This window comes from Telopea speciosissima, chromosome 3 (assembly GCF_018873765.1).
Source record: "Telopea speciosissima isolate NSW1024214 ecotype Mountain lineage chromosome 3, Tspe_v1, whole genome shotgun sequence".
NCBI lineage: Eukaryota > Viridiplantae > Streptophyta > Magnoliopsida > Proteales > Proteaceae > Telopea > Telopea speciosissima.
In genome coordinates this window covers 20,172,427-20,396,806 of record NC_057918.1, presented here as the reverse complement: position 1 = coordinate 20,396,806, position 224,380 = coordinate 20,172,427, and the positions used below count along the sequence as shown (strand labels likewise).

The window sequence follows — 224,380 nt, the reverse complement described above, 5'->3', positions numbered from 1 at the left end:
TGTCATTCCAAACCCAAGATCCATTTATTAAATTAGAAGATGGATCAAGCAAAGACTTATTACGAAAATACAAACTCCTTATAAGAATTGAACAATCTCCAAGCAAGTTTAATTAACAATCAATACTTATGAATCATATAAGTATGAATCGTAATCCACTGCATCACTACATTGCTTTGGAATACACAAAGAAGACCAAGATAGAGAGGTACACACAAGTTTCTTTTCACCTGATTTCTTCCCCAACCAAAAGGAGGAACTAATAGAGTCTAATTCTTGACTTTTTTGTTTGTTTTTTTTTTTTTTTTTCTAAAAAGGAAACATGACATTAAATACGTTGCAATAGAATGAAATGCTGACTTAATCAAAATAGATCTACCAGCTTGATTACGAAAAGGGATCTTCTAGGAAGCTAATTGATTTTTAACTTTATTAAACACAAAAGATAGAGTTTTAATGGGTGTTCCCAAATAAAAGGAAGAATTACTTGTCTCACTCATGGTTCTAGTGCATGGTATTGGAACGGGTATCAGTAACCCGGAAAAATACGGTATCAAATTGGTATTGTTCGTATTGCATTGTTATCGGCCAAAATGATGAGTCAACATACCTTTTTGGTATCGGACCAGGTATCGATCCGGTATCAGCCAAATAAATAAATAAATTACAAAAAATCCCATAAATAAAAAATAATAATATTTGTCCAATAAAACAATAAAATCAATTACTTTTGTATGATAAACGCAAACATTCACTTGATATATTTTTTAATATTTAATAGTGACATCACGTTGAATTTCATATTTTGTGCAATTTGTCCATGATTCTGTTTTAAAAATGGTTTTTTTAAAACCATTTTACCTCTTGTACATATCGTATCACTGATACGATATCGACACAATATTGGGATCGATCACTTGCAAATACGATACCAATACCTCAAACCATGTTTTTGATTTTGAAAGACAATTTTTTTCTTTAATTTTTGAGTAAAGAAAATCACAATTCACAAACTCATAGAAACACACTCCAGGGAAAAGAAAAGTAAGAAAATGCTTCAAAGTTTTCTCTGAAAAATATAAAAAAATGCCTATTTATATAAATGTCAGTGCCCCATTGGCCAAGCAAGGGTCACTTTATTAGGACTTTGGAAAGCTTGAATGTGTGATTGAAATTGATGTGAGAAGTCTGACGATGATTTCAAAACTCAGAAATTTAACATTACAATTTAACGCACTTTAGGGGATAGGATGCATGGACAATATCGACGATACCACCCGATACCATAATTGATCGGTGAAAACGTTTCACGTTCCAGGATCAGCCTAGTATTGAGATTGGACAACTGCAAAACCGATATGTATCCCCCGATACGGGCGATACGATACCGATACTTAGAACCATGTATAAAGGAGAATGGTTCTCAACAATTTATGATTTATTTCAATGTGTTTCGATTTATTCTTTCAGAATGATGATAAAATGAAACAATTTTTGTTCTACATTTAATAATTTGCATATTAAATGCCCTGTTTTCATTAACATGGTCCATCACTTCCATCCACCACGGTTTGATCATTGAACTTCGAAAAACTCACCGAGCCCATCTGAGAAAATTCTGAGATGGTCTGTGGCCTGTGGGGAGCATTAAATGATTTTAATTGATTGGGTTGGGCTTGAGCTTATCGAGTCACGGGCTGAGACCATCTCAGAATTTTCTCAGATGGGCTCGGTGAGTTTTTCAAAGTTCAATGATCAAACCGTGGTGGATGCAGTGATGGACCATGTTAATGAACACATTTGGATTGATTTGCATTTGAATTTGTTTAGGGTATTCGTATCAGTTTAGAGATATCCAGAAAAAAAAAAATTATCCAATCTATATAGATTTTTTTAATTAATAATAAAAAATTAAATATTTAAGGATCGTAAGGGTTTTTAAGATTCAACAAGTTCTAAAGAATGAGAAAATGAGAATCATAAGACAATGACAACTAAGAGAAATGGATTGAGAGTGAAATCGTATTTGCCGGTAGAGAAAAGTTTGGGTTACACAAGTCTGATAAATGAACAAATAGTCAAAAATCTAAATTCGATTTACATCCAATCCATATTCGATCCATTTACATCTCTACACGCACCCCTCTAGATGCGGCTGCTCATATAAACAAGGGGAACCACCTAAGGGTGTCAATCTGGTATGGTACCGGTATTCAGTACTATTTCGGTATGGTACAGAAGTCAAATACCCCATACTGTTATGGAACCGTACCGGATAAATGGTGAATTTCCTATACAGATACCATATTGACTCAGTACGATTTCGGTATGATTTTTATGCGGTATGGTATTCGGTATTATACCTATATATGGTATTCAATATGTTTAACTTTTAATTTGGTACGATATCGGTATTCGATAAAATGGTATGGTATCGGTGTGTACCAATGATTTTAACCTTCATACCGATACCGTACCATATTGAGTACAGTTCCATTTTTTCATACCGATACTATACCAAATTATATTCAATATGATACAATATAATAATACGGTGTAGTATCAGTTGCAATATATGATTTCGGTCCCGGATTGACACCCTTAGAACCACCTAGGATTCCCATCCTTAATCGATGAGTCCCACAGAGGTCCCTCTTGTTTGGGTGCACATATTGGGTAACAGATTCCTTCCTTAACTCAGCAGTCAACAGTCAACCCCACCCATTCTGAGGAAAACCCATAAAGGATGACTGGGAGTTTTGCCCACTAATTAGTAGGTGTCATATCAGTACTGGAGTCCACTGGTGAAAAGCATATAACACCCCCCCCCCCCCCCCATTTTAGTTTAGTTTCAAAGCAGCAAGATGTGCCAATAAATACAAATTTCTTTATTAAAGGTCGTGTGACCATTCAATTGTCTCTGTAACCATTTCTAACTTATTGACCCAGTTACTTTTGGAATCCTCTTCATGGATTTGATTCCCTCCCCTATTCCCTTTTGGGCTTTGCTTAGCTAATACGCACAATAATATACTATTATAGCGGATCATAAAGCCCTCCCTCTAATGCTCCCAATACACAATTTTCACAATTTTGTGCATTTGAGAGAAGAAGAGGCCCTAGAGAAGAGAAGAAGAGAAGAAGAAGAAATCTGAGAGAGAGAGCCTTTTGAAGGTAATAGATGGACATGAAGAAGGATGATGATGATGGTCGACAGAGAACAGGTATCAATTCATCTCAGGTTGTGTTTGGTATGTATTCTTGAAAAATATTTTTAGTTGATTTTGCAAACATTTCAAATTGAAATTTTGCGAAATCGACATGAAATTACTCTTTTTATTGTCCAAGAATGCAAAATTTCAGGGTTAAAACATGTAATACAATTTTAATTAAAAACGAGTTTTCATGATTCCAAAGGCATGATTTTATGCATGTGAGTCAGCATGACTGAAGTAGAGAAACACACAGCTCTGTTCCTTATTAGCCAACCGGCCGGATCTACCAAAACATTCACTGTTAACCATTTCATACACAATGCTAGCTTGTTGACCTTTCCTCTACAAAGATTCGGACTTAGTAGGTTTATACAAATCTATGACCCGGATAAAATTGATAGCAGGGGTGCAATTGGGCCCGGCTGGGCCTTATTTCGCCCAGTCCGGCACACAGGTCAGGCCTAATCTGGCCTGAGGTTTGGTTGAGATATCTCAGCCTAGGATAAGGGTGTCAGAGCTTAAACCGAACCGTTCCAAATCAGACCGAGTTCATAATGGACCGGCATCAAATATAGGCTTTGATACTAATCGGTTGGTTTGGGCTATATCGATAGACCCCCGATTAGCCCGACCGAAAGGACCGAACGCAAATCCGAAAAATGAAAAATGAACCCTGCCCAGCCCATTTGAAAAGGTTAATGGAGGAATTGAGCCCTACTCAAACCGTGTTGGACCCGGTAACACAAACCAACACCAAACCGAAATCGGAAAAAATCTTTATCGGTTCAGCTTCGGTTTCCTTGAAACCCACATCGAACCGATCCGCCCAATTGACACCCTTAGCCTAGGGGTTCAAGGTAGACCTCTCTCTCTCTCTCTCTTTGCCCTGGTTCAACCCAGTCCGAGCCTAGGTCCTGGAATCACAACACTAGCCCAACTTACTTGCTGAAAAGCCCAATCCAAGCCATGAAATTTTAGGGCAGGCTTCCAGTAGGCTAGGGCTAGCCAAGCTAAACTTGAACCCATATCTACTAGACAGTTTCCAATGGACTGGTCAATGGGGTCAAGGATCATCACGGGAATCTTTCCAAAAAGGGATGAAAGAGGATTGGGCACCTTGGCGGCGTGTCAGCCTTTTTCCCATAAATAAACTAACAAAGTGGGGGAGCAGCTTTTCAGCTTTCCTGGCCTTTTTAATTTTTTTCCCTCTGGAGTGGGAATTCCTTTGCCCACTGAAAGGTGACCATTTGCTTTTGCCTTTTAGAAATGTTGGTTCATCCAGCTAGACGGCACCCGGGCATATGAGATGCGTTTGGTTGTTGAGATTTTACAATTTAAAGCTGTTTGGTGTAGTAGAGTTCGAGGCTGTTGATGGGTTGGGCTTATCGAAGAAGAATCGGTTTGATTTTGATTTTAAAATAAAAATTATCTTTTCTTGGTTTGGTTTTATTTTTGTTTCAAGGGTGACACCATTTAGTTAGAACTAAACTGAAGCAAATTTACTATTTTCAAACTGAACCGAAAAAACCCATATTCGGCTCTCCTTCAACCGTGACGGGAGCTGGAGGATCCAGCCCAACAAAAGCAGGGGTGTTTGGGTCATTTCATAGGGGTCCGGGGTTGATCCAAACACCCCTGCTTTTGCTGGGCTGAATCCTCCAACTCCCACCACAACTAGAGGAGAGCCAAGTCCAAAAAACACCCATGTACATTTATAATCACAGTCACGGCCTTTACAATCCTGTCACAACATGATGAACATTTTGCAACCCCTTCCACTCGCAGAACACATTTCAGAATACTAAAAACTCTTCCCAATCTGTTTAATAAACCGAGTATAAAATCAAACCAACTTGGTTTGATTTTGATTTAAAAACGTGATCCAATTCTTGGTTCAGTTTGGTTTTGTCGTTCTGTATCTTGAATCGAACCAATTGACACTCTTAATTCTATTATAGTAAAATGCATTTTTTTTTATATAATTTTATAAAAAGTATATCTCATCTTGTAATTACAGTTTATGCTTGTTTCAGGTCGAAATTTAACCATCAGACAAGAATTAAAATGTCAAAATGATTAAACATCAATAGTACTAATGTGTAGTAGGAAAAAATTTACAGGGACTGTTTGGACTGCAACAACACATGCCATAACAGCGGTGGTAGGATCGGGTGTGCTAGCATTGCCATGGAGTGTTGCTCAGATGGGATGGATTTTTGGGCCACTGGCTCTTGTCATTTTTGCAGTCATTACCTATTACACTGCTCTTCTTCTTTCCGATTGCTACCGATCTCCGGACCCAGTGACCGGTCGGAGGAACTACACATACGTGGGTGTTGTAAAAGCATGTTTAGGTACGTATTTCAATTTCAATCTCTCCCTCTCTTTTTATATATATATATACAGGGGCACGCAAAATGAACACCGCACCTAATTTGTACTACTTACCATTCACCAATGGTGATAATTCCCAAGGTTTTTAAAACTGGGCCAGGCCTGAACAACCCACTTCTCTATTCCTCATACAGGTCTGGTTTTTGGTTTTTCAAGCCAAACCAACCCAACACAAACCTCACTCATTAATTATCATCAATAGCCTAAGGCTGTGTTTGGTGTGCATTCTTGGAATGTATTCTAGGTCAATTTCGCATTCTTGGAAGATAAAAACATTTTATCGTCCGAGATTGCGAAATCGACATAGAATGTATACCGAACGCTGCCTAAGTATTCCAATCTTTCTCCACTCTTCCTTTGGGTCCTGATAAGCATATATAACAAATTTAAGTAAACTGTCTTGTCACGAATGCGAGATAATCAAAATGTGTTGATCCATATGAAAGAGGACCTCATATCGATCTCATTGTAAAATTTCAGCTCAAATGAGCATGAGTCAAAAGCTCGTCAAAAGTTCTATGATAATTTTTTTTTAAAAAAAAAAAAGGGCAAGAGAATGCTAACTGATCGTTTAGCACGATAGCCAATGAAAGTACACACAGAGGCATTGGTTTGATTGCAATTTCATATTTCATTAGGGACTCAACGATCTTTTAGCACACAAAGGCATTGATTTGTGCCTAGGCGTAGGAAACATGCTAACCACGTGCCGGTTAACGATCTTTTTCCAAAAAAAAAAATGTTATAACTACTATTGCATATTATTACACATGTAAGGATAGTATGTTCATAATCTCTCTCTCTCTCTCTCTCTCTCTCTCTCTAATGCAAACATATTTGTTGTTGTTCTTTCAGAGAAGAAAGATGTGGTTATATGTGGTATATGCCAATACATGATGCTTTGGGGAACTATAGTTGGATACGTTATTGTAGCTGCAACAAGCATGATGTGAGTCATTTTATCCACTTAAATTATGCTTAATGAGCCTAATCATCTTTTTTTTTCTTTTTCTTTTTCTTTTTTCTGTTTTAAGTGTCTTTATTGTTGGCAAAACATGGAACTGGAATAATACAATAGAGAAATAAACGTATTTTAAAAAAATTTGGTTTGAAAAGAAAAAAATATTTGCCATTTTGCCCTCCCCCAACTTCCAAAATCATGGGATGCTTTGGAATTAGTACTATTTTGGAATGGGTGTGGGGGTGATCTCCCACCATCCATGGGTGTGGTCGATTCTGACAATTAAATGTAATTAGAGAGGATCTGAATTCCCTTATGTGTCTTTCTCTCTCTTCCCCCTTTGAGGGATAAGGAAGTAGAAGAAAGAGAGAGATAGACACATAGGGTGCGCTAGCTTATGGTATATTCGCTAGCATACCCAACCTTTTATTCTATTATAGTAAAAGAATTCTCCTGGCCTTTGTCAGCCTTATTATGTTTATCAAATCCATTCACAAAATTTTATTTTGATTAACTTCTTGTTTTTTGTTTTTTTTTTTATTTAAACTAATCTCATTTTCAAATATTCTCTACCCTTGTCAATAAAACAGGGCTTTCAAAAGATCAAATTGTTTCCATTACAAGGGTCATGATGCAAGCTGTGGAACATCAGGGAATACATATATGTTAATTTTTGGTGGAATCGAAATTATATTGTCTCAATTCCCAAACTTGGAGAAAGTAACATTGCTTTCTATGATGGCAGCTGCAATGTCCTTCACTTACTCATTCATTGCTTTGTACTTGTGCATCCAAAGTTTTGCTTCTCATCACAAGTTTAGAGGGACCTTAACTGGTGTTAAAGCAGGGGTGAATGGTATCTCTCAATCCACAAAAGTTTGGCATTCCTTCCAAGCTCTTGGAAATATTGCCTTTGCCTATACTTATGCCATGCTTTTGGTTGAAATCCAGGTATGCCGATTAGGTTAAAATATTGCAATGTCTTGGGTTGGGTTGGTCAATATGATAATAATAGATAAGGAACCAATCCCAATCCAAAATTTCAGTTGGGTCATTGGTTTTTTGAGTTGGTATCGAGCTTCCCACATAGGGTGTCACCCTACATGGATCACACCGTCCATGGGTTGTGGGTCCTGCACATTAGAGGTGGATCCTACATCTCATGGATGGTAAGATCCATGTGGGTTGGCATCCCATGCGGGGAGCTGATACCAACTTGACCAGAGTTTAGATTCTCTACCCACATGGATCTCACTCACCGTCCATGAGATATGGGTCTTGCATGTCAGAGGTGGGTCCCACATCCCATGAACGATGACATTCATGTGAGGTGGCACCCCATGTGAGTAGTGAATCAACTCCCAACCGCAATCCAATGGCTTGTAATATTTTGATTGGGTTTTTCATAAGTTGTCAGTTTGTGTTAAATCATTCACTATTTGCTTGGTGATTTTCTTTTAAGGGAAGGTCTAAATAACACCTCTATTGGTATATTTAGAACTGAAGACCTCCGTATAATTGTCTTATTTTCAAAAGTTTTTAAGATAAGGGTATAAAGGGATTTTCAAAAATAATTTGAAAGCAACATACATATCATTATGTCTCAAACATATTTTTTTCGAATATACATATAAAATGACATTATTATCCTCATTAAAAAATTTTGCATTATATCAAAAGGGCAAAAAAAAATTTCAAACCTTGATGGGTGTCAAATAGAAAATTCCTTCTTTAAAATGGAGCTCAAGGGAAAATAACGTAGGTTAACTACATACAGATATATGCAATAACCCTTTTTGATAATTTTTTTTTGTTTCTTTTGGGATTGTAAATTGTAATGAAGGACACCCTAAAATCTCCACCGGCAGAGAACAAAACGATGAAGAAAGCAAGTCTGTATGGTCTGGGAGTGACAACGTTATTCTATGTATCACTTGGTTGCATGGGATATGTGGCCTTCGGAAACAATGCTCCTGGAAATATTCTCACCGGATTCTATGAACCCTTCTGGCTAGTCGACATTGCAAACCTTGCTGTTCTTATTCATTTAATTGGAGCTTTTCAGGTATGCATTGCCCATTCTTACTAATTTAATAATTCACACTTTAATACTTGAACAATGTGTACATTTCGGTGTATTTTATAACTTAGGCAGCGTTTGGTATGTATTCTAAATCAATTTCACATTCTCAGATGATAACAATAGTTGTTTGTATCGCCCGAGAATGTGAAATCGACCTAGAATACATATAAAGAATGCATATCAAACACAGTCTTAGTCAGATTTGGGTCCTCTGTAGTGCAACAGGGTTTGTAGCGTACCATCCGACGGCCCGCAGTGCTCAGGCATGCAGCCCAACACACAGGTAGGGTGTCGGGCTGCGTGCCCAAGCACTGTGAGCCATTGGATGTGTGCTACACCCCCTATCGCGCTACAGAAGAGCCCAACGCGCCTTAGTTTTACTATCATATTTATGTAGATTTAACTACAGTTTTCACTTACATCTAAGAAATTCTTAACAGACTCACAGACACAAAACACTGCCTTATCTCAGTTGATCAAAGTAATCTCTCTCTCCTTTTTTCTTACCCAAAAGAAAGTTAATCATTTTTTCTTTTTGTAGAAAACACTTTTGTAACAGTGAGTAAAGGTTTCTACTGGTTCAAAAGATGTTTCTTAAATTTTCTGGACATTCCTATGCTTCAATGATATTAGTTCTTTAACTATTGGGGGAGAGTTTTCTATTCGTAACCCTACTCCAGCGCGTGGGTCAATGAAAACGCGTGTGGAAGCATCAACAAGAGCGATATTTCTACCTTTCATGGGGGCGGGACAGTCATGTCATGGGTGATTGTGTCTAGGTGGAGGAGCCACACTCCGACACAGGAGTGCGCGCTACTTGGTTTCATGGCTCCTATACCAGACACAGGAGCTTCTCATGAAATAAAAAAATCTCAACCATGTTGATGCCCTGGCGCTGGTGCAAGGGCTACATGATCAAGCAGCGATCTCTTGCCCTTTCCTCAATTAGGGAAAAAGATCACTACTTGGTTGTGCAGCTCCTGTCCCCAGACACAGGAGCGCATGAAAGTACCAGTGTACCACCTTACATCCTATGAAATAAAAAATTGCATCTATGTTGATGCTCCTACGTGTGCTCTCATTGGCCCCCGCACTGGTGCAGGCAGGCACTACACGACCAACCAGCGATCTCTTATCCTTTATTTATTTATAATGTGTGATTTGACTCATGGGTTATCGACTAAACTCATCAGTCCAGGACTAGTGGATTTCTAGTTTTAAAACATCTATTTTCCGCCCCCCCCCCCTCTTTTAGCCAAATTTAGACCGCTGGTTAGACCGACCTGGTTCATTAAACCTGATTCAAATTTGGTTCAACATTTAGGCAGGTAAATTTTCTATTCCAATATTATTAATTCATCACAAGAATCATATATTTCGCTTCTGTATCAGGTGTATGCACAACCTATTTTTACATCCTATGAGAAATGGCTAGCTTCAAAATGGCCTTCAACAATTTTCTTTAACAAAGTTTACACAGTAAGGTTGCCCTTCACTGAAGCCTCCTTTCGATTCACAATCTGCAAGCTTGTCCTCAGAACTTTATTCTGCATCATTACAACAGCAGTTGCTATGGCAATACCATTCTTTAATGCAATTCTGGGTTTGTTAGGCTCAATTGCCTTTTGGCCATTAACAGTTTATTTCCCTGTGACCATGTACATATCACAAGCAAAGATCAAGAGAGGAAGCAACAAATGGCTTGCTTTGCAAAGCTTGAGCTTGATTGCTTTCCTTGTTTCACTTGTATCTGCAATAGGTTCTGTTGCTGATATAGTTGAACGACTCAAGCATGCTAAGTTCTTTAGTGTCACATTCTAGGTTCCCTCTTTCAGTCCTGGAATTAACTTTGGGAAGTTGATGAAGGGTAATAAGATTATTTGTATTGTAATATTGTAGGTCAGATTTAATACTGAGTTCATTGATTTTAAGTTTGTTGAATGCTCATATTGTTATATTTGGATCCAAAATTTTTAATTCAAGAACTTTTTGATAAGAAGCAATGTGGTGGTTTCTAAAACACCATGAGTGTGCAAATTGCAACGTCTTGTACGTGATTATTGTTATTGGTGAAGCCTGATCTTAGTTTAATCCTAGAAGTATTTTTTTTTAGTTCTTCTTCAATAACAGCGATCCCGCTCACAGGTGAGCGGGTTGTGGGGGTTTTGGGAGTCATTTATACTGAGTTGTAATTTTATACTTTTGGGATTAGGGTTTCTCTATATTGTATCCAAGTTCTTTCAAAACAAGAGAGAATGATGCAGCTATGATGTCACGCACTAGCTTTAATGCTCCCACAACAGTACAAGCATTTAATGCCCGCTCCACTTTCTCCTGCTCTTCCAATGGTTTTTCTAGAGAATCCATTTTGATGGGGTCTTTTCCAACAAGTCTATTCCAATAGCTCTTTCCCTTCCCCTATGCATATGTATCTTTTGGTTTAGAAGGTAGAGTTTATAATTTATATTTTCGAAACTTGTGAGTATGTCATGGTGAGCTCCATTGTGAGTTTGAGACCCTCTAGTACTGTGAGTGAATACCCAAGAGACCAGAGTTAAGTAGTACTCTCTAACTCTTGTTATCATGCACTTGGTTCTCCCTATGAAGACATGGCTAATCCAAACTGACCTTTCCATTCAACAGTTGGAACTTCTCAAGATCTTGAACGGTGCTGAATTGTAACCCATTCGAAGGATTCTAGTGGTTCCATTACTTAATTAGGAAAGAGAAAATAGCTATAGTTTCTCCATTGAGAAACATTCCTTCCTAGTAGTTGAAAGAGAGAGAGTACCTCATTGCTTAATCTATTTTTGTATCATACACTTTCTTTTCTTATTCTCAATGTTGATACAATTGAGTTTTTGAGCCCCAAAGATGACCTGATTAAACAAAGAACCGACGGTTTCCGGTTGGTTTCTGATTCTCATTTTGTGAACAATAGCAGATTAATTCCATCTGGTTTGGTTCATGATCTGATTGCAATAGTAGGAGCATGAGAGAAAAAACAAAAGAAAAGAAAGTCTTCCATGTACTCGCAAGATTTTCGCCAGACTACCCTAATCACAACATTTTATACCACTCTGCATCAAGAAATCAGAATCAGCTGGACATCATCAAGGAAGGATCCCTAAAATTATATTTTGAGTGTCCTAAATCCTAATCCTAAATGCAAAGCAGATTGAAGGGTGTCTTAGGACTTTCAGTAAGGACTTCAACTTACTTTAGAGAAATAATCTTCACTAAGAAAGTCTATCACTGAAGTACATGTTGCTGCACTGCTAATCTGATGTAAAACCCAATAATAAGACCTTAACAGGGCTATCAATCTGTCCAATCCAGACCAATTTTTTGAACTTCAGTCATATTTAACCGGGTTAGATAATTAGCAGTGCATCAAAGATGCAATCATCAATTCTGCCGAGAGGCCATAATTACTGTGAGCAAACATATTAATGATGAGGAACACATATTTATTATGCTACTGATATTTGCACTGACCCTGCCCGGCTAATGAGTCAGATCAACAGTTGCCAGTTGCCACCCCTACACATGAGTTGTATTTCTTATTACAAGTGGCACCCATCCGCATTCAAGTAGGGTGACCACCTAATTGTATGATACGGTCCTTTAGTCTAGACAGGAAGACATTCTGACAATTCTATGAAACCAGTGAAACACATTAGGTTGGATTTGCAGGTTCATCAGTGGTTTGTGTTTTCTTGATATCAAATTTTGAGATTCCTTAACAGACTAATGATTCACTCAGAAACTTATACCCAACCAATCCAGCTAAGCATTAGCCTCCACCCCACCCCCACCCCCCCAAGAAAAAAAAAAAAAATCCAGCCAAGGCAGAAAGATGGATTCAAATAATTGTTCCATTGATATGAATCACCAATTACAAGCGCATAATACATTACAACATGCAACTAAAAGATGTGGAAAAGGGAATGCCTTTCTAACCTTCCTGCACTGCAGAGACGGCTTCACTCTACCTACAAAAAGCACCCCATCATTTTATGCTCATTTGCTTGCATTTCTTAGCTTTCTATCTCCTTGTTTGTTTCATTTTCTTTTCCGTCCTTCAGAGGGCCAGGAGAGAGTCTAACTTGCAATCCATATATTATGGAGTATCATCATCTGGCAACATGACAGTCAAGAGGGAATACTTGACACGGAGAGAGATCTTTCCTTTCTCAACCATTAGTCTAGCACCAGAGACAATCCAGTAACCAGGATTGTCCTGTGGTCCTCTTGCCATTTCAGTAGTGTCAACAAACTTAAGTAGCTTAGGTGTCTGGACAGGAACTGGCGGGCCACCAGGATATATAGCAGAGTTTATGTTCACATCAGCAGGACGTGGGGGTGGTTTCTGAGCTGTTGTGAAGTGGGAACTTATCAAAGCAGAGATGATTCCAGATTTATGAGCAAGCCCAGGAGACCCATCCCACTCAGGTTTCTTGACCACTGTTGCACCTGAAACTGTTGAGAAGCGTAGCCGTAAGAATAGAATTTTCTTCATGCCATAAGCCTTAACCTGGAACTGGGCACCGGTGACAATGGAGAGATCCTCATCAGAGTCAACAGGGGCAGTGCAGACATGAGAGAAGTTCTTCCACTGAACCTTTTCATAATACTTGGGGTCATAGAAATTATTGGTGAAGTTTCCATTTGGGTCATCAGAGAGTTGGAAGATCTTTGGAAGAGAGGAAAGGTGCTGCAAGTGGATTGCTAGGCGGTTGCTTCTCTTCCCCTCCAGATATAGTCGGAGGCCAGTCACAGGCCTCTTACCCACATCTACCTGTCATGGATTATACAGAATGATTAAACTCCTACATTACGAAAATTTTATCCTTGAAGGCGAAACTGGGTTTAGGTCTAGTCATAGGATTAAAGTTCAAGTAAACAAGTGACCTCATGTCCTGATAAGTGTATGCAACATTGAGAGAATGAAAGCAAAAGCAAGAATAAGAGTGCCGTCAAGAAAAGTTGCTCAAGTCTAATCATGCATGTATATCAGTATATATATATACACATGCAAACACAATAAGAAAACAAATAAAAAGTTGACCACAACTCCACAAGAGAAATTTTATTTTTTTTCTGTTGAAATTTATATAGGACAGCTATAAAACTAGTAATAATATATGGAGGTAAAGGTTGAGCCGTTAAGCAGTGAAGAAACAACATATGAATAAAATATTGTAGCTAAGATGATGATGTTGAGATGGATGAATGGTAGAACTTAAAAAAAAATACAGATGAACGAATCAAAGGCAATTTAGGAGTAGCCCCTGGTACATGATAAAAGGGATTTCTCATTGAAACCCCTTAAGGTGTCAAATAATTTGTAACCTTATTTTTGCCCTCTTAATATAGCACTGATTTTCTTTCAATGAGGATAAAATCCGGTTATTTCATGTGTACTCAAAAAGCGTGTGAAACAATGACAGCTCTTGAGAATGACATGACGGCAAGTCACTTTCAAATTATTTTGAAACTCCTCTTTACCCCGATTTGAAGAACTTCGGGGAATATGACAAGGGCAACCGAATAAGATGACATGTTCTAAATACACCTAATGAGGTGTCATTCAAACAGTCCCATTACGAAAAGTCATTTAAGGTGGCATGAACATGCTCAACAAAGATCTCTAAATGCACCATTAAGGAGGAGTGATATAATTCAGACTAGAGAAGCTACAAGAGCAAGGGGCAGGCCGAAAATGAATTTGGGAGGAGTGGTAAAAAGAGACATGCATGGATTAGGGTTGACAAGAAGTATACTGTTCAATACAGTTGAATGGTCAAACAGGATCTGCTTAGCAACCCCATTTAGTTGGGATGAGGCATGGAGTTGAGTTGTATTATTTTCCAGGTAAATCTAGGCACATATGGGAGGAAGTTCCCCATGCCGCCAGTGTGGGGGCAATCTCTCATGTCACACCAATCACAGCATGGGAAACGGTTTCGTCGACAAGGCCCCACATGGTAAGGATGTGAAAGGGTGTGGGAAAGCCTCCCCATATTGTAGGTGTAGGGATCTTTTCCCCTTCACATGTAGACCTTTCCTTTTTAATAACTTATTTTAAAATATTTACTTACAAAAAAATCCTTATTTATCAACTTTTCACTAATTTAAAAGAAGAATTAAATATATCCAATAAAATGAACACTTTTTATAATTATATAGTATACAAACAAATGAACGAGATAATAATACAGAATAATGACCAAAAAACACAAGAGGATAAAACTAGAATGTTATATAAAAGAACCGTATTTGTACAGGTTTTAGACTTAAATTACAACTATTAAATATATGCAATAAAATGAACACTTAAAGGCCGTACCCAGTGCACGAGGCTCCCACCACTACGGGGTCTGGGGAGGGTCATAATGTAAGCAGCTTGTTTCCTGCGACTCGAACCCGTGACCACTTGGTCACTATGGAGCAATAAAATAAATACTATTTTAATAATTATACAGTATATAAACAAATAAAACAGCTAATGTAATACAATATAATGATGGAAAAAAAAAACCAGAAGGATACAAGTAGAATATTATGGTTGGTCAAGGTTTCTGAATGAGAGAGAGAACAGATAAGTAGGAAGGTTGAGATGAATGATGAAATACATGCACGTGTGCATGCGCACACACACAGATGAGAATATGTCCCTTCTCCCCTTTTTTTTGGGTGGGGTGCATGAGAGATGGAGGAGAGGGGAATGGAGCCACTGTTTGGGAAACAACATCCTTCACCCTCTGGTCTAAACCACATGGGGGAAAGGAGTGGGCTGGACTGTTGGAAGAGGAAAAACAGAGCCTTTATTTTGGAAGTCACTATTGCATCCCCTTCACTGACTTAGTTACATCGTCAATGGGAGAGCATCCCAGTATTTGACGACAGTTTACAGAGCATAAGACGGAGGACGTGATTTCTGTAGAGTAATAACTTTCCCTGAATTCGTGTAAGCCGCGAATTCAAAATTAACAATATATTTTGGGATTTTACAATTTTCCTGTCATCAATCCACAACATGAGTGTGACTTCAATGCCTTTGGGACATTGAAGTCCTGAACCCAAGCCAGGTTTAAAGATCAACACACTTAGATGACCAAGATACCAACATCTGAAAAAAGGACCAAAAAATCAATAATTTATCTAAATGAATTTTCTAGAGAGAATATCCGACAAAAGTATAACCTGAGGTATAACAACTTATTAATAACTTTCTTTTCAATGACAATGTCACAGGACTCAATCCAATTGGCACACTACCTATTAGACTAGAGATGACTAAACTTTGAATAAATACAATACTATAAGCGAATCCTCGGCTTATAAAACATTAATTCTCATTAATGGATCATTAAGACATTGGAACTTAAGTTTTAACACCTCCATGGGGTGGCCACACACGGCAACATCATCCATGCACACCAGAACCCATGGTTTAGCTCAGCTGAAATGTTTGGGACCACCTCCTCGGGAATCATAATTAATAAATACAACAGAACTAATCAAACAGGGAAAAATAAACTTTACCGGTGTTGTGTTGACATAAAGCTTGGGGCCCATAAAACTGAACTGTAGGGATGCACTGCTTTGCTGCTTGCACTGCGGACCAAGAGGAAGATCGCTGAACACCGGTGCCCATTGCCTTGGAAGTTGAAATTCCAAGAACTGATGCAGCTCCTCAATCGGAGGTTTATCTGCAACCGGAAGCCAAAATATTTGGATGCCTCAATTGAAAAGAAATAAGAATGATGATACAAATTATAAGATCAAGGCACCTTTTTTTTCCCGACCTGTTGATAATAATCATTATATTTACCTATATATGTGCACTTCATAATGCTTACAAAAACAAGAGGCCCATCAATGACAAAAAAAAAATTTCAGCTCTTAGTATAAAGAAGAAAGAAAAAATTACTTGGCAGGAGAACCAACCAATTAATTCAAATCAAGTAGCTAAAGAATCCAATTAGAAGATTGAAGAAAAGTTGAGTAGACTAGCTGAGTGTAGGGGCCAAACAATAGGTTTCTATCATCACTAATCAACAGACTAAAATCAATGAATTCCAACTAATTTAGTGCCCAATACATTTACATGTGATGTGACCCTTTTGTCCTTACAGCATTCTCCCCAACTTTCTGTGACATTACATACTGTGTGTTAGGTTCTAATTTGGTGCTCAGCCTTGGGAGTCCTATTTATATGATATGCATATCCACTAAACCAAAGATTGAGCCTGTAATGTAGAATCTCTAAAATACAGCAATGGTAAAACTTAGTTTACGAATTTAAATAATGTGGATTTAAAAAAAAACACGGAAAGAATGAATGGGAAGTTAATATACTTGATTGTCACTAGGCCAGATATATCAATTGCTGTTGGGGTTCTCAGTCAGTTCATGCAATCCCCTTGTAAGTCTCATTCAGATGCAGCTGTTCGGATTCTTCGATATTTAGAGGGTGCTCCTGGAAAAGGGCTCATTTATCGTCCCAATAGACATAAGGAGTTAGTTGCGTACTCTGATGCAGATTGAGCAGGTTCAACTAGTGATCGTCGGTCTACCACAGGGTATTGTACTTTTGTTGGTGGAAACCCGGTTAAGTGGCGAAGCAAGAAACAGACCACGGTTGCCAGGTCTAGTGCTGAAGCAGAGTATAGAGCTATGACGCATACTACTGCAGAGTTGATGTGGATTTGGTCGTTACTTCTAGAGATGGGTTTTTCGATCCCGACGTCTATAAAGATGTATTGTGACAATCAGGCAGCTATCTATATTGCTAGTAATCCGGTCTTTCTTGAGAGGACCAAACATATTGAAGTGGGCTGTCACTTCGTTTGCAGTGCCGTTTTGAAGAAGTTGATCGAGACACCGTTTGTTTCTTCATCTGATCAGAGCTAGCTGATGTGTTTACCAAGTCACTATTTGCTCCTAGTTTTCGTTCTTGTTGTAACAAGCTGAGCATGGGAGATATATATGCACCAGCTTGAGGGGGAGTGTTGAACTATTAGTGTTAGGGGCAGTTTGGTCTTCCACTTTCTTTTCTATCGGTTCTTAGTCCTTTTGTAATGTTGGTTGGTTGTAGGGGCATTATTGTCCTATTTTTATTATGATTTTATTATTAATATAAGAGGGGCAGACCTACAGTAGAACATTCTGTTCTAGCCGCAGGTTCTCTCCCACCTTTGGAACTTGCGTGCTCCTTCTCCTTTCTTCTTCTCTTCTTTCCCTTCTTCCTTCTCTGGTTATTCTAGTCCGGTTATAGGATTCTGATGTTCTAACATCACCTATCTCACTGTTTCACACAGCCATGGTATAAAACCAATTCATTATCATCTTCAAAATCATGGGTATAGGCACAATGGCCCTTACAATATATAAGTGCTTATAGCACTATAACAGAAAATAAAAGTGATGCAGACAAGTCACTTAGAGGGCTTATTTTAGTGGAAATAGGCCTTGGGATGGGTTATCTTGCAGCTAAGAATTTATATAAATTCTTAAAAATACAACCTCTTCTTGTTTGAATAATTTGACGTTGAACCCAGCGAAGCGATGAAACAAGCAACGGCCTCACTCTTCATTCTCCTCTTTCAAGGCAGCAGTGCAATCGTTCGGCGAGGGAGGATACGAAGTACTAATTTCCGTCCGCGCGAAGGAAGTTGTCTGTCGATCCCAGTGACTCAATTAGAAGGTCCAAATGGATATCAATGGTAGAATCCATCAAACCACATGTGTGAAGTGTGGGCCTTTGACTCTATGTGTTTATTTTGTAATTGGCCAATATAATAAGCCTAAAATATGGGTAAAAAGTAGGAAAACGGGATTTACTTCATTAGTTTGGTAGAGTCCTATTTTGAGTTTTTTTTTTTTATTATTTCATTTCCCTAGTCAATTTAGGATACCTTATTAGTTAAGGATTAGGTTAGGCCTTTCTTTTTTACTGTCTAAGTCTATTTTTGAGTCTTCTATATAAGTTTGTAAGGGAGGCCAGCATTGGACATGAATTTGAATAATAAAAAAGTTTGCTCATGCAATGTTGAAATCCTGAGATAAGATAGGAGAGGCCTAGGGTGAGGTGCCCATTCCATTACCCCATCCCCTTCCAATGGTTCTTGATTCCAAACCCTAGTTTGAGTCAAATCGAGTTCAAGAGTGCTACAAGCTTCTGGAATTTCTTTCAACTGATTGTCACGTCGATTTCTTGAAGATTACTACATCAAGGTCATTGCTGCCAGGGTACATCTCCATCAATCGAATCAGCAGGAGCAATCCAAACATCGATCTACGAGAATCTAGGGTTTTCTTAAAACCCTAATTGCTGCTCGATCTCAATTCTCTTGTTCTGATCGGTTTCTTCTATTGGGGAGTTCAACTTAATTCTTCAAGGATTATTCAACTTCAATTGCAGCTTCAACAGGTCACTGATTTGAAGGATTCTATTATTTACTTCTCTTGTTTACTTGTGGTTACCCATTTGAGATCATCTCATTCTCCTCCAACAAATTTGAGATTGTTCTCTTTCTTCTTCTCTGGGGTTTTTATTTTTTATCCTGCCTGGGATTAGACCTATTCTGGTTTTAGTCTTACATTAAAAAGTAGATAAAAGAGACCCACACATATAGTGGGAGCCTTGTACAATAAGAAACTTAAAATAAAAGGAAAGATAGCTTACTGTCTAACTATCTAAGTAGTATCCACTTAAAACTGAAAATAAACATTACATAAAAAATAAAAATTAATCCCTATTTTCGGGTAAGCTTCAAATCCCTCCTATGTGGGCATATAGAATGGGCCCATTACAATAGAAAACTCAAAATTACTTAGCCCATGACCCATATAACACATTGGGGACTTTAATTTGGGCCCAACTTATTGAACCGTGGGCTCAATTGACCCATAAAACTAAACCATACCCAAATCCAAAATAATTCTTCTTTCTTTGATCTACATCACACAACTTGATCTACCAGGTGAATTGAATGTGTCTGCTTAATTGCTTATCACTGTTAAAGGGAAGGTAACAATTAACCAAGTGGCTGATTCTTTGGGATTGTGATAATGTAATTAACTGTTCCAACAACAGCTTTCCTATATTAGAAGACTTAGTAGGCTCAGTTTCCAAGAACCGACTTTCTTGATCTGACCAGTTACGTCCTGTCTTATTGTTCAGATCAGACCTATGATTCATCGAGCTTGTATTCTGTTCTTTTAAGCTCACAGAAATAATTGGATTATGTACCAGGGTGATGTAGTGGGAACAAACAAGTCAAAATTATTATAAGTCCAGGAATCCCACCCAAAGTTTAAGTCTGAGGATCAGAATGGGCGGAAGGCAGGTACCCTTGGCAGTTGGCACTGGATCAGCCGGTACTGCCAATACCAGTATACCAATGATATTTCCTCAAAGATCAGACAGTATCAGGCCAGATAACAGCGGTGTCCAATCTGGTCTGCGATACCAAAGTTTAAATCCTTGAACCCAGCTGGAATAGGATTCAAGTAGAGCAATCCTAATTCAAGTAGGAGTGCATAAACTCACTCCCTCTTAGTGAAAGCCAGGCATGTAACTGTTTAAGTGTAGCGAAATGCAACAATTGTACAATGAGAATAGATATAACACTTACAACGTAGATAGAGATTGATGGCATGGCTCAAGAATCCACTACCAGGAACCCCATTCAAGAGAGATGTGATTGGAACGAAGGACATCGAGATGACATCAGGCTCAGACTGAACTGTATGTAACCACTCTTTGTGAGGCAAATTCTTATTATCACTTCCCCCTCTCCTCTTATAAAAGTAAGAAATATCCTGCAAATAGATAAAGTAAATAAACGTGGCAAAAAAAGCAGATCCAGACATGATCAATTCAACCAAAAGTGAACTGGAAAAAATATAAGCAAAGTGCTAAAAGTACCTCCTTAAGTGCAAAAGAACTCGATGTGCTAGCATCTGTAAACCTCAATCGTTGCTCCCTGATCTCGAACTGAACCAAAAAATGATAAATGATTAGATGAGGAATCTAAAATACCATACTCATCAAGGAAATGGGTAAAGGAATACACTATATTATGCTTTCTTCCTTTCTTTCTTTTTTTATTTTTCTCCTCTCTCATGACAAGAGCATCAAAGGTAGCAGTGCTTAAATAATAAAATAAGACTACTATAGGTCAACCTAGATTTTTTTTTTCTTTGAGCTCTTGGTTCCTGCATGGCCCACCTAGCAAGGGCTTCCCGCCCGGCCCAAATATCTGCCAGATGGCAGTTAGGATGTGGCCCCAACTTTGTGGAGAGGTAGACCCCATGACGTCCCCTGCTCACATATAAAATTTTGGAGCACACACAGTTTTGAAAAATCCAGGAGTACGGAGAGTGCAAAGTAATGACCAGAGTACCAGTAGGCATGCATGTACATATACAGTGATGCATCCTAATATACCAGGCGTGTTTGATTGAGTTAGACTTTGAAATTGGACACATGGCACCATGACCTCTATCCAACAGTCGTAATAGCCAAATTATCTGTCCATATGGCACAATGAGAGGGACCCAGGAAGCCCTTCCTACTTGGTCTGAGACAAAGGTTCAATCACTGAAATACCCAACCACAGAAGACAAACAGAAGTGGAAACACTGCTGTTGGCAGAACAATGAGAGGCTCTAAAAATAAAAGTAAAAAAAAAAAACTAAGTTCCCAAAATAGCAACTATACTACTCTGATGAAAACACCCTTTCAGTCGAGGGTAGGGAACCTTGGGAGAATTAACTTCTCAAAGTTTCACCCTCTGCTAATGGCTAGATCATGAATAGAAACAACAACCAGAATAGCAATTGTAGAAGGATGTCTTAATATTTTAGAATCCCAGAAACAGTACGCAAAGAGCAGTGCAGAATCAATAGATGATATCAAGATCTTCAAACCTGTGAAAAACCAGAATCGATGGACAGGTCTGAAACAGGAAACTAAGATCAGAACTGAGGGAAAAAAAACTTCCAATGGAAATTCACCCAACAGATTTGTGACTAAATAAACAAACAGATTCAGAAAAAGAACTGATCTTACCAACCATAGGATATAGGAATCAGGAAGCTAACCTTTGTTGATTGAGAAGAGAGAAAGATAGTTAGGCCTCTCACCTGACTGTGGAGAAGGAATCTCATCAAGGTTTCCCTACTGCATCCCACAGTAGAGCAGTTTTGAATCCCACAAAAATATGCTGTGTCTCTTACAGAACTCCCGAGCTCAAGGGTAAATTATTTCTCAAATCAATGGAAGTGGATATGATGATCCCCTACTCTTTGTTTATAACTTCAACAAAATAAGAAAAATAGGAAACCTCTATGTATGGTAGGGAGAATCCCTTGCAACTTAAGTTTCTCTTCAAAATAGACTCCATTCTAAAACATTACAAAACACAAAATAACTAAATCCCGTATAGGGCTTAAATCCCTAATATTTGGGCTTTTAGAATTGGCCCATTACAATAGTAAACCCAAAAATATAAAACCCATGGCCCAGACAACCCATTGGGCACTCAAATTAAGCATATTAATCCATTCTTGGTCCAGTTTGATGACCTGGTTTGCTGCTGGCCTTCATGTTCCTTTGAACAACATCAGAAAGCCAGTATCATCCCCTATTCAAGCTATTATGCTAGTTATACAAACCAGGATAACATTCAAAAAATTGAAATCACAGCAGATATCTAAAGAGGAATGACCTAAAGAGGGTATAAAAGAATATCAGACCCATTGATTATCTCTCTTTTGACCCATAGGAAAAGCAGCGTGGCTCATATGAAGGTAAACAGAGAATTAGTTAATATCTTGGAGCTCAAGAAGACCATACATTAAGATTCATTCACATGTCTAAAGTACAAGAAAGAAAAGAATATGTGGTGTAACAAATAAAGTTTCTCTTAGTGAACAAACCTTATTTGAGTACAGAAATTTCTGTTTCAGGTACTCATATTGAGTATTGTAGCATTCTTCTGTTCCTAATCTCATACTAAAAATTGATTAATTTAATTTTGCAGGTGAAGGATACTAAACTTTTAACGCATATTGGTGGCTTTCTGATGTAGTTCAACACTTCAACCCATAAGTACCATTGAAGATGATTCCGCCAGTGAGACCCAAACTTTTAATGCATACTACATCAGGTTATAGCCTTACAACTACTCAACTTATTAGTCTTTGAACTGATTTTTCTTTCCAGTTTTCAAAACCTGAAAACCCTCACTTTCCTCTTTAATGCTGACGTACTTTTTTTTAGGAGGGGGGTTCTCTTTTATTCATCTTTTCTTATTTCTTTATTGTTCACCAGATTGAGTCTATATTTGAAACTAACATTTATTTTGTATATAAATATGGACCAACTATCAGATGTTTAACAGTCTGACATTTCAGGTCAGTTACTTAAATACCTAGGATGGAGATGGATTGACCAAGTCATTGAGTTCAAATAAAACCTGGATCACATAGACTGACCCTCTCTGATGTAGATCAAAGCATGAAGAAGAAAAGGACCAAAACACTGTTTACATTACTGTTCACGTGAACAGTAGTGTGGGCCTATATGGAGGAGATTTGACGGGGATATTAGGTGCTACTTCTTTAGTATAAATTTCTAATTTTATAGTTTCTATTTCTGTGTAATCTTTAGTAATTAGCTTAGATTTTATTTGTTTTTAGTACTTTCTATTTTGGTTAATGGCTAAGACCTTAGTTAGCTTTTTGTACAAGTCTCATCATTGCGTTGTAAGAGACTTTCTATTTTGCTTTATTTCCTTTCTTGTAATAGCAACATCCACTATATATGCAATGGACCATTAAGAATCCTACACACAATTTAATAAAAAGAAAAAGAGTTGTTTACAACTATGTGGCTGCGAGAGGCAGTGTGGGAGAGAGTCTTATGTTAGGTGAGATGCCTAGGTGAGAGTGAGAGGCTCGAACCATATTCTATGCTTTCTTTTATTTTCAGTTTCAAATTTGAATCCTGCAATTGGGTTTCTGTTGGAGGTTATCGATAACATATTTGAGGGTCTAAAAATGTGCCGTTGAGCAGTGGGAAGGCTGATCTGTTGTTGCTATATTAATCCCTTGGTGGAAGATTGAAGGTACTTCTTGCGGCTCCACAGACTCTTGCTATTTTGCTGAGACCTTCAAGCTCCAACACCTGCAGATCTAATCATCTGCCACCGACTATACTTTGCTGATTTGCTAGGTTCGTGAATTGTGGTTATGTTTTTAGGGCGTTGATGGCTTGATGCAATCGAATGAGCGAATGGCTCGACTGGATAAACGATGGCTAGTAATGCAATGATGTTGAGGCCATAGTTCTAAATCTCGGCGAGATTTCGAATATTTCGAGAATCTCGAGCTCCTCGAGATGAGGTTACATACAAAACTTAAAACATGCAGTGTTTCAATAATTTTGGCACAAAAGAGCACCAACTCGACCCACATTTCGAAATTTCAAAGTGTCTGGACAGAAAAAGGGTTTTTTGTGTAGAGAAGGGAGGAAACCCTTGTTTCTTGACTTTTTAGCCACTTCATCACTCAATACAACTGGGATACACTATTGGGGGTTGCCACATCACTACTCACAACCACGGGGACATATTGGATCGTCCTTTGTCGACAGTTTCTTCTCCTATCCAGCCCACCAGCTGTACATGCATCCGCATGGATCATGAGCGTGGCTAAATGACTGGTTGCTCATATTGCAGTGACCTATACCCCAGAATAGGTTACATGCAATATATAGATGAGACCATTTAGTGCAGCTGTGGAGGACTACTCTCGTTTCTTCTCGAACACTATGACGTGGCATTCATATGTCATGCAGACAGAGGACAATCAATGCATGTCATCCCCATCGGACCATGAGTAGACTCGATCCAGCACGCCATAGTTCATATCAGTGGAAGACTAGAGTGTCTATGACTAATTTATTATTGTTCACTGTAAGGAGAATGGTGTCTATGACTTATGCATTATTGTTCACGGTAGTTGTAGTAGAAACTTTAAGTCTTTAACAATTTCTTAAATAATTATTCAATGTTGTGTGTCTTCATCCATTATTGCATAATTTACTTGCCAATTATGTCTCATATCATTCAAACAATGTGTAGAATAGGCAATATTACATTTAGGGTTCCGACGTATACTACCAAACAAGGGTGCAAATCCAAAACACCAAATTAAGTGCTTTTTTTTTTCAATTTGAAGATTTAAATATGTTTATTAAGCCTAAAACAAGTTTCCCATAAAGTTTCGAAGCCAACTATGGCCATTTGCCCACATAAACGTCATTCCTCAACAAAAGAAAAAATGCACAAACTCGCCGAGATCTTGCCATCAGTCATCTCGACCAGGACGAGACGAGTTTTTGAACCTTGGTTGAGGCATTCCAGAATCATGTATAGCACCTCCTTGGGAAGAGAAGAGACCTCTTTTCAAAGCACCTGAACCAGAAGTCAAGGTCAATGTTGGAAAGATTCCAGCAACTTGTGAAGGCAAGGACGAGCCAGTCCTTGATGTTCCTACTGTCGAGACTTTCATTGAAAAATCTGAAAGCAACGGTGGACAATGAGGTCAAGACTAAAGAACTTGGTGCTACAATTGAAGTGGCGGTTGAAGCAAAAAATGAGGTGACTGTGGACCACAAAGAAGGTGGCCTGATTTGATATGATTTCTATTTCAATTTCATGGGGTGATTTCTATTTTAGAAATTGTTTGGTTCGATTTTTGCACCTTATTTCAGTGAAATAGAAATCAAATGGAATAGAAATTCTGAAATAGCTGACGATCTGTTTCAATTTATTTCACTTTTGCTCTTTAATGAGCACATGGTTAATTTGATGGGCAAAGAGTACTTTCATGTTAAAAATAAAACACCACCCTTCTCCTCCGGATGGTCTCACCACCACCACGCCACCACCATCACCTCATTCCCGGCTCCGGCCCCAACCACCACCACTCTCTCCCAAAGAAATATAGAGAATCTATTCTCAAAAATTGAACTTCCAAATGGATTTCTTATTCTTGAAATATATTAGATTGATGCAACCAAAACAATTTCAATTTCTTGACTATTTCAAGAAATCAATCCAAAATTGATATAGAAATCACACCAAATCTGGTCGAAGAACCCAAGGAGCTTGACACCAGTCACCACAGTGGAGGTTGAAAAGGTGGAAGTAGAAAACACAGCTGAAAAGGAGACTATGAACACGACAGCCGAGTACACATCCGCTGTTGAAGTTGATCACATCGAGTTCACCATGCCACCGAAGTTTTTCGAAGAGAGAGCTCCCCGCCTCGAAGACAACATTCCAAACATCTGTGGCTGCCAGAGTACTGTTTTGGGCTGAAACTAGACGTGCACCACACCAAGCTCATCCCTAAATTCTATAAAACTCGAGGTCGAGTTTCATTCAAATGGGGGGGGGGGGGAGTTGACGTAGATCGAAGCATAAAGAAGAAAAGGACCAAAACACTGTTCACATGGACAGTTGTGTGGGCCCATATGGAGGAGATTTGATGGAGATATTAGTTGCTACTTATTTAGTATAAGTTTCTAATTTTATAGTTTCTATTTCTGTGTAATCTTTAGTTATTAGCTTAGATTTTATGTCTTTAGTACTTTGTATTTTGGTTAATAGCTAAGATCTTAGTTAGCTTTTTGTACAAGTCTCATCATTGCATTGTAAGAGACTTTCTATTTTGCTTTATTTCCTTTCTTGCAATGGCAACATCCAATATATATGCAATGGACCATTAAGAGCCTACACACGATTTAATGAAAAGAAAAAAGAGTTGTTTACAACTATGTGGCTGAGAGAGGTAGTGTAGGAGAGATTCATATGTGAGGTGAGAGACTTATGTGAGAGTGAGAGGCTCAAACCACTATTCTGTCCTTTCTTCTATCCCCTTCTTCCCTGTTTTTCTTTTATTTTCAGTTTCTATTTTATATCCCGCAATTGGGTTTCTCTTGGAGGTCATTGATACCATATTTGAGGGTCTACGAATATGCTGTTGAACACTGAGAAGGCTGATCTGTTGCCTCTATATTAACCCCTTCGTGGAAGATTGAAGGTACTTCCTGCGGGCTTCACAGATTGTTGCTATTTTGCGGAGACCTTCAAGCTCCAAAAACTGCTGATCTAATCATCTGCCGCAGACCATGCTTTGCTGATTTGCTTGCTGTAATTCACTGATTATTATAAGTTGATCCTGCTGTAGAGTTGGGTTCCTGGTTGAATAGTTGGGGACTTGGTTCTACATTACTCTCACAGTCACATGGGGGTCAAGGTAATGAGTTAACAAGTTTGACCAAAACCATCACAGGATAGACTGGGCTATGTAATGCCCCAAGAATACGGCTCAGTACTGGCCTGCCAGGGAGATCGTTGAGGTGTCCCCACCAAGAGACGGCTGAGTACCAGGGGGTTTGGGAGTCCCACATTGGCTAGGGAGGGAGATCCTGAGCTATTGATAAAGAGTAGCCTCCTCTACTTGGTATGACGCATTTTAAAGCCTTGAGGCCCATTGGACCAGAGAGGACAATATTAAGCCAATAGAAGGGCTGGGTCGTTATAGGGCTACGCAAAGAACATTGCAGTATTCCTCTAATAACCACCCAACCAGCTAACCACAACAGTTAAAGATGCCAAAGAAGAAGCAACCAAAAGTTTCAAGTAGAGTATCATAGTGTACTTTCTCAATAACAGTCATATTAGGAGCAACCATTTTGGACTGATGGTGTTTAATGATGGATCCTCAACTATCACTTCCATCAGTGGAACAGGTAGCTCATTTGTTATTTTAAGAGACTGCACACAATAGAAGAATTATAGATCGTTTTGCTAGGGCATATGACAAAGGTAACAGGCAATAAAAACTCAACAAGTGCAATCCAACAGTCCCGTTCAAACTTGACATCCAGCTAATCAAGGCATCCATGGGCCTTAAAAGTAGGTTCATCTAAGGAAAGAATTAAAGAAAGCATCCACCAACAAGCGTTGTGGTGGAAAAATGCAGAAGAATAATGTTTGAATGAAAGAGTAAACAGATACTAGACTTCAGGTAGTTCTCTTTCATGGATTTCCCTTCCTAACAAGATACATCAAGGTCAAATTATTTTTGCCACTAATTACCCTAAAGTGATTAAATTTGATAAGAACTTCAAACACCCAATTTATGATGTAGCATGCAGTGAATCTTCAGTTCATTTATGTAGAATCATTAGAATTCACAAAACAATGCTACTTCATATCCTCTAAATTAACAAAATGTAGATCTAAGTAGAATCATTTAAATCAGAATGCTACAAACCTTGTCTTTCTGACACAATTCTGTATCCGAATCATATTGCCCATTTGCATCTAAAAACCTCTTGTCTGCTATCTCCTTTAACCTCTTTTGTACCTCGGAAGGTTGGAGATTTGATGAATGCTGCTGCTTCAAATGTATTACATCCTTCCCTCCCATCTTCACACCAACAATAACATGGGTGCCAAACCTTTCAATGAACCTGGACTCAAATATAGAATTATTTGATCAAATATGGATCACATATAAGAATTTCCAAACCAGTATATCTTCTGTATTGTTTGACACAGCTCAACCAGTTCTGTGAATGTCAACAAGGAACAATAACTTTTAAGTTTTCTATGACACTTTGTAACACGTTGAAATGGCACACTTGGGCATAGTGCTGAATTATACTAGTACTAGTAGTACTTCTTCACTGGATAACATTTAACTAAAATCAGAACAGGAGAAAGGCAACAAAATGAGTTACTCGCAGGTTTAACAAGGCATTACAACAGTTCTCTTTAAATAACGGGAAAGATTCATCCAAGTGGCCCGCTTGGAAAGGAATCTCCAAGCGGTTTGCCATGTGGAAGAGTGATATGGCAGTTCCGACTGTTGGATATCTAGAGAATAGTATGCATGGCCACGTGACAAATTTCAGAGCATTCAGTCAAATATCCTTCCATGAATTGGCATGCATCCCCACGTATGTCCATGCATGCCTACAGGTACTCGACCACTATTGTGCACTTTCCCATAGTCATGAAATTTTCAAAGCACTGTTCTGCCACTTGGAAAATTTCGATTGGGCTGAAACTCAGCATGAGAAGAGGAGAGACCTTGGGCTCTACCTGTCCATAGAATTTGGGCCTCACCTGAACTGCCGCGTGAGTGTATATGTAAAACCCACTTGTAGATTCATTGCTAGGTGGGCCGCTTGGAGAACCCTTTCCCCTATAAAAAAAAAATTTTCCTTAACCAGAGCATGAGATACCATTTCACCATTAGCTCCATTTTCTTAGGATAGATTGAAGAATAGGAATATAAGGCACACTCCATTTGGGTTGTAAATGGTAGCTACAATACTACTAGTAACATAGATCTAGCCCCAATTTCTAATCCAAAGATGTGCATGAGAAAGTTCTCAGGCCAAGTTAGGCTAATATGGAAAATCTAGAAGGCTGAAGGTACTAAGTACTAGCCCATTCTAAGACCAAGTGATTATGGCCCTAAACATTTTCAGTTGAAAATGTGAGGCTTTCTCATCCATCTTTTTGGGATGAGGTGAGGAGATGGTGGGAGGAACCAACTGATTTTGAGTGAGACTGGAAAAGTTTAAATTCATGAATTAGTAGAGTCATATCCAAGCTGACAGTTTGGGGTCATGGGGGAAAGAACGACCATGATTGAACAGGAAATTTAAATTTTTGGGAGAAGAGAGAAAATTGCTTGATGAGCAGGAGAAATTGGAGAGGGAGTTTGAGGGATGAATTGACCAAATTATGAAACATGAGGTGGGCAGGAGGCAAAAATCTAGGCATAGATGGATTAGAGAAGGATACAGGAATGCTCTCTCATTATATCACAGAGGGTAGGAAGAGGCAGAACCAAATTTCTAAATTACACATTGAGATGAAATTAGTGATTATCCAAATGTTATTGAACAAAGCCTAATTGATTAATTTTTATCAATCACCCTCTACTGAAGTTGCCTCGGTAGATGGCATTGAGTAGTGCCCAACTTCACTTGACAATGCAAGGTGACCAGAATAGAAAGACAATTTGAGGAAGAGGAAGTCAAGAAGGCCATGATTGATATGGAAGAAGAAATCCCTGGGCTCAAAATGTAACACCCCGCATGCATGTCATGGTTATTTAAGTGATATTTAGATGGAATTTTATATTTCTATACTTCTGTGAATATTTTATTAATATTTGTATTATGGTGGGAATGCTCTATTGTTCTTTCATATTATTTATAGGATGTTGTTATATTACTTTAATGAGTTGTAGTGCTGCTGGAACAGTGAATTGAAAGGAAATTAAGAAGAAACAGAGAAGTTGAGTCAAAGGTGAGGGATCCATAACTATGTACTATAATACAGTGTCTGCATATTGTGTGAGGGAAGCATCGGTATGAATTGTATGATGTGATGTGTTTATTGAATGATGCTTGGTTTATATATTGTTATATGAATGAATGCCATGAGAATGCTTAAAGTGTTTACTTGATAATATTTAGATGTTGTATGACGTATGACATGAGATATTTATATGAAATGATACACATATGGTTTATGAATGTGACTTGAAAATTGAAATCTAATATATGCCATGCAATGAAATATGTATGAGAACAATTTCACATATTATGCCAGGAGAAAGTAATGAATGACTATGAGATGAAAAGGCTAATGAAGAGATGAAAGTAAATGAAAGAGAAGTATGTATGTATGTATGGTTAATGGTAACTGCGTAAAACATCCTTGTAGCTACCGTCCCCTTTCCAATAAGGGGTTATGTATTGGACGCGGGCCTTATGATGAGTAGGACCATGTCCGCCCCAGGGCTCTAGTCGCCTGGAATAAGGTGTAAATGTGGCTTACAATGAATTAGAGCTTGTCCTCCCACAGGGCTACGGTGCCTAGACACATGGGAGTAGACATGTCTAGTATTATGTTTATAGATGAGGGTTCCTCTCCCAAGGCTCCGGTGCTTGGATACACGGGAGTAGAGTCCGTCTATATTAGTATGATGCTTATTAGATGAGGGTGCCTTCCCCAGGGCTCCGGTACTTGGATACATGGAAGTAGAACCCATCTAAATAGTATGATGTTTATTAGATGAGGGTTCCTCCCCTAGGGCTCCGGTGCCTGGATACATGGGAGTAGAGCTCGTCTATATTGTTCACCGTATCATCCTCCACAGGGCTGCAGTGCCTACGAATACGAGTAAAATAATGATACAAGGTCGACTACTACCATCAACAGATTGTGCACTACTAAATGGCCAAGACTGGACCTAATTAATCAAGGAATGAATTTCTATGGTTTGCCATTTCTGTCTTTATATCCATTTTTGTATTTTTGAATGCTTGTGTATAGAATCATGTGTACCTCATTGAGCGTAAGCTCACTCCATATATGTTGACATTTTTCAAATGAGGAGGCTTGTACAACTCTAGTGTATGAGAGTTGGGAACCCAAGGTTAGGGCCCAAAAGACATTTCATGATGATAAGAACAGTTGACTTTTTGAATTGTAAATAACACTTTGGTATGTTTGATTCAGACTTTTGTATATGCATAAAATAACTCTTAAAATGTAACTTAATCTTTATGCTTCCGCTGTGTTGTACGCAATACTGGGACATTTGCTACTACTTTTACATGTTTATTTGTGACCTTCTGGGTCGGCGCTTGCTTGAGCAGTGCCTAGAACCTTGTCTGGGTTCGGGATGTTACACAAAACATCGTAAAAATGACATCGTTGAGGTCTATTATGAACTTTATAAGAGAGGGTTCATCAACAAGAGGCCAGTTTCATAGCTTTGATCTCAAATAAGCAAGGTATTTGAGTTGCAGAGAGTATTAGTCGATTAGTCCTCTTGGAAATTTGTACAAAATTGCTAAGATTCTTTCTTTGCATCCTTGACTGTTAACCAGAAAGAATAGAGCTCAATGCTTGGATGTGTCAATGAACATCCAAGCCCCTTTATTTATAATAGAAGAGCGAAGAGAAAAATTACAAAATTGACCCAACACTGTTCACCAACATTGCTCACATGAATAGTATTACAGCCTTAATTACAATTCTACCCTTGCTCAAAATTCTCCCACTTATTCTAACACTCCCACTCAAGTTGGAGCATAAATATCAAACATGCACAACTTGGCTAAATTAGGATGAAAGACTTTCCCACTCAACCCTTTAGTGAACACATCAGCCAGTTGATTAGCAACAACAACAACAACACACTGCCTTATCCCAACTTAATGGGGTTGGCTACATGGATCCAAACAAATAGAATAGAGAAAACATAGATATACGCAAAAACAAAAAAAAACAAAAAAAAAAGAAGAAGAAGAAGATTGGAGAAGAGGGATGGGGAAGAGATGAGAAAAGACTAAGAAAATGACAAATTGAAGATTGCAAATAAATAGAAAGATGAAAGCTAGTAAGAGGTAAAAGGCACAGCCCAACACGTTCAGGATGATCTCAGCCAGTTGATCAGCAGACTTCACAAAAGGAACACAAGTTAATCCTTCTTCCAGCTTCTTTTTTATGAAATGCCTATCAACCTCTACATGCTTGGTACGATTATGCTGAACCAGATTGTGAGCAATGCTAATGGCAGCCTTGTCGTCACAACACAACATCATAGGGAGACGGACAAGAACACCAAGATCTTGTAATAAACCTCTAAGCCATAACAGCTCACAAATGCCTTTCGCCACAGCACGAAATTCTGCTTCAGCACTGGACCTCGGTTCCAACTTGGAATTGATTTATCTGCATTATTAGTTTTACATATATTTGTCTGATTTATCGTGTTATTAGTTTTCATATATTTTGTTTTGGATCGGGTGTCTGGAACATACTAAAACCTTAGGAAGGGTTTATGAGCCCTACGATGGTGGGTGAATTGTCCTGGGTGGAGGAAAATTTTTTATCCTTTAATTTTTGTATTTGTGTTTAAGTTATTCGAAATACATAATAACCAAGAACACATCAATTTTTTTATGTAAAAAACCTTTATAATGTGGATGGGGAAAACCACAACTTTTTTTTTTGGGTAGTAACTCACAATGACAAATTTGTGCTTTCACCTCAATATAAAACATGACAAACATAAGAAAAAATTTGAACACCTTCCCTTCTTCTCTTAACAAAGAAAACATCATCACGTCTCTTTTCAAATATGAAGAACACAGGAGAGACCACAAAAAAATGTTCATTCTATTTTTTCTTTCCATTTATATGCCCACTCATAGAAAGAGGAATCTCTCTCTCTCTCTCTCTCTCTCTCTCTCTCTCTCCAAAGATTACCAGAGAAGAAAAGGAGAGAGAGTTGTTCCGTGCAGGCACTGCTACACCCAAGTGACAAGATTTCCACCTCAAAAGGAGCAACAACAACCAGATATGGACTTTCTATCAGAAGATCCAACCCAACAGCATCAGTATACGGGCTGACTTCAAATAACGAAGAATACGAAGAACAGCATCCATATGAGAGGAATAAGGATCATGCATGAACTGACTTAACAAACTCACAACAATGGCTATGTCTGGCCATGTGAGAGAGAGGTAATTAAGTTTCCTACCAGCCGCTGGTAACGACCTTTGTCAACCGGTTCACACTCTTTTTCCTTAAGTCTTGCAGTAGCCTCCATAGGTGTATCAGCAGGGCGACACCCTAACATCCCGGACTCAGATAATAGATCTAGGATATACTTCCTTTGAGAAAGAAAGATGCCCTTTGAAGATCGTGCAACCTCTATCCCTAGAAAGTACTTTAACTTTCCCAGATCCTTTGTTTCAAATTCATGGCCAAGGAAAGTCTTCAACTTGTTGATCTCATCACCATCATGCCCTGTCACCACAATATCATCCACATAGACTATGAGAATGGTTATTTTATCACCATTCCTTTTGATAAACAGAGTATGGTCAGCATTACTCTGCTTATATTCCACAAAAACCATAACCTTATGAAATCTTACAAACCAGGTATGAGTTGATTGCTTTGGCCCATATAAAGCACACTTCAACTAACATACCATGCCGCTGGTTTTGTCACATGAGAACCCAGGTGGAATGTTCATATATACCTCCTCACTCAAGCTCTCTATAGAGGAAGGCATTCTTCACATCAAACTGTTGTAAATCCCATCCTAGATTTACTGCACAAGATAGTAACACTCAGACAATGTTTAGTTTAGCAACAGGTGCACAGGTCTCCTGGTAGTCAATCCCAAATGTCTAAGTGAACCCTTTTGACACCAACCGTGCCTTGTATTGATCCACAGTGCCATCAACCTTCTGTTTCATCATAAACACCCATTTACATCCAACTGGTCTTTTCCCTGGAGGAAGAACCAGTGAACCACAAGAACCCATGTATCATTTTTTTGCAAGGCTCTCATTTCTTCCATCATTGCTGCCTTCTACTTTCCATCTGCAAGAGCTTCCTGCCAATTCTGGGGAATACAAACAGAAGAAAGGAAAGAAACAAAAGCATGAAAGGATGGAGAAAGGGAGTTATAGGAGACAACATGAGATATAGAATTCTGAGTACAAGTCCTAGTATCTTTGCGACGAGCAATAGGTAACTCAGGAGAAGGGGTTTTACCTGGAGATGGAAGATGATCCGGATCCTGAGTCGGCAACTGAATGGGTATTTGTGTTGCAGTGGATGGAAGCTGCTTGTATTTGGAACATCCTCTCTTATATGTTTTGAGATTTGAATCATTAATTCTCTTCTGAAATTCTCCAATGGTCTGGACTAGAGTAAGCTCCCCCTGAACAAGAATTGTGTCATTACCAGTATCCAAGGTCTCCCCCTGTGTGGAATCCTCTTCATTAGATGGTATGTTAGGGACAAGAGTAGGTTCAGGCTGGTTATACAGGGGAGCCTCAAGAGGGAGAGGGGCCCCAAGAGTCAACACCTCTTCACTGGAATTCTCCCCCTGAAAAGGTGTAGTAGGATAATAGGAAAGGGTTTCATGGAAAATGACATCCAAGCTCACCATGGTACGACGAGTGGGTGGATGGCAACATTTATAACCCTACTGGGAGGGAGAATAGCCCAAGAAAATGCACCGAAGGCCACGGGGTCCAAGTTTACCAGGGGACCGAGTATCCCTAACATAACAAACACAACCAAAGACTTTAGGTGGAACTATAAAGGTTGAGGAGCCATTTAAAAGGGCAGCAGGAGTACAGGAGTAAATGACTCGCGTAGGCAGCCTGTTAATAAGGTATGCTGCAGTAAGAACAACATCCCCCAATATTGGAGAGGAACATTACGGGCCAACATAACTGCTCGAGCCACCTCTAAGAGGTGGCGATTTTTTCTTTCAGCCACTCCATTCTGGGCAGGAGTAACCACACAACTGGTCTGGTGGAGTATCCCGTGGGCAGCAAGGTAGTTCTAGAATTGACCTTCCGTATACTCTTTGCTATTGTCACTCCTCAAAATTTTGAGAGTGGCATTGTATTGAGTCTGAACCAATTTATGAAAATGCTGAAAACATGAGAAAACATCACTTTTATTATGCATCAAATACACCCAGGTACTCCTAGAGTGGCAATCAATAAAGGAAACAAACCAACAATGGCCAGAAATAGAAGGTTTCCGACTAGGACCCCAAACATCAGTATGAACCAGATTAAAAAGGGAAAGACTTCTTTTATTAGAAATAGAATACGTTCAACGAGTCTGTTTGGCCAGAACACAAGCCTCACAAAAAAGGTCATCGTTATTACATTGTTGAACTAATGTTGGAAATAAATGAGAAAAAATTCCTAAAGGGGGGTGACCTAATCGATTATGCCACTGCTGAACTTTAGAAGAGACCAATGAAGTTTGATGAAAGGCAGATGGTGGTGATGGTGAAGGAGGACGACCATCATCGAGCAGATACAATCCACCATGCACTTTACCCCATCCAATCGTCACCCCAGTTGCCAGATCTTGAAAAACACAGTGAGAAGGAAAAAAGTCACTTTATAGTTCAAGTCACGAGTATGACTACTAATGGACAGAAGGTTAGAAGGTTAGTAGTAAAATTAGGTATATGTAAAACAAAGGATAAAGAGATAGACGGAGAGCAACTGATAAAGCCTTTCCCAGAGATTGAGGAGAGAGAACCATCAGCCACCCAAACTTTGTATTTCCCAGAAGTGTGTGAATAGCAATAAAAGAGGCTAGAGGATCCGGTAATGTGATCAGTGGCACCAGAGTTTATGATCCAAGGGGTGGAGACTACTGATGCACAATGACCAGCAAACGGACTACCTGAGTGGACAAAATGGGAACCCGAAGTGGCGGATTGATTGACAGGAGTCGATGTAGTAGATGCAGCAGAGGCATGTTACATACGACGAAATGCCTGAAGTTCATCCTGGGAGAGACCAGTGTCAGTAGAAGGAGTCGTGGGAATAGTCTTGCTATGATTGGCTTTATTTTTCGATTCCCCACGACCAACACGCTTGGCCTCAAAATCAGCTGGTTTACCATGAAGCTTCCAACAAGTGGCTTTGGTGTGATAGGATTTATTGCAATGTTCACATCTCATAATCCCTTTGGGAGAATCACTAGGAGCAGTAGGAGCAGCAGATATGGGAGCAGGAGCAGCAGCGGCAGCAACCTGTAGAGCAGATCGGTCAGTGATTGGAGTATGTAGCATGGCTGCCCTACGATTTTCTTCAAAAAGAACATAAGCATAGGACTGCTCCCAGGTAGGGAATGGAACCTTGCCCAAAACCTGAACTCGAATCTGGTCATATTCAACATTTAAACCAGCCAGGAAGTCATAAACCCGAATCTTGTCAACATGCTTGCGATATGTAGCAATATCGGTTGCATTAGTGGGCTGATAATCTGAGTAGTGGTCCAGATGTTGCCATAGACTATGGAGGGCAGCATAATATTTAGAGATGGAAAGGACTTTTTGAGTGGTGTCATGAATCTTCTTGCGGAGTTCATAAACCTGGGCATCGTTTCCAACCTGTCCATAAGTTTCCTTCGCAGCCAGCCAAATCTGAGCAGCATTTCAAGCAGCAAATAACCATTGGCCAGATCTGGTTGCATGGAGTTAAGTACAAAAGACATGACTTGAGAGTCATTGGAGATCCATCGATCCTGAAGAGGACCAGCAGTAGATGGTTTCTCGGCAGTGCCAGTGATATGTCCAATGAGACCACGGCCAGCAATAGTGAGATATGTAGACTTGGACCACATCAGGTAATTAATTCCATCAAGTTTGATAGAGAAAGCAAAGGGAATATACTCTTGTCATGGCTGTCCATCAAGGCTAGAAGTAACAGTAGAAGTGTCGTCAGACATTAGGGCACAATAAAAGAGAACCCAAAAAAACAAAGCTGATGTTGCCAAGAACAGATCGAGTGCTCCTTAGTTGATGGTGAAACACTCCTCCAAAAATCAGCAGCAAAAGAAGCCCAGAAACCCTAGATCGATTTTGTAAGGGTTTTGAAAAAAACCCAAAAAATTGGCTGATATCGATGAAGGGAAGAGGCTGTAAAATAGTAGCTTGTCCAAGAAATCCCTGTTGTTCTTGATCTTCTAAGAAAAAAGAGAAATGATCCTCACGGATAGAGAAGGAAGCAGTCCCCAAGGTGAGGCTTCAAAAATCGTAGGTAGGAAGTGGCACAGTTGCTATCGAACTTGAATTAGGTCATCAATGAATGAGGTATCGAGGGGCAGCAACTAGCACGGATCACCTCATTAGTGCTGTCCTGTAACAATGAAAGAAACCAGAGACAAAAAAGGAAAAGGAGAAAAAATTAGGAAGAAAGAGGAGGGATTTGAGCCCACACTCAAACCTGCTCTGATGCCATGTTAACAGGAAAGAATAGAGCTCAATGCTTGGATGTGTTAAGGAACATCCAAGCCCCTTTATTTATAATAGAAGAGGGGAGAGAAAAATTACAGAATTGAACCAACATTGTTCACCTTCACTGTCCGCCGACACTTGTTCACGTGAACAGTGTCACGGCCCTAATTACAATTCTATCCTTGCTCAAAATACTCCCACTTATTCTAACATTGACCTTCCCTTCCTTGATGCCACTGCATCCTTCTCTTTGGAGACTTGGCATTAAGGAAGCTTATGAATATGTCTCTTGGGACTCTATTGATTATGTACCGGTACATAGCACTTTAGTAGTTTGTGGAGGTAATAATAAAAGGGTTGTGATATATCTCTACATTATTCTATGCTTGTACATGGTTGTCCTTGTAGCTTCTATGAAGCTAAGAAAGGGATTACATAGGGAGATCCCCTGTTGCATCTCTTTCTTATACTAACCGCTGAAGTCTCTAGTATGGTTCATAGAAGGGCTGAAGAAGAGAAATAGCATCAAAGGTTTGAAAGTAAGTGAAGATTCTATTAGGAATTCCATGTCTGTTCCAAAATGTTTTCAGCATATCACAGACTTAATGCAAATATGGAAAAGAGTAGGGTATTGAAGATAAATCAGGATAGTAAGGAATTGCGTGAATGTTCAGAAATGACAGGTTGTGCAACAGGATCTCAGCCTATAATTAAATTAGTCCTTCCATAGGTGGGAACCCTATAGCTTTGGAGTATTGGATCCGGCCTGGAGAAGGTGATAAAGAGATTGGAAGGATGGAACAGAAATTACATATTAACATTCCTTTGGAGGAAAATTATGCTCATTAAACTCACCATGATTAACTTCCCCATATGTTACTTATCTCTGTGCAAAACCACAGCCAAGATTTGCAAGAAATTAGAAAAATTACTGAAACAAAACCAGAGAAAGAAAGGAACAGAACCTGCGTAGGGGAAACAAGAAGTCGAAGGGCAAGAGAACTATAACCCATAGTTGGAGAATATAATAGAATAGAATACACCAACCGATAGGCAATAAACAAACATATATATGTGTGTGTAGGTGGGTGGATGGGTGCATCTGTTTGTAACGAAGCAGGCTACACACAGAATTTTTTGCCCTTCATACATGGCAATATAATAGAAGGGCGTTGTAATAATGGAATGACTTGTGTCTAATGGGACACAGGCCAGCTTTATTCATAATATGGAGGAGAACATTCCAGAATATAGTAAAGGACAGAAATACCCCTATGACATAAGAATGACATAAATACCCTTGTACCCCGTTTTACAACACTCCTCAAGTTGGTGCATAAATATCACACATGCCCAACTTGCCAATAATAGGATGAAAGACCTTAGCACTAAGCCCTTTCGTAAAGACATCAGCCAGTTGTTCATTGCTAGGAACAAAAGGCACACTGATGAGACCCAAATCCAGCTTTTCCTTAATGAAGTGGCGATTAAATTCCACATGTTTAGTTCGGTCATGCTGAACTGGGTTATGAGCAATGCTGATAGCTGATTTGCTGTCACAATGAAGCCGCATAGGAAGGCTGACAGGTACAGTCAAACCAATAAGGAGACACTGAAGCCAAAGAAGCTCACAAATACCATGGGCCATTGCCCTGAATTCTGCATCAGCACTAGACCTTGCAACCGCCGATTGCTTCTTGCTCCGCTAGGTGACAAGGTTACCACCAACAAAGGTGCCATAACCTGAAGTAGACCTACAGTCATCAGGTGATCCTGCCCAATCCGCAGCTGTATATGCCTCAAGGTGAAGATGATCATGAGGAGCAAAGAGAATGCCACGGCTTGGGGCAGATTTCAAGTAACAGAGAATACACAGCACAGCATCCATGTGAGAAGAGTATGGGTCATGCATGTACTGGCTAACCAAGCTAACTGCATAGGCGATGTCAAGACGCATATGAGAGAGATAAATCAAACGTCCGACTAATCGTTGATAATGGCCCTTGTCCACAGGACAACCTTCCTTGCTTACCAAATGGGAATTAACTTCAATGGGAGAGTCAGCTGGCTTGCACCCCAACATACCTGTCTCAGAGAGGAGATCAAGCACATAATTCCTTTAAGACAAGTAAATACCACTAGAGGACCTTGCAACTTCAATACCGAGAGAGTAGCGCAGCTGGCCAAGATCCTTGATTTCAAATTCCTTGCCCAAGAAGCTCTTGAGCCTAGAAATCTCACCAATGTCGTCACCAGTAACGATTATATCATCCACATATACTATCAAAACAGCGATCTTCCCACCTGATTTTTTGATAAATATGGTATGGTTAGCATTGCTCTGAGAATATCCTGCTGCAACCATAGCTTGATGAAATCTCCCAAACCAAGCACAGGGTGATTGCTTCAGCCCATACAGTGCACACTTCAATCTGCACACTTTTCCTTGAGTTTGAGAGCTTGAGAAACCAGGTGCAATATCCATATACACTTCTTCCTCCAACTCGCCATTGAGAAAGGTGTTCTTAAGTCTTAACATCCAACTGTTGAAGATCCCAGCCCAAGTTAGCAGCATAGGACAAGATAACACGAATAGTGTTCATCTTGGCTACTAGAGCAAAATTCTCCTGATAGTCGATCCCACAAGTCTGAGTAAAGCCCTTTGCAACAAGTCTGGCTTTATATCGGTCTACTGTACCATCAACCCTTTGCTTGACTGCAAAGACCCATTTGCACCCAACTGTCTTCTTCTGTGGGGGAAGACGAACCAGCTCCCATGTGTCATTCTTTTTTAGAGCCTGCATCTCTTCTACCATGGCTGCCTATCACTGTGAATGAGCAATAGCTTCCTGACAGTTCTGAGGAATAGATACAGAAAACAAAGAAGACACAAAACTATAAAAGGAAGGGGAAAGGGAGTCATATGACACAGTCTTAGCAATGGAATGCAAGGTGCAGGCCATAGTGCCTTTTCAAACGGCAATAGGCAAGTCAAGAGAAGGATCATTGTCAGAAGAGGGAAGAGAATTACCAAGATCTAAGACAGCCGGATCAAGTTCCAGAGGTGGCAATTGGTTCGGTAGAGTTGAAGATGTAACACCCGCGGTCTGATCCTGCCCTTTGCGAGTGTAGACACGTAACTGTGGTCTAGGCCGAACTGAAATGGAAGGAATCTCCCCCTGCACAGGAAGCTCGGCTAGAACAGTAGAGATGTCAGAGTGTCAGACATGAGGGGCTGCCCATCTTCAATAGTAGATGTAAGCTCCCCCTGAAGATGAGGCACCGTATGGTAGGGCGTAGTCTCATGAAAGATGTCATCCAAAGTAACAAACCAACGCTGAGTGGGAGGATGATAACACCGGTAACCCTTCTGAGTGGCAAAGTAGCCCAAGAAAATACACCGAAGGCTATGAGGATCAAGTTTCCCATGGGGATGGTGGTCTCGAGCATAGCAAACACACCCAAAAATTTTTGGAGAGACTGAAAAAGCCGCAAAACCCTGTAGCAGATCCAAGGGGCAGTGGAAGCCAAGGACCCGAGAGGGCATGCGGTTGATTAAAACAGTTGCAATGACAACAGCATCACTCCAAAAAATGTTTAGGGACATTCATCTGGAAAAGTAAGGACCAAGCTACCTCCAATAGATGTCGATTTTTCCGTTCAGCCACACCATTCTGAGCCGGAGTGTCGACACAACTAGTCTGGTGAAGGATCCCATGAGAAAAAAGGTAGGTTTGAAAGGAAGTGTCAAAGTATTCCCGACCATTGTCACTGCAAAGAACTTTAATGGTGACTCCAAACCGAGTCTGAACCATCTAGTAAAAGTGCTGGAAACAAGAGAAGGGCTCCCCATTGGTACGCATCAAATAAACCCAAGTAGTACGTGAACAACAGACAATAAAAATAATAAACTAGCGCTACCCATTGAAAGAGACAACCCAAGATGGGCCCCAAATATCAGAATGAATTAATGAAAAGGGAACTAAACTTTTATTATCTGAAACAGAAAAAGTAGTTCTGGTTTGCTTGGCTAAAACAAATGCCTCGCAAAACAATTTAGTACAATGCTTAAAAGAAGGAAAAAGCCTAGCTAGGGTGCCCAAGGGAGGATGGCCCAATCTGCGATGCCAATTAATAAGTTCAGAAGCTGGTGGAGATGGAGAGGAAATCTGAAGAGCCTGACCAGAGACTGATGACGACTCAACATCAAGCAGGTACAGACCACGATGCAATCTACCAGTACCAATCGTTGCCCCTGTTACCAGATCCTGAAAGACACAATGGGAGGGGAAAAAAGTGACTTCGTAGTTCAAAATGGAAGTAAGACTACTTATAAACAGCAGATTATTAGGAAAAGAGAGAACATGCAACACAGATGAAAGGGATAAAAATATCAGAGCCAATACCAGATATGGAGGAATAAGTGTCATTAGCTAATCGAACCCTGCCTTCACCAAAGCAAGGGGAATACTGAGAAAAAAACATCAGAGGAACCTATCATGTGATCCGAAGCCCCAGAGTCGATGATCCATGGAGAGGATAGGACAGATGTACTAAGACCACAAAACGGAATACCTGAATTACCAGAAGGAGGCTCAGCAATGGCAAAGGCAGATGCTGGTGCAGATGCATGGGGCTGGTCCATTTTAGAAAGAAGACGTCTGAAGGCCATGAGCTCATCTGAAGATAGGGCAGCGCCAGTAGAGGAGGTGTCAGAGACCTCAGTATGGTGGACCTGGCTAGAAGGAGCCGGATTGGAGTTACCAAGGCCTCAGTCACGACCACGTCCAGAAGATCCAGGAACATCAGCCGGACGACCATGCAGCTTCCAACAATAATCCTTGGTGTGACACTCCTTACCACAGTAATCGCACTTCACAGGTGCTTTGGTAGAGGAACTGCTAGCCCGAGAAGCATCATTTTGGGGCTGCGAGTTGGATACAAGAGCAGATCGCTCAGGAGGTGCCGGAACAGGTGTGGGCAGCATAGAAGTACGACGCCGATCCTCAAGCTGAATCAGGGCATATGATTGTTTCAAGGTAGGGAACAGGTCACGGCTCAACACTTGTGCCCGAAGCTGATCATACTTGACATTCAGCCGAGCAAGGAAATCATAGACACAGATCTTATCTTTCCGTTTCTTAAACTTGGTAACATCTGCAGCAGTAGTCGGACTAAATTCCTCATAAAAATCAAGCTCCTGCCATAGAGAGTAGAGCTCATTATAACACTGAGAAAGAGACATTTCCTTTTGCCGCAGCCCATGAATTTTTTCCGGAGTTCAAAGACATGTGCATCATTCCCTACCTGGGAATAAGTATCCTGGGCAGCCTTCCATATTTTTGCAGCGGAATCAAGAAGAAGGTAGCATCGAGAGATGGAGGGCTGCATAGAATGAGTACGGAATGCCATAACCAAGGAATTTTCACACTTCCATTTTTCAATCACTGTAGTACCAGTAAGATAGCCATAATAACCTCTGGATTTGATGGACAGGAGGCAAGATCGTGACCATATCAGATAATTAGTACCATCAAGCTTGATGGCACATGGTGGAAAAGCAGAAAAATTATGAGTAGAATTACCAATTCCACCATGAGAGTCACCAGTAGTAACATCGGAGTCAGCATGGTTGATCAAGCAAGAAACACCAATAAAGTAGGAGTGTCCTTGGAAATACTGCCACCAATAATCAGCTGCAGAAACACCAATACGAATGAAGAAAAAATATCATATGAAGGACCAGCAAAGTTCGATGGCAGGACAGCCCTGAAAAAAACGATATCAGGGAAAACCTGAAAAATCGAACAATGTTGATGCTGGAGCCACGAAACAGGGATTGGCCCTGTGAATCACCAACAAACAAGCAGGGATTGGAAATCGTCATTCAAGGTTGGCCTTGTAGATCGAAAAAAGCTTAGGAAAAAACCTGTGGAAAAAAACGCAGACCTCTCAAAACATGGGAAAAATCCCTCAAGTGATTTATATCATGAGAGGCATAATCAAGGAGAGAAAAAAAGGCTCTCGGTGGATTAGAAGGAGCCCACCGAGAGCAATGGAGAAGGGTGATGGTGGTGGAGATGCAAAACCGAGAGAAGAGGAGAGAGAGGTTTCTTGGTTTTGGTGGAGGGGCTAAAAAACAAGAAAGAGAGAGAAGAGAGGGATGGACCAAAATTAGGTTTCTTGATTAACCCGCTCTAATGCCATGTTGAAATAATGGAATGACTTGTGTCTAATGGGAGTCATGGGACACAGGCCAACTTTATTTATAATATGGAGGAGAACATTCCAGAATAGGTACAGGACAGAAATACCCCTATGACATAAGAATGACATAAATACCCTTGTACCCCATTTTACAACAAAAGGCTAATTATGTAATTTCACAACAGAAGAGAGAGAGAGAAAGGGGGAAGATGTAGAAGCAAGGCCTAACTGTGAGACCAATATGAGACCAAAAAGAAGGGGAGGGAGGAGGGAGATGCAGAGGGCAGGGCAGAGACGGGGGAGGGAGATGCGGGCATGGGAGGGGAATCTGGCATTAACTGGGGACTGGTGTGCAGTGACCTCGATTAATGGTAGCACAACCAGCCCAATTATCAAAAATGGAGCACTCCCAACAGCATCTTCCCTTATCCGCATTTTACAGCAACACATGGCTTTGTTCTTTATCTGCAACTTGTCTGTGTCCTTCAATCTAATATTTGCCACAAATTGGGTATTAAAATTTCTATTCAAGAAGACCGAACTCTAAGATGGTTTAATGCCACACCTAATTCGTCTTCCAAGGTTGACACACTTGAGACAATAACAAACAACTCTACCATCGATTTTGCTGCTAAGGAGAGCTCAAATGAGGATAGAAATAATATGGTGCTGTAATTGCTCAGGGTGCAACATCACTGCCAATTGCCAAACCACCAAGCCAGGATGGTCGATAACGCACTGTTGCTAATCCGGTGGTTAGTAGAGCAACAGACACAAGCCCATGATCTCTTCTGTGTACTCAAGATCCCACTCTCTGCCTCGTCCCTCTGACCTCTCTTCTCTCCCTTCTCCCGCTGCCGCGGGTAACACCTACGGCGACGACAAAGACTCCAGCGCACAGGCTTCATCAATGCTTTCTGCAGATGGTCCCTCGAGTCCAGTCCTCTATTTGGTCACTCTTGCCTCTCCTTCACCGACCACCTCACTGAATTAGAACAAGCCCTCAACTTGTCTTTCTCCTCTTCCTCTTCGAGCTTGGATTACAATGGGTGTCTTCATGTAGGAGCTCACAAACAGGTCAAAATACTATATAGCCTTTATCTGTCGATTCTCTGAATTACTGCCATTAATCTTTGGTTGAGGCAAAACTGAACAAGTACAAACTCTATCAGTTGGAGGATGAGCTCAGAATCCAGTTCCAAATTGCCTTCGTGCATGTTCGGAGTCACAAAAGCGTCAATGTTCAATGCGATCAGGTTTGCCGAAGGTGAGATGATCATTATCAATCTATCACCAGCGATTCTTGAACATATCACTCTGATGTGTTCATGGTGCCCGGGTTCTTCAGGTTCACCACCTCAACCCGAAGGAACTGGCCCCAATTCCTGGTGGGTGCGAGGAGGAGGTCTACACCCTCACTGTCATTATCATAATCAACCACGTCATTGCGCTGGCACCATCCAAATCTTCCTCCTGATCTTATTGAGAAGAGAATTTTAGGAGCTCTTCCTTGGAGTATCAGGGGGATGGAGATGCGGTGAGTGGGGGAGAGGGAGAAGGAGAAGGGGAATTACAAAAAAAAAAAAATTGTTTCCACTCAAAAAGAGAGAAATAATCAAGGGGGAAAAGGAAAGAAAAATATAATTACAACAATCAGTTGTAACCATCTTGGATATAAACAGATTTTCCCTATATATATCCAGCTTGATACAACCAGAACATAAATAATCAGCAGGACCAGATTGAATAAATATATCAAAAGTAGAGACTAGTGATCAGCAACCACATCCAGACATGTGGCAAACAAAAGAACCGCATTAGCAACAAAGAGAAATCTTTGATAAGAATAAATCCAGAGAGCAACAAACAATATAAGTAGCAGAAATATCAGCCGCAGGCAAGAAGATAGCAGCAGTGGAAGATGAAAATACTCATTGTTGCAGGCCAGAAAACATCAATAGCAATAGGACCAAAAATAGCAGCAGTACAAGATGGAAAAATCATCGCTGCAGGCCAGAAAGTCCAGAAAAATCTTCAATAACTCTCCCCCCTCACGTGTAGCACTACAGGTGGACAACTAACGTAGGGGAGGAGAACAAAGATGATCACATCGCAACAATAGTATCTTTAAAGAACACTCCACAATATACCAAACCAATAGGTCAGACCAGAACACCTAGTTGTAGAATAAATCAAATCAACCTTAACGAGGCAGCAGTAGTTATCTCAGATAACTATAGAAGCATAAAACTAATGTGTCATACTATGAAACTATGGGAGAAGGTTATTGAAGCCCGTCTGAGAAAAGAGACTCATATTTTGAAGAATCAATTTGGTTTTATGCCACGTAAATCCACGACATAAGCTGTTTACTTACTAAGGAGGCTCATGGAAAGATGTAGAGCTAGCAAGAAGGATATCCATTTGGTCTTTATTGACCTAGAATAAGCCTATGACAGAGTCCCTAGAGACTTAATCTGGCATATTCTTGTGAAGAAAGGGGTGTCGAGTAAATATATAGGTGTTATTAAAGATATGTATGAGAGCATGGTGACTAGTGTGAGATCTGTGGGAGGCTAGGGCAAGGAATGCCCAATTATGATTGGGTTACATTAGGGATCAGTCTTAAGCCCTTATCTACAACAACAACAAACTCAGCCTTATCCCAACTTGATGGGGTCGGCTACATGGATCCAAACACAACAAAGGAAAACTGAGTTCTAGCAGACGCACAAAAAAAATGCAATATGTAAAATGCAACCAGCACGATAGGAGAATCTCAACTAAGTGGGGTCCGCAACATGGATCATTGCCCTCCAATAGGCCCTATCCTAAGTCATACTTGGTACAATACTTAGGCTATGCATGTCCTTCCTCACCACTTCTCCTATGGCCATTTTTGGCCTGCCCCTAACTCTTTTAGCTCCTTCAATCGGGATCATATCACTCCTCCTTACTGGGGCGTCCCTAGGCGTCCGTTGAATATGAACATACCACCTTAAGCCCTTATCTATTCGTGCTAATTATGGACGACCTAACTAAGAGCATTCAAGACGAGGTCCCGTGGTGTATGCTCTTTGCCGATGATATCATTTTGGCGGATGAGACAAAAGCAGGGATTAATGCTAAGTTAGAGCTATAGAGATCAACCTTGGAATGGAAGCAAGAGGTTTTAAGATTAGTAGAACGAAGACGGAGTATTTGACGTGTAATTTTAGTCATGCTATGATGGATACTGATATGGTGCAAATTGGGGAAAGAGAGATACCGCAAAGTGACTACTTTAGATTTTAGATATCTGGGGTCAACTATAAATAAGGTGGCATAGATGATGATGTTTCACAAAGAATTAAAGTGGGATGAATGAAGTGGAAAAGCGTGACCGGAGTACTGTGTGGCCGACGTATTGCTTTAAAGCTTAAAGGAAAGTTCTATAGGACTGTTGTCCGACCACCTATGATGTATGGGGCGGAATGTTGGGCAGTTAAGAAGTGTCATATAGAGAAGCTAGGTGTAGCAGAGATGAGGATGTTAAGATGGATGTGCAGAAAAACTAGGAAGGATAAAGTGAGGACATAAGGCATTCAGACCAAATGGCAGACGGTTTAGTGTCGTTTGGTGAGTTGTAATTGTTGGCAACCTTCTTGGTCGTAGTAGGGCCAACACATAATGATGATATGTGTTTAGTGGTGCTGGAAAGCTTGGAGTGGAGACAAGGCGAAGTGCAGTGTGTTTTGTTGGGAGTCTGTAGATGGGCTGGACTGTCATTTCGGCAGTGAGCAGAACCTTCATGAGAGTTTTTTATGTAGATGGAAATATGAAGAAGAGCCCAAAACACTGCTCACGTTACTTTTCACATGAACAGTGTCACAGCCCCTTATTTTGGCTTGGTGAGAATATTATTAGAAGATTCTATGGGGCCCAAGATCAGATTCCATGGTGCTTTATGCGTGGGGATTTAGGAGTAGTTTAGTTCCTATTTTATCATAGATCTAGTTTCTATTTTGTTAGTAATTTGTTTCTAAATTAAAGTTTATATTTTAGTTTCTATTTTGTTAGTTTTTATTCTAGTTACTTTCTATTTTAATCCCATTACTTGTAAAGCAAGTCAGCCATATAAGAGACTGCTATTTTATTTCTTTCTATTTTCGACTCATCCCCTTCAGTCTATTTATATATTATAACATGCCCATAGAGGCACCCCACGAATTAATGAAGTTGATTATTATTGCTTTGAGCCAGTTTTCTTTTATCCATGTGAGTGACTTGAAGGGATGGGAGGCCTGGCTGAGAGAGCCTGGCTGGTGAGAGTCGAATCTCCTTATCCTTCCCTCCTATTCTATTTTCTCTTCTTTATTATTCCTCTGCTCCCAATCGATTGTGCTTACGGCTGTCTCTTGTGTCTGCAACTATTTGCTGCCGGAGAGTCCTTGAAGACCTGAATCGATTCCACAATCATCACCAAGTATTGCTGCTGCTGTCTACACAATCAAATGAAAGACTGTTGCACCCTGCGGCTCTGTTTCTCTGCTGATTCTGCTGCAACTTCAAGGCTTCAGATCTCTTCAGCTACTTCAAAGCATCTGGAGAGTACAACCTGCTCATCAATCGACTCTGTTTGGTTTCCCCAACTGCTGACCAGATTGATTTCTCCATTAACCTTCTATTTTGAAGGCTGGTTTCTAACTTCAAGTCCTGTTCATAACTCAACATTCAGCCATCAGAATTGGCTGTAATTTGGAGCAAAGGACCTGATCAGCATCACATCCACTCAACCTAAGTTTGGTAGCCATCTGTTGGCCGGTTTGCTCTCTACCTCCTAAGTTACTAATTCTTGTTTATTTCTATTCTGATGTTCTGCTGCAACCTGTCATCGATCCTACAGTAGGGTGGTTCTTACTTGAATCCCATCTACATTAGTTTTGAGTTATCTTTGGTGGAGAATCAGTTGAAGCTCAAAACTAAAAGGCTCTAGCCCTGTGAGTCAGCTTCGCAATGCCTCAAGAATCGGGTCAATCTGAGTTCAGATAAGGAATCTAAGATCTCAAATGGTGTTGTCGTGCATGGTGCCCAAAATCCTATTTTTGCACAAAACGTCACTCTATGAGAGTTTCGAGCTAACCTCCACTTGGAATTTGTAGAATCTCAAAATAAATAAAAAATATAGACATTTGAGTCCTCTTTCCAACGAATTTGGAATCAAATCAATCCGGTATCAGGAGAGTGAGATGGGAAAATTTACCATCGCAGAGCAGTAAAAGATTATTTCTAGAGAAGAGTGAACAAAACTCTATTTCAACATGAGTGACGTTTTCGAGGATTCCTGTGCATTCCACAAGCAAAATCAGAGGAAGATCTAAACATGAAAATATTGTAATTAAACTTCTTTAAAACGGCTCAAGTAGCGTGTCAATCAGACTCCTATAGAGAGAGATATTAGAGTTTTGGCAACGACACGCAAACAATCAGTTTGAATCAGGTGGTTGGACCATGTACAGGATTAGATCTTCTGTTTGCCTATTTAATGTGCAATTAGGGCTTTAAACCCTAACTCTTCGAAGTGCAAAAAGAGAGAAAAACGTACGGAGAGAAGAGGGGAAAGGAGAAGAAGAGATCATTCCTAGCCAAGACTTCAATCCATTCATGTCTATGGCTCTCTAAGAAGTTCGAGAAAAGGAGATCTTCACCGTCTATACCTCATCGAAGGGGAGATTAAAGGGGAGAACATCGCCTACAGTTCTTCCAGTTGGAGTTACTGAGGTTGAGCTAACTCATAGAGCAAATCCCAATATTTATGATTCTAAGTTTAGATTCTTGTGGAGTAAATCAATTATTGTGCATGTAAGGCTTGGGATTTGATTTTGTTTTATCATTATCATGTAAGGGCTATCAAGTTGGGGCTTGATAGATTTAGGGTTGTGGCCCTAAATATCTTTGTTGGAGCAAAGGTGTGTAATAGGGATAGAGGCTCCTTGGTCATTGTAGCGATCAAAATCGTGAAGTGCATTGAGCAAAATACGAAGCTCTATTAGGGCATTGCTCTGTGGACGTAAGCAAATTGCCGAACCACGTAAATTTGTCTCTCTGTGGTTTGTCTGTTATTTGGACATCGGAGTGTGTGTTCTGCAAAGTGGGTGTGCACTATTTGGTATACCTAGCAACATCATGGTTGCGAGGTGGGTGTACATACCACTGTGTGTGATTGGTAAAATTGGTCAGCACCAGCCAATCGTGACTACAAGGGTTTCATCGTCTCCGTGTCGAGCAACACAATTCAGGTTAAAGGTTTGAAGTATTGAAAAACACTAATTCACCCCCGCCCCTCACAATGTCAGCTTGGGACCATCAATATCAGAAACTTAAGTCGTAGGGCATAAAAACAGAATCTGAAATGGAGGAAACTTCATCTGCCAAGAGAAAACCAGTCGCATAGGGAAAATCTCCTCTGATGGCCCCAAAAATCTGGTCAAATGTTCTACTGAAATAGCAGAATAAACCCTCTTGATAGAAATCCAATGGCTGGATGTTGGATTATGGATCTCTTTCAAAATAGGAACCTCAGATCCTAAAAAATACGAATTCAAAAAACTTCAGATCTGTAAAGCAAATCAAGCCCAAACTGTAATCAATTGCCTTCCCTAGAATAAGGAACAAGTCCACAAGGCTTAAGGCAAACAGTCAGATACATCAGCATAACATACTCTAAAACATGGCAGGAAAACCCTAAAAAAGGGTATACGGAGCCCATAATTCTGTAGGAAAATCGATTCTGATCATATAACAGAAACTTGATTTAGAATCATCCACACCGCATATCCTCTTTATATGTAGCCAGTGGAAGGGGAGGAGGACTACCACTATCAAATTAGGATTTCTGAGAGAGCTCCTTGATTTGGCAGGCTCTCGCTCTGCTCCCTACAGTTCTCTCTTCTCCTTCTTCTTTGATTGAGAGCTAGGGTTTGTGAAACCCTATTTTGAGGACGGCGCTTCTCCATTGTAACGATCTCTACCATGCGACGAGTCACAAGTAGCATGATCAAGTGTTTCAATACTTCAGCAGACCTAAACTTGGGGTTTTGAGGTAAGCCTAAAGCCCCTTTTGTTTATGTTTGGCTAATCCTATTTCGCATGATAAACAATCTGAGGGAGGAAATTTTTGTTTGGCCTCCCTCACCTCCAACATAGCAGCCCTAGGGTTTAACCTTAATTTTGTTGTTTGACATATTCTCTATCACTGGAATTGAGTTTTATATTGATCCTTGGTTATTTTTATCACTGATTAGCAAGTTTCTTTTAATATTCTCTATCACTGCATTTAGTTGTACATTGATCTTTGGTTATTTCTATCAGTAACTAGAAATTTCTTTTCAATATCACTGGATACAAGCCTTAACATTGGACTCAATTTTTTGAAAAGTACATGTAAGTTGATTCTCCAGCATCACCTACTCGATGCTGTGAAAAAATTAAGATGGAGACTGGCATCACGTTCCCATAGTAGAAAGTAAAATTAAACAATGCAATAAAGAACAGATGTGTCAATTTGTAGATTTTAAGATTTATTCAATGAAGCCACATGAAAGTTAGCAAACACAAAGGTTTTCAAAAGAAGGGGGGAGCTCCAAAGACATAATTCCACAAAAAAGTTACTAAACATGAGAAGGTAAGATTCTCACTTTGCCAATGCAGCTGGATCCCATGATGGTGGGACAGCTTGTTTAACATGATCTCGCAGTACCATTTGAGATTTTGTCAATGCAACTGTGTAGATTGTAATGAACCATCCATCAAAGGCAAGGGCTTTTGTATTGGCAGCATCTTTCTGCCAACAACCTGATAACTCGAACATTGCATTGAACAGACCAGAGGGAATTTTACCAGACAAAGAAATTTCCTGGTTGAATTGCTCTGCCATCTGCCAAAAATGATATATGAAGGATGATACAGCATTGTTTGAAGTATGTACAGGCTATCAAATATTCAAATGTCAATACAAGAAAAAAGAAGAATAAATGAAAGAAGACTCTTATTCTCCAATCAGCCAGATTCATCTTACTCTGTTTGTTTGAGGTCTACAGATTATATGCCAATTGCATGCAAACATGACTAGAAAATATTTTTACACTGTATCATGTCAGAGTATGCCTTCACTGACAGAAAGTAAACTTAGGCCAAAGGAAAATAGATAAGTGCAGAACAAGGATCAGCGTGTAAATTATAATTATCTTCAGTTAGTTTCATTCAACCCTAAAACCGTATCATGATTCATGAGAGAGTATGCCTCTACATGGTCACAGGATTTCCCGGTAAAAGAAGACCAATAGAGAAATGAAGCCTCAACAAAAGTTACTCTACACTTTTTTCTTTTCTGTCTGTGTCCTCCAGTCATGTCTTTGATTTCGTCTTTCTCTTTCCCTACCCCGTCCTCGAGTTCTCTTAGCTCTTCAGCCTCCTTGCCAGCGTTTATTCTGATATCGAATGTGTTCTAAAAGTCACTCCCAATGATTTGGAGGGACACAATTAAAGGATAACCAAGGAAGTGAGGAACCAGTGCAAAAAATATGCCCAGGGAAGAGTGCCATAACATGTCAACTGAAAAAATGCTACATAGTGAAATGGACTAACCTATCCATATGCTAGTTATAGAAAACCACCTTGTTATGCAAAACCAGAGAACCAATAAATGATTGAGTCAAACCAGCATAGGTTTCTAACAAAATGACAGGTTAATCAACCAAAGAAAGATTATTTATTTATTCTGGGATGCTAAATTCAAAGGAAGTTCTAATAGCCAAAACAATCACATGAACTGCTCTATGAGGGAGAGAGAAAATAAAAAGTTAAAAGAAAGAGAATTTACATCAGCACTGCCAAGATTTAAATTCGATAACACTTAACAGAAACATCAAAATTAAGTATAAGAAGCACTTAATTAATACCTGCTGAAATGAGAGCACGTCGGACCTGAACCGTATCCGCTCCCCTTTATCACATTTTATTGATTTCGAAACATTAGGAATTGTTATACCACCAGGCAGAACAACATTTCGACCCTGCTCCTCATCGAGCTCAATCAAACGTGGATCTGGTGATTCCTTCTTACAGTACTTCAGCCGCAGATCTATGGCAATATCGTATCCTAGCCCAATCGACTCAATCACAATCTCAGCAGCTTTCTGTGGTGAAGCCCTTAGAGCCATTATTACTCCACCATGCCTCTCCTAATAATTCCCTTTCAGCTCCAAACGCAGCAACTCCAAACAAGCTTCTGAAGAGCCAATCCTAAACCCAGTTTAATTTCTTATACTTGCCCGCCATAACCTCACTCTCATACAAAAGATTTCAAGGCTTACCACTACCTACTTCCAGCAAATCCCAGACAATCTACAGAACTACATCCAATGATCTCTCATGCAAATTTTTGGGATATACCCAGAAAATAAATTTTCAGGCTGAGAACCATCTTCTAGCAAATCCCGGAAAATTTACAGAACAACATCTGCTGCTACTAATATTACACAAACATAACAATTTCCCCGCAAAAGTTTTGGAAATCAACCAGCTTGATCACTGTGAAATTCAAGCCAAACTGGCAAAGCCCTCGAATACTTAGCTTCTCATAGATCGCTCAGTGAAACTCCCATCTAGGACCAAAAATACTAACCACCTGCGCCTCCAAATTAGCAGAAGAATATTCAAACGTACTGATTAAACACCTTAAAGAAGCATAGATTTGCTGAAATGATCGGCTTCAAGACAAGGAAACAGAAACCCTAGATTCGCGGCCACTAGACAAGTACTGCAGATTCACAGGGAATCGCCATGAACCCAGTTGAGTTCACACTTTAGAATCAAAGAAATGATAACCCAAAACAAGGAAAAGTCTTCGATTTGGTGGGTCAGAACCAAGAAGTGGAAGAAGAACGCCAAATAGAACAACCCGTGTCAGAGCTTTTAATCGAAAATCTGTGTGTTTCCGCTTTTGTTTACTTCAACCGATTGACTGACTTCGTTGTTTTTGAAGTGTTAATCTTATTTTCCTCTTCTTTCTCTTTGGTGGGGTCTTTAAAATTTGAGTTTGGTGTATTAGTTGAGAGTTGATAGAGAAATTAAAGTCAAAGTTCACTGCTGCCGTTTCTTGGAATCCGCAGCTCTGCTGCTTCCCCGCGTCATCTTCTTTCCTCGCATCTTCATTCTCTCATGCAGAAGCGGACCCCAGGGGTTGCTTTCATAGTACCCTCGTACAGTGCGTAGTGCGCACCACGGTTCGTTAAAGCAGGATGAAATGAAAGGTCCTTACTCCTTTTAGGCTTCTTGGATTTCTATTTCAATATCAAATTGATTTCTTAAAATAAGTTAATAAATAATTTTAATCAAAATTTTGAAATTATTTGGTTTCATTAATAAAAAATACTTCAGGAATAAAAATCTATTTTGTAGTTAAATTTAAGAATAGATTTTTATGATAATGATGTTGATGATGATAACAACAATAATAGGTGAAGCAAATCCTATTAGGCAATATGGCCATGCACTCAAACGGATGAGGCACAAAATGATCACCCCTCTCTCATGAAAAGCAAAAATCCCGTCTTTTTAATGTTTTTATGCATATTTTCATTGGTCCTTGTGTTGGTGTAGAGGTCATAGACTCACAGTGCTTTTCAAGGAACCCTCTTTCAAAATAATAATAACAATGACAATAAAAATAATAATGATAATAATAAAATAAAGGGATTTTGCAATTACCATCCCAAAAAATTTCATATCTGCTATTATCCCTCTCCAAAACTTTCAAACAACTATTACACTCCACCGTTGCAATATGACTTTGTATGGTAACGTTCATTTTTAGTGTTTCTAGTGTTTTTTCATTTTTTTGGAATAGAAACACCCTTAAAACTGTATGTCCAATTTTATTTTTTGTTTTTTGAAACGAACCGGTGATTGGGGAATAGAAACACCCTTAAAACTGTATGTCCGATTTGATTTTTTGTTTTTTGAAACGAACCGGTGATTGGGCATACTTTAGAGCCCCATTTGGTGTTTCTCACTTGATAAAAACACTTCTTCGAAAAATCGGAGGAACAACGCCCGTCTTTAATTAGAGGGGTATTTGTGGTATTTTCCTTAGAAAACATAAAACCCATCAAAATTACCCTAAAATTATCGTCTTCTTCTTGGAAGGTACTCTGCGATCGAAGGCAGCGAGGGATTGAAACCACGATCGAACCTTCAAGCTTCTCTGGTTGCAGCGTCTTCTTCTAGGGTTCGCCGCGGGCTATCTTCTCCCTGAGATTCGGGTTTTGGGCAATTGGGTGTCGTTTCTGCTGCCAAAAATCAAAAGGTTTCACTTTCCTCTTCGGGAAGATTCGACGATCTACTGCATTTAAACTTTTCCTTTTGGGTTTCCACGATAGAAAGTTAGGTCGAAGAAAGATCGAATTTCGATGCGAATTCGTAGATATATGCAGGTTGGGGTTTTAGTGTTTCGATTTACATGCTAGGGTTTGATCATTGCGTGAAAAGGTCCAGGAGAAAAAAGAAGAAACATATTGTCTGAGGAGTTCGCTTAATTTGATGAAATCATGGCTAAATGTGAGTCCAATCTCTCTCAGAACAAACGCTCCTTGTCGTCCATATACGTTCCTTCGCTGGATTCGTGCTCCAAGTCCATCGACGAGATGATGAATGGTTCGCATCAATTCACAATAAAGGGATACTCTCTTGCGAAGGGGATGGGTGCAGGAAAATACATATCAAGTGATATGTTCACCATCGGAGGGCATCAATGGGCAATATACTTCTATCCCAACGGCAAAACTAACCTAACAGCTTAGGAATTTCAAGAAACTCAAAAAGATTTCTTATCCAGCCAATATGTGGTGCTGGTCAGGATGGGAGTGGTTTCTAGTGTTTTTGAGTAGTTTTAAGTTAGATGGGTGGTTCATTCAGGTTCTTCGTATTTTTACATTTCCTTTCAATCTGTTGGGTTTATGTGGTTTATATGCCAATAAGCTGGAGGGAATTGTTAAGGAATGGTGTAGGCTTGAGATTCGATGCAGTGGTTGATAATTGCAAGGTTTATGTGCTCTAAATGATGGCCATTGTTCTCAAGTTATGGATGATTGCAGAAAAAATATAACAAAGAAATAGGAAGAGCAGAACAGAAGGGAAAATGTAGGACTGCATCTTCATGCAGTGAGTCCACAAATAAGAACATTTGACTAGCAAAACTAAGATTCATTTTTGTAAGAGTTAAATGGAAACCCTCTTTCTTTATATTCCTAATTATCTAAATCTGAAATTAGGTGACAACAAGGAGATTGAAATGTGTTGGTGTGGATCAATAGAAACGATTCTGTTAAGTGTGATCCATACATATTTCTGTTTCTTCTAAACTTTAGAAACGTTTTTTTTTTCAGGGTTACCATACAGCATTTTAGGACCCAGAAACACTCAAAAAACACAGAAACACATAAAAGTGTGTTGGATCCAAAAACACTAAAAAAAAACAGAAGCATTACCATACAGAGCCAAGTGACCCCCACCGTTACAGACCCGTAACGGAGGGGGTTAGTAGTGATACTGTGCCGTTGTCACAAATTTTGTAGGACGAAAATGCCCTTCGTCCAAAATGAAATATTTTACAATTACCACCCCAAAAACTTTCATATCTACTATTACCCCTTCCCCAAAAAAAACTTTCAAACAACTGCTACCCCCCCTGTTACATACTAATGACTAAGTGACCCCCACCGTTACAGACCCGTAACGGAGGGGGTGAGTAGTGATGTTGTGCCGTTGTTACAGAATTTATAGGACGAAAATGTCCTTCGTCCAAAGTGAAATAAAACAATCTTCCAAGGGTTATTTTTTTGTTTTCTTCGTCTCGACGACCTGCCCTCCATAGGAATTAGGATGATTTACTACTATAGCTACTCTCTTTCACAGAAACTGCGTTCCTTGAAGGAGAACCATAACCCTTTATTATCTCATCTTCTTGTCTCCCTATCCATATCCAACACTTCGCCACAGATACCTTTTCTTCTCTTGATTACCATTTTCGAAGCCAAATCTGTACAGAAAACCTTATCCCTCTTTCATTCTCAATCTCAGTGATGTGGTTATTGCCTTAGGTGAGAGAGAGTTTGGATTGAATCGTATAAGTTCAGACGTTAATGGTTGAAAACGGTGAAGACAAACTCATCGTTGTGGCTCGCCACATTGCTAAGACTCTTGGCCGGAGTGAGACCATGGTTGATGACATTCTTCAATTCTTCCCCTCCTTCGACGACCGCTTCTCCAGAGAGAAGTTGTCTGAGAAGATCAACAGTGATGATCCTCGAAGTTATGCTGCCTTGGAGCAGACTCTGAAATCTCTTGATCGTCAGCTCTCTCAGTATGTCTCGGTTGATCAGCCCATTTGGTCTGTTTCCGTTGATGCCTCAGCCTTCCTTGACACCATTGATGAATGATGAATTACTCTCCACATCCAGGGATTGGAATTCCTCAGCTGGCGAGAAGTCCATTGCTGCTTGTTTGGATCGCGTTGATGAACTTCTTCAGCAGGTGATGTTTTGGCCACCGACGAAGTTCTTCTTCCTCCGATTTGCTGCAATAGGTGAAGTGAAGAGAAAGTGAAGGTACCCTTTGAAGATTGTTTTATTTCACTTTGGACGAAGGGCATTTTTGTCCTACAAATTTCGTGATAACGGCACGGTATCACTACTAACCCCCTCCATTACAGGTCTGTAACGGTGGGGGTCACTTAGTCATTAGTATGCAACAAGGGAGGGTAGCAGTTGTTTGAAAGTTTTTTTGGGGGGGGTAATAGTAGATATGAAAGTTTTTGGGGTGATAATTGTAAAAAATTTAACTTTAGACGAAGGGCATGTTCGTCCTACAAATTCTGTGACAACGGTACAGTATCACTACTAATCCCCTTCATTACGGGTCTGTAACGGTGGGGGTCACTTAGTTATTAGTATGCAACATGGAAAGGTAACAGTTGTTTGAAAGTTTTGGGAAATGTAATAGTAGATATGAAAGTTTTTGGAGTGATAATTGTAAAAAATCCTAAAATAAATAAATAAATAATATATAAACACTAAATCGATTGTCACTCTACAACTGAATTGGAATCATTGTAAAGCAACACTAAATTCAGCTGTTGGGGTGGAGCAATTGTGAAAGGGCAGGGGCGGGGGAGAGGATAGGGATGGGGCTAGGTTGTAGGGGAGGGAGGGGGTGGATGGGGGTGGCGACGTTGGTGGAGGTGGTGGTGAGGAGCGGATTTACGGGGGAAAGCGGGACTGGTGGAGTGGGGTTGCAAGGGAGTGAGGAGGGAGTGGGTAGGGAGTGGGTAGGGCAAGGGTAAAATTTAATTTTTTTAAAAATAAAGAACCTCAAACATAAATGGTGAAACGTACGGTACCTCAAGCTTCATATTCTGAAATGTGAGACATCTCAAATGATATGAATTCAAACAGAATTCCCAACTATTACCAAAAAACAAAAACATAGCGTACCCAACTTACAATTTTATCAACGTTGGGTACCCTAGGTATCATTTACCTTAATAATAATAATGACATAACAATAAGGGCTTTAGGACTATTAGTCAAATATAATTATTATACATTTGACTAAAATATAATTAGAATTATTTTTCAAATCATATGAATGAGAGCCTTTACTATTGTTATTATTATTATTATTTGAGGGAGCCTTGTGCATTGAGTACACTCCTGTTTTTGTATTTGAGGGTGGACCAAGGATTACAAAAAAGGGTGAGAGAGAGACTGAGAGAGTGGCTTATTGCAAATGTCAAATGATATTTTTACCCTCATTATGATCATATGTGCATGAAATAGTTGAAATGGACTTCTTTCTAAAAAATGAGATAACTTAACAGTTATTTAAGGATTTCTATTGAAATTGATTTCGAAGTTACCTAAATAAAGTTCAAAAAATATATCAAACACCTTCAGAAATTGAAATCATCCTATGAGATAATTATCGAAATCATACGAAAGAGAGCCTTATATGAGCAATGAAAGTATCCAATTCCATCAGAAATGGGTTACTGATCTTAGCATCCATCCAATGAGTCATGACCCAACCACTTTTTCTCACCATGAAGGTACAATAGTCTATTCGCTCCTTGAGTGCCAAAGGCTATTACCCGGGGGGGGGGGGGGGTTCATGGTAAATCATTTGTTGAAGGCAACTTCGATCAAAATACTAGTTTTGAAGGATGGGCCTCTATTTTGATATCTAATGCGCAATATCTAGTGGCATATGTTAACAATGGATTTGTAGGGAACTCTCAATAATCAGAATTGCAGGGGGTGCACTGGCAAGGGTGGGCACATCTAAAGTTTTGAAAAGATTCTATTAGTAATCCGAGATCAAAAAGGAAGATGACAGAGATCTGGCTTGAATTGAACGAGGTCGTTCTGTCCTGAAGACAGTATTTGCATTCTATTGCTACAACCGGGTTGCAGCAAACCTACCTCCCAAGATAAATCAGACTGGACTGATTACTGATTTGCAAAAACAGTAATCACTTGAAACTATATAAAAAATTTGTTTTAATTGAATGACTGAACTCGTGGGCTATATATAGGTTTGGACATGTCTATTCATATGGGCTACAACCATTGGGCTCAGTGGCTGTTCAACTGGGTTACAACCACTGGGTTCAACGTTGGACCAAGGGTTGCATTCCCCCTTTGACCAGTCACCCATCCAACGGTTGGAACCTAAACAATCGCACTGACTCATGGACCGTTGATCCCGAAAAGATTAAGACACCTGATTGCGACGATGCACACGTGCGCCATCAAAGCACCACATTGCACCGTACGCGTACGCGCTTGGATGGTTAGCATCCTCGCTCGCAAGTGCACTGTACAATCATTTCTAATTATAACATGTGATAAAAGACAATTATCACATATAAGCCAAGAGTTCTCCATAACCGATGTGGGACTAAAGTCCCACACCATTATTTAGAAAATTCCAACTAATTCACCAGAGGTGGTGGATCTTTTGATGCAAAGAACTACTAAAGATGGCCTTAGCCTGGAAGAACTATAACTTAGTTTATAATAATTTTGAACTCATGAATACTTGGAAGAACTATAACTTAGTTTATAATAATTTTGAACTCATGAATACTTTTAGATCTGTATGTATTAAGAAGAAAGACAAGAAGATAGTAGCAATAGAATATCAATGATTTTCAAGTCTGATTAGGGACAATGTTGAAAACATTTGTTTAATTAAATTATTTTCATTCTTAATTAAAAAAAAAAACATAAAATAAGGATTCTGGTGTCTTAAACATAGAAACAAATAAGGCCTAATTATCTGCTTGATTTCCTCCTCCCATTCAACTGTCTTGTGTGAGGACTATAAATTCTATCCTTGTCACCTTCAACATCTTTTTTCTCCTATTCTTTTAGTTTTTTTCGCACTACAACTGCCTTTGTCACATGACCTTAAGTAACCTGTACTCAGAAACAGGGTAATCTCAATGCAATCCTAGGCTCTTCAAACTCAAAGTTTCTTAACACAATGCAATTGTGAGTCGTGGAATAGGAATCAATTATTCAATGTGCAGCCATAAAATGTTCCAGAAAGAAAAGTGATTTGAGGGATGAAAAAATACAGAGCATCTCCAATTTGCCTTTCAGAATGAACTCTCATTCAGCTTTGATAAATTAAAATTTACACTTTTAAATGATAGAGCACAACCTAGCTGCCAATTTTCACTGGGATCAGATTTTTCCCTTAGCCTACAAAATCTACGTAGATTAGTTGAAGAGGAGTCGGCTAGTCTTCCTCTAATAAATATCTGTTGATCTTTGCCAAAGAATTACCATTTCACATGTATAAAATTACAACTTATACAAACAATAGACTAAACCCAATGGACTGAACTGCCATATGGTCATACTGGGGCCTTGTCAATTGCCTGGAATTCTCTTCTTATGATTTCAAGCACAAGCTCATTCCATGTATCAACTGGGCCTGGCATGCACCAATGCAAGCAATCCTGTGGCGGAGGCTGTCCATTAGGGCCGCGCTTTGTGATCTTATTAGGGTCAGAATTCCTATATGGACCTGGATGGCCATCATGACGATAGCTAAATGCTTTCGTTATGTCCATTAGTCTCAACTTTGATTTGTTCGCTTGCTTCTTGATCGCATGATCGAAACCCATCTCTTGCTTCTGATGCATTGCATCTGTAAACCCATTGGGAACGAGTTCGCTGTCCAAGGCAGGCTTAACCTTCCCTGTGCATGACCCACCTGTGTTCCAGGCACCACCTTCATAATGATCAGGTGAGTAGGATCGGACAATGGTCAGGCCTGTGTAATTAGGGTGGGTAACAATTGCAGTAAGAATTGTCTCAACAGAGATCCCAAAAGCTTCAACGTTGTTAATCTTCCTTGGACGAGAATTATCAGGCCACCAAAGCTGTCCGCCAACAATCTCATTGTTGAAGATATATACCGATTGCTTGGCAAACCAATGACCAGAAGAAAGAACCACCACATCAAAGGTCGGAAGGTATTCCATGAAGTCCTCGTCAGTTTTATCGAGGTGGAGCTTAACCACTCCCTCTGGAGCAAAGTCAAATGCCTCTGGTGTCTTATGGATGAGCCACGATGACCATATTCTAACAATCATCACAGAGGTCGATCTGAAGTACCAACGTTGCATTCTTTTGTTTCCACGGTTTTTAGGAACTTCCACCTGAAAATGTAATAGGAGATAGAATGCAATTATCCAGCATGTGCTAAAACCAATACATTCAATTTAACGGAGTCCAACTTTTCACCAGCAGTGGAGCTCACTGGTCAATACTCCACAAATCAGCAAGAAGTTAGAACCATCAGACACCACCAATGTAATGGAACCAGGCAGGTGTTTGATGATGCTCTATAAACTTGTAAAAGATTCAGCATACCTACATAATTACCTGCCAAAGAATGCACAACATAGACTCCATTTGGTTCCGGGTGACTGAATCACCAATAAATGCTAATGTCTTCCCTCTCATTAACTCAAGGAATTTTGTTGCATTGAACCGGGGGAGGTCACACTGAGATGGTTTCCATCGCCAGTTCTCATAGTCTTTGTCGGGCCTTCCATTGCCTTGACAGTTCTGCATCTGTGTTAGTACACGGCATGTGTTGTTTGTGTATAATGCCCCAGCTGAATCGTATAACCATTTGCCATCGTACAGGTCACAGGTCTCTAAATAATACACAACGAGTCAAAGTATCAGCAATCAACCCAAGAGAAGAAATAATAAGATATAGATAAAACTTTCTTGAAGAGTATAATGAATATCATTTATGGTACCCCTACTGGGTAGCTCTTGGCAAGGATCAACTCCTCACAATTAAAAGTTACAACCACAAAGTGGTAACAGAACCAAATTTATAATCTCAACCCATGCAATACATGTATTTTACAGTAGGGTAGGATGATCGATGCACTGACCAAAACCATGAGTCAATTGGTTTAATGATAGCAAATTACAGTACTAGACTACTAGTACATGCAATAACATTGTTTATTTGTTATGCATAGACACAGCTATTTATTTCACCCCTATTTGGCATTTTTTTTTATTGGACATGACTAATAAGCACATTTGAACATGATTGAGTGGGGACATAATCCAGCCATATGATGGGGGCGGAGTCCTCTATGGGTGCCAAGAGTACCAATCATCAAGAAATCATCACTATTTTTGGTAAAAACAGCATCCTATTTTGAAATGGATGTTGTTCTCTAACTTTTTGTAACGTGTATCAGTAAATTTCCCTTTTTCTATTCCTAATAAAATTTTGTCTGGTTTTCAACAAATCCAATAAAATACTTTATGGTGAAACAAACATAGCCTCAAGGAAAACTGATGTGCACAGACCCACACCACTATTAGTTGCAAGAATGCAGTTACATCATCCTCTCTCTCTCTCTTAATGGACAAAGGGAGCTGGCATCTCTCTCTCTCTCTAATGGACAAAGGGAGCTGAGGGTGCCAATATGGGATATGTCGGTGTAACTCTTTACAATTTATGAACCAGAGTAGCAGTAAAGTAGATTAGAGAGTTTATTTGCATATTAGTTACAAACTCTTAGTTCATTCTAGAACATCATTCCACAATGAAGGGGCAATTGGAGCAGCAAGAACAATGTTGGTGTGTACTCTGGCATGTGAAATCCAGAGTGGAAATTCTGGCATAAGAGAAGTTATAACTAAAGTCATAGCAAATAAGATGTGACTTCATATAGAACATGCTGACCATGGTCAATGCACCGGGCTATCATTACAATAATCAGTTTATGGAGACTCAGAAGGGAACTTATCTGTTTTCTACTTAATATTATATATGAAAAAAATACCCAAAAGATGAGCATGGCTAAGTCAGTAGCAGAACAAATCCAGAAAAAAGATACTTCATATAGGGAAAATGTGGAAAGTCCATTATAAAATATGACTTCATGTATCAAATACTTATAGCCTTTAAAAAATAAAAATAAAAATCAAATGCTCATAGCTTCATGATTACAAAATCTCATATAGATAGTCTTCCAAAGATACAATGCTCTCTCTCTCTCTCTTTTATTTATCTATTTATTTTATTCCAGTATCATTTTGTTGAAGGAATATAATGATAGGGTAGTCTAATGGCAATACATCTTTACTAAATCCCTTAATATTAAATAAAATCTCTACGACCAATTGAAAGAGCATTGTCTCCTCACCACTACACTGTTTATTTGCATCCTTAACTTTCATCCCAGAGATACTCGTCTTCTATATTTGGCTATTTTACCAATTTGTCATTAACATCATTTATATGCACAACTGAAAAAAAATAAAATAAAATAAAATTCTTACAAACACAAGGCCTGATCACACTCAAAATGTGCTACACTTGCGCTCTTTGCCCCTAATTTTTCATTTCTTTTGGCATCGGACTTCAATTCGATCCTCCCTCTTCCTTCTTTCAAGAAAAATCATTCATACGCATGTTATCTGCTTTAAAAAAGTTACCTTTTTTTCTTCACAATAAAAATTGAGCTATTAACACAATATATGACAAACATATTTCACATGTAATGCATGTGCTGTCCCACTAGTTTTCCTAAACAAAAAAGCTTCAATGAATAATATCATATCCTCAATCCCCATACACAAAGAAAGATCACCAAACACAGAACAAAATGGATGGAAAATTAAGATTGCGTCCGTTTTATAACTACTACTAATAAAAGCTTGAAGACTGATAGGACAGTGGTCATGAGCCTAGAAACTTGAGACAAAAAGGGCGTACCCAGTGCTCGAGGCTCCCACCACAGCGGGGTCTGCGGAGGGTCACAATGTACGCAGCCTTACCTCTGCTTTCGCAAAGAGACTGTTTCCAGACTTGAACCCGTGACCAGTGACCACATGGTCACAATGGAGCAACCTTACCGCTGCACCAAGGCCCGCCCTCAGCCTAGAAACTTGAGACGAATTGACTGAAATCAGAACCAATATCCCGAATGGTTGAAAGAAATGGAATGGGCCTTTTCTCACATTCACATTCTTAAGAGAGAGTATGAAATTCCACCATGCCCTCAAGAGATTTTATTGCAAAAGGGGTAAAAAAAAATAGGCTCACTATCAAAACCGGCATTGGTTCAAGTCTATTTGGAATGGTTCTTTTTTTATTTTTGGTGATAAATCAAGAATTTATGACAAAAAAGAAAAAGAAAAAAGGAAAGAACGCAACACCACAAAGGTCAAGCTCTCTCGAACAGGAGCTAAACAAGGGATACACAACAGAAAACCGACAAACACAGCAAAAAAATAAAAAAGGAACACCACAAGTTCTCCAGCACTGGAGAATTCAACAAAATTCAGGTCCACCATAAATCTAGGCAATTAACACTGAAATCTCTAAAATCTATGATTAAGAATATCACTTTGACCCCTCCCAGCCCTAGCTGTTATCCTTGCCCATTTGTTCCCTCTTCTCATAATTAAGAGTAGAGATCAAAACCTTTTATCTGCCTTTCTCTTTCCCATCCCTTTTCCCTATTTTCAAGAATAAAATGCCATAAAACATCCTTCCATTTCCTAACAGAGGAATTCATAGGCTGAGGTCTCAATACCTTTAAAAGAGAACCTCCAGTAATTTACACACCCCTTCCATATTATTGGTAATCCATTTAGATGGCATTAATTTTCTTTTATGCACTTCAAACTTTAGAATGTAGTTGCTAGATTTGAATGCATTATAGATCTTGAAACCTCTAGTTCAGTTGCAAAAAGCCATTGAATAAATTAAGGAAGTACAATACTTTTAAACAAGAGATGCACCTTAGGAGGTAGCAATCAAAAGAAATTATAAAGTGAGATGAATTCATTAAGAAATTAATTAAGTCACAAGAAAACATAGAAACCCACAACACTCCATTAGTCACTTACACTGCAATAAAATCAAAGCTACCCTCCATGACAAGCATTTAAATAAGGATAATAATCAACCTTTTTCCCCCGGGGAAGGGTGGGGATGAGTGGGTTTTGAATGGATAACCAAAAAAAGTAGTCAGAAATATCTGTGGAAAGTGCAGTTTATCACGTCTATGGATGGCTTATCTAGCACAAGATCTTCATCATTCTAACCCCAAAAATAAAGTGTGTAAATTATAGATACAAAAAGAAGTAATATAGACAGACAAAAGGTACACTACCTGGAGCATTTCACAGTTAAGGAAAGGCTGTGCAAGGGGAACCCATCAGCTAAACAAACATAATAAAGATGAAAGGACTATAAATTCCTCCGGAGGTTCAAAAGAAAGTGGCAGAAGAATCACATGTAATATGATAAAGACATAGGAGAAAATAGATATAGAAAGATACCTGAATAAACTGAATCAATTTTGCTAGACTTTCCGGCCAGAGGAGATGTAGAAGGCGAAGTCACCAACGTTGAATTTGAAGAAGAATCCGGTTTACCATCCAGCCTCAAGGTACTACCGTTGGCCTCTTGATCACCAACCTTTGAGGTGTTGGACAAACCTGAAAATGGTGGTTGAGTAATCTCAGCTTCCAAAACCTTCGGAGACTCCGAAATACTAATGGGCTTGTTGGATTCTTGGATCGAATCGGAGGCCAATGAGGGAACTGATGCTGCTTTCTGATCAATCTTCTTGGCTTTCGGAGAATTGGGATCACCAGAACTGACAGACCCAGCTCCTCGTTTTGAATCAGAAGGTAAATTTGGAACCTTTAGGATCAAACTCTTGTTTACTACATCATCACCAACAGAAGAGGGTTTCTGATCAACGAAACCACGAATAGCATCTTGTGAAGCTTCAGGCCGAGGAAGCACACGCTCAGAATCGTTGCCACCAGGCAGTAAAGATTTCTTTGAATGGTCAATCCCAAGTAGATACCCTTGAACAGTGGAACCTATAGGATACGAAATCAGACCCCATGAAGCAAAAATCAAGAACAAAGCTAATACCCCCCCTACAACTGCAATGGAAGAAAGCGTCCGTGGAAATGCGGCCATAGTCGAAAACCGTTTTCTTGACGAAGCCAAAGTCTTGGCTCTGCAAAAACAATATCCAATTATTCTACAGAAACCATTGTCGGGTGAGCTTAGAATCCTGAGATACCCTCTCTGAGCAAACTCATAAGCTGCATCTACCCATATCTTCTCCTCCAATCTAAATTAACGTGGCAACAAAAAGCTGAGAAATCCCTCATTCCCCTGAAACTTCAAGGAGCTTTCTGCAACTTGTTTATCAAAAAAAAAAAGCTTTCTGCAACTTGAAGCTCATACATTCAACTGACTCGCACCTGGATCTCTATCACATCAAATGGATAACATCAAGCAACAGCCAACAGACGTTGGATCTTTCCTCATAAATCTTGGATTCCACAAAGAACCAAAACCCAGAAGAGGGAGGAAGAATAAAAAGAGAGAAAATCACACACCACAAACGTGTTCAACAAAACGCGCAAGGCCAATAATTCTGCACTGATCAGGACTTCGTTTACATTACTGGCTTTTTTTTCTTTCTAAAATTCACCTCAACTGCTTCAATCAACATCAAACCGATCAAAGAAGAAAGCAAATCTCAAATCATAAACTGTACTTCCAAACACAAACACAACAACAGACCTGGTGAATCTGGTTCTTGTTACTATTTTAATCTCTTTTTCCTATTCGGAATTAGAAATGGATCGAGAATTGCTCGATGGCTACCTGAGAAATATATCGAAATCGAAACACACAAAAATTAGACAATTTGTGTAAATGAGGTACCTACTTAGTATTTACTTCATTTATTAATAAGAAGTTACTCTTATTTAAGCTACTTTAATGAAGTTATTCTTATTTCTGACAACTATCTTTTATTTGAATAATTAGAATACTCCTTAAATTGATCGCTATCTGAGCCACACAAGCATCGTATGAGTGAAATTTGTATTCTTTCATGGGGTAGTGCGTCTAGTGGAGTACTTTCTCACACATCTGTGTCTAGGCACATGAGCTGCGCAAGCTACGCAACCAGATAGCGTTCTTTTTCCTTATTGTTTAAAATTATAATTATAATTTTAATTTAAGTAGCTTGTGGGGAGGATTAAAATTTCATCCTACTTATTGTGTCTTGTAATTTACATATTTAAAGTTTTTTTGTTTTCTTAGGGGGGAAGTTTTCATACACGGCCGTATAAGCATGCACGGTCGTGTTCCCTCTCACAAAGAGTTGGAAAAGTCATAAATAGGGGTGTCAATGGATCGGGTTAGGCAGGGCCTTCCCTAAACCCTGACCCAACCCTAGAGGCCTTAACCTAAACCCTAACCCAACCCAACCCTGGCAGGGCCAAGAAACCCTCAACCCAGTCCCGACCCTGCCAAGGTTTTCCCTAACCCGACCCGACTCTGATTGACCCTGATAGGGTCAGGTTGGCCCGACTCTAATTGACCCTGATAGGGTCAGGTTGGCCTTGATTGACCCTGTCCCTGACCTAACCTTGACTTTAATTTTATTTTTTTGGGAAATGGTTTTTGCTATATAATTAGTGAACAGTACCATCTTCAACCCATGATAGGAACATAAACCCAATGGTCAAACCTTATCAAAGAATAAACTATAACTCCTCAAACAAGTCTATGATTTTAGAACTTAGGGTCTCCTCGTAATCCAGACCAGAAAACAATACTTGGAGGATTTAAGTGGTGCAATAGCCTAGTTGCAGAAAAAAATTCTCAAAACAGAGTTTGGTTGTTGTTTGGTGATTTCAGACCTGGAAATTAAAGAATCGATCTTATAACTTCAAAGATATTAGTAATAATGTGTCAAACATAAAATTTGGAGAGAAACAGATCTAGTGTGTAGCAATTACCAACAGATTATGAGATTAAGCAAGCTGAAACGAGTTTGGTTGTTGATCGTCAAGTGAATCCAGGAAAGAGGAACCGAGGAAGAGGAAGGCAGACTGCTAGCGTCGAGCGGCAACTTTTCTTGTGGATGAAGCCTGAAGAGTGAAAATTGAAAAACGAAAAGGGAATATGGGATTAGGGTTACTCATCTCTTAGACTCTTATGGGCATTTTTGTATTCTCACTTATAATATTATATATTATTACAAATATAAATGCTTATAACTAATACAGGGTCGGGTCTGGGCCGGGCTGGGCTAAGCCCGGGGTCTTATCTTGGACCCGACCCGACCCTGCCAGAGTCAGTCAAAACTCAACCCTAACCTGCCCTTCGGGCTAGTAGATCAGGGTCGGGTTCGAGCCGGGCTCAGGGCGGGTTCGGGCTAGCCGAGCATTATTGACACCCCCAGTCATAAACCTCTACCCATTAATTAATGCCTTGAAACTCCCACCCTCTCACATACATGGCTTACATAGTCGTGTATGAAAACTTTCCCCTTTTTCTTAAGATAAGAACATTTTTTATTTAGTAGAAGGATAATGTTGCGTCAAGAAATTGCTGAGTGGTCCCTTCGAGTTCCGCAACCTACAAAAGGACCTTGGTGACAAGGGAGAACCGGTGTGGTTCCGGCCTAGGACTCTCTGATGCCTAAGTTAGATCTCTTTATAGTGGAGTGAGGCGGTGTGGAGAGTCCCAATTGATAACGAGTAGTCATCGTAATAGATAGGCGTTCCTAGTTGGTAGGATTCATCTCTTGGTTGGTTGCTCTCGCATGGGAGGTAGAGTCCCAGTAGGGAAGATGTTCTCGGTAGATACACATGCATGCATCCCTGTATATTGGATAAGGTCCTTGGTGCATGAGTTCGTTTGGAATTGTACCTCTGGTAGGTGGTACCTTCAAGTGATGAGGTGATATATATCTCATCGGTGATGTTAGTAGCTTGCGTGTAGTACTTGGTCTTGGACGTCTTTATTGGTTCTTTGCCTTCTGGGCCAATCAAGTGAGACGTAAGGTGGTCGGGCTTGGGATGGTCTTCCCTCTTGAGCTAGGACACGTGGCAGCCCACGATTGACCGGTATAATTTTGATTTATCAGATAAGAAAGAAACCACACTACTCAAAACTAAAGGCTCCAAATGGAGGATCTCCATTGGGAAGGAGGTACAAGATAACAAAAAAGGGTGAGGGACTGAGGGTGAGGGTGAGGGTGAGGGTGGGGGTTGGGGTAAACCATCAAACATAAGACGAAACAAAGAGGAGGCCCTAGTAGCTATGGTATGAGCTTCGTTGTTAATTTGTTGAGGAATGTACGAAAAATACACGGTATTGAGATATAAGACAAGAAATATCATCAACTCACAAAGTAATAGCCTAATTAAAAGTCACCACCACAACCTGACAATCTGAGCTATGCACCACATGAGAGAATTGTTATTGGGAATAAACCCGATGCGCAACGGAATTTGGATCGGATCAATGCTTGTTGTTCATGATCAAGAGTAGGGATGAAGCAATTTCAAAATAAAATCATGGTTTCCTTAGAGTCGCAAGCATAACTCCTCCTATAGATAATAGGTCTTTCAACTTGTGCAAATATGGAGATTGAAAAAATTTATCTAACACTTTGAAGTTTGATCAATCCTTGCAATTTGTAGAAGAAGCCAAATTACCAAAACCTCTTGAGTTCTCAAACTCAAGTCTTACTCAATCACACACCACAAGAGAGAGAGGAGAGAGAGAGAAAGCATGGAGAGGGGGGGAGCACTGCCAAAATTGTGGAGAGGCTCTTCCCTCTCCCTCTTTTATAATTTTAGAGATCCTTGGATCTCAAGTAATCCCCTTCCATCTTGGCCTTGGTTCAATCTTCCATTTTTGTGTTTTATGAATTTTCTAATTTTTGCGACTCCAATTTTCTACTAAAGTGAAGACAAAAAACTCAAAACGGATACAATCTTTCTAAACTATGGTTCATGAGATATTCTCATAATATCTCTTGCCATAATATAAAAAGATATTTAACCATAAATATATTGTTCTCCCACATAATATCATGTGTCCAATAAACTCTTTTATTACGCATAAGCCCTTCCACTTTCTTAATATCCCATAATGAGTTATAGGTTATGTACTTTAATGCTACTAATCCCTAATTCATCATGCACATTGATCGAGAGAATATGTGACCGTGATTGGACGGCCAAAAAATTTCGAAATCAAAATTCAATTGTAGACGTTGATTTTTTGTCACCCCCTGATTGGCAATGATGACAACGGGACATGGACGATGGACGACGCACTCTCGCTCTTTTCAGACCCAAAGATACCTGACCCATAAGACCAAGAACTATGCTGAGCACAAAATGGCCCATTTTAGACCTAAAAACAAAGAAAAATGGCACTGCGCTCCCACGGTACCGTGGACTCTTCCCACGGCGTCGTGGGCACCTTCCCACGACACCGTGGGGATGTGTACCGGATTTCCACGGCGCCATGAGGGGGTGTGACATCAGCCTGCTGACGTCACCCACGGAGCCGTGGACATCTCCACGGCGCCGTGGAGGAATTATCCGGTCAGGAGAGAGAAAGGGTCCCTCCCTATAAATAGGAGGGTCCCCTCCCACATTTCCCAAGGAATTTTGGGTGGAGAGACCCTCCCCAAGTGATTCCTAGCCTCTTTTCCCCCTTTTTCACCCTCATTTCCCCTCCTTCTCTCATGAGTGTGTGAGTATTTGAAGTTTTCTTGTGGTGGACAGATCCTTCGATTGTCTCTCTGAGTATAGAGCGCTTTGGCTCTTTGGCTTTGGTATCCCGTTTGTACACAGATAACCATCGAAACTCCTTTGTTACAGACGTTATTCTGTCTGTTTACTCTTTTCCAAATCACTCGAAAGAGCCGTTACTCTGCCGAGAAAGAAACAGCGTCGGTCCATTCATCCATCTCCCCTGAGCCAGGGGCATATAACCATACAGGTATAATTATTGCATTTTTGTTGATCCAATGTAGTCCTTTCATATTTTACCGTTTTAGTCCGCATTTTTCACATATATAATGTAGTTTATTATGCTTTAGTTCAATTCATAGCATCCGGATGTAGTTCATAATATCCCCCATCCCCGTAATAAGAGAGAGACAACATTCGTCTTTATGTAGCATCTAACACAAAGAGACCGGCTTCGGCCGGGCGAGGTGGGTGCCTAACACCTTCCCACACTCGTAACCTGACCCCTTACCCGAACCTTTGGTCGGACCATATGGAGTCACGTAGCCCGATTCCGCTCACCACGGGTAGGGCTACACTTAATGGGTCCTAGGCCCTAACCCTAGGTGGCGACTTCTCATTGTATTAGCATATTTTAATGCATGACCCCAATCCCCCATTTATCGATATCATACATTGACAATGTTATCCACATCCATACACACACACATGTATCTCTCGAAACTCTATGTCACCATATACCAACAAAGGGCGAGGGCAGAGGAAATCTTTGTCCCGAAGGACCGCGGTAATTACATCAATATATTATATATTAATTTTATATTGAAAATAAATTTATAAAACATTTCGAATAAACATCTATCCGACCAATCACTGACTTTTTATCTCTTAGATATTCCCCATAAATGGTCAGTGGATGCCATGTTGAGAAACCTCTTTGCTTACAATGCAGGATCACGAATTCAATTTACTAGTTTATAGTCTGATTGGACATCAACCATTTACTTAGCAAAATCCGTAATGCTACATTGCAACAAATGGAATCTCGCAGGTCTAAGGGTTATCGAGTGGCGGATAAACATATCATACACATAACCAGTAGCAATACATAAGATACACATACCAGATTTTTATCTATACATGTTCTCGACTTGTACCCACATCCATGTATCGAAATCACCATTTCTCGTAACATGTTATATGGAAATCATATAAACAGGATGTCCAGTCCTGTTCCTAGTTCATACTAATTTTAGGTTAACACTTATGGAACATTCTTATAAATCTCAAATAAAATAATAAAATATAAAAAATTAAATTTAATAATTTAATAATTCGGATTTGTTGGACACACAATTCCAGCAAGAATTGCAAACTCAAGGAGTAACTATCTTGTATAACTTCAGCAACAAGAGAGGAGGCAAAAAATCCATAATTGTGTCTATTCAGAAATCGAGAATGATATTTTATGATGAAAAGCGGATCGGTTCATGAATCGGTCCGATTCAAGATTGAATTAGCACTCAAACCCTCGCTGATCTTTTGTGGCTCAGAACACGCACTATATTTTTATAGACTCCAACGCTACAAGCAAGTGTCAAGTGCTCCGCTCCGAGAATGGCTACAGACCTCTCTCGACTCACGGTTCTCTTATCTGCTAACACTCCAACGCAACTCCACAGTGGCAGAAGAAGCTTCACATTTTCTTCTGCACCACTTTCTGTTTCCAAACTCTATAATTCCACTTCAAGTTCGAGCTGTCGTCGAGCCCTGAGAGTCTCCTGCCAGACCACTGGAACAAAATCGAAGGACGTATTGGATGCTGAATCCACTGTCAATGCTGGTCGGGATCGTCTGTTGAAGGTATTTTTCATGGAGGAAAACAGATTTGAAGCTGTGAGTTAGTTTTTTTTGCAGAGTTGGTTGTTTTGAAGTTTTGTTTGTTTGATGATGACAGGTTCCTGTTTCGAATATAAGGAATTTCTGTATTATTGCTCATATTGATCATGGGAAGTCTACTTTAGCCGATAAGTTGCTGCAGATGACTGGTACGGTGCAGAAGAGGGAGATGAAGGAGCAGTTTTTGGATAATATGGATCTGGAGAGAGAGCGTGGTATCACTATCAAACTACAGGTTCGCATTTACAGAATACATTTCGAATTAATTTGTTATTGTTCTTTTTATGTTTAAATTTAGTTATCAACGTATCATGAACTTCTTGATTGACTCTGGATACATAAAACCTCTATGCTTTTATTGGGTGAGTTCTTTGAATTGCGCAATCCATGATTGGTATCCACGCGGTTGGGATTACTGAAGTTTCCTTCAACTTCCTGCAAGAGTTCCACCAAATCGATGGGACTTTGAAGGGGGTGGGGTGGAGAAGACACCCAATCGACATGAAAACCTGACTTGCAAAGTTTGTCTAAAAACTTTCCCACCTGTGGTATCCAAACACCTTATTTTCCCATGTTTTTGGGAAAGTCTGACAACCTTCCCACCCCATTATTCCCTACTCACCAAAACCCTGCAAACAACCATAACCTAAGGGAAACAGCAAACTGGTTTTTGTATTTCATTATAAAATTCCTTAAAGACAGACATGAATTGTGAATTATCTTTCAATAATATAACCAAGTCAAACGAGAATTATCATCTACCAAAGTAATAAATCAAAAGAAATCAGACCGACTTTTGACACGACATGGACCTCTAATATCCGAATGGACTAAAGGAAATGACGAAGAACTCCTAACAACATTATGAGAAGGAGACACAGTACAATGATGCTTTCCCAGCTCATATACTTCACAGTCAATATGAGAGACGGTCTTGCAACTAAGGGTCATTTGCTGGAGCTTGGAAAGAGAAACTTGTTCTAATTTGTATTGCCAATGAAGAGGGGAAATACTAATGGAAGAAGCTGAAGCGGCTGTAGAAGACAAAGCTGGATCAAGATGGTGCAGACCATCCTTCTCATGCACTACACTGATTGTCTTCCTTGTTTTTAGACTCTGAAAAACACAATACGAAGAGAAAATTATAATAGAATAGTTTAAGGATTTAGTAAGTTGACTTACCGACAAAAAATTTAAAGGTTATTGAAGAAAATGAAGAATAGAAGACAAGGATGAGGTAGGAGAAACAATACCATGACCAGATACAAGAGTAGAATTCTCATTAGAGAGAATAACTCGAGAAGGATAACTAGGTTTATGAAAGGAGGAAAACACAATTGATTTTGTTGAAATAGGTTACTTATCTCCTACCCAATTGGGGTAAGCAGTCCTAATTCTATTAGGACTGCCCCCTAAACGATTGGGGAAGTACCCCTAGTTAGATTAGGATGTTTCCTCTTTATTCCCTTTTATTTTTCTCCTTTTTTATTGTTTATCTCCCTCAACCGAATCCTAGTTTGGTATTCCTAGTTGTACTAGGAATCCCTAATATGATTAGGACTGAGGTTGATTCCTATTTGTACTTGGATCCTTATCATTCTACTTAATATAAATACAAGGCCTGTGTGATCTAAGGATCATATAAGCCTTACCCTAATTCAATTATCTCGACATGGTATCAGAGCTAATCTCGAATTAGGGACCATCTCCCACGATATTTCAGTTTTTTCTTTTTCTTTTTTTTTTTCTCTCTCTCTCTCTCTCTCTCTCTTTCTCGGTTTCTCCTTCTCTTCTCCCTTGTTCTCTATTGTCACATAGGGCAGCACTGATGAGGTGATCTTTCGATCCAGTTGCTGCCCCCATTACCTCATGGATGCTACTACATAATTTTGCTCGATAGGAACCAAGACTTCACTGCAAATTGGAGCTTCAGTTCTTTGAGGATTGCTTCTACTTCTAATACAAGGAATCATCTCCTTTTTTTGAAGACCAGAAGCTGCAGCAGGAATATCTTATTATTGCTTCATGTTCCTATCTCAGATCTGATCACAGTTTCAAGACCTCCTTGAGATCGATATTTACCAAATCAGGGTTTTTTTCCAAACCCTGACAATTGTCGATCTAGGAGTTTGAGCTCACTATTGTATCTGATTTTTTGAAAGCTTCTTCTCCACCTATTTGGACCCACTCGACAGCAATTTGGGCTCCCACAGTTCAGTTTTATTGAAGAGGACCTCCTTGAGATCGATATTAGCAAAATTAGGGTTTTTTCAAAACCCTACTTCTATCGGATTTGGAGCTACTGCAGTTTTTTTTTGGAATTTGATTTCAGGAAGATTTTTTCTCCCATTCTTAAGGGCTCCTTATCCTCAGTTCAAGTCCATTCACTGCAGGATTTTTTTTCAGCCCCTTGGTTCCTTCATCGATTTCATCAAATTCAGGGTTTTTTCAAAACCCTGACCATATCGATATAGGGTTCTTATTGGCTGCTGGTTCTCATATCTGGGATTTCACTTGAAGATATTTTTTGGCATTCTTTGCTGCCAGTATGGGTGACTCTACCAACTCTACAGCTACCTCGGATCATGATAGCAACAACAAGATAGATTATCATAGTTTTTCACCTAACGCTATCAAATTGGATGGCTCTAATTACCTTCTATGGTCCAGATCAGCCTCCTTTGCCATTGCTGGCCGTGGTCTCACAGACCATATTGATGGCACTAGTGTGAAGCCCAGTGATAAAGGCCCTGCTCAGACTAAGTGGCTTGCCAATAATGATGTTCTCATGTCATACCTCATAGGCTCTATGACTTCGAACTACAAGATAATTTTCTTCTTCAATATCACCGACCAGATTTGGGCTGCTTGCAAGGAAACCTACGGGCATCTTGGTAATGATGCCCAAGTTTATGAACTTCGAAAAAAGGTACTTCACACTACTCAGGGAGACCTTTTTGTTTCGAAATACTATGCTACTCTCCGCAGCCTGTGGCAACAGTTAGACCACTTCTCTGATTTTCACCCTACTACAGTTGATGACATTGCTTCCTATAAAAAGCATGTGGACAAGATTAGGGTCTATGACTTCTTGGCTGGCTTAAATGTGGAATATGATCAGATTCGTGTTCAAGTGTTGGGCCATAAACCTTTTCCCACACTTGAACAATCTTATGCCCTGGTGTCCTCTGAGGAAAACCGTAGGGCTGCCATGTTGCACCCTCCTACTACAGATAAATCAGCTCTCAAGGCTGCTGCCCCAGCCTCTTATGCACCTAGTGGCACTGCTTCTCTTGGTGATTCTACTACAGGGAATGTTGTTTGTGAGCACTGTCACAAACCCTATCACACCAAAGAGAGGTGCAAGAAACTTCATGGGAAACCGGCAGATTTTGAAGCTAAGCGGGCTGCCAAGACAAAGATAAAGACAAAGCCCAAGGCACATCGATCGCGACTGCATTATTCTGCAGCCCCCGCTCATCAAACCGGTCTATCCCAGGATGATATACGTGCACTCCTACGTATGCTCAGGTCTTCTGCTGCCACTGCCTCTACTACATCAGCTACTGCCAATTCTTCAGCTCCTTTAGGTTCACACTTTGCCCGGTCAGGTATTCCTTTTAGTGGTCATTGTGCTTCTGTGGCTTCCCATCCTTGGATCATAGATTCTGGAGCCACAGATCATATGACTGGTTCCTCTAGTCTGTTTCACACCTGTTTCACAGATATTCGCCCACTTCTGGGAAAGATAAGGTCAAAGTGGCTGATAGTTCCCTTTCCTCCATATCTGGAAAAGGAATCATACAATGCACTTCTTCTCTTCCCTTGACTTCTGTTTTGCACATACCTAATTTTACTACTAACCTCCTTTCCATTAGTAGTATTACTCATTATCTTAACTGTAAAGTCACTTTTTTTCCTTCTCAGTGTGTATTTCAGGATCTGGACTCTGGGAAGACGATTGGATTGGGTAAAATGCATGGTGGCCTGTATCTGCTTGATGACGGTCACTTCTCTCCACCACCACTACCATCTCCGCTGCATCAGAACTCCTTGGTCTCTTCTGAACTCTACCAGTGGCACTCTCGGTTAGGTCACCCCCCTTTAGGCATTTTAGCTCATTTATTTTCTAGTTTGGTCACCCTACGTACTAAGGATGACTTTTTTTGTGAGGCTTGTGTTCTGGCCAAACAGACACGTTCAAATTATCCTATTTCAAATAAAAGAAGTTCTACTTGTTTTAATTTGGTACACTCTGATGTTTGGGGCCCTAGTCGTAAACCATCTATTTCTGGTCATCGTTGGTTTGTGTCTTTCATTGATTGCCATTCTAGGAACACTTGGGTTTATCTTTTGCACACTAAAAATCAGGTTTTCTCCTGTTTTCAACATTTTCATAAAATGATACAAACTCAGTTCCAGGCTACTCTCCACATATTGAGAAGTGATAATGGAACTGAGTATATTGAGTCCCAATTTCAGAAGTATTTGGCTGACCATGGCATTATTCACTGGACTAGCTGTGTTGATACCCCTACGCAGAATGGCGTGGCAGAAAGAAAAAATCGTCACTTATTGGAAATGGCCAGGGCTTTGATGTTTGTGACGAATGTTCCCTCTCAATATTGGGGGGATGCAGTCCTCACTGCTGCCTATCTTATCAATAGGTTACCTTCTCGGGTTCTTAGTTCCCGTACTCCCTTTGATATTTTATTGGGCCATTCCTCCTTTATTGTGCCTCCCAAAGTCTTTGGGTGTGTGTGCTATGCTAGGAATACCAGATCCCCTGGCAAACTTGAGCCTAGGGGGCTCCGTTGTATGTTCTTGGGTTATTCTCTGACCCAAAAAGGTTATAAGTGTTACCATCCCCCTTCCTGCCGTACCTTGGTTAGTATGGATGTGGTTTTTCATGAGACGCTTTCTTATTATTCTTCACCACCTCTTCAGGGGGAGAGTACAAGTGAAGATGTGCCTTTTGAGATTCCTCCACTAGAGGTTCCTTTAGCTGCTGCCAAGCCATCTTTACCACCACCCACGGCTGCTGCCCAGCCTCTCACAGCTGCTGACCAGCTTCCTTTGACTGCTGCCCAGTCACCTTTGGACATTGCCCCACCTTCTCTGGCTGTTCCTCCCTCACCTACTGGGAATCCTTTACAGGGGGAGACCATAGAAAATAGTGATGTTAATGTTCCTATGCAGGGGAGCCGACTCGCAAGGCAGAGAACTATTGGTGAATTTAAGAGAATTGACAACTCCAACATACTCACCTACACAAGGGGCAGAACCAACAGAGGGCAGATGCAATCCACTTTAGCACCAATACCCATTCAATTGCCAGCTCCAGATCCAGATCCTCCATCTCTTGGTAATCCCTCCTCCTTCGACCTACCTATTGCTCATCGCAAAGGTACTAGGACTTGTACTTTTCATCCTATATCTCGCGTTGTCTCTTATAGTTCTCTTTCTCCTTCTTTTCGTGCCTTTGTATCTTCTCTCTCTTCTGTTTTGATTCCTAAAAATTGGCAGGAAGCATTTACAGATGGAAAGTGGAAGGCAACGATGTTGGAAGAAATGGGAGCACTGAATAAAAATAATACATGGGAACTTGTGAATCTTCCTGCAGGGAAAAAACCAGTTGGATGTAAATGGGTCTTTGTGGTTAAACAGAAGGCTGATGGTTCTGTGGATCGATATAAGGCACGTCTGGTTGCAAAGGGGTTCACTCAGACTTATGGAGTTGATTATCAGGAGACCTTTGCACCTGTGGCAAAGCTCAACACCATCAGGGTGCTATTATCCTGTGCTGCAAATCTTGGGTGGGATCTTCAGCAGTTAGATGTCAAAAATGCCTTCCTCCATGGAGAGCTTATGGAGGAGGTATACATGGACATTCCACCAGGATTCTCTAATGACAGGACTAAGGGCAGAGTTTGTAAATTGAAGCGTGCCCTTTATGGTTTGAAGCAGTCACCTAGGGCTTGGTTTGGTAGATTTCATAAGGCTATGATCTCAGCAGGTTACAAGCAAAGCAATGCTGATCACACTTTGTTTATTAGACGACTTGGTAATAAGGTTACTCTTCTCATAGTCTATGTGGATGATATTGTGGTCACTGGTAATGATGATGCTGGAATCAGGGATTTGAAAATTCTTCTTGGCCTTGAGTTTGAGGTCAAAGATCTTGGTTCCCTAAAATATTTTCTAGGGATAGAAGTTGCTTGATCTTCAAAGGGCATTTTTCTTTCCCAAAGGAAATATGTCCTTGATCTATTAACTGAGACAGGGCTGCTTGGCTGTCATCCTTCAGATACTCCTATGGAAGCTACTACAAAACTTAGGGAGAAAGAGGGTGAACCTGTTGACAAGGGTGCTTATCAGCGGTTAGTGGGCAAACTAATCTACCTTTCTCACACACGTCCTGACATTGCAGTTGCTGTAAGTTTGGTGAGTTGGTTCATGCATGATCCCTATTCCTCTCATCTGGATGAGGTTCGTCGTATTTTGAGGTATTTGAAGTCGGCTCCAGGAAAGGGAATTCTTCTATCTTCCAATGGTCACTTGAAGATTGAAGCCTATACTGATGCCGATTGGGCTGGTTCTCCTGACAGGAAATCTATCTTTGGCTACTGTTCCTTTGTGGGTAGGAACCTTGTCACATGGCGTAGCAAAAAGCAGAATGTTGTGGCAAGGTCTAGTGCTGAAGCCGAGTTCCGTGCGATGGCACAAGGCATTTGTGAACTTCTGTGGCTTAGAGGATTATTGCAGGATATCGGAGTTGCTGTCCATCTTCCTATGATGCTTTATTGTGACAATAAAGCAGCCATTAGCATTGCTCATAACCCTGTCCAGCATGATCGTACTAAACACGTGGAGGTTGACCGACATTTCATCAAGGAGAAGCTTGAAGCTGGCCTCATTTGTGTTCCCTTTGTGAAGTCTACGGATCAACTAGCTGATGTGTTCACTAAGGCACTGAGTAACAAGCTGTTTCATTTTATATTAGTCAAGTTGGGCATGCATGATATATATGCTCCAAGTTGAGGGGGAGTGTTGAAATAGGTTACTTATCCCCTACCCGATTGGGGTAAGCAGTCCTAATTCTATTAGGACTGACTGCCCCCTAACCGATTGGGGAAGTACCCCTAGTTAGATTAGGATGTTTCCTCTTTATTCCCTTTTATTTTTCTCCTTTTTTATTGTTTATCTCCCTCAACCGAATCCTAGTTTGGTATTCCTAGTTGTACTAGGAATCCCTAATATGATTAGGACTGAGGTTGATTCCTATTTGTACTTGGATCCTTATCATTCTACTTAATATAAATACAAGGCCTGTGTGATCTAAGGATCATATAAGCCTTACCCTAATTCAATTATCTCGACAGATTTACTCGTCATATGAGAAGTAGCACCAGAATAAAAAACCCAAGAGGTAGGAGATGAAGAGGCAAGAAGCGCAGTAGAAGCTGTGTGGGCAAGTGTAGCAGTGGATGACTCAAGTTGTTGTTTAAATAATTGAGTGACCAAATTATCAAGAGACACGGATGCCGGCTGAACACTTCCAGATGAAGAAGAAAGATTAGTGTCATTTGAGAACACCACATCAGAACTTTGCTCAGTTGCAACTTGCAAAAGTATTAACAAGTTGTTGGGCACACTGAGGTTTGACATATTTAGCCCAACATTTGTCAATTGTATGATTGATCTGGTCATAGTGCGAGCACTAACGTATGGCTTGGTCAGTTTTCTATCCTCTACCCCCACCAGTTCCATGTCCTCGACTTCTACCTAACCCACAACATCTAATAGGGAAAACAAAACCACGACTACCACCAACAACGATAGTATTGTCTTCAGAAGAGGAAGAGGATTTGACTTAGAGTGAGAAGGAGATACAATACATTGAATGCGATATAAGGCTTCATTCATTGAGGGAATTTTTTCACCCCCAAGTATTTGGCCTTTGATAGGTTCAGAATTCAAACCAGATAGAAACTTGGCCACTTGAAACTCTGCATGTTGAGTCTTTAATAGTTTCAAATCAGTAGCAAGGGGCTAATAGACATTAAGTTCTTCTCACATGCCTTTGAGTGTACTATAGTACTCACTCACAGATTTATCACCTTGCGTAAAAGAAAAGATCTTCTCATAAAGATCATATACTTCAGACATGTCCTCATCATAAGAAAATCTTTCCTTTACATCTTCCCAGTCTCCTTTAGCTATAGTATGAAACATGACGTTTGCAGCAATTAATGGATCTATATTGTTCCATGGGCAGACCAATAGAGTATTGTTTTCACGCATCCATTCAGCTTAGTCCTTAGAATCAGTAGGAGGAGGCAAATGACATTAAGTATTTCATCTTGGCCTTGGCATTAATATAAACCTTGACAGCTTATGCCCATAGTAAATCATTAAAAGTACTGCTCAATTTGAATGTTTATAGCTGTGATTTGAACATTGACATTATCAATAGGGGGTTTGAATCACCCATGACAGAAATATTCAAGAGATAGTATTAGATATCTCAGAACAATGCAGTAATCAACAACCACACTAAATCAGCCACCTAAATCAGTCATACCAAATCAGAAAATATAGAATGATACCAGATCAGTCACAGACCATATCACAGACCACAAAAGGAATGACCAGCAGTAGGAAAAACAAATCAGCAAGAGAGAAGGCCAACCAGCCAACAAGGACCAAAAATCGCAAGGGAGAACTCCAACTAGCAATAGGAGAAAGGAATAGTAGCCAATCAGTGCCTCGAATGAGGCCAAAATTCAGATCGAGTGTAGGGCAGTACTGGTAGTTAATAGCCCCAAAACTTGGGGCAATTCAACGGCTGGATGAAAGTATGATAGGAGAACAGAAATAGAAAAGAAACATAAAATTCTACAATGTACTGACCATCATGGTGCAGCAAACTACTTATCTGATCAGCACCAAACTTGGATCAATAGAGGAGCCTTGTTCGTAGGAATGAATCCTAAAATATGCATCCAGCGGTTATAACGGGAGATATCATCAATCATTGTTTGCAACCAAAAGAGGGAAAAACAGAGGAGTCTCAAGGAGTGTTGTCGCAAACAACACTACAACAGCAATAGTGTAGAAGCTTCCTGTACAGGAAGGATGCAAGATGTGTCAGTCTGCATCATCATAACATAGTTATCAAGGTGGGAAGGCGACCATGGCATTTTAGAGGGTAAAAAATCAATGCGACAATGCCATGGCGGCAAGGCATCCATGGAGCCTGGACGCCAAGGCGATGCCTTGATAACTTTGCATCATAAGAAACCCTAGTTTTTATGTTTCATTAACTAGGGTTTTGATACAAAAACAAAACAACATGGGTTGTTGTAAACCAAACACAAAAGAAAGCATAACGAGACTCTCAAACCAAGAGCAGTGATTGAAACTAATCACTTTCAAAGCACTGATCCATGTAACAGTTTGAGACCTAGAACAACCAATAAAAGAGAAGAGAATAATTGAGGAGTAGAAGAAGGAAACAATGTGTGCCTAAATACATATACACCCTCGCTTAATGTACCATGCACATGACCTTATAGTCCTTATAGCAATCACAATAGATAAAAAGGGGAACAACTATAACTCCAAACTTGGAGACATGGGACTAAACTTCTACTTTAATTAGACTACTTAAAATCGCTTAATGGCCCATTATTTGAGTCCTCTTACGAAAAGTAACCCATAAGTAAAGCTTTGTACTAGAACTTTTTGGTTACCATTAAAATAAGCTGTAAGACACTCAGATATTTTTAATAGATCCATATTAAACTGTTTCCTTTCAATCTCCTTCACCGGAGTCGTACCAATTACTTGTAGCCTGTTGATTTTTTCTGTGAAGAGGTATTTTGGGTTTAAATTCATTCCTGATAGGCTTAGGGATTTTCACTTCTTGGCCTCTTTAACATATCATATTGCCCTTCTGTTCTTTTTCTTGGTGATTGTATCATATTATTTGTTCTTACATTTCTATCGTATTCCTGATCTGTCCAAGAGAAAATAAAAGTCAGCAGTTTTTGTATATTCTAATTTACTTTATACTTTGTTTCAGGCAGCTCGAATGCGCTATTTATTCGAAAATGAGCCATATTGCCTAAATTTAATTGATACTCCAGGGCATGTAGACTTCTCATATGAGGTATCTACAGTTTATTTGATATTCTCATACTGATATTTTTGTCATATGGAGATGATGGACTTATCTTCAACGGATCAGTGATATCTATTCTTCCATTTGTGGTAGAGTAATTATGTTATACCACATTGATGTGATCTTCACCCCACCAGTTATCATGTGGTGTGATACTTTTTTTTTAGGTTAATAACAATAACACTGAAGAGAGAACAATAAGTCTACAAGTCCATGGGAGGAAAGAAAACAAGGTACAAACACCCAAAAAAAAAAACAAAACGCAATGAAGCAACTAGTCTACTAGGAAATCATTGGATAAGAGCTGATGTATAAACTTCCTTTCTATTCTGCTTCTGTCGCAAGCTCATCAGCTGAGGTCTTTTAAGATCTAGCTCTCCAGGATAATAAGATATTCCTAGAACCAAGAATGGATACAACATAATAAATAAGGTGAGCAAAGTGGCATGGGATCCCCTTGCACTGACATCCTGCCCTTAAATCCTGTTAAGTCCCCTTGATTCTCTAGGTGAGACCACTAAAGGGAACGGGGAGCCTGGCCACAGAATGATGGATATTAGCTCTGCAGTTGTTGAGTGTGACACTCCAATATATCATGAAAATTAAATAAGTATTGTTGAGGGGAATGATCACCCACTCTGTGGTCTGTGGAACTAATACGAGGGAGGGAAGTCTCATTTTCTGTTCTTCTTTGTACCATGTTACAATTGCTCACCCTATCATCGCTAATTACCATATTAATGGGTTATATCTCCTGGTGAGGTTGAGATCCCAAATTACCTGATGGAGGTGAGAGGGGGGGGGGGGGGCATGAAAAATAATGGGGTGAAGGAATAGTAGTTATTTTGGCATAGACCATTGTAGGGTTTCAGATTTCCCAAGAGGGTGGGAGAAATAGATTTTCAAAATTTCCTTACAGAGATAAGGGTGTGGGGTTTCTAAACAATGGAATGGGATGGCAGAACCAGATTTTGTAATCAACTCCAAATAGCAGAAGGCATAATTCTGTTGGTTGAACTGAGTTTGTGTGGGTAGATAAGTCAGATTGATCCTCAAATCTGTCAGATTTGAATGATCATTTTATGTAGGGTCTTTAACCAGCTTGAAAGTGTGTGTGGCTTTAGTGGCAGTCCAAATTTTGTGGACATATTGTCTGCATCATCCTTGACTCACATGGTACATTTCATCCTAGAAACATTACACTATGTGACAGAATTTACATCCTCTTGTACATACATGGACATACCTCAGTATGAATCTTCACACACACACACACACACAGAGTTAAACGTTACTGAAGTTTTCTCCCCCATAGGAAACCTTGTAAGTTGTTATTGCTCAGTTCTCAACAGGCTTTATAAGGCCAGGATCCTAGGTGTCAAGTTCCGAAAGTTAGCTCTGTAGGATTGGTGGCAACACAAGAGGGGGTTGAATTGGCTGATGGGGAATGATATGACAACTTAAAACTTTACTACTCAAACAAAAAATGAATGATATTGTTGTAATATGATACAAGACACAATTGAGAGAAGGGGTGAACGAGATAATGGTAAAACACAATAAGATTTAGAGTGCTTCGGCCTTTTGCCTTCATCCATTATCAAGTGATGCCCACACACTTGGACTTTCCAATATGGATATGGATCAATTTCCAAATGGCATTGATCAAGCCTTCTCCCAATTGTTTGGTTTGGGCTCACAATTAACCCAAGTGTTTTGGCTAACACTCAAACGCAAGTAGTTTTCTGGGCTAAACCTACAGCCCTTACAACAACAAAGATTTCCTAATCTCCAACAACTCCTCTCTTTGAAGAGTCTTTGAGTGTTGCCACTCAATTTACAACAATGGCTCAAATAGCCGAATTTATAACTTGTGCATAAAACCTTTACAAGGTAAAATATGCAAGTTAAAAGCACAGGAGTGATTCTCACTAAACTCTAAAACCCAAGACTAGATATGTGCAAAAGTCCTAGCTAAGTCCTTCTAACCTCTTGAATAGAGGAGGAAAAGAGGCCCCAAAGGCTCTAATTTTCGCAGAGCCAATCGACCGCCTCAGGAGTTAGCCATTATAGAAATGACCGTTTTATAGCCATTAATAGTAGCTAGCCATTTTCCGGTTGACCGGTACACTGTCCAGGCATCGACTGGGGTTGGTCAAAAGCTCCGTCCGATCTTCAATCCAATTTAGGCAGCTCTTGGGTAACATCATCCGGATTCAGGCGTCTGGTAGTCCTTTTTCGGACCAAACAGGTTGACTCTTTGGCATTTTGACCTCCAACATGTTTTTGGCCTATATGCCTAATCTAATATACCAATTTAGGTCTAGTTGTTCCCGTATGGTTATTTGTCTAGTCCCAATCCAAGGTTATACCAATTTGGTCTTTTTGAGTGACTTAGAAGACCAAGTCCTATGGGTCTAAGAGCCTAAGTGAGGACCATATTACAACTTAGGAATTACATGAATTTTTCAAGATACAAATCTCCTCCTAGGTCTTCTGAGGTCTTGGCGCATTCTTCAATGGTCTTACTGAAGTAAAGGTTAAGTCTTCCACTTGGCTTCCCAGCTTCATGCCTCGGATGGAGTTACTGAGGTGGCTAAATGGTCTTCCAATTTTATTGCCAAATCATGCCACACATGGTCTTACTAATGTCATGATCTTCAATGTTTGTCGACACTTCATGCGAGCAATTGGCTTACTGAGGTGGCTTATGATCTTGCAATAAATATGCCACTTCATGCCACAGATGTTTACCAAGCTCGAGTCTGCCAATTTGATGTAGCTTGACAACATACCGTCCACTTGCTTTAGGCATCTTTTATGCTCACTTTGGAGCTTGAGAGGGTAATTAGATGTACCATTAATATTGGGCCTTTTTCACAAACAAACACAAATTAGAATCACTGATAACACATGTAATAATAGTATAATACAATGTCTCAACAGGCACCCCTATATGTTTTCTGGTCCTTCAGAATGTTTAGGCTTCACTTGTTCTTAGCCAATTCATGTATCTTGTAAATGTTGTGTTACATTCTACATTTTTCCCTAATTATGATATTTGAACTTTTTTATCCTAACTGAACTAGGGGGATCCCTTCAAATGCTTCATAATTCATTATTCCAAGCCGTACTTCATCTGATCCCCATCCTATTACAACATTCTTGATGGAAAATGAATTACTTATGATATTTAGGCTGCTGTCATACCTTACTGTTCCATTTTTGTAGGTTTCTCGTTCTCTCGCTGCTTGTGAGGGTGCTCTCCTTGTCGTAGATGCCTCTCAGGTGCAATTTTCTTCTATTTTTTCTTTTATTTATTTAATTAATTTCTATTTTTCACCTTTGATGAGGCCAGTGTGAACTCTCTACCTTATGATCTTGATTAGGAAGGGAATGGGGTAGGTTAAATGGGTGATCTGCAGCTGGCCTGATCAGGTCTTGGGTCATTGGTTTAGGTTTCTTAGTTCGGATATGCAATTCCAGTTCAGGTTGTGATGGATCATGAACTTTATTGGAGGGTTTAAATATTTAAACCTATACTTGTTGTCGATTCTATTTTTTACTCCCTCCTTTTTTTTTGCCTTGTTGAGTTCCTCAATGGCCCAATCTCTTGTTATCTTCTGGTGTGCTTTGCCCTGTCTGCCTCCTGTGGTCCCCATCCACCAAACTACCCTTTCATGGGTTTCATCTGCCAAGGGAAGGAGGATGGAAACCCTACAGTAATCACAAGCAAAATTTAGATAAGGGTTCAAAGTTTTGAATGTCAGAAAAGAAATCAGCCAAAATAAGACAAGCAATAACAGTAGTCAGCTAAACAGAATTTAATGAAATGAATTGAAGGGTGATAAATAGTTGCAGGAAAAGAATTATGTTGATTACACAACCCTATGCATAAACTTCTTGATATGAGAAGAATGAAAATACATTCTGTTATTCATCCCCCCCAAAAAAAAGTTACAGGGTAAGACCTCATGATGCAGAAAGAAGCGAATCCAAATATGGTGATGCAGTTAAGATTGTCCAATTGGGTCAATTGGGCCTCATAACATTTTATTTTGGTCCATGGTTGGGTTCTATAGACCTTAGACTTCTTATTTTTGGGTTTATTGATGTAATGGGCCTAATTTATAAGCCTATAAAGTGGGGATAATGTTAGTATACGGGATTAGTAGTTAAATTGAATGTTTGAGTTTGATTATGATACTTAATAGCTAGATAGAATTCTGTTTTGAGTTTATTTATTTTATTCAATGTTTTAGAGTGATTAGGAGTCCTTTTATGAGTCAAATTAGGAATTTTAGAAGGTCTATATATATGTGATACATCCCCCATCAATTAGAGATGATTTGAATAAATAATATGAGTATTTTTGAAAGAGTTTTGGTACTGTTGAGCAGTGCATACGGGACTGGTATCCCAAATCTGATTTCTTCTCTTCTTCTTTCTTCTTTCTCCCAAGAAGATCAATTTCATCTCTCTTACCTCCCCTTCGATCAATCTGATTTCTTCCTTTGACAACGCAGTTGCTTCCTTTATGTCAGATTAGATTACATATTTGATTATTGGACCTACTTGCATCTGAGCTCCTTAATCTGGTTTTTCAGATTGCATCATGTGGTGTAACTTGCTTGCAGAGAAGTAACAAAAAAGAGTAGAAGCAAGAGATAGAGAACGAAAAAAACACCAAAAGGATTGGAAGAGCATAATTCTTTTTCTTAAATCTGGAAAATACTAAGATCTGTCTCTGTTTACAAGCCTAATCAAGAATTTAAGTATCAGTATCCGGTATTGTAACGAAGGGGTGATTTTAAGGGATGTTGTGTTGGAGAGACGCAAGATACTTTGGATACTTAATAGTTAGATAGAGTTATGTTTTGAGTTATTACTTGATTGAGTGTGTTAGAGTGATTAGGAGTCCTGTTATGAGTCATTTTAGGAATTTTAGAAGGTCTTTATATATGTATCACACCCCCATCAATTAGAGATCATTTAAATAAAGAATATGAGTTTTTTTAAGAGTTTGTGCTGTTGAGAAGTGCATATGGGAATGGTATTCCGACCTGATTTCTTCTCTTCTTCCTCCCAAGCAGATTGATCTGATCTCTTTTCTCTCCCCTTCCTTTGATCTTATTTCTTCCCTTCTTTTTTTTTTTTTTTTAAACCCGAATATTCTCTGGGACCCGGGGCAGCCCCTAGAATTTTATTAAGTTCCAAAAAGAATAAATGAATACAAGGGGGGGACATGCCGCCTTACCCCTAACCCGGAAAACCAAACAAAAAAGAAACCATATGTACTACTGCCTGAGCACAGGACCAGCCCTGTCTTCCCTTAAAATACGTAGCAAATCCCCTTGCGGCAAATCGCCTTGACCAAAAGTGGAGGACTGCCTGACGTTGCACGCATGGTTTGCCAGCCAGTCCGCAGCTCTATTACTTTCCCTATAGGCAAAAGAGATGCTAGGATTTACCAACTCAATCAGCTCCAAGGACTCGTGAAACCAGTACCACCCCTTCCACAATCCACATCTTCTAAGATTAAACATGCGCACTGTGGAGATAGAGTCCGAGTTAATCACCACTCCCACAAGGCCCTGCTCTTGACACAGCTTTAAACCATCTCTCATAGCTCGTAGCTCAGCGATGGAATTCGTACAAGGACCATAAAAATTAGCGAAGGCAGCCATAACCACCCCTTCGCTGTCCCTTAAGATTCCTCCTCCTCCCCCTTCGCCTGGATTACCTCTACATGCTCCATCCACATTCAACTTCAGTGACAATGGGGGCTACCAGTAAACCGGGATAGGCCGAGCAATCCGAGATGGCGGGGCTGCCATTCCAAGAACTGCTAGAATTTTCTGTTCCCTCAACGAATAGCTTTTGCCAAGCTTGGAGGGCAGAGGCAGACATCTTACCCAAGCCATAATGCTGCCAATGACTCCCTGAGCCGACCTCATCCGTTCCCCGTGCCTTCTGTTGCACCTTTCTTTCCAAAGTTCCCACACAATCAAAGAGGGCAACAGCCCGGCAATGAAGGCCGCCAGGCTATTACAACTGGCCGATTCATGCCACAGCAAAATCCGGCTTCTGACATCCAGTGATAAAACATCAGGAACATAAAAAATCCCCGAGAAAAAGCTCCACACCCTAGTAGCAGTCCCACCGAAAGCAAGACAATGATCTGTGGACTCACATCTTGGGCTCCCACAACAGTTGCACCTCGATGCCAGAGGAATACCAACCTTCTTCACCGATTCGTCTGTGGGAATCGCACCATTAAAAATCTGCCACGTGAAAAAACCAATTTTTGTTGGCAGTGTCTGATTCCAAATCCAACTGGAATAGCCACACTCGGGTGAGCGTCCTCGTAGCTCGTTCCACAACGATTTCACAGAGAATACGCCATCACTAGCAGGAGTCCAAACCAGCCTGTCTGGCTCCCCTGAAATCAAGTAGCCGCCCTGGAGAATCCCTTGTCTAACCTCATCTGCATCAATCTGGCCAATGACTGCATGATTCCGGCTGCTGTCCACCCCCAACACATCCTTTACTTGAAGAGCGGTGTCAAGCTGGAGCGCATTATCCACATAATCCAACGGCGGCCCCTTTCCAGTCCAATCATCCAACCAGAATAAAATATCTCCTGTACCAATAAGCCACCTTGCCTTGGACAGCAGAATGTCCTTGCACGCCAAGGTGTCTCTCCATGACTTTGAACCTCCCCCATTAGCAGAAAACAAAGCAAGATGGCAGTTTTTCAAAAGTTTGTCCGTGAGGAAAACCTCCCAAAGCGAGTGTTCCGACATAATCCTCCATAGGCCTTTCAGCCTAAGAGCAAGGCCCACTTCTTCAAGCAATCTAATCCCCAAACCACCCTTCGCCAGCGCCCTGCACACCTTCTTCCAACTCACCCAGTGCCTTCGTTTACCCCATTCCGAGTTACCCCATAAGAAGTCTGCAAGAATACCATAGATCCGCCGAAGAACCTCTTTTGGAGGCGCCAAAGTAGCAAGGACATGAAGGGGAATAGACGACAACACATGGAGGAGAAGAGTGACCCGCCCACCCGAAGATAGCAGCTTGGCCTTCCACCCAGCCACCCTTCGCCTCAACTTCGCAATCAAATCATCAAAGAAACAACCCTTCAGCCGGCCTGTGTAAAGAGGTGCCCCCAGGTAGGTTAGAGGGAGGCTACGGTTAGGGAACCCAGTGACCGCACCCACCAACCGAGCTCTAGCACCCGACACCTTGTCCCCCACAATGAAACAACTTTTCTGCTTGTTGACCAGCTGCCCAGAAGAGCCCTCATATTTGGAAATAAAGCCAATGATCTGCTTAAGAGAGGATTTTAACCCCCTAGTGAAGATAACGGTGTCATCTGCATACAGACAGTGGGAGATGCCAGGGCACCCCCGGGGAGCGAATAATAGACTGCCTGGCCTTCAGAGAACAACTTTGAGATGCCCCCTACTAAGAACCTCCTCAGCAAGAATGAACAAAGCCGGGGATAGGGGATCCCCCTGATGCACCCCCCTAGTAGACTTGAAGAAACCTGTTGCCTGACCCCCCAACACTATAGAGAACCAACAGTTATCCACTGTTTTCCTTACCAAGTCTATCCAAGCATCTGCAAACCCGAATCAAGCAAGCACCGAGAAGAGGAAATTCCATTCGAGCCTGTCATACGCCTTGGCCATGTCCAACTTCAACACAACATTTCCCCCCCTCGTTTTCTTGTTCAACTCCGAGGTAACCTCCTGTGCAATAGAGATGTTATCATGTATGCTCCGGCCCTGTACAAACGCACCCTGCTCCTTCGCAATCAGGGAAGGGAGAACACCTGCTAGCCTGGAAACAAAGATCTTGGAGAAATCTTGTAAGAAAAGTTACAGAGACTAATAGGCCGTAGATCCGACATAACCTCCGGACAGTCCTTCTTAGGAACAAGCGCCAGATTTGCCGAGGTATAACTTCTTGGGAGCGCCCCACCGCCAAAAAAATCCTTCACTGCCGCCCAGACATCATCACAAATCACTTCCCAGCACGCCGTAAAGAAATGCCCAGAGAAGCCATCTGGGCCAGGGGCACTGTCGCAAGAAAGTGAAAAGACCGCCAATCTTACCTCCTCCAACGACCCAGGGGCAAGCAACGCTGCATTATCCCCCTCAGTCACCGCCTGAGGAATAGAAGTAAGCAATTCCTCATCAACAAAACAGCCCTAAGAGGAGAACATATCAGCAAAATAGGACATTGCAACCTCCTGCACACCCTCCTGGGAAGTGACCCAAGCACCATCATTTGATTTGATCCTCCTGATTTTCCCCTGCTTGCGCCGAACATTGACCATGTTGTGAAAGAATTTAGTGTTCCTATCTCCTTCTTTCAACCAAGCAACTCTGGATTTCTGCTTCCAGAAAATCTCCTCCTGCAACAACTGCTGGAGAAAATCTCCTCCAGCACTTTCCTAGCCTCCCCCAAAGCCTCCCTAGTTTGCGGCCTGGCGTCTTGGTCCGCTGCCACCTCCACCCTACTGACTGCGTCTTCTGCATCCCTAACCTTCTGGTGAATATTGCCGAACACCTCCCTATTCCAGGTACTTAGGGAGCCCCTCAGGCGTTTCAACTTCAAATACAAAGCTACAAGCGGGGAGCCATCGACCGGAACCTCCCACTGAGACTTCACAAACTCCTGGAAATTAGCGTGGTGTAGCCACATTTGCTGAAATTTGAAACCTGAGCGAGGCCGACTCCCATCGTAAGAGCAAGACAGCCATAGCGGCGAATGATCAGAGCACACCCTGCTCAAGTGGGTAACTTCACACTGTGGAAACACTGACATCCAAGCTGAGTTAACCAAGAAACGGTCTAGCCTTGCCAACACCCTACTAGCGCCCTCCTGGTTGTTTGACCGTGTGAACATGTTGCCCACATAGCCCAGGTCAAAGAGACCTGCCGCACTGACATAGTCACCAAACTCATCCAAAGCCATAGAGCAAGCTGGCCTCCCCCCCACCTTTCATGAGGGGCCAAGATTGCATTGAAGTCTCCCCCCACCGCCCAGGGCAGCCCAGAGCCAACCAAAAACTGAATCAGAGCCTCCCACAACTCTCTCCTCTCCCCCACCGAGTAGAGACCATGAACAAAGGTGACGAGGAACCGCACCGAGTTTCCCAAACCACAGTCTAAAGAGACAAACTGCTCCTCCTCCACTACCACCTGGACCTGCAACGACGCCCTCCAGAAGATCCAGATCCTCTCTGAGACGTGAACTTCAGCCATGCCAATCCTCCTTTGGATCAAACGCGCTTTTGACGGCTGAGCTTTAGGTTCAGCAATGGCAACAATGTCTGCATTGTGCAGATTGATCAAAGTCTTCAATCGCCTCGAAGTAGGCTTATTCCCTACCCCTCTGGCATTCCAGAAGAGACAATTCATGATGGGATGATGGGAAGTGAACCTGCCGGCCCCATGGACCTAGTAATGCGTCGTTGTACCTCACCACTGAGCTGCCAAGTACCCCTCTTCTGTCTCTGCCTCACCCTCCTATATCCATGTTGATACCATCTTGCTACCGGAGGCAAACATCTCTGAACACGCAAATGCCTCTTATAAACCTTGGCGGCGGCATCCCTGACCCGTTGGACCCCCCCCACCGGCACCGGGGAGACCAACGGAACAGCAGCAGCAGCCTCCTCCCTTAACAGCACAGTTGCTTCCTTTATCTCAGATCTGATTACAGTTTGATCATTGGGTCTGCTTGCATCTGAGATCCATAATTTGGATTTTCAGATTGCATTAATTACAACTGTAGTAACCCTTTTCTAACACTATTAACCAGGGACTATGGCCTTTTAATAAAGAAACAGATATAAAGGCCGTACCCAGTGCACAAGGCTCCCACATTTAGCAGGGTCTGGGGAGGGTCAAATGTACGCAGCCTTACCCCTGTTTGCAGAGAGGCTGTTTCCAGGACTTGAACCTGTGACCAAGCGTTCAGCAAGTGAGCACTTGGCTAACGCGCCAAGCATGACCTTCAATAAAGAAACAGATATAGACTCAAAAAATAGAAAGAAAATTATTGCCCCAAGAGGTCTCAAGTTGGCTGCTCAGATTTAACGCAATCCCTGTTCTGCTGGTTCTTTTGCTCTGTTTCATCGTGAATACCTGATAATCCTTCTACATTACTCTTCCAGATTAGGATCTCTTTCTTTTCTGCTGTATTCTGTGTTTTGGGTGCCACTGTTATGTTTTATATTGTGATGTACAAACCTTCATGTAAATTTCACCTTTTCTTAAAGAGAAAAAAACTATGCCTTGTTCTGATGCAATCTGGGGTTTGAAAACCCTTATCCGGTCACTCATGGGCCCACCCAATCAATAAAAAGACTCCAAGTTTTAAAAGAGAATGGCAGTTTGCTATATAACCAGAAATTTTAAGGGCCTGTTAGGTAGAGTAAGAGGGGCAGGGGCACAAAAGGGATTAGTATTTAAAGAATAAGGGTAGACTAGGCATTAACAATAAATAAAGGATAGGGACAGATTTACGTGAAAGGAAGGGGTATTTTGGGAATGAGGGGCCTATGGTGACAATTAATATGTTGTCACCAAGTATTCTTCTTCAACCACGATAGACATCAGTCCTCAAACCAGCGGTAACCCATCTTTGTTCCAATTGAGAGATCTCTATTGTGTGGCCTCCGAATGGTCTGAAATTTAAATGGAGGTTGCGAACCCCTTAGGCTCTGAAATCCAACTAAGAGTCTAAGACCAACTAAGAGTCTAAGAGTCCATCGAAACAGCCACCTAAGAGCTAATAAAATATTTCTGAAACTCAACTTGGCAGTGGGGTCAATCTTGGATCTGATTGCAGGTTCAACTCTCACAAGAACAGGAGGTATTTGGGGATGGGCTATGGTCACTAAAGAGTTTATGGTATTGGCTGCTTCTCTGAAAGTTATCCAATGATGGGAAATCATTCAGGACTAGCCAGCTGAGATATAATTTCTTCACTGTCCCCTCTTTTCCTTGTGTGGTTTATGCACTAACCCTCTCATCTATGATGTATTTTCTTCTCTCGGAATAAAAGATTTTCTGCATTACCCGTCCCAGAAAAAAGTGGAAACTGGAATTACTAAAAATAGTAAAGACTTTTTTTTTGGGTGAATAAAAAATTCATTACTAAAAAGGGAGAACCGGACAAAGATGCCACCACCTATCAAGGGGGGGGGGCATCGGGCTGCAAAATTGAAATGGATAGACCCCAGGAGACAACAATGAGCCTGTTCCTTTGGGGAATCCTTTACAGTTAGGTGAGGGAGATTGGAGATCTTAGAACTGATGTCAAAGTAGATGGAATTCCAAATCGTATCAAAAGATCGAGAGTTGGTAGTCCATCTGCGAATATTACGTTCCATCCAAATATGTTTGATGGTCGTAGCAAAGGCAAGTTTACCAGTGATATCACAAATGGTCTTCCCTGCAAAGGTCATATCCATCCAAATCCATTCTCTCTTAAGGGGGAGGATTCTTCTATTGCTTGGCCAATAATTTTTAGGACTTTCTTCCTGATAGTTGAGGAGAAGGGGCATGCGAAGAATAAGTAATCAGCGACTTCTGAACCATTCCAGCAGAGGCAGCAGGAGGGAGAGACCTGAAGGTGACGATGGATGAGGAGGGACTGCGTCGGGAGGCAGTTTGAGAGAGCCCTCCAAACAGTGAAGCTGTGGTGGGGGATATGGCCTTTGACCTAGACAAGCTTTAAATCATGATCGTGAGCAAGTGTAAAATATACTCCTGAAAGAAAAGTGGATATAGGAAGTGATGCTGCCGAGATCTATCTATTTTGAAATATTCTTGTAATTCCTTCATTTGAAATGAGATTTGAACCAAAGGTCGGGGAAGATGGGAGCCATGAAACACTGTCACCCCTATCTCTTAGACCAGCTCTGAGGGGAGGCAGGGCATTCCAAATGGCCACCAAAGGGGAGGGGGAGGAGGGTGAAAGGGGGGGGGGGGGATAACCATTGGAGACAATGGAAGCAACTAAGGTGTCCCTGCAAATGTCTGAGGAGTTGATAGCTCTTGCGCCCGCAATTGAGAAAAGGACACCCAAAGGATGCCAGTTGTCAAGCTAGAGCGAAGTAGAAGAGCCATCAGCAATCTTGGAGGAGATAGCACCAAGAACAATGGGGTGGACTTTCAAAAATTTTCGCTAGGACCAAGAGGCATCTGAGGTGGAGGCAACCGACCAAAGAGTATCTTTTCGAAGGGGAGAGGCGTAGGCCCAGTCGACCCATATGCTGTTTTCCTTCCTAACAATTTTCCAACCAACTTGAGAATGCCAATAGTTTTCACCTCTTGAATCCTTCTTAAGCCAAGACCCCCTTTTTTTAGGGAGGCAAACAGTGGCCCAACTTATAGGATGAAGAAATCTAGTAGATTCAGCTCCTTTCCAAAGAAAAGCACACATGAGAGATTCCATAGCCTTAATAATAGAGTCAAGCAATCAAAAAACTCCGGGCCAATATAGATAGGAAGATTGCAACACTGAACTGAATAATTCTAGGTGGGCCGCATAAGAAAGGAGCTTGCCTTTCCAAAGCTTAAGTCTCTTGCAGATAAGATCCAACAGTGGGGTGCAATGATGGGCGGTCAATCTAGCAGTGAGGGGAAGGCCAAGGTATTTAACAGGGGAGCTAGCCAAGAGAGAAACAGGTGAACTCAAGAAGGAGGGCTTTACTTTCTTTAGGGACCCAGGCCAGGAAAAGATGGGATTTAGAGAGGTTTATGCGGAGACCCAACAAAGCTTCGAAGAGACGAAGGGAGGACATGATGGTCTCAATGGAGAGAGGGTAAAGTTTTGAGAAAATCATGAGGTCATCAGCAAAGGCAAGGCGAGTTAACATGAGGGCCTTGCATTTGGGAATGGGGGAGATGAGGTGCTGGTCCGTATTCGATTGGACGCTTCTGGAGAGGACTTTGAGGGCCAAGGAGAAAGGGAAAGGGGAGAGGGGACAGCCTTGACGGATTCCCACAGAGGAGGCAAAGGAGCCATCAGAGCTACCATTAACCAACACAGAGAAGCAAGGGGAGGAGTTACATGAATGAATCCAGTGGATAAAAAGAGGAGGGAAGGCCATGTTAAGCAAAACTTTCGAGATGAAATCCCACTTAAGAGAGTCAAAAACTTTGTGGATGTCCATCTTCTTAGGGTAGCAGGAGCTTGGGATATCTTGTTGAAACCTCTGACAATCTGATTACCAAGAAGGATTTTGTTTGCAATACTTTTTCCATTAATGAAAGTAGATTGATTGGCAGAGAGTCAACAACCAACTGGTGGCGGTTGGCAAGGACTTTGCCAATGAACTTGTGGAGGAGGTTGCATAGGGAGATTGGTTTAAATTCAGACATCATGGAAGCACTTTCTTTTTTGGGGATGAGGCAAAGGAAGGTGCGGTTAAACCCTTTAATCTGGATGGGATTGTAAAAGTAGCTTTTTATGGCCTTGATCATGGGCTCTATTAGCCTTATGGGAGAGGACTGCCGCCAGGATCTCTTCATCTGATGGGTTGGCTTGAAGAGAATCTACAAGGTGGTTGGGGGTGAGCTTGTTAATCAGATCTTCAGGGATGGGAACTGGATCCGAGATGATAGAGGGCTGAAAAATCTCAGTGAGGAAACCCACAACTTCAGATTTCATAACTTCAACACTGTGGATGGGAGAGCCATCATTGGTAACGTGCATTGGGATGGAGTTGGCATTGGTTCAAGCTTTCAAAGATATGTGGAAGTATGCAGAATTAGAGCCCCCAAGCTCCATTCATTTGATTCTGGATTTCTGTCTAAGGAAGCTCTCATCTTGGGCTATCAACAAGATGAGATCTTGGGAGATCATTTTGTCTTCTTCAACTAGATGAATATTGTGAACATCGGTTTGGAGTCTGGACTAGATGGTAGCCAACTTGTCTCAACAAATAGAGAACCGAGAGGTGATGTCCCCAAAAGAGGAGGCATTCCAATGTTTGAGGGCGCATTTGACATTGTGAAGCTTGGCGGCAAAGGCTGTAAGGGGGGAAGTGGAGTAGTGGACAGGCTTCTCCCAAGCAGATTTAACAATGGGGAGAAAGTTTTGATGATGGGACCACATATCAAAGACTTTGAAGAGCATGGGACCAAAGGAGATGAAGGGTTGGACAGTAAGGGAGATGGGGTTGTGATCGGAAATGTCGGGGAGGTCAAAGGAGGCATGAGAGGAGGGAAGGGAGGCCAATCAAGCTTCATTGACTAAGACTTCGTCAAGTTTGTAAGCAACTTTGTCAGAACCACTACTTTTGTTATGCCAAGTAAAGGAGTGCCGGACCATCTGAGATTGTTGATACCAATATCATCGAAGTAGTCATTGAAGGCATCAACAGAGGAAAGGTCAATTGGGGCTCCATCATGTTTTTCATGTCCAAATCTAACAACATTGAAGTTGTACCCTTAGTTAGTAAGTTTGCGTATAATACGCGTATTATACGCGAACCCGAACGTTTAAATAAAAAATACTTTTGCTGCCGCATTTTTCCTTATTTTTACTAAAATACACGCTTTTTAAACGTTAGAGTATTAAACGCGAATAATACCGTATTATACGCGTTTAATACTTTTTAAAACTTAAAAAAAATAAAAAATAAAACTAAACTTAACCTAAACGAGTTCGTTTCACTTTACCTTCCCATTCTTTTGAACTTCGAACGAACCCTACTGGGCTGCTGCCTGCGCCCCCCCCCCCCAAATCTCCAATCATCTTCACCACCGGCGACGGTGAAGGCGAAGGCGACGGCAACGGCTTCTCTTCTCGTTTCATTACGGTTCGGCTGTTCCTCCTCTTCTTCTCCGTCTCTGTTCAGAAGGTTTGTCCTTTTTCCCTTTAGTGTTCTCTTATTTATGTTTCTTTTCCCTTTAGGCTGAATTTGGATGTTCAATTTTAGTGGATCTTTTTTTAATGCTTTTTCCCTTGTATAAAATCTGGGTTTCGTTTGTATTCCTTCGGCTGTTGTGTAAGTTTGTGATTTTGCTTTCGTAAATTATTCATGGGTTGACTCGAGACTTGGCAGCTCTGCTAGTAATACTTCCCTGAATTTTCTTCTCTGAAGCCCTGCAAGAGAGAGAGAAGAGAGAGAGAGAGAGAGAGAGAGAGAGAGAGAGAGAGAGAGAGAGAGAGAGAGAGATTTGGGGACATATCTAAAAGGAACGAATTAGTTGAGGCTATGGGTGATTTTACTGCAACTATACCATCCATTTAAAAGCAATAAATTAACTAATCAGATGGTTAAAACATTTGAAGATTGAACAACTTTCTCTTTGATGCAATTTGTGGTTCACTTGTTAGGTGGCCCTGAATCAATGGGAGAGAGAGAGAGAGTACAGAAATTAAGCATATTATATTGTGTTTATTTTAGTTGATAAAATCATTGTGTATATGTTATTATTTTGTTTATTAGGTGGTGAATGTATGTTACATATGTAACTTACATAATGAATATATGCCCCTTTTTTTGAAAAGTATTATTGCCGTCTAGGCCGTATAAAACACGTATCGTATAATTGCCGTATGCATTTTATTACGCCGGATTATTGAAAAGTATTATTGCCGTCTAGTCCGTTTAATTGCCGTATGTATCCGTTCCCGTTCAATTGCCGTTCCCAAACTTACTAACTAAGGTACTTGTACCCCAAACCCCTAGGGAGGAGAGCCAACCATAGGAGCAATAGAGCGGAGATCATCCCAGAGGGGGATACAATCAGTGGCACGGTTGAGGGCGTACACCATTGAGAAGAAAAAACCATTAGAACTATTTGGGTCTGAGATGAAGAGGTGCATGAACTGGGAGGAAGAGGAGGATAAAGAAATTTAGAGCTTGGAGGGGTCCCAAAGAATCCAAATGTGGCCAAGGGGGGAGTGGGAGTAGTTAGAAAGGAAAGACCAGGAGGGGGCAATAGAGGAAGAAATACAGGGAGCATTTTCAATGAGAACTCGGGTTTCAAGGAGACAACAGAAGTCTACGTGTTTGGATTTAAGTTGGTAACAAATGTCAGCTTGTTTAGCCAAGGAATAGATACCTCAGACATTCCAGACTATCCAAGGAGACATTAAGCAAGGGCCAAGGGGAGGAGGATGCTGTAAGGCCCTTAAGGGGCAGGATGAAGGATGGGTAGGGTTGGAAGCCGGGGATGGCTTTGGTGATTGCAGCGATACTCTTTAAGGGGGGGGGGGGATGGGGAGAGATGGCCTTGGAGGAAGGCGGGATAGACCTCTTTGCAAGAGAGGAGAGCAAAGAGGAGAATTGAGGAGGTATTGCAGAAGAGGAGTTGTAATGGGAGGGCTCGGGCGAGGGGAGACTCTGCAATGGAGTATGACGGATTGGGTGGGTTGCCTGGAAGACCCACGAAGTTTGGATGGTGTGTTAGTGAGGGTTGGGTCGATGACTCGATGGGGCCAAGGGGCCCGAGAAGAGAGGGGGCCGAAGGCTTGGGATCAATGAGTTTGGGGCCCCAGTAAGGGACGAGCCCGAAAGGGGGGTTAAGTGGGTAGGAGGGGTGGGTCCCTCCAATAAAGTCAGCTGGGAAAAAATGGGGGGGGGGGGGGGAGGGGAGAGTTGAAGGTGTGGAAGAAGTAGAGGTCACAGGGGGATGAGGGCAACAAGATGGTCGAACAATAGGGGGGATGGAGCCGACCAACAAAGTTGTTAGGTGTTTAGAGGGGGGTCAAAGTAGTTGTCGTCTTTGCCACAGAGACCAATGGGTTGGAGAGCCGCGAACCAGTTTGGACCAGCGGTAGCAGGGAGGTGGACTGATGCTCTTTGAGGCGAGGATGGTGGTGCCTACTTCTCCGGCCACAGGATCCAGGGGTTGCATCAACCTTAGGGGAGGCAGGTAGATGGAGTAGCCAAGTTCATCCGCCAACGTGGATGGGTAATGGTCTTCAAGCTTAGAAGGGGCTGGAGATTTGGGAGAGCAGTCCTTGGTGGGATGACCGAAGACCTTGCAGATAGTGCATTGTGGAAGTAGCCATTCAAAGTGGATATCCTATTGAAAGGAGAAACCTTCATCTTCCACGATGGTGACATAAGCTCGGAGGAAGTTTGTCGCTCGATATTTCAACACAATTACGAGCGAAGGCATGCTGATCCATCATTTTTGTTCTTTCATCTTAGTAGAGTGGGTTTCCCACAATGGATCCAACGATACTAAGGCCCTGCTCGCACCAGTAGTGGAGAGGAAGGCCTGGAAGCAATATCCACAGCGGAATGGATTGCAAGTCGACCTTGTTGAGTTGCAGGTGTTGGTCCCATTGACGGAGGAAGATGAGCTTTTTGCCCACTTGCCATGGTCCTCCGTGTAGGGCTTTCAGCTTATCGTCTTTGTCAGAGAATTTAAAGATGAAGATTCCGTTCTGAAGCAGGTAAGTGTTCAATGTCCCAGTAGTTGTCCATTGTTTTGTAAGGGACATCTTGGCAATATTGAAGAGGGGGGGGGGGGGTTCTGCTCCCAAGGAAATGCCCTACCAAACAGATTTTCCATTTAGAGATCTAAGAGTCGAGCAGTCCTGAAGGGCAGAGACCGAATTTCTTGTTGCCAACGAGGGAGGGAGAGACGAAGTGAAGGAAGTGGCCCTCACGAGCAGGGGGGGCATGGCTGAAGAGGGAACTCCCGGTCTTGTTGCCGGGAGCGGATGGGGAGGGGGGAGGGGGGAGGGGAGGGGATGGTATGGTAGAGGGACAAGGAGAGGAGCAGGGGGCAGAGAGGCTTGGGGTGGGGGAGCTGGCGGGCTGGGCCGTTGGGAGGTGGTCAGACATGGAAGTATTTGATCAACTTTCCAAGTAATAACTTAGTAAAGACAGCCTTAATCGATTAAAGGACTGAAAATGTGAAAAGAATTATAATTCCACTGGCTCCCATGGATTAACAGATCCATTTGAAGGGGCACGACTGAATTCCCTCTTGCAGCAAGAATATGACTAGTTGATATAGCTAATGAGGAGAAGTTTTGGGTTTGGGATGGTCTAAACTCCTTGCTTAGCCGGATCCATTATTCTCACTTCGCCAATCTTCATTGCTTATGTTGTATTTATATCATTATGGATTTATGGAATCCAAACTTGTAGAATTGGAAAACTTTATGTGAAGAAAAAGCAGCCTTCATTTCTGGTAAACTGAATGAGCACTGTGCTGCAGGGGGTGGAAGCTCAGACACTGGCAAATGTTTATCTGGCTCTAGAAAACAACCTTGAAATCATTCCTGTAAGTGTTAGCATGACAACTAATAGATATGTTTTTTTCATCATTCATTATTTGTGTTACTTAGTTTCTTTTGGAAAGTTCCTTGCCAATAATTTAGTGGTTGTGCTTGTTATTTGTCAGACGACAATTTGTATTATTGCTGGGTTTTTGGCATAAAGTATTATTTACAGCTACTAGGTTGAATTTACTGTTTTCTTTTTCATATTTTTTTGGATGTCTTGTTGAAGTTTGGATGATGGGCAAGAATGATTTTAACACTGGTATTCTTCTCTTTCTGTGGGGAGAGGCGGGGGGAGAAAAAAGAAATAGAAAGATGGGCTAAACAAATTTGTAAACACAGTAATGGTCCGACACTGAATCTTTTCAGCATCTTTTTCCCATCCCGAGATTTATCTTATTTTTTCCATTTTTCCTTTTGGATCAACTGCCCTATTTGGCCTTGATAGATACCGTCTCCTGTTCACTTTTTTAGGCTCTTGATGCTACTTTTATTCAGGCGCATCTTATTGATAATATACTCTTTTGTTTTCAATCTTGAATAGAACTGATTGGAGAGCAAGGATCCATGTAGCCGACCCCATTTAGTTGGGATAAGGCTGAGTTGTTGTTGTATATATATATATATATATACACGTATATGCCATTTATGCGTATCTACTTATTTAAAAGTACATTCTTTTGTTAAAGCATATGTTTGTGATTTTAGTTACTTGAAAGACAAATGTCAGGTTGGTTGCCACCATAAATCTGTAGCCAAAACCTACAAACATGAATCCTGAAACTTCTTCATTTTTGAGCTTCCAGAGTGCAAGTGCCTGAGTAAGATCTTCTATAGCTGAGCCATCTAATTGGGATGTGGCTCTTTCGAGTTGAATTCTGTTTAACTGTTTATATCTGTCTCTAATTTCAACAAGCCTTTGATTTTTTTTTTATCAGTTCCACGTACGGTCATGTGTTTGATATTTTCTATGAATAGTAGCCATTGATTTTTTACAAAGAAAACTAAGGGGTAAAAATAACTCTCTTCTTGCAATGTAGCAGAGAATTATTGGTTGCAAGTTACAACACACATCTTGAAAAGTTGAACAGGCTGAAACACACAAACTTTGACGACAATGTAGTCACATTCTCCAACGTTTGTTTAATCTGAATGTTGAACGCACTTTATTTATTATTTATAGCATGGTTATTATAAAAACATTGTGAACTGTGTATGGTGTACTGACGTGTATAAAATCAACAAGTTTAAGACATTATAATTGGCTGGTGGCTGTCTCTTATCTTTCTGTTCTTTAGCTATTGGTGGATCTCAGGCTTGATGGCAGTGGTAGCACCTCAGCAGTTCCAAAAGTTTCTTTAGTTCCTGACCTTCTAGCTGTGACTCATTTCCCAACCAATCCTGAACAACATCAGAGGTTTAGGCCGTGTCCTCACTGTGAACTTGTTCTGTCATATTGGTGGCCCACGATATAGAATCTGAAGGATATGTGTTCCGTGTGATGGCATTTCAAGTCGTTACTGTTGAGGATTTCTTCCCAGCAAGAGATTTGATAAATCACTTGCTACTTACAAAAGGTTCACTGCCTGGTGTGAGGGATTTGGGTCATGATACAAATGTGGGTGTTTCACAGGAAATGAGCAGTGCGGAGAGGCTGGTGAAGAGGGATTGGAGTCTTGGAGATTGACTGGTATAGTGAAGCAGAGTCAGGAAATCCTATTAAGATGATCATATGGAGGCTACTGAAGGTAAGACTCTTGAGGAGGTGGAGTTGATGTTACCAACAAGGTGGAAGGTCATGGCTGTAGCATCTGTAAAGTAGCAGTTATTGTGGTGAAAGTAAGTGTCGGGGCATAGTCTGTATTGGTGGAGGGGAGTTTGCTTTTGTTGTAATATGGGTTCAGGGGTAATATTGCCCTTGTACCTATAGACTATAGTGTCTAGGTTCATTATGCACATATTAAATGTGTTAGTTGAGTGTTGAGCAAGTCATTCCATATTTGTAATATTCTAAGATTATAAATAAAGGCATGGCCACTGTCACAGAGACAAGTCAGTATTTACGGAATTCTACATGGTATCATAGCAGACAGGGGTCACGGTATCGAATCTCCCTGGGAGCGGGCAGGTGTTGAATTATTTATCCACCCGTGTCTCCCTTTGGATAGTCCGCCGTGTTAGAGCTCCAGTATGATATACATATTGTTTCCTCCCTTTCCTTCAAGGTCGGCCTTTTAGAGGAAGCGGTTCCAACATGATATACATATGTTCAATTGTTTCCTTTTGTTCCATAAAATGGTCCAGACCCAGGTCGATGCCAAGGTGAAGATTCTTCGATCAAATAAATAGTAAAGAGTATATGGATGGTGCCTTTCGCTCGTATTTGGACAGCCATGGGATCATACGCCAGACTTCTTGTGTTGACACTCCTGCTCAAAATGGGGTGACTGAATGCAAGAATAGACATCTATTGGAGGTTGCTCGTTCTCTTATGTTTTCTATGGCTGTGCCTTCTCATTTCTGGGGTGTTGCTGTACTCACCACCACTTATCTGATTAATAGGCTTCCCTCTCGGGTCTTACATGGCAGCTGTCCCTTGGATCTGCTGGTTGGGAAATCCACTTTGACTGTGCCGCCAAAAGTATTTGGCTGTGTCGTGTTGGCACGAAATCACCATGTACACGGCAAGTTTGATCCCAAAGGGTTACGGTGTATTTTTCTTGGTTACTTAGCCACCCAGAAGGGATATAAGTGCTATCATCCTCCTACAAGAAAGGTGTTTGTCACCATGGATGTAGTTTTCCAGGAGTCTGAGGCTTACTTTCCACAGCCAGTACCTCTTCAGGGGGAGATTCTAAGTGGTGAAGAGGTCCCGCTGATTGCTCCTCCGGATGTTGAAATACCTACTATAGAGGATGTTTCGTTTGAACTAGAAGATGGAGTTAAAAGTCAGGAATAGGAAGTGGGACAGACTGAGCAATAGGTGCAGGGGGAGAAAAATGTGAAACAAACGTACTCTCGGGAAACTGATTTTCCTTTGGATGGCCCTCGGTACAAAGAGAAAGAGACCACCACCACTGCACCACCTACACAATCGCCATTTGTTCCTACTCTAAGTCTTGCTCCTAGTCGTATTTCTGGTAAGCCTCCTCTTGATCCCAGTCTCGATTTACCCATTGCTATTTGAAAACAAAAAAGAAGTTGTACACAACACCCCATTTCTAATTTTGTGTCATACAACTGTCTAACTCCTGCTTTCCATGCTTTCGTATCTTCTTTATCCTCTGTCTCTATTCCTAACAATTGGCAGGAAGCAATAGCCGAGCAGAAATGGAAGGCTGCAATGAATGAAGAGATGCTTGCCCTTGAGAAAAATCAGACCTGGGATTTGGTAAGTCCCCCTTTGGGAAAGAGACTTGTTGGTTGTAAATGGGTCTTTATTGTGAAGCACAAGGTTGATGGCTCAGTAGAAAGATACAAAGCAAGACTAGTAGCCAAAGGGTTTACTCAAACCCAAGGAATTGACTATCAAGAGACCTTTGCTCCTGTAGCAAAGATGAATACTGTGCGGTTCATTATTTCTTGTGTTGTGAATCAAGGATGGGAACTCCAACAACTCGGTGTGAAGAATGCCTTCCTACATGGAGACTTGGAAGAGGATGTTTACATGGAGATACCTCCTGGTTTTACCTCTTCAGAGACTTAGGGAAAGGTGTGTAAGTCAAAGAAGGCTCTGTATGGTCTGAAGCAGTCACCAAGGGCTTGGTTTGGCCGATTCCAATTCCATAAGGCTATGGTTGCATATAGGTATAAGCAGAGCAATGCTGACCACACATTGTTTGTTAAAAGGGTGGGATAGCAAGTGACAATCTTGATTGTCTATGTTGACGACATTGTAATAACGGGCAATGATGCATAGGAAATCCAGATGCTAAAAACTTATTTGGGCATAGAATTTGAAGTCAAGGACTTGGGTAGATTAAGATATTTCTTAGGGATTGAGGTGGCCTATTTAGCTAAGGGCATATCTCTCTCCCAAAGAAAATATACCCTCGATCTATTGAATGAAATAGGGATGCTTGGATGTAAACCAGCGGATACTCCCCAACACACATTTGAAGAGTAAGGAAGGTGACCCGGTGGATAAGGGTAGCTATCAGAGGTTAGTTGGCCGATTAATATACCTCTCACATACCTGACCAGATATCACATTTGCTGTGAGTGTTGTCAGTCAATATATGCATGATCCTCACTCTTCTCACTTGGAAGCAGCATACAGGATACTTCGGTATCTCAAGTCCTCTCTTGGAAAAGGGGTACTGTATTCTCCAACTAATCATCTCCGGATAGAAGCTTACACTGATGTAGATTGGGCTGGCAGCTCTGATAATTGGAAGTCAACATTCGGGTATTGCACATTTGTTGGAGGAAACCTAACTGCTTGGAGAAGCAAAAAACAAGTTGTTTTAGCTCGATCTAGTGCTGAAACTGAATTTCGGGCTATGGCACAAGGTATTTGTGAACTCCTCTGGCTCAAGGGGCTTCTTCAAGGTTTGGGATGAATGCTGATCTTCCCATGAGGCTCTACTGCGACAGCAAGTCAGCAATCAGCATTGCTCACAACCCGGTTCAACATGATCATACCAAACATGTTGAGATTGACCGGCACTTCATCAAAGAGAAGTTGGAACAAGGGGTTATTTGTATCCCGTTCATTCAGTCTAGTGAACAGTTGGCTGATATCCTTACCAAAGGAATCAGTACCAAGTTATTTTTTCCTATTGTTAGCATGTTGGGCATGTTTGATATGTATGCACCAACTTAAGGGGGGAATGTTGTAATATGGGTTCAGGGGTAATATTGTCCTTGTACCTATAGTGTCTAGGTTCATTATGCACATGTTAAATGTGTTAGTTGAGTGTTGAGCAAGTCATTTCATATTTGTAATATTCTAAGATTATAAATAAAGACATGGCCATTGTCACAGAGACAAGCCAATATTCACGGAATTCTACAGCTTTTAACTAGTTTAAAAGGTTGGAGGAAAAGAGAATAGAATGAAGAAGGTGAGTCACTTTTCTGGAGAAGTGTATCATCAGGGTGAGGCAGAAGTCAACTTTAGAGTTGAACTATAATGGCCCCATGACCACAAGAAGTGGAAGTGCATTTAGGGTGAATTCCAGCAGCAGAGTGAAAGAAGCGGGTTTACATGGGAAACGACCTACATTCTGAAGTCAAGGCTAGGTTGTCTCAGCCTATAGAAGAGGTGGTGTTGAGTTGGCTGGGGCGTTTTCTTTGTTTAGTTGATTTTTTCTGTTTGAGGAGGGTGATTTTAGGTGCAAGTTTGCACTTCACTAGGTTTATACTGTTCTTGGTGTTGGAGCTTCAGTTGGGCGTATCTTTGGGTTCAAAGGTTGGGTTTTTTTAAGTTGGGCTATGTTTGTGATCAAGGTTTAAGTATCAGTATCGGGTATCGTATTGGAGGGTTTTTTTTAAGAGACATACTGTATCAGAGAGACACAGGATACACATGGAAATGATAAGGATACATGCAAAATACACTTTTGAAGCATGAAACATTTTAAATGAACAATATATAAAATATATCATGTATAAACACTAAAAAGGAGAACAATGTTTCATGAGACAAGTGCATTGAATTGAAATTGTATAAAGGATGAGGTTTCTTACATGTACTAATACTGTAATACCATAAAGAGTTTCGGGCTGGTTCAAACTCAGAGGGTGGAAGTGTTTTAGGCCAAGGAGCTGTGACAATATCAGTCCATTAAAGACAACCGGTAGCAACAAGGAAGAAGAAGAGAGATCGATAAAGAGAGAGGAGAGAACCTGCCCACGGTTTGTCTTGTGAGCAGAATTAGCAATCCATGGGCCTCATATTGTATTTATAATGAATAAGCAGCACAATAACCGACACAAGAATTAAGAAATAAAGTACCAAGAGTGCCCCTCTCACTAACTAAGCTAATGATAAACAATAGAAACATATTAACCGTGTGCCTGTGGGCACAATCTAACACTTAACTGGAGCAATCAGGATGATGATGTGCATAGACTGAAGATAGCGCAATACTGACCCCAGTTGAAATAGTGATGGTAATGCGACTCCGACTCAGTAGAATCGCGTGTACTGCTCTGGACTAGCCAATGTTGGTACAATACTGAATTGTGGTTGTGCCTGACTGTATCCATAACTTCTATACCCCGAAGAAGCCCCATGTCTATAGCCCGAAGAAGCACCCGAAGAAGTATACCATCCATGGCCTGATGAACCACCAAAATGATCGGAAATCATGGTCAGTGACTCCATGCCCCCCCATAAGCACGTCAGTAACATGTGGATTGAGGCCACACTTACCCTTCCGACTGTAAGCATGTGGCTTTGGGTGAGCACCATGATCCTCATCTTGGGTTGCATGTGTGTATCCTGCCTTACATGTGAACTGCAACTCAACATAAGATTTTGAATCCCCACCACAATGATATGTGTTAGCGTGACGTGGACCAAAACCGTTATTTCATGTAGAATGTGGGTTGCTATTTTATGTAGAAGTTATAGGAGTTGCTGTTTAATTTATTATTTAGTAGTTATCCCACGTTGAGTGGTGTAGTTGTGGGTAGTTTATTGCTATTGGAGGGGGGAGTTAGGTAGGAGGAATTGTAGGGAGAGGTAGTGGGGTGTAACTGTGAGTCTACTCTTTTATAAATATGATAATGAATGATGAGGTGGACAGCCTTTTCAATCCAAAAACTATTCTGCTCTCACGAGTAGGGAGGTATTGGCTTCCTCGATAGAGCCATCCGTTACTAAACTATTTCACCAACAGCGTGTCCGAATTCTATTCCTTTTCAATCTCTTAAGCTTTAAACGATAGGGAAGAAGGGTTCATCTACGTATATACCAGCTTGGTATCAAAGCCGAGGAATGGAGCAGCGTGTAGAAAGGTTGGAAGGAGACGTAAGCTCCTTAAACAAAGGTCGGCAACAAATTCTGGCTAAGTTGGAAGGGCAGCAACTGCTTCTTGCCAAGATTAGCGAAATGTTCGAAAAATTAAATACATCCCAACCGTACCAGGCTGATGGTGAAGTGGGGGAAAATTCTAGAGCATCTACAAGCAACCTAGGGGGTTTCAGGCTGGTTTTGAACAGCCCCACGGTTCGAACCGCGACTTCCCAGCAGACATATCTACCGAAGATGGTCAAATTGGACTTCCCTCGGTACAGCGGGGATGGAGACACCACTAGCTGGACCTGTTGAGTGGAGCAATTCTTCGCATTCCACCAAACACCTGAGGAGGAACGAGTTGCATTGGCATCTTTCCATCTCGAAGGGGAGGCGCAGCTGTGGTATCAGTTATACAAGCAAGGAGATGGAGAAATGACTTGGGCAACCTTTTGTGAAGGACTACACACTAGGTTCGGTCCTACTCCCTACCAGGATTTCTTTGGCGAACTTGCCAAAATGCAGCGGACGGGGACGGTCCGAGATTACCAATCCAAGTTTGAGAAGGTCCTCTCCAAGGTTGGGCAACTTTCACCTAACAGACAGGTAAGCTGCTTCGTAAGTGGTCTCTGAGATAATATTAAGGTTGACGTTTTAGCAGCCCAACCTGTCACTCTCTCAAGTGCTATTGGCCTAGCTAGGCTGTATGGAGCCAGAAACGTCTCACAGAGGAGGGCAACCCCCCAATTTGAACCACGCAAGGGTACCGCCATCAGTAAGGAACCCATGAAGGAAGGCAGCACCTTACCCATTAAACGTCTGACAGCTACTGAAATGCAGGAGCGGAGGTCCAAAGGGCTCTGTTACAATTGTAACGAGCGCTTCGTGCCAGGGCACAAATGCAAAAAATTGTTTCTCATTGAAGGCTGTGATGCAGAGGAGGAGGATGATGCGGTTCCAGAACAAGGAGATGACGTGATAGAGGAGGTAACCCACTTACCTGAAATCTCCTTACATGCCATTTGCGGAGTAAGGGCGCCAGAGACTATGCGGATTGCTAGAAGACTTGGACGTGTGGCAGTGACTATGTTAGTTGACTCTGGGAGTACACATAATTTCCTGAGTTAAAAACTCGCAAGGAAGGTTGGGCTCTCCCCTACAAATCAGCAACCATTTCAAGTTATGGTTGCCTCTAGAGAGAAGATCGCAAGTCCTGGTATGTGCACCAACGTTTCTCTATCTGTTCAAGGAGTTACGGTAACGACAGATTTCTTTCTTTTGGCTTTGGGTGGTTATGAAGTGGTATTAGGTGCTCATTGGTTACGAAAATTGGGCCCCATTACCTGGGACTTTGCAAATCTTATTATGAAGTATGAGTTGGCAGGAAAAGAAGTAGTATTCAAAGGAATGATTGCAGGTGAAAATAAAGTGATGGATAACCCCATGCGTGAAACAAGGAAAAGCAAGCAAGGGTTGTTGTTACAACTTAATTCCATCTCACCTCCCACTACAAGCATGGGAACAAATTCAGTTCCAATAGAAATTCAACAACTATTGGAAGGTTATGGAGATATTTTTGCTGAACCAAAGGGGTTACCACCAATCAGGTTCCATGATCATTGAATCCCACTCAAGCCCAATTCGCAACCAGTGTGCGTAAAAGCTTATTGACATCCCTATTTTCAAAAAAAAGAAATTGAGAAGATAGTTGGCGACATGCTCTCTACTGGAGTTATACGGTCTAGCAAGTAGCAACAACCCGTATTCATCACCGGTGATTCTCGTCAAGAAGCACGACAATACTTGGCGTATGTGCGTGGACTACCGGGCTCTCAATAAAATCACTATTAAAGATAAGTTCCCCATACCGTTGATAGATGAATTGCTAGATGAACTTCATTGTGCCCGATTTTTCTCCAAACTTGATCTCCGTTCAGGTTATCATCAAATCAGAGTGGTGCCAGAGGACACCGAAAAAACAGCATTTCGGACTCATCATGGACATTACGAGTTCTTGGTAATGCCTTTCGGTCTCACCAATGCGCCCTCGACTTTCCAAGCACTAATGAACCAGGTATTCAAGGACTATTTAAGGAGATTCATTTTAGTTTTCTTTGACAACATTTTAATTTATAGTGCTACATGGGAGGAGCATTTGAGACATCTGGAGATCCCTTTACAACTTCTTAGAGCACACCAACTGTTTGTGAAGAGGGAGAAATGTTAATTTGGACAAAACCGCATTCATTACCTTGGCCATATAATTTCAGCCGATGGAGTTGGAGTCGACCCCGACAAAATATCCTCAATGATGAGCTGGCCGAAGCCCAAAACAATGAAGGCTATGCGTGGTTTTCTTGGTCTCACTGGATATTACTGAAAGTTTATTCAAAACTACGGTAAGATAGCAGGGCCTCTCACTAATATGCTAAAAAAGAACATGTTCTGGTGGACAACGGCAGCGGAGGAAGCTTTCAAGAAATTGAAGGAGGCCATGACACGTGCACCTGTGTTGGCTTTACCCGATTTCTCATCTACTTTTATTGTGGAGTGCGATGCTAGTGAATCGGGAATCGGCGCCGTCCTATTACAGAGCCAGCCTATAGCTTTTTTCAGTCAGGCTTTGCAAGGGCAGAATCTCCTACTTTCTACATATGAAAAAGAAGTCTTAGCTCTTGTCATAGCAGTGCAGAGGTGGCACTCTTACTTGATTGGTCGCCAATTTGTGGTGAGATCCGACCAAAGAAGTTTAAAATACTTGTGGGAGCAGAAAATAACCACCCCGGCACAACAAAGGTGGTTATACAAGTTAATGCACTACGATTTCGTAGTGGAGTACAAGAGGGGAAGGGAAAACATTGTAGCCGATGTTCTATCCAGGAGAGAAGAGGAAAACATGGGAGAGGGGGAGACTTATCAACTAACGGCTGTATCTTTCCCTGTTCCTAATTGGGTGGAGGCTATTAAGGAAGAGAACAAGTCCAATGTGGAGATGCAACAACTTCTCAACAAAATAGAAGCTGACGAAGCAGTGGGCCCATGGGAAGTTAGAGATGGAATCATTTTCTTCAAAGCCAGAATTTACATCCCTAAAAACTCTCCCTTATAAGCATCATCATCAAGCAGTTCCATAACAGCACGCATGAGGGGTACCAAAAGACATTTCAAAGGATAAGATCAACCTTCTATTGGATCGGTATGAGGAAATCTATCCTTGAAAAGCTAGCACAATGTGACATGTGTCTACGCCACAAGGCGGAGTTACAGCACCCAGCTGGGTTGCTACAACCGTTACCCATTCCTGAACGGGTTTGGGAGGACATATCCATGGACTTCGTGGAGGGTCTTCCTAATTCTTAGGGAAAAACGGTTATTTTAGTGGTGGTGGATCGACTCTCAAAATATGCACATTTCATTCCAATGTCGCATCCTTACACGGCCGTAGGAGTTGCGCAGATATTTTTTGAAAATATTTTGAAGCTGCATGGGATGCCTAAGTCTATTGTGTGTGATCGTGATCCTACGTTCACCAGCCATTTTTGGAAGGAGCTTTTGCAACTTAATGGTACGAGTTTTAACCTCAGTTTGGCGTATCATCCACAGACTGATGGCCAAAGCGAAGTGGTCAATCGCACATTGGAAGTGTATCTTCGTTGTTTTACGAGTTCGCATCCGAAAGAATGGGGAAACTGGTTAGCATGGTCGGAGTATTGCTATAACACCAGCTGGCACTCAGCCATTAAAACAACTCCATTTGACATCGTCTATGGGCGGCCACCCCCTTCTCTGCTGACTTACATACCAAGTACTGCCAAGGTAGAAGCCGTTGAGCTGCAATTGCTGGCTAGAGATCAAAGACTTAAGGAGTTGAGAGCCACCCTTGCTGAAGCACAATCTCGGATGAAACGTGTTTATGATAAACACCATCAAGAGAGGCAATTTGAAGTTGGAGACTGGGTATTTCTTAAATTACACCCATACAGGCAAACATCTCTTGCAATGAGGAAATCCCATAAGCTAGCGCCAAGGTACTATGGGCCCTACCAGATCACCCAAAGAATAGGGAAGGTGGCCTACAAGTTAGCGTTGCCTGTAGACTCCAAGATTCATCCCACTTTCCATGTTTCCTTACTCAAGAAACAAATCGGGGAACGTCACCAAGTCGAGGACGAGCTGCCAGCGGTGCAAGGAGATGATACCTTCCATCCGTTACCCCAAGCTGTACTCGATCAACGCATACACAAAAGACGTGTTCAAGTTCTAATTCATTGGCGAGGACTTTCCCCATCTGAGGCTACTTGGGAGTACTTGGAGACGATGTGGGTTCAGTTTCCAGAACTTGGTCTTGAGGACAAGACCAAACTCAAGGAGGGAGGAGCTTGATATGTGTTAGCGTGACGTGGACCAAAATTGTTATTTGATGTAGAATGTGGGTTGTTATTTTATGTAGAAGTTATAGGAGTTGCTGTTTAATTTATTATTTAGTAGTTATCCCACGTTGAGTGGTGTAGTTGTGGGTAGTTTATTGCTATTGGAGGGGGGATAGGTAGGAGAAATTGTAGGGAGAGGTAGTGGGGTGTAACTGTGAGTCTACTATTTTATAAATATGATAATGAATGATGAGGTGGACAGCCTTTTCAATCCAAAAAGTATTCTGCTCTCACGAGTAGGGAGTTATTGGCTTCCTCGATAAAGCCATCCGTTACTAAACTATTTCACCAACACCGTGTCCGAATTCTATTCCCTTTCAATCTCTTAAGCTTTAAACGATAGGGAAGAAGGGTTCATCTACGTATATACCACACAACCACCACCATTATCATCGTCATCACTATTCTCACTATCCTGTTGGGTTCCTGGATACTGAGCACTAGACCTCATTCTCCTAGGATCACCATCGTCAGAGCTACTAATGTCAGGGTCTTGTTGCTTGTCTATGTGGTGGTTGTGTTTCTTCTTTATCCATTTGTCTAATGATGTTCTATATAACTGGATCAGGTGCTGTTATTTGCCGATCCTCACCAACACCAACATCCTATCAATGCCCTCTATCCATGCTTTGACTGGATCTTCTTTGTCAAAGATGTGGTTGATGTTAGGCAGTTGTGTGGTTTGTTTTGCATAAACCCAATGTGCTCCAGTTTCGTTCACAACCACTTGGGGATGCTGTTAGGGATCAGACCTGAATTGTAATCTTCCTTAAGTTTGGAGCATTACACCATAGTTGAGCCACCAATCAGTTGCACAATTTTAATAATATCAATATTAAAAGTTTGAAACTCATATGATAATATTAAAGGTTTGAAATTAATTTTAAATAAAAGAAAAAATTATTAAACTTAACTTACTAGGGTGAATTGTTCCTCTAGAAAAGTGATTTTTCTGTTTGTCCTATTCCTGAAGATTTTTGCTTAAATGTCTTGCTAGTTGTTTTGCCTCATACGCAAATGATCCTGACTCATTTGAGGAAAATCCATGATGTCTAGTTAAAATTTTCCAATAGGTTTAAAAAAAAACCACTCTTGTAGCACAAAAATGAACTAAAAGATGATTACTTGGCTATTTTCTTTTGTACACAAAAACAAAGGTTATCACCCACATGCAATAAAGGTTGATACCCACATCATTGATTCTTTATCTTACAAAGGTTGATCCCACGTCATCGAATCTTTATCATTTTTCCCATCCATATGATTTTTTTCCCTTATGGCAAATTTAGATGGGTATCTCTTACCTTTCCTCAAATTTATACAGTTTATGAAAATGGGAAATTTCTGAATTTCTGATAGTTATGATTGTTTCTGTTTTAATTCAGGTTTTGAACAAAATAGATCTCCCAGGTGCTGAACCATATCGTGTCTCACAAGAGATTGAAGAGGTTGGTGTGTGAGCCCTGGAGATAGTGCATGACTTTATATCCTACTATTGGTCCCTGTTTTTTAACTTGTCAACTTTGATTAGAGGAAATTAGTATAGATTATTTGAACATTTTCTCTTGGAAAGTTTGCTCTGGTACGAGTAGATATTGGAAAGCGTGCTTCCTCTCCAATACTTGCATTTTCGACCTACTATTCTTATCAAGATAATTAAAGTTACAAATGCTACACAATTCATTATAGTGAAAATTGCTAGTAACTGAAAAACATAAGGATTTCTCATCATCAGTTCTTGAATTATTTCTTGCATTCTTACTATCTGTTGTAGATGATGGTGGTATATTGCTTTACACATTGCATTTTGATACTGTTGAGAAGGAAACAAGTCAAGTACATATAATGCCAGCTAAAGAAAAAAGTTCTACGTTAACTTTTCATCTTTGTCTGCAGATTGTTGGATTGGATTGTAGTGAGGCGATTTACTGCTCAGCTAAGGTAAGTGCAAAATGCAATCTTTGATTTGTGTGTAACTTGTGGCATCGTGCCTAGCTATTAAAATGGAAGGAACATGAAAGCTTGTCAAGGATCTGTACTTGTTCCATTAGTTCTCATTTTCCGCCCAGTGCCCTATTTTCTACATCTGTATGGATTAATTTTATAAATATATTTTTCTTTGGTTTTCTCTTTCCTTTGTAGGAGGGTGTAGGTATAACGGAAATCCTTAATGCCATTGTTAAAAGGATTCCCCCACCCAAGGATACTGCTGAAAAGCCTTTAAGAGCTCTTATATTTGATAGGTAAAATACCTTAGCATGCTGGAAAGTAATTTCCAACACGCTATATATTCATGTTCTATTATGCCATGACATTCTTTACAGTTTACACTCAGGTGGTTGTTGAGAATTAGCTCTATTCGTGTTATTAGTAGCAAAAGAAATTCTTGAACTTGTATATATGAACTCAACTGTTTTAATATTTAAAATATGGCAAAAAGGGTGCGGGCCAGGCAGTATAGATGTGGAGTGAAGTTCCAGCCCCCAAATTTTGCCATATAGCATGCCATTTGGGCAAATATGAACCGTTGAATGGGTACAGGGGACCATGTATTGGTCATGTGAATTCAGGCCCCTCATTCAATCTGCCGCGTTGCAGAAAATGCTGCTGGTACTAGTGTACTACAATGGGCTTCACCCGGTTGCCCTTAAAATATTTATGTATTTGTTTATTGAATTGACTGAGTTGTTGCAAACAGTACAAAGATATAGTGACGGCATTAAAGGAGTTATGATTCAGGCATGTCATTCCACATTAAAAGTTCACTGATATGAGCTCCTAATTTTACCTGCGTTATGGTGAAAGAGTTGTCCTTTGAATAAGGCTAGAACTATTCTAATGGTAATGTAGTCCTAGATAGACAAAGGTCTACTAGGAACCAGGTAGATCAGGCTCTCACAAAGGTGCTGGCCGATTGGGCAGAATTGGGAATTTTAGGTCAGAACTAGGGTTAGGTTTTGGACAATGTGGTTGGGGTTTATTGGGTAAAGCTAGGCAGGTCTATAGGAGTCTAATGAGGTAGGATTGGTAGGGTTTGAGTGAAGATTTGAATTTTAGGAAATTAGGGTTTTGGGTTTTAGGAATGAAGGGGATGATGAGATCTAGGGTTTAGAGGGGGAATTAGGTCAAGGGGTGCTGGTCAAGTGTTACTGGTATGGAGAGGATGGTTTGGTTGTAGTTTGGTGTGATTTGGATGGTTGGTTAGGTCTGGACAGATTTTAGGGGTTTTTAGGTTTCACAGAGATGAGGGGGAATTATGGTTTATATGTTATGTTGGATTGGAATGGAGGTCGAGTAAGGGGGATGAGTTGCTGGAACTGTGGTGTGAGTTTGGACAGATCTGATGGTGGAATGGAGCTGGAAGGGAAGTAGGCTTGGGTTGGAGGATTAGAAGAAGAAGGTTCTTTGCAAAACTGTAAAATATTTACTTGTAGAACTAATCTTCAATAGCAGCAGCAGCTTGAAGATGATTAAGAGAGCCTCCCGATCTGAACAGATGCAAGGAGTCGATTGGTAATCCCCCAATCCCTTCACCTTGAGATCCACAAGGTAGCACTCACGATTGGAGCAAAGGCAGCAGCACATAAACAGCAAAGCTAAAAGCAGAATTTGAAAATTTGAACTGTGGGGAAGCCTCCCACGATTATTCTTATTTATAATTCAATGGCCAATGGCCTTACATCAATTCAGCTTAGGAATAAGAGTCCTAAGACTGATTCCTAGTACAAAACAAATCCAACCCTCAATAGAAATCATGGAGGGGGACTAAAAAACAAGTAACTTAAAAGATCCTCTAAGGACCAATAAGAATAAAACAAATTCTAGCCAATAGGAAAGAGTTAAATTGAACCATGGTTGGACCTGTTCAAGTTAAGTTGTCAAAAAAAAAAAAAAAAAAACTAAGTATAGAAACTGAAAACTAAAAATTAAAACTAAGGCTCCAACATCCTAACATTCAGCCCTATTTCTAGGGCTACTTCTTCTTCTTGCGGGTGTTTGGACCTGCATCAAATGGTTTAGTTTGCGGGATAGTTGATCCCTTGGAATATTCAATTGCATATGCATCACATTCCACATGGAAGGTGGGTTTGAGTTTTTTCTTTTATAGCTTGGACTGAATCAACTGAACTTGTACAGTCAAAGAATTTGTGGAACTGAATCACTATGTTGGTGCAAATCCTAATTATGGCTTGCTGATGGGATGAAAATAAGTGCTGAAGACCTCTCTGCAAAATACCACAAATTAATGTTGGAGGTATTTTGAAACATCTCCAGCACTTTTGATTTTAATTAGAAGTCTTCCACCATCGTGACACCTTGTTCGCATTCTTCCTTATCTCAAAGATATTGAAACCTTCATATGTTCATCTAAATGACAGGTTTCACCTTCTTTGACCCAAGTTTTTCTGGGAGATGTTTTGTCTTTGGTTGGTTCGGTTGGTCCATATCTGCCTTAAGGATTGATGGGTTCTGCTATAGGTTTTTGAAATGCCAGCCGCAAAACCTGATGAATCAACCTTATTTTTTTATCTGGGCTTGGGATCAGCAAAGAAAAATTCACTGGCAGAATTCAGATCAGTTTTGGGCTGCCATCTATGTCTCCTCTCTCTTCTTTTAGTCCTCAGTCAAATGCAATTTTGTGATGGTCTTGGTCTTCCCCATGTGATGTTAGAAACTATTTTAACTTCTATATCTTATAATTTCCTTGTGATTAGAGCTTTTTCCATATTCACAAGTAATGTTTTCACCTTGAGCAAAAGATTTGGCCCTCTATGTTATTTGGCATGCACTAAAAAAAGCATATCATTACTGAACAGCTGTAAGTCAGCTGTGTTATGGAATAATAACGCTTTCATTACTTTGAGTCTTTTGGAAGGCTGTTTTGGTTTTATGACTTTTTTACATGCGGTTACTCATATTTTTTCTGTTTGATGTACTCACTCAAGAGTCAAGACCGATCCTTTGTGGACAGAACTATTTTTTAGAGACTGTTTCCTCGTAGAATTTTTTTCTTTTTTATTTATCCTTTTAAGTTCTAGTTTCTCTTAGTATTTCTACACTATATATAAGACTATAAGTTGCAAGAACATAAAAAATTACTGTGGAAATGTTTAACATAAATGATATTTTAATAATAAATTCCCATGTTATGTTCCAAAGCATTTTGCATGTTACATCTTCTGAACATTGTTTGATTGTACTCTTCCAATTAATTCATATTCTATACATATGTATCTTTGCTAAAATAGTACGGTGCTATGAGTATGTGCACCTCTTTAAAGTTTGGTGGACTTGGCATTGGGAGGCTGGGGGAAATGCTCAACTCGACTAACCCTTACCCAACCAAATGGGTATGAGGGAAGTAGTTCATGGTTAATGAAAATGTTGTAGAGATTGCTGAAAGAACCGTATATTCTCTTGCATTTGGTCATTAAAACAACTGTGACCCTAATTGTTGGCTATTTTAATGCTTATTAAGCTAATCTTATATGTGCCTTAAAGTCACTTGTGGGATCCTACCCATTTTATAATTTATCCCTGTATGTGGTTTAGTGATGGGCAGGTAGCAAAATTAGGTTTTCGAAGGATTTGTGGTATGATTACTAGTATTCTAGGTTTAAATTAAGGGTCTTATTCTTCTCACAAGAGGGTATTTACCATATCATCACTATTTTGGATATCTGTGGAACTTTTCCTTAATAGAAAACCTAAGGGACCATGAGATTCTTGTGGCCATATAAATGACAGATACCACCTAGAGGAATTCATAGCTTGTGCTGATGAAGGTTCCAATTTTCAATTTGACTAGGATTTCAACCTTGGAAACCAAAATATGCTGTCGTAATATGTGAAATGGGATCGAAATTTGGTCCATTTCACAGCTCAACTCAAAATGGTCATTTCAGTGGCCAAATGATGGTAGTATGCCCTAAACTTCTTACTTATAGTGCCTATTTTGAGCATGTTTACACATGTTTGCATCATTAGATAGGGAAATTCCCCTTGTAAGTGGTAGTTTGGCTTCAGACCCTAGGTTGCTAATATACGCCATAGCCTACTGTATCATTTCCCTTATATAGCTTATTCTACACATAGTTTAGTCATATAACATACAGCATTCAATAAAAATAATTGAAATATGCAATAGGGATGACGGACCATAAAATTGGAAAGCAATACATGATTTTAACCATTGTGAGGGAATTTTGACCAATTCGGTCATTTCGCTGAAATTTCGATCGAAACCCTGTAAACTTGTCAAGTTGTTGGTGGTTTCATTGCAACTAGGGTCAAAACCAAGATAAATCGTTGAAATTTTGAAATATGGTGATGAGGATAGGAATCTGGAGTGATACTGCAGTTGAGTTGATGTGGTTGAAGTCTTTTCTTCAAAAGATTGGTTTTTCTACTAATAAGCCTACTGACATGTACTGTGATAATCAGGCTGTCATTTTTTTTTTTGGGTGAATAAAAATGCATTACCAAAAATGGGACAGAAAAAAGGGGGGAGGGGAGAAAACACAGGGAGAAGAGAGGGGGGGGGGAAGCTATACAAAGACCTAAGCCCTAACAAGCCCTATAAGGGCGGGCTAGGAGTCTGAATATAAGAAACATCTAAGCTCCAAAATGAAGCAATATGCCTATTTCTAGGAGAGTCCACAAGTGAGCCAGAACGAACAATCTAAAACATAGAGCTAACATCAAAGAAGATGGCTTTCCAATTCTTATCAAAAGATCGGGAGTTGGAGGTCCATCTACTAAGATTTCTCTCCATCTAAATATTGGAGATGACAGCCCCTAGCACAAGTTACCTGTTGTATCACAAATAGAACTGCCTGAAAAAGTCATATCCATCCAAAGCCACTCACGGGGAAAAGGTAAAGGCCTTCTCGGGTGGGGCCAAATGGATTGGAGGGCTTTCTTCCAAATTGGGGATGTGAAACGGCAAGAGAAGAAAAGGTGGTCAATGTCCTCAAATCCGTTCCAACACAGGATACAAGTAGGGGAAACATGTATGTGGCGGTTCAGAAGAAAAGCCTGGGTGGGAAGGCATTTGTTCAGGGTACGCCAAACATTGAAACTATGAAAGGGGATATGACCTTTGAACTAGATGAGTTTATGCCAGAGAACTGTTGAAGCTTGGATACGAACAAAATTCCAAGCCAATTTGGAGCTAAAAAGGCCATTGGGGGAGGGGTTCCATATGTTCTTGTCCGATTGAGAGGAGGGGGAGGGGAAGGGGAAAGGGAGGCCCAGACTTGGGCAAGACAAGGGGGAAAGGGGGAGGGGGGGGGGCATAGTTCAAGATCTCGGCGAGATCTCGCTCTAATCTCGGTTTCGTAGCATCTCGAGACGAGATTACATGATACAGAAATAATGCAATATCTCGCTCAAGATCTCGGTATATCGCCGAGATCTCTAGCTATTTCTCAGTTTCGACCTTATTAAAGCTTATAAAACACCATAACTCTACGAGATCTTGCCTTTGTGAAGGGGAAACTCCATCTTTGGGTGATTTTTTTCATTTCTTTTGGCAAATCACACCTCCAACACCTCATCAAAGCTTGATTCATTGAAGATTGAAGTTGCTAATCTCCTCCAAGCTGCATTTCAAGAACCTAAGGTAGACCTCACGCACGCCATAGACTACCAACTTGGGGTCCGTAGTCAAAGTACCATTTTGGGTTTGAATTTGTAAAAACTAATGGTTCCACTGTGTTTAGAAGGCCTAAAATAGGGGGAATGTCAAGTTTCAGCCCCTATCTTGGCCATATGGCCACCGAAACCTACCATCGAGTTGAGAAAAAAAATACATGATCTCGCCAAGATCTAGGTTTTGTGGCCTGGCGAAACTAGTGGCGAAACCAAGACCTAAAATTGGGGGGGGGGGGGGACCACAAGCTTGGCTTTGATGATACCCAAATTTCTGCATGGCCTTTAAGAACCGACCAAACCAGGCCGTAGGAGATTGTTTGGGGCTATAGAGAGACTTCTGTAATCTGAATACTCTGCCAGTTGTGGAAGGCGAAGCAAATCTGGGAGGCAAATCCATGTGAACCTCTTCTTCAAGTTCACCATTCAAGAAGGCATTTTTTACATTTAATTATTGCAGGTTCCATCCAAGGTTAACAACACATGACAGGTGCAAATGTTTCTTGGTAGTTTATCCCATAGTCCTGGGTAAAACCTTTGGCTACCAGACAAGCCTTGTACCTTTCAACCGTCCCATCAGCCCTTTGCTTGACTGTAAAGACCCAATTGCACCCAACTAATTTTTTCCCTTGGGGACATGGAACAAGTTCCCATGTACCATTCTTGTCTAATGCTTGCATTTCTTCTACCATGGCAGCATGCCACTTTGGATCTTTAATGACTTCCTTCCAATCCTGTGGAATAGACACAAAAGACAAGGAAGAGACAAAAGCAAGATGGGAAGGAGAAAGGGAATGATAGGAAACAAAATGAGAAATATGGTGTTGAGTGCAGGAACAAACTCCTTTCCTTAAGGCAATGGGGCGATCATCAGTTTTAGCAATATGAGGAGAAGAATTACCTGAAGGAGAGGTAGCATCTGGAGAAGGCGCCGCAGTGGGTAATGGTTGGTGTTTCATGGTCTCCTTGTGCTTGGATTTCTTTCGAGTGTAGGTTATTACATCCAATGGGGCAGGAGCAGAACCTTTACTAGTGGTGTCATTTGGAGGCTCCCCTTGAAATGTAATGTCAGGCTCCTCCTGAACAGGGATGTCAGAACTAGTAGCAGGAATAATATCGTCAATATTTGCAACAACCATGGGAGAAAAAGACATTGGCTCTTTCTCAAGACTCTCCCCCTGAAGAGGTTGTATAAAATAGGGATCCTATTCATGGAAAGTGACATCCATGGTGATATAGAGCCAGCAAGATAGAGGGTGATAGCATTTGTAACCCTTCTGGGAGGCCGAGTAGCCCAGGAAAATACACTTACAAGCACGATGATCCAGCTTAGAACGAGGTGGAGTTGTGGACAAAGCACACATAACCAAAAACCTTGGGTGGATGGGAGGTGGCAATAGCAGGGTCAGGGAGAAAGGGCAATGGTGTCTTAAAGTCATAAAAAACTCGTTTCATATCGATTGAAATTTCGAATATTTCGGTCGAGTCGAAATGAAATGCAACATCGAATTGAAAAAATGCAATATTTCGAAAATTTCGGTCATCTCGTTTCGGAAATTTCGGAAATCTCAGTCATTTTGGCATTTTACACTCACAAATGGCCAAGCAAAACTCATCGAAAAAATACCATATTTCGACGGAATTTCAATATCTTGGAAATTTCGGTCAGACCGAAACATCGAAACGAAACGAGATTTTAAAGCTTGCTTAAAGTTAAGAACACTAGAGGGAACCTGATTAATAAGGTAGTTGGCTGTTAACACGGCATCTCCCCAATAATGTTTAGGAACACCAGTGGTAAACATTAAGGCCCGAGCAACATCTAGCAGATGGTGATTTTTCCTTTCAGGGATGCCATTCTGCTCTAGGGTCCGAACCCAGGAGGTTTGGGAGAGAATACCATGGGAAGTGAGGTACTCTTGAAAAACATGGTCTAGGTATTTTGTACCATTATCACTACATAATACCCTGACAGATGCATTAAACTGAGTACGAAGCATAGCATGGAAAGACTTAAAGCAAGAAAAAACATCAGACTTATTATGGAGAAGATAAACCCATGTGAGGCGAGTGCAATTATCAATAAAAGTAATAAACCAACAAAAACCATTGCGATTAATGGTCCGAGAGGACCCCAAACATCAGAATGAATAATAGAAAATGGGATATTACAATTACTATCAGTTGAAAATAAGACGTTTGGGTGTTCTTAGAAAATTCATAGATTTCACAATTAAGGTGTTCCACACCATAATGTTTAACTAACTCAGGAAACAAAGTACGTAAGACATGAAAAGAGGGATGTCCCAAGTGACGATGCCAATGGAGGAGCTTGGTCAGAGCACTATCAGAATGACGGATATAGGCAGAAGAGGGAGCCGGAACAGTCGGTGTAGAATCCAAATAATAGAGACCATCACGGACCCGACCATACCCAATCGTTGCGCCCGTCACTAGATCTTGAAAGACATAATGAGTGGAGAAGAAATGAATGGAACAATTTAACTCATTAGTTAAATGATAAATAGATAATAAATTAGCACATAACTTGGGAACATGTAAAACAGAAGAAAGAGAAAGATGAGAACCACAGGACACAGAACCTTTACCCGAAATGGAGGAAAGGGATCCATCGGCAACACGTACCTTATCCTGCCCAGAGCAAGGAGAGTAGGTATGGAAGACCTCAGAGTTGCTAGTCATGTGATCGGTAGCCCCTGAATCAATTAACCATAAAGGACTAGGAGAAGAAACATGAAAAAATACCTGACTGGGCAAGGTTAAAAACAAGGGAAGAGGAGAGTCCTGTAGTCCTCTGTGTCATAAGCTTCTGAAGGGCAGCCATTTGATCCAAAGAGAAGGGTGCCGGGTAGCTGTAGCAAGGACAACATCAGATGCATCAGAAAGGTTAGCCTGGGAACGAGCAGCGGCAGGCTTGGCATTGCACCCATTTTTGGGGTGCCCATGGAGCTTCCAACACGTCTCTTGTATGTGGCGAAGACGACCACAATAGTCGCATTGTATAGGGGCACGACCTGGTGTAGTTCCGTTAAAGGAATTGGTAGGGGGAGGTGCAGGTGGTATAGTGAGTAGAGCAGATCGAACAGGAGTAGTAGTGGGCATCATAACTGTCCGGCGATGTTCTTCAGATTGGACCATATTGTATGCCTGAAGAAGAGTGGGGAATGTATCACGCCCTATAATCTGCACACGAACAGGATCAAATTCAGGGGTAAGTCCTGTCAAGAAGTCATACACCCGTTCCATCTCCCTCTCTTTCTGGAAGGTACTAGCATCTTCAGGGTGAATAATGGGAATTGGGTGATAGAAGTCCAACTGTTGCCACAGAGAAGTGAGGGCAGTGTATTATGCAGTAAGGGTGAGCTCCTTCAGAGTAGTGTTCCGAACTTGGCGCCAGATCTCATAGATCTGAGCATAATTCCCTGCCTAGGAGTAGGCCTGGCGAACAACATCCCATAATTCCTTAGCCAAGTTTAGGAGAACAAAGTTGGGACTCACAGAGGCTTCCATGGAATTAATGAGAAAAGACATCACCAGGGCATCATTAGATGACCATAGAGCTGCAGAGGTCGGATCTGTAGGCTTGGGAGATTGTCCAGTAACAAGGCCTGCATAATTGTTTCCACGTAGGGTGCGCAGACAGGCATGAGACCAGGTGAGATAGTTCTGGCCATTGAGCTTTATAGGGCCAGGCTGAAGGGTAGTAGAATGCTCCGTGGAGGTGGAGCATCCAAGAGGAGGCATAGGGAGAGTACCCGTCGAAGTCACACTGGTAATATCATCACCCACGGGAGCAAGCACAAAGAAAAGCTAACCCAAGAGAAGTGGGCAGCAACCCTAAGTAGAAGATCCGGCGAAAAAAGGCACGGTGATCAGGTGGGTCACGGCGGCAGCACCGGAAGAGATTGGCGGGAAAGAGGCACGGCGACAGAAGGTCGCGGTGGAGATCGGCACGATGATGGGGTCGCAGCGGCAGCACGACCAAGAGAAGGGTCGTGGTAGAGGGGCGGCGACCGGCAAGTCGTGGCAATGGCTGCGCCGGCAGAGGAGGCCGGTGGGAGAAGACGCGGCAACCTGTGGGTTGCGGCGGTAGACAGCACCGGCAAGGAAGGGGCCGATGGATTTGGCACGGCGATCAAATCGCGGGTAGAGAGAGCTACAAGGTCTGGCGGTAATGGAAAAGGCCGAGAACCAGGCGGCAACGGCAGCGGCAGCGGAAAGGTTAGGTGCGGTGAGGAGGCGCGGCGGAAAAAGGTTTTAATGGCGCATGGTTCTGAAACCGTCAACCATGCTAGACGAGAAGGCGAAGCCTCCAAGGTGGCGGCGGCGGTGAGGTGAGCGATGGGAAAAACCAAAAAGTTTTTCTAGGGTTTCGGGCTCTGAAACAAAGTTCGGAATCAGAGATGAGAGAATGAATTGACTTGTCATTAATGACTGAGGTCCTCTTATTTATAATGTGCTTACAACCCTAAGAGGGCAAAAAAGGAAAAGGAAAAGGAAAAATTAGGGAAATAATATAAAACCCTAATACAATAAGCTAAAATACCAATCCCATGGTTCTCAACATTACTGCATATATTTATTATAAGGAAACACATGCCACCGATTGGAGGTTAAGGCCATTGTTTCCAATCGGTAGTTCTCTCCTTTGTTACCTTATATTCTTTCTTCTACTTCTTCTTTCTTTCTTTGTTTATGCATCATCATTGTTGGTTGTTTTAGATCTGAACCCATAGTTGTCAAAGGTGACACCTAGGCGGGTGCCTTAGTAGCCTTGTGGTGTCGTCGTATGTCCAGGCCCCTCCAACGCCTTGGGTTGCCTAGACAGTAGACACTGTGACAACTATGTTAGAAAGTGTTACAATCTGAAGATCTGTTCAGTCTCCAAAAATACGATCTCAGTTTGGGCCATAAGCTCATTTTCAGCCGTGGGATGTCATTGAAATTTGAGGGGTTTTGTTCCTTCGTCTGAACACTACACTTGACCAGAGTTTCAGGGAGATCTGAGTCGCCAATCAAGTGATATCAATTCTACCTATAATCTGGTTTTCTTGGTGGTTCCTTAATCCTTACCTAGGGTTTGCATCTGAACCTACAATTAGGTTAAATTAGATTGCATCAAGGAATCCATGGTGTTGGACGAGCGTCTATGCTGGGATACATGGAAGCGGCTTCTAGGTTGTCGGGCTTGGCCCATCAAGTGGCCTTAACTGTTCGGATAGTGTCTTGGTGGGGATGCAATGAAGTAACAATGATGGCTAGATCGAGTGAGCGTTGGCTTGTGTGCAGGTCGTGTTCCATTGGTTATTGTGAAGTCATGTTTGGGTGATGCTAAGATGGCTTGGACGGTGTTTGGCTGGCCTTGGTCAAGCATTGGCTAAAGCACCACACGTGCAGTTTTGAACCTGAAAAGAACTTCTCTGTGGCAACCCATCCAACATTTGCTCAAGTGGGAGAGTTTACTAATCATAATTTGTAGTAGTGGGGTATGTGTTCTCATGGCCCCTATGTAAAGGCGTTTAGAACTGGCAAGGCTATACTTTATCCTTTACATTGAGCTTGGTGGACTTGGTGAGAGGTTTGTGCTGATATTTTATCCCATCTTCAGGAACTTGGGCTAACATATCCCTTAGTATTTGGAAGTTTCACTGTAGAAGGTGACTTGCATTATTATTGGGTGAATGAGCAAAAATAGATTTTTATCTTGGAGATTATCTCATTTTGCCTCCCAATAGAATATCTCATTCAGATGGATCAGTTGGTGAATCATTTGGTGGGTTTTCTTGCAAGTGGTGGAGTGTGCAGGGATGCATTTCTTTTGTGAATATTTCATTTGTTTATTTTTTGCTCTCTTTGTTCAATAAATTTCTGTTTATTATTAGAAAAAGTGAACACTAAAATTTATACTCCTGCAGTTCATATGATACATTTTTCTGTTCATGTCGTATAACTGTTTTACATTTCTCATGTTAATAATTTATGTATAAGTTTGTATTTTGCTGTTCCTGTTATGATACATGGTTTGCCACTTGTGCAGTTATTATGATCCATATAGAGGTGTTATTGTATACTTTCGAGTAATTGATGGAGCTATAAAGAAAGGTGACAGAATATATTTTATGGCTAGTGAGAAGGTAAATGTCTTCTGCAAGTCTTCTTTGTTTTCTTTATTTGATTGGTGGTGTTGGAGTTTTCCTGGATAGTTCTCTATACAGATGCAAAAGAATTTGTAATTGGAGTTTTAAGATTCAGTCTAATAGTCCACTGCATGAAAATGTTATTTTAGTTATCCATAAAAATTTGTGGACACAGTAATTATTTTATGGATTGAACTGTTTAATTCAGAAGTTGATGTGAGAAGAGATGATTATGGAATACTGAATGTATAATCTTTCACAATGTCTAAACAACCAGAGATGGCAGGGCAGAGTTCTTTGAAGCATCGAGGAAAAAATATGTTTTTTTAATGAATGTGGAAAAGAAAAGTTTAGACTGAATGCATCTTTATTATTTTTATAAATTCTGACTTTATCTTTTGTACTAACCTTGCTAACATAGTAACATCTCGTGTCACTTGCAAGTTTTAGGATTACTTTGCTGATGAAATTGGAGTCTTATCACCCAGTCAAATGCAAGTTGATAAATTGTATGCTGGTGAGGTAAAATTGCTGGAACTAATGCTTAGTTTTGTCATATTGCATTCATATCCTTTGTTTTCAGCATCTAACTGCAAAATGTTTTTTGGGGGACTTCTTGTTTGGGAAGAAAGGGACATGTAGTATCTAATTTTTCTTCTTTTCTAAATACACGTACATGTGATACTTAAGTGCTAACCCCACTGTACAGGTTTGGGATAAAAATATCCACACATGAAGTATCTTCTAAGAACTTAAGTGCTAAGTGCTTATCAACATTATTAAAATTTCTTTTGTTGCACTGCTAAAGCTTTCTGTATTCTTGTTTCTGTTTTTTTTTGAGCAGAACGACAGACATACACAATTCAGAATCACCCATGGATACAAGTACAACACCACTTTTATTAGGAGACTGCCATTACTCTTCAATTGATACATAATGGTAAAGGTTGTTGGTGGTAAATTGCTCGCAATCTGCCCATCACTTCCAATTTTTTTTTAAAAAAATTTCTAAATAGCAGAACTGGTCTCTTCCCCTGCCCCCATGGAAAAAAAGGAAGAAAAGATCCCAGCCTCTTTACCAAATTGAGTTGCTTTCCCTTCTGTCCTGCCCCACCCACACTTGGGCCTAAACTCCAACGCTGGGTTCCTCCACTCTGCGTCCCAGTCTATTGCCCCCCCCATCTCTTCGAGTTTTTCGCCGCCGTAACCCTAGCTCCCCTCCTTTTCCTAAGAATCGTCCCTACATTGCCTATTCCTTGCCCTGCCCGGAGAGGATTGCGCCTCTAAGCTCAGATATCAGAGGTCATGCACTTTGCCGTGAGCCAATGGATCCTGGATAGTTTGCTTCGCTTTGACTGGTTTTGGTTGTTAGTTCAGGCATCTCCTTTTTTTAGTGCGCTTTTGTTGGGGATCTTCCCCTTTGTTTGTTTGTCCTTGTCTTGATTAGGCAAGGCTTTGTTCTTGTCTCATGCTTGTATTCCCCCCCCCCCTTCTTTCCTTTGGTTAATGAATTTTTTATTCATCCAAAAAAAAAGTAAAAATTTGAGTGCTTGCTTTGCTTTTTGTGCATGTGTACATGTGTAAAATAGGCAACACGAAGCCGGAGCCCTCCTTGGAGGACTTACCCCCCTTAAACCCCAAACCAGAACAATAATGGACTCTCTTTCATGTCTCTCAAGGGAATAGGATCTTTCAAACAGATTTGGGTCCGACCAACCCTTGTTAGCCAAATCATCCGCCATCTCATTTGCATTTCTTGATTGCCAGAAGGGCATATCCAGTGCACAAGGCACCCACCACTGCGGGGTCTGGGGAGGGTCATAATGTACGCAGCCTTACCCCTGCTTTCCCAGAGAGGCTGTTCCAGACTTGAACCCGTGACCACTTGGTCATAATGTACATTTCTTGATTGCCAGTGAACTCAATATTGGCTTGGGTTGAATGCTGTTGAATTGGCCTCATTAGATGGGTATAGAGGAACAGTGGCTTGCTTTTGGATGGTTTTCAGCTTACTTAGTTGTTAAAATCTGGGAACTCTTACCTGATGAATCCACCAAGTTACTGGTTTCTCAGGAGTCAACCTCTTTATGGGAACTAATTGGGGGAAGATAAGAAAACCTGGTTTCTCTCGTAGAGCTCCTACTTGCCAATATTAAATAATGCTTCATCTTTGATGCAAACTAAATCTTCTCAAAATACTATCATTTCAGAGCTTTCAAGCAAAAGGACAAGACGTTGAGTCATCGATTGAAATCTGATGTAGGGCAGGAATCAGCAAATTCGCGGAGATTTATTGGTCTGATCAATAGGAGAAAATCATCAAATTTTTTTTTTGTGACATTAATGGTAGATTAAAGACAACATAAATACAAATTAATGGCAAGGAATAGAAGTTAAAGTAGCAGCAGTAGCACCAGTCCGTCACTTTTATTTAGGTTACTTTTGGGTGGTCAAAACATGTCCATTTGTGTGATTTTGGTTTCATTTGAAAGGTTATTGAGTTACATGTCCAAGGAAACCAAGATCTTGCAATTCCTAGTGGTATCAAGAATCTTAACACTGATTTATTGAATTGGTGTTAGTTTGTGGGGGAATTTTAATTGTTGGAATTTGAATGCTTAGTTAGTTTAAGAGTTTAAGCAAGGTTGTTTTAGTCTTAAGATTAAAAGTTTGAGCAAGGTTGTTTGTCTTTTTTTATTTATTGTATGGATCTATACTAGCAACAAGGTTATGTTAGAAAAAAGGGTCAAGACAGTCTTAATAGGAAATTCTTATATGAACATTGTTGTATATTTATTGTAATTTTTAATAGTATTGAGGAGTTTATTCTCACTTTTTGTAACCAGACATTTTAGGAGTAGCTTGGGTGCTACTTTGTTGATTTCATTCCAAGTATTGCTGGTTTGCTTGGTTTCCTTCATCAATTTCCCCTACTATGCTATCCTTCCTGCATCAATCTTTGTGCATCTGGCCGATAAAGTTGCATTCTGGATGTTGTTAATCTTTTTCTTGGTCAGTGAGTAGAATTTTATTAAAATAATAGGAAAGGGAAAAGGGTTAAGGTATGGAAAGAAAAAGTATATAATTCACCTTGCTCCAACAAATCTAACTACTTTGCAAAGGTATTCATCTCAAACTTATTTTGATCCCATTAGATTCCGAATTATTCTCATCTGTGTCTACCTATGTGTTGTCTCATCGGCGAGGAATCTGTTATCTTCAAGTAGACAGGTCAATATGAAAAGTTAAATCTTCACCACTGGGTGGAAACTGTGATCTACCAACTTATAAGATGTGAATTTAATAGATTTATTTTTTTTGTTGGGGGGGGGGGGAGAGATGGGACTAGTTTCATTCTTCTTGCTCATTGTTTATGTTCAAAATCATGGTATCTTTTTTCTTCTTCTAATGCAGGACTCTCTTATTCTGGCCTCCTTCTTGGTGGTTATTATTTCTGAATGCTACTGTCTTTTCTTGACTTTCTAGGTGGGTTACCTTTCAGCTTCTATAAGATTAGTAGCAGATGCGAGAGTGGGTGATACTATTACTCACTATGGCAGGAAGGCAGAGAACTCACTACCTGGATATGAGGAAGCCACTCCAATGGTTTTTTGTGGCTTGTTTCCTGTCGATGCTGACCAGTATGGATCTTTTGCTCGCCCCCTAAATATCTTGTTTGACAGTGAGGTTTCATGTGCTAAAATTTTCACATCCATTGATTCTTATTATCAACTTGGTTGGCAGGTTTCCTGAGTTGCGTGATGCATTAGAGAAGTTGCAACTTAATGATGCAGCACTACGGGTGAGGCAAAATATTGCTTGGGAGTTGAAGTTGGAAACATCTTGATACTTTATGTGATATTTTTCTTTTGGGTTGAATTAAATATCTATATACTTCAGTTTCTTTTGTGTTGGATAATAAGTGATTTTATTGGAAAAGGAACGGAAGGAACTAGATATAAAATACTATGGCCAATGGGCTAACTCCTACCAGAAACAAACGACGAGCCCAAAGGTGCAATATAGGAAAGAACAGACCAAATTACACACTAAGAAAGGTAAGCTGTCCCCACAACACAATATTGGTAGGACCACATGTTGCCAAGCTAAATCATATGCTAATACATGGCAGTCTCTTGGCTTCCACTGGAATGTGATATTTTCGAAGGAAGCCAAGTGAATAATATGCCTCTCAAGATGAGAAATCTCCAAGGATATTCCCTCTATCGCATAAACCCATTCACGTTTAGTGCATCCTTCTACTTTTTTTTTTGGGTGAATAATAATTTAAATTACGAAGAAAAGAGAAGGAATATACAAGCCCGAGGGCAAAAAGCCAAAGCTAAGAGCTAGCTCGGCTGCAAAATGGAAAGAGGAAGGTCCCAGGAGACAACAATGAGCCTGTTCCTTGGGGTATCCTTAACAACAGTGAGGGGAAGGGAACTAATTCTAGAAGAAACATCAAAGGAGATGGCTTTCCAAATCTTGTCAAGAGAGCGAGAGTTGGACCTCCATCTTCTGAGATAATGCTCCATCCAAATGTGGGAGATTGCGGCACAAAAGGCAAGCTTGCCAACAGAATCACAAATCGAGTTCCCAACGAATGTCATATCAATCCAAACCCATTCCCGGCTAAGAGGGAGGGGACTTCTACGACCTGGCCAGCAATGACAAAGGACACATGTCCAAATGGAAGAAGCAAAGGGGCAAGAGAAGAATAGGTGATCTGTATCCTCAAGCCCATTCCAACAAAGACAGCAGTTGGGGGGGACCTGCATGTGGCGGTGAATGAGGAAGACATGAGTGGGGAGGCAATTGGCTAGGGCGCCAAGAGGTGAGACTGTGACGAGGGATAAGCCCTTTGAACCAGACTACTTTGTGCCAATGACAGTGGGTCCCTCTATGTCTAACCATATTCCAAGCGGAGTGAGAACTGAATCTGTCGGAGGGGGAAGGGAGCCATAGAATGGTGTCGCTTCTACCTCGGTGACAGGGGGGATAGGGGGGAGGGAGCTCCAGAGGTCAGCATGGGGACGGGGAGAAATAGGGGGGGACCAAGAGCCTCTGCTGATGATGGAAGCAACCAAGGAAGATCTGTCCAATCCGGAGGAGTAGATGTCATGGGAACTCACGACTGAAGAGAGGACACCAGAGGGGTGTCATTTGTCCAGCCAAAGAGAGGTAGAGAGGCCATCATCGATCCTGTAAGAGATAGCTTCAATGGCTATGTGTCTCACTTGTAAAATTCTGCGCCAAACCCAAGAGGAGTCAGCCACTGGGCTTACAAACCAAATGGAGTCCTTGCGGAGGGGCCCTGCGTAAACCCAAGAAGTCCAAATGCTGGTTTTGTTGGTGAGGAGCTTCCAAATAAGTTTAAGAGAACCAACAATGTTGACATCTTTTATCCTTCGAAGACCAAGACCTCCTTCAGATTTAGGGAGGCAGAGGGAAGACCAACTTATAGGATGAAGAAACCTAGCTTAATCCACTCCTTTCCAAAGGAAGGCACACATAATAGACTCCGCTGCCTTGATTATAGCCTTGGGTAGGCTAAAAACACCACTCCAATAAATGTAACAAGCTTGAAGCACTGATCTGATGAGCTCTAGCCGACCAGCATAGGAGAGAAGCCTGGCTTTCCAGAGCTGCAACCTCTTGCGAAGGAGATCTAAAATGGGGGAGCAATGGTGGGCTGAGAGTCTAGCTAGGATAAGGGGGAGGCCAAGATATCGGACAAGAAGGGTGCCAAGGGTGAAGCCGGTGAGAGAGGAGAGGATGGCTCTGGTAGTGTCTGGCACACCAACAAGGAAGATATGGGATTTGAGGTGGTTGATGCGGAGGCCGGAAAGGCTCTGAAAAAGGCGAAGGGATGACATGATGGACTCAATGGATAGCTAGTCAGCCTTGGAGAAGATCATGAGATAGTCGGCGAAAGCAAGGTGAGTCAAATTTGTGGGCTTACACTTGGGGATGGGAGAGATGAGATGGAGGTCGGTTTTAGATTGGATACTACGGGAGAGCACCTCCAGAGAGAGGCAAAAAAGGAAGGGGGAGAGGGGACAACCTTGACGGATATCGACAGAGGAGGGGAAGTAACCAGTCGGGCTGCCATTCAAAAGGACAGAGAAGAGAGGAGTAGAGATGCAGGAGTGAATCCAATCGACAAAGATAGGAGGGAAGGACATTTTGAGGAGAACTTGGGAGATAAAATCCCAGCGGATGGAGTCAAAAACTTTGTGGATATCGAATTTCAAGAGGGCAGACGGGGAGTGGGATTTGCGGTCAAAACCTCGAATAATTTCCTGGCAAAGGATGATGTTATCTGAAATGCTACACCTGGAGATGAAGGCGGATTGGTTGGCACTAACTAGGGAGTCAATGACAAGATGGAGGCGGTTGGCAAGGATTTTGGAAATGAACTTGTAAAGGAGATTAAAGAGGGAGATGGGTCTGAAATCGGCCATGGAGGAAGCTCCAAATTTCTTGGGGATAAGGCAAAGGAAGGTATGATTGATACTTTGGATCTGACGAGGGTTGAAGAAGAAGCTCTTGATAGCACTAATTAGCTCGATACCAATGATATCCCAGCATGCGGAGAAGAAACCCATGCTGAAGCCATCAGAGCCAAGAGCTTTGCTAGCCTTGTGGGAGCGAACATCAGAGGTGATCTCGGAGTCGGAGGGGTTGGAGTGGAGGGAGCTGAGGAGATGGACGGGGATGAATTTGTTGATGAGGTCCTCAGGGATGGGGTCTTGGGGGGTAGAGGGGGGGCAAAAAATATCAGTGAAGTAAGTCGCAACTTCTGATTTGATGGCATCCACAGAAGAAAGAATAGAGCCATCAGAAGAGGTAAGAGAGAGGCTGGAGTTGGAGTTGGAGAGGGCTTGAAGGGAACGGTGAAAAAAGGCGGTATTGGAGTCGCCGAGCTCAAGCCATTTGATACGGGATTTTTGCGTGAGGAAACTTTCTTCTTGGGAAAATAGGGAGGATAGCTCAGAGGCAGCCAGGTTCTCTTCTTCCGCGAGAGAGGAATTGAAAGGGTCCAATTGGAGGCGGGATTAGATGGAGGAAAGGGAGTCTCGACAAAGGGAGACACGGGAGGAGATGTTTCCAAAGGTGGAGGAGTTCCAGGATTTGAGGGCCAATTTGATATTTTTGAGCTTTTTAGAGAAGGCGAGGAGGGGGAAAGAGAAGGATTGGACAGAGATGTCCCAAGCGGCTTGGACAATAGGGAGGAAATCTTGGTGGGAGGTCCACATATCAAACAATTTGAAGGGTTTGGGGCCAAAGGATAAGAAGGGGAGGACAAAAAGGGAAATAGAGGAGTAGTCAGATCAGCTAGGGAGGTCAAAGAAGGCATAGGAGGAAGGGAGGAGGAGAGCCAGGCTTCGTTGATGAGGACACGATCGAGTTTACAAGCAACTCTATCGGGATCTGAGCGTCTATTGTGTCAGGAAAGGTCGGCACCCGACCACCTAAGGTCATTAAGCCCAGAGTCCTCGAGACAGGAGTTGAAGGCTTCGACAACATGGTGGTCAGTGGGGGACCCACCCAACTTTTCATGACTATACCGAAGGACATTGAAGTCACTTCCAAGGCCCTACAGGGAGGACCCTACGGATGAGGAGTGGGATCGAATGTCGTCCCAGAGCGGGAGCCATTCAGGATGGCGATTCAAGGCATAAACCATGGTGAAAAAGAAGAGGTGGTTGTCAAGGTGGTCAGAGATGCGAAGGTGAAGGAATTGGGAAGAGGAGGAGGAAACCGAAATGTGGAATTTGGAGGAGTCCTAAAGGATCCAAATTCTGCCGTTACGGGAGTGGGAATAGTTGGAGAGGAAGGACCAAGAAGGAGCAATGGAAGAGGCGATGCGGGTTGAATTGGGCTCAAGAATCTTAGTTTCAAGGAGGCAACAAAGGGGGGACTTGGAAGATTTTTTAAGACGGGATCGAATATCTACTTGTTTGGCCGGGGCATTAAGGCCACAGACATTCCAAATGGTCCAAGGAATCATAATCAATGGGTGGGAGGGGGCAACCAACCAAAGAAGGAGCTGGCGCGAGTTGCAGGAGGAACGTTACGGGAAGTCGGGACGGAGGCGGTATTCCTTGAGGGGGGGGGGGAAGCAAACTAGAGGAGAATTGGGTAGTGGAATCTTCAAAGAGGAAGTAAGAGGGAGCAAGGGGGTAGGGGGTGAAGGGAAACCGTAAGGGAGGGAAGGGGGCTAAGGTTTGGTTCAACAAGGGGAGAGAAGTAGTTCAACCGGTTTGGTGTAGAGGGATTTAAAGGGATAAGGTGGATGGGGCTAAGAGTCGGTTCAAGAGAAATGGTCGGGTCAGCAAAGGGAGGGTTTAAAGAGGATGAGACGAGTTTGGGAGGTCAGAATTGATTCACGTGAAAAAAGGTGGGAGGTGGGGCCAGATGGGAGAAGGGAAAAGGGGGGTTTGACCAGGGGGACTTTGCAGATAACGAGGGCGACGGAGATTAAGAGCTGGATAAGGGATGACAAAAGGGTGAAGCAGAGGGAGGGGGTTTGGGTAGGGTTAACAAAAGGGGAAAGTGGGATTTGAGAAGGCGTAAGGGAGGTTGCAAACAGGTCTGCAGGGGAAGCCGGCAGATCAGTTTCAAGGGTCAACCAGGGCTCAGAAGGAGCAGGCAGGAAAGCGACATCACAATCAGCATCGTGATCGAGGCTCTGTAGCAGTGCAAACCTATTATGGCCAGTGAAGGGAGCTCTGCAAGTCAGGGGGGCAGCGGACAACTCGCCGGAGTTCAGAACCTTGGAAGTTTGAGTATTTTTCCGGTACCGTTTTCTCTCTTTTTTCCGGCTACAGGAGAGGATGAGAGAAGAATCAAACTCCGGCAACTTAGAAGGGTCAGCATTAGGACGACTATCTTCTACAACAATGACTGGGGCATTGACTGTAGCTTCGATGGTAACGGCATCTAAGACGCCGTCTCTAGGCGCTTTACCGCAAGCATCATCATCGACAGAGGGAACCGAAGCGACAGTTTGAGGAGTCAAGGAAGCGTTGGATCCGTCGGAAATAGGGAGGTACTGCTTTGAGGGGTGACCAAAAACCTTGCAGGAGGAGCAGTAGTGGGGAAGCCACTCATAGAGAACACTCTGAGAAAAGGAATGACCTTCTTCTTCCTGGATGGTGACGAAATTTGGAGAAGGAGCTTCAGCGTTGATTTCGACACAGATTCTGGCAAACGATAGTCTATCCATGTTCTTAGTACGTTCGTCGGAGTAAAGGGGAGTTCCAATGGTCGAGCCAAGGATGCTGAGGCCAGAGGGGCACCAGTAGTGTAGGGGGATACCAGGGAGATTGGCCAAATGGGTATGGATTTGAAGTCTATTTTGCTAAGGGAGGAGCGATGGTCCCATTGTCGAAGGAAGATCAGTTTCTTGCCAGTCTGCCAAGGACCACCTTCCAGTGCTCGAGCCTTATCGAAGTCGTCAGAGAACTTGAAAATGAAGATGCCGTTGGACATCAGGTAGGTGAAGACAGCACTAGCAATTCGCCACTGTTTTTGGAGAGAAGACTTAACCACGTGAAAGGGGGGGGGGCAAGGAAGTGGCCCACAAGGCAGCACTGCCATTTGGAGATTTCTTCATCAAGAAGACCCTTAGGATAGAAGCCTATCTTGGAGTCATCTAAAAAGGAAGGGGGGACGAAATGGAGGGAATGCCTGTCGGTGGTGATGATGGGTTGCCTGTTGAAGAGGGAGGTCTAAGGTTTGGGGTAGGTGGTGGGATTTGTAGAGCGAGTGAAAATTGGGGAGGGGGGGGGGAGGTGGAGGGGGTGGTGGAGAGGGAGGAGAGGCGGAAGCAGGGGGACTGGGTTGGGAGAGGGGGTTTGCAGCGGCAGAGGTCGACCCCATTAAGTTGGGATAAGGTTCATGTATGGATTCTTTTGTTGTCTTTAGTTTGCAAGAACATTAGTTGAACAAATAATGCTAATATTCACATAAAAAAGACCCTGTCAACTTGAAAATAGCTTTACTTTATTGAGCAAGCAGATGCAGGGTCTTTGAGACAGGTACAAAATCCATCTTCATCTGTAGGAAATGACCTAGGTAGAAGATGGTCTGGAATCACACCAACCTTGTCAATATCGTTGTGTGCAGGGGGTCTCATAACGAGCTACAGTAACAGCCAAACTAGAGCCATCAGATAGCTTAAAGACCGACTGGATCTTCCTGTACATAAAAAGTTGCATGGATAACCGTGCATCCTTCTACTTATAATGTAGTTGAAACTGTTTTCCTTGTGGCAGTATGGACTATTTGGGAGGAGAGGAATAACAGGATGTTTCAGGGACGGTAAGTGTCAGATCGTCATCTTGAGGACAGCAAGGTGGGCCATGTGAGTTGAGGTCTTCTATGGTATTTCCATTGATTACTTCATGAGGCACTGGGACTTTATTATCTCCTTTTCTGTGGTTCGTGATATCATCTATCATGATTGATTTCCCACTCGTAATAAATTTTATTAAGTTAAACAATGATGGGAGTTCAATTAATGATGGGCAGGCAAGAACTCAAGAGGTATTTAGAGACCATGATGGCCGGGTTTTCTTGGCCTATTCTGGCCTCATTGATGTAGCTGATTCTATTATGGAGAATTGAAGGCAATAATCAAGGACTTGAGATGGCTCTGGGAAATGTATGGGATGATGTGATAGTTGAGGGAACTCCTCCTTGGTTATTCATTGGCTCAAGGATCGTATGGAGGGGGGAAGGGGGGGTCCATGTTAATATCTATATCTTATTAAAAAGGCCAAGGCCTTTGTGGAGCAAGGTCATTTTTTGTTTTCTTGGCAATTGAGGATGCCTGCTCTATTGCTGACAAATTAACTACAAAGAGACGGGCATGGAAAAAGAACTCGGTCGAAACTGACCGAAACCACCAAGATATCTTGGTTTCGCAAGAAAACGAGACAAGTTAAGCAGGGAGTTTTAAAAGTTCATGGTTTTGGTTGGTTTCGACTGGTTTCAACCATGTTTCGACCATATTTCGCTAGTTTCTAAGTGTCACTTATCCCCATCGAAACTTGAGGGAACCTGGGTGGAAACTAGGATAGGCACTTATTTTTTTTCGAAACCAGGCCAAACACTTTTTTATGCCTAATATCATTTAAGTAAATGTTTTTCATTTACTTCAGATATTATTCATAATTATGCAAATACCCCCTATTTGAATCCAATAAAAATAGTGAAAAAATAAAATTCCAAAAGCATAAAAGTCAACCCACCAATTCATGAACAAAAACTGGATTTTCGACGATAGGTGGAATTTTCAACTTTCTAATGCTAGGGTTTTTCTCAAATCAAAAAATTTCATAAATCTTAATATGGTAAAACATTGCTAAAAACCAAAAGTGCGGTAAAATATTCATTTGTTTTGATGTCTAAAAAATAATTTTCAATCAGAGCCATTTTGACAGCATTCACGCACACCAAATTAACTTTGACCAGAATACAACTCCTTCAATATAAATCAGATTTAAGTAATCTTGGATTTGTTGGAAAACTATCAAAACAAAGCTTTCCCAACAGAGAGGTTTTCAAAGAGTTGTAGAGAGGGTATGATGGAAGAGATAGAGGAGGGTGAAGCCTTGGAGAAGATCATGAGATCATCAGCGAAGGCAAGATGGGTAAGGTTGAGACTCTTGCACTTGGGAATGGGGAGGTGAGATGTTAGTCAGTTTTAGACTGGACACTCCTATATAGGACCTCGTGGGCAAGGGAGAGAGGAAAGGAGAAAGAGGGCAACCTTGGCGGATGGCAACGTTGAAAGGGAAGAATCCAGCGGGGGAGCCATTAACGATGACTGAGAAGGAAGGGAAAGAGATGTAATAGTGGATCCAACAGACAAAAGCATGGGGGAAGGGCATATGAGTGAAGACATCACAAATGAAATCCCATTGCAGGGAGTCAAATGCTTTGTGGATTTCCATTTTCATAAGGGCAGCTGGGGAGTGCGATTTACGATCGAAGCCCCGGACAATTTCCGAACAAAGGTGGACATTATCAACAATACTTCTGGTGGAAATGAAAGTTGATTGATTACGTCTGACTATGGAAGGGACAACCGACTATAGCCTATTACCCAGAATTATGGCAATGAATTTGTAGAGGAGGTTTCAGAGGGAGATAGGTCTGAAGTCAGACAAGGAGGAGGCTCCCTCTTTTTTGGGGGATGAGGCAAAGAAAAGTTTGGTTGATTCTAGGGAGCTGGCTGGGGTTGAAGAAGAAGCTACAGATAGCTTTAATAAGGTCATCTTTGATGATGTACCAGCTAGCCGAGAAGAACCCCAGACTAAACCCGTTAGGACTGGGGGCCCGATTGGATTTGTGCGAGAGAGCCACTTTGAGGATTTCCTCCTCCGAGAGGATAGATTGGAGGGAAGCAAAGAGGGAAGGGGGGACAAATTTATTAATGAGGTTAGTGGGGATGGGGGGGGGGGGAGGGGGGTGGCGGGCAGAATAGGGAGGAGAAGAAGGAGATGACTTCCTTTTTAATGTCATGGACAATGGTGATCGGGGTGCCATACCGAGTCTGAAGCATGGGAATGGAATTTGAGTTGGAGCGGGCTTTCATAGAGCGATGGAAGTAAGCCGAACTGGAATCTCCAAGCTCAAGCCATTTAATGCGGGATTTCACACAATTTTTAGTACTAGAACACATATAATTCAAGTAAAACAACTTAAATATGCATCAGGAATGAGTAGACATCAAATTATAAATCATTTCATAAATCATACATCATACATGGTTTGTTACAAGAGTCAAATATATCGGAATAAGCAATAAGCAACAAGTAACCCCTTTGCCCATCCTAGACTCCTAGTACCTCATCGAGTTCCGGGCAGGATCTAAGCCTCTAGAATGCTGCTATTGCTGCCAAGTCAAGTTATGCTTTGGCTGTATAACAAAAGCTGGCCTTGTCATAGTATGGTGCAAGAGACACTCCCACAACAGCCCTATAAATGCCAACCACCAAGTATTTATTCTATTGTTTTTCTTCCAAATATTAGTTTTTGGGAAAGGTGATATATCTCCAACTTTGAATTTTGCACAAATCTTCAAACAACGCAGCAAATCATCGTGCTTCCACTGCGTTCCTCTATTACCCAAGTATTTGTTCCAACCTTGTTCTGATTGGTCCAAGAAAGCACAAAAAATGGGGTTTCCAAGCTTCACTGGCGAAACATATCTAAATGAGTGAATTGGGTGAAACCATTTCGTTCGAAACCCTGTATTTGTAGTAGAGCCAAAGTAACGTTTTGGCTGAAATTTCAGCAAAACGAAACTTTAGACTGAATTATTACTGAAACCTTGAAAGTTCAGTCAAAATATGTACATCTTTAAGTATCGCATGTGGTTTCATTTTGAGCCTTTGCAAAACCGAAATATTTCGTGAAGTTTCATGAAAATTCGGCAAAACTTGGAACCATGCATTGAAGACAGACTTCCCCGATGAAGACTTCTTGTTTGTCACTGCAGAAGAGCCAAATAAGTCGCAGATGAACTTTGGCGGAGCCTATAATGATTCCAGAAATTATATAGTTAAATTTTGATGTCCCGTCTGACTTTAATCAGCAGGCTCCATTTTGAATGTACAAATTACATTGCGGAGTACGAAGCCTGTATACCTGGCCTCAAGCTTGCCATTGACATGTCCATCAAGCAAAGCGCATCAATGTGAGGTGAGATTCCAAGCTAGTCATAAGTCAGAGTAATGGAAACTGAAAAATAATAGACAAGAAATTGATTGGTTGATCCCATATCTAGAAATGCTCGAGGAGGTTTTTCTTTATCAATTTGATGATATATCGTTGTTGAAATAATAGAATGACTTGTGTCTTATGGGACACAGGCCAGCTTTATTTATAATATGGAGGAGAACATTCCACAATATGAGTACAAGACATAAATACCCTTGTACCCCATTTTACAACACTCCCCCTCAAGTTGGTGCATAAATGCCACACATGCACAACTTGCCAATAATAGGGTGAAAGACCTTAGTACTAAGACCTTTTGTAAAGATATCAGCCAGTTGTTCATTGCGAGGAACAAAAGGCACATAAATGAGACCCAAATCCAGCTTTTCTTTGATGAAGTGGTGATCACTTTCGACATGTTTTGTTCAGTCATGCTGAACTGGGTTGTGAGCTAATAGCTGATTTGCCGTCACAGTAAAGCCGCATAAGAAGGATGACAGGCACAACCAAATCAGTAAGAAGACGCTGTAGCCAAAGAAGCTCGCAAATACCATGTGCCATTGCCCTGAACTCTGCTTCAGCACTAGACCTTGCAACAACCAATTGCTTCTTGCTCCTCCAAGTGACAAGGTTACCACCAACCAAGGTGCCATAATCAGAAGTAGACCTGCGATCATCAGGTGATCCTGCCCAATCCGCATCAGCATACGCCTCAACACGAAGATGATCATGAGGAGCAAAGAGAATGCCACGGCCTAGGGCAGATTTCAAGTAATGGAGAATACGCAGCACAACATCCATGTGTGAAGAATATGGGTCATGCATGTATTGGCTAACTTGGCTAACTAAGCTAACTGCATATGCAATGTCAGGACGGGTATGAGAGAAATAAATCAATCGTCCGACTAGTCGCTGATATCGGCCTTTGTCCACGGGATCACCTTCCTTGCTTACCAAATGAGAATTAACTTCAATGGGAGAATCAACTGGCTTGCATCCCAACATGCTTGTCTCAGAGAGGAGATCAAGTACATACTTCCTTTGAGACAAGTAAATACCACTAGAGGACCTTGCGACTTCAATGCCGAGAAAGTAGCGCAGCTCATAGTTGTCAAGGCGTCGCCTAGGCATCTGGGCGCCTTGACCTCGCCTTGATTTTTGGTGTCGCCTTGGTTGCCTAGGCGACGTCTTATCGCCTTGTTTTTTAACCCACTCGACCATCTTGATTCGCCTAGGCACCTTAACAACTATGGCGCAATTGTCCATGATCCTTAATTTCAATTCCTTGCCCAAGAAGCTCTTGAGCCTGGAAATCTCTCCAATGTCGTCACCAGGAACGACTATATCATCCATATATACTATAAAAAAAAAAAAATCTTTAGCATTGCTTTGAGAGTGTACTGCTGCAACCATAGCTTGATGAAATCTGCCAAACTAGGCACAGAGTGATTGTTTCAGCCCATATAGTGCACACCTCAGTCTGCACACTTTTCGTTGAGTTTTAGGACTCGAGAAGCCAGGTGGAATGTCCATATACACTTCTTTCTTCAATTCTCCATTGAGAAAGGCATTCTTTACATCCAGTTGTTGTAGCAGCACATGACAAGATACCACGAATGGTGTTCATCTTGGCTACTGAAGCAAACGTCTCCTGATAATCTATCCCATATGTTTGAGTAAAGCCCTTTGCAACATGTCTGGCTTTATATTGATCCACTGTACCATTAGCCCTTTGCTTGACTGCAAAGACCCATTTGAATCCAACCGTCTTCGTCTGTGGAGGAAGGGAAACTAGCTCCCATGTGCCTTTCTTCTTTAGAGCCTGCATCTCTTCTACCATGGCTGTCTGCCACTGCGAGTGAGCAATAGCTTCCTGCCAGTTCTGAGGAATAGATACAGAAGACAAAGAAGACACAAAACTATAAAAGGAAGGGGAAAGAGAGTCATAAGAGACAGTCTTAGCAATAAGATGCAAGGTACAAGACCTAGTGCCTTTACGAGTGGCAATAGGAAAATCAAGGGAAGGATCACGGTCATAAGAGGGAAGAGAATTACCAGGATCAAGGACAACACGATCAGGTTCAAGTGGTGGCGATTGGTTTGGTAAAGTTGGAGATGTAACACCAGTGGTCTAATTCTGCCCTTTGCGAGTGTAGACACGTATTGCTGGTCGAGGCCAAACTAAAATGGAAGGAGTTTCCCCCTGCATAGGAAGCTCGGCTGGAATAGTAGAGGTGTCCGACGTGAGAGGCTGCCCATCTTTAACAGTAGATGAAAGCTCCCCCTGAAGATGAGGCCCCGTATAGTAGGGTTTAGAGTTCATACTCATGAAAGACGACATCGAAGGTAACAAACCAACGCTGAGTGGGTGGATGATAGCACCGATAGCCCTTCTGAGTGGCAGAATAGCCCAAGAAAATACACCGAAGGCTACGAGGATCAAACTTCCCATGGGGATGGTAGTCACGAGCGTAGCAAACACAGCCAAATTTTTGGAGATACTGAAAAAGCCGCAGAACCCTGTAGGAGATCCAAGGGGCAGCAAAAGCCAAGTACACGAGATGGCATGCGGGTGATTAAGAAGGCTGCAGTGACAACATCATCGCTCCAAAAATGTTTAAGAACATTCATCTATTAAAGTAAAGACCAATCCCCCTTTCAAGAGATGTCGATTTTTCCGCTTAACCACACCATTCTGAGCCGGAGTGTCGACACAACTAGTCTAGTGAAGTATCCCATGAGAAGAAAGGTAGGCTTGAAAGGAGGTGTCAATGTATTCCCGACCATTGTCACTTCGAAGAACCTTAATGGTGGCTCCAAATTGGGTCTGGACCATCTGGTAAAAATGCTAAAAGCAAAAGAAGGCCTCCGCCTTGGTACGCATCAAATAAACTCATGAAGTGCGAGAATAACAATCAATTAAAGTAATAAACCAGCGGAACCTAGTGACATATACAATCCGAGATGGTTCCCAAATATCTGAATGAATTAATGAAAAAGGAACTAAACTTTTATTGTCGGAAACAGAATAAGTAGTTCTGGTTTGCTTGGTTAAAACACATGCCTCGCAAAAAAATTCAGTACAATGCTTAAAAGAAGGAAAAGTCTAGCTGAGGTTCCCAATGGGGGGTGTCCCAATCTGCGATGCCAATGAAGAAGTTCAGAAGCTGGAGGAGATGGAGAAGAAGCCTGAAGTGCCTGACCAGAGACTGATGACGACTCGACATCAAGTAGGTACAGACCACGATGCACTCTACCAGAACCAATCGTTGCCCCTGTTACCAGATCCTGAAAAACACAATGAGAAGGAAAAAAAAGTAACTTTGCAATTCAGTTTGGAGGTAAGACTACTTATAGACAACAGATTATTAGGAAAAGAAGGGACATGCAACACAGATGAAAGGGATAAATTGGACGAACAAGAAACGGAACCAATACCAGATATAGAGGAAAAAGTGCCATTAGCTGAACGAACCCTGCCTTTACCAGAGCAGGGAGAATACTGAGAAAAAGAAGTCAGAGGAACCTGTCATGTAATCCGTAGCCCTAGAGTCAATGATCCATGGGGAGGAGAGGACAGATGTACTAAGACCACAAAATGGAATACCTGAATTACCAGGAAGAGGTTCGGTAATGGCAGAGGCAAATGCTGATGCAGATGGAGAGGGCTTGTCCATGTGAGACAGAAGACGGCGGAAGGCCAGGAGTTCATCTGGAGATTAGGCTAAGCCGGGAGAGGCGGTGTCAGAAGCCTCAGTATGGTTGGCCTGGCTAGAAGGAGCCGGGTTGGAATTGCCACGGCCACGACCACGACTAGAAGAACCAGAGGCATCAGCCGGACGACCATGTAGCTTCCAGCAATAATCCTTGCTGTGACGCTCCTTACCACAGTAATCACACTTGACAGGTGCTTTGGTTGAGGAGCTACCAGACCGAGAAATATCATTATGGGACTGCAAGCTGGACACAAAAGCTGATCTCTCGGGAGGTGCCGGAGACGGTGTGGGCAGCATAGTAGTACAATGCCTATCCTCAAGCTGAATCAGGGCATATGATTGCTCCAAGGTAGGGAAAGGATCACGGCTCAACACATGTGCCCGAAGCTGATCATATTCGATATTCAGCCCGGCTAAAAAATCATAGACACGGATCTTATCTTCCCGCTTCTTGAACTTGGTAACATCTGCCGCAGTAGTTGGAACATACTCCTCATAAAAATCAAACTCCTGCCATAGAGAGCAAAGCTCGTTATAGTACTCTAAGAGAGGCATGTCTTTTTGCTGCAGCTCGTGAATTTTTTTTTCGGAGTTCAAAGACCTATGCATCATTCCCTACCTAGGAATAAGTGTCTTGGGCAGCCTTCCATATTTTTGCAGCTGAATCAAGAAGGTAACATCGAGAGATGGAGGGCTTCATAGAATGCACATGGAATGCCAGAACCAAGGAATTTTCACACTCCCATTTGTCAATCTCTGTAGTCCCAGTAAGTGGCCAACTTGTAGTACCAGTAAGAGCCATAATAACCTCTGGATTTGATGGACAGAAGGCAGGACCGTGACCACATCAGATAGTTAGTGCCATCAAGCTTGATAGCACATGGTGGAAAAGCAGAAAAATTATGGGTAGAATTTCCACTGCCACTGTAAGAGTCACCAGTAGTAACGTCGGAGTCTGGCATGGTTGATCAAGCAAATAAAATAGCACCAAACCAAAGGCAACCAAAAATCTGGAAAAAACCGATCTGGTGAAGAACCTGTGAAAACCGAAACCTGCAGAGAGTGGTTCTTGTAACAATCCAATAACAAAGGGATGGCCTTGGAAACACTGCCAACAATACTCAGCTCCAGAAACACCAATGAGGATGAAGAAAAAATCAATATCAGAGGACGAATCAGCAAAGGAAGATTTCAAGGTAGTCCTGAAAAAAAAACGATATCAGGGAAAACCTTAAAACCAATCGATCTTGAGTCTGGAGCAGCAAGAGATAAGGATTGGCCCTGTGAATCACCAACAAACAAGCAGGGATTGGCCCTGATAAATCGTCATACAAGGGTGGCCTTGTAGATCGAAAAAAGAATCACAGAAAAAAATCTGTGAAAAAAAAAAATCGCAGACCTCTCAGAGCATGGGATAAAATCCCGTGAGTGATTTATATCATGAGAGGCATATCAAAAGAGAGAAAAGGCTCTCGGTGGATTAGAAGGAGCCCACCGAGAGCAATGAAAAAGGGTGGTGGTAGTGGAGATGCAAAATCCAGAGAAGAGGAGAGGGAGAGGGAGAGGCCTCGGTTTTGGTGGTGATGCTAAAAACGAGAAAGAGAGAGAAGAGGGAGATGGACCAGGATTAGGTTTTTTGAGTAACCCGCTCTGATGCCATGTTGAAATAATAGAATGACTTGTGTCTTATCGGACACAGGCCAGCTTTATTTATAATATGGAGAACATTCCAGAATATGAGTACAAGACATAAATACCCTATGACAAAAATACCCTTTTACCTCTTACCTCATTTTACAACAATCGTTCTCCCTTGTCCCAACTCCCAAGAGACAAAAATCACTTCGTGGACACTCTGAATACTCTTGTGTCCAGCGATCCCTCTTAAAAGAGAGGGATGCCTTTGGGAGGACACAGGTGGTGCATGGCTGTCGTCAGCTCATATTGTAAGGTGTCGGGTTAAGTCCCACAACGAGCTGGGCAGATAGATGTGGCTTTGCAGTCGTGTCTGATTTTTATCTCCCTTTCTGCTAACTGGGTCAAGCTCCTGTGAGTTTTAAATTAGGGAAAATGGTGGCACACCGCCTGCATACTGTCTATCTCTCTCTTACCCCTTAGATATGAACCCCCTGCACCTCCTGTATGATACCCCATCCCGAGCCCCCATTGTTGCTGCCTGCTAGCTTACCGTATGCGGGCAGTGTCCCTATCCCTCTCCCTTTAACATATCCAACAAATGGAACTTTTTCTTCAAATTCTTTTGGTGCATGCTGTCGTAGAAGTAATTTTTGCTTTATCTGAAACAGCAGAAATGTTTTAGCATTTTATTTTCGCTTATGTGTCTTAAATATAATAATTTAACATGTTTGACGTAGGATACATAGATTATGCTCGGTTAGCGAGTAATAATTTAAAATCTATTCTCTGTGTTGAATTTTTTAGTTTGAGCCTGAGACTTCAAGTGCCATGGGTTTTGGTTTCCGATGTGGATTCTTGGGCCTTCTCCATATGGAAATTGTTCAGGTATAGTGAATTCAAACTGAACTTTCTCCTCATTTTTTATATTGTTATATTTGTAAGGATATTTGTTAATGTTGACATTCTGAATGGATTTCTTTTTGGTGAACTTTCATTTCAGGAAAGGCTTGAGCGAGAGTACAACTTGACGCTGATAACTACTGCTCCAAGTGTTGTTTACAGAGTGAATTGTTCTAATGGTGATACTGTAATTTCTGCTCGATCCTTTACCTATTTGCTGCTGCTGTGGAATTTTCGTTTCTTGGAATTTTGTTACCTATTTCATGCAATATGTTAACTGCATTTGGCGACACTATTGTGATAATTTTATTTCTTTGCCTTATTTGTATCAACTGTAGTTGGTATGTTTAAGCCTTGCTTAATTTATTTACTTGATTAGATAAGTTTTTGTATTACTTATAGAAAAGGATATTACATAGTGTTTTAATTTCATTCTTTAATCCCGTTACAGTGATACATATTATCTATTTTCTTCACTCTTTGACTTCGTAATAGAATTTGAGTTGCACATGGAAAGGCCTGCAACTAAGCTCAAAAAGTCCAATGGGAACTCGTAAACTGCCAGGGGCCAGGGAAGGTGGATAACATATGATAGAACTTTTGGGATTCTAACTGTGTAGAATACCAGAAAATCAGACCACAAAACTGGAGAGAAACACAGGCTGTAGGCTTCTGTATCATTGTGTTTCATACTGAGAGAAAAAAAGAAAAAACAATTCTGTTTGTAAAATGCTTTTAAAAGAAAAAACTTTCTGAGCAAGATTAACTACCCCTCTAAACACTTTTAACTGTGGCACGTCATTTTAAATAAAGGAAAAGAACTGACTTAGCACTGAGCATAATTGGCTATAAATAAAGACATAACCTGCAGACTTCTATCTAAACTGACTTACATCCATCAATTCTGACGGGGATGGAACTAATGCAGTGCTAATCATGAACCAGTGAGATCAGCTTGCATCAGGGTTGCAGGAAAAGGGCAAACCAGATTAGGAGAAATTTAAATAACTCAAAGAGCATTGCTCAGATTGGCCTGAAATCCAAAGTGATAGCTCAGTTTATCAGGTAGAATAATACTGTTAAGCATGATCCAGATTTGATGGCTGGATCTAAAAAATATGAGGTTTTTCTATTCTAACAAGGAAACTAGAAAGCAAGCAGAAGATTCAGAATCGTTGCAGGGAATTCTGGAGATCAAATTAGGGTTCAAAATTTAATTTCGGAACTGATATATCAAAGAATGGGAACCAGAACAATAATCTGGAATCAGATTTAGACAACCAGATCAGAAAATAGGAGTTTTGAAGAAGTGTACTTCAAGTAGGACTTTTGAAATTGGCTGGAAAGTTCTGATTTTGAAAACAAAATTTCAATCTAGAGGTCCATATCAGTTTATTTAAGAGTTGGATTTTGTTAAATAGTATAGCTAAGTCGCAGGGGGGTTTTATGTGATGTTCTTTCTTATTTCTGAGTTCGTATAATTGTGCTTTAGTATCCTTGTAATTTCTTACAGTTATTTATTTATTTTTAAATATTTGGCTCTAGGCTCACAGTAAGGCTATTCTGAATCCTACCGTGAGCTCTCTCTCTCCCTCAACTTCTACTTCTCTTCTGCCTTCTTTGTATTGTAGGTGCTGATCTCCTGGTTCTTGTATTGTCACATGGTAGCCGAGCTTGTCTGATCAGTCCCTACTATCTTTTTCTCTGTTTTGAAAGTTCTTTAGGGCTTTTCTCCTTCTTGTTTGCAGCAACCGATGCTGCTGTATATCCTATGAAAACCCAGTTGGATTGGAAAAAACATGAAAAAACTAGGGTTTCATGCATGGAATGTTGCTGTTTTATACATCTATTGGCTTCATCTTTCATGGATCACAACTGCAACATGAATCTACATTACAAACATTAAGTTACATGGAGTACATGGAGCATATTACCTGCGGCATTGGTTCGTTGGAGTTTTTTCTATTAAAACTAGCTGGGGTCTGCTACACGGATCCTTGTCCACCACTAAATTCTATTCGACGTCATACTAGAAACAAGACCTAAACTATGAATTTCTTTCCTCACCATTTCTCCTAGGGTCATTTTAGGACTGCTCTTGGCTCTTTTAGTACCTTCAATCTGAATCAAATCACTCCTTTGAACTTGGAGCATCCGAAAGCCTCCGTTGAACATGGCCATGCCACCTCAGACAACTTTCTCGTAGCTTATCTTGAATCGGGGCTACTCCCAAACCAACTCTAATAAGGTCATTCCTTACTGTATCCTTCCTGGTTTTGCCACTCATCCATCTCAACATCCTCATCTCAGCTACACTTAGCTAACCTATGTGGCGCTTCTTAACAGCCCAATACTCCACGCCGGTCTTTTGACTGTCCTGTAAAACTTTCCTTTAAGCTTTAAAGGGATCTGTCGATCACACAACACTCCGTATGTCCCTCTCTACTTCATCCACCCTACTGTAATCCTCTGTGAGACATCATCCTCCATATCACCTTCCATACAGATGATAGATCCTAGATACCTAAAATGGCTACTTTGCGGAATCTCCGTCTCATCAATTTTCATCCCCTGATTATCCGTCCCGGAGTTGCTAAAGTTACATACCGTATACTACATCTTCATTCTACTTATCTTAAGACCTTTTGATTCCAAGATTGTTCTCCATAACCCCTGTTTGGCATTAATCCAAGCCTTTGTCTCATCCACCAAAACAATGTCATCAGCAAAAAGCATGGACCAAGGAACCTCATCTTGGACATCTCTGGTTAACTCATCCATGATAAGCGCAAACAGATATGGGCTTAAAGCTGATCCTTGATGTAACCCAACTGTAATTGGGAATTCACTACCTTGATTCGCCACGGTTCTTACATTAGTCATCACACCATCATACATATCTTTAATTGTGTCCACATATTTACTTGAAACATTTCTCCTCCTTAGCACATGCCAGATTAAATCTCTAGGAATTCTATCATAAGCTTTTTCAAGGTCAATAAGGACCATATGGAGACCCTTCTTACTCTCTCCAATTTACCACTCCAACAGAAGATGTGATTGAAGAAGTGTTTGATGACAAGTTTACTTGGGCTGGGAGTTTGTTGGGTCTCGCAAACCCAAAATTGTGGGGGCAGAATAGTCTTTTTTAATTGTCGTCTTTCAAGTACACTGTTGGCCGATGGATACTTTATGAAGTGGGGACCACAAGGCTGTTTCACTTGACATGGAATCTTCAGTGGGGTCCACAAAGAGAGGAGGCCGGCTGCTGCACTTCTAGAAGACTTGAAGACTTTAATTAGTTTCTATTTTGGTTTTTAGTAACTTAGCCAAGTTAGACTTACTTTTTCAGTTTATTACTTGTAAAGCAAGTCTCAGCCTTATAGGAGACTGCTATTTTATTTCTTTCTATTTTTGACTCAGCCCTTTGGGTTTATATATTTGTAACTGCCCATAGAGGCACCCCACGATTAATGAAGTTGAATTGAGATTGCTTTTGTGCAAATATTATCCTGGTGAGAGGATGAAGGGCTGAGAGAGCCGAAACACTATACCCCTTGATTATCCTTCAATCTTCTTTCTTGTTCATTGTCTCCTCTATTCCCAATCGAGCTGTACCTGTGCTGCCTCCTATTGAGTGCAATAAGCTGTTGCTGGAGAGTATTTGAAGACCAGATCCAATTCCCAATCTGTTTCCAAGGATTGCTGTTGCTGATCACAACCCAGAGAAGGACTGAGATACCCCTGCAATTCTGTTTCTGCTCTATTTTCTCCAACAATTTTAAGCCTTAACTTCTCTGCAACCTGAACTCAGATTCAGCAGAGTTTTGGAGGGCTGAACCATGTCAAGGAGAGCTACACTCGATCCCTGTTTGGAGTCCAGATTACTGCTTGTTTGCAATATACACCCTAACCTTCTATTTTCGAGTCCACTTCATATCTCAACCTTTAGCTATCAGAATTGGCTGAATTTTGGAGCATAGGATCTCTTCACCACCATCTCCACTCTACCTGAGTTTGATGGCCTTCTGCAGACTGGTTTGGTTTGAATTCCTAAACTTCCTAATTTTGAATTTGTTGCTATTTTGATATTCTGCTGCAACCTGTCATCAATCCTGTTGTAGAGTGGTTCTTACTTGAACCTCGCCTACATTATCTTCTTTGTGCATACCTTATATTGAACCCATGTAGCCAATGCATGGCTTAATTAGGATCTTTCTTGATTATTTTCACCAAAAAATAAATAAAAATAATAAACTGAGCAACAAGTGAAACAATTCAAACCAAGCTGTGACAGGTCTATTGCTTTTTGGAGGTATATCAATATTATGAAAGAAAAAAGGATATAATATATGGTTGCTTTTGAAGATTGAGTTTCATATTCTGTCAGTGTTTCTTTTGATTTCTCTTGTTACATGTACTGCAGTTATGACTTATGCATACCATGACCCACCATGAGAGTTGTCATTTACTCCAGTAGTTGGATATACCATGGACTGATAGATATGGCAATCTTATCAGTGTTTGTATTGCATGGTTCAGATTGAGTGCTCAAATCCATCTTTACTTCCTGAAGCTGGAAATAGGAAGTCAATTGAGGAGCCATTTGTTAAGGTTATTTCTTGTATTAGAACTATATTTCCTCCTCTTTTTTATGAAATTTTCTGTGTAATATATTATGATATTTTTTCCTTCAATTTGGCTGTTAAAAAGTATTTAGTGGTTGTAGGTTAACTTTTGTAGATTGAAATGCTCACACCGAAAGATTATATTGGTCCTCTTATGGAGCTGGCCCAGGACCGAAGAGGTGATTTTAAAGAAATGAAATATATCACTGAGAATAGAGCGTCAATCACCTATGAATTACCATTGGCAGAGGTACAGTTTTGTTACTAATTACATTCCTATATTCCATTCTACGTTGTTGGTTTTCTTCTATTATTGCGTCTTGCATTTGACACTCACCTTAATTCATATTACAGATGGTTGGGGATTTTTTTGATCAACTGAAGTCCAGAAGCAAGGGTTATGCAAGCATGGAGTACTCTTTCATTGGGTAGGTGCAATTACTGTTGAAAATATAGGAACTGATCTCCAGATGCAAATGAAGGAAAGTGAATTCTCATTGAATGGGTCTATTCATTTGCTTTTTTCATGGAGATATCCATTTGTGATGTTGAGAGATTGACATTCATCCATCTAGGAGATGCAAATGAGGTCTAAGACACTCCTTTTGTTTATTTTCTGAAGAATTCCAAATAAAAAATTTGTCTGAGTTTGTTGTTCCTCATCCGATGAATGTGTTTTAATCAGCATGAGTAATATTTTTTTAGCTTCACAATCACTTGCAGTTACTATAAATGGTTGTTGGAATGGTGAGAGGTGAAGCAAGTGGAGCTTTTAAGTATTTATATGTGTCTGCCTTTTAATCAGCATGAGTAATTTTTTTAGCTTCACGATCACATGAAGTTACTATAAAGATTGTAGGAATTGAATGAATTTACATTTTCATTTTAGGGTATTATTTATCTATAGCTATCCAATCCCTACAGTATAGTTAAACAAGTGGAAAGTATTAAATATTTCTGCAGTTCATCACGACTTTCTATGTTTAAGAGATGGTTTTACTGTGATTAAATCAATATGTTACCGGAAAATGTAGCTTATTACTTTTGCCTTCAATGGTTGAGAAACAAAGGAAAGTTCTTATGGTTAGCTGCTTTGCTTGTTCTGTTGTGGTGCTTGTGGGAGGAGTGGAAAGCTAGGCTCTTCATGATTCTTATTCACCTCTAGTGGAGATTGATTGAGTACCCAGAAAAGAATAAAAATAAGAGGCAGGGGTGATTAATGGTGTTGTCTCAACCTATTAACAAGTATTAGGTTACTCTCAAACCGTGGTTGAATGAGGTCTGATGGAGTAGAACAAATGCCCAAAATTTGACAGAAATCTGATGGATGGACAAGGCTTTGCATGGGTATGTTTCATAGATAGCAAGTAAAGTTACTGAAATTTAATAACTTCAAGAACTGACAATCTGATTGTCAGATCAGGAAAAAAAATTTAGACTGTATATTCCCTATGGAGTGAGGATCAAATCATCCAAACTTCAGTCCAATCCAAGGGCTAGATGCCCCTAGGAGAGGTCTCCTACTTGCAGCAGGTACACGCAAAACAAGGGTACCACCAAGTGTATGAATGGAAACCAAACTGAAACAAAATTAACCCAGATCCTTCCCAATGTTCAGGACTATGAGACCCTTAGTAACACCACCCCCCACCACACACACAAAATAAGAGAAGAAATTATATTAATAAGGGCTATACTTGTAACTGTAGGGAAGAAGAAGAAGGATAGAAGAAGGGAATATGATCAGATTTCCCACCTGATCTTGACCAGAATTCCTCCAGTCAACCTCAGTCTCACTCATGGGCTGCTGTCTATCACAGTAGCAGAACCTGTCTCTCACATTTCATAGTAGCCAAAACCAAGAAAATCTTTATTCAAAAATCAGGGGGGGGGGGGGGGGAGCTCCTAGAGGCTAGAGCCTTACATGTTTAAATGGAAAACTAATGTCACGACCCAAACCGGATACAGGTAGGGGTGCAGCCCTCACGGGCGTTGATCAAACGATTGCTAAAAACCAAACAAAGTCATTCACAATAATTCATCAAATTTAAATCTTAAACATAAAATATTCAAACCATAGCATTAAACCACAAAAACTCCTACTGGTGGCAATCTAAGGTTTGTCCAAGTTAAAAATCTCCAAAATTCAATTTATCAGAGTTTATATCTCAAACTGCTCCCTATTACATCCATCTAATGAAATAAAATAATAAATAACAAAAGAAACTAAGTCTTCGAGTCGCCCTCAAACTCTCCACCAAAAGCCTATCTCCGTTTCAATCCTCTGTGATGTCATAAAATAAGGGGTGAGCTAAACAGCCCAGTAAGACAAACTATAGTAAGAGCACTACACAGTAACAACAACGAAACATTCACATGCGACAAAACAAAACTTCATTTAGTTTTCTGAAAAATAACACTTTCACAAAACACTTTCAATTATAATCACTCTTTATCACTCTAGCCGGCATTGAAGGAAACAGGCTGCCACCACCCATAACCTTAGTTATCAAGGCTGGAAGGCGACCATGGCATTTTAGAGGGACAAAAAGCAAGGCGACACTGCCATGGCGGCAAGGCATCCAAGGCAACCAAGGAGCCTGGACACCATGGCGACGCCTTGATAACTATCTCCATAACATGAGAGAAACACGGCCCACTGCGATCACTCTCTATTGTCACCCACTCTATGACTATGTGTATACCCCATTGTCACCCACTCTGTGACTATGGATGTTTCCGTGGCCCCACGGAACACTCTATCCCTCTGGTGGCCATGACTCTCCACCGGCATGGTGCAGTCTATTTACCCTCAAACACTCTTTCCAGACTCCAATTTCACTGTTTAAGACACATGTTTAAATATAACATGTCAACACTCATGCAAAAGCATCCAAGCAATAATCACTAGCCCTTAGGCATCACTTCCATAATTATACATCATCCCAAAACAAGATTTAACATCACTAAACATTACTCACATAACCACCTATCACTCATGATCTCAATTTCAAATCACCATACATTAACATATCTCAATAACAACAAGTATTTCAAACAAAACTTAAGTCATCCATACCACACAACTATGGTGTACACCTACTGTACTCCACTTACCTCAATCTACAAAATATTCCTTCAACCCTCCAAGTTTCGAGCACCAAAATCTATTCACAACCTGCAACAATATTTCCCTTATTAATCACCTAGTCCAAACACTAGTCTTGTACCCTTCTTCCCCAAAAAGTCAACAAACGTCAACATTTGACCTAAAAGCCAACTTTCTCAAATGAAGGTCAAACTCTAGGAATCAATCTCCCATGACCATTACTAACACTTTTCAAAAGATGAGGAAGAACGGTTGACTAGTCTGAAAGTAAATTGAACAATTCGGTTTCGGGAAAGAATTTCCAGAAATCAGTAAATCCAAGGTCAGTTTAAATCTGTAGGTTAGAGGCTTCCCAAATTCAGATTGGAACTTCCCTTAAGGCAGCTCTACCATCCCCCAAAAGATGATCAAAACTAAGGGTCAGATTAAAAGTTTTATAGGAAATAAAAATTTTGGAATCCCAATTTTACAGATTTGGGAGATTCGATGTAGCGAATAAAACATTGGCCGGAGGAGGAGATCAGCCAACTCCATTGCTGATGCTTTGGCTAGGGGTGGAGTGGGCAGGGAGTCTTTGTTTATGGGTCTTTATCGATTGATGTAGGCTCTCTTATGGGTATGGCTATTGGTCTATTGTTGTTGCTGTAGTCTTCTTCTTGTATTTCATCTATCTTTATTCTCAATAAAAGTTTGTGTTTATTTATCAAAAAAGAAAAGGAAAAGGTAAAAAACTTTTGCCTTCAATAAGACGTGGATATATTTTCTGTTGCCGTTTTATTGTTTACTGAGGACACACTGTGTTGGTAATGAAATTTTTTTTCTGCTTTATCTGTGATTTATCTCATGTTACCATTGCTTGGAGCCAGGTATCGAGAACGTGAATTGATAAAGCTTGACATTCAGATTAATGGTGACCGTGTGGAACCTCTGGCAACCATTGTTCACAAGGATAAGGTGATCTAGATCTTTCACCAGTATGTCTCTGAGTTCCATTTCCCCTCCCCCCCCCCTCCTTAAACTGGAACAGCCACCATTATGCTTGTTAGTCGGGCCATGACATGGCAAGCAATTATGTAATGAATGTATTTTTTTCATAATTAAGAAATGATTGTAGATTTAAATCTCATTCGTCGTTGGTAAACTTGCAGTGGTGTGGACCGAGAAGTAGGCAGAGAATCTGAAAATAGAACTAAAGTAAAGATAGGAGAATGGAAAATGTCAATTGCCAGATGACGACCCTCAGTAGAAAAATACAGTGTACTCACAAAGAAAGTAACATCAGCACTTACAAATTGTTGGCGAGTAACATGGTCATAACAACTATAACCCTTTTGAGTGTGTGAATGTCCTAGAAGAACACATTTGACTGCTTGGGGAGATAATTTTTCAATTTCCAGACATGAAACATTAATAAAACAAGTACAACCAAAAACACTAGGTGGCAAAAAAATAAGGGAGAGCAAAAAGAACAAATGACACATTAAGTATGTTCTAAAACATTATCCAAGCAAAAAGTTTCGAGAGAGCCCCAAACTATGTTTTTATTTCATTACAAAAAGCTTTAAAAACAGAGAAAAACTCTGAACAATCTTTCAGTAAATACAACAAAATAAAGTTTGAATCATCATCCACTAAAATAACAAAGTACATAAATCAGACCAACTCTGGACCCAAATATCTGAGTGAACTAATGAAAACAGAGATTGACTCTTAGAAATATCCTGTGTAGGAAAGGAAGTGTGGTGATGTTTGCCAATTTCATAATCTTCATACTTTACACGGTAGGCAAATTTCCACACAAGAACCATTTGTTGAAGCTTGGAGAGCGACAATGCTCTAACTGATAATGCCAATCCAAGTGTGAAACACCAATAGAAGCATCATACACAGTAGTAGAAAATAAATCACCATCAAAATTATATAAGCCACCCTTCTCATGCCCTTCATCAATCTTCTTCCATGTCTGAAGATCTTGGAAGACATATAAAAAGAATAAAAAGATAGAGCAATAGAGACTTGGTAATTTAACTCACAAATAAAAGATTCACGAGCAATTGAGGTACATGAAGAAAACTTGAGGAGAGGATCCCATAGTTGTCAAGGTGAGTAGGCGACCCAGCATTGGAGGGGCAACTAGGCGACAAGGCGCCTGCCTAGGGCTCTAGGCATGCAGTATATGACCATATGAAAATAAAATGAATTTACGACAATTCTTGCGCTCCCTTTATTCGAGGGTGCTCTCTTTTCTTCAGCCTTGGTCTTCGGAGGCTGGAACTTTAGAAAGGACCCTTGAAGAATATTGCCAGGAGTTAAACAATTTATTTCTCATCTTTCTCCGGTCTTGAAAGAAAAAAAAAATCTTTTCATACAAGTCATAAACATGTGACAGGTTCTTTATCTTGTGAGAAATTCTTCCTCAAGTCATCCCGGGCACCTTTAGCCGTAGTGTGGAACATAACATTGCCAACCACTGATGGTTTCATGCTATTTTATAGCCATACAAGGAGGGTATCATTTTCACACATCCATTCTTTAGAGATTGTATCATCTGGAGAAGGTGGGGAAGAAGTCAAATAATCCAGTTTGCCTTTAGCATTAATATATGCCTTGACAGCAGAGTAGGTAATTTGAGCCACCACTCAATTTATTAGAGGTGATTTGGACTTTTTCATTGTCCACAGAAGATTTAGAATCACCCATTGTACCGATATAGATAGAAAACCAGCAGCCAAGTCCATTACAAGAGTAGACCAAGACGGGCTGCAGGACACAGCAAAGAAACCTTTCAAGTAATAGAACAGATCTCCAAAAAATAAAGTAAATCCAGTGGCTGAATACTCTTGCCACAAAATATCAAGATAGAACAGAATAAAAGTCAACCAGAAAGTCAATGTTAACTCCTCAGATTGAAGTCAAACTTGAACTATATACATGTCAATGAATAAGATAGATATCGAACATATGAGGCAAATCCAACAGTGGATATGGTTATGTTGAGACTGCTCAAAAATAGAAACTGATTCTTACCAAATGGTATCTTGTTCCTAAAAACTAGGAACCGCAAGATCATCCAATCCAGAAGCTTGATCAGAATGAAATTTCAGTCGATTGAACACTTGAGCAAAGAGAATAATCTCCCAAAATGTTAGCCAAATCTGATGGCTATATGCAGCCAAACAAAGAAGTCCCAATCAGAATAGGCATAAGAAGAAGAAACCACAGGGTTCTTCAAGCACAGAACATGCAGAGATAATGTAGAGACTGATCACAACAGTCCATATCAGTTAAAGCAAGATAGGAGAACGGCAGCAGCACATCCACAAGCCATAGAGATGGATTCCAAGACAGTATCCTCAATCAGCCACAGCAATATTGGGTCTGAAGCCAAACTACCATTTTGGTTTTTTTTTTTTTCCATCAAATGATTTAAACATGTATATTTATGCTTAAGTAAGCACACCCTGAAGTTCTATGCACAAATTCCACCATTTAGGGCACATTTTGTGCATGTCTATCAATTTAAGGGAAATCTCTCCCCCTCCTCCCCCAATTTCGCCCATTTTACCAAAATATTTCAGTTTTGGCACGGGTGAAATGACCTACCTTGTTCTAGAGGTATGCACTAATCTTTCAACTAGTGGCAATTTGATCTGTAATCATGCCACGTAGGCCCGTTGCACTCTGGGCTTTTAGAAGTCCACAAAATTTGTACAATGAGAATAAATAAATCAAAGTTTTAGTATTGGGGTTGGATTGGACTGCTCGGCTGACACTGATCTGCTGATATCAGTTTGATACTGTGAAATTCAGCAAAAGATAAGCAAGGATTGGGCCTTATCAGCAGATCAGGATTGAAATAGGTGGAGGCTAATCCTGTTTGTAATTCTGAGTTTCAAATACTAGAAATGAACAATCTTCTACCTACTTTCAAGAGAGAACTCAGTTATACAAAAGTGTACCTGTGGCAGGAAACTGCTGTAATTAACAATAAAGATAAAGCCCTTGATTTTATGGGAAAAAAGGGCCTGTGAGAACCCAATGTGACTTATAGGAAGGGGTTTTGTTTACTTTGTCATGTTTGGTTATCAATGTTATTGTGTTCCAACAGTGCACTGTTACCTGTCCTGGCACTCACACTGAAACATTAGTGTTTCCAGTTGTTTATCTCCATTTGTCAGTGCTTAACTAATTAGTATTTTATTTTCTGAAGTTAGTGCCTGAGAGTGATTGTATTGTACGATAGCTAGCTTCTTCAGTAAGAAACCACAAAAATGATATCTACTAACAAAGTTTGATAGCCCGGATTAACACATTTCTATGTAATACTTTCCAGGCGTATGCTGTAGGGAGGGCATTGACTCAAAAACTGAAGGAGCTTATACCACGGCAAATGTTTAAAGTACCGATTCAGGTAAGATCCAATTCCTCCATTTTGTAGTGCACTGAAAGTTCTGAGAATTTGGAAAGCCTGTAATATTTTGCGTATATATTTTTACTTTGGATGGCAATGGATCTGATTAATCAGGTATGCACCCCTTTCTATCCCTAGTGGTTTGGGTATGGCATGCCTTTATTGGGTAAGGATTATGGTAAACTAAGATCACTAGCCGCACTTGGTTGCCTTGTAAAAATTGGGTAGGCCCGTGCATGTCTGTCAGAGTGGGGCAGTTATGGTCTTGCAATATTTTAAAAGGGTAGGGTATGTATTGGTGATACCTAACCTGAAGCCACCCGATCAAAATTTATAATTGTTGTTCTTTGGCATGCTTTATACATGGCATAGTTGTTATGACGTCTAGGAGACCCCAGGCATTGGAAGAGGGAAAAAAATCAAGGCAACACCTAGACAACTATGATGCATGGTTCCCCAATTGCATTACAAGATGAATGTTTCATTTCAGTAATGGAGTCTGGGAGATTCTCTCTGTGCTTTCTTTATGAAAAAGCCCAAAAGAAGCGAGTGAGTGAAAGCTTTTCAATCTTCAATGGTCTGGCTCTTTTTAGCATTTCTTAGCTTGATCATGGAAATTCATTTGAGATAAAGTAACTAGTGAGGCTTCCGTGTTAATTTCGGAGTTGATTACCAATGCTTTGGAGTCTGTTCATGTGGAAACGGACAGTCTTAGCTCTGTGAACCATTGCCGGTCATGTTACAAATGTCGGACAGCTTAACATTGGTTTCAACTGAAACCAATAAGGTATCTACAACAGCTTTTAAAAAACACAGTGGTCAAAGGTGCCAAGGCGACCCAAGGCACTGGGCAGGAGCCTTGGAGCCTAAGCACTTAGACTTAGGACCTTTCAAGTTGTATTAGTACTTATTGTTCACTAATATCTCGACCAATTTATGTTAATATTTAGTCTGCTTAGTAGTTAATTAAATGGGAAAACTAAAGAGGAAACATCAGGCATTCACCAGTCATTTAATGATCATTCAACATTCATCAAAACAAGCAAGAAATGATGAAGTTTCATTTTGCCAATTACCACAATATGAGGGCTTAGTTATATTTGTTTTTCCAATTTTAATCCCTGAGTTTTACTCTTTTTTTTTTCTATTTCTATTTTAACCCCCTTAAAGCTATGATAGGCTGCAGTAAGGTGCACCATAAAAGCATACAACCATTCATGAGTTGGGAAAAAGAAGCTGAAAATGGCTCCCGTCAAGGTTAAAATCTTACAAATGCAATCAATGTGGTGCCTACACAAGACCCTAAGCGACACCAAGATGAGGCCTTTGCGATCAAGTTGACACCTAGGCGAGGCCTTGGTGACCAAGGTGAGGGCCAAAGGCCTTTGCGAGGTCTTGATGACCATGTTTAAAAACCACAGAATTGTGCTTAGCTTCAAAGAATGCAAACATTGTCAACCTTACTTGTGACATACTTATTCCACTATTGCAGGAGGTCCTGTTATCAAAAACCCCTGCAGAAAGGCTAATCTGTAATCACTTTTACTGGATACCATTCACTAAGAATGGTATCTGATTCATTGTAGGGTTTACTTACCTTTAAAATGTCCAAAATGCCCTTACCCTATTGGTAGATAGTATGATGTGGAAGAAAATGGGATCTAAGCAAGATTATGTTGTTCCAGGAAGCATTTGCTCGCTTGTCTGATGCACACCAATGGGGCCATTTACCTGTGATGATCAAAATGCCCTTCTTATATTGATGGTGATGTTGTGTGATGACGGCCAAAAATGGGACCTGAGAAAATTTCAATTTTCTAGACTTCTGGCAAGGCCTTATGGACATACAGTGAAATTATTGAGATACATTGACCTGAAAGAAAGGCTTAAATTCCATTAGAATATGAGCCATCATTGTAGATATCAAAGTGTGATCTGAATAAGTTACTCTTTGTCTAGGAAAAACTAATTGACATACCGTGCACAGTGATAATTCTACATGATGACCAAAGTGATTGTCATATTAACAAATCAATATAAAGTAGGATTAAGTGTCAACTTGAGAAAGTTTTATGAGGACTAAGGAGGATTCCATATGCTGCTAAGTGGAGAGAGCTTTTAATTGTGGTCTCAAGAGTGATACAGACATAAGTATCCAGTATCTGACAGCATAAGGGGGCTTGTCAATTATGTTTAGTTCTTCTTACCTTCTTAGGTAGGTCAATCTTGTTCTCCCTGGTGAAGGTGTGATTTCCTTATTCTCAAGGAGGCTCAGCTCAGCGAACGGGGGAGACAGATGAACTTAGCTTAATATGGAGTTCAGAGGAGCAGTATGTGTAAACGGTGAATCCTATTATATAGGTTTATTGTTCTAATCTGATCACTTTTATCTTCTATATTTGTTTTCCTCTTTAATTAATAAAATTGTGCTATTGTTTGGAAAAAAAAAGGGCGATAGAAAGGCCAGACTTGGCTTTTGAAGTAGACAGTTGTTAGAGATGTGTTCTTAGTTGAATTGATATGTGAGTGCTAAAAGAAGTCCAAGAATTTTCAGCAGTCAAACTTTTAGACAGTAGTAATCAATTTTAGATGCATTTCAGGTTTGTCAAAAGCCCTAAACAAAAGGATCATTCCATTTAAAAAATGATTTATTTAGCATTCAAAGAAAGAGATAAATGGAGTTACATAACTTTCCAGGTGTTTTCTGTGATAAAAATTATAAATGATTCATACAAAAAAAATATAAATGAGTGCCAGTTGCCCTGGAATGACTACTTAACCACATAATGTACATTGATTGGCTTTACCTTTGTAAGTTCTTGGCTTCTTGTGTCCATCAACAGCTTGTTGTTCGGTAAAGAGGGCATTTTATGCGTGGCACTTGTTAATAGAACTATGTGGATCTTTGGTTGACTTACTTGATTTTGTCTTTTTTTAGTACTTAGTATTGCTATGTCAAAATATCAATGACAGGCATGCATAGGTTCCAAGGTGATTGCAAGCGAACAGCTGTCAGCGATTAGGAAGGATGTTCTTGCGAAATGCTACGGTAAGATGAAAATATGTACTCTTGGAACCTGTCAAAAGTCTCTGACTTGTTTATATGATTCTAGAGTTATATCTATCTTTTCAAAATATGTACTCTTGGAATCTGTCAAAAGTCTCTGACTTGCATCCCAATACATTTCAGTCTGCTCAAATATCGTTACATAACTGACATGTCCATTTGATGTGAAAGATTATTACTCTGGATAAGTTGAACTAACTTCTATTTGATACAGGTGGTGACATTTCGAGGAAAAAGAAATTGCTTAAGAAACAGGTAAATCATTTGAAATGCTTGAAAATAAAGAATATATTTAAAAGTATGCAAAAATAGTTACAGAAAATCATTGTTCCATATCCTCCCATTTATATTATTGCAAACAGAGGTGCTGCATCCTGTGCCTTGGAATTTGAAAACTTTTCTGTCTCCACATTATATTTTTTCAATGAGAAAGTGAAAGTCTCAACTTCTTCTCTTGTTGCTGATGACTAACCTCTTTATCTCACAGATATGTAATTACTTGAAAGCCTAATTTGCTACATTTTCATGAATGTGATTTAAATGTTGACTTTGAATTCTATTCTTTCACTAAGCAGAATACAAGAACTGTTTTAGAATTATTCAACTGTTGTCTAATCGTTTCTTTGCCTTACTGTATATCAGGCTGAGGGAAAGAAGAGGATGAAAGCAATCGGTAAAGTTGATGTACCTCAAGAAGCATTCATGGCTGTATTAAGACTGGAGAAAGAAGTTTTGTGAATATATTGTCCACATCCTGTGTCAAAGAACCAAATTCATATGATGGTATATAAAAATTAATTCTATTGCTGGAGCTCATCTGTGTCCTTAATCTTCTTGGTGCATTTCCGGGTTTGGGTACTAAGCTGCTGTATATATCAATTATACGAGCGTATTGCAGTGGGGCTAATGAAGTAGTTTAATAAAGGTAATTCGTAGGATATACTTCAGACAAGTCTGATTATTCAAATCAATTGCCTTATGAAAGTTGTGAATATCGAGTTTACATGACATGGTGAGTGGGAACTTGGTGGATGATCTTTTGACATTTTCATGACCAATGCAGCAAGTATCTTTCAGGTAAAGGAAAAAATAACTACTAGAAATTCTTTTTGCCAAACAAAATTGGCTGTAAACCATTCAAGATATCCATTGATCAATGTTCCACACTTACATGTGTTTATATCTATATTTTCATCCCAATCACAATTGAAAAAAAAAAATACAATGCGACTACCTTAGAATAGAGTGCCAAGTCTGCCCATTCCAATCCTAATTGGGAAAATATACTAATGAGTAGTTGCACATAAAAGAACTCATTAAATAGGGTTTGATGGACATATAATTTCATTATATCCAACATTTGTATCTTGCTTATCTTTACATCCTTAACAATTCTTTGGGTGGGTGTTTGCTCAAACGTTTATTTTGCTTATGCATTCGACTTCTGCTAAAGTATGGGCATTTAGCCTGTTATTTTTTTAAAAATTCAATTCACACCCCCCACCCCTTTTGAAGAAATAGGAAAATAATATTAAATAAAAAGCCCAATGTAATCAGTTAATATTAATTCATCCCATTGGCTTTTGTTTCTTGCGTTGAACTTGTATAACCAAAGTCCATATTTGCAGAAATAATATTGTTGTTAGATAAAATAATTGCTGCCCATGCTCCAATTTTGGTTTTCTGATAGAAACTTCCATCAGTGATAATAATGATCTGGTCCCTTGATGGTATTTCATGATCCGGTCCTTTGATGGTATTTGATAGAAATCAATGGTTGGGAACAAAATGTGGTGATCTATTTCCCATCTCTGAATTGTTCTCAGTATTGAGAAAGGGTTGGGTTTAATTCCTTGAGATATGGCTTGATTCCAAGCATTCCTGATAAAGTAACTTGTGATGCTGGCCACACTTAAAATTAAGCAAAGATCGTGCCTGTTCAGGTTTGATTGAGGATTAGTGATGAGATGAGATGGGGAATATTTCTACCCCTTAATAATTCAGTTTCGGATTCCAAGAGAGCCTTCAGCCCAAAGCCTTTTAGAGAATTCATAGGAAATAAGAATATGCCAGTGGATTTGTATCTTCTGTGGCCGGTGGTTGTGCGTCCATCGTGTTGCGTGCAACTCCCAGGTCACCAACTCAATGCAGATGCCCATCCAATGGTTGGGCATTGAGCTTCTCAAAAATTCTGTTCGAAATTCAAATTTAAAAGGAGCTTGATGCCCAACAATTGGATGGACGGATGTGTTGAGGTGGCGACTTGAGAGTGGGCGTACTAGGGTGCAAGTTTGGCCTTCCGCCCGCCCGCTGCCCGCCCCGAGCCATAGGTCCGGGGAGATATTTGGCCCAGGGCGGATCGAGATTGAAACTGCCCCGAGTTAGGGTCGGTCGGGTTAGGGTTGAGGCCTCGAGCTAAGCTTGGCCTAGCGCCCGATCGATTTAAGTTATACTATAAAATATATATTGATATAAATTATACATTATGAACTTTAAATTTCATTCACATTTTTTATATAATATACTATATATGAAGACAATAAGTGTTATAATATAATTTATTATATTGTTATTTTATGTAAAATTAATAAGTTCTTCCCAACCCATTCCAACCCATGCATTTCTTTTCCCCTCCCCATGATCAGGGCCAATTAGGGTCGGCCCGACCCGACCCTGAGGGAGGGTCAAGGTTGGATTTTTTTGGCCCTGAGTCAGGGTCGGGTCGGGCTTGGGCCTAGGTAAGGGGACTTAGGGTTGGGCTAGGGTTCTATAAAGCCCGGCCCAACCCGACCCTGTTGCAGCCCTAGGCAGTACAATGGCCACATAAGCCTAGGCCATAGAGGAGCCCGATCCTATCAGTCTGACTTTGATGTGGTATTTCATAATGAACACGAGTCTATCAATTCACCCCCTTCTTGGGTTCCTTCTTGTTTGCCATGTAGCATTTTAAGGGAATAGGCTAGATTGGCCGAGATCTGGATCCTCTACTTTCGAGCTGCCCCTACTTCAATGTGCCCCACACACAGCAAGGCAAAAAAGATTGCCTTACCCTTGCTCGGGCAAGGCGTTCGGGCAGGGGTAAGGCGGTCTTTTTGTTGCTTTGCTGTGTCTGGGGCGCACGTCGTAGTACGGGCAGCTTGACAGTAGAGGGATCCGATCCATCGACCGATGCCAAATTGGATTGGAATGGCCCATTAGATTGATTCACCTGACATTGGGGAGACCTGGAATGGTCTCGACCACAACCGAGCCGGATCAGGCTCCGATCCTGACTCTTAAATCCCTAAGATGAATTGACTGGAGCTGTTCAACCAAAAAAAAAAAAAGGAATTGATTGTTTAGAAAATATTAAATATAATTAAATATGAAATTATAAAAAAATAAAATTTATTAGGATATATATGTAATTTCAAATAAGACCCTTCAACGTCAACCCTAGTGGGTGGTAGTTTCAATCCTTCAACAGTAACCCTAGCCGGTTTTTGTTTTCTCTGATTCTCCGTCCCTCCAGTAAAGATGCAAATGGATAATCAAAAACCTATGTCCAATTTCGTATTCATATCCGTGTAAAGGAATCCATATTCGAAAATCGATTTCCAAAAACTATTTGCATTTATTCCAAGGTTCCCCAGGCCCCAGGCCCCCAGCCCACGCAGGTGCCCTCACTGCATAAATTTCTCAACCACATAACATTATGGACACGCTCATAATAAAAAAACAATTTTTTTGATGACACGTGGTAATTAAAAAACTGTGTGGGTTGTTTATGAAAAGAAAACGAAGTCATTGGATTGTTTCTCTTCGGCCAATCTGTCATCTCCTCCTCTCTTCTCCTCTCTTCTCATCTCTCTCTCTCTCTCTCCCTCTCTCCCTCTCTCCCTTGTCATTTAAGAGAGAGACGAGCCTCCTCTACGACTCCCTTTCTCCTTCACAGGTCACTTCATCATGAAAACTGAAGAAGAAAACTCCAGTTGAAGACTGAGAAGAAAGAGAAGAGTCTCTGAGAGAGTTAAAAGATGTCTCGTGCCGTCCTTCAAACCGCTCAAATTATGCCTATCAACTCTCAAATCCCCAACAAAAGTCTCCATTCTCATCCTCATCGCCCTTTCTTATGCTCTATTAGAAACCATCGTCGATCAATCTCCGTTGGAAAATCTGGGAAGTTTGTGGTGATTAATGGACCTGCTCTGGTGGACGGAGACTTCGCAGTTCACCTTGAGCGATGCTTCAGGCTCTCCCCTGCTGAATCAAATTCCGGATTTCCTTCATCATCCACATCTTCGTCATCTTTATCTGTTATGATTGCTCCTGTTATGAAGACTCAGTACGGCGCGTTAGGAACGGTGACTCTTGAGAAGTCGAAGCTCGATTTGTCTCAGAAGCAATCCAAGTCTAGCCCCGAGGTTTGTGTTGTTCATATTTTCTTATCGTGGTTATGTAATTGGCGCTACCACAAATGCTTTTCGGTTTATTAATTATTAAATTGAATTGTCCAAGTGGGTTTGTTTTGAGTTCATTAAATGTCAAAGTTGGATCCCGGGCTTAAAATTTCTGGGTTATCTGCTTCTTTTAGTTATGCAATGAGGTAGTACATATTTTCCTACAAAGGGATTTCTCTTACAAAGTTTCGAGAATGGGCAATTGAGTAGAAATGAAAATTTTTTATTCTCTAGGGTTACCTCATGAAGAGACATTAATAGTTATTAGTATCTTAAAAATTTCATGGAAGCAATTAGAGATGTGGGATGAGTTTCTCTACTAGGACTGAGTTAAAGCCATACTAAGATGTCTTTCACCTTTATCAATGCTAGAGTAGTCTTGGAAACGTTGAATTTCTCATTCATGCACCTTCTTTTCCTTATGTGACTGATGTTTGATCGTATTGTGAAAGGAAATGCTATTTGTTTTGTAAGAATAAAATAGCAGAAAACTTCTATGAAATGGTTTCACGGGGTTCAGTCAATTGTCTTGATCGTGGGATATCATTGAGAAATAAGAATCAGTGTTATCAAACTTTGTTTGCCTGCGATTATTTGTAGTATGGAATGAGTCGATCATCCAAAAAAATATGGTGATATTGTTCCTCCATTGATCAAGAATTTCAATTTTTGGGAAGTATCATGCCCCAAGGAAAAACACTCCTATCTCCTATCAGAAAAATTCCCAGCTCTCCTTTTGGGGCTTCCACTCTTACATAAAGTTCTTGTTTGGACAATTTAAAAGTGGGAGAAGGCTTTTTACTAATGAAACGATATTCAAAATCATTCCATTCAAAATCCTTTGTTCTATCAAAGCGTTGGATGTCTAAATTTTAATAGGTTCCTCCTGGAATTCTTTCCAGAGTCTGTTGAATTAATTTTTATGGATTCCTTCATTTCACTAATTCGTACTAAATAACGAGCTTTCACTTTGATACCAAACTGATGCAAGACAGGTCTTTTGATACCTGTCCTGCAGCACTCCAAGGCTTTTGTCGGCTTGTATTTTGATAGTTTACTATGGTTGTGTTCCTAAAAGATGACCATCTGATAAGCACTATAAAATAATGTAAATCTTCCGAATCTCTTTAATTTGTAGCCCTACTTCTATTTCCATTACCAACATATGTTATTCAGATTTATCAGTTATCATAAACCGATACCTCTCTTAAATGATTTGGACATTATGGTCTTTATGTTGTATTATTTCAGGTTTTATTTTAATGTTATTTATGCTATATCACCTTAAAATCTTAAGCTTTTGGAATGACGCAGACTGCAATTGGGGGAGGGGGTGGAGGTATCGGAAAGAAAATTAATTTTGGTGGTGGTGATGGGGGTGATGATGGTGGTGATGATGACGACTACATGGGTGACTTTGATGATGGAGATGAAGGGGATGAGGGTGGATTGTTTAGGATGCGATCTGTTTTTGAGGAGGTACTCGAATTCTATATATATTTAAATAGGATTAAAGTTTTAGAGGCAAATGTATCCCTTTGACAATGCAAAATTCAATAATCAATTTTCTGCACTTGTACCAGCTTTTTGATAGGAAGTTTGTAGATGCTGTCTTACATGAGTGGCAAAAGACAATGATGGATTTGCCTGCTGGGCTCCGGCAAGCGTATGAAATGGTAAATTCTTACATTGACTTTTGTCCTTCAAACAGCAACGTTTACTAACTAGAATTGGAGGTAATATGTTCTTCAGGGTTTGGTAAGCTCTGCTCAAATGGTGAGGTTCCTAGTAATCAATGCAAGACCAACCACTGCTCGGTTTATTTCTCGATCTCTACCACAAGGATTATCTAGGCAATTCATTGGCAGGTAAATATGGAGATCTCTCAAATACATTTGATTCAATAAAGAGCTCATAATTTTAAATAATTTTTCATTAGAAAAAGAGTGGATATGTTCACATACTCACCTGATCAATGTACAAGGTCATTGTGGTGTGATCCGTATTTAAGTTCTCACTACATGCCAATTGGGCCCATCTGGTGTAACATTTTTGTGAATTCACATGTATGATTGCTTGTGCACATGTGCATGCAGTTTTCTTTTCTTTTTCTTTTGCTTGGGTGAAGCAGCTCTTATAGTTAACGAATTTGTTAGAGTTGTTTTCCTCATTTTCTTGGCCTGATTAGGACAGTTAGTAATGGATCATATTCAACCCTAGTCCTTCTTATGTTGCCGCCGCTTCTCATAGTTCAGATGCTTCTCAGTTTTTGTTTCAAAATTTCTCTTTGGGAATTGGATGGCTCTTATTTCCTTATTGATAAAAGTGCAGGTTTTTTTTTTTTTTAACTGTAGAGTCAAATTTTTATGCTGTAGTTTTCACGTTGATAGGGTGGCTGGCCACTAGGTGATGCCTTGGTTAGGCTAATGTGCCCAAGGTGAGTGCAATATGTTATTTTCGAGGCCATATATTCTAGGCATTTCTCATCTATATATATGCAAAAAGTTTCCTGGTTGGTCATCTTGGATAGACAGTTGCACTTAGTTCTACCACATGGAAGGGTGACGTGGCAATTCTGACTGTGGATATATAGAAGATGGTTTTGAGAGGCAATGTGTGATGCAGTCAAGACTGCGTGATTGATCCTCAATTTAAGAGATTTGGGATTGGTTTTGGTTAAAATAAAGTCCATCTATGCTTATATGGGTCCTAAGGGGTTTATCTATGGGTTTTATTTTGTAATGGGACAATATGTAAGTCCAAATATGAGGTCATGTGTCAAGTATGGCATTAGGTTTACTTGTCTAAGTTGGAGTCCTATTTGTGTTAGTCTTAGTATGAGTGTTGAGCAATAAAGTTAAGTATTAGAGGATTTCATTTCAATTCATGTCATGAATGGGAATTTAGGGGTCAGCCTAATATATAGATAAAGGGTCAGTCCTCTGCTGTAACATGTGATTTTTATTGAGATTAATGATATTTGTTGTGGGTTCTAGTGGAGGCAATTTGTTGGTGCCTTGAGTGGTGAGTTTATGTGTTCTCCCAGAGTCACGGCCTGGTGATATCCTTTTGTGCTGTTGATTTTGTTCTTCAGAGCAGGTGAGGTAAACTTTATCTCTGCTACTGGAAATCGTAGTTTTCTCAAGCAATATTATAGTGCTAATGCAATAACGAGTCCCAAGCTTAAACTAGTGACTGATTCACACACAGGCTCACCAAAAAAGCAGAGACAACTAGAGAACTAGGGAGAAATATTATAAATTGATATATAATGATCAGAATGGCCTGATATTCAGGATGATTAGTCCTCTTGATTACTAGAATCTGCCTGCGGACTATCTCAGCAAACTGAGATCTAGACAAGGCTGCACAGAGTAATCCTAGTGCAAATAGGAAAACAGAGCAACAGTGCTAGTTCTGTTATCCTTGCCATTCTACCTCAGCAACAAAACAGAATTCCAGAGAATAGGTAACCGAAAAGTTAAGTCTCAAGTTTGAACCAATTCTAAGCAGAAATCAGAGAGATATAGAGCTAGAATGTAGACTGAAAATATGAACTAAACCAAGGGTGCCGCTAGTTAAAAAGGTGGATAATCTGACCTGTAGTTTGGCAAGAGATTAAGATAGAAAGTAGAAGAGATAACAGGACAGTAATCCACTTGCTTTGGTTTTGGAATGCAACAAAAACCCATTGAGAATCCACCCAGCAACTCTATGGATCTCTCATAGCAACAGTTTAATTATTATTTATAAATTTGTGGATGAGGCCATAGGCCACTACATCTATCATAGTTGTCAAGGCGTTGCCTAGGCACCCAGACCCCCTCCAATGTAGACGTCGTGACAACTATGATATCTATATATAGATTTCATAAAATGACTAATATATTACATTACATATATATATATAGATTTCATAAAATGACTATAAAAAACCTACATTGACTTGGAACCATAGTTGCCAAGGCAACTAGGCAACCCAAGGCGTTGGACGGGGCAACAAGGCGCTCACCTGGTCACTCTAGGCGTGCATTAATTATATATGTAATACAGGAATGATAATTTTACATAATTATGTTTATATGCAACACAGAAGCCATATCAATGCAATATGATATAATTATGCTAGTAATGGCCTAATAGGAGAGAACCAACATATAACAAACAAAGCATAGAATATCATATAAGCATATTCATCAAAAAAATAAAGCAATAAATATAAATCAACATAAACTCGTGAAGTGTCAACAAGGCATGCTGTCGCCTTGGACCCAAGAAAGAGCCTGGATGCCTAGGTGGTGCCTAGATGATACTTTGATAGCTATGCTTAGAACTCAAACTACTACTTGGAAAAGCCAAAACAAACTAGTATTTGACACTCACTACTCAAACAAGGAGTCTATAAAACAGAACATAAACTTGGAATGAAATCTGCACTGAAGTTTCTAATGATTCTAGGACATAGCTAACTGTTTTTATATAAGGACTCAAACTGTGGGTTTCGGTGGAAGCAATTCGGTAAATGTGGCAACCCTAGAACAGAGTCCCCACTTCTGTCCATGGTTGTGAATATAGAAACGGTACTTTTAAGCAGTTGTGTCTAATAGTACAATTATAACAATCATATAATATAAAATTGTAATTAATTAATTTAATCCCTTTAAACTGGGTTTTATGGACACACATCAAATGTCAAAATATCCAACACAAATAACCCCACATATTTGCTACTTGACTGAGTTCGTAGTTCTAGCTTTTACCTATATATAGTCCCATTATATTGGCCAATTATGATGAAAATGCATTGGACCAAAACCCATGTATAGAAGTAATAGAACCCTACCTGAGGTATATTTCCATTAAATTAAGCCCACTTTTCGATTTATCTGCATCATGTGCTCTATTCTAGTGCTAGTTTTGGTTGATAATACAATTTAATTCAGATTGGCCTGAAATTTTTGGAGATAGTTCTCTTCTATTAGGAAACTTTGACTGCAAAGTTTGAGGCTGCACGGAGTTGGGGTTTGGAGATCTGAACTCAACTTCTGAACCGGTACTGTAGATTGGCCCAGATCAATTTGAAGAATGTATTACTATTTTTTTTTAATCAATGATTGATCTTATGGGCTGTTATTGGTTAAAGTTGAGAATTCTGGTAGTTAGATACTTGACTTCAAAATTTCAGCTTGATTGGATTTGTAGTTAGTGAGCTGGTTCCATCATAAGGGTGCTGGGACCGGTTTTGAAATTCTGCAATTATGTAAATAATTACCCAGACATGCAAACTGCATATCTCTTCTTTGCTAGTTTTTGCAAGTTTCTTTCTCTTCATCCCTTACCAATAAGAACCAGAAGTTTCCATCCTTAGCCTCTCCATCAACATGTGAAGTTTTAGACTCAAATTCAATCATATACCTTCCACATATGCTCATGTACCCTCTTCATAGTCTGAATTTTGTCAATGCTTTATTTGCCACTTGGAAAACTCTGCTTTGGCTGAAACTTGACATGTGAGCAAGAGACCTTATGGTTAACCTGTCCACAAACTTTCAGTCCTATCTAACCTGCCATGTGGCAGAACTAGGGCCCATCCTCGGATTCCTTTCCCAATGGACATATATAGGGTTGGAAAGGTCAAAATATAGAACATAAGGGTGGTAAAAGTAAAGATTAGACAACTCAACTCAACTCAGCTTTATCCCAACTAAATGGGGTCGGCTACATGGATCCTCTTAATACTATATGTGAATTTTTCATTTTGGGCATCATGGAAACTGAAATGTTTTGGTTATTTTCGGCCAAACCAAACTTTCTCTTAAATCCTTGGTGCTGCTGACTTCAAGCAGTTGGGTTAAGTCTATGTTGCGTTGAGTTTGAGTTAGTAACCATCTTGAGCCAAGCTGCAGTTTGTTGCTTTGGCTCCATTTGCTTCCATGTAAAAAGAGGTGGAAAAGGAAAATTTTCTGGTAAAATACGATTCTCTGTTGTTTGTTTTCATGTAAAATGATAAAAATGAAATTGAAAACAAGGAGTGAAATTTTCATGTAGAATATAATTTTAGGAAAATTGTACGACAAACCAACAGGGCCTTTGTAACATTAAAATTTGATAAATCTAGTTTCAAGAATCTTTGACACATAATATTTCCTGTGAAAAATCAATGATATTGAGTGATGAATGAACAATAGAAGTGGTGAAAGGTTTTATTTTCCTATTCTTCAAGTAAAAAAGAAAAAAGAAGGAAAGAAAGTGACCAAAGTGAATGCTATTATACTTCACTATGAGAATTGTTGGAGTTGCAATGATTATTGATGAGGTTATCTTTGTATGCCTTCTATATCCTACCTAGAGTTGCATTTATTATTTCCTGTCGCTCATCTACATAAAAGTGACAAGCTTACACGCTTAACTTGATTGGACCACCTATCAGTTGTGCAATATGGAAGTGGGAGTTTGAAAGGACATTCTTTCCCTTTTGAGGGATTTTGTTTGAAGAGTTCAATTCTGGGTTGGGATGAGGATGTCCCAGGTTTTTATTGCTGGAGTATCCTGAAGTCCTAAATGAAGGGCTAGGATTAGCTCCACTGAGTATGGGGGGTCAATTTATGTAATTGAGGGGCAAATCTGAAATTTAATTCAGTCTTGCTGTGTTGGCCAGATTTGTGGTAGTTAATTAGGGAAAGAGTTTTATATATAACTTAAGTTGTTGGGTCCAGCAGCAGTATGAGTCAGTATGGGGTGTATATTGGAGTTATTTATAAAGTTTTCATTCAAAAACTAGGATTTTTGGTTTTTGGCAGCGTGTGTGTATCCAGTGTTTCGGTCTGTATTGCTTCGTATGGTATTGTATCGGCCTATATTGATACTCTATCGGTTCTGTGCGCAAAATTTTTATGTATCGCTTCTGTATTGTATCGACATGGCCAATCTCAATACATATCGGCCGTATCTGTCCATATCTTATCGATACTCGATACCCATGCCCACCATTTGCCAGAGTTTTTTTCACTCATTTTTGCTTTTGTTTTACATGATTGTTACTACTACTGGAGATATCAGCCATGAGCCATTTGGAAGTAGAGGGAGGATTTGTGGAAAATTTTCTTTGTTCAAGTTGGGTGGAACCTGGATAGAGGGATTTTGAAGGAAAACTTGTAGATGTTCCTAGTCTTATGTTCACTAATTAGGAGCTTTCTTATGGACTGGCCTTAGATGGAGGAGTTAATGAGATGTACTGTTCATGCTTATCTAATGATTGTCATAATGATGTTAGGGTTTGGTTTATTGTGTCATGCAGCATTTTCATTGGGAAAAAGTTGCTTTAGATGGGCCGACCTGATATGATTATCAGGGTGGTTCACCAATTTCAGCCACATTGCAGGATGATGTGGCACTTCTGACTGTTGAATAGATAGGTCTAGTATTGGATGAACGACATGTCAAATTTAGGAATAAGTTCAATCGAATACCCTTCTGTGTTTTGGCATGCATCTTTCTATTTTTCAGCTGTCCATGTATGCACATGCACCCTCTTGTAGTCCCTAGTTGGTAAGAGCTTTATTTTTTCCACTTGGTGAACTCTGTTCTGGCTGAAAACCCGATGCAGTGGCTGGGGACATTGAGGCTTACCTGTCCACGTAATTTGGGCCCAATCCGATCTGCTATGTGGCAGAAACTTGGGTCATCCTGAGAAGCTTATCAGGACAGCCGTTTTGAGTAACTCGGCCCATTTCATTGGATGTGTATATCTTTTATTGTTCCTTCTCTTTGTAATTTATTTCATTTATATGAACCATGTCATCTTCATTACACCAAAGTTAATGTTATTCTGCTTCTTAGTGACATGGGATATAATGACTATTCTTGATTGATATGCCCTAGGATCAGAAACTAAGAGTAGGTTGTATCATTTCAGTGGAAATGCATAATTAAATCTTTGGTATGGTCAAATATTCAGAAAATGAGGCTAGATTTGTGGGGCAAAGATATTATATTTTGTGTGCACATCATATAAGAGGTTCAACTCTATGAAGTCATTTATGCATAGGACAGTGATGGAGGTTTGGTTCTTTGGAAGTTTCCATGATGTGCCAACATGGTATCATCTTTGTTAAATCATGTGCTATTGTATAAGAAATAAGAATACATTATCCTCCTGTTCTTTTAATATCATTGAAAATTGATATGTTGGTTTTCTTGGTTATGAGTAACAGACTTTGGATGTTTCATATGCTTACAATGTTTTAATCGTCCCCTGATTTCTTTCTGAATCTTCTTGTTTTGCAGGATGATTGCAGACCCAGCTTTCCTATATAAGCTTCTTTTAGATCAGGCTGCTACAATTGGTTGTTCTATTTGGTGGGAATTGAAGAACCGTGGAGAAAGGTATTTCATTTAATCTAATTGGGAGAATGGACATAAATGTCTCATCTGATGTGGTGTTCACTTGATATATGTCTTCTTCATCTTTATATGATAGGATAAAACAGGAATGGGATCTGGCACTTATTAACGTGCTGACGGTATCAGCCTGCAGTGCCGTTGTTGTTTGGTCACTTGCTCCTTGTCGTTCGTATGGAAATACATTCCGGTTTGACTTGCAAAATACATTACAAAAGCTTCCAAACAACATTTTTGAGAAGAGTTATCCACTCCGAGAATTTGACTTGCAAAAAAGAATCCACTCATTCTTCTACAAGGCTGCAGAGATGTGTTTGGTTGGGTTAACTGCTGGAGCAGCACAAGCTGCTTTGACAAAACTTTCAGCCAGTAAGAAGGAGGGAAGGTAAACCAGTTGTTGAACATGCTTTGCTTCATAGTTTTGTTACTTGGTGCTGTTTCGCTTGTCCAGATAAACCAATTGTTTTGCAACCATTCTATATCTCAGCCACCATTCCTTTGTATGCTAGGTTATCTGTTACAATACCGACTGTCTCTACAAATGCACTCAGTTATGGAGCTTTTTTGGGACTTTATGCAAACCTGCGATATCAGCTGCTATGTGGAGTTGACAGAGCACTGTTTAACCATTTTGATGTTATTGGGGTGGCGTTATTTTTTAGTGCTGCATTGAGGTATGGTTTGTTTTTCCCCCTATTGAAACCATTGTCCCTATAAATCCCCTTTTTTTGTTTTTTTTTGCCATTAGGATCAATTTGCATATTTTAGATTTTTAGTTTGCTAAGAAGATTGTGGGAAAAGCAAGGATGCAGATATATGAAGATCTTAATAACAATCTGAGCATAAAGGAAGGGGAAAAGCTATTTATAAGACAGCTAAAATGAAGGAAAGGAAGAGTAGAGATCTCGACTACGTTAAATGTATTAAAAGTGAAGATGGTAAAGTACTAATAAGGGATGAAGAAATTAAGGAGAGATGTAAAGATTATTTCTGCAGCCTACTAAATGAAGACACTTCGAGTAATAGTGTCCCGGAAGACTGCATTACCCATTAAGACATCACATGTCGTAGATATATACGAAAAATTAAGGTTTCTAAAGTAAAAGAAGCTTTAAGTAGGATGAAAGTAGGCCAGGCACAAGGCCCAGATGAGGTCCCAATAGAAGTGTGAAAGAGCCTAGGAATTTGTGGTTTATCTTGGCTAATCAAGCTTTTTATTAAGATTATGAGCAGAAGGAAAGTGCCAGATGAATGGAGGAGAAGCATTGTGGTTTTGATTTACAAAAAATAAAGGTGAGATACTCAGAGTTGCAAAAACTATAGAGGCATAAAATTAATTGATGCAGGCAAGGTTTAAAGTATCGGTATCGGTATCGGTATCGGGTATCGTTATCGATCAGGTGATTTTAAGAGACGTATCGTATCGTTTCGGAGATACTTATCGAACAATACAGATGCGCATAAAAATTATCAAAATACATATGGAAATACACTTTTGGAACAAAAAACAATATAAATAAGCAATATATAATAAGTGTCATGCATAAAACCTAAAATGGTGAATAATGTATAGCCAAACAAGTGCATTAAATTGAAATTGTTATAAAAGATGAGGTTTCTTACATGTTGTAATCGTCTATAGCCATGAAGAGTATTGGATGATGCAAAGGATGATGTTGTAGCACTCTTTGATTCGTTTTTTTAGTTTAAAAGTGTGAAAAACCAAGATTAAATGCAAGATTTTAGATTCTTGGTTGAGAGTTTTCCTTCATTTTTTCGTTAGATTAGGAGTTGTATCAAGTCTGTGAGTGAAAATGGCTTTTTTATGGAATGTATCGATGGTATCGGTACGTATCGGTATGTATCGGTATGTATCGGTAATGTATCAAGCCGTATCTACCGATATGTATCGATACATATTAAACCACCCACAGAACCCTTTACTGAACGTATTGATGGTATCGATCGTATCGTATCGTATCGTATCGGTCCGGTATCGGTCGATACATTTCGATGCAATTTGAGACAATTCATTTTTAAAAAAAGGGAGACGTATTGGTATGTAGCGTATTGGTACCGGCCGATACCGATACGTACCGATCCGTATTGTATCGGTCAATACTTTAAACCATGGATGCAGGTGCACTCCCAGGAAGGTCTACGACAAAAGCTATTTAATGTAGTCTTCGGTGGCAAGGAGGCCAGCTAGGAGCCAAGCAACAAGATCTGCTATGAACAGGTAGTCCAATTGGGCAGAAATAGGGTTTTAGTCCAAATTAGGGTTAGGTTCGGGTTTGATGGTATGGTTATGCTAGGTAGGTGTAGGGAAGTCTATCAATATTGGTCCAGTGATGCTTTGATGAATGGAAGTGAAAAAATTCAAAAGGCAGCAGGTTAGGGTTTCGGGTTTTTGAAAAGAGGGAAGTGATGGAATCTAGGGTTTAGAGATGGAATTAGGGCAGGGGGTTAAAGTCGAGTTCTCTAGGGTTGTAGAGTGACACTCGGCCAAGGTTTGAGGGGTAGATGATGGCTGGATGTTGCTGGAATGAAAATTAGGGTTTGGGATTTAATGGAGGTCAAGGGAAATTAGGGTTTTATTGATGGGATGGGGCAGAGGTCAAGGTCGAGTGGAAGAGGTGTTGTGGGGATGCTGTGATCCAAATTTGGTTGAATTCTGATGGTTGGTTATGGCTGTAAGTGAATTAAATTTAGGGAATTTGAAGAAAATAAAAGGGGAAAATTAGGGTTGGGCTATGGAAGGTTTAGAAGAAGATTGGGGTTGGGGAAGCTTCAAACTTACTTGGAGATGCAGTGGAATGTAGGAAGCAGCAGAAACTTGAAGAAAAATCGAGTCTTGAAGAAGAGCACTTGAGAGAAAGCTTGTTCGAACCACCCGGGCTTCACACCGCAAGGTATCGATTGGATCACACACCAATCCCACCTTGCTTTGATCACACACAAAGCAGTCCTCACAAGGAAAAGAAGCACCAGCTTGCAAAACAGAGTTTAATTTTCAAAAAGTGGAGAATGAGAGAGCTCCACGAATTTCAGTAATTAAATAGGCTTTAGAGCCTTTACTCCTATTCAGTCTAGGAGTCTAAAAGACCCCTAGCCGGCTAACTAAACCCACACTCCTTTCTAAATCGTGGGAGTGGTGTGAATCCAAAAAAAATAAAAAATTTACAAAATAAATAAAGGGTGACTCAAGTCACTTAAATTGAACCATTGGTTCAACCAGGTTGGGCCGGTTCAATTTAAAACATTAAAACACACTGAAAAAAAACCAAGTATGGATCCACATCTAACACTACTGACTAAACTACTTGGACAGCACTACAGCAGCTTCTTGTTCTTCTTCTTCTTGCGGATGTAGTGCTGCGGCTCTGCATCAATTTGTTTCAGTTTAATCCATACTTTCTGTAAAGCCCAAAACTGCCCCTCCTTTTAAGTAAATTACTATTCTGCCCTTGCATCCCTCCCAGTAGAGTGCTGAAATTCTATTTCATTACGAAATTGCCACTATCTTGATTAGTTGAGTTGCTATTCATTCGAGTGGGCCCATAGTGACCTGGAACTAGGGTTTTGAACCTGGGTTTGCATTAACTGACCTTGAAAGGTTGAAGAATAAGGGTAAGAAGTGTTTCTCACTTAAAACTTGATCAGCAACTCACCAGTCTAACTTGGCATCCCACCAAGACTGCTGCTGCATCTCGCAGAGCTCTTTGTATCACAGAAGAAAACACGCATAATGCTAAGAGTTTGTCAGAATGGTGTTGGGGGGGGTCTGCCCCTTCTCTTATTTTATTTATAGCTTTAAGAAAAACAACTCAATAGGGAACCTCCCATGCTTGGAGTTCCTTACAACTCAAGTACTCTCAAAATAGAAACTAAAAACGAAATAGGAATTCTCTAGAACTTAACAATGTGGATACTGAGAGAGCTAGAACTTATGACACTTCTCTAGCCTTCTAGAAACAATAGAAAAGAAGAAAAAATAAACATTTAAAACAAACCCCATGCATAGATGAAAAGGGACCCAAACCATGTGTTCAGTCTAGAACCAAAAAATGGACCAATGTTCTGAACCATATGGGATTTCAGGTCTGGTTCTTTGTCCTGAGCATATACTTTTGACTGAACCTTGAATCTGCATCAGCTTTAGCACATATCCTCCATGAGAACAGTATATTAGATAGTACACCTAGAGACTCTGGTTTCTGAATAAGGTGACTACATCAACATGGCCAGCAATGTTGGTTTGTAACCAACCAATAACCATACTGAAACCCTTGCTATCAAACAATCTGACCATCCATGAGAAGAAATATATAATCCTATAATAATTATCAATGCCTTTAGATCAGCAGTAGTTGAATCAGGAGTAGAGACTGCTGAGGAAGAAGTCACTAAATACCGATGTTATAAAAATATTTAAATCTCAGCAGAGGCCTCCAAAGTAATGGGCCCCATCTTGCTGTCCTCATCATGGTGATGTCATGAATCTGCTGAATGGGCCTCTTCCACCCTACCATCTAAACATACGGTTTTTCCTTTCCTCTCACATATTCAAAATACAGCTTAGAACAGTTATCTCCTTCTTTGGTCTGTGATCAGCTAGTGCTCACCTGTAGCCTCTGCAGTGCTGCTCTAGCACCTTTGAGAGTTTCTGTTTCTTGCTGGATTGAAAGGCTTACAGTTCCTTTCCAGCCATCTGTAAGGTATTTTTTTTGTTGGAGGGGGCCGTGGTTGCACACATGGTGGATCTGATATGGGATCTCATTGAGTCACTGGAGGCCTCCAAAGTAATGGGCCCTTCTTGCTGCCCTCATCATGATGTCATGAAGCTGCTTAAGAGGGACCTATCCCACCCTACTCTCAAAAGATTCAGTTGTTGTTCTCCTCTCGCATATTCCAAATACAACTAAGAAAAGATGTCGCCTAAGAAGCTTCCTATTCCTACCAGGGGGTTACCATCTGCCTTACCCCATCCAATCTTGAACCTCACTAAGAGTACAGTCAAATAGGGATAAGGATCACACAGTGAACAAAGCTGAGGAAAAATAAACTTCCACACCGTTCTTTATGATACATTTCTCATCTCATGACTCACCTCCCAAGTCAAGTCCTTGTACTTTGGGAAGGGAGGCTGTATCTTCCAAATAAAATGGAAAGGATAGACCACGTGAGCCTGCTGTCTATGGATAATGGCCTATAGTAGAGATCTCAATGAGAAGGTTCACCAATAGTACTAGAGAGGGTCCAGGTGTGTTGGTCCGGTTCAAAAGGGATGGACATGCTTGAAATGCAATTAATCCAGTGACTTCTAACAACTTAGAATCTTTCAAATCTTTCCTGAACCCAAAATCCCAGGCCATCCTATTGATGCCCAAAGACCCTCTACTGTACTAGCCTTGACTTGAAGAAGGTTGTAAAGCCTCCGGAATTTAGAAAATTGTGAACTGTGTTTTGTTTTTGTGGTTCCCCCATCATGATTCCTAATTCCAATGCCATTCTGGCTGGGAGGGACTTCATGTATTGATGACCCATTCGAAATTTTAGTTTTCTTGGACTTAATGTATTGATGACCAATTTGAAATTGTAGCTTTCTGAATATCCCTTTAAATGGAAAACAAACCCCTTTCCTCTTCTTGGATATTTAATCTAATTAGAAGGTTTGATATTATTATTGTCTCAGAATACTAGTTGGTCAATAGCATTGTCCGTGGTTGCTTGAGATAGTAACTGTACCAAACAGGGGGCATTACATCTTTGCATAATTATGCTGTCCTGCTTTTGGGAAGATGGACGCATATTTATTTTTCATCACTCTATTGCTTGTGGTTTCCATAATTAATGGTCACCCTGGATTGCATTGATATACTCATCTGCGTCCAGCAATGCCTCCTTGAGATCTGAGAGTAAGGTTTTTGTTTATACAGAACCCTGGTTTCTATCTTCAAAATATGCTCTGTAAGGCAAGGAACTACAGGATGCCAGAAGAAATTATGGTTCTCAGTTTCTCGTTGCAGATTTTTGGAAACTAATTACTGAATTAACAGTAGTAAGGTCAAGAACAGATGTAGGAATAAATAATTCAAGTACGGCAGGTATGTCTTGGTCTTAGGGAGAATTGAAAGGCATGGAAAAGCAAGGGCACACTTCCATTTTGCAATTGTGTGAAAAGGCATATGGAAGACTTGAAGTTTCTCTCTCTCTCTCTCCATGTTTTTTTAGAGGGGGGGTGTTTGGAGTGGTTGCTTTTAACTGGGCTTGTTATATACCACAAGGACCTCAAGAGAGAATTGTTGTCTGGAGGATTAGGTGATTTCAACAACTTTTCCCACCTGAGTCCTGACCATGCTTTGCTGGTAGATTCATGAGAGGTGCCATGTGTAACCAACATCATGATAGGAACATATTTTTCTTCAGAAAATGGTAGCAATACAGTTATAATCAATGTTTAATTAGTCATATAGTTGTATTAATGCATATTCAGCACCATGTGGAGACAAGTACTTTACTGCAAATGATGCATAGATGCTCTGATGTTTCTCTACTGCACATTTCCACTGTTCTTCTTGAGGATTTATCATACTTAATCTTTTGTTCTGTGTGCCGAGCAGGATTCTGAATGTTCAAATTGGAGAGACATCAAGGCTGGCTTGGCTTGGGGTAGAGGCAGATCCACTGGTTCAATCAGATAACCTGTTGAAGGCTTACAACAGGCCATCTAAGGACGAAGCCAGGTCTTCTTCAAACTGGTTCATCTCGAAGAATGCCATTGTTTCTGGGCTGGGCCTCCTGGGTATCAAGCATGGGACTGCTGACCATGCTGCTGAAGAAGACATGGCACCTCTCAAAGCACGGAGGAAGAGAGTTATCAGGAGAAAGGTGACTGCTAGTTCAGCATAGAACACATTTCTTCATTTGTATCACAGACCAATTTTGTAGCTGGCGAATATTCAATTTTCAGCCATCAGGCTGTGCAATTTGCAGTTGGCTTTGATGCGAGGTGACTTGGCAGGGGTGTGCTGGTGCTGTGATTTGGGGGGTGGGGGGGTTGGGTTGGGGCATGGAGCCTTTTTTATTTTTGGTAACTGTAGAGAGATTTGAGGGGAGATATCTTGATTTGGTAAATTTTCTTGTTCTTTTCCTTTTTACGACCACTTTATTCGATGGGAATAGATAGCTTCTTTCCTTTTCTCTTTTTCTAGTTTCCAATTTGACATTTAGAAATCTTTAATGCATACGAGAATTTATTCCTCTTTTGACATCTGAATGTTTGACTGTTATACTTGGGCTTCAGTCCAGAAGAGGCTTCTCCAAGAAGTCGTTTTCCTTTTGCTCTTTTGCATTCATTTCTTTTAGACACTGAGTTCAATGTGAATTTATTAACAGAGTTAGAGATAATAATATACGGTGTTTTAATGTAAGCATTGTCAATTTGTGCTTGCTAACAAAATTTCTTTATTTTTTTTTTTGGGTAAATGGCCAATCGCTAACACAATTTCAAGATAGAAATATTTGGTGTTTTTGTTTTTGATTGCATAAATACTAAACCAACTTAACATTTATATCATGTTCCTTCACAAAGTTAATATTTGGTATTTTTGTTTTTGATTGCATATAAATACTAAATTAACTTAACATTTAAAACATGTTTTCTCACAAAGTTATTGCCATGTTGCCTAAATGATATAAATGTTGAAAAATGTTAGATCAATTGATTGATGATCCAAATAGATGCGGTTTGGATCTTACCTGAACGAATATGGGAAGACTAACAGAAGATAGATCAAGAACCAAGCTTTTGATTACTAGCACCTCTGACACGAATAATCTTCTTAAGGCTTCTTCACGGAGAACTTCACACCACAAATCTTTGAGAAGAGATGGAATCTCATAGAAAACACAGAGACTTGAAGAGCAAGAGTGGGAGGAGAGAATTGATTTCAGTGTGTATGGGCCTTAGGGTTTGGGGTATTTATAACCCCCCCCCTCTCCCCCCACCCAACAGAGCCACACTCAGAGTGGGAAAGAGATGAGGGAGAGTCGGTCACTTAAAGTGTCCAGCCCTCTAATTCTCTGGTTTCAGGGTCAAGGTGAGGTGATACATGGTCTGCAATTGCTCTTCCTTAGATTAACTTTTGAGTTACATAAGTAAATGTCAAATTATGACACAAGCAATAATCACCTAGTCAACATTCCTGTGAGGATTGGTTTCTCAATAGACACTTGATAGGGTCCATTCCCATTCTCAAAATAGGACAAGATAAGCCAGCACGTAATGTCTGAAACACCTTTTGGCCCAAATTATTATTGTGCAAGTCTTCTCCAAGACGGAATACTTGAACTCATAGTTCTGGAACTTCTAGCATTGATCCCATGGATGTCTCTGTGAATAAGAGATATAATAGTAAAGGTTTCTCGATGATTGAAGGGACTAGCACTGGCAGATTAACCAAATATTCTTTGATCTCGTTTAAGGTTTGCTAGTATTGATCATTCCATTCTTTTGGTTGATCCTTTTTAAGAAGTTTGAATATCGGTTCACATACCACAGTTAGCTGAGCTATAAATCAACTAATGTATTTGATTCTCCCAAGGAAATCTCTTATCTCTTTCTCATTCTTTGGGGGTGGCATTCTCTTATTACTTTTATTTTAGCAAGGTCTACTTTGATTCCTCTATGGCTAACTATGAATCCTAAAAGCTTTCCTCAAAGAGATACAAGAAACAATATAAATAATCCTAAGTCTAAGAGATACGTCCATTTTATGAAGACTTCTTCTTGAAACTCTTGACCCACTTGAAGAATATGACGATCTCCACGCTTGGTCTTATTGATGGAAGCTTGATCATACCATTTGGCTTCTCTTCATCATGTCAATGCACACTTTAACCATTCTGCACACTATGAGACTTAAGAGAAGAGATTAGATATAACAATAAAAATAATCTTTTTCACTATTTAACACAAGTAAGGAATCACACCAAAAGAAAAATGTCAATAGACATAGATATGCAATGTTTCAACCTTATCTGCATACCAGCACTGCCTATTGAGGTTGCGACAACATATCTTGCTGCCAAGGCCAAAACTTGGAGTATATGAAATTTAAGACACATACCACCACTGCCTATAGAAATGCAATGTTTCTTTTGAGGCACTGAAAGGCTGAAGTGTAGAACTTTGATTTACAGCAGAAATCACAGTGTTGCTGTGGTATGCGAGCATTGATTTTGACCATCTCTAACAGAAGAAAGCATCATCAAAATAGAAATAAAAACAAAGTCTCTGGGCTCTTTCTTGATGGGGGGAACCAAAGAGTTTGTATTAAGAAATGAAGGGTTAGGCAAATATAAATAAACTTTTTGTGCAATGGATCATCCACCCTGCAAGTGATTTTAATTAAACACATACAAAATTGTCACTGTAAAAGTCCTTGAATTCTCTCAACAGTAAGGCCCAATTAAACATTTATATCCACACAAACCATAGAGTGATGCTTGACACCAAAATAATTATATCCTTTTTTGGCTTTGAAGTTGGTAAAAGACTATATTAGCAATTATCAATATCCGTTTTCCTACAAGTTCCTTTGCAGATCAATCTGACATATGAATCTCCCGAACATGATAGAAAAGTTCGTTTAGTTGGTTAATTTCGCTAAGCCAAAGGGCATTGACTTCTTGTATTTCAATCTCTCGATAAAGTGTTAGCTACTGTTCTCTAGTTAGTCGAAGACAGGGTCCTCCTCTTCAACCATACACGACTACTGCTTTCCCGGTGTATGGGCTCAATAACCCCTGCCTCATCATGGTTATCTGCTTCCTTCAACTCACCCAAAGTGTGCTCAACAAATAGTGGATTTGTGAATCCTTGCGAATCTGATGCCCGCCCTGATGGACTCTCCCATGACTCAATTTCTAAGGGTGCCTTTGCGTTTGATGCTGAACCCTGATCTCCATGGTAATGCCAGCTTGCCTCTCTCCCACTGCTTTCACTGTTGCTACTACTGCTGCTGTGGCTGCTTGTCTCAGTAGCAGAAGTATCACTCAGATTGTGGAAGATAGTAACACTCTCTTTTTTAGTTCCCTGAAAAGAGTAGCTCTTGCTTCTCCCTTCGTACAGTGGGAGGAGAGATCGTGGCTGTGTCCCAGCTGAATCCGTACCCAAACTATAGGAAGTTGCAAGCTTCCTTTCTATGCCTTCCCTTTCTCTTACCAAATCTCCAAGTTTTTCGAATACTTCATTACCCACTGCTTCCTCTGCTGTCTTCTGTTCAAGCTCTGTGATTGTCCGATCAAAAGCTTTCTTTCTAACTCGAAGAGAGCGCTGAAATGAAGAAGAGGTCAGAATAAAGGATAGAGATAGAAGCTTACAGGGAACAAGAATTTCAAACTCACTCTCTTTTCAAGGAATTTCCCAAGGTTTTGGTCTTGAAGCTTCTTTTTACTCCAAAATATCCAACAAAACCGGACAAATCCAGCTAGTACTATTAAGACTGCAGTTTGGAATAGCAGGAAAAGTAGAATTTCCCTTTCATTGCCTGCAAAGAGGAGGAGAGAGAGTGTTTTTATAGTGGTTGCTAATGTTTCCAATGTTCATTGATCTAGTGACATTCCACCTGTGTAGATCTTGTGTTGCTTAGGTCTTGCTTGGGAGCAGCTTAAAGAAAGTATCTGACCTGGCAAAAAGTAAGAGTCAAAATATAAATACATGTTGAAGTTATCTAAATAGAAAGGTAGTTGTGAGTTTTTCTCTACTTACGCTTAGTACGACATGGCAGTGGATTGCCCATCTCTGCATAAAAAAGGTCACAGTAATGTTAGTTCAGGGAACCCGGACTAACAAAAAGAACTGAGAAATCATTATGTGGGAACAATTATGGAAACTGTTTCCATTAATTTAACTGTTCATAACTGCAAGAACTCTATATAATCACAGAAAATCAGCTGCAATATAATCAATCAGTATTGGACAGGTAACGTTAATAAATTTGAAACTACATTTCAATAGCTAATTCAACTGATCTAAAACATTTGTTGATTTAATCAAACTACAGTTGTATAGTTTAACAAGGAAATAACTACCAAAAACTGCAGAGTATTTGAAGGTCAAATAGTAGAATTTCATCAAAAGCAACCACAAATGTCATCTACAAGAACTAACATTCACAAAAATAATCTCACTTGCTGAAGTTATAAAAGCCAGAAGCAGCCTCTCATCCAGTGCAAAATGGTGTAGATCACTTTCCAATACTAAAGATGAGAGTTTATCTGTTAGAACAACCACTTGACAAAATTAGACTAGCAAACATGGAATACTGAATCCATCTCATGATAAAAAATATTTCTAAATATAGGAAGTACCAAGATTCTTTTCAGTCCAATAGATGGCTCCGGTAGCTGGAACCAACAGAGTAAAGACTACATTGATAGGTTTCATGGCGGAGACATAGGTATATTCACCAGTTGTCCTACTTATCTTTCCCTCCATCCTTGTCTGGGAGATATAAATTGCAAATCCTGAACAATCAAGAAGCGGACTAACTTGAACCACTGAGTCAAGTGCGGTTAATCTAGGAAATTTCTTGAGATCCCCGGTTGGTGAAAATGAGTACAAGAAACCATCCACAGAACCAATAGAAATCCAACCTGTTGTAAACCAAAAAAAAAGAGAGAGAGAGAGAAGCAATGAATGCTACAGTTGTAATAAGATTCATTCTACATATGACAATGACTCAGTCTTTAAGAGCACATAAAATGCCTCAAAGTAGTGTCTCAGAAGCTTACAGGTCAAGATTCAAAGACATGTTACGATAAGTTCATAAGCATTAACAATTAGTGAGAAGTGGAGATGTTGTCACAAGATTGACTCTTGCGATGATTTGTCATTGCTCTTAATTTTCTTAAACCAAAACCTCATTTATAATTTATCTAATACATTTGGTGCCTTTAAACCTTTTCAGGTTTTTTCAACATCTTTCACTGATGGGCATTGAAGGTTCTGGAGGTCCGAGCTTGCAATCATTTTTTTGGGTGAAATTTTAAGCAGTACTTGATTCTTTATGTTTATTTTCTTTAAATATCATTACTCTTCTGAATTTTGCACAGACTTTTATCATGACCAATATTAAAATATGAGCAACCATGAAGCTTCAGTCTCATGAATCAAGTCTTACACCTCAAATTTTCCCACTCCTGAAGTGCCTCCTCACTGCATTGAGGATTATAAATGGGGCATATACTTACCATTGGCATCAACAACTGGTGAGCATTCTACATTACTTAATGGACCAATACTCTTTTGCCACAGGATATTTCCAGTCGAAACATCAAGTGCCAACACAACAGCCCTCACTGGGATTGTGACATACACACGGCCATTGTTTCCTGGGGTAATTGTAAGGAGCTTGTCGAAATCACTGAAATCCTGGATCCATTTGAAGTGAGGACTCCGAAGAGACAAGGAATAGAGCTGTCCTTCAGTGTTTGTGATCTACAATTGCAAAAAACAAAAGATATGGGTAAGTATGTTTAGAGCAAAGAACCAGTGATCAATAAAGTACTTCTGATCATAGAGACAAATAAACATTAATGAATGTGAAAACCGTCACAATGAATTTGAAGTTACAAAAAGCGGGTTGAAGCTTGATTTGGTTACTACAAAATTCAATCAGCTGAATTAATTTCTGCGACAAAAATTATCCTAGAACTCTGAATATTGAGAAATATTATTGTGCAGTTTGCATAATAGAATGATTCTCAAGTAAGACAGCTCAATTTGAAGTTGTGAAAGAGAACAATATGGGCAATAGAGGAACTTACATATAGACTTGCTTCACATTGATCAATGACGGGTGCGGAAGTAAAATAACAATCTGTGATATTTTTCTTACAACCTTGACGGTAGCCAGATCGATAAAGAATAGGTCCAGCACTCCAGAGCAGTTTTCCATGCAACTTAAATGCAAAAAGCCCTCGGTTTTTAACAGTGATAAAAATGGATGAACTAATCATGCTTATTGCAAGACCTATAATTTCACTTGATCCTTCTGTAGTCGACTCCAAGGAAAAGAAATTTTCTGCAGCAAAATTTCCAGTATCTGAAGGCTTGATTCTCAGTACTCTGTTTTCTGCAATCAAATATATCTGCCAATGGCTGGTGTTAAAAGTGTACGAAATTGCAGAAGCTAAAAATAGATTCACGAAAGGGAACAAATAAAGCAGGTATTGAAACCATATAGAATACTGAAGTTGATATTCAATAACATAAAGTGGCCCATGGTTGGAGAGGGAGAGGTAGTACCATCTGTCTGGCAAGGTGGGTGCGAAAGCGGGGAAGGAGAGAGAGAGACAGAACCTTCATCCATCCAGCAGAAAAATAAGAGGAAGGAGTTACAGGGTCGACAAGGGAAGAGATGATTAACAGAATATTTTAAATACAAAAAGTAAACATAAAAGACTACAATTTTCATAATAATGTCCATCACAAGAGTATTTCTCCATCAAAACTGCTTCAGAGGAAAGTATTCACCATTGTCTAATCTGAGCTAGTGAAGGGAAGGTTTTTGTTTAGCTTTTTTCCTGTTTGTAAAGACTTGACTCCAAACTAGAATGGTTGGAAAACATGGGTCACTTAGAACCAAACATTGAAACACAGTGATTGGTTTTCACAACTTATATGAAAGAGACATCCATCAATCTGGCAAATGCTTGACGACTAAATGGAAGGATCATTTAACATATTTTTTCATTCACAGACTCAAGGGCATACTTTACTTCAAATTTATTAATTTTATAAAATAAATATGTCTCTGTCAATTAGTTATGTTATATTCCTTACCCTCCCTCTGTCATCCTGAACAGGCACCATCTCAGTGTTGCAAGTGTAATTTAAAGTGATAGTCCAACCAATAGACCCGTTGCTTTCAAATGCCATAAGGTTTTGTCCTGAACATGTGTAGATCCTTCCATCATCTCCAATAAGTGGTCTTGAGAGTCTATAATAAGTTTTTCCGATAGGTTCTTCAGCTGAAACAAGAAGGATGGTAGTAGGGGACAAGTCAGTACCTCTCATAAGGGGGTGAATTGCAGTCTGTTGTGAAATATGCTCAGCATGGATGCACAAGTACTGATTACAAGAAGACTGGAATTAAACACGTATTACATATACAAACAGATGCATGAAGGCCTGATTGATTGAATGATATAATGATGAAAGGAGCAAAATAAGAGATTATACTAAAATATTTTCAGATTCCCAGAAACATTTTGTTCCTATTTTTACTAAATATCTCAAACCTTATCTTTTTCTTCTCATCTGCTGGATCTTGAAAGTAGATGTTACATATACAAACCTTTGGCTTTCCTTTCATAGAGGAAAGGAACTGTCACCCTTTACACATTAAAGTGTAGACCTAACTGCTTCACATTTTAGCTGCCAAAAATCGATGGTCGATCAACTCCTCATTCATACATATTTTAACCTTCTCATTTTGTGTACCTTTCATAATTTGCTAAAATTTTAATAATCTTAGTTACTTCTGTTTGATGATTTGCCAATACCATATTCACAAGGAAACAGTTTGACTGAAACAAATGTTAAAGCCTATCTGGCCCAAAAGATAACTGCACAGACCTCCCACTCTCGTTAAGTAAGCTGAACTGAATTAATACAATCCAGGATTTTGACTTGTTCAATTAAAAGTTAAATCAAGTGGCCATGGAATAGTTCTCATGATGCAGTAGGCCCCATTCCTGACTGCTGTTTTATCTACATTTTGATATCTAATTCAGCTTTTCAATTCACGCAAGCTGCAAAAACTATAAAGATCCCAAAAACCATGTAGATGTACAATGTGTTCTTCACCCAACAATTTTATCTTTTCCAAATTCAATTTCACACTCTTCACCTTTGCATCCATTTCAAAGAGGCCCAAAAATAGGGTTCTATCTTAAAACTGGAAGGAAGCCTCTGTCGTCAGGAGCTATGAACAGATATTTTCCTTGTCCACAGGTGAAACATCAAATCGATCGTTTCTTAGCTAGCAACAGGAGAATACCCAAAAAAAAAAAAAAAAAAAAAAAAAAAAGGAAAAAAGAAAGGAACCAATTACAAATTTCTCATTAAGTGGAATGACCCCCAAATGCAAATCCCAATTAAAGAACTAATGGGTCTTCCAATTAGGGTTCAAATATATGGGCAAAGAAGAAAATGAACATTCAAAGCAAACTGGGGGGAAAAAATTACAGAAGAAGAAAACTCACCAGTGAAAGAGTGCGACTCCCATGGAGATCTTCTAAACTGTGGCCAATTTGAAATTGAGTGAGCCACTTGTAGTAGCAGAACTACGAAAAGGTAAGTTCGTGGCATTGTGAGATCTCTACTGAATGATTTTCCAATCGAAGATCCATGAAGAGAGATTTCTAAGTTTTGTTTTTGAAGGTTAAAAAAAACGGTTACTTAACCGTTCTTTAAGTTTTGGCGGGAGGAGTTGAAAGTCGATTTTGCAATTTCACTATCGGTTTGTGGGTTCCTTCTTTGAAATATGGAAAAAGTCGTGAATTTACGATATGAGGTGGCAAGTGCCAACCGGTCGGGTTCGGTCGGTTAGATGTGGGTCTAATCATCGATCCCCATCAATTTTAGGTCTTGTATCGTTTTCATCCGTTTAGGTAATCAAGTCTCGAGGCTAGGACATCTACACGTTTCTATTTGGTCGGTCAATTATACAGTCCATTATCGAGCTCAAGGTAATCAATCTATCTGAATTTAAACGGGCTAACTCACTAATCGAACTATAAATGGTCTTTAAATAGACCATAAACAGGCTATAAAAGGGGTCTAGTTGGGCTAAATGGGCTTAAACGTGTTAATCAAGCTATAAAAGGTCAGTTGTCGGTTGGTCCCAATCAGGCAACTATCGTGCCACGGCCTTGCACTGAAAACGTCTGAATATTAATCGGTCAGTACTTGAACTAGACAAGTTTAGTAATCAATCGAGCTAGTCTCTGGATGACAGCTAGAATAGTCAAAAAACCAGAGCAGACATCGAACCATTATATATACTCGAGCTTGAAACCATGAAACCTTGATTTAAAATTTCGAACCATGATTGTGAACACCATGAGCCACGAAGAAGTGTGCAATGTGAAACCTAAAAGTCCATTAAAGTCCATTGAACACCATTAGGCAATTAAATTCTTGCTAAATTTCAAGCAAAGATATGATTTAGGGGTAATTAAGTCATTTCATTGATGATTGCAAAACAATTATAGATTTTTTCCTATTAAAAAATAGAGAAGTTGCTAGAATACTAATACAAAAATGTTAATAATAATTGGGTAAATTATATCAGGGATACCTAATATTAGAGAAATTACACTGGAGTACCTCATGGTGGGGCTGTTTTGTTTCCCCCCTATTATAGAAAAAGGAGTGTGGGTGATATACGTAAAATCAGAATATGAAAAGAGAAAGTAACTCAAATAAGTTATTTATAAGATGTGAGATACCTGAACATAATATATCAAATGTGAGCTTTCACAGGTGTAATTTCTCTAAATGTTAGATACCCTAGGTGTAATTTATCCAATATATTTAATTACTTCTTAAAAAAATGATTATTTCAAAATACAAAATAAAAAATGGGACCTTTGATCAAAGGTTACCATCGTGAAAACCTAGTGGGTTATAGAGTACCGTTGTGCTTTAGTGATCTATGACCAATCTTTTCTTATTGTTGATAGTAAACCATTCTCTTTCGGTGGTTGAGTTTTCAAATTCAAATTCACTTAAAAGAAATAATCCTTCAAAAATTAGAAGTCAAAATTGAATTTGAATCCTGATGCATGGGCACCGAATCTACTCCACTATACATCGAATTTAATTTTTGTGATCTACTTTATATGAAAATAAAAGGGAAAATTTCACGAACACCTCCTAAAAGTATCTAATATCTCAGAAACTTATCATACTTGGTCAAAATATCACAGACACTCTCTATTTTTATGAATTTATATCAATTTAGTCCACTCCGTTAGTCTCTGCAGTTAAAGTGTCTGTTAACTCTTTTTAAATGGCGAAATTACCCTTCTTCTTTTCCTTCTCCTTCTTCACCACCACCACCACCTCCAGCCCTCCTTCTGTTGCTCCCCTGCTGCTGTTTCTTCCGCCGCCACCATCCACCACCGCCACCACCTCCAGCCCTCCTTCATACTCTGGAGAGCTAGGCAGTGGTTAAAAAATGAACCTAAACGAATGATGCAAATTCTGAGCAAATCAATGGATTTGCATAAAATTGAAGATGGTATGAGATCGGTTTCAGAAGAAAGAGATGAGAAAATGGAATAGATTATTGACCTAATCAAAGATAGGGTTTGGGTTTGGAGAGTTCGGTCACTGAGTTGCTATGTAGGATTACAGATTGTATCATTCAGAGCTGAAGGAAAGGGTTAATGGGGAAGAAAGAGAATCAAAGATAGGGTGAATTAGAGACGGTATGGTGAGATCGGTTTCAGAGGAAAGAGATGAGAAAATTGAATATGAAAGAGAACAATTCTGAGGAAGGTATTTGGGTCGAACCTACGGAGAACACAACCGTCAAGTTTCCATCTCCATTGCAGGAAATCAAAGTCCTTCAATCCTTCCTCCCATTTTCCCCACAGTTCTCGGAATCTGGTAATGTTTTGCCCAGCTCGTATAAAGTGATCCTTTCAGGTCCGGAATCCATCTCCCCTTGAACAAGTCACAGTACTCCTCATCACCACCACCACCTCCTCCTGCATCTGCATATGAAGTAAAGAAAAAAAAAAATTGGATTTTGATGATCACTCTAGAATCTATACATACCCTTATTGATCTTAGGTGTAATGAGGATTTTTTTTTCATTGATCAGATCATGTTGGCTTCCGACCCTAAAAAGGTTTGGAGGATAGAAGATGAAGAAGATGATAAAGGACGCAAGACAGGACAGAGTGACGATAGGGATAACAATCCTAGCCTTCCTGGGTTCATGTACCAGTATTGCTTCTCTAATCTCTTGTGGCGAGGAAGAGAGAACTTCATGTTTTCTAAATTTTCAAGGAGAGAGACTGGAATCAGACACGTTGAGAGACTTTAGAGATAGGGTTTGGGTTTGGAGAGTTCGGAGAAGCTCGAGGATCCAAGAACACCTCACTGTTGTCTCTAACACAGAATCGATCCTTGGATTAAACCTCCGGCATTGATCGATTTGAAACTCCATCGACCCAAGGCCAGATATGAGAAGTCATGAAAGACCAGTTCAGGGATGTTATCGAAACCCTTCCTGATCTATTCCCATGGTTTGTCGTGTGGAGAAAACTCCTCAATCTTCCGCTCCCATGGTTGCTATTGCTTTGACGGTTTTGGATTCAACAGAAGTAGTTTCAGTGGGGTTTTGAATGAAGGAATATGGAATAGATGAGAGATGGGAAAAGAGGTGGCTGCTAGGGTAGCCGGAGATTGAGAAGAAAGTGAGAAGGAGAGTGAGAGGGGGGAGGAGGTGAAATTACAAAAATATCCATAGGGGTAAAATGGATATTTTACCTTTGGGTACTAACTGTGCTTAACGTTTGGGGTGTCTGTGACATTTTGACCAAATATGGTAAGTTTCTAAGATATTACATACTTTTAGGGGTGTCCGTGAAATTTTCCCAAAATAAAATTGCCGACTTTCCTCCCAGTTTCAAAAATCAAGAATTAAAAAATTCAGAATTGTAACTGATTTCAATTTTGGCCGATTTGATAAGTCGAATTCATGTCAAGAAACACTAAAATCACTGAATTCTCAATTCTGAAGTCGAATGGTAGAGTTATTGGATCTATTAGATTAAAACAATAATTACGAAATAAGTAGATTTACAAGAAAGTGAGAATTTTTTGATCTACTAGATACCGAGTTTTTTAAGATCAACTTAATAAAAATGGGACACGTAGCTACCTCTCACATGTATGTTGCAGAGGAACAGGACTCGTTTTTTTTAGATTAATTTAATTAAATATCGAATTATTAATAAATAATCTCCTATTCTCAAAAAAAGGAAAAAAAAAAAGAGAAATCCAAAAATAATAATACCGAATTATTATTATTATTATTTGGGTTAATTCCAAATGCCCTCCTAAAAATGGCCAAATGTATGATTGCCCCCCTAAACTTTCACTAATGCAACGTGCCCCCAGCTTTCCAAACTAAGTACCAATATAGTCCCTCCCGTTAGTCTAAGACGTTAAGTGATAACAGAACCTAGTTTTTGAAAACTTATGGACCATTCTGCCCCCTTGATAGGATAGAATGACAGAAATACCCTTATTTGAAAGAAAAAAAAACAACAAAAAAAATCCCCGCAACTCATCTTCCCCAAACGGAATTTTTGAATCTGAAATTGAACAATTTCCTACACACTCATCTCAAAGGGTTTTAGTTTCATCCAAATTTTGTGAAAGTCTTTGTTTCAATTATCTGAATTCTGAAACGATGATGACGTCCTTACATTCATGGATTGCAACAACAATAAAAACGAATTATGTTCTCACTTTCTCCTCCTCTGCGTCTTCTTCTTCTTCCAATCTTTCAAAATACCATTCGAATCCTTCATCATCTTCTCCCACTCGTCTCATTTGTCAATGCGAAAACCTCAACAATGACTTCAAAATTTTCCTCCATGATGCCCTCGACGATTCCGGTATCGATACCAAACATGCCAGGGTGAACTTCTTTTTGTTTTTCCTATTCTCTCACTCTCTCTTTCTCTGTGTGAGAATTGTTTGATTGATGATTTGGTGGATTTGATTAGCAGAAGACGAGCGAGGGCTTCTGCTCTCAGATTCAGAGGTTTAAGAATGTGGAGAGGGAGATGAGCATCTGCATAAATAGAAGGGTTGATTTGGCGAAAATGGCTCTATTCATTGATGCGCACTTTGGATGTGAATTTATATGGGGAAGGGAATTTCATTCTTGATTTTTGATTCAAGAACTCATCTTCCCCAAACCCTAAACGATTTGGGGAAGATAAGTTGCAAGTTTTTTTTCTTTCAGGTAAGGTCATTTTGGTCATTTTACCCACAAGGGCAGAATGGTCCATCGAAGTTCAAAAATTGGGATCTGTTATGTTATAACCAATATAACGTCTCTGTCTAACGGGAGGGACTATATTGATACTTAGTTTGCAAAGCAGAGGGCACGTTGCATTAATTTAAGTTCAAGGGAGCAACCGTACGTTTGGCCATTTTCAGGGGGACATTTGGAATTAACCCTTATTATTTTTTACGGTGGAGTCAAAAGATGGGATTGGGAGCCCATGGGGCCCGCCCTTAGGGGATAGGGTGACCAGTAGGTGACGGAGACTTGGCCAATGGCCATATTAGTTTTTGCCGCCGCCTTTTTATTTTTTTTGGGGCGTCTAAATTCGACGACAAGACTCGGACAATTTCAGCGGAGTTTGGTGGCTCCAGCGTGTCTCGTCGTCTCGACCTCCTTTCCCTTCCACTCAACGCCTCGATCACAACCTCTATCTGTGACTCCAATTCAATCTCTCCCTCTCTCACAGACATAAACACAGAGAAACACACACCGGCTTTGTCTGATCACAAATTCAAGTCTCACGCTTGAGGTAATTTGGTTCTTCTTTTCTCGTTTTTCATCGTCTCAGTTTGTCTATGCTTCCAATTCAAGGTCAATGTCATTGTTATGCGTGTATTCCTGATTACTCTTACCTTAGTATCTTGAATTGAGGATAAGGATTTAGGGGAAGTTTCTGTTTTGTTGAAACTGGCTTGGAATTTAGGGTTTTTGGTTTCATTTGGAGGATTTGGTATGTGGGTAGTCCATTGTATCGTCATTATGTATTCTTAGCTATGTAATTGGGTGTTGCTGTTTGAGAATAAATGGATCTTGTTGGAGTGATTGGATTATGGGATTATTTCATGACGATGTCGATTGGTTCTTTTAGCTATTGTTTATAGCTGTCTTGATGCAATTGGAGAAAGATAATTGAGTTTCTCGGTGTTCGTGGTATGTTGATCGCAATTGGGCCTACAGGAACTACTGGGAATCGAACTACGTTGATTTTAGGACAGGGAAATTATCAATTAATTATAGGAAGAAGAGAAGATTGTATGTGTTTTTGAAATTTCCTTTACTGTTGCCATATTCTCTTTCAGTTTTGCACCGTCTAGACTCACTGGAATTGGTTTTTTTTGGGGTCACCTAGTTGGTTACTGGTGTACTTTTGTGGTTATTGTATAAGTATTGTTTTTGGGTGGATCATGAGTACTAACATCAAAATATTTGGTGGAGAAAGAAAAAAAAATGGAGCAGATTTTGTAGTATATAGTAAGCACATGTGGGAGTTCGACAATGGAGAATTGAATGATTCCAGTAGCTAATGTTACAGATACATGTGCACAGGAATCACATCACCCTGTGTGTTTCGATTTCCACCACCAACAAAGGGGTATATAACTCCTTCTGTTGTTGAGTTTGGATTCTATTGACATGCAGGAATTAGTTGCCTTTGTAGGAGTTTAACCTGGCAGTTGGACCACTCACCATTACTGAATTCAGGCAAAAAAGCAGACCAATTCACCACTGTTTGGACTCTCACAATCAGTACTAAGCCTTAACCGTAGTTGTATGAAAAGTATCTTAGTCAGTGACTATACCTTCTTTAGATATCTTCATAAAAACATCTGATCATTAGATTCAAAGATGAACATTTTTCTAAATTCAGAGGATTGTTGGAATCAGCTGAAATAATTTTCTGTTATATTGAAATTAGATTTGAAGTCGGAGAAGTCCTTGGGAATAATATATTCCTACAACTAAGTTTTAATTCACAAAAAGGATTCCTAAGATTATGCTGATATTGAATCTATGGGGTATGATGATCACTCTGCAGATATAATGCTAAAGATGCCAAGTCAATGCTTAAAATCCAGTAAAATTATATTTCAGTTGTGCTTTTGGCTCAGCAATATTTTGTATTATGCTCATAAGTTTTTATCACGTATTTATTGTTAAGGCTGATGTGTTCTTTTTAGCATGTGTCTGTTTTTCAATTGAATTCTTTTCATTAATGTGCATCTGAAATCTGTGTACACTATCTGTTATCTTTCAGCTGCAATGGCATCTTCGGCAGACTCATGGACGAAGGAATTAAACGAGGCACAGAAGCTTGCTGATGATATAAATGGGATGATTTCCGAAAGGGGTTCTTTACCCCCATCAGGACCAGATACACAACGCCACTTCTCTGCTGTTAGGAGAAAGATTACAATACTAGGGACCAGACTTGATAGTTTGCAGTCCCTTTTATCTAAGCTACCTACAAAGCAACCTATGTAAGTGCTTTAGTTCAAATTGTTTCACAATATTTGAGAAATAAGTGGTTTCGTGGTTATATGAGAAACAAGTTTGCAATTTAATCTACTGTTAGTTTCTTGAAAGGTTCTCCTTTATATGCATAACCCCCCATAGTTGAGGACATATGGACCAGTACTCTTTTTATGTTGTGAAGACCAGAGAAGCTATGATTATTAAACGACAGTCATTGTTGTTTGTGCAGAGATCTTGAATTCCATGTCAAGCATCCTTTTACATGACTCCTTCCTTTTTTTTAATCTTTGTGATGCAGTAGTGCTATCATGGCTGGACCGGTGTGACCCGATCTGGAAACCCAGACCGAGGCGAAACCAGACCAAACCAGTCTTTTAGTCTAATAAGGGTTGGTAGGGGATAGCATTGTAATATTTTATTTTACTAGAAAATAGACTTCCCACCATAGCTTGCAAACCTTCAGGTGGAATGGAATTAGGGACGCTTGCTTGTGCTAGCCTTTGCCAGCCCGATGGACTTGTGAAGTGGACAGAAGTTCCATAATAGAGATCTGGGCAGGTAAAGGTTGTACTAGACATGAGTTCTATGCCATCTTCACCCCAGCCCCTATCTATGCAGGGGATTAGATTGAGTTGTAAGTTTCCTAGTTTGAGAGTAGTTTCTATTTTTTCGGATCTATTTTCTTATTTATATGCATGTAACTTACAATGGGAAGAGAGATGGAATGAAATTGGGAATTGAGTTTACCTTCACGGTGGTGTTGTGTGTGTGTGTGTGTACCAGGTTGGCTTCCTGAAGTTAATGTAAGACTAGAACCATAACAGGTCTAATCCCATGCAGGATCAAATAGAAAATCTCCAAAGAGCAAGAAAGAGAGCAATGGAATTCCAAAGAGAATAATGGGATCTCAAAATTTGTTGAAGAAGAATAATGAGATCTCAAAAGATAACCAAAAGAAATAATCTCACAAAGTAATAACCTGTTGAAGCTATTGGAGCTGCATTTGAATGATATTGTAGATGTAAAGAAACTCCCACTAGAAGATCATAGAGAAAAGAAGACCGATCAGCACTTTAGGATTTGAAACCCAAGATTCCTTCCAAGAATCGATGATGAGGAATTGATCCCTGCAGTGGTGACTGATCTTGGACTTGGCAGCGAACTTCAAATTGTTAAGAATACCCAAGAGGAGTGTTCGGTTATAAAATGTGGAGGAAGTTAAGTGAAATAGGAAGTGTCTTGAGATTGGTCAACTGAGGAGTAGCTGTTCCGAGAAAACCATGTAGCAGGTTCAATGAAGATTGGAGAGTGCAATTAGGATTCCTAATGGCTATCTAATTACCAAAGGCTGGGGACCAATAGCCTACAAGATTCTAGACTGCAGGTCTTTAATAACCCTATAAAATAGAAACAACCAGCAACCTGGTTTAAGGTGATCAGATCTGGTTACAACCCTGGTTGTTGGCCTATTAGGTGTGAGGAATGACTTGTCCCAATTAGAATTTAATGCGATGGGCAGATTGGAAAAAATCAAGGAGTTATGAAAATAAATAGTTGCTAAAAATTAGAAACTTAGGATTAGTAACAACAGAATAAAATAAATAATATGAAAATAACTAGTAAAATCCAAATTAGAAAGTGGGGAATGTTAGTAACTAAAGAACAAAGTAAGAAGCGAACCAGAAGTAAGAAAACAGAACCTAAGGGTATTAGTTGCTACTGCAGGACACCCTAGGGAAAACAATGAACTGCCACTACTAGAGGTTTGATTGGTTGATGAGGTGGCTGTTCCTGCGCTAGGAGATGATCTGAAACTAAGAACAATGCAACAAGAGATTAGTGAACAGAATAGTAGATAAAACTGAGATGCGCAGGGTGCAAGTAAGGTATAAATTTGACCTTTAATAGAAGAAGAGAGACAGAGAAAAGGGATATGGACTAGGCTTTCCACCTTGAACTTGACCTGCATCTCACCAGTCCACTTGGCTCCCCACCAAGGTTTGCTATTGCTTCTTGCAAGAGGATTCTGCATCACATAGAGAAATAACAAGCTTAGAGCTATCGTTGGAGGGTCTCTTCTTTATTTATAACTTCCATAGCTTTCATTTGAGGGTCTATGGTCCCTCTCCTTTATTTATAACTTCCACAATGACCAATAAAGTAGGAAACATCCATGTATGGTTGGAGGAGTCCTTCACAACTTAAGTCGCTCTTCAAAATAGAAACTATTCTAGAACATTACATAATATAAACTAAGGTTGGAATGTAGGACACCTGTCCAGCCCTTCTTGAAGCACTACTAAGAGAAAGGAAGCCCAAATTTAGCCTGAACCGAGGATTCAGTTTAGGCCCAAAACTGGTCCAAACTTTATTTAAGAGTACTGCAGCTGATGGGACACATCAGTTCTTCTCCCTGGACTGATTCCTTCTCATACACATGTAGTGTTTAGAGAACCTTGGATCTGCATCAGCTCTCCTACAGCCCTCAAGTCCTTCTCCTCTTCCCTTGTGATGAGATCTGCATTGGTTCCTTTACGTTAGGGCATGGGTTTCACTTGATGTTTGAGAAATATTTTAGCGATGGAATTCTCTTCAGGTTTTAAATGATTTGGATAAAACTTCTACTGCCACAGATGGAGTTAAAGCAAACAAGTCACCAAGGAAAGCAACAATACATGGACAGCACTGTTGAAGGAAGATTCCAAATAGCATATAATTTTGTGAATTATCATGGACAGAAGAATTGCTATGGCTAAAACCTAGTCACCATTAGAAGAAAGCCTCGGCAAGTTTCCTTCAATTGCAAAATCTGGAACTGCTTTTGATATTTGGCCATAGCCGTCTTTTATGGGCTGATTACTGTTCCTGCTAACTGTTAGGAAACCGGAAGTAAATGCTAGCATCTCCACAAATCCAACTTACAATCAAATTCCAAAAAATAAAAATTCCTCGTTTCACACAATAACTGTTCGAGGAAAAGTAAATAATGCTAATTATGCAACAACTGTACAAGTATGGAATTGTGTCGTTTATTCATCTCATATTGAAAATGTGCACAGAAGTACACAATGTTATCCTTTCCACATTGCGGACATAAAAAAAACATATCCAGGAGTATCTCTATTCAATTTCAAAATTTCCCTGATTCTCAATTTCCAGTATGTGAACACCTTCGTACATAACCTTGAATTTGTTCTACTTTCTTGCGCTGCTAAATGTGGTTCTCAAGACCACAAATAAAGAGACTGGCCTGCGATTGTTTGCCCACAAGAATTCTAATACTATTAGGCAATAAAGCAATAAGGCAACATCTTTGATGGTTGTTAAATTATTTTTTTTATCCACCCGTGTCCCCCTTTGGATAGTCCGCCGTGTTAGAGCTCCTTTATGAGATACATATTGTTTCCTCCATTGCCTACAAGGTCGGTCTTTTAGAGGAAGGGGTTCCAACATGGTATCAGAACAGGTAGGGGTCATGGTATCGAGTCCCTCTGGGAGCGGGTAGGTGTAAAAAAAATTACGTATCCCCGTGTCCTCCTTTGGATAGTCCGCCGTGTTAGAGCTCCTGTATGATATACATATTGTTTCCTCCTTTGCCTATAAGGTCGGCCTTTTAGAGGAAGCGGTTCTAACAATGGTTATAAAACTGGAACAGATTCACAACTTCTGCAAGGGTTCTGAAAAGAAATTTCAGCCTAGCAATAGGAACATATATTTTTTTTGGAGGTCAACCTTAGATAAAAGGTGAGCCACAGCCAGTGGGTTAACAGATCCGAACTGATGTCTTGACCTGAATATAATTTAAAGTTATTGGATTAATTTAAGTGTACTTGAACTGATGGGAATGATTTTCTGTTATTGAAGACCACATTTAGGGTTTGATATTCGAGTAGTGTTGATCAAAAGCTCTAAAAATCGTGAAAAATCAAAGGGAAAACTTTTGATCTTGGATCAGGAAATCTTGCGTATTTAAGAACTAGAATTGTTAACCATATAAGATTCAGCAAATTTGTGTAGAACAGTGTGTAGAGTAATGGAAAAATAAGAAGGGACAGGAAGCAAATTATCTTGAGAATAAAAAAAGCAGAGAAGTGTGAAGAACTGGCCAAAATTTGTATAGTCAGGAGCATGATGGAACTGCAGTATGATCATGAATCTGTTTACATCTATGTTACAGCCTTGCAGGCCACAGAGGAAAGCCTTGGCATATTCGTATCAAATTAGGATAACTCAAGTTTTAACCTGACATTGTTATCTGACTTAATTTCCCTAAAAAAAATTATTCCCAAATCCTAATCCAAGCAGTGATGACCATAACTACTAAAAGATAAATAAATCATGGTTTGGCCCAGTTGGGAGCATTAATCCATGGGGCTAGGAAAGAAAGCTTAATGGTGTTAAGTACAAGTTAAATAACTCATTGGCCCATATGTTGAACCACTAGACCATAAGGTTAGGGAAACCTGCCAATGTCTGGATAGGAATCTATGGTCTGCATCAGCTACATGGACTGATGGACCAAAAAACAGCAGATGTTTTTTTTTCCTAAAAATTTCTGCGGTGCCAACAGAAAGGGATGGGAGACTAATAAGGCAACTTGGTGCTCAAGGCATTTGCCTAGATGACAAGTGCTCTGTAAATTCCAAGGCCTCTCGTCAGGTTGTCAAGGTGCCTAGAACCAAGGAAAGAAAGAAATGGAGGCAGAAGAAATTAAAGGCGGCCTCCCGAGACCTTCCATTTTCTATCTCCTTATTTAAAAGAAATTATAAAACAAGGGTTGAAAAAAGAGGATGAAGGACCAGGGAAGGGGGTGGATGAAGCTCCATCTGATTCTGACATTGCACTGTCTGGCATTCTCTTTCCTGGAATTCAGAAATTGCCTACCATTCTTGTAGTTCATCATCTAAATTTGGGCGTAGACCCACTCCCATATCTTCAATTTGATGGTACCCAAAGAAAATCAATAGGAGATATCAGATAACTAGGGTAGTGTAGATAGTGGAGAGGAAACAAAAACCTATGTTTCTGATTGCTTACTGGATTTCAAGGATTGCAAACATCAGCAGGTTGATTCTTACTAGAATCCATCACAGGTGCATGGCTATATCTACAATATACCAGGGTCTGTGACCAAGGTCCGTGGCTTTTAAACCAGTGATATGAAATTTATTTCTTAACGCTGGAAATTACTAAAATATATCGTGTTTGAGGTGTCACTTAGTATGATATGGTATTGCCTATGCATCTGGGCACCAAGTCTTGTGCCATAAAAACTATTTGACACAATGGTCAAAATCCTTCCATGTCTTTGGTCACTGCCATTTCAACTCCTCCATTGCTTTTCATGTCTTTCAAACTCCAGACCACTCTGACTGAGATTTGCCCAGGTGAAAATTTTATTTTTTCATCCTTGCTGTAAAAAAAATTTGTTCATAGCTTCTGTGACTTCTTAGAAACCTAGACTGGCATTCTAAGCAAGGGCATATAACATACCAGTAGGCTTGATAGTGCTCTTCAGCAATGTCTTCCTGCCAAACCTCCCCCCCCCCTAAAAAAAAAACACAGGAAATTGATAAATTTCTTGTCTGAGATGGGAAAAGACCAGATGTCATTGGTTTTATAAGGCCAGTATATTTCAATAATGGACCTTTTGGTAGCGGACTTCTCAGAATTTCTTCAAAGGGTTACATTGAAGAAGGCATCCGATGCAACATCTGTAACTTTGATCCCCAGAGGGGTACTAAGTTCAATTACTCTCCCATTGATATCGTCATTCAGTGGTAGTTTTACCTTCAGTTAGTTGCACTTATTGTACTTGATCACTTGCATTTCTGGTCTCAGAACAATTTGGCAGTCAAATATTTTTATTTCTGGGAAAACTTTTCTTTTGTGGTTTTTGAGTATGGTGTACTTGATTATTGATAGCTAGACTTGGGGACTATAGATTCCTCTGCTCCACTGAGAGCCAATTCTTTTGATTAATCATTTTGTTCCTCAAGTTTTATCAATTTTTTTGTTCAAAATACACAGAACAGAGAAGGAGATGCATAGGCGCCAGGATATGCTAGCAAATTTGAGATCCAAAGCCAACCATATGGCCTCTGCCCTGAATATGTCCAATTTTGCTAGTAGGGACAGCTTGCTAGGACCAAATATAAAGCCAGATGCCATGAGCAGAACATCTGGCTTGGACAACCATGGTCTTGTTGGCCTTCAGCGGCAAGTAATGAAAGGCAAATTCTATAACTTTGTTATAAGATTTATCTTTCCTACTCTCTCTCTCTTGGGGGTCTTTGATGATTTGGATATATGTATGTGCTTGTATTGGGGCAGAACAAGATGAAGGTCTGGAGAAATTGGAGGAGACAGTAATAAGTACGAAACATATTGCATTGGCTGTCAATGAGGAACTTGGCTTACACACTGGACTTCTTGTATGGTTTTTGATAACTGGTTCCCTGTCTTTTGTTTCATCCTATTGTACCCTCTTTTTTCAATTCAATTTTGCCTTCCTGAACTTTTATTTTTTCTTTCTCCTTGACTCTGCAGGATTCCTTGGACCAACATGTGGACTCAACAGACTCCAGACTACAGGTTATATTCGTAGTATCCATATACCTTTGTACCATGAATGCAAGCTTACACAAACACTTCGATGCATGCACATGTACAAGTGCAGAACCTAATATGCACGTTAAAATCTCAAATATGTCTAATCAAACCCTATGAATATCTGATTGATGGACTTACCAAGAGTTAATGTTTACCCCCCCCCCCACACACAAAAAAAAAAGTTGTTGCGTTAAATAAGGGGGTTTATATACATTTTATGGTTATTTTTGCTGCCTGTAAAGTTTGCTAAAAAATGATAGAAAACTCTTCACCATCTGTAAATTACTACATCCGAAATGTTGCTTGTAAAGATAACGAATGTATAGAGCACTCAGTGCACAATGCTCCCGCTATTGCAGGGTCTGGGAGGGACAAATGTACGCAGTCTTACCCCCTGCTTCGCAGGAGAGTCTGTTTCCAAGTTTTGGACCTGCAACCAACAGGTTGCAATAGTGCAACTTAACCGTTGCGCCAAGGCTCGCCCACAAATATTGCTTTTACAACAAATATTGTTAGTTACCTGACTAAACTTTTGTTGTATGAGGACTTGTTTATCAAAGAATTAGATCTGTTTGTTTATTTTTTTTTTGTCTTTTGGGGGATGCAGCGTGTACAAAATAGATTGGCGATTCTGAACAAACGTACTAGAGGTGGTTGCTCTTGCATGTGTATGCTTTTGTCTGTCATTGGTATTGTTCTTCTGGCTGCTGTTATTTGGGCACTGATCAAATACTTGTAATACCAATAATGGTAAGCGCAACAATCATCTATTCCAACCACTTTCTTTGTTTATGTGCTTGTGTGGGTCATTCTAGCCATTTTCAATGTTTAAGTCAGCCCTTGGAGTTCTTATGTTATTTGTTAACACAATTGTATGTCAGGGTGTACTCAGAGCAACTCTTATCTGTAAATTGCAAACAACCAGGTTTAGAGAAAGCATTGTGTGCTTTTCCTGTGGATTTGGTTAACTTGCTTGTTAAAAGGAATTAACTTGTTACCTGTATGGATCCCTCCCTCCCTCCACCCCCCCCCCCCCCCGACACACAAAAAAAGGAAAAATAACTTGATTTCATTTTCATCCATTCATAACGTGGCAGCAAATGGTATGTATGATTGGGGATTGAGTTATGGTTGTGCTGGTTCTGTCTTTGTGTGCTGATGTGGATAATAAAATTTTTGTAGGACTAAAAGTTGAACAATGGCTAGTGTTACCTTTGGCATTGGATTTGTAGAATGTATATGGGTGCAATCATATGATGCTTGTGATTTATATAAGTTTTTGGAAACTTTGAACTTACTATTCACTACTTTCTGTACTTGTTTTAGTTGAAATTTGATTAGTGAGATCTGTGTGGGGTTCTCTAGTATGTGCAAACTCTTGCGTCAAAATGTGACATGTGGCAGGTGGTTATGGATAAGACGTCCAAGTCTGCGGTGTGGCTAAAGGTTGTGGATGTCATATGTAACAGCCATTGAAGAAATCTAGGACTGTAGCTTATATGTTGTGTTTGCTAAGAGGTGACAATGGTTGGATATACCCTTACATGGAACCATTGACGAGAAATCTTTCTCTGGGGTTAGATAACATGGTTATTTTGTCTCCACAACCCCCCATCCCCGTCACCTACTTGAACCATTTCACCCAGCTCAACCACTTCAACCCATCCAACCCAGTCCCCCCACCCCCGCGTGGTCACCCATCATCCGTTAATCCATCACCCATCACCCATCACCTAGAACTCCCAGAATCTCTGACCAGCCAAAACCCCAGAAAATTGTCAAAAAAACTTTGAACCGTTGAAACTCCTTGACCGGCTGGAATCCCCTGAACCATCAAAACTCCTTGATCAGCTGAAACCCTTGACGGATCGGAATCCCATAACTGTCAGATTCCATCTGGAATCCCTTGCCTCGTCGAAATGTTCTTGAGTTTGAAGGGGGGTAATACTTGTACCCATCGTCGTTGGTCACCCACCCGTCCTCACTTTGTTTTGTCAATGAAATTTTCTTTTGCAATATGTCTGCTCCAATTGTTGACTTGTGAATCCATTTTACCAAAGCTCACACCTATATGACCTCGGTTTCTCCTATCCAAACTTCAAATGGTTTTCACCATTTTGAGTTTGAAGGGTGTTAGCAGTAATATTTGTATAAATGTTCTGTTTCCTGTATTGACTTTCCTAGTTTAGAGTTTACCCAAAAAAAAACTTTCCTAGTTTAGATACTGCCATATTAGATGGTACCCTTGTGTATTTATATCCATCAATGTAATGAAATAGACTTACAGAGTATTATAACCTTATAACACATACCTCTAAATTCGAGCTAATGAATTTTAGTTCAGCCCTTTAGAATAGCAAAGATATCCCAAATTCTAAATTATAAGCTTAGAAAACCACGCAGAAATGTAATGTAGGCATTCTATCTCCCATTTTGGCACAGGATTATAGATTTACTTAAATACAACAAGCACGTACGTACAACCGGCAAAACAATGTAGAACCAGAAAGCTCACGTTCCATTCGCATTCAACAATATGAATAAAAGCTGTGTAGCAATGGCATTCCATGCTCAGAATTTTCTTCATTCATCTTACTTTCAGTCAGTTTTCCCTACTTTGTTTTGCAAGGATCCATGTAGCCGATTCTATTCAGTTGGGATAAAGCTGAGTTTGTTTTTGTTGTTGTTGTTGAGTGATGGTATTAATAATTAAATTGTCATACACCAGTCCAACACAGATAACTTTGGAGGTATCCTAGCTTCATTCTCCATGACTGTTCAGAGAGAGTAGGGTATAATCTCCTGTTAAAGAGCTAGCTATCAAATCGATTTTTGTTGATTGCACTTGGGAAATCCTTGAGCACCAGAGTATCCGACCATCCCACTCCCTAATTAGAAAAATAGTAATAGCCCAGAAGAAACCTGGACGCCCCAGGACCCAATGAAAGCCAACAATCATGGTAGATTTAATGGGAAATCCAATTTTGAATTCCAGGAAACCACAGGAAAAAGACCATAAACCTAGTGTGAAGATATTCTGTATGTCCTGTATGTAATATTTCCATTCATTTTGTTTCCTTGTTTAGATGACACTTTCTTATATATATTTACACATAATTGTAATGGAAGATACATAGTGATTTACCAGACTTAACATGATATTTGAGCCTCCATTGGTACCCATCACCGCCTCTGTGTCTACATCTGCTGGTTCCTACAGCTTCGGATGATCGCAAATCTGTGATCAACCCGACTCCGCTTGCTAGTACTTGTGACCACCTGTAGGTACGAGTGGATCGTAGGATTCGATGCACCCGAGGGAGCATGAAGCGAACTAACATCTCACGGGGTTCACTGCTTCTATGATACTATTCTCTCATGTCGTAAGAGGGTGAATGATGACAAAAAGGGGACTAGGGTCTAGGACCCACAAATGATGTCTCTCTTTTAAGTATATTGAAGTTTTTATGTCCTCTTATAACTTTTTTTGGGGTCGTAAATTTTCATCTTCCTTACCTCCAAAAAAATAATTCCATCTACAACAATAGGCAGAACAATTGAACTGGTAGATCAATTTGCTTTGAAAAAACTGGGTTTATTTTTTGAGAGAGGGTTTTCTAAGCAAGGGGAATAGAGGAATGCACAACGGAATAGTTTTGTACAAAGAAGGGAAGCAAGGTCATTTCACATGAGTATTTTCCCTTGGCTTTAGTACACAGCCCTTCTTAAACCTAGTCACATTCTATGTAGGGATATAAATGGATAGCTGAAAGCCCATATTCGATTCGTATTAATATCCTTTAGGACTTTAGGAGAATCTACATCCGAAAAATCGTTTTTTTAGAAACTATAGGAATCTGCTAGAAAGCTAATCAAATCCAGATATAGATATTTCAATTTTTATACCGAATATTATTTGATCTATTTAGCTTCTATTATATACAAAAAAATGACTAAATTGTAATTTTATAAAATAATAGTTTAATACTGTAATACCCATACCATTCCTAGTATATTACAAGTAATTAAATGAATAAAAAAAGATTCATAAGGATGTCCATGTACTTTAAGATGTTCTGCTCCAACATCAACCCTACTGGGTTAGTGGATTCAATTCTTTTTCAAATTTTTATCTTCTCCAATTCTGTGCCACTTGAACACAAGCAATGAGACACAGTAACTCCATTTTTCAAATTCATGACTCCACTCTCTAGTCTCCTTTGGGAAAGTAAATAAAATAATTGAAAATTTGTATTCGATTCATATTCATATTCATATTCATATTCATTTAAGGGAATAATCCATATTAAAAAAATCAGTTTTCAAAAACTAATCGAATATGAATACAAATACTAATAATATTATATTAGGGAAGAGATTGCTGCTTGAGCCTCCCTCTGGAAGATGCATGTGCATGCTTGCCAATGAGAGATTGTTCATAACTATCGTCCTGAGTGAGATTTCTGTCTTTCATTGGGCAGGCACAGGAACCACGCAACGCAGGCAAATTGACCAAGTAACGTTCTTTTCTCCTATTATATTTAATCTGAACCCGATCTGTTTATCTCTCTAATTTTATACCAATGCCCAATGACAGTATCAAGTATTAACACAGCAACGATAAATCATTTTTTTTACCCTACCCTTGTTCATACCAATAACCAATCTACCGATACGAGATCAGCCAAGTAAGAATTGATATTACAAATTGGCTGAAGCAATACCGATTCCTCAAAGGCTCAAACCATGTCTATAAGATGAGATATATATCGGGCCCACTTTGCCGAACATGATTACAAGCATGGCCCACTCAGACTCAGGTGTGCAATGAGTACAATCGTGGCAGAAAGAACGTTATCATTCCCCAGACAGTGAAGAGAGAGAGAGAGAGAGTTTAATTTAGTACACATTAACTTTTATCTTGTTTTTGTCATAAATAATTTGTAATTGTACTTGTTTACCCTTTTAGTTAGACATGAATTTCTCCCAACGAGGTTAATATTATCATTGCATATGCATATTCAAACAATGTACAAAATAATGACATAATGATATGTCATTTTTAACTTATTTTTGAGAATCTTTTGAGAATAAGACAAAGACGAGGCAACTAAAAAAAAAATGGTGTCATTCGGTGGCACTCCATTTAATAAAGTTGGTTTCAGAATTTTTTTTTCAGGGAAAAATGTCACAATGCCTGTACTAGGAATCTTTTCTATCCTCCTACTAGGGTGCAATTTGGCCCAAAAATCCTGAGCCTGCCAGAAGCCTACTTGAAATTTTCTGGGCTTGGGCTGGAATTTCCAGGTAGTGGGCTAGGCCTAGGAATAGAAATCTGAACCCAAAGTTAGGTATGGATAAGTTAAGGTTGAGACTCCACAGTTGGCCTGGCCTGGCTTAGCCAACCAAGTGTACTTATACAATACCATTCCTATACATGTGATACTTGGTGCAAACGTGTGTCGATTGCAATCTTTTGGTCTTAGATATGGCTGGGTTGGGCCTGGGTTTTCAAAAAGCCTACCAATCACGCCAGACATGCACCACTCTCTCCTGCCACATTTCAGCCATATATGGATGGTTGATTATTTGAAAGGTTAATTGTTAGTGGTTTTGGGGTCCAAGTCACATTTTCAATCACATGGTCTACCATATATAGGTTTTTTCCCTAACTGACTTCAAAGTCTTCTCAATCTTTTTTTTTTTTTTTTTTTTTTCCCTTAAACCTGTATGACGTGGACAACTTGTCCACTTCATTCTGGTCCCAACTGAAGAACTGCGGGCTATTTGATAGAGACATTAAGGGCATAATGAAATGGTTTCCTGGTACAAGCAAATGGTTAGGAAATCTGCTTGTACCAGGAAGGCGTGGTCTGTTAGTTATTAAGAAATCTGTCCCAGCTGTTGAGAACGACAACAATAATGGAACCATCTGAATCCGTAAGCTGGAGCAAAACCTGCGTGGTCTTAGTAATCGATATTGATCCGATGATACGACTAATAATGTTCTTGCTATGAAGAAGTAAATTTTATTGATTTTTTGTTATTTTACTGAATAATAGAGGAAACAATAACAAAAAAATAAAGATCAAACTTAAACTATGGATCTACCCAAAAAATAAAAAAAAAACCCCTAAACTATGGATAATTCAAAAGAGAGTTGTAGAAATCCTCTAATCAGTCTGATTAAAATCTGCTCATACGATTCTGATTCCTCAAACCATGCTTTTATGTGGTAGACAATTTTGACCACTGAAGTAAGTCCATTAGAATTAGAAACAACCACCCCCTCGCCCCAAAAAACAAATGTTATTCAATTATGGGGCAAGAGAATGCAAATTGGTCGTCTAGGCCCTGCACTAGCGTGAGGCCAATGAAAATACACATACAAGCATTGGTTTAGATAGGATTTTTAACGTCATTGGGGGCTTAGTGATTTTTTCACGTGCTCGAAGAAAAGCAACCGATTACTGTTGTTTTTCCCTCTGGGATTAGTTACTATTAGGAGTTATTTGTTAGTAAAACAGTATTTACAAATCGACGTATAACACTAGACATCAAATCTACACCTTCCATCGGCAAGGACCACCCTAGACATCTCTATCCTTGTCTCCTTGCCACGTGGCATTGTAGCGAATCTTCTCTCTCTCTCTCTCTCTCTCTCTCACTCTCCAACCCAGTCCTTTTAATATGACATATCCCTCGTTCTCTTCTCAGGAACACACCAGTTCAGCGAGCAAGCTGAGTGAATCTCAAGCGTAATAATCTTCTGATATAGACTTCTTTGACGAGCTGAAGGTACTGATTCCGTTCGATTCTGCAAGTTCTCTGTTCCAATATGAACTTTTATGATTTTAGAGATTTATATTGGTGGAGGGTATTAGGAATTTAAAGGGTATTTAGAGGAATAGAATGAAGATTTTTTCTCTCAAATCGTTGCTATTTTCGTTTAGATTCATGTATATTTCTAGTAGATTTTATCAAAATGGTAGTTAAGTCAGCTAATTGATTGTCGATTGTTGAGGTCTTCTCTATTGTTGTAATTTTGTGACTGTCTGTGATGCTCAGATGATATATTATAGTAATTTCTAGCTCTGGCTGCCCACCATGTAAACCCAATTGTTAATCTTTCTTTTCTCCCTTCCCCGACCTTTTTTAGTATCCAAAGTTTTATCCAATCAATGATTCCATCTTTCTATGCGACAGGCTTGTGTTCAACTCTGAATTTTCTATACCCTTACCGAGATCGAATTCAAAGCAACCATACGACTTCTCTGTTTGGTATTATATTTTCATTACCTGTTGGAGCCTATATTCTACCTTGGCCAATACTCGAAATGTCCTGTTTAAAAGCAATGGGGCGCCTTATGGTATGTAAGAAAGATGACTGCCTTGGTGATCAAGGCGACGCCTTAGGACGCCTTGTGAGTAAGGCATTCGCTTTTTGGTTTTTTTTTTTTTTTTTTTTTTTATATTTTTTGTTTTTTAACCTTTTTTATGTACTTTAAGATATTTTGATTGACAATATGTCATTGGTTGTACATTTTTGGTGTCATGCTGTGAGAAGCATGGAATCATATGTTAAACTTAAAAATAAAAATTCAAAACCTAAATACTAATGCCAATCTCGATTCACCTAATCACCTTCGCGGGACATACCAAAATAAAAATAAAAAAACACGAAAGAGAAAAGAAACAGCGCAGCGGCGACTTGCAGCGACTCCGACAGAGCTCAGCTCAGAACTCAGTCCTTCAAGGCTTCGACTCCTTCTCGGTCCTCCCTCTCAGTCCCCATCCTCCACTGTTGTCCGGCGAGGCAGCGACTTGCAGCGACTCTGTCAGAGCTCAGACCTCAGTCCTTCGACTCCTTCTCAAGTTCTCAGTCTTCCCTCTCAGTCTCCATCCTCCACCGGCGTCCGGCGAGGCTAATTGTAAGTATTGTGTTTTTTTTCCCTTTTTCCTTCTAAAATCTAAACCCCTTTCCCCTTTTTAAGTTCTAACTTCTAACCTCTCCTCTCCACTGACACCCCCATCTCGAGCATCCACCCCCACCGGAGAGAGAAGCAACCTCCACCCCACCGGCGACATCTCCAGCCTTGTAATTATTGTGCTTTTTTTTTTTCTTCTTCTTTTTTCCTTCTAAACCTAAACCCCTTCTAACCTCTCTACTCTCCATCGACATCTCCAGCCTTGTATGTTCTTTTGTTTTTTTCTAAAGAGGACCGTGGACTGTGGAGTAACAAACAGTTCCTTTAACTTCATTCAATCTTGTCTTTCTTTCTTTTCCTCCTTTTTTTTTCACAGAATTGAATGATTTCTTTGTTGGACTAAAATGAAGTGATCACAAGACCAGAACTTGTAAATATTTCATATTTATGAATGGTTTTGAACTTTTGATTGGGCCGCTCTCTTGGCTGCATTTGGATGGACTTAGGAGAGAGGTCTTTTCGTTTCGTTTTGTCTTTCCCTCTTTTCCGTGGAGGTCTTTAAGGTGTTTGTAGATATGCCCGACCCTTAGCCGACATGTCATGATTATGCTATTTTGCAATTCCTTGATTATGTACTTCAATTCTTTCATATTTATTTAGGATACAAGTAGAATTATATAAAAATTAATATGCTATTTATGCCTAATAAAATGATTATATAAAAAAAAGAACACTAGAACGCTTTGTTCGCCAAGGCGACGCCTTGAGGCCGCCCTATCGCCAAGGCGCTTAGGAAGGCCCTCAAACGCCATGGTCGCCTTGCCGCCTTGATAACTATGGTGAGAACTACCCTAGCATATATTAATCAACCCCAGAATATTTTTTTGTTTGAGTATATCAAATGCTTACTCATGCTTGAAATACATGATTTTTACTAGCTAAGCAATATTTGATCACATCGATGTATACCAAAAATACGCTTTCTTAGTCATTGCAAAGATTTGATCAATGACCAGCTTGGGTGGGTGCCTCTTATCCTTATGAATTCTAGATTTGAGGAGTATGATCGAGGATATATTCTCTAAAATCAAAGTAAAAATCTATGACTGTTGTGATTGCAAAATGTTCTATGTCTGCAATTCCATATCGTACCAGGCCTAAGCCAACCTGAGGGCCCTGCTTCGTTCCACCTTAGACCAATTCTAGGGATATTCTTCTGGCTATTTATCCCATCCATGGTCCCTTTTTAAGTGTAGTTAATAATTTTTCTGAGGACTTTTTAGTGTTAGGTAAGTGTATTTCTTGTAGGAATGTTTCAGTTGCTTTTTATAATTTATTGGTTTTACTTATATACATTTTTTAATGGGAAAAAGATAATTTTAGTTGGAGTTGGAGTTCCATTTTCTGATCCTTTATAATGCGATGTGCACTTTCCCTTAAGCCATTGAATTTCCTGAAGTTTAGAATTTTCTACTGTTATCTGCATAGCTGCATGGGTTATTTGCTGGGAAGAGTGGATTCCATACAGAGGATTTTCCCTATTCGAGTTCTTCTTTCTGTTCTTCTACCTCTTCTGGTCTTCTTCTAGTTTTGAAATAAGCTCTACAAGAGCAATTCAGAGGCTTTCTTCAACATTCTAACAAGTCAGACTATCAGTTTCAAATTAGCAAGCCTATTTCTTTTGTGTGACACAACCATCTTTTATTCAATTTGATTGATCTGTATTCTCAATTTTGGTTTAGTTTCTATTAATATGGCTAATTGGTGTTTTAGTCTCATATATAGATAATAGGATTATGTCTTGATGAAGCTTTCCACTGTAAATCTTCAAGCTTCCATGAATTTGCTCATGAGAGGTGCTTGTTGAACAAATGATGAATCCCTTTGAGGCTTCTTCACAGCTTGGGATTGATTAGTCCTTGCAAGGCTCATACACATATTAGAAATCCGAGGAACCATCATCCAACTGTTTTCATCACCAAAACAAGAGGCATGAACCTATATAAATGAACTTGGTGTTGCAGAGATGAGGATGTTGAGATGGATGAGAAGGATAAAGTGAGGAATTACCATATTAGAACTGGCTTGGGAGTAGCTCCGATACATGATAAATTTAGAGAGAGTCGTTTGAGGTGGTATGACCATGTTCAATAGAGGTCTTTAGTTGCCCTAGTTCGGAGAAGTGACCTGATCCTGATTGAAGCATCCAAAGAACCAGGGGTAGGCCTAAGATAACCATAGGAGAAGTGGTGAAGAAGGACATGCTTAGCTTAGGCCTTGTTTCTGGTATGACCTCAAATAGAGCTGATTGGAGAGCAAAGATCCATGTGGTCGATCCCATTTAGTTCGATCATGATGTTGTGATGCTATGGCTGTATTACACTCCATTTCGAGATCTAGAGTAGAATGTTGGGCAGTTAAGAAGGGATGATGCCCTAGAGTTTGTGTCGATGTTGTATCCCCCCCCTCTTACTTCTTTATGATTATTTTGCTGACTCTTCTAGTATCCATGTAGCCGACCCCATTAAGTTGGAATAAGGCTATGATGATGTTGTTGGGCTCAACCATAAATAAATAAGGTGATATAGAGCCATAGAGGATGACGTTTCACAGAGAATTAAAGTAAGATGGATGAAGTGGAGAGGTGTGTCTGAAATGTTGTGTGATCGACATATTCCTTTAAAGCTTAAAGGAAAACTTTATTGGACAGTCGTACGACCGGCTATGATGTATGGGGCGGAATGTTGGGCAGTTAAGAAGCGTCATATAGATAAACTAAGTGTCTAAGTGTAGTAGAGATGACGATGTTGAGATGGATGTGTGGCAAATTAGGAAGGATAAAGTAAGGAATGATTTGATTCAGATTGAAGGAACTAAAAGAGCTAGGGACAGGCCTAAAATGACCCTAGGAGAAGTAGTGAGGAAATACATGCATAGTTTAGGCCTTTTTTCCAGTATGACCTCGAATAGAGCTGATTGGGGGCAAGGTTTATTTCGGATAAGGCTGAGTTATTGTTGTTTGTTCTTTTTCTTTTTACTATTATTATTAATATTTTGTCTTTGCAAGGATCCATGTAGCCGACCCCATTATTATTATTATCAATCGGAATTGGCATTGACCGATTTGATTCCCGATTCCAATTTTTGAAACCTTAAAAATCTCCTCATCAACAACATTACCCTCTAAGTTGCAATGAAACAGTCTGACAGTCTTAGGATAACAGTTCTCAGTCAAACCTACAATGGTTCTCCAACCTAGGTTTTCAAATAAAATTCCAATACTGTAGGCTTTCAAATGTGAATCACGGACATACCAGTCAGTAGTGATTCGTCCATTTTCATAATTGCTCCATAAATTCTGAGCACACACAGATGCAAATATTTGATTATCATTCACTTCTTTCCTCCTTTCGTCTTCGTTCAAGCTGCTGGAGAATTGCTTAGAAGATTCTTCACTTTCCTGTGATTCTTCTTCCTCTTGGATAGGATCAGATGAGTTTGATGATGGAGTAGGAGCTTCAGGGGAAGCAATCCTGCCTCCACTTCTTCCTCTGCCTCTCTTCCAGCCCTAGATGGTCTGGGCCATTTGAGTGTTGTATAGGGTAGAGATGACAGCTGGGATGCTCTAGGGGAAAGAGAAATAGAGAGGTAAAATGGAGAAGGAAAGAGATGGAAGGCGAGACAAAGAGATGGGAGACTCACAAACAGAGTACTGTTAGTCATGGATGTCTCCACAGAGTTTGAAGACGAAGTGAAATGAAAAGGACATGAACGACCTAATTTAACTTGGGGCGGGCGGATTTCCTTGCTGTTTCCCTTAATTCACCTGGACATCTACACTGCTTGATGCAGCACAGACTTGGTTCCAGGGATAGAATGGGATTAGATCCCCATACATTTAAATATATATTACAACACACAAAACAAAGACATGCCAGATAACTATAGGAGTAAGCTAAAAGTGGAAAATCCAAACACAAACAATACAAATAAAAAAGAATTAAAAAGGAGATCCTAGACTATCATACAAGATTTATACGTAGGTAAGTTACCAGTAGGTGTGATTGGTTGAAGTCCCAACACCAACCTTCCTTACACAGACCTGCTAGTAGTAGCATTCATTATAGGCTCAAGATATAGAGTTTCAGCAATATTATTTTGATTACCTTTTTTGCTTCTCTCCATGGCTTGTGAAGATTAATCCTTTCCCGTTCCTCATTGATTTTCTCAAGTACTTTCTTTTCTTTCTCCTTGTTTCCTTAGATAGTTGAGTTTTAATCTGAACCTGCAAGCACTTGAGGGAGTTCTTTGGTAGCCATTTGAGATTGGATCCTTTCAAATTAGTTTTTAGGCAGCAGTGAAATCTCATATGCCCCTTTTTACCACAACCAAGCAATATTTCAGATGAAAACGAAATGCTGGAACTTTATGAGTTACCTTACTAATAGATTTTTCAAAATTTGAAGTGTGACCATTCTCAATAGAACTACACATGGTGCAAATATGGTCACTTTGCACATAATTAGTTATAAGTCGATTAGAGAGCTCTTCATGTAGTTCATTCATTCAAATGCCTTCGAGGTCTTCACTTTTAAGGCCTAATATTTATTACACATTTTTGCCTATTCTGAGTGCAATTCCTCGAAGGCATTTGAAAATTCTTTATATGAGGGATCATTTCCTTTCTCATCACAATCAAGGGCTCATTAGTAGGGTCAAAGTAAGACTACAAAGCACATGCGGCAATCTTCATCATTTGAGTCCTCATTTTTAGACTCTCTTTAAGAACATCCCACGTGGCTGACATGACCTTTTTCTTTCTTCTAGATTTCTCATCCTTCTCAAAATAAGGTTTCCTTGCTTGGCACTCATTTTCCAAGTGTCCAAATTTTTTACAGTTGAAGCATTGGACACCCTTGGGAAACCTAGATTTGCCTTTGTTACTTCTAAGAAATCTATTGAACTTTCTGGTCATTAGGGCAGTGTCTTTTTCACTACTACAATATTCCTGTGCGAAGAAGCCCCAAGTGATATACCTTTTTTGTATCATCATCCATTTACCTATCACCATCTCATGGGTGATCCGGGATTCAACCAACTCCTACAGAGATAATTTTTTAAGGTCTTTGGATTCTTGGACAGCCGTTACCTTTGGTTTCCACCTTTTAGGTAGGGACCTCAAAACCTTGTTTACTGGCTCCACCGAGGGATAAGTCTTCCCAAGTAATTTTAACTCATTTATAGTGGTGGTAAATCTAGCATACATATCATTAATTGACTCCGCATTATTCATCTTATAGGTATGAACAAGAACTGATTTTAGAGTCCTTTACCTGAGAGGTTCCTTTGTGGGTCACCCTAGAGCTCTTTATAGCTCCTTTGTCATTTGTAAGAGGATACACGGTTGAATTTGTCGGGGCTAACGCACAGGAGTGCATTCAAAGTTTGCATTCAGAGCTGCTGCCTTATTTTCATTGAGATCCAAGCAGATTTTGGTGTTTTGGTCTCTACCCTTGTGGTGCCATTGAACTTTTCGGATTAATTAGATCCATGAGAAGAGTACCAAGTTCTAATATCACTTGTTAGATCATGTGGCAACCCAAGAGAGAGGGGGGGGGGGGGGGGGATGGAATTGGGTCTTTAAAAATTTAAAAGCTAAATGCTCAAACAGAACAGAATGCAAATGCTGAAGTAAATAAATATTTGAGCAAACACCCACCCAAGGAAATTGTAAGAGAAAAATAAAAAACAACAAGAGAGAGAGAGAAACCACCAGTTTATAGTGTTCAAGAAACTCTCCCTACATCATGGTTCAAGAACTCGGTCAAAACTGTCGGTTTCGCAAGAAACCGAGACGAAACCAAGGGCCGAAACCATATGTTGCGTGGTTTCGATGGGTTACGAATGGTTTCGACATTGTTTTGGCCATATTTCGGTAATTTCGCAAGTTTGGACCTGAACACCTATATAAATTCACTTATCCCCATCGAAACTTGAGGAAACCTAGTTCTAAACCAAGACAAGCACTTATTTATGCCAAATATCATTTTAAGTAAATGAATTTTTTATTTCATTAACTTAATATATTATTCATAAATAAGCAAATGCCATCTATTTTAATCCAATAAAAATAGTTAAAAAATTAAATTCAAAAAGGATATAAGTCAACCCCCCAGTTCAAGAACAAAAACTAGATTTGTAAGTCCAATATTCAACTGTTAAGCTGGGGGGTTTCTTGAATCTAAAAATTCCATAAATCTTAATATGATAAAACATTGCTAAAAACCAAAAAGAGCGGTAAAAATATTCATTTGCTTTGATGTCTAAAATTTATTTTCATTCAGAGCGATTTTAAACAACATTCGTGCACACAAAATTAAGTTTGACCGAAACATAACTCCTTCAATATAAATCAGATTTAGGCAATCTTGGTGTAGTATGTCAATACTTTGTCCTTTGATAAATATACCTTATCCTGTTCCACCAGGTGGTAATTGTGCTAGCCATTCTAATCTTGCTTGTAGTGCTTATTTATGACATTCTTGTTCTTTGTGTAAGTTACTTTTCATGTAAATACAGAGACATTTTTGATAGTTTACTGTCAGTAAAAATTATTATTTTATTACTAAATTTTCCCAATTTATGTACTGTCAATCTAATTTAAAACTTATTTTACAGCATCATCATATTGATGGAATGATCACTGTTATGGCATTGGTATGATTGCAACAATTTTCTAGCTTGACCAATAAAAATGTATTCTTTCAGGACCTTTCTGCCCTTTATTGGGGCTTCCCTTTCTTTTAGCAAGGGTGTTTCGGCCTCTACTCTTTTGCCCTTCTATTTAATAACAGATCCGCTAAGAACCCCACCCCAACACCCCCCCCCAAAAAAAAAGAAAGAAAGAAAAAGGTTGTCTATGCAAATTGTCTTGTCATCCTTGAGCTCTTTGTTTAAGTTGAACACATCTTAAGCCAATTAAACTTTCGACAAGGTGTTTCTTTAGTGATTAATAAAAATTATGAGTTTTCATTTTCATCTTCTGCAATACAGTTGATTTCTGCTGAGCTCCACTGATACTTGAACCGCTTCTTCTTGTATGTTTATCTGCTGGCATTTGTATCTGATTGATCACTTAAAATCTGATTGCCTTACTGGTTTTTATGTTTGAAACTATTTCTTGGGTTTGATTTTAGTTTTTGTTTAGTCATGTTGCATAACTAATGAAGGAATATTAATATTTCATTTAAACTCCTTCTAAAGGGAACTTGAACGAAGATGGCTGATGAAGAAAAAACCCTAATTGAGATATTGGAGGAGTTTACCCCTATTGACGTTGCCAAATACATGAATTTTGTCCATAGCTCGAAGTCTGGTGCAATTGCTACCTTCTCTGGTACAACACGAGACACCTTTGAAGGTAAAACTGTCGTAGAACTACGGTATGAAGCATATGTACCGATGGTGATACGCAGCGTTAAATCTATCTGTTTGTCTGCTCGATCATCATGGTCTCTTGATTCCATTGCTGTCGCTCATCGTCTGGGACCAGTTCCTGTAGGAGAAACAAGTATTTTCATTGCAATATCAGCAGTCCATAGAGTTGATGCCTTGGATGCATGCAAGTATCTGATCGATGAGATAAAGGCATTGGTTCCAATTTGGAAGAAAGAGGTCTATTCAAATGGAGAAGTTTGGAAGGAGAATTCAGAGTTTTTAGAGAGGAGATCAGAGATTGGGACTCTACCGGATCTTGGTAGTGGGTGTTGCCGGGTTAAGGTTAAAGTAGAGGAACAGAACACCAAGAACTGTTGTGGAAGTAAGGTTAAAGTGGGAGCCAATGGAGCTCCTGAGCATGTTGGTACAAATAATGGAGATATTGAAGAGAATGGATGATGCTATATCGACATGTTTCAAGATTTGTTTTGCTGTATAAATATCATCGAAGCCTCAGTTTTCTTGTCTTCTACAAGGTCTGTTTGTTGAATGCTTCTCTGAATACTTAATATGATAACAAAAAAATTTCTCTGAAATTTACGAAGTACAGGCTTCTTAACCTGTTAATGGAGTGTTAGTATAATTTGTTTTTATGGGGTGCTTTTAGACTCTGTGTTTGTAGTAACTTTTCTCCCCTCCCTCCTTTCCTCTTATTTTTTCCTCCAAATTGGGATTAAGAAATAGTTCGTTTGTATGGATCAATTCATTTTAAAAGCCAGCCCTGGCGTACAAATGCCAAAAGTTTTAACAACTTAATATAGCCTAACTTCTACATTGTGCAGCTATTATTTGTTAGTTCATATTTAAAAAAAAATGGAGATTATTTTACTAGGCAAATCCAGTAGCAAAGGGGCCCTTTTGTGCAGACTCTTTTCCTTTGAATTCTGGACCTTTTGCTAGGGGATTTAACTGGCTGTATAGGATAATGACTCTTTGTGCTATTGCAACCTGTTGGTTGCAGGTTCAAAACTTGGAACAGCAAACTCTTGCAAAGCAGGGGTAAGGCTGCGTACATCTGCCCCTCCCAGACCTTGCAGTTGTTGGAACCCGCTTGCACTGAGACACTTTTGTAAATCATATGCACAGAATGTATGATATGGATCCATGCAATTAACATTGTTGGCAGTTGAATTTCAAAGTCTATCTCAGCTGGACACTCATGAACCATGACAGGGAGTGATTATACTGATCCTATTGATGGTTTCACAAAGAACTATGTCTGCCTCTCTTTCTGGTGTAGTAAGATCATCCAATAGATGGACTATAACCACCATACTCATTTTGATGCTTGATTTTCATTTGAAATGTCCATTCTCTTGTGTCAAGACTTGGAGTTTTTGATTTGTCTCTAGATTGTACATTGATATGTATGGTTGAAATGGCTTGGCTCATTTGGTTAACCTCTTTTGAGATTCTGCAAACAGAACAATCAAAATTAGGTATTTATGCTGAGGACAGCTGCCAGGATTATGGTGGATACTATACTATTGGATTTGATTCATTAGGAAATGTATCAGAAAATTGAATTTAGTTCTCTAACCTCAATAGACCTAAAATCAGTCTTGGTGTTGTTATAGGGTATTCAAAAACTCCATCTCATTCTCATGGAAGGGGAGAATAGTAACATTGAACACTACAAATTCAATCCTCTCCTGCCAGACCCTTCAGCATGGATCCAACAGCTGGAGCCATTGGGTCAGCACTGGAGAGGATCGGGGTCTAGGTAACTTAGCCCTCCTCTATTCAGCAATGAGGGATCCTTGCAGCGAACCACATTGGCAATGCTTGCACAGCGACAAGGACACACTCCCCTTCAACAACCCTAAGGGCTCTAGAGAGAGAGAGAGAGAGAGATGAACTTCCCTTTCTAGCTGATTTAAGTTTGAATTGTCGCCCTTACAGTTAGAACGTTCCCTGTGAATTTGATATGCCATGCCCACCAAAAAAGCTATGGACATTTTGGGTTAAGGTTCCTGATCCTGGAATCATCCTAGACAGAAAAGAGGCTTAGCCACACTTCCACAACCTTAAATTATATCATTTATCCAGAGTGGAATACTGAATGACTCCTATCGAAATCAAAAGACCCCTGCCCAATGCACAGATATTTCTCTTTTAAATATGGTATACCTTGTTTGAGAGGTTTGGAGTGCGTAGGTTGGCAGAATAAGGTAGATGTGCTTTATATTAAATGGATGTTGTCGTTATGAAAGCTAAAGACAATTCAAACAAAGCAATGAGCAACATTGGTTCATCAACAACATAAAGAAACATAGGAAGGCAGCAAATCTAAAACACAAAATAGAGGATCTAATTTGCAACACTAAGGTTGTGGACAATTTGAGGAAATCTAGTCATGAACCTTAACATTAATCCCTCTTGAATAACTGACAAAAACTCTAACAAATCATCAATAAACCTAAGGACATTTAATAATCAGTCACTTTCACTTTCTTCACTTTCTTCACTTTCTTCACTTTCTTCACTTTCATCAATACAGGGATTCCTGTAAGAAGGCTTTCCATGAATCATAAAGGTCTTGATGTGAGAAGCCATCTTTAATATCTCATCATCTTTAGCTTTAAACCCACCCGAATTCCTTGCATCAAGTAGCACCAGTTCTTTACAGCCTTTCAATATCCTCTTCAGACTCATACGGGGTAGTGTAGTCCACCTCAGCCTCAAATATTTGATCTTCGGAAGCAATCTTACAATGGCTGATGCTTCTTTATAGCCAATATCACCTCTTACAGATAAATCATTGAAATTTTTGCAGTTGAGACTGATTCGAATAAGGATTTTCTTGAAAGAACGAGTGGATCCCAAGAATAACCCCTCCAAATCCTTGCATTTACTTATTAGTCCTTCGATAAGTTTACCATGTTCTGGAAAGAGATCCTCATGCAACCCTAAGTATTTCAATGAAGGACACCTGGGTAATGACAACTCTATTAGAAAACACAATAATATGATGATGGAGACAATAAAAAGTTAAATTTCATGATTTATATATATAACTTACTCGTTTGATATAAGCTCCAAAACCTCTAAGGTGCACTCAGGAGGAAGAATAATGGTGACAGCAGAGTTACGACTTCGTCTAACAACAAGTTTAACAAAGCCTGCGAAAGAAAAATTTTGGATTCGGTACTCTTCCATGAATCTATACACAAAACCACGGGACCACCACACCCATGATTCCGCGTAGAGTGCATGAGGGAACCGAAGTATTTTCCAACACTGAGGATTAAGGGAGGCTTTGTACCAAGACTTGCAAACGAAGGGAATGACCAATGTCAAAGATTCTAATCCCGCAGATTCTGATCCCAGCATCTCAAACACCTTAATCAAATAATCCGTGTTCAACTCTGCCCAGTTCCTCTTTTTCTTCTTCATCTTTTCTCCTCCTGGAGTTGGAGAGAGAGAGAATTATAGAATGAACAAGAAATAAGATTTGGTAATTGGATGGATTTATAAGGGGAATATGGTTGGGAGACCCAAAAAAAATCATTCTTTCTAGCCCTTATTAATTAATGGAAGGAATTTCAGTTCCCACGATTGAAAAGTCCAGGAGTGGCAACTGGATAGACTCAATTAATCAATCAGCCAAAACTATACTAGACTGCGCCTTCTCATGTTCCAGTCTCGAAAACCACACATTAGTTTGATCTACTTGATAGATATATCAAAATAGTAGTGAGGATTTTTAGATAATCTGGACGGTTAATTCCTTAGGGCATGGCATGAATGTACAGGAACTAGAATTTTAGGGTTCCTATCCGGTAGGCAAAGAAAGGGGTCGGTCATTTGGAAAGTCTACTTTTCAGATTTCCCTTTAATGAAATGAATACTACTAGGATTTTAAACAAGTTTCAGAAATAGTAAACCGAGCTTCAAAGTAAACATAACAGAGACGGAAACATAACAGAAGCAAATAGAAACTACAAAAACTTCTGAGTTAGAACTTAGAACCTTAACTGGAGACGATCGGAATTGCCAATTTCTGAAAATAGAAGGATGAAAGAGTGGCCGGAATCGTTCCTAATAGACCCAACAGCCCTTCAGCCGATTCTCAATGCATAGACCCGGTGGTTGAAAATGATTTAAATGAGAAGCTCTGTTCTATACCAACAGAAGAGGAAGTCCGTGAGGCGGTTTTCAGGGACCTTTATCAGCTCTAGTACTGGAGGCGCTGCTGTGCACATCGTACGGATAAGCAGCGGCCATGTGCGCACAGTGGGCAACGGATAAAAATTATGTTTTCAGTCGGGTCATTATAAGCCACTGGACCGGGTCCTTATTGCCCCCAGTACTGGGGGGTGCTGTGCGCATCGTGTACCCATGTGTGCACGATGGGGCCCATTGTGCACACATGGGTGGTGCTGCACAGCACGATGTGCACAGCACCGCCCGGGGGCGATAATTTTCCCACTGGACCAGACTGCTTTCCCCCATTTTTTACTAAAAATTTTGGGATGTGGCAAAAAAGGAAGATTTTTAGTTTTTTGTGTGTCAATTTTTCTTAGCATGTGTACTACCAAAAGGAGCTGAACAAAACCTTACTACAGGCCCATCAGCATGTGCATTGTTCCTACTTCCTATCAAGATTATTACCATAGTTATCAAGGCAGTAAGGTAACCATGGCGTTGGAGAGGGTCCAAAACTAAAGCTATGTCAACAAGGCAGTAGGATGCACGCCTGGGCGTCCAAGGCGACCAAAGAGCTTGGACGTCTAGGCGTTCCCTTGGTAGTTGGCAACGCCTTGATAACGATGATTATTACCAAGATCATGGCCACTAGATTGAAAGCCTCTCTTGACAACATCGTTGCTTTGGTCCAATCGGCCTTCATTCAAGACGAACTAATCTCCGATAATATGTATTGATGGCCCACAAACTCTTTCATTAGATCAAACACAAAAAGAAAGAGAAGAAGAGACTCATGGCCATCAAGCTCGATATGCAGAAAAGGGTTTGTGAAACCCTAGTTAGTGTGTGGTGAGAGTGTTGGTAGTCGATGGTGATTGGAACAAGTTGCAACCATGATGGGAAGAACACTTTGTGGAAATACCAAATTCATGTGGAGGATTTGCGAATGTGAATCTAGAGATAACCATGATCTTCCCCTATCTTGTTGATTTAAGTTATGAACTGCAACCCCAATCCCCACGAATTTTATGTGCCAGACTCCATAGCTATGGACATTTTGTTTGGGGAAAGGTTGTTGGTCCTTGAATCAGCCTAGATTGAAACCAGGCTAAGGCACACCTCCACGACCCTAAAATTATATAACATGAATCCACAGTGGACTAAGAGGTTAAAAGTTCTCCTATTGCACTGACTCCTATTGAAATCAGAAGACCCCCAGCCTATGGCAT

The 224,380-nt window shown here is 40.2% G+C and overlaps 9 protein-coding genes and 1 long non-coding RNA gene across 12 annotated transcripts; 5 read left to right on the top strand and 5 right to left on the bottom strand.

The window, feature by feature from the left end:
• Nucleotides 1-3,121: 3,121 nt before the first annotated feature.
• On the top strand, nt 3,122-10,649 carry LOC122653717 (amino acid permease 8-like). The gene is made up of 6 exons (XM_043847652.1): nt 3,122-3,224; nt 5,336-5,569; nt 6,465-6,558; nt 7,161-7,521; nt 8,414-8,635; nt 10,046-10,649. Exons 1-6 carry the CDS (start codon nt 3,182-3,184, stop codon nt 10,472-10,474), a joined length of 1,383 nt encoding a protein of 460 aa, XP_043703587.1. The 5' UTR covers nt 3,122-3,181; the 3' UTR covers nt 10,475-10,649.
• A 2,091-nt stretch (nt 10,650-12,740) lies between these two features.
• On the bottom strand, nt 12,741-53,500 carry LOC122656004 (MACPF domain-containing protein At4g24290). Its single transcript, XM_043850418.1, has 7 exons — nt 52,727-53,500; nt 51,464-51,702; nt 28,022-28,220; nt 20,595-20,663; nt 20,302-20,488; nt 16,205-16,371; nt 12,741-13,454 (listed from the first exon to the last, which is right to left on the bottom strand). The coding sequence occupies exons 1-7, from the start codon at nt 52,985-52,987 to the stop codon at nt 12,777-12,779; spliced, it is 1,800 nt and encodes a 599-aa protein (XP_043706353.1). The 5' UTR covers nt 52,988-53,500; the 3' UTR covers nt 12,741-12,776.
• Nucleotides 53,501-60,445: 6,945 nt separating this feature from the next.
• On the bottom strand, nt 60,446-66,535 carry LOC122656005 (protein YLS7-like). The gene is made up of 4 exons (XM_043850419.1): nt 66,221-66,535; nt 65,729-66,184; nt 61,784-62,061; nt 60,446-61,557 (listed from the first exon to the last, which is right to left on the bottom strand). The coding sequence occupies exons 1-4, from the start codon at nt 66,381-66,383 to the stop codon at nt 60,748-60,750; spliced, it is 1,707 nt and encodes a 568-aa protein (XP_043706354.1). The 5' UTR covers nt 66,384-66,535; the 3' UTR covers nt 60,446-60,747.
• A 6,023-nt stretch (nt 66,536-72,558) lies between these two features.
• LOC122656003 (translation factor GUF1 homolog, chloroplastic) lies at nt 72,559-162,573 on the top strand. Of its 2 annotated transcripts, XM_043850416.1 has the most exons (22): nt 72,559-72,847; nt 72,942-73,118; nt 82,971-83,057; nt 86,301-86,357; nt 101,288-101,353; nt 114,131-114,193; nt 114,642-114,686; nt 114,888-114,988; nt 126,457-126,553; nt 127,007-127,078; nt 130,043-130,197; nt 130,301-130,358; nt 146,452-146,532; nt 146,648-146,734; nt 151,090-151,161; nt 151,291-151,425; nt 151,530-151,603; nt 155,151-155,238; nt 158,618-158,695; nt 161,669-161,744; nt 161,977-162,017; nt 162,405-162,573. In XM_043850416.1, the coding sequence occupies exons 1-22, from the start codon at nt 72,602-72,604 to the stop codon at nt 162,498-162,500; spliced, it is 2,052 nt and encodes a 683-aa protein (XP_043706351.1). In that variant the 5' UTR covers nt 72,559-72,601; the 3' UTR covers nt 162,501-162,573. The 2 variants fall into 2 exon arrangements, with proteins under 2 accessions (XP_043706351.1, XP_043706352.1); XM_043850417.1 differs by lacking the exon at nt 161,669-161,744.
• A 3,003-nt stretch (nt 162,574-165,576) lies between these two features.
• Nucleotides 165,577-181,588, top strand: LOC122656006 (protein RETICULATA-RELATED 1, chloroplastic-like). The gene is made up of 8 exons (XM_043850421.1): nt 165,577-166,165; nt 167,516-167,680; nt 167,785-167,877; nt 167,954-168,069; nt 174,488-174,586; nt 174,681-174,986; nt 175,111-175,275; nt 181,225-181,588. The coding sequence occupies exons 1-8, from the start codon at nt 165,779-165,781 to the stop codon at nt 181,511-181,513; spliced, it is 1,620 nt and encodes a 539-aa protein (XP_043706356.1). The 5' UTR covers nt 165,577-165,778; the 3' UTR covers nt 181,514-181,588.
• A 106-nt stretch (nt 181,589-181,694) lies between these two features.
• Nucleotides 181,695-194,801, bottom strand: LOC122656009. Its single transcript, XR_006332029.1, has 3 exons — nt 194,791-194,801; nt 194,166-194,174; nt 181,695-181,811 (listed from the first exon to the last, which is right to left on the bottom strand). It is a non-coding gene; the product is annotated as an uncharacterized LOC122656009 (long non-coding RNA).
• Nucleotides 184,241-190,125, bottom strand: LOC122656001 (protein GAMETE EXPRESSED 3). The gene is made up of 10 exons (XM_043850415.1): nt 189,878-190,125; nt 188,454-188,641; nt 187,436-187,759; nt 186,860-187,106; nt 185,978-186,262; nt 185,798-185,884; nt 185,376-185,408; nt 185,233-185,292; nt 185,012-185,154; nt 184,241-184,940 (listed from the first exon to the last, which is right to left on the bottom strand). The coding sequence occupies exons 1-10, from the start codon at nt 189,981-189,983 to the stop codon at nt 184,335-184,337; spliced, it is 2,079 nt and encodes a 692-aa protein (XP_043706350.1). The 5' UTR covers nt 189,984-190,125; the 3' UTR covers nt 184,241-184,334.
• Nucleotides 194,802-195,187: 386 nt separating the features above from the next.
• On the top strand, nt 195,188-205,051 carry LOC122656007 (syntaxin-51-like). Of its 2 annotated transcripts, XM_043850423.1 has the most exons (7): nt 195,188-195,241; nt 196,748-196,970; nt 202,996-203,198; nt 203,299-203,399; nt 203,515-203,559; nt 204,185-204,327; nt 204,982-205,051. In XM_043850423.1, exons 2-6 carry the CDS (start codon nt 196,753-196,755, stop codon nt 204,314-204,316), a joined length of 699 nt encoding a protein of 232 aa, XP_043706358.1. In that variant the 5' UTR covers nt 195,188-195,241; nt 196,748-196,752; the 3' UTR covers nt 204,317-204,327; nt 204,982-205,051. The 2 variants fall into 2 exon arrangements, with proteins under 2 accessions (XP_043706358.1, XP_043706357.1); XM_043850422.1 differs by lacking the exon at nt 204,982-205,051 and having other exon boundaries at nt 204,185-204,531.
• Nucleotides 205,052-210,353: 5,302 nt separating this feature from the next.
• Nucleotides 210,354-219,465, top strand: LOC122656008 (molybdopterin synthase catalytic subunit-like). Its single transcript, XM_043850424.1, has 2 exons — nt 210,354-210,375; nt 218,784-219,465. The coding sequence occupies exon 2, from the start codon at nt 218,784-218,786 to the stop codon at nt 219,399-219,401; it is 618 nt and encodes a 205-aa protein (XP_043706359.1). The 5' UTR covers nt 210,354-210,375; the 3' UTR covers nt 219,402-219,465.
• A 1,973-nt stretch (nt 219,466-221,438) lies between these two features.
• On the bottom strand, nt 221,439-222,398 carry LOC122654946 (F-box/LRR-repeat protein At3g48880-like). Its single transcript, XM_043849201.1, has 2 exons — nt 222,025-222,398; nt 221,439-221,934 (listed from the first exon to the last, which is right to left on the bottom strand). The coding sequence occupies exons 1-2, from the start codon at nt 222,396-222,398 to the stop codon at nt 221,439-221,441; spliced, it is 870 nt and encodes a 289-aa protein (XP_043705136.1).
• Nucleotides 222,399-224,380: the final 1,982 nt, after the last annotated feature.

What these genes read in the sequence shown, in the direction of transcription:
- LOC122653717 (XM_043847652.1), top strand. Translation starts at nt 3,182, where the DNA reads ATGGACATGAAGAAGGATGATGATGATGGTCGACAGAGAACAG. An exon ending in TGCTTTTGGTTGAAATCCAG is followed by an intron (nt 7,522 to 8,413) that starts GTATGCCGATTA and finishes ATTGTAATGAAG; the next exon opens with GACACCCTAAAATCTCCACC. An exon ending in ATTTAATTGGAGCTTTTCAG is followed by an intron (nt 8,636 to 10,045) that starts GTATGCATTGCC and finishes CTTCTGTATCAG; the next exon opens with GTGTATGCACAACCTATTTT.
- LOC122656004 (XM_043850418.1), bottom strand. Translation starts at nt 52,987, where the DNA reads ATGGCTCTAAGGGCTTCACCACAGAAAGCTGCTGAGATTGTGATTGAG. An exon ending in ACGTGCTCTCATTTCAGCAG is followed by an intron (nt 51,703 to 52,726) that starts GTATTAATTAAG and finishes CATTTTTGGCAG; the next exon opens with ATGGCAGAGCAATTCAACCA. An exon ending in GTTCTTTTGCACTTAAGGAG is followed by an intron (nt 20,489 to 20,594) that starts GTACTTTTAGCA and finishes ATCTATTTGCAG; the next exon opens with GATATTTCTTACTTTTATAA.
- LOC122656005 (XM_043850419.1), bottom strand. Translation starts at nt 66,383, where the DNA reads ATGGCCGCATTTCCACGGACGCTTTCTTCCATTGCAGTTGTAGGGGGG. An exon ending in AATTGATTCAGTTTATTCAG is followed by an intron (nt 62,062 to 65,728) that starts GTATCTTTCTAT and finishes TGTATTATTTAG; the next exon opens with AGACCTGTGACCTGTACGAT. An exon ending in TGTTGTGCATTCTTTGGCAG is followed by an intron (nt 61,558 to 61,783) that starts GTAATTATGTAG and finishes TTACATTTTCAG; the next exon opens with GTGGAAGTTCCTAAAAACCG.
- LOC122656003 (XM_043850416.1), top strand. Translation starts at nt 72,602, where the DNA reads ATGGCTACAGACCTCTCTCGACTCACGGTTCTCTTATCTGCTAACACT. An exon ending in AGAGCTCTTATATTTGATAG is followed by an intron (nt 114,989 to 126,456) that starts GTAAAATACCTT and finishes CCACTTGTGCAG; the next exon opens with TTATTATGATCCATATAGAG. An exon ending in ATGAATTACCATTGGCAGAG is followed by an intron (nt 151,426 to 151,529) that starts GTACAGTTTTGT and finishes TTCATATTACAG; the next exon opens with ATGGTTGGGGATTTTTTTGA.
- LOC122656006 (XM_043850421.1), top strand. Translation starts at nt 165,779, where the DNA reads ATGTCTCGTGCCGTCCTTCAAACCGCTCAAATTATGCCTATCAACTCT. An exon ending in TGCGATCTGTTTTTGAGGAG is followed by an intron (nt 167,681 to 167,784) that starts GTACTCGAATTC and finishes CACTTGTACCAG; the next exon opens with CTTTTTGATAGGAAGTTTGT. An exon ending in TTGAAGAACCGTGGAGAAAG is followed by an intron (nt 174,587 to 174,680) that starts GTATTTCATTTA and finishes TTTATATGATAG; the next exon opens with GATAAAACAGGAATGGGATC.
- LOC122656001 (XM_043850415.1), bottom strand. Translation starts at nt 189,983, where the DNA reads ATGCCACGAACTTACCTTTTCGTAGTTCTGCTACTACAAGTGGCTCAC. An exon ending in GGAGTCGCACTCTTTCACTG is followed by an intron (nt 188,642 to 189,877) that starts GTGAGTTTTCTT and finishes TTCTTGTTTCAG; the next exon opens with CTGAAGAACCTATCGGAAAA. An exon ending in TTCAGGATGACAGAGGGAGG is followed by an intron (nt 187,760 to 188,453) that starts GTAAGGAATATA and finishes AGCCATTGGCAG; the next exon opens with ATATATTTGATTGCAGAAAA.
- LOC122656007 (XM_043850423.1), top strand. Translation starts at nt 196,753, where the DNA reads ATGGCATCTTCGGCAGACTCATGGACGAAGGAATTAAACGAGGCACAG. An exon ending in GCTTACACACTGGACTTCTT is followed by an intron (nt 203,400 to 203,514) that starts GTATGGTTTTTG and finishes TTGACTCTGCAG; the next exon opens with GATTCCTTGGACCAACATGT. An exon ending in CAACAGACTCCAGACTACAG is followed by an intron (nt 203,560 to 204,184) that starts GTTATATTCGTA and finishes TGGGGGATGCAG; the next exon opens with CGTGTACAAAATAGATTGGC.
- LOC122656008 (XM_043850424.1), top strand. Translation starts at nt 218,784, where the DNA reads ATGGCTGATGAAGAAAAAACCCTAATTGAGATATTGGAGGAGTTTACC.
- LOC122654946 (XM_043849201.1), bottom strand. Translation starts at nt 222,398, where the DNA reads ATGAAGAAGAAAAAGAGGAACTGGGCAGAGTTGAACACGGATTATTTG. An exon ending in TTGGAGCTTATATCAAACGA is followed by an intron (nt 221,935 to 222,024) that starts GTAAGTTATATA and finishes GTCATTACCCAG; the next exon opens with GTGTCCTTCATTGAAATACT.